This window comes from Balaenoptera acutorostrata, chromosome 20, assembly GCF_949987535.1.
Source record: "Balaenoptera acutorostrata chromosome 20, mBalAcu1.1, whole genome shotgun sequence".
NCBI lineage: Eukaryota > Metazoa > Chordata > Mammalia > Artiodactyla > Balaenopteridae > Balaenoptera > Balaenoptera acutorostrata.
The window spans coordinates 20,903,095-21,159,416 of NC_080083.1; the positions used below are offsets into that span (position 1 = coordinate 20,903,095).

A 256,322-nucleotide genomic window follows, 5' to 3' on the forward strand; every position below is an offset into this window, starting at 1 on the left:
CAATACCTTAAACTGGGCTCCACGGCCATTTCTCCAGTCCCCCAAACTAGGCTCAGCTCAGCCCTGCTCCTAAACCAGGCATCTTCCTGGGGCTGGTGCTGTCAAGGAATTCCTCCCAGCCTCCTGAAGCAGTTTTCAAGCCATAATTAATTGCACAGTAATGAGGATCTAATTGCCTTCCCCCTGCTAGCACCCCAGAGATGATGGGCTGTACCTGGAAGAAGGTGTGTTCAGAAGAAACACGTTAACACCCTGAACAAAGAGGCTGCTAATTGCATTGTTTCCATGACATGGGAAGACGCTTTTTAGGAATGGGAGTCTATTGCCTTGGGCTCACTGTTGGAAAAACTCAGGTCTCTAGGCGAAGAGGCCCTATTCCCTCTCCTCCCCTCAAAAGAACTGCAGGAACAGGCATCCAGACTGCAGAAGCAAGGGCGCATTTTCCTGGGGAGAGCCAAGAACCCAGGTGCCTTCCTGTCCCCGTGTTAAAGATGGATGAAATGAAACCACAAAGGACACAAGGATTTAACAGCTTGGTAGCTTGGGTGCCTTGCACAGTGCTCCTGCCTGCCATAATCTAACAAGCAGGGTGGAAAGGACAGGGCGAGACTGGGGTAAATTCTTCCCCTAAATTCTCTGCGCTCATGAAGGAGGAAGTGTGTGCAAAGAGGCTGGGAAGGCTTAGACTCCAGGGGAGAGTGAGGAAAACCTCTGCTGTTCTCTCCTGGGGCTGCCAACCACCAGGGGGTCTTCCCATCTCACTAGGGAGACTGGCAGGTGGGGAGTGGGTTCTGCATTGAGCCCTCCTGGGGACATTAGCCTTAAGACCAAGCCTCACAGCCCATCCCTGAAGGAGGGGCAGGTACAATGCCTCTGGTGGCCCCCTTGGTATCCATCCGTGGACTTAGCATAGTTCCTGGTGTGTGGCAGGAAACCTCCCCCTGTCTGGGCAACAGAACAGCACAGGAGGGGACTGCCCATGCTGCTGACAACTCACCAAGAGACGGGTAAAGTCCTCTGCAGGCCCCAGACCCAGAAGTCCCCCTGCTCCTCCCCTCTCACCTCCCCCAACTCCTTCCATGCTTTACTGTCCAGAGTGAGGCCACCTCCCTTGTCAAACCTGCTGGCCTGAAAGCTTCTTGGCCTGGGAACCTGGCTTCTTCTCCTAGTGGGTGGGCTACCCACAGGAGGCTCTGCCATCAGTTTCTCTCCCCAGGCAGACAATCCCATGGCAGGGGCAGGGAGGGAGAGAGGTGCTGGCGGACAAGCATTCTGGGAAAATCCACAGACCTTGATGAATAGAGGGGAAAGCCCAAGCAGCTGGACCAAGCAGAGACTGGCTGTGGGCTCGTGGCCAAGGCAGGAGGGAGGGGCAAGTCACAGTGGCAGGGGCTTGGCTCTGAGGCTGGGCTCTGGGCTCTCCGGGAGGCTGGAGAGAGTTCCAGCGGATCCCGATTCTGAAAGCTAGACATTTCAGGAAAGGCTCTAGGACCTCTGAGGAGGTATGGATGGCACAAAGATCAAAGGCTGGAATTGAAGTTGGAGACGGGAGAGAATCCAGCACAGGCTGCCTTCATACTGGCTGGCCTGTCAGTCTCTGGCTCTACCAAGTGCCCCTGGAGCCCAGAGGATCTGCGAGGGGTCAGTGAGTACAGAGAGGAGGGAGGTTGGCAGGAGGGCGAGCATGGTCAGCCCTGCTCGGGGCCCACGGTAAACAGATCCAGAAAAGGCCAGGGTTGGGCTATCCCCCGAGGAAGATAAGGCCCTTCCCAGGCACTTTGCAGGACCCTGCCCAATTTATCCTCACTAGAGAAGAGGAAGCAGCAATAACTTGCCTTGTGGACATCCAGCTTGAGAAGCATCACACCAGACTAGGGAGGGCACAGGGTCCTTGGAAAATATTACTCATATTGAGTGCTCCAGCAGGCCAGTCACTGTCATACTGTGTTACATGCATCATCTCATTTAATTCTCTGGAACAACCTTATACAGTGGGTATTTTTAATTCCCATTTTACAGACAAAGAAACTGAGGTTCCAAGGTATCATGTCATCTGCTCAAATTCCACAAAGCCAACAAGTATCAAGTTTGGATGACTCTCAAACATTTCCTCTGTGCCCAGGGATGAAATTCAAAACAGGTAATGAGCAGCATGGGATGGATGTCAACCCTGGATGCCGAGTGTAAACAGCTAGTACAGCTAAACAGCTGGTTGCACCAGGCAACCACTGCATGGGATCCTACCCCCACACATACTCACAACACAATCCATTTAAAATACAAACAGGAAGTTATCCCCTCATTGTCTTCACTGCTGAGGAAAGGATCTCAATCCCAATGAGTCTGAGACCCCGGTGTCCGCCAATCAAACCAGCCCACGGTCAAGGGGCCTGGTGTGTCCACCAACACAGATCATCCTGCCCAACTCCTTCATTTTACAGACAAGAACACCTAGGTCCAGAGAGAGGAACTGACTTGCCCAAGGTCACACAGCAAGTTGGGGGCTGACCCTAGTCCCAAGAAACAGAAGTCCTTGTCCCCACTGCATGGTCCCATCCCTGTGCACGCTGGTGGCAGTGCTATAACTCCAGTCTGTTCTTGGGAAAGGCAATCTGCAGTGTGTTCGTGTCCTCTGACCTGGTAATTCTCCTTGTGGGAATCAACCCTTGGGAAATAATCTAAAGGGGAAGAAAAAAAGGGAGTTTAACAAAGATGTTCATGGCAACACTGTTTGCAAGATTGGAAATTTGGCAACCACCCAAAGGCCCAACAATAGCAGTAAGCAAACAGTGGTCATAGTAATGTGCTATGGTTATTAAAAATGACAGCTCTGTAGACTAAGTGGATACAAAAGAAACATTCATATTAAATACCATTAAGTGGAAAAAGCAGAAAATGTCTTCGCACGTTGGTTACAACCAGGCAAAACAAGTGTGTGCATTAATTAACAGAGGCTCGAGGAGATGAGGAGAGATGAAAGTGGCTTATTGTTCAATTGGGGTGGGTTTTTTTTCCCCGAGTGTTGTTTGATGTCATAATTTTTCGTAAAGATTTTTAAGTTACCCGACTGCAATGGAGGAGAATTAACTATGGGAGAACAATACTGCATTCAAATCCACCAAGCAGAGTCCTAAATCCCACTTAGCTCTGCTTCCATGCCACCCCTGAACACACCCAGCAACCCTGGAGACCTGATCAGCACCTGCCTCCCTTTCAGAAGGATGGTTAACAAACTGCTTAGGAGACATGAGATGTCAGGAAGTTCTTCACTGTCTACCCATCTCCTGGAGACTTCAGCAGAAGTGACAATTGGCTCCATGGAGGCATCTTGGCCATGAGTCCTAATAGAAACAGACCCAAAGGTGAGAGAAGCGGAGAAAAACACCTGAGAAATGAAGACAGTGAGACAGAGACACTGGGAAGGAGACAGTGAATATTAAGCCCCATAGGAGTGCATTTGGGGGAAGTAAGAAATGTAGTTGGTTCCGGGTCCAGGAGGAATTACGAAAATCCTTCCGTATAGGGGGAGCTGGTGTAAGCAGAGATATGCAGCCTGCAAAGCCGAGCAGAGGCACCACATTTGCAGCGGAATTGGGGGAGTGGGTGACGGTCACTTGGTTGTGTTGAGTGAGGAACACAAAAGAACAGGAGGAGAATATAAGGAGGGTAGTGAGGGGGAGATAAATGCACCCTCTTCCTAGCTCCTCAACTCCTTCCCCCTCCTTAATCATTTCAAAATTCATGGCTGTGAGCCTGGGAGGATCCTAGCATCCAAGGGCTTTTGGTTACACTACCACCTCTACCACCATTGCCTCCGTGTCAAACTGATGAGGACCCATGGCCTTAAGCAGAGGAGGGAACAGTAGTTAGAGGACAACTCTGTGAGCCAGTCCCTGGAGAAACTGAGACTTGAGAAGGCTATCTGACTTGCGCAAGGTCACAATGGTAAAGGATGGAGCTGCTTCTTGATCCCAAAGGCTGTATTTTCCACCATACCACATTCCAGGGAAGGAAAGAGCCCCACCAGGGATAAGCAGGGTCCTTGGAAAACTGTGACATGTCCCACTTCTTCAGGCCTTCATCCCAGTTGAATCATAGCTAAATATGGTCAGAAGAACAATCCACAGTTTCAGCATCAGGAACAGCAGGAATTGCGATACGTTGTAGGGGAATAAAAGCTTTCGAAGCGGGGCTCTTTACATGGCTGTCTGGACTTGCCTCTTCATGGTCACAACCTGGCTCGGCATCATTCTTGGAAAGCGAGGAAGGCACTTAGCACCAAGTGTGTGGTTGTAGGGTCCTGCTAGGCTACTTTGGGGCTGACTGTTTAGGAAGGAGGGTATGGGTCTAAAACAAAGGCCCCATATCTTGGACAAGGCAATGAAGCCCACCGTGCTAAGTCAGGCATATGCCACGTGACCAGGTCACAGCACATTGGAAAACCAAATGTGGGCTCCTCAGCCTGGGAACACCTTCCCCTAAAAGGGCTGAACTGGGCTACTCAGGTACTCTCTGCAGAATGTGAGTTGGGAAATACACAAAGTTTGTCAGGCCATGAGGCTGCCGGAGAGCAGGAGTAACTTAAAGTTACAAGTAAGTAGAAACTGTGAGGCATTCAGATGTTGAGAAAAGGAGAAGGAAGCTACTGATAGCAGAAGCAGACAGACCCAGAGAGAAGCCTCCACATGGGGCACAGCTGAGCCACGTTCATATGCTTAGTGGAGGAGCCAAGCAACACTTGATGCTGCTAGGGAAACAAGAAAACCAGATCCTTGGACCCTGAATTTCTTCCCGGATCCAATTACTGTGACGCGTGAATCCCGTATATCGCACAGGATTCCTGTCAATACTGCTATTGTAGCCTTACAATAAGTTCCATCTGTTGAAGAAACTCGAGTGAATGTCTCTGTTCCTTGCAATCCAAGTGTCTGAACGCAGAGCACAGACCTGGGTTAGATGCCCTTTTTTTTTTTTTTTAATTGGGGTATAGTTGTTTTACACTGTTGTGTTAGTTTCTACTGTACAGCGAAGTGGAGTAGAGTTCCCTGTGCTATTCAGCAGGTTCTCATTAGTTATCTACTTTATACATATTAGTGTATATATATTAATCCCAATCTCCCAATTCATCCCACCCCCACTTCCCCCCTTGGTGTCCATACGTTTGTTCTCTACATCTGTGTCTCTGTTTCTGCCTTGCAAACCAGTACATCTGTACCATTTTTCTAGATTCCACAACTATGCGTTAATATACAATATCTGTTTTTCTCTTTCTGAGTTACTTCACTCTGTATGACAGTCTCTAGGTCCACCCACGTCTCTACAAATGGCCCAATTTCGTTCCTTTTTATGGCTGAGTAATATTCCATTGTATATACGTACCACATCTTTATCCATTTGTCTGTTGATGGACATTTAGGTTGCTTCCATGACCTGGCTATTGTAAATAGTGCTGCAATGAACATTGGGGTGCATGTGTCTTTTTGAATTATGGTTTCTCTGGGTATATGCCCAGTAGTGGGATTGCTGGGTCATATGGTAATTCTATTTTTACTTTTTTAAGGAACCTCCATACTGTTCTCCATAGTGGCTGTATCAGTTTACATTCCCACCACAGTGCAAGAGGGTTCCCTTTTCTCCACCCTCTCCAGCATTTATTGTTTGTAGATTTTCTGATGATGCCCATTCTAACTGGTGTGAGGTGATACCTCATTGTAGTTTTGATTTGCATTTCTCTAATAATTAGTGATGTTGAGCATCTTTTCATGTGCCTCTTGGCCATCTGTATGTCTTCTTTGGAGAAATGTCTATTTAGGTCTTCTGCCCATTTTTTGATTGGGTTGTTTTGATGATATTAAGCCACATGAGCTGTTTGTAAATTTTAGATACTAATCCCTTATTGGTCACATCATTTGCAAATATTTTCTCCCATTCTGTGGGTTGTATTTTCATTTTGTTTATGGTTTCCTTTGCTGTGCAAAAGCTTTTGAGTTTAATTAGGTTCCATTTGTTACAAAATTCAACACCCATTTATGATAAAAACTCTCCAGAAAGTGGGCAAAGAGGGAACATACCTCAACATAATAAAGGCCATATACGACAAACCTACAGCTAACATCATACTCAATGGTGAAAAGCTAAAAAGCATTTCCTCTAAGATCAGGATCAAGACAAGGATGTCCACTCTCGCCACTTTTATTCAACATAGTTTTGGAAGTCCTAGCTATGGCAATCAAAGAAGAAAAAGAAATAAAAGGAATCCAAATTGGAAAAGAAGTTAAATTACCACCATTTGCAGATGACATGATACTATACATAGAAAATCCTAAAGATGTTACCAGAAAACAACTAGAGCTCATCAATAGATGCTCTTTTAAATTTTCCCACCCAGCACTTCCCCATCATAGCCCTTTTGTCTAGCTCTCCCTCTAGACTCTAAGCTCCATGAGATGGTGACTTGTGCACCATTTTATCCCCAGAATTTGACAGTACTGGGAAAAGAAAGAAAGAAAGAGAGAGAGAGAGGGAGGGAGGGAGGGGAGGGGAGGGGAAGGGAGGGGAGGTTGGTAGGAAGGAGAAGTGACATGGGCAAGTTTGTGTTGCTAGACAGCCAGCCCAGCACATCGCACATGCACAAAGGGCTGAAGTTGACCTCCATCCTCTCCAAGCCAACTGCACCCAGGGCCAGAGCTAGCCATCCAAGCTGCATTTCCCATAGAGGCACCACTGGCATAGTGGGGGAAAGTGGTTCTTCATGGATTGGGATATCCTGCATATTAAAAGATATTTATCACCCCAGCCCCTTCCTAGTAAACACCAGGAGTAGCTCCCAATCATTGGGAAAATCCAAAATACCCCATTTCTGGTTGCCCTTCTGGGACTGTCCCCAGTTCCTCTGACCATGTCTTTCCCCCTCAGAAAATCTTTCAAGGGTGCCACAGAACACTTGTAATACTAATGGCTAACATCCGTAGACTACCTTCTCTATGACAGGCACTATTCTAAGCACTTTATATGTATTAATTCATTTGCTACTCAGAGCAATTTTTATTGTAAGGTGGGTACTGATTTTACAGATGAGGAAGATGAGGCTCAGAGAAGTTAAGCAATATGACCAGAGCACAGTCCGTAAGTGGCAGAGCCGGGACTCGAACCTATATGAGCCTGACTTGAGCCTACACTCTTAACCACCACTCCAGGCTCCAAGCTTGCAACAAGCTCATGCTCCAGAGCGCATGCAAACACATACGCCCACCCCAGCTATGGTGAACCACTCAGGGCTGTCACAACATGCTCGTGTTTGCTCTGCTGAAGCTCCTCCTGAAATGTGCTTCCCTCACTCACCACCAGTTAGGTCTTTCCCAGCCTCAGAGTTCCTACTCAGATAGTGCTTTCTCCATGAGGCTTGCAAGCTTCTCCCAGGCAGAATAAACTATTCCATTCCTTCATCCTCCAGCGGCCCTAGAGTCATGTCCCAGTTAATGCAGGCTGCCTTGGAGCCCAGCTGCTTCGTGGGTGTTTAGTGGATGGCTGGGCCAGCTCTGAGCACCTGGAGCCTGTTCACAGCACGTGCTGGTGGCCCAGACTTCTTCTCCCAGCCCTCACCAGTTGTCTCGCTGGATCACTCCACCGCTCCAGCTGGCCAGGCCCTATGCAATCTTCCAATTTGCCATTTCTAGAGATAGCTTTGACCACCGCCTCCCTCAGTCCCCAACCCTGGCACGCAGGATCCCAGGGCCACCACCGGGGGTGTGTCATTTAGCCTCAAGCCTTCCTACTACCCAAGCTGGTGATGGGCAGCTAGAACCCAGGGGTCATCATGCCCTCACTCTGCCCTCCCCATAGGCGGCCGGTCCTGTCCCCAGCATACATTCCCTCAACACAAGACTAATGCCTCTTCTCCCTCAAACTCCTATCTAGGTCCACTCCCAGCCATTAATAATAGCAGCACCATCGAGCGGTTCGTTACTTAGCAATTTGCAATCATTAATTAGTGGAAATTGCAGATTGGGGCCATGAAGGAGGATAGTATGATTAAGCTCATTTGGAAATCGAGTTAATCGAGTGATGGAGAGGGATGGCTGTCTGGTCCAGAGCAAGAGGCCCTGCTGTACCTGCAAAGCCAGCCTCAGCAGGTGGACCCTGGACCAGGGCGCAGCTTCCTCACGGGCGAAACAGGAAGGAGGTGCCTGGAGGTACCCTGGGCTGTGAAATAGGAGAGTCTAGAAAGTCACTGGGATAGACAAGAAAGACTAACATGGACACCATGGCCACTCTCTCAATTGATACTTGTTCCCAAGTTGCCAACTGCCCCCTTCAACCTCTATGGTTCCCCCTCCTGTCCTCTTAGCCCCAGCCAACCTCTTTGAAGGATTTCAAATTCCTTAGGCATTATTCACCTCTGGGAATTGATTTTGCAGAAAGCATTTAAGGGAAAAGGGTTAACACTCTTCCCTACCCCACCCCACTCTGGGGAAGGATGCTGAGTAGACATCTCTTCTCCCAAAGCTGAAAGAAAGATGCTGCTGCCTGCGCCCGTATTTCTTCCTGAGGAGACACAATTATCTCCCCTACTTCCTTTTCCAGTGAGCAACAAGACGACACAGCCCCTGATATACGGGCGGCCAGCGAGCGCCCTGTGCTGGATAAGGATGCATCTGAGGGCTGCCGCCCCTAAGTCATCCCTCCACCCCCTTGTCTCTGAGGAGGAGTCTCAATGAGGAAGGCAAAATCTGAGCCGGCTGGCAGATCCTGGGCAGACTCCTAGTCTCTCCCACCCCTCCCATTCCAGGACCCAGAGCCTGGAGTTCCCTTCCCAGCATGTAGGATAAGGACCCAGAGGGCGGCAGCCTCTGCTGCACCCCACCTCCTAGGTCCCTTCCCATTCCAGCACAGGGATCATGTCTTGTCTCTCTTCCACGCCTATGCCCAGGCTGTGTTCACTGCCTGGAATGCCACTTAGTAACTTCATCATCTGGTCGTTCAACATGCATTAAGTGTCTACTGTTGGCACTACTAATAAAACACTGACTAGGATGAGATTAACAAGCCCCTGCCTGGTGTAACAGAGGAAGACTGTCTCACCAAAAAGTAATTAAAATATAGTGTGGTGGGTGTGATGGTAGAGAGAGACCTACAAAGGGCACCTGCAGCATAAGGTTGGGTCCCGGAAGGTAAAGAGAAGTTTAGCAGGTGTGTAAGTAGGCTGGGGGAAGGTTGTTTTAAGCAAAGGAAATAGTATGTGCAGTGGCTCAGCCATAACGAACACGCACATGTGGGGAACTGGGAGCAGTCTGTGATTGCTGGATTGTGAGGAGCGGAGTGGTGGTGAGACACGGAACCTCAGTGTCTCACCATGCCGAGGGCTGTGCAGCAGGGCCACTGCTGACTGGGAGCAAACACTCGCCCTGGCAGCTGAGCAAAGGATGGCTAGAGGGGGTGAGACAAGAGACGGAGAGATGGCAAGTGTTACGGGGCCACTGGCCTCATCCACGAGAGATGGGCTGAGGCCGGAACCAAGGCGGGGCAGTGAGCATGGGGAGGACTGGCAGACTGAAGAAACATCTTGCGTCAATAGAGGACAGTCCATATATCCACTGAAATCTTACCCAGGCTTCAAAGCCCAGTTCAAATACCCCCTCTCCATGCAGCTTCCCTGATTTCTTTCACACCCACAATAATGGTCTCCTTGTTGTGTCCCCAGACCATTGAGCTCTCTATCAAACTGGTAATCACATTCTGCCCTGTGTGAGAGGGGTCTAATTTGCCCCATCTCCCCTGAATCCTGCCTGAAAGGAGGGGCAATATCTTGTCTTCTCAGAGCCTCGCCCTGTGCCCTGATAGTGGCTGCTGAGTCAAACTGAACTGAAATACAGGGAGGCTGTAATTCGGCCTGTGAGGGACAGAACTCAGCACTGACAGTGCTCAGGCAGAGGCTGGCCTGCCCTCGTTGGGGGCCTGGCAGACGGGGCTCTTAAACGGAGTGTGAGGTTGGAAGGCACACCCTCTGAGCCCACATATTTTAGAGGGGCCAGTCCCCCTTTCCCCAGAGAAGGAGAATCACTTACCCTGGGCTGCACAGCAATTCCGCACAGGGTGGAGATGGGTACATGGCCTAAGATTCCCCCGGAAGTGGATTGAGGCTGTGCTCAGGGGCTTGGGGTCCCTTTTCTGGAGGCAGCAGGATGCCTGTCTGCTACCCTTCCTCTGCCAGATCCCCAAGTGATGTTGCCTGAGCAGGCACCATCCAGTTTGACATGGAAGCTTTGCTGGCTTCTAGATTTTAACCCTTCCTCTCTGTGGCTAGCATGAGGGGAAAAGTCTGGAGAGAAAGAGAGACGTGGCAGAGGCCAAAGTCCAGTGAACAGGGTAGATGCAAAAGAGCTCAGATGCAATGACCCCTTCTTGGATTCAACAAGCATTTATTGAGTGCCTACTGAGTACTAGCCCCTGGGATTTGTCCCCATCTCCACTCCCTCACGCGGGCTACAGCACTTTTACACTGACACTAAAAACCAAAATGAGGGTGGGGAAGAAACAAAATGTATTGAGGCCCTCTGATTATCTTAGGTGCTTTGTAAATCAGCACCTCTCAAACTTTAGTGTGCATAACCAGTCACCCGGGATTTTGTTAAAATCACATCCTGGTTTCTTAGGTCTGAGTTGGGGCCTGAGATTCTGCATTTCTAACAAGCTCCCAGGTGATGCCAATGCTGCTGGTGTGCAGACCATGCTTTGAAGAGCAAGGTTGAATCCCCTCCCCCCAAAAAGAAGACCTACAGAAGAGTGTTGAGAGTCCATTTTATAGATGAGGAAGCTGAGGCTTAAAGAGGTTAAGAACCGAAGAATGGAGTCCTCATGCCCAGGGACTCTGGTGGGAAGACAGAACATATACTCAGAGAAATCACAGTCCGATGGAGGAGGAGGAGCCCCAAGTCTGATGAGGGAGATAGAGCTTTATCCTGGGGGTGCCCCCAGTAGAGTGACGGGTATAAAGCCTTACCCAGTGGGAGTCTCCCAGTCTTGTGGGGAGACGAGCCCTTGCCTTGGGAGCCCTAGTCTGTTTGTACGGGCACAGCCCCTGTCCTTTGGGAGCTTCCAGTTGGCTCAGAGACACAGGGAGAGGAGGAAGAAAGGACCAGCTCCTGACCCATGCTTCCAACACAAAGGTCTGCTTCCCAGATTGGAGAGGAGATGCAGGCAATAGAGAGTTCATGGGGAGTCCCTTCTAAAGCCACCCTCAAAACCCAGCCTAGATGCACTGAGCTCCTAGCCTGGAGGGTGGCCCCCAAGCCTGGGTGGGCCTGGCTATTTAACACTGTAAACACCACACTTTACTGCAGCCATTAGGTCCATAACTGCAGCCCATCTATCCCTACCCTAGCCCTGCAACACCAAACGCTGATGGTTAGCGGCAGAGAGTGGGCTGTAAATTGTGGGTGCAGCCATGCCTCTGCCAGGCACAACTGAGAAGCCCCTGTCTGTACTCCTGCATCCCAGGCTCCAGTAATGAGTGGTGGTCGTCCTCAGTCTCAGGACCCCCTGCCCGCACAGAGACTCCCCTCAGAGGCTGGGGCCCTGAACATCAGAAAGCCTTTTGCCTGTTAGGGCCACAGGAAACTGTAAAGCTCTTTGAATAGCTCCACCCCATTGGTATTTTTGTGCCAGAAAGCTCTGGGGTGCCTCTTCTGTGCTTTTTTTCGTGCCAACCACTAACAGCTATCACACTGTGTCCTGGAGGGGATAGGCCTCTTCCTCCCGAGACCATGAGCTCGCCCAGGGCTGGGGCCATGCCTCCTGAACACATCTGTGTATCACTGGGCCTAGCACATTGTGGACACTCCAAGTTAGAGGATGTACATTCTAGTCCCTGGTAACATGCATCTCCTGACATCTTGGGCAACTTGCATCCTTTCTCTAGACCTAGTTACCCATCTATCAGATGAGGGGAGAGGTTGCAAACTGGAGGCCCACTGGCCCCACAGATGTGTTTTTTATGGCTCACAAGACTGTGGGGGGGGTAAATTCAATTATTTGGCTATACTTATACAACAGAGAATTTCATCTAAAAATCTACATTTCCAGTGTCTCTTGAAAAATTAGGAGATGAGACAACACTGGCCCCACTTCCCTCCATGGCAACAACCATGTGGTGCTGCATTACCACTGTTCCTTTGGACAGGATGTGCACTCTCCAGTTTGCCCCAGACCTCACCTCTCCCTAGTCTATCCCTCAGTTTTCTTCTACCTGACTCACTTCACTCATTTCTGCTACCTTCCTGTGGCCTTTAGAGTTCTCTCTCATAATCTAATCAGAGCCCCCCTATATCCTGTGAGCCTGGATTCTGCACATGAATAAGTAAATAGATGGAAGGAGATGATTGGTTAATGGGTTCCAAGCCCTTCTCTTTCTTTATGAGAAAAATCACCAAGTTCTTCATTTTTCTGCCTTCATATAGCAGGGAATATCCTTCTTGCCCCTAGTCCCCTCAGATGATGGTGAAGGGAGGTTAAGTTTATAAAATCAGGATAATGATGTGTTGGGACACTGAAGGGTCACATTGCAGAAAGGTTAGGGGAAGAATAATTTTGGAGGTTGTAGGGAGAGAGGCCCACTGCCCACCTACTCTGAAGCCACCACCATCCAAAAGCTTCCCTCTCACCATACCCCAGGTCTCGCTGGTTCCCTTGCACCCTTCCCCAATCAGCACCATGGACAGTTCCACCATCGCTCACGATCCTCGCTGCTGCCAACCAGGCCCAGCGGCTCCCAGCGCCACCTACCTCCCCAGCCTCCTCCTCCTCAGTAGTGACCCCTCATTCCTTGTGCTCCAGACACATGGGCCTTGTGTCTATTCCTCAAACTAGACAAGCTTTTTCCCATCTCAGGGTGCTTCTTGTGCCATCCCCCAGAAGTTTTATCCTCCTACTTTTTGAAGGGTTAACTCATCCTCACTCTTCAGATCTCAGCTTCAACATCACTTTCTCAGGAAGGACTACCCCGAACTTATAGTCCAAATGAAATCTCCATAGAATGCCATCTCATAACACCTCACCCCTTTCCTTCATAGCACCAATTGTGGTTGTAATGACTCAGACATTTGTGTGATTACTAACTAATGTCTCCTTCCCCACTAGAATAGGGGCCCTAGGAGGCAGGGTTCAGATGAGTTTTGCTCACCACTGCATATCCACCCCTAGCATAAGGCCTGGTTACGCAGTTGTTGAATGAATAAATCACTGAGCCCATTTTGTCTGCAGGAACTGTGCTAGAATATAGTCCCTTTCCTACAGCAGCTCATGACTTTGTTGGCTAGTGAAACTCCAGTTTAGCTGGAGTTAAAAGTAATCCAATCCTCCCCACCCCCAATAAAAAAAAAGTTGAATGAAGATTCTAAGGCGTAAAATCACCCCGTGACTGGGGCAGACCCGGGCCTAGAACCCAGCCCCTCTGCTTCCCAGTCCAGCCTCCTCTTCCCTCTGTGGTCTGTCATTTCATCTGCCGGTTAATGGCCATGCACATACCCACCTCCATTATCCCATCAGCCCTGCTTGGGCATCTCTGTTGCTCCATTTAACCCCCTAGGGTTTCTGTTTGCTCTGACTCTACCCCGTTGCGGCTTTCCCAAAGACTGCTGTCTGGGCCTCCTTGCAACTCTGAGTGTGGATGAGCAGGAAGATTTAATGTTGCTGCTTTGGTATTTGTCTCTGCAAAGCAAACACTTCCCCTGCTGGGAAACTCATCATCGCCAAGCATCAAGCTCAAGCTGAGCTCCACTTAGCTGTTTGCAAATGGTGGTGAGGAGTAGGGGCATGTGGGTGTGTGAGTGAGAGGCTTGAAGCCCAGGGAGGGGGCCTGGGGGGCTTGTGAGAAGACACAAAAGTATGGGGACTGTGGGGAGGCAGCTGAGGTGTGTATAGGCATGTGAGGAAGATTGGCTGACTGTGAGCAATGCATGCCCTGCCTACAATCACATCCCTAAATTTACCATCCTCTAATCACAAGCATAGACACTGGTCAGCACAGGCTTTGGCACGATTCCTGTCTTATATCCATGCAGGCAGCCCTCAGTCTTCTGTGAGTAGATTGATTATCTAACCAGCTGTGAGTCTCACGGAATTCACCTAATCTCTAATCTCTATGGGCCTCGCTTTACTCATCTTGAAAATGGGAACCTTGTAAAGTTGCTGTTGGGAAGCAATGTGATCACTCATAGACACACCTAGTGAGGGGTTCACACATCATCAGACCCATGACCAGCATGCTCTCCTCCCTGTAACAAGTATCCAGCCTTGCTTGCTCCCCACTTTGACTCATGCAACAGTGTGGCTCACCCATCATGACTGGCCCATGACTACCAGGGAGGCCATCAAGGAGGTCAGAATGGGACGAGGTAGGTCGTGGCCAAGTTAGCACTTCATGTCCTCATCCACCCCTGCACCTCCTCCAGGCTCACGTCTCCCGTCGTTGTTCCTTCCAGATGCCAATATTCTCTGAATCGCAGGCAGAATAATTTATTCTGTGGTCTGAGTGTCTTCTGCTCACCCCCCTGCTGCTGTCTCTGTCTTAGTCCTCTTCCCCTTCACCCCATACACATAAAGACAAAACACCCACAGATGAAATGAAAAGGGTGGAGAAAAGAGAGAGAACAGAAGAAGGAGGACAAAAGAACGCCACCATCTCAGCCTCCCTAATTGAATGACTCTCCTACCTGACTCTCCTTGTCAGCTCCCATGTCCCTTCATTCCCCCTGACAGGCCTTAAAATTGCCCCCCCATCTCATCAAATCCCTCCCCTTTCCTCCCCGCTTATTCTCTAAGCCGCAGATTACTTTTTCATAAAATTCAATTTCTAGCCATCCTCATTACTTACTCACTTAATGTGGCTGGCTGGGGGGAGGGGGAACAAAGGAGGAGGATGAGGGGGAGATGGCGTTCTGTGCAGCACTTATCCAGCCTAGTTACTGAGGCCCCTCGCTGAGGTGTATTAGAGTCTGATATGAGTAGATAATGGACTTCTGTCTCACAGAGGGAGCCGGCACTGGCATATTTGGAGATTGCAGCATCGCGTCGGAGGGTGGCAAGACTCACGATTGTCTTCTGTGACTCCTCTCCCGCTGGGAAGAGTCCACTGGGGGAGCCATTTGTTCAACAAATATTTACTAAGAACCTTTTTATAGACTAGGCACTCTATTCAGTGTTGGACATGTAGCTGTTGTAAGAGGGGTCCCTTACCCAGACCTTGTGGTTGGGGAAGAATTTGGGAGGAAGTGATACAGGTGAAAATCTGAATAAGAATTATACAAGCTCAAAAGAGAAAATCAATGTCTTAATTTGGGTTCCTCTCAAAACAGAGCCTGAAACAAGGTCCTGAGGGCAGGTATTTCACTTGGGAGATAATCTCAGGAAACCAGAGCAAGGAAGTAGGGGGAGTGAGACAGAGAAGGAGAGAAAACCAATAAAGAGCAGATTATTGACCTAGTTACTTCTACAGAAAACTCAGGGCTCTCTGAATAACCATGCAGAATGAACCTCAGAATTATCCTCTTGAAGGAAGGAGGGTGGCATTCACCTGACTCCTGTCCCTGTTGTTTGAGGGTGGCCCCCGGAGGTATTCGTTTTCCTGCACTTCCCATGCTGCACGTGTGTGGGCTGAGCAGCCTTCTCTGGATTCAGAGAAAGCCCTGAGTCACAAAAGCAGAGAGATACTACGTTTAATGCTTGAGATAAGACGGTGGCAACAGGCTCAGCTTTTTCCACCAGAGTTGCACTGAAATCAGGTCACCTGAGGGAATGGGGCATAGGGCACAGAAAGTGTCTGTTACAGTCCGCCCCTTATACTGCTCAGATCTGCTCCTGACCCAAAATATGTGCACTTTGTCACTGAATTTTCAAGATGTAGCTGGCCTTAATCTCTAAAATAAAAAATAAAAATAAATAAAATCCTTCAGGCAAGAAAGTTAGTGGGTCAAGGTACAATACCAGCTGCTACAACAGGTCCTGAGGCTACAACTGATAGTCATAAATTATATCCTTTACCACTTATACTACATTTCCTTCACCTTCAGTCACTACTTCAGCTGGCCTGGGTTGCTTTCTCCTTGAGGGGGGTAAGCCCTTGGTTGCCTTGCCTTCATCAGGCTATGGTTGCTGCAATTGTCCATTCACTTATCATCAGGCATGGAAATACCATGTCTGTCCCACTGAATCCCTGAGCTCCAGACTGAGTCCTCCCTGCCCTCATTAGAGAGCAGTAACCCCAGCTCTTTCTGAAAATCATGGTCAGATACCCCCACCCTTTCTCTGCTTGCTATTCCACTGACATGAAGATCCCAAAGTGACCAGGCACACTCACAGTGTCACTCACAGTGGAACCCTGCAGTGCCTCCTGGTAAGACATGTTCCCCACAGGAACCAGAATTTTTACTGCCTAGAGTTGTAACAACAGAAAGCACACATTCTCCATGAACACTACTAGAAATGGTGATGAGTGGACCCAATCCTATTTCCACCCCTTGTTTCCCAGAGACGTGTATCCTAGCTTTGGGGAACACAGCACCATACATTAGCCATTGATTCAGTACATATACCATATCCTGGAGGGCACTACCACAACCCCACAAAGTGTCTTTCACAAACTGGCACCTTCCCTAAACCTCCATTAGGCTATTTCAGTATTCAGTCAGACTAGCTGCTTCCAGACAGTGTGTTACAGAGTAGGCCAGTGAATTTAATTACATGTCTCATGACCATGTTGACCCTTCACCATGAAATGAGTCTCTTGGTCTGAGATGATGTCTTTGTGGGATCCCAAGCGATAGATCAAGCACACTTTAATCCCTCAAATAGCAATACTAACAGAGGTACTGCAAACAGGAACAACAAATCCAATCCAATGAGGAGGCCAAATGGGTGAACTGAACAGGGATATGACAGAGACCACCACCTGGCATCTTTTAGCTCTTTGAGGGTGGCACTAATCTCTGCAATTCCATCTGGATAGTTTTTGACTTTCTATCTTGGTTACAAAGGGGAAAGTTAAGGAGGTTCCATCTGGCTCTCTTACCATAAAAACTCTTATCCATAGTGAGGGCGCCAATGTGAGTGTTCTGCTAATGTCTAAGTATATCCATCCCAGTAATGCACACAAGGGTTAGAGAAATGACTGCAAGAAGAGTCTATGAACCTATTTGAGATACTGTAAAGTGAACAGAGGCAGGACTCCATTTATCACCTGGCTTTCACATACCCCCAGTCTAACTGGGGAACTTTGAAGGCATTACAGGTCTCCTAGCATCAATGATAGTTCAGACCCTGTATCCAGTAGCCCTCAAAAGGGATCTCTTTCTTTGGTGAATGGTTATGGGTCCCTTTGGGAAAGCATTAAGGAAATACTTACTGTACTGTATGTACTCGGGGTAGCAATACAGGTTCTTCCTCAAGAGGACCCAGTCTTTCCATTAGTTATGGGCTCTGGGTCTGAGAACTAGCTCAGATCTGGAAAGTGGGTGAGGAATCATGATTTTCTACTGTAGTGACTGATATCAGTCATCAGTTTTTTTATTTCTCTTGATCATACAATTCATGGAATCCTCTAGTTGGCCACCCATCTATCTAGTCCCTAGGAACAACGCAGTGTGTTGTCCGTCACCACAGTTCCCTGGGTGCCAAGGCACCCTAGTGGCCACTCTGGTCTTGCTTCTTACTAGGATAATTATGTCCACCTGCAGACCTCAGCTAGTCCAGAACCTTCTCACCCCCCATCAATGCAAGGGAACTCAGTTCCATGGCTGCACCCCCTACTGTCAGCTCTGGCCCACAGAGGACGGCCACCTGCTCAGTGATGCTAGAGAGCCCCCCTCACGCATGCATTCCTGATTGACTTAATGCGGAGTGTCCTATTGGCCCTCCCAGGGCACACAGATTTAGGTGGTGGGTTTCCTGGTTTCATGTAGTAAATCCATTGAAATACACCCACTTCTCTGAGCCTTCTGACCCCCTCCTCAGTGCTCTGCCGAGGCCATTCTGACATCCTCAAGGGGCCATTCCAGCAGCATATTAGAACTGGCTCCAGAAGTCCCTGCCAGAACATTAAATCCTGAGTCATGGGAGGGTGTCCCTGTGTCAATAAATCAGTTTCCAGCCTATATTCCACCCCACTCCAAGTCTGAGCCCCCAGATTCCACTTCCATACAGATTTCCCAGTTTCTACTATCATATATCAGCCAGGTCCTCCTGCAACTCTTTCAGTGAATAAGTATTTCCTCCTGTAACGGGAAATATGTGTCTTCCCTTGAGTAGGCTAAGATCTGACTCCAGTTAACGATTTGGGTGGGGGTGGGGGGTAGATCTTGAGGTGGGACAAGCATCATCTTACAAAGCTATCATCTCGGGAGAGGTTTCTGCATCATCTTCAGGCAAGAAGACACTGATCTACTCTAACAAGGGGGAGGGAACTGCTGCTGTCAGCCAAGAGAGTTCAGGGGAACCTGGGAGTTCAGTGTCCTCAGGTGCCTCACCGAATAGCCCCATCTCATTCTCAGGCTCCCATTCCTTCTCTATCAGACCTGACTCGAGCCTAGGAGACCTGTGGAGATTGCACATTCAGTCTCCCTTGCACTTCTGCTCCCTTACCATTAACTCCCAGGCCTGGGTTCTGGCATCATCTGCCCTCTAACTGTACCTCACCCAATCCACTGAGTGAGAGTCTCAGTAACTGAGATACTTCAGTACATCAGAGGTTATTACACCCCCCACTAGCCACCTGCAATGGTAAGGGATGTTCCAGAATCCCACGCAAAGGATGTATTCTCTAGGGCCAATTGTAATATCAACTGTCATGTTTAGGGTTCCCCTAAAGGCAGAACCTGAGACAAGGTCTTAGGTACAGGTAGTTTATTTGAGAGATGATCCCAAGAAACCAGAGTAAGGAGGCAGGGACAATGAGACAAGAAGAAAAGTGAAAAAACAACAAAGGTACTTGGTTGAGCTAGTTTCAATGTAGGCAACTGGGGCTCAGTCCTGCTGGGACCCCCAAATAACCATGTGCAATATACTTTAGAGTTGTTTCTCTAGGCACGAAGGATGGGGACATCAGTTCACTGACTCCTAGCCCACACTGGTGTCCCCAAGGATAAAAACTACCCTACCCCACCCTTCCAGACTGTGTTTGTGCACAAGCTCGGTGATTTCCATGGCTTTAGAGAGAGGCCAGTGTCAGAAAACAGGAAGGCAATGCAGCCCGTGTTTGAGGCGGGGCAATAAAGGAATGCATGGGGGACTTCCCTGGTAGCGCAGTGGCTAAGAATCCTCCTGCCAATGCAGGGGACACGGGTTTGATCCCTGGTCCGGGAAAATCCCACATGCAGTGGAGCAACTAAGCCTGTGCACCACTGAGCCTGTGCTCTAGAGCCCGCGTGCCTCAACTACTGAGACCACGCGTCACAACTTCTGAAGCCTGCACGCCCAGAGCCCGTGCTCCGCAACACGAGAAGCCACTGCAGTGAGAAGCCCGCGCACCACATCGAGCCCACGCACCGCAACGAAGAGTAGCCCCCGCTTGCCGCAACTAGAGAAAGCCCGCGTGCAGCAACAAAGACCCAACGCAGCCAAAAAATATAAATAAATACATTTTTTTTTAAAAAAGGAATGCATGGAAGAGTCCATGACAGCTACACTGAAATCAGCTGGGCTGAAGGGGTATGACATGAGACTAAAAAAAAAATTTTAAGCATCTGCAACAAAGAGTGTTTCTGACAGCAGGAATAGCATGTGCAAAAGCCCAAAGGTGAGAGAGAAGATGGTTAGAGTACCAAGGATTTGAGGGAAAAGGACTTGAGACAAAAGAGGTAATCTCTGGTTCAGGAAGTCTCTCATAGGTTGTGTTAAGATTTTGAATTTTACCCTGAGAGAATCTGAACACCATTGTAGGGTTTTAAGCAGGGGAGTGAAATGATGATGAACTTGTTGTAGAGCTTTGTAGTAAAAGCCACGAATTGTTCCCCAATACCACCACTCACCTTCTTCCTCAGTGCCTCTGATTTGTCAACAGGCACATGACTCCAGCCCAAGTCTCTCTTGCATCTAGGTATGGCCATATGACTCAGTTTTGGACAATGCGATATGAGTGGAAATGGTGGGTGCACTGTCTAGGAAGTGTCCTTAAATGGAATGTCCTCCTTCCTGCTGGCTGGACTGCAGATGTAATAGCTGGAGCTGGAGCAGCCATCTTGGTCCACCAGGTGACAAGGTAAAAATGGCAGAGCACTGAAATAAAAAGGAGCTTCAGTGCCTGACAATGCCATGGAGCAGAGCCACCATGCAAGCCACCTGAACTGCTCACCTACAGACTTTTCCATGTAATTTTGAATCTCTGTTACTCACACTCTGACTTAATTCTAACTGATACAGGGCTATGGAGTGAACGCAAACGCATCAGTTAGAAAGTTATTGCAAGAATCCATGCAAAGGGTAATGATACTTGGACTGGGGTGGTGGCAGTAGAAATGGAAAGAAGTGGATGAATTGGAGATATTTTGGAGGTTAAATCTATGGCTTGGTGTTTATGGGGGCATGTATGGGGTAAGAGGGAAGGAGCAATCTAGGTGAAGCCCAGGTTACAGGCTTGAGCAAAGGGGTGGTGGTGGGACCTAGATTGGGAATGACGATGAGGTGAGCAGATACTCTGTTCCTTTGTTCCTAAGTGGGGACTGAGGTACCTGGTACCAAGCCCTCAAGGGCACCTGCTCCCATGAAGGAGACCTTGAACCAGCTTCCAAAACCAGCTCAAGACTCACCCTTTTGGTAAATCTTCTCAGATTATTCCTGCATCCCCACTCACAACACCATTCAACTTGTTCCTTGTTCTTGACATATCCAACATCCATTCTCAGTATTTCATATGCAGCTCAGAGAATCTCATTGAGTCTATGGTCTATGTACGATGGAGAGATGGCTTGGTTGGAACCAGAGTTAACTCAGGCACTGTGTTAGACACTGGGGATAGAAATAAAACTGAAGTCTCCACTCTCAAGTGGCTCACAGTAAAGACGGTAGATTAGTAAAGCAAATGCTCTCAATTCCAGAGAATCCATCCAATGTCAGTATGTTCTGGATGCATGATTTCCCCCAAAGAAAGTGGTTGTCCCTGCGTGAAGGGTTAGAGAAATTGTCACAGATGAGGGGGCATCTGGACCAGACTGTGACAACAAGATGAGGACAGACATTCCTAGCAAAGATACTTGCTATACAAAGACATCTGAGAATGAATCGGTGTCATAATTTCAGAGAATTGTTAGCAGTTGAGTATTCCTGGAGTGTAAAGTTTTCATGGTTTTTGGAAGAAGGAGGGATTGGGAACTCAAAATGCAGTCAGGACCCATGTCAGAGGGAACTCTGTGAGCCATGCTATGTGGTCTGGACTGTAGTTATGGGCAACAGAAGGGGTGGAAATAAAGAAATTTAGGCAGGAGAGTGCTGAGATATACAGCAAAGCAGTCATCATAATTACAAAAATTGCTAACATGTAATGAGTGCCTCCTATGTGTCAAGACTGGTGCTAAGCATCTTACCTAGATAACCTCATGTACTCGCCACCCAGTACAATGAGTATCATTAGCATCCCCATTTATACAGATGAGGAAACTGAGGTCTGCAGACTATGCAACTAACCCAAGGTTACACAGCTAATAAGTGGTAGAGCCAGGATTCCAACCAGAGAGGTCTGCCTCCAGAGCCCATGGCCTTAACCAAAATGCTAATGGTAACATCCCCTCTCATTGCTCATGTAATGAGATGTATAATGAGGTACATTTCATTGCAACTGTGCATTAAGTCATTCCATGTATAGTGGTGGGGAGGAGGGAGAGGCAAGTGTTTGTACAAAAGGACTCTTCAATAAATATCTCTGACCAAGGGAGAAATTGAGACATACACATGGAATTCTAGATGGCTAAAACTTAATGCACTTCAGAGAAAATCCAGTCTAATTCTCTCACATTCCCAGGGATGAAACTGAGGCTCAGAGAAGGGGGTCACACAGACAGTTGGTGGCAGGATCTGACGCTGATATTTTTCTTACACTATCAGGGGAAATTAGCAGTGCCCCTGTAGTCTATTCCTTACCACTCTGCATAACACTGTCTTTCTGGAGGTACTAGCAAATTGTACTCACTCCCTGGAAGTAAAAGAACAGCTTTGTTCTTTTTCTTTTTAAACAGCAGAGGTCCCAGAAACAAAGCCAGAATCAGCCCTGAGAAACTCGATGTGCACACTGCAAAGTCTGGGCCAGCAGGGAGTCAGTTGAAGGAAAAGCAAAACTTTCCCCAAAGGCATCATTATAGGGAGGACTTTGACTATGAAACAAGGAAAGATTAAAAAGTCAAATAAAGAGCTCCAAATATGACCCAGCAAGCGCACTACTGGGCATATACCCTGAGAAAACAATAATTCAAAAAGACACATGCACCCCAATGTTCACTGCAGCACTATTTACAATAGCCAGGACATGGAAGCAACCTAAGTGTCCATCGCCAGATGAATAGATAAAGAAGATGTGGCACATATGTACAATGGAATATTACTCGCCATAAAAAGAAACGAAATTGAGTTATTTGTAGTGAGGTGGATGGACCTAGAGTCTGTCATACAGAGTGAAGTACGTCAGAAAGAGAAAAACAAATACCGTATGCTAACGCATATACATGGAATCTAAAAAAAAAAAAAGGTACTGATGAACCTAGTGGCAGGACAGGAATAAAGACGTAGACATAGAGAATGGACTTGAGGACACGGGGTCGAGGGAGGGGGAAGCTGGGGCGAAGTGAGAGTTGCATGGACATCTATACACTACCAAATGTAAAATAGTAGGCTAGTGGGAAGCAGCAGCATAGCACAGGGAGATCAGCTCGGTGCTTTGCAACGACTTGGCGGGGGGGATAGGTAGGGTGGGAGGGGGGCTCAAGAGGGAGGGGATATGGGGATATACGTATGCATATGGCTGATTCACTTTGTTGTACAACAGAAACTAACACAGTATTGTGAAGCAATTATACTCCAATAAAGATCTATTAAAACAGAAAACATGAAATGTAATTTAAAAAAAAAAAAAGAAAGAGCTCCAGCCAAGTCCGCAAATCCCAGAGTGGGAGCAAGTGAGCCTGCCCTGGGCTCACTACCTTCCTCCATGGTCAAGGTCAAAGCCAAGCAGACAGGTGCCCAGGGTTATGGCAAACTGAGTCAGAACTCTGAGCCCAACCCAGTCATCGGTCCACCACACACACACACACACACACACACACACACACACACACACACACCCCATCCTCATCATCCCCCAGGGTGCCTAGGATCTTTCTAGTGTCTCCAAAAGGAAACTAAGATGCAAGACATTTCAAATGATGCAAATGCCAGAAAGGGCACCAAAGTTTGGGGGTTCTTTCTCCTTCCTTGACACACTGTGACTAGGTTCGTTAAATTTGTACTCTATGCTCTGTCCCAAAGGGGAGCTGGTGGTATGGTGCAGAGGAAAGAGCACTGGACTGGGAGCCAGAAGGTTCTGGTCCTCTTAGCATCTGCTGTGTGAACTTGGGTTTCCTATTTACCCTTTCTGAGCCTCAGTTTGCTGACCTGAAAAAAACTGAAGGCTCTTTCAAGTTCTAGGATCTTATTAAATACAATGGGTCAGTCTCTTTTCTTCCCCCTCCTAACAAACCCCTATTGCCCCCCGCCTTTGCTCTGGCTATTCCTCTTACCAAGAATGCCCTCCGAGATCCCCTCCATCAATTCAAATCAGAGCCCAACTTTCTCCAAGAATCTTCTTCTAATTAATCCCACAACTCTATGCTCCTTACTATGGAGCCCCTTAGCAAGTCTGTGCTATTTCTCAAATAAGTTGCCTTACAATCCTTCATGCATGAGTGGATTAGCTCTCCAGCTGGAGAGCGAGCTCCTCCAGGGCAAGGACCCCAAACTCCAATTCTTCCCCCAAGGGTACTTGATAAATGTCAGGATCATGCTACTCTACCCCTCAACCACCTTCAGTTGGCTGAAGTTCAGGCTCCACATTGACTGCAGGCCAATGTCATTCATTTACTCAGCATGTTATTTATTGAACACCTACTCTGTGCTGGGCACTGTGCTAGGTAGTGGAGATGCAACAGTGGATGAGACACAGCCCCTGACATCCCAGGTCCTTCACAATTGGTCCAGTCTCATCCACCACCCTCCTCCAGCAAGGACGGTCCATTCCCTTGCCTTCTCCCTCTCTTTGACTTTACTTATGCTAAATCCTTTGCTGGTATTTGCTCCCTCTCCACTCCTCACCATCTTTATAACTCCTAGAGAATGGAGAAGAGAAAAAAAAAGAAGGAAGAGAGAGAAGAGGAAGCATAAGAGGAGAAAGGATTACCAGAAAATATAAATCCAGCCCAACCGTCTAGGGCTAAGAAAAACTCTGCCAAATTCCATCCTGTTGGTTGGGATCTAGAAACCTGCTGCCCAGTGAGCAGGCCAGGGTAGAGTCACCTAGTGAAGGACAAAGTCAGGCCACCTCTCATTCATCCCAGAGATGCCCCCCTGACAGGCACCACTCACCCTCCTTCCTGATTCATCCATTAGCCCCACAGGCTGCTGGCTCACCCCCTCATGCCTATTGCTTCACTCAAGTGATACAGCTGAACCAGAATGCGTAGTTAAATGGCTGGAGGAGCCAGTGAGTACCAGACACACTAACCTGCCATCTCTGGTATTTTCCCTAATTGGATCAAGAACAAAACTCAATTTCCTTGCTTTTCCTCTTAATGCATGGTACAGATCAGTGCTCCTAGCGATTACACTCCAGCACCTGCTATGCAGGAGCACAGGGATGCCATTGGCCCCATCTGGAGGCCTAGAACCCCTCTTGCTTGGCATCCCTACCTTCTATGCCCACAACCGTCCCTGGCCCTGCATCCAGGACATGCACTCATGAGCCGGAAGAATGAAGGCTCAGTCTCCAGGGGACAGAAGGGAAACATCGGGCATCTCTTTTGTGGAACATTTACTTCCTCTGACTTGCCCCCATGTCCTTGGGCTCTTGGAGAAGAAGATATTGTGCTGGGACATACAGACTCAAATAGCTCTCGGCTGCTGGGGAGGAGCATACCGTCAGCATCCCCTACAAATTAACAACTTTCTCTCCCCAGACTCCCAGCCAAACTTCCCCATAGCACCAGTACACAGTGATGAGGGCATTGGATCTAAGTCCTTCCCCATCAGATTAGGAACTCCATATGGGGAAGAAGTTAACCACATGACCGTGAGCTCCCAAAGGACAGAGGCCAAGACTCCTCTTGTCTTCAGATTGGGGCTTCTGTGACTGGAGACCTTTTATCCCTTTCCAGATTGGGGCACCTCCACGAGACAGGGCTTTCCCTCCCCCATCAGACTGGGGACTGTGTCAAGGAAAGGTCTATTCTCCCTCACAGACTGGAGGCTCCCCCAGGACAGGGCCTACTAGATCCAGTTTATGTAACCTCCACTGTGTGCCAGGTGCTTTCCTGAACAAAGACTGACACCTGGTTCCTGTGTGAGGAGTGGCCAATCCAAAGGAGGAGGCATGGCTAAGGCCAGCAGCTAAGACTGGGGCCATCTCTCCTGATCAAAACAACCACCTGAAGGAAGTAGGAAGAAATGAATGTACCCAGAACAGGGTGGTCAGTGTCTGCCCCTCTCTGCACAGGCTTTGAAGCAGAGCTGAGTCAGAATCCCAGCTTTGTTGTGTACAAGCTATGGCACTTGGGGCCAGTCCCATGACCTCAGTTTCGTAAACTGTAAAATAGAAATAACAAAGTCTACCTATAGGGATTTGGCGAGGCTCCTGCAGTATGACAGGTAAAGCCAGAATGTTGGGTGCTGACACCAGGCTGGGGGAAGGGGGAGCCTTCACTAACATCTTACAGAAAAACCCGAACGAACTTTTTGGCCAACTGAATAACATGGGCCCATTTCCTTGATTTCAACAATCCCATCATGGACCACTTCCAACTACCAATGTGGCATCACTGAGAACAAAGCTGGGAAGAGATGTGCTGAACTGGCTTTCAGGAGCCAGTCTGAGCTGGTTCTAGCGCATCACCATTTAGAACATACTAGATGCTCATGAAATGGTGACCTCTCATTTGCTACCTGGTCAGGCTACACCTACTGCATTTTTTTTTCTCTCCTTTTCTTTTTTAATGTCTGAGTGTCACACTTAAGAGGGGCATGGGCAAGCTGGAGTACGTTTGTAGAGGGTGAGCTAAGGAGGGTATGGTATGGACCAGCTAGTTCACCAAACCATTTCCCATCTCCTCTTGGACACACAACCAGACTATATTTCCCAGCCTCCCTTGTGGTTAGGGGCAGTCACGTGACTGAGCTCTGGCCAATAGAGTGTGGGCAAGAGTGATGTGCATCACCTCCAGACATGACCCACTCACTGGCTAAATGGAGAGAACTTGAAGGTCCTACAGGAGGGCAGAGCCCAAGAAGCAAGGAAACAGGGATGTGGAATTACTGCACTGAAGGCCGCCTGCCGAATGCCTGCACTGGACAGGCATTAGTTACATGAGACATAAGTCAACTCCTGTCATGTGAGGGAAGCCACTGACATTTGGACATGGTGGATCACAGCAGTTAGCCCATTCTGACTACCACAGGTGGACTCGCAACCCCACCATGGGAGGAACGGCTGAGGAGCTGCTGCCCTGGAGAAGCAGAGGTCCAGCGGAGGACATTATACCTTATCCTCAAATACTTTATGACTGTCAGAGGGCAGGGTTGTTCTGTACGACCCCATAGAGCAGCTGTAGGACCAATGGGAGGAAAGTTACAGGGATCCAGATCCCGGCTCAACATGCAGGAAGATGTGGTCAGAGAGAGACCGTAGGAGGTAGTGAGCTCCAATCCCTGGGGGGTGTGCAAACAGGCAAGAATCCTACGGAAGCTACTTGAACTTCAGCTAGCGGCTTGACATCAGCTTCATATTCTGAAGCGGTCTTAAGACCTTGGAGTCTGTGACTGTTGATCTATCATTCCCCACTAAGATGCTGCCTCCTCCATCAGTCCAGGATCTCCCAAAGGCCCGGGCTTGATTCCTGAGCGAGACAGAAAGCCCTCGGGGCACAAGTTCTAATTCTCCTTCAGACTCCCCCCTGCTCATCCAAGCCCCAGCAACCAACAAGGGCCCCATGACCAAATGTGGGGACAAGATTCCGTGTCTGGGGAAGATCTGGTTACTAGGGAAAGCTACATTCCTGAGCGGGAGAGGGTGGAGAATGAACAGACAAGACTGAGCGGGGAGTGTAGGCAGAAGCAGGAGACTGATGTGGAAAGCAATTTGTGCCGGAGGAAAGGAGGGTTGGCTGTTCCCAAGCATCCAGCAAAGGCAGTAATCTTCATCTCTGTCTGCTTCGTCCAAGGAGGAAGGCTCGGCGGGGACCTCAGTAGCGTAACCTCGAGAGAGAAGCTCTGGCTTGGCCCTCCAGAGGCTTCTTTTTTTTTTTTTTAATTTATTTATTTATTTTTGGCTGTGTTGGGTCTTCGTTTCTGTGCGAGGGCTTTCTCTAGTTGCGGCGAGCGGGGGCCACTCTTCATCGCGGTGCGCGGGCCTCTCACTATCACGGCCTCTCTTGTTGCGGAGCACAGGCTCCAGACGCGCAGGCTCAGTAGTTGTGGCTCACGGGCCTAGTTGCTCCACAGCATGTGGGATCTTCCCAGACCAGGGCTCGAACCCGTGTCCCCTGCATTGGCAGGCAGATTCTCAACCACTGCACCACCAGGGAAGCCCTCCAGAGGCTTCTTGACATGAGAGTCTGGACTGTGTTCTCCTTCAGCATCCACACGTGTGTGCGCACGTGCACACGCACATGCACACACACACACACACACACACACACACACACCCCTTTCCACCTCTGCTCTGGCCTGCTATCTCCTCAAATATTTCCCAAAGCCAAGCTCCCAAAAGCACCCTGAGATTTCTGGGAAATCCGGAGGCTGGGCCTGGGGGAGTGGCCGGGAAACAGGCAGAGAGAAAAGGCTTCGGGGTATTTTCCTGAAGAGTCATTAAGATGTATTAAATCCTGAGGTCTCCTCCTCCTGCCCACACCTGGCCCACCTCTGCCAGGGCCTCCCATCACCACGTGCTCCGCATTAGGGCCAAATTGAATTAGAATAATTAACTTTTGGTCACACTTTTAATTTGGTGCCAGAAATAAGAGAGCTAATGGAGATTAAACAAGGCTCTGACTCTGGAGACCAGCGTGGAAGCTGCACAGGGAGGCCCGGGGCTCTGGTGGGGAGGGGAACCAACAGCCAGAGGGAAGAGGCTGAGCCAGATGTATGCGGTGTGCGAACCACAGCCTGTCCGTAGTGTTTATGCACGTGTCCGTGTTGTGTGCCAGTGTGCACTCACTGCCCGTGGGAAGAGGCCTGTGTGTCACACAGGCAAACGTGTACTCATGTGCACGCGTACACAGGTATCTGGAGGTTTGCACACACGAATGGCTCTTTGGACGTGTGTGAGTGCACATGGGCACACATTGCTTTAAATCTTAGGCAGGCAAAGCTGCCTGACTTTTATGGAATCCTAGCAGCTCTGACTTGAAAGGGGCCTTCATAAATGTCTTCAAATCCACCAGCAGCTTGAGGCTCTTCTAGCACATTTTCCCCAGGAAAGTACACATCATCGGCCCACACTCCCTGACTGATGGGGCGCGCACCACCACCGAAGGCGCCTGCAGAACTCTTCCTGTAAGAAAATACTTCCTTCCTCCAACACTCACCTGTAGTCCTGGGTCTGCCTCCAGCGTCACACAGAACAAGGCCTATCCCTTTCCCTCAGCATCACCCGAAGGTGTGACTGTTGCCTTCTAAGGAATCTCTAGGTGAGGCATCTGGTTCTCCCCTAGGGTCTCCCTCCCCAAAATGTGGCGCTTATTTTTCTGATTAAAAAGGAGCCGTGCCATTATTTTTTTTTAAAAGAGAGAGAGGGACTTCCCTGGCGGTCCAGTAGTTAGGACTCTGCACTTCCACTGCAGGGGGCACAGGTTCGTTCCATCGCTGGCCAGGGAACTAAGATCCCGCATGCCTCATGGCGCAGACAAAAAGAGAGAGAGAGACAGAGAGAAACCTCCCTAGATCCTCCTACAGGACTTCACACGACATAACATTTGCACATGGCACCGAGCACTCAGTCACATGCCAGGGCACGAGGGAGACGAGCTGGGATACACTCCAGCCAGAGGGCCCTGGGCTCATCTGCTCCAGCCACGGTCAGACGTCACATGCATCAGAATCACCTGGTGGAATGCATTAAAATACCGATTCCCAGGCCCTTGCCCAGAAGTTCTGATGCTGAAAGCCTACAGAGGGCACTGGTCCTCCTCACTTTTAACAAGCAGCTGGGTGACTCTGATGCAGCTGCCCATGAACCGTTATTTGAGAATATCGACGTCATCCAACCCCCTCATTTTACAGATAGACTGAGGCCCAGAGCGAGAGAGATGCTCAGGGTGAGGAGGAAACTAAGCCAATACTGGCCCCTATTTTCCAACCCCTGGTGCTCATTCCTACCACCAAGCCAAGATGAATAAACACAGACTGCATCCCTCTCAGCCTGTTTCCCCCAAGGGAGCCCATCCCCCCCTCCACCACTAAGGGATATCCAGGTCTAGGAGAGAAGCATCCGTCTTCAAATCTGACATTTCCATCTGTTCCCACACTTATCCGCGGCCGGGGCGTCAGTAAGAGAGAGGCATGGATCAGCAGCCTCATGTCTGGTAAATGAAGTGTTTCCAGCCCTGGAGGAGCTGAGGTCCGTGGAGGCCACCGCTGCATTGGAGGGAAATTCCCATCAGGGAGTGAGAAACAGATGGGGGCCAAGGCCTCACTGAGGATGCCCGGGGTGGGCAGGGGGAGATGAGCCAGGCGAGGGGAGGCCAGCCTGGAATTCACCAGCGTGAGAAGACAGCAGACACACAGGGCCTGGTAGCAGCCAGAGGCCTCACCTCCCACAGAATCCAGAGTTACCTTCCAGAGGGTCTGGCTACATCCTTCTGCCACACTGACCTGCCACGTCCACCCAGGGGCCTGAGGTCCTCTGGTCAAACCTAGCCCTACAAACATAAGGACCAGAGAGGACGAGTGAGGACATAAGTTCACATAGCTTTTCACGGCAAAGTCCAGTCTCCCAGCTCCTAGCCTGTGTCCTTTCTGCTGTGCCACTCTCATGCTTGCTGCAAGAAGCCAGCACCGACTGGAACTATCTCAAGCGGCTAGATAATGAAGAAACATAAATAATAAGGAGAACGTTAGACCAGATCTTCTCCCAACAAAGTGAAAGCAAAACCAAAGTGCCTGAGACCAAGCCAGGAAAAATTGTCTTTCACCGACATTGACCTTCCTCATTACCTACAACCATTGTCTCCCTGTCCTGGTCTCCGAGACACCCTCACTTTCTAGGATTAAGTGAGAGGAAGCAGATGGCTTCAAAACTCAGAGTGCCCTGGACACTTGAAAGCAGGAGACTACAAAAGAAGAAAAGGGGATTTGACTTCTTTCAAGCCTGCTCCCTGATTTCATTCGGCCTGAGGTCTTATTTGTCTTAAGCCATGGCACCAGGGTCACATTCCATTTCCGAGACGGTTTTGAAGGTGAGATTCCCCAGAGGAGGGGGGGGGTGTTCATCCCCGACTGCTTCGACGTCACTCACGGCCACCATCACCTGCTGTCTCCACCAGCCACGGCCCCACCAGGCCCCAGCAACACTCAGCCTCATCTCTCTGGATGTGACAGGTCTGCCACGCCCCCAGGAGAGCTGGGAGCTGTGCGCCCCGGAGGGAAGAGTGAGAGCAGAGGGAAGCGAGGGAAGGGAACGGCCCAGTCCCCTTGCCACGGCAGCGGAGAGGCAACAGGGGACAGACCCCAGGCTGGGCAAGTCCCTCCTTTTCTCCAGCTGCTGGGAAGGGTGTGAGCAAGGAGGGAAAAGAGGGGTCCTTGGTGCCAGGCCCCTGTGTGCGAGAAAGGGCTCGATGGGAGAGGGTCCAGCTGGGAGATGGGTGCTGGTGTTTCTGCCCAAGTCCAGGCCCCACTGTGTGCTTGAGAACAAAAATCTCACTTTCTCAGGCCCCCATCTCCCTGGCTTTCTCCCCTGCCCTGCTTGTGAATGCAGAGGAGAAAGATGAGAAGGGAACAAAAGGTATCATCAAGGACATCTTACTGTCTTAAGTCAGGGGGACAGAGTCTAGGCCCTGCCCACAGCTCACTGCACGCGTGCCCCTGGCAGGTCCATCTGTCCTTGGCCCCAGTCTTCCCCATCCTGCAGAAGCAGCCCATCCCTGACCCTTCCCAACCCCGGATGCCTCCCATCTCACTTCTCCCTCCGTGGGCATCTCTCCCTCCTTCTCCCTTTCCCGTCTCTGCCCCAGGATGAGCACTGAAGGAAAAATCATGAATGCTGTATAAATAAGGCATGTGATCAGGGATCAGGGGAGGCCCCCCGAGAAAGTAACTTGGTATCTGAGACCTGAAAGCTGAGTGGGGTTTGCCTACGAAAGAGGATTAGAGAGGAGTGTTCTGGGTAGAGGGACAGCCTGTACAAGGCTCCAAAGTAGAAAAAAGCTCGACTCACTCATTCAGGGACTAAAGAGAGCCTCCTCTAAAGAGAGGAATGGAAGGAGCCAAGATACTTCAGAGGAATCAAGGGCCCTGGGGCTCCTCAGACGTGGGAAGGAGGGGGAGGCCCTCGTCAGGGCTTTCAGGCAGGCCCACTCTGTCTGGGTACCGAGGCTCCCACCTTTCTGTGTAAGCTCAGTCAAGCTCCTTAAGTACTGTGAGCCGCAGGGCCCTTGTCTAGAAAAAGGGGAGAATACCTCATAAGCTGGTGTGATGATTTAAATTAAGTGGCATTGGTATGAACAGCATCAGCATCTCACATATGCTTAACAAAATTGCTTTTCTTGCCCTCCCTCCTATGTCCAACTCAGAAGCTGTGGTTGCAAGTTCAGCTTTTCTTTCCCCTGGGGCGCACAGCGTGGAGGTGAAGGTCACCTGTCCCTGTGATCCCCACACCTTCTGCTAAGTACACCGCGCTCTGAGAGGAGGAACTGTGCCTTTTCATCTGGCACCTCGAAGAACCTCACTAATGCCGAAAACTGTCTCCCTGCTTTGGCTCCTGCCCTCTGCATACAAGGCTCAACCCAGCCATCAGAGCATCCTGTGAAAACTGAAGTCAGGTCCGGGCACTGCTCTGCTCTAAACCCTCCAATGGCTCCATCTCAGTTGGGACAAAAGCCGAAGTCACAACAATGGTCTGCAAGGCCCTACATGCTCTGCTCCTCCCTGTCTCTCTGCCCTCATCGCCTACCACTCTCCCCTGCATCCTTTCTGCTCCAGCCACACTGGCCTGCTTGCTCTTCCTCACCCCTGCCAGGCCTGCTCCTGCCTCAGGGCCTTTGCACATGCACAGATATTCACACTCCCCTCCCTCTTTCAGATCTTTACTCAGATGTCCCCTGCCGGGTAAGGCCCTCCAGCCAACATCCATGAATTATACCACCAGCACCCCCAATCTCCCCTCATGCTTTACGTCTTCCTCCATAGCATGTACCATCATTAATAATGCTATCTTTTAAATTTATTTTGTTTGTTTTTGTCAACCCCTCTAAAATATAAATTCCATGAGGACAGGGGTTGTTTTACTATTATTACTATTATTGGTTTTGTTCATTGCCATATTCCTTAATACCTACAATAGTTGCCTGGTGCATACTGAATATTTGAAAAATGAATAAGAAAGAGGTGGGGATGGAGTGGGGGAGGGAAGTTTCCTCTCCTCAAAGTCCCTGAGGCACTGGACATCTCATCTCAGACAAAATCGGGTGTCGAATCGTGGCTGGGATTGTAGGCAGACGTGAAGCACACGGTTCATTCTGAGCACTCCACACTCAAAAATACCCACAGTGAGAGTTCAGACTCACAAAAGGGAAGAGGCAAGTTTCCAGCCATGGACACCCCTGCTGTGAAAGGCTGGCATGAGCTGTGAATTCACCATGATTCCAGTGCCCTCCACCTCCACCCTGGGCCAGGATCCAGAACAGCTTCTGAACGCCATTCTGGCTCCTAGGGTGAGCCTTCCCCAAACACTGCTGAGATCACCAGCGCAACGAGCAAGCTCTTCAGTGAGGCCCATCTCGGTGACTGGAGGCCTGGAGAATCACTGACCCTCCACTTTTCTACCTTGAAAAATATGTGAGTGACAATGGTCCCTGCGTGTCCTGCCTCACAGGGGTTTTGCACAGCTCAAGTGTGTGTGAAAATGTAAACTTCCACACAATTTTTTCTGGTCCTTAAACCCTCCTCCACCCAAGCCGATTATTTCATGATTCACAGAATCTTCCCTTTCACTCCCAAACCAGTTTAAAACTCTACATTTTCGGAATTCCCTGGTGGTCCAGTGGTTAGGACTCAGTGCTTTCACTGCTGAGGACCTGGGTTCAATCCCTGGTTGGGGAACTAAGATCCCACAAGCTGTGCAGTGCGGCCAAAAAGAAAACTTCTACATTTTGCAGAAAGAAAACTCATCTGTCTGGACCCCCTTGTTTGCCTTACATCTATCTTTGTGTCTCTTTTTCTTTTTTTTACTCAACTCAATTTCTTTTTCTAACCCAGCCTTCCTTTGTGTCTTTGTGTGTGTGGTGTGTGCGTGTGTGTGTGGTGTGTGTGTGTCTCTGTCCATTCATGCTCTCCCTCTTCTCCATCTCTCACTTTGAGTATCTCTGTTTCCCTTCTCTGCCTCACCCTGTTCATCTCTCCATGTCCCTCTGTCTCACACTCGCTTTCCATGTTTCCTTCTCTGTCTTCTCTTCAGACTCTGTTGTTTCTCCGTCTGTCTTGCTGTCTGTCTCTGTATATGAATGTGTTTCTCCCTGTGTCCTACCATCTCTCCCTCTCTTTCTCTCACTTTCTCTTTCCATCTCCCTCTGAATCTCTGCTCGTTCCCTCTCTCTCTCTCCTCCCTAATTGCTTCTTGTCTCTGTGAGGATTTATGTGACACACTGACAGCAGTGGCAACGGCCAATCTGAAAGGCTGCTTGCAGGTATAAGAACTTAATGGGGGCCCAGACTCAGGAAAACGAGCTGCCATCCTCCTGAGGCCTCCTTTGCTCAGGGAAGCCTGGGCCATCTCCCTTCTCCTGAAAAGAGAGAGGCAACTCTTTAGACAGCGCCCCTGTGCCCTCACTGTATTCAGGGACCTTTGCATCTCCTGCCTCCAAAGGAGTAAGTGTCACAATCAGCCTCTGCTTTTAACTAACACAGTGGAGACGGCACTGGACCAGAATCAGGACACCTGGGTCTCACCCTACTTTGGTGGAGGCCTTGAGCAGATCATGGCCCCTCTCTGAGTCTGTTTTCCCATCTGGAAAATGGCCACAATACTCTAAGATTCCTGGAGCATTCTGCTGTAGGGGAATCAAGTGACCCCACACCATACCACATTCTGATGACAGCAGGGCTGTGGTCAGGGCTTTAACAGAGGAGGTGTTGGGACTGACAGAAACCCATAGCAGAGGTGCCAAGAGAGTGACTCAATGACCTGGAGGTGGAGAGTGGGCTCCGGAGCAGAGGCAACAGGGAAAGCCTTCTCCCATGTTCACCTGCCCTGCAGCTGGTGCCTGGCATCCCTCCCCGGGATATAGTTAATTTCCCCCACACTCTTGGCCAGTGCCCACCCGGCACCCAGCAGATCAGGTTTGGCTGCAGCAGCCAAGGGCCGGAGAGAAAGTAGGAGAGAGGCGGGTGAGAGGAGGAGCACCTGACTCCCAGAGTTGGTGGGAGAGAAGGAAAGTAAAAAGGCAGGGGGAAGAAATAAACACTTACTGCGCGTCTGCTCTGTAACTTGCTTGGTGCAAAATGCAGGATCTGAGCCTTGCTCAGAGCGATTAAGTCACCTGGCTGGCGCTGCCCAGCTCATAAATGACCACACATGAGTAGGAAAGCACATCCCAAAGCCTGTGCTTTTCCTATACCAATGGGGACTTTTAGAGGAGGAGAGAAGAAACTCAGATAAGGAGAGGAACCTTGAAGACACGTTTTTTCCTACCGTACATTTCCCCAGCGGTCATCCTTATTGGTGGAAAAAAAGGTTAGGGTAGGTGGGTTTGCTTGGTCTGCAAAAGAGAATCTGGGAAGTATTTTCAGAGAGGCACTCAATTTCTATTTTCAGGTACTTGAAGGGCTTACATCAGGAAGGCAAAAAGATGTGATCTATTTCCACAAAATAGAGACCATGGACCCAACCTGCAACAAGAGGGACTTGGAACAGACTGAAGGAAGGACTTCCTACCCATCAGAGCACTGGTACAGGCTTGAGTTCATCACTGTAAGTTACATCAATAAAGGAGGGGCTCCCTCCCTGAAATGTGTCGGAAGGATGCTAACGTGCGCAGACACAGAAAAAACCTCTGTGCCAGATGACCTGTTAGCGGCTCCTACAACTCTTGGGGTCAGAGGCATAGGTAAAGACACCCCCAGGCACATTCAGACACACACACACACAGTTCTTGGAGGCTTGAACACAGGCTTTTCCCAGATGAGGCTCTGCAGCCCACCTACAGCCCTCACCCTCAACTTCCTCTGCGTGGTGGCACCGCAAGGACAGGGTTCCTCCAGCGGGCTGATGGGCACCGGTGCCCCTGCAGACAGGCAGGAAGCCAGAGCCGACATTGCTATCTCCTCATCGCTCCAGGCAGCCACCTCTGAGCGCTCTCCCTTTCAGGAAGCCAAGCCAGGAAATTAACAGGGAGCCGAGACGCCTCCAGATACCTGCCCGGAAATTCAAACCTGGAGCAGGCGGGGGCTGGCTTAGGAGAGCAGAGTGTAATGGGAGGGGCCCTTTGCAGAGGACAATGGGTACATGCAGCGGGTGTGCACCAGCCCTTTTTAAAGGGCGGCTGCTGTCACAGATCACCAACCTGGGCTCCCTGGGGATGAGACCAGGAGGGACACAGCCAGCCTGTTCCGGGGAGCATGCTTCACCCAACAGCAGGAGGCCTCAGAGCAGGAGAGCCCTGGCAGCAACTTGGTGATTTATTCTGCAGCTGCCTCCACCTAAAATCCCCTCGGGGATGCAGAGAGAGGGGACAGAAATGATGACGAGGCTTCTCCTTAGAGCCAGGAGCTGAAAAGAGGCCTCACTGGTTCTGAAGCAAACACAGGTACCACAGCCAGGCAAACCTGGGCTCAAACCCACACTTTGTCACTTACAGGTTCTGTGACCTTGTGTCTCAGTTGCCTCATCAATGAACTGGGCATAACAATAGCAAGGCAAGCCAACTGTTCTAAAAAATAATCCCCCAAATCTCAGGTGGTTTAAAGATGTATTTACTTCCAGTCTAATACCTTGGGGACGAGGAGAGCTGTGCTCCACACAGACATTCAGGAACCCAGGCTCTTCTTTTCAGATTATCCCAGGGCCTCAGGACTCTCTAGACCAGGGCTTCTCAATCTTAGCACCATTGACCTTTGGGATGGCTAATTCTTTGTTGCAGGGGTTGTGCTGTGCTTCTTTAGCAGCATCCCTGGCCTCTATCCACTAGCATTCCTCCAAGTTGTGACAACCAAAAATGTCTCTGAATATTGCCAAATGTCCCCAGGGAGAGGGGGAACAAAATTACTCCGCTTGAGAACCACTGTTTTACACGCCCCCCCCAGCTAACCAGCAGAAGAGGAAAAAGAGAATACACGGAGCTTCACAAAGGGGGTTTGAGAGGCCAGCCTGGAAGAGGCAGCATGCGCTACATCGCTCACACTCCACTGGGCAGATTGAGGTTACCTGGCCCCACTGCAGGGCAGGCTGTGTGTCCAGGAGGGAAAGGAAACAGGGTCTTGGGAGCCTGTAGTCTTGCCTCTGCCACACCAGCTCTTGGGGTTGTTGGGATGATTTGATGAGCTGAGAATTTTATGTAAATAAAATGCATGGCATATGGTAGGCTCTCAACAAATACTAATGACTAATATTCTTGGAGGGTTTGCATGAGCTCCATGCCATGCTCTGCACTTAGAATGCATTAGCTCGTTGGATCCCCATTTGCTGATGAGGAAACAGGTGCAGGGAGGGCAAGTAACTCCTGCAAGGTCACAGAGCTGGTGGCTCTGAGATGCTGGCTCCAGCACCCACCTCTTGACCCATATGCTGTACTCTACTAAGTATCAGTCTCCTGCCCCAGGTCCCCTCATCCTGCTGTTACATGCAGTACGGTCACTCAACAAATCATAGATTCACAAAACACTTTCTCTGCACAAGGAAGGAAACAAGGGCCCCAGGAAGTGAATGCCCAGGGTCACTCAGCTAGAAAGTGGCAGAGCCAGAACTAGAACCCAGGGCCCCTGGCTGCAGAGGCAGCACCCTCTCTGGGGAGGAGGCCACTTCTATCCTCGTGCTATGGTTTAGAGATACTGGCAGAAACCTCTGCCCAGGACAGACCCTGCTCTGGGTCTGCCACTAATTTGCTGGGTGGCCCTTAGCAATCTCTTCTGTGATGGTTAATTTTCTGTGTCAGCTTGACTAAGCCACATGGTGCCTAGATATTTAGTTAAACATCATTCTGGGCGTGTCTGTGAGGGTGTTTCTGGAAGAGATTAAGAATTAAATTGATAGACTGCCCTCCCCAATGTTGTAGGGCCTCATGCAATCTGTTGGAGGCCTGAATAGAACAAAAAGGTAAGGGAGAATTTGCTCTCGCTCTCTCTCTCTCTGCCTGACTGTTGAGCTGGAACACTGGTCTGGAACTCACACCATCAACTCTTCTGGGTCTCCAGTTTGCCACCGGCAGATCTTGGACTTCTCAGCCTCTGTAATTGTGGGAGCCAATTCCTTATAATAGGAGATAGATAGATAGATAGATAGATAGATAGATAGATAGATAGATAGATTTCTCAGCACTATTCATTCCTCACTTGTTCCCATCTGTGGTCCCAGTGCTGTGAGGGGTCAGCAATCCTCTGGGAAAGGTGAGGGTACAGCCTCTACCTTGCACAGGGCCCCATCCGCACATCCAGGAAGAAGCAGAGCCAGGGCTCAAACCCAGTCATGTCTAGGGCCAGACTCAGGGCTTCTCAGGGCTCTCCCATTCCAGTATTCTAGAATTCTGCCATTCTGTGGCCCTCAGCCACTCCCAGCCAAGATCACCAACACTTGGCCCTCAGCCCAGGGAAAGGTTCTGGGGAGAGAGACAAACTTTGGGCACATGAGGGAAAAGATATGGCCCTTGCTCTCAAGTGGGGGTACCCTCAAATCCTCTCTCTCCCTCATCCCCACAGCCAATCAGAGCCCAAGCAGTACGGCCCAAGCCAGTTTGGAAGGATTCAGAGGTGAGTTGAAGTCATCCTCCAGTGAGGCACCAGGACCAGGCCTGGCCCTAGTACTGAGTGCTGGCCACGCACCCCTGGCCATTCTCAGGATCAAGATCGATGTTTACAACTATCACCCCCATTCGGCCTGACATTCCTGCCTCAGGTCTGAGCCCCTCCTGGACCACTCCCTCTCCTTCCACATCTAGTTATCCCTAACTGAGTTGATGTAACAGCTTAAATGGCTCTGCATCCAACTCCCCCACTTCATCCTCACTGCGACACCCCTTAGGTCAGGCCCCCTTCATCTCTTTCTGTAGTGGCCTTCTCATTGGTCCCCAGCCTCCACTTTCATCCCTCCAACCCGTCCTCCACAATGCTGCCAGGATGATCTTTCTGACAAGACTGGCCATGTCACTCCCCTGCTTGAAACCCTCCATGGCTCCCTGATACCCTCAGGACAAAATCTGGACTTCTCAGTTGGGCCCACAAGACTCTGCTTTGGATCCTGTCACCCTGCCACTCTTCCAACGTAACCTCAGTCATGCTCTTCCTTGCCCTCAATGCTACAAAAACACCAAATTACACATGGTTTCCCTGAACACATCATGGTTTCAAGCCTTCTTTGACTTTGCCTAAGCTGTTTCCTCTACCTGAATTGTGTTCCCTAGGTGGTACATAGCAAACTCCTATTCATCCTTCAAAATCCTGCTCAGATATCACCCTTCACCCTGAAGCCTTTCCTTACCACCTCCTCCCCCCAGCAGCACTAATTATAATAATACTTAACATTGATTTGGTGCTTACAGGCATTGTCCTAGACCCACTACATGTCTCATTTAATTATCCAACGCTATGAGTAGAGTGACGGTTTTAAAACTGTCCCCTCCCCTTAAACCTAGGTAGGTTGTGACTGCCTCAACTAATAGAATGCAGCAGCAGTGATGTGATGTGCCTTCCCAGGCTAGGTTATAAAAGACCATGCAGCTTCCACCTTGGTCTCTTGCTTTCCAGACATTTCCTCTCTCAAGATGCTCCCTCTCCAAACCCACCAGGCCCTGAGAAGTCCAAGCCTCATGCACAGGCCACTAGTGGCTCTGCTCTTATCATCCAAGCTGAGCCTTGGAGTCACATGTGAGTGACAGATGATTCCAGCCCCAGCCACTTTCGTCACTCCTAGACATTCAAGTCTTCCAGCCGAGGCACCAGATTGTGGAGCAGAGACAGGCCGTCCCCACTGTGCCCTGTCCAAATTCCTGACCACGGAACCTGTCGACACATAATACAATGGTGGTTGTTTCATGCCACTTGAGTTTGGGGAGTTTGTTACACAGCAATAATAGTCACAACTCTGTTATGGTCCACCCCATTTCACAGATGGGAAAACTGAGGCAATGAGAGGGTAAGTAAATTACACAAGGTCCTAAAGCTAGGAGGGAGTTGAGTCAAGATGGAAACTCAGGCCATCAATTTCCAGAATTGGAACTTATCCACTTTTCTCTTGGCCAATTTCACATGATGGTGTAATTGACCACTTAGATGTCTGCCTCTACCTTCAGACTGAGCTTCTTGAGGGCAGGGATGCATCTTACTCCTGTCTCTATTCCCAGCACTAGCTCAGTTCCTGGCATAGAGCCGATGCTGAGGACAGTTTGCTGCACTGGCCTGCGTGCCACAGGGAAGCCCCTGCAGTGGGGTGGGGTGGGGTTTGGGTCACTGGAGCTGAGCCTGTCTGTGCCGTGGTCTCCCCTCTGGCTTCCTCCAATGCTGCCCTGCTGACCCCCAGGCCTTCACCCCACCTAAGGCTTTGGCTCATTATCTATTTAAATTGATGATTTTCTGCCCAGTCTGCTCCCTGTGCCCCCATGGCCCAGCTGACAGCTTCATTAAAAATGGTTGTGGTTGGCGTCTCTCAGTCCAGCAGAGCCCATGGGCATGCGTCATCATGGACCTCACCACCCCGGCCACCTCCCCGCTTCTGCCACCAACGACACGTGGGACAGCCCAGCTTAGAGTCAAGGGTTTGAATCTCCACTAGTTATGCCCAGGGACCCCTCCCCTCTGGGTCGGGGGACAAGGGGCAACCTCCTAAGTCTGAGGCCCCCAAAGAGATGGGTCCATGGTCGACAGCTTCCCCACAAAGAAGACGAAGACCGGGACCAGAGTCAGTGGAGATAGATGAGTGCAGACCCTGGCTCCGTGCTGGGGCAACACTGGCTGTGGGGAAGCCACCCTCCTTCTGCCCTGTCTTCCAGCTGCAAGAGGAAAACCTCAGAGTGACTCCTCAGGAGTAGTAGAACTTTCAGGGACTGCACAAGCCTCCTGGGGGCTGCTTTTTATAGAAGGGGTCTTTGCCCTCAGTGCCACTGACCCCTGCTCTCCCACTGGGTGACCTCGGGCAGGCCACTCAACTTCACCTTCCTCAAAGGCTCAAACAAGAGGCTGGATACCCTTCATCTGAGTGAGAAAACAGGCACAGGCCAGGGCTAGCTCAGGTGATGAAAAGATGAAATAATAATAATAGCAGCTAAATTTTATTAAGATTTTTGTATATCTCAGACACTCTTCTATGTGCTTTCCCTGCATGAATTTATTCATTCATCCCAACAACTCTAGTGGGTAGGCCCTGTTGTGATCCCGTTATGCAAATGAGGAGACTGAGGCACAGAGGGGTCAGATAACTTGGCCAAGGTCTCACACGCAGCTAGCAGGTAGAGGAGAGAGGAGCCAAATTCAAGCAGACCAGATCCAGAGTCCTGACCACTTATCCCTCTCACTGTGCTAAGCCAATGTGAAGTGCTTAGCATAGCGTGGCACACACAGTAGGTGACGAAGGACCCTTAGGCCAAGGAGAGGGGCACACATGGGCCCCAGAGGCCACAGGGAGGGACTGTCACCCCCATCCAGAGCAGTGGGGGCAGACTGTCCCCACCTGCTTGTAGTTTAGCCATGAAGATGCGGAAGGCGAGGAGGCCATCTCCAGCTTGCCTTGTCCTTTTGTCCTTCCGCTGGCATGAGAAAGGGATCCAAGAGTTATTTACTGCAGAGTTTGCATTGCGATGTTCTCACCCTTAATGTACATCCTTTAAAGGTGAAATAAAAATATCTAAAGGGGAAAAAAGAGCCTTTTTATCCAGCATCGTAAAAGTCACTGGCAGAGCTTCCTCTGGAAGGGGAAAAAACAGCATAAAATTCTGCAGTGACATTATTCTGGGAGAACCCTCGCAGCCAGCCTGAGTCTGGAGGGTGTGCCTAGGGGTTAGGCTGCTAACGGGGACCCCGCACATGGCTTTGGGCTCCACCAGGTGGGCCTGCTGCTGCATCCCCAGAGCCTACAACTGGATTAGCGGAGTGGGAGCTTAACAAATGCTTGTTAAATTCAAGAGTGAATACATGAATGAGTACTGGAGTGAACACTTCCCCAGAGCTTGCCCAACCGTCCCCAGTGGGAGGGCCAGCAGTGGACCGGAGCATCATGGCGCCCAGCACCTTGAGACTGACTTCCCAGCAAATCACCAGATAGGTCACACTCTCTCACATCCACCTCACACTCTGTCCTTCTGCTGTAAGGGGGTTTAATGCAGGCTTCCTGCCTCAATTTGTCTGCTCAATATCAATTGCTCACGCCCTCCACTTCCCGCCTTGAACTCTAAGGGGCCTCCTCCTCCTCTTGCTGGGGCCTGTGCCTTGCTCAGTGCCCTTCTAGGCTCTCTGCACAGGGTAGCTAGGTGCCTGTGTCTTTGTTTCCCTCAAGAGGAAGTGTATTCCTCAGAACAGGGGACCTGTTAGGAAATGCTCAGTAAGTGTGTCTCAGGTGAATGAGAGAATGAATGAATGAGTGAATAAATGAATGACTGACATTTGCATGATCCTTGACACTTTACAAAGTATTTCCCCATATAGCGCTCCAAGAACTCTCACAACCCCTTCCTCAAATGCGGTATCCAGCTTTGACATCATGAACTTCATTTTACAGATAAGAAAACAGAGACTCAGAGAAAGCAAGAGAGTTGCCTAAGATGCAATGAGTATGGGTATCCTTGAATCCAGTTCTACATCCTTTGCTTTTCCACTGTACCAAGTTGCAATTCACAAACTGTCACTCTTGCCCAACACACCCACAAATGCATGCACACACACAGACACAGATGGATACACACTACACATATGCACACAGAGGTGTGCTCACACGCGGGGATGCATGCATGCACATACACAGATGCATCCAAATACATACATGTAGGCGCATGCACACACACATACACACACACATAGACATTCATGGCAATGAGCAGAAACAGTAGGCCTGAAAAGAAAAACAGGAGTTGAGGAGAGAGGGGAGAAGTCCCAAAGGCCTCTTTCAGTGCCTCCCACCACCATCAGGCTTTGCCTTTGATTTTCAACTTTTAATTTTCACATCATCAGTTACTACATCAAAGCAATTTTACTGCAGGTGCGCTGGACCCAAGCTGTTTCTAGCAGTCCTGATTCCAAATTCCTCTTCCCGCTGGGCCCATGTTGCCAATGGCATTTCACTTCATTAAATTCCACATGGGGAGCATGAGGAAGCAGGGGCGATGGCCGTGAAAGCGCCTCTCACCTCTGTTTCCAACACTTGTTCACTTCTGTTTAAACGCTGCTTAAGGAATTATGTTTGGGGTTCTGGTTAAACGTGACGGAAAAAACCTCCTTCGCTGCCTAGTCCCCTGGGCTCTTGTGGAGATAAAATGAGAGGACGGATGTGGATGGGCTGTGTAAACTCTGAAATGCTGTGCATACACGATGAAGTCACCCTTCACCTCCCTTCCTCCCAACACAGCACTGAAATGACTAAGGGCTTTTGTTAAGACTTAAACAAGACAAGAGAAAAGGAGAGAAGGCAACAAAATTTGCAATGCTGAGGAGCGGATGGGTGAGTACTCACTGACTCCCCAGGCCAGAGAAGGCTGAAACCTGAGGGGGCAGGACCTGGCTGTTCCCTAGTGCAGAGGCCCAGAAAGCCTCCAGTACTGGGGATACCAGCTGTTTCTGAAAGTGGGGCTCAAAGTCAGGCTAAAAACGGAAGCATTGACTGAATGTCTGCATATGAAATAGTCAGAACCTCCAGATAGAACCCCCACTCCCCAGCACAAGAGAGAAGAGCTACAAATTCCAGAACACAAGGCCTCACCACGGGCAAGATGCTGATGGAAAACAGAGGTACTAAGTAAAGGTCTACACACCTCCTACTCCCACTCAATTTCCTGAACTTTGGCAGCCCAGCTTCTACCACCCAGGCTGAAGCTCGGAGGAGTCCTCTCTGATGGAAGAGTACAGCCCAAGAACAGACTGAGAGCTAGGTGTCCCCCAGACAGCCTCCGCGGTTCTGCCACATACCAGGCCCATGCACATGAAACCTCCAGGCAGCCAGGGCATCCAATACAAAAGATGAGGACCCCAAAACAAACAAAAAAAATCTGGGGGAAAGTGGCTCAGGTGAAACAGAAGCAATTTAGGAAGGAGCAGGATATCTCAAAACCCTACAATTATCCTTGGAGAAATAAGAGAAAATACTGCATCTGTGAAAAAGAAACAGGCACTTATTAAATTTTCTTTAAAAAGAGCATTCAGGAAATAAATAAAAAGAATTCTTGGAATTAAAAAGAGAGAAAATTCCACTGGGGGGATGGTGAATAACATTGAGGAAATCTCCTAGAAAGTAGAACACAAAGAATAAGAATAAAAAACAGGTGAGGAACTTCCCTGGTGGTCCTGCGGTTAAGACTCCGTGCTCCCAATGCAGGGGGCCTGGGTTCGATCCCTGGTCAGGGAACTAGATCCCGCATGCCGCAGCTAAAGATCCCACACAAGGCAACAAAGATCCCACGTGCCACAACCAAGACCAGGCACAGCCAAATAAATAAAATTTTTTAAAAACAGGTGAAAATGATAAAAAATGTCAGACAATCAGTCCAGGAAATCCAACATCTAATTAATAGGTGATCCAGAAAGAGAAAGAAATTGGAAGTAAGACAATCATCACAGAATTAATATAAGCAAAAGTTTTAGCACTGAAGGATATGAGTTTCCAGATTAATGGGTCCCCGATACCAAGGTGCTTCATGGGGAAATTTCAGAACACTGAGGATGAAGAAAAGATATTAAAGCCACCAGAGAGGAAAGAAAAAATCTGGTCACATACAAAAGATCGGGAAGCTGCATGGCATTAAATTTCTCCTAAGCAGTCTCAGAAATTTTATCTCCCATGCACCACCAAAATAAAACCATAAACCAAGAAAAAATGAAGATGCAGGATCCAGGAAACATGATATGCAGACAGGAGAGAAGCAAAGGAGGTTTTGAAGTGGTGATAAAGAAACCCCAGGATTGCAGCTATGCCAGTGCGTGTGAAAGGAGAAGGATGGAGGACTCCACAAGGGATGTCTCCAGAGAAAAAGTGAAGCCAAGGGACCACATGATGGATACCCTGAGAGCAGCATGTGGGGACTCCAGGCTTGGAAGAAGGATGCTCCTTCTAAAGTGCTTTCTTTAGACCCTAAGATGCTAATTTCCTTCACCTACCACCCCTTAACCCAAAGCGGTTGTGGCTCACCCTAAAGCACAGCTGGTTGCTATGGAGATGGTTGTATGCATAAGCAGAACAAATACTCATTTCTCTCCAAAACTGGGCAGGGGAAGCTATTAAGGCATTGCTTACTTGGATAGATGTGGGAGACATTATATTAGGGTTCAGAGAAGATTTTACTTATTTATTCAGAATCATCAACATCAGTGTGAGGTTACCTGGTGGAGAGGGAGAAGACTGCACAAGAAGCTTAGGTGGGAACTTCACCTCCAGTGAAAAAGATGGCCCAGAATTGATATTATAATGTTGGCTGCCTTTTATTTATTTATTCATTCATTCATTCATTTTGGAAGGGAGAAAGAATTTCAACCATGAAAATTCAAAAAGTCCTAGACTTTGAAAACAGATAGAAAACAAGAGATTATGGAGTGTGAGCCTCTCACTGTACAGAGAAGTGCCTCAGGTTGTACACAGCAAGTTAGCTAGAGACCAGGACCAGAACCCAGGTCCCCTAACACGCCTAGCCACATGCTTCCAGAACCTTCTTCAAGGTCACCTATCTCTCATTTAAGCAATCTACAAAAATAGAATCAAGCATTTTATTCTGGGCCAGGCACTGAGTGTATTTAAACAAAGACACAATCTAGTGACAAAGAAAGCATGTAAACAGTAAACAGGCACAGGTAAAATAATGGGATGTGTGGTATAATGCAGGTTTGTACCAGGTGACATGGAAAGGGAGTGCAAGTCAGCCTCTGGGGGTCAGGGAAGGCTTCCCTCCCAGGGCCTTAAAGGGGTGGGTTTTCTCCAGAGAGGTGTAGCAGGGTAGGGGTAGCATTCCAAATGGAGGACCAGCCTGTGCAAAAGCAGGACTGCTCCGACTTGCTGGAAAATAAGGTCAAGGCTGTGAGTTGAGGATGGAAAGATAGGCTGGACTTCAGACTCAGCGGTGCTTTTGGAGGATGGACTACTAAGGATCAGCAAGTCAGCCTGTAGACTAGGTCTACCAGGACAGTCCAAAGTGGGAAATGGGAAGTGAGGGGGAGGAAGTTCGTCTCAGAGGTCTGGGGATAATCAGGAGTGGGACAGGTAAGTGCACGTTCACCCTTTCTCCCACCCTCAGGTCTTGGCTCCCTCCCTCTTAATTCCTCAACCTCCCACTCCACCCCCAACCAGCCGGGCCCAGCCTGCAAGGTAATTATAAAGAAGTTAAACCGAATTACACACGCAGGGTTTATTTTGTGTTTTTCTGCTGCTGCCGACTGCCAATTATGGTGCAATTAGACTGCCTTCATTAGCAAATAAGATTAGAATTAACATTGTTAATTACTCATTCTGTTAAATGGAGAAGAGGGTGTGGTGGGATGGGGGTGGGGGAGTGGAGGGAGAGAGAGTGCACAGGAGGGGGTAGGTTTGCAGTCTCCCTGGGGCTCCAGGGCCCATGGGAGGTGAAGGAGGAAACCAAGATCTACCCAATGTCAAGACACAGGTGGGGTGAGACAGGCCAGAAAAAGGAGGCTTTGCTCCTTCATGACACTCACTTCCACTCACTGTGTACTCAGTCTGTACAGCACCTCACACACAGTACCCGCTTCATCCTTGCTACCCTGTGTGAAGCAGGTCTTAGCAACCCCACTTTGAGAGGAGAAAAGTGATGCTCAGAGAGGTTAGGTAACTTTCCCTAAGTCACACAACTCTAGTAGGTGGTAGAGTCAAGCACTTCTCCACTGCTGAGGGCCAGGACCTTTGGTTCTCCTAGGAAAGGGGGCCCACATGTAAATTATACTTTATGTAGTGACAGTTTTAAGTCAACTCATTTGATGCTTAGATTTGCCCCATGTTGAAAGAAGAGTTATTAGCCTCATCTTCTCATGAGGAAGCTGAGACTCTGAGAGTCTAGTCCAGGGTTGATTTACTATGGCCTGTGGGCCAAATCCGGCCTGCCACTTGTTTTGGTAAATAAAGTTTTTACTGGAACACAGCCATGCTCATTTACTTGTATGTTATCCATGGCTTGCTTTCGAACTAAAACAACAGAGCTGAATAGTTGCGACAGTGACCATGTGGCCCACCAAGCCTGAAATAATTACTCTCTGGCCCTTTGCAAAAAAAATTTGCCAATCCCTGGTTTAAATAATTAACATAAAGTCATAAAGGGCCTGCATAAAAGTGTGGGATTTGAATCCAGGTCTTCTGGCCTCCAAACCCAGACTCTTCAACAACTTTTACCCAGAGGGAAAAGGGGCAGTTCTAGATAAAATAGGCTTCCAGTGAGCTCAGAGAACCTTTAATTGCCCCCAAGGAAAGACTCATAGCAAACAATTAGAATTATTTCATCCTGACTTCAGAAATTTGATAAGGTTGGCTGCTTTCAGCAACAATCTATAGAAAAGTCAATTATGAGTGGTTTTGAAAAAAAAAATAAGGAATTCATTATTTCTTATAACAGAAAAGCCAGAGGTAAGGCAATTCCAAGTTTGGTTAATTCAGCTGGGTCCTTAGGATACCATCCAGGACCCAGGTTCTTTCTCACTTTCTGTTCTCCTTTCCTCAGCATCTTAACTCCTTCCCTTGTGATCTCAATATGGCTGCCAAAGCTCCAGGCATCACATCCTCACCCAACAAAAACCAAAGACGGTGGGTAGCTGCTTCTTCTGGCAAGTCAGTTTTTCAGATCCAGAAGGCCTTTCCCAGAAGGCACCCCTGCTCCACCAACAACCTCTCTTTAGTTGCCACTGTCCAGAATTGCACAACATGCCTGTGCGTGAACAATAACCAGCAAAGGAAATGGAACTATCATTTGGCCTAGATTAATCGCTTAGCATTCACTCCTAGGGCAGGGAGGGTCCCAGCCTCCCCTGAAAAACATGGGTGCTAGTATCTTAGGTCTGATAGCAAAAAAGAAGTGGGGGAGAGGGGTGGCTGTTGGGAAGGCAATGGACAGAAACTTTAGAATTCTTATTCTGCTGGTCACGCGAAAAGTCCTTAACCCCTGAGGTCTGGGCAGTAGACACAGTCCCTCTTCCTCATCTCTTTTTCCAAAGCCCTGTTGCCTCTTCTGGTGCAGGCGGGCAGGAAGAGCCAGGGGAAGGGTTCATCTCCCCAGCTTCCTGGCCTCTAATTAATTCATAGTGTAGGCACAGCCCTCCGGAGACTCTTTGGCCTTTGGTCCTCTCTTCCACATCCCAGCCCAGAAAGGCCAAGGTTTCCTGGCAACCCCCTGCGGTGCTGCCTCCTTCATTCTTATTGTCTAGTCTTCCTATTCGATGACCTCACAAGCCATGAGTTATGCACCAAGGAGTGGAGGCCTGAGTGGTCCCAGGCAGTGGGCTGAACCAACAGGTCACACTTTCTGAGAGGTGCTCAGAACTCTGCCCACCTGGGCTAAATGCCAGCACTGCAGTGCAGTACAGATGGCCAGGGCCAGGCTGGGTAGGGCATGTCCTGCTTCTCCAAGTCTCTCCCTCCCCTCCATCCCTGCCCAGGCTGGCACTTCATTTTCCTGCTTCCAGATTCCCAGCACACATTCTCTGTCTCTCTCTCTGTCTCAATCTCTCTCTCTCTCTCTCTCCTGTCCCCTCCAACCCAGACACAATCTCTTCTTTTAGACCCTGGGCAACTGGGTTCATGCACCTTTGCCAGAACTTCCTTCCTGTCATCTGGGCAGGACTAGTGAGGCAGAGAGGTTACCCAGCCATTTAAAGAAAGTTTGGGGAGAAGGATGTCAGGCAAGGTGGGTCCCATCTGGGTGCCACCTGTCACACACAAAGGCTCAGAGGCAAATTCCACAAGGCCACATGGCCTTCGTTAAGAAAGAAGAGTTACAGGGAGCAGGGGTGGGGGGACTGTACATGAAGCCAGCGAGGGAAGGCCTGGGTCTATTTCCTCCCATCATCGATGACAGTGCACTGGAGCAGGGCCACCTCCTGACGGTCAGTGCAGGTTTGCATTTCAGGCAATGTTGCTGGCAGGCCCAGCCTTGGGGAAATCTTCATTGTGTAAAAGAGGGGAGGCATGTTCCCTCCTGTCTTAGGTCAGTCGGGCAATGTAGATGCCAAGGAATTCACCCCAAACCTGGGGGCCTGGTAGGTGGTGACCCCAAAGGGAAAATCTAACTCAGCCCCAAGGGGGAATGGCCAACCCCATGGGTTAGAAATATATGTGGCAGAGCCCAAAGAACAGAAAAAGAAGAGGTTTCAATGACTTCTATCCTGTCCTAGTCCAGATCTGGAAAGGCCAGTGCCCCTGGAGAAGAGGTGTACATCCTTGATTGTCTGGAGCAGACATGAACGATGATGCAAGAATAGGACAGCTGGAAAGTGACCCTGCGCCCCTGGGAACACGGGTGGCTGCACTCAGGTCAGCTTCCCGTGGGGCTGTGGCTTCCCCCAGCCCACCTCTGACCTGCAACTTTCCACGGGCCCCAAGGCCCCATATGCTAAGCAGCCGTTTCACAGCCAACTCCTTTCAACAGCAGGCGACTGCCTGGAGCCAAGTAGTCTAGGTTTTCTCCCCTGTAAACAGGTAGATGAGCCTGGGGTCAGGAGTCAATGTCTCCCTAAGGCATGCAAAGCCCCTCCAGTGTCCAGCACGTGGCCAGGCCCAGACAGCCTAGGATGATCGAAAAAGCAGGGCACCGGGTCCTCCCTTCTCTTGTTCATCCTGGCTTTGTACATTTCCCCTTTCTCAAACAGAGATGCTTCCCAAATGCCATGTGGCATTTGGAATTCCTAAGTCCCAAGCCCTGGTACAGGACAAGTAGCCACCCTGAAGATGTCCTACCTGGCCTAGGTTGATAAAAAGGGAGAAAAGTGGGAGACAGGAATTTTCTGAGCATCCAAAGCATGCCAGGTGCTTTACATAAGGGAGTCTGAGTGGTCAGGGGTCTGATAGCCTGAGGATCAGTTTCCTCATCTATAAGATGGAAAGAATAACACAAGTGTTGGAAGGATGAGATGATGGGGTCTGGGGGTTCCCCAGGTCAAGGGGAATTGGGAAGGCCCAGTTCAGGGAGGAGCCAGCCCTCAGTATACACAGCGAGGAATGTGGTACCTGGAGAGGTGAATTAGGGCCAAATCCCAAAAGGCTTTGAATGCCAAGTCAGGGTTTCTGGACTTATCTGATAGGACATAGGGAGTTATCAACAGTTTATGAGCAAAGGAGTGACTCATCAGAGCCATGTTCCTAGCAGAAACATTAGGATAAAAATTTGGAAATGTAAAAAAAATAAAAAATAAAAACCAACAGAAAATGGAGTTTGTTGTCTGTCATCTTGGTGAAGAGAATATTCCAGTCCCAGGCAAATGAACTTAAATGACTAAAGACATTGCAAGGCGTGAGTGGGAGCTGGGTTGCTACGGCCAGATGGTGTGATACATCCAGACCACTGACAAATCCATCTCCCATAGGTGGCCCCAAAACAATGTCAGCTCCAGGCCAGATCCCATCCACCTGACATTCCTGCTAATAACAAAGCCTAATTAGCATGGCTTTTAAGCATCCATTACCTTAATTTAACGCAAAAATCTAATGGAGCTTTATTGGAATTTTTTTTCAGCAAAATTAACCCTGCGAGTTTCTTACACATGTTTTCATTAGGGGCTGCGAGCAGTGAAGATAGAGAATTAGAATTAGCCCTTGTGGTTTTTGCTCTAATCCAGTCCCTCTGTCCCCAAGCCCCCAAGTATGTAGGTCTTTGTTTAGCAAAGCTCCTGCCCCTACACCAAATGGTCCCCATAAAGACCATTAGGATGGTAGGAGATTCAAGCCCCAAGGTTTGATCAGGTGCCTCTCTGATTCAAACATATCCCACCCCGCCCCAAAAGCTGCAATTCTGGGACCCTGAAGAATCTCAGGATACCAGGATAGGATCCCTAGATAGGCAGACTTTCACCATCCGACGTTTTAACCCAAGCCCATTCCCCACTCCCTTCTCCTGGCCATCTTCCAGCTAGGGGTGGCCATGTAACCTGGTTCTGGCCTAAAACAAATAGGCAGAGGCTCAGGGGAGGGCATCCTTCCCTGAATAAAAAGACAAAACTAACTAGAAGAATGCCCTCTGCCCATTCATCCTTGCCTCTTCTCCCCACTGGGAACATGGATGTAAGGTGTGGAGCAGTACAACCATCTTCTGCCCTGAAAATAAAAGCCCCAGACTGGGGGCGGTGCTGTAAAGGGCTGTCCGAGGGGGGGGAAAGTGGAAAACAGGGAGAGCCCGGGCCATGGTACAGTCCTCAGCAGTCTATGCTTGAGCTTCTTGTTGCAAGAAACAAACTCTTTCCTTGCATAAGCCTCTGTTAGTCAACCTTGCTGCTACTTGCAGCCGAAAACAATCCTAACTGATAGAGCTGGATTCTGGTCCCAGATTCTGTGTGATTTGGGGCAGGTCCCTGTATCTCTCTGAGTATCAGTTTCCTCACTTGAAAAACAAAAGAATGGAATAAAGCATGCTTTAAAAAAATTTTTTTAGTCAGTAGACCCTAAAAATCCCACCCTACTCCACTGAAATTGTGTTCCATGAAAAGCTTATACACCTAATCCAAGGGGAGGTGTTTAAACAAGCAAGGAAGCTGGAGTCCTGCCTGCACCAGAGAAGCCACAAACAAAGACACCACTGGGAACCCCAGTGCTCCAAAGTGCACGGTTCACAAAACGCCCAGCCTTAAGGACGTCTGAGGGCTCTTCTGGCTCTGGTATCACGTGGTTCCACTTCCAGAAAGCACTCAGTAGCTCTGGAACCTGGAAGCCAATGTGGCAGGCAGAGTTCTCTAGCAGTGCTTCTCTGCCTCTACTGTGCTCACCGTCTCCTGGGGATCCTGATCAAATGCAGATCCTGATTCTGTAGGGCTACAGTGTGGCCTCATTTCTAACAAGCTCCCAGTGATGTTCAAGCTCCTGGCCCATGGACCACACTTTGAGTAGCAGTCTTAATATCATCTTCATCACCATTATCATCATCTCTAGCCAGGCCATTGCTCTTGCCCTGTCACACATCCCCAATCAGGCAAACAGCCTAGGGCAGTAAGGAGAGCACGGTCCCAGAGTCAGGCAGGTTGGGGTTGAATGCCGACTCTGCCACTTCACTCTGGAATTTGCGGCATCTTGCTCAGCCTCCAAGCTTAACATGGATGCTACCAGGCTGAGTAATACTGAGTAATACTGTAAAGCAGGCAGGGGCTGCAGCTGAGGCCCAGCACGGTGCTCTCAGCCAACTCAGTCATCCTTCTGGAGCAAGGCAACCCGGCAAGACAGGGCCAGGGCTGACATGGGGTGCAGGGGGGCGGGGAGAGAAAGCAGGTGGTGAGAGGAAGTGGGAGAGGGAGGGAGAAGTCAGGGTTGGTATGTCAGAGAATTTTGACATTAAAGGAAAGTGCAAATTATATGCAAATGGCATCTCTGTCTAAGAATACTATGATTGGATAAAGATGCCTCTGCTTGGAGATATCCCCCATCTCTGCAGCCTGAGTCCAGAAGTGACCCTGACCTTAACTTGCCAAATACCAATTGTCAAGATGGAAAGAAATCATCACAAAAACTTAGCAACCATCTGATCCAACTTTCATCCCCATTTTGCAGGTGCAGAAATTGAGACCCAGAGAGGTTAAGCAACTTGCTCAAGATCATCTAGTCGGTGGCTGGTCTCTTGTCTGTGGCTCTGCATGAAATGGTAACAGGGAATAGGGGGACCCCTATTTCATACAGGCCCTGAAAAGGAGGCAGGCTGAAGGAAGCCGGAAGGGCGTGACAAGATGCTGTCATTGAGCCAACCAAAACAAAGCCCTTTTGTCGGGCCAAGCAGCCAAGACAGGAAATAAAGATGTCAGGGCTCCTGCTCCCCAGTTAGCGTCAGTGTTTCTCTTTAACCCAGTCACCTGCAGGTGGCAAATCTGGCTGCCTTGGGGGCCCTACTTCTCACCAGCTCCTTGAGGATCTTGGCAAGACCAACAACTGCAGAGCTTGGGGGTAGGGAGCAGGACCCCGCCTTCTGTGTGGTATAGGAAACGCACCTAGACTCTGGCATCACCCAAGGCCAGCTTCCAAACCCATCTCTCACACTGGTTGTGTGACCTTAGGCAAGTGCTTCCCCTCTCTGGTCTTCAGGCTCCTTGGCTATGAAATGGAGACAGAAATTCCACCACACCAGGAACATTCAACTACACACAAAGGTGCAATGCCTGGCACAAACAGGCCCTTGACACATGTGACTTCCTGCCCTCATCCTGCCATCTGGTGACACAGACGCAGCCCTGCCCTTGGGGAGTTTCTAGTCTGTGGAGAGAGAAATTTAGTCTTTGAATAATTCAGAAGCGATTTACTCTTGGGCACCTGGAATATTTTCCTAGCACTAGCAGATTTGTTTTTTCATTGGGATTAAGGTTTACTCAAGCCAAGATCAAAATGAGTTTGCATTTTTGAGCTCACAGTGGAAGACAAATTTAGGAGAGAATAATGACCAAAAATGAAGACTTAGAAATTACTGAGTCAACTGACCAGAAGTGGATTTGTACTGGGCAGTGTGGGAAATAAAAGGACAAGAGGAAGACTCAGTGAGGCCACCCTGCAGGACCTCAGGAAGCATTGGCTGGAGGCCACAGGACAGGTTGGTGGCCCGGGTCAGAGAGAACTGGGGCCTCCCACTTTGCTGTGAGCACAGGGGACGACAGCAGCAGGGTGGGAGAAGCGGCTAGCGGACCCCTGAGAAGCTCCATGCCTCCTGGTCCCTTGCTGGCTTGGCGCATTTCTGAGTTCTGCAGGGTGGGAGCTCACCTCTCCCCTTCATAGGAGACCCTCAGATTTCAGCCAACCTTTGAGGTCCTCTCAGGCCCTCAGGTACATGGAATCTAGGGTTGTTCTCCACTAGCTTTCTGATCACTTCCTGCTCTGTTCCTCCATGGAACATGAGTCTTTGAAGGTTTGGTCCACTGCATATTCTTCTTTTGTAAATACCACTTCCACAGTGCCAATGAAGCATGGGTCCGGCTGGTCCACTCTGATAGCACTCTCACTCCATGCCACCCTGGCACCTGCCCTGCCTCTCCCAGAGATGGGGGTGCCAAAGCCGTAGTGCCCAGGGCCCATCTGGAATAACCAGTCAGAGTATCTCCTGGGCATGTCCAGCAGTGAGACCAGAAAGAGCCCTGCATGAGAGTTGAGAGACCTGGTTCTTGGCGCAGTGTTGCTGCCCACTTGCTGTGTGATCTTGGCCTCTCACTGGCCCTCTCTGAGTTTTATCTGTAAAACGTCCCCAACGTCCCTTCTGGCCCTGACATCCTCACCTGCTCCCCACCAAGCCCTCACCCATCGCCAAAGGGAGGCTGAGAAGGAGAGGAGAGGAGAGCTGGCCTGTCCTGAGCCCTGAGTGTTGGCCACCCAGAGCTCAGGGTAATGTGAGAGAGGTGAGCAGAGCTGACACAGGGCCCTGCCTCTGCTCCAAACAATCCAGGGAGCCATGTGGTCGTGTGGGAAGGAAAGGGAAGCCCCACACTTCTTTAACTGCATGGAAGCCAGTCGGAGATTTAGAGCCGAGAGTTAGCTTAAAGAAAAAATGGTGCTTATTTGGGTAGGTATACAAACTGATTGCTGCAAAGACTACTGGGAAAACTGATTATCTGACTGTGTGAAGAAACGGGATTAGGATGAGAAGAGGGAAGACGCCACAATCTGCAATTCTCATCCATCCTTCAGAAATTGGATCCTCTATGCTTTCCCAGCCCTGCAAAGTAGAGCAAGCTCTTCCCACATCACAGAGATGGCAATCAGAGGCCCAGGGAAACTGGGAGACTGCTCAGGGTCACAGAGCAAGTTGGAGGCATAGCCGGTTGAGACCTGCCCTGTCCTAACAACCTAGGAAGGCCCTCCCCTCCTTCTCTAGGGAAGTCCTGCTTTCTTAGCCCTGCTACAGGACTGCTGCTGGCTCTTCCCTGGAGGATGGTATGGTGTGTGGCCTCCAAGATGGACCCCAGAGATCCTCGCCTCCTGAGATCCTCACCTCATGTAGTCCCCTCCCACGCTGTGTGACGAAGCAGATATGACAAAATGACCTGGTGTGACTTCGAGGCTAGGTCACCGAAGACATTGCCTCTTCCAGCTAGCCACCAAGTTGTGAGGATGCTCAAGCAGCCCTGCTTCTCTAAGAAGTCCACGTGGTGAGCAATGGAGGCCTCCCAACCACGCCAGCATGAACTGGCCAGGCATGTGAATGAGCCGTCTTGGAATAGGGCATCTGGGGGCAGACTCTCCAGCTCCAGTCAAGCCCTCAGATGGCTGCAGCCCTGGGCCAGCATCTCAACTCTAACAAACTTGGGGCCAGAAGCTCTCAGCTAAGCTGTTCCCAAACATCTAACCCAGAGAAACTGTGAGACATAATAAAAAAAAATTTTTTTTTTTTTTTTTTGGCCGCGCCGTGCGGTATCTTAGTTCCCCGACCAGGGATGGAACCCATGCCCCTGCAGTGGAAGCATGGAATCTTAACCACTGGACTGCCAGGGAAGTCCCAACGTTTGTTTGCTTTTTAAGCCACTGAGTTTTGGGATAATTGTTATGCATTGATATGTAACTGATACAATAAGGAACAGGCCAGACCAGCAGGGACCCTCCACCCCACGGCTTGGCTTTCTATTCATGAGGTCCCAGGACTTGAAGAAGCTCAGGGGCCTGGGCTGGGAGGCTGGGTTATTAGGGCTGGTTTCCAGCAAAAAGACAGCAGTAGTTGTGACCATCGAATGATCTGTGTCCTACCAGTACCTCCTCAGCCATGGCCTGAAGATCCCTAGGGTCCCTAGAGTCCCATGGCCTGAAGATCAAGTCCACATGTCCCAATGAGGCGTGCAGGCCCTCCACAATCTGGGGCCTGGCCCGTGGTCTCATCCCCCTCCCACCAAGCCCTCCAGCCACAACTCCCACCCCTGCCCCACCCCACGATCCCTACCGTCCTCTCACATTGGGCCTCTCTCTATTCCTTGGACAAGAAGAGCCCTCCTGGGACTCCACACCTTTGCATATGCTGTTCCCTCAGGCAGGCGTATGCTCCTCCCTTTAGTCACCTGACAAACTCCTGCCTGAAACCTCACTGCAATGGCTGCCCCACTGGGAAGCACCCAACGGTCTCAGGCAACTGCCCCTTGTACCCACAGCACCTCGTGATATATGGTTCACCTCTCCATCGCTCTCTCTCTCTCTCTCTCTCTGAGAGCAGGGCTGTGCCTTCCTTACCCACAGGCCTATATCACATGGCACTGGGCTTGGCATGTTGTCTTTCTCCAATAAACTGTTTTGTTGAATTAATGAATGAATAAATAAACAAACGTGTCCTTGAGCACTTCACTCCCACTCTCTGGGGCTCAGTTATTCACCTCTAAAATAGGAATAATCATCATCTTCCCTTCCCTGCTTACTTCACAGCCTGTCGTGGTGATCCAGTGGGACAAAGGACGTAAACTGTGAAGTGCAATGCACCCATGAGGAGGGCTTCCCTTAACCCTGGCTAAGACATCACCACCACTCTGCCTGGCTGCCCTCTCCCCTAGCTTCCTAGTTCAAGGACCTTCACAGGACCTTCTGAGAGAAAGGCAGAAAATTGTCCTCCTCCGTTCCCTGCCTCCCTCCCTCTCCCTGGAGCAATTCTGCTCTCCGTGCCACCCCATCTTCCCCCAGCAGCATGTAGAGGCCCCTCCAGCCATGATCTTCTCCCCCTCCTTTCTTTTCCCCCCTCTCTCTTTTCAACAAGCAAACTTGAGAAATGGTAACCAGTTTCCCATTATTCAAATGGCATGGAAATTACCTACTTGGCATTCCTCTTTGACATGGAGCCTTTAATTAGCCACTGGCTCCCCAGTCCCCGGTATTTCTCCTGCTCTGCAGCTCCCTCACTTCCTCAGCCCCCTCCTCCATTAGCATCCTAATCAGAGATGTCCAGGCTTCAAGGGAAGACAGAGAGAAGGAGCAGTGTTTCCGGAAAGAGCCCATCCATGGCTGGAGCGGGGAGCCTGGGTTGCAGTCTCTGCTCCTGTCACCAACACTCCAGCGACCCTGGACTTCGGTGAGGTCACACACAAGTTGGGGGCAGAGCTGTACTCTGATCAGTGCTCTAGCCCCAGTGCATATCTCCATCCTCAATTCCACAAAGTATCATCGCCCCTGTTCCACATATGCCTTTCCCAGACTTGCCTGGCCTTGGCTCCTGCCCTAGTCAGCCTTCCCTCTTTCAAGAGCTTAGACCTCCTGCTCCCTTGCGTATTGCTTTGGGGTGCTCACACCCCGGGGACTCTAGGGATGTGGGAGAGCTGATCTGTGAGGTCAGTTCTCGGCATGGTAGGATACAGCCAAGGTGCCCAGTTCAAATCAACGCTCAGTTCAAATCAACATGTCTTTATTAGCAGGTGCCTGGTCCCTGCAGGTCATCCATGTGGAGTGGATGAGAGGCAACTGGTGCTGGGTGTCACAAGCCTGCAGGAGTGTGAGCTGCCGTCCTGGCTCTCAAGGAATTGGCAAACTAATTGAAAAGACTAGACTGTCACACAGGATGCCACCAAGAATCAGGGAGGAGGTGGAGATGCTGGGAAAGTCACTCTACCTCTTGGGTGTGTTCATTAAGATAACACTAACTGGGGACTTCCCTGGAGGCCCAGTGGTTAAGACTCCACGCTTCTACTACAGGGGGCACAGATTCGATCCTTGGTCGGGAAACTAGGATCCCACGTGATGAGTGGCACAGCCAAAAAAGAAAAGATAACACTAGCTACCACAACAGGTAGACCCTGAAATCTCAGAGAAGTGTTCCTCTTGCTCATATAAAGTCCAAAGCAGCCCTGGGAGTGGGGAGAGGGAGAGTGCACCGACCGAGCTCCCCACGGTCATTGACTGGCCCGGGCTGAGAGAGGCTGTGCCATCCTCAACAGGCAGCTTCCAAGGTCACCCTGGGCCTGGGTGGGTGGCCGGCAGGTGGGAGAGAAAGGATGGACGCCTTAACCGCCGGGGCCCAGAAGTGGCGCACATCCCTTCGGGTCACATTCTATCTGTGAGAAACATACTGGGAAGTGCAATCCCGTGGGGACAGCTGCTTCCCCACACCGTGGAGGGGGAATACAGCAAGCTGTCTCTGCCACTTAAGCCTTGGTTTTATGATCTGTAAAATGAGGGCAAGGAGGACTGGATTGAATATCAGGACCGGAAAGAACGTCCCCCCATTTTACATCTGAGTCCACTGAAGTCTGGAAAGTTAACATGACTTGCCCACGATCACAAAGGCACACACAAAAATCTAGGTCCCTGGACTCTCAAACCAATGATAAAAATTCCAGCTACCGCTCATCTCCTCACACAGGCCCTTTACAAACATTGCCTCTGATCCTCGAACAAGCTGTGAAGGAGGTACCATTGTCCTCATTTTACAGACAAGAACATTGAGGTTCAGAGGAAACAGCTTGCCCAAGGTCACCTGACTGGCAAGTAGCAAAGCCAAGAGTTGACCCTTCCCAAGCTGCCTCTCCTATTACTACACCGTCTTCTTCCCAAACAGCTAATGCTGAACTCTCCTTGGTACAAGGACCGAGGCCCCAGGCCTTCCTGCGCTCTGTCTCCTTGGAGCTGAAATCTCCTTTGCCTGCTCACCCTTGACCCCCTGCATGGGAGGTCACACCATGGGCAGCTATCTCTATCAACAACCAGCAGAGGCCCAGAGAGGCTGAGCCACTGCCCCAGTCACACAGCAAAGGAGGGCCTACAAAAACAGGATTGGGTTTAGCGAAAACTTTCCAGGTGGGAGTCCAGGGTTGCTGTGGTGCTTTCAGTGTCAGGAACTCAAGTTCCACCTACCCTGTTGCTCCACAGCCTCTCTCCTAAGTCCACCTCAGGGCCTAGCATGGCTGCCCCAGTGCTACATCTGCACTGCAGCCCGCAAGAAAGGAAGAACAGGGGAAGAGAGGTCACTCTTCCCTTTAAGGACACGTCCTGGAAATTGCACATACCATTTCTGCTTCCATTCCCTCGTCCAGAACTTGCTAACATGGCGACACCTCATTGCAAGGGAATCTGGGAAATGCAGTCTTTGTTCTGGGTGGCCATGTGTTGGGTTCTTATTGAGAAAGAGGAGAGAATGCCTGTAGGAGGCCCGCAGTCTCTTTCCCAGAAACCAGTCAGGCTCAGGTCCCAGTCCAAGCACTGGGCCTGTGACAACACTGCCAGGGTGATGGAGACAAGGGCTGCAGGCTTGGTGCAGTCCCAGGGTAAGAAACGATGGGTCCCCAGCTGACTCCTTCCTCTCCAGGAGCCTTGGCTCATATTTCTGGCTGTAAGGACTCAGCCCCAGGCAGGAGCCTAATGGGAACTAATGTCCATTGGGGTTTATTTGGCTTCCACCTGTGGGGTTGGTCTATCTGTCTCCTGGGAATGGGTAAGTGTCCTCCTCTGAAAGGGCAGAGAGGAGGGTTGAGCCCCCTTCTCTCTCACTGACTCACTCCCCCAGAATAAGTTCTCTGCAGAGAGGGAGTGAAAGGGGGTCCAAGACCTCCTCCCCTAACTTTCCCTGGAGCCACACCGTGGTGGTTAACTTTGTGGGTCAACTTGACTGGGCCATGGCGCTCCCAGACCTTTGATCCAACATTACCCTGGGTGTGTCCGTGAGGGTGTTTCTGGATGAGATTAACATTTGAATTGGTAGACTGAGTAAAGCAGATCGCCCTCCCTAATGTGGGTGGGTCTCATCCAATCCGTTGAAGGCTTGAATAGAACAAAAAGACTAAGTAAGAGGGAACTCCTCCTGCCTGACTACTCGAGCTGGGACATTGGTTTTTCCCAGCCTTCAGACTCAAAAACATCGGCTCTTTTTAGGTCTCGAGCCTGGCAGCTCCCAGACTGGAACTTACATCATCAGTTCTCCTGGCTCTCAGGCTTTTGGACTCCGACTTCAGCTGCACCAGTGGCTCTCCTGTCCCCATCTTGCCATCTGCAGACCTCAGCCTCCATAATTATATAAGCCAATTCCTCAAAAAAAAAATAAACAAACATATTATTTATTTATTTATTCACTTACTATACATAATAAATATATCTCCACCCAACTGGTTCTCTTTCTCTGGAGAACCCTAATACACATACCTGCTTGAGGACCAGGTAAATTGGGGTCACTGGGCCAGCCCTGAGCCCCACATTTTCTCAGTTGGGGGCTTGCACAGGTCACCTAACTTGCCCAAGCCTTGGCTTCCTCACCTATAATATGGGGTCACCATAGCTGACTCAGAGGATTGGCACAAATACTAGATTAAATGAGATTACGTAAGTGAGAGGTCTGACACGTGGTAGATAGTTCCCTTCCCTTCCCCCATCCCCACCCAGGATAAAGCCCAATGAATTGGCAAGAGCAGGCAGCGGCTGTATCCTTCTGGAGGTAAAAGTTATCTTGGATTCATATATCCACAGCAGGTAGCCCTACAAAGGGACATAAAAATGTCTCCGAGAGCCACTCCCACACCAAGGCAGGGTTTATACATTTCTGAGATGCCTCCTCTTCGTATATTTTTCCTTCGGGGCTTTCCTCCCATCTTGATTCTTGCTCACCGGGAAACGTGGCAGGGGTGGCCTTGGCTAGGGGCCACTGTGGCTGCATCCCCAGTCCCACCCCCTGACCCCCACTCAGGTGTGACAGTGCCATCCTCCACCCCCCAAGTGTTGACCAGGAGTCTGTCCCGGCACTTCCAGGGCTATCCCAGATACTACATTCTCTAGATGAAGAGAGAACTGGGGTGAGATGGAGGGAGGACCCATCAAGGCACACTGGTAGGAGGGCCTTTGACCCATCATGATAAAGACTGATGGTGCTTTGAAGGCCCTTTATAGTGTTAAAACATTTCTGCCCCCTCTCTGGGGAGAGCACCCAGGAGAGGAGGGTCTGGTCCTGATTCTGTCACTACCTGGAAGTGAGGCCAAGACCTCAATTCCCTCATCTATGACACAGGAGGGATTAGATGACCTTCATGGTCCCCTCCAGACTGATTATTTGGTGATGCAAGTGGTGGACACATGTCTCCTTTTTACACCAGCACCCATATCCCCTTCCCTTTAGCCCAACCTCCCTGTTAGGAAGCCCCCAACTGTGTGTATTGGGGGCAAGGGTGGAGGGTCCCCTCTGGTGGAGCATCCTGACCCGGCTGGCCTGCAGTGGGCAGCTCTCTGTCCTCTTCCCACTCCATGGGAGCTCCTGGGTTCCTGCTGTCCCCAAGATTAGCCTGTCCACCTCCCTAGGATCCAGGGAGGCCCCATGAAACTTAAATAACATCCCCTTTTTGTTAGCTGCTCAGAACTGGTTTCCATTGCTGCAGATTCCCTGGCTGATACATAAGCCACGCCCACGCCCTGAACATACAAGCCCCTTCTTTAGGATGGCACACCTGCCCTATTGCACATCCTTGAGTGTTTCCCCATCCCTGCCCCTTTTCATCATCAGTTACTGACGTCTCTTCCCCTTATTTATTTATCTATTTGTTTGTTTTTTAAATTTTTGGCCTCGCCGCACGGCTTGTGGGATCTTAGTTCCCCAATGAGGGATCGAACCCACACCCTCAGCAATGAAAGTGAGGAGTCCTACCCACTGGACCACCAGGGAATTCCCTATTCCCCTTTTATAAGGGAGAAAAAGAAGAAGGTGGTAAATCCAGGATGAACAGAACTATTAAGAAGTATAGGGGCTTCCCTGGTGGCGCAGTGGTTGAGAATCTGCCTGCTAATGCAAGGGACGCAGGTTCGAGCCCTGGTCTGGGAGGATCCCACATGCCGCGGAGCAACTAGGCCCGTGAGCCACAACTACTGAGCCTGCGCATCTGGAGCCTGTGCTCCGCAACAAGAGAGGCCGCGATAGTGAGGGGCCCGCGCACAGCGATGAAGAGTGGCCCCCGCTCACCACAACTAGAGAAAGCCCGCGCACAGAAACGAAGACCCAACACAGCCAAAAATAAATAAATAAATTTTTTTAAAAAAAGAAGTATAACCTTAAAGGTAGCTCCTCTCCAAAAACAGAAATCATAACGAACAGAACTGCACTGCTTTAACTTAGACTGTGTTCATCCAGCAGCCCTCTGCTGAGTGCCTGCTGGGTGCCAGGCACTGTGCTAGGCATGGGGACATGCACGAACATGGACACGCCTTCCCTGGAGCAGCTCACAGTTCAGCCTCCCTCGACAGATTAGAACCGAAGTCCCTTGGCAGCATGGTGTCCCCGTGTTTTATGAGATTTTGCATTATGTGAATTTGACACCGTGATATAAAGAGATTAAGAAAGTCTCACTTTATATGCAAAATCTGAAATAATGTGTATCTCAAACATTTTTCTTAAGCATGAAGAATGTTGAAGCTGGCAGTGAATTGTAAACTACGCTTGCATGCTCACCACACGGCAACGCCACTTTAGCGGATAAACAGCAACACCTACCAACCTCTGTCAGGATTTGCCTTAAATTATGCAGCTTTCTGAATTCCACAAGGCCTTCTGGACCGTGTGTCTCACATATGAGGCAACAGGTCTGGTGTTCAGAGCTCTGGCGGTGGAATCAGAGCGCCAGGATTTTACTCCCGTCTCCACCACTGTGTGATCTTGGACGAGGCACTGAGCCTCTCTGTGCCTCAGTTTCCTCATATGCACAATCAAGATAACAGTGCTGCCTCTAGGGGGCTTAGGAGGATTAAATGCGTTCTTCCACGCAACGTGCTCAGGGGAGAGCCTGCAGCCACTGGAGCAGGGGGTGTTTGCAGCGTCTCCCCAGGCTGTGGGTTGGCAGGAAGAGGTCAACACCCACATTATGAGGAACATGAACTGCTGCCCAGAGTAGAAGCAGTTGCCTCAGCACCCTGTATGACCTTGGCCCTTGAGGTCCCTGGGGTTGCACAGCTACTAGAGACCTTCTTTACAGAGGTAGGGCCCTCGGATTCCAGCAACATCACTGCCCATTCATGCCCAGGGGGCTAGGGCACCATCTAGACCCTTGGCCGTGACCATCTTTGGACTCTTATTTCAGGGCATTCACAAACACTCTATAGATTCTTTTTAAAGCTAACCCAGCACTAATAAAGTCACATCTTCATCCAGAGGAGAAAGCTGAGCAGGTGCCCATAGCTCCCAGAGCCAAGCCTCTAGCCAGCACCCTGTGTGCCAAAAGCCTGCCTCTCTAAAGTGCTCCATCATAGTTAATTTTTTTAAGCCAATCTAATGTGATAAATACTACCCTTACTTACTCTGGGGAAGTAAGGGAGGGCACCTAAGCTGGCCTGGAGGACTAGGGAGGCCTCCCCGGATGGGGGTGGAGGTACTGCTCTCCAGTATCTTGAATAAACCCAAGGAGCCAGGTGATGGGGTGGGGCAGGGTTGCCACAGATCAGGCAGGGGCAACAAAGGTATGGAAGAGAAAGCATTGGCACATTCAAGGAATTGCCAGTAGCTCCATATACAGTGGGAAGAGCGTCCACCAGGGTCTCACTCACTCACTTCAGTGAAATGGTTTCTGGAGCAAGTGAGTGAGGCTCAGAGAGACCCTCTCAGAGGGGTCCGTGGCCTTCTTTGCACTGTGGTTGCCTGCCTCTAGCAGTCTGGTGAAGCCCATGGGATCCCACCTTTAAAAGCATAAAACAAAGTATATAGACTTGCAAAGGAAATCAATTATAGCAAAATAGTTGTTATTTTCAAAAGATTTTAAAAAATAAATGTGTGCTCCTGGTAATATATGAGGCTCTTTATCAATGCATTAAGTAATAAGACCTAGTGGCAGGAAGTAGTGCTGAGCAAAAATTGTTTTTCAAGATATTAGAACAACTGAGATATGATACGAAAATATCCTATGATTTCTATTGATGACAAATCCCCAGTACTGCTAATTCTACTGTGGTTCGTTGCCTACACTCTTAATAAAGGGAAATACTCAATTGCAGTTAAAGTTTAGGGAAAATAAAGATGTTACTTTTTCGCATCCAAGTTCACAGAGCTCCAGAATTCTCTCCACATTCCCCTGGGATCTCCAGGATGCCAGGAGCAAAACCCCCGCCTTACAGGAAGACCCGGCTTGGTTCTCAGAACACAGGGGTTAAGAGAATTGACCACTTGTTCCATTACTGCTGCAGGACCTTGGGCAAGAAACCCTGCCATTCGGTGCCTCAGTTTCTCGAGAATCAAATGAGTTGACACACATACAGCAGTCAGAATCATGCCTGACACACAGTCGTTGGTCAATAAATGAGGGTTCGCTCTTTTCATTCTTATTCTCAGCCACCAAAGACGATGGGGAGAGAAACTCGCCGAGAGGGGCTCATTATTTACTAACTGAAGTCATGTTAATAAGCACACGAAGCACAATTAGCAGAGTTATTTCAATTCTGAGGTCTGCTTGACTATAAAAGCCTCACATTTGTCCTTCCCCGATTTCTCTGCTAATTACAACTGCTGCCTTCGTCCATCGCAGCTGCCACATGACGCCCGTGTTGGCCGCATCTAAAGTAGTTGTTAAGGCCGCATAATGGTGCACGCTAACTAATTGGCCATCATGCTGAGGATGAATGGAGTCAGACCACGGAGGCTGGCCAGGACTGGGCCCTAGGACCCCGAGCTGCACAGCCCCAGTGAGCTCTCAGGCCTCCACCTGCCCTCCCAAGCTGCCCCTTGGGACCAGGCTATGAGAGGGTGTAGGGATAAGAGTGCTGAACGAGGTGGCCCTGGGGACCCTGACTGGGGCCAGCCCTGCAGCTATTGATAACTTGCTGTGCAACCATGACTTGGCCCCTGAATGTCTCTGGGCTGTACTTTAATCATCTATAAAATGAGGAAGAGGAGCAGGTAGATCTAGATGCTCTCTAGAGCCCACCCTACTGTACTTTGATTGTTCCATAGTAGTTTCTCTTTAGAGTGGCTGGCAGTTCTGCCCAGTCCCCTGGGGGCACCACAGGCTGCCTGAGGATGAGGAAGTATGAAAGGAGATTGGCAGAGACAGTGGTGCTCACAGAACATTCCATCTGGAGCCCCATACTTCCCAACTTTCATGCAGTTACAAGGCCAAGTTCTGGCCAAAGGACTGTAGGCAGAAGTAACCCAGAAGGGGCAAAGCAAAGAAGAGCTGGTACGTGGTTGCCCCACAGTCTCTTCTCACTTGTGGCCAAAAGGCTTTGTGGGGAGACGGAGGAATTGAGCTGAGATGGGAGCAGCACAGATTTCCAAACTGCCCCTTGGAGGACACGCCCAGTGGACTTTGCAGAGGTTAGAAGTAAATCTTAGTTGTGTTACGCCATTAAGATTTGCAGGCTATTGTTACTATAGCATAACCTGGTCTCTCACCTCATATAGTTACTTTCCAAAAAGTATTCAAATGATGGGCTTTTTAAATAAAGGATTTAGGAGGTAACTGCTTCATAGTACTATTAAGAAAAGAGGTGTACTATAGCAAGAGGGAGTGGACTTTCTAACAATGAGGCTGGCTCAGCGATGAGATGAGTGATCCTCCCAAGGCCCCCTCACCGTGCTCCCCATAACCCCTCAAGTGGGGAACTTGAAACCAAGTTTAATGCACCAGAAATCTATAAGCAGTCCCAACCGTGGGGACCAGGATACAGAGTGAGAGACTAGACATTCTCAATTTTCACTTGGTGAGTTACAAAGAAAATAATGGGTCCCGTGACGGAAGAATCATGCGATGAATTTCAAAATTGAGAAGAAAGTATTTGGGTGTGGGTTTTACTCTGGGGTTCCCTCTCTCAAGAGGATATCGAAGAAGAATTAAGCACAATTCGGTTTTCCCCCTTCCCAGCCACAGATTTGCACCCCAAGAGGTTTCCCTTTCCCTTCTCCTGGAGGGGACTCCAGAATGTGGGAAAGAAATGGATCCTTTCTTATCTCTACAGGGTAAAGGAATCCTACAGAACTTGTGATTCATTTTTTTTTTAATCTCAAAGTTCTTGAGTTAGGAAATAATTCTGGATTGTCCCAATTCTAAATCAAAGACCCTAGCATTGATCATGATTCTACAGCAGCACAGAATTCCACAGTCAGAAGAATCTTAAAGCAACAGAACAGTCCTGGAAAAAAACAGGACAGCAGGTGTCACCCACCTGCTCCGCCATCAAGGCCTAACCCACCAGGGGGGCCACTGGCTTCTTCTTCTTGGGGATGCCCAGGTGAGCCAGCCCCCAGCCTCCCTCTCTCCCCGTGCCCATGCTTCATGTCTCCACAGAGGAGCAAGCTGCAAGCAAGCTATCACCGTGCAGCAAATAAAGAAATAAAGAAATAAAGAGTGTGACTTTGTGTTTGAAGGACGAATGCCAAGTTTCCTCTCCGGGGCCCTCTCCCAAACCTCCGTATATCACCTCCACATGACCAAGCTGTCAGGCCTGCCACCCCAAGCTCTGCTTGGCTGTGATAAACACAAAACAACACATTTTCCACACCTTCAGGCCCTGCAATCAGGAAGAGGGGGGTGGAAAAAATCCATCCAAGCCATTCCAGGATTTATGTTTGAAACTCTTTTCCTTTGTCAGGGGAGAAAACGAGCAGATGTTCCTAAAGGTGAACCCTGTAAATCAGTGCAGATGTGTTGGTGCATCTTGCCCTTTTTGGCAACTCGGCTGGGTTCAGTTTTGCACCAACACCTGGCCATGCATATTGACACACACCCATCCCACCACCTCCCTTTGACTTGCCTACCTCTTATCTCTCTTTGAATCAGCCTTGACCCCTTCTCCAGGAAGTCTGCCCAGATTATGCTCATCTCTTGCCCAGCCCTACAACTTGGGCCCTTTCTCAGCCCCCAATGTGTTTAGGTCATTTCATAATCATTTACTTCTCTTCATCCCATGAACAGCCCAGGAACTCGTAGAGAGTGCTAACTGTCTCCCCCATCAGACAAGGAGCTCCCCCAGGATAGGACATGTCTCCCCCATCAATCCAGGCACTCCTAAGGACAGAAAGCATGCTTCCCCAACTCCATCCCTTTGGCAGGTCAATCACCCTGTTTTAGAAAGCAGGGGAAGCAACGTGACTACACCTTCTAACTCAAGGGTTCTAAACAAGGGGACATTGTGAAGTCTGAAAGTACCTGCCAAATGTTTGTACATACTTGTAATTTTCTGGAAAGAGGATCCATAGCTGTCAAGTGATCCTCAAATGCATCTGTTCAGAGGCAGAGTGAGAGCTTTGGAAGCACCAAGCACTGAATGGATTGTGATACCGGTGCCCTACCCTCACCCACCATATGTGATTCAAAATTAAAACAGCACTGAATTCTGAAACACAAAGCTTCCGCGATGCACAAGTTCATCAGAGCTAAACGTTCTATTTCTTGCTAAGTCTCCTGAGAGGGTGATCCCTGCACCAGGCCTGCTACATAGGAAGGGTTAAGGCCGGTGGCTCCCAGGATGGAGGTGGTGAGATAGAACATGCCTCTCCCAGCCCCTGACGCAGTCAGGCGGGTGCCGAATCTGGCTAAGTCTCTCCCCTGGGAACCTCTGCTTCCCCAGCCTGCGCAGGGGCAAAGGAGGTGGGGGCCATCTCCATGTTTTCTGAACTGGAATGAGACACGTTAGATGAAACTCTGCAGCATCAGCCGGGCTTCACAGGACTTAGCACCCCGAGCACCCTCCTCCCTAAACACCCGCCCCTCCCTGCGCCCCTGACAGGCTCCGGGAGATGAAGGATTTAAGAACTCCCAAGAAATCCCCCACCACCTTTGAAAAGCCATCAGCCCTGAATCTGGCGGGCCTCGTGCAACCCAAGTCCACTTCAATACACAGCCTCACCAGCCATACCCTAAGCACAAGCCTGGAAGTCAAATCCCCCAAAGCAAGGGATCAAGGTTAAGGCTGAGACCCCACTTCCCAATCCTCCCAGGGTTTTGAGACCAACAGGACACACATAGAGGATGCTGGATGAAGAAGCAGCAGGGGCTCCAGACTGGGAGTCGGGAAAACTAGTTCCAGGTCACAGCTCAGACACCACCGCGCTATGCAACCCTGGGCAAGTCACTGCGCCCTCCAGCCTCCACTTCCTCCATCTATAAAGGGAGGGGTTTGGCCACATCTGTGTGTCTTGGTTGGGGGTCTACACCACAGAGAGGTGCTGGCTAGGAAGACTCATCTCGGAGCCTTTTCTCCACCTCAGGATGCTAGTCTGGTCTTTCCATGGCCCCCCGAACGCCAGCCAACACTCCCCAAACTGGGCATTTGCCTTAGGGAGGAATCTTTAATTTCGTGGGAGAATGAACAGGAAGACAGCAGCCCGGCCCCTGGGGGAAGTGCCAGCAGAGAGTAGAAGCAAAGGGGCTTGAACTCTCGGACCCTGGTCTGGCTCAGGGGAGAGGGTGGCAAGGCAGGGTGCAGACAGGGCCCTGAGAACCTGGCAGTTATGATTTCCTTTGGGCCCTAAGAGCTCTTACTCTGTTGAGAAGGAAGGGAAGTACCAAAAATCAAAAAGGATATGAGAGAAAAGCAAGGTTTGCTGAGGTTTTGCTAGGCACACAAATAACTGCATTTAATCCCCACAGACCTATGAAGCCATACTATTGTTATCCTCATTGTACAGATGAGAAAACTGGGGTACAGAGAGGTCAAATAACCTACCCAAGGTCACGTAACAAGGAAATGACAGGACCAAGACACAAACTCCAAAGCACATGTTCTTTCCATGGGATTAGTCCACTGGCGGGGACCTCCGGCATCAGGCTCAGAGACCCCAGGATACAGGCTGGCTAGGGCTCTCCTTCAAGGAACTAGATGGGCAGTCACTGCCCAAGGTGCTGCGACAGGTCACTGCCCCTCTCCCACTACACACCACCTGCCCTGCTCCCAGGAGGCTCTCAGAGCCCAGCCACCCCTTGGTCCCCTCAGCTCTGAGCCGGACACCTGGAAGGCCAGCAATGGGACACCTCAAGCCTCCTCCAGGAAGTTCAGTCACCCCTGGGCTAGGCAGCACAGTTTCTCCCTGCCACCCCAGCTCTGCCATGCCATGATGTGCCCACAGCCCGGCTGGGCTCCCAGCCCCCAGCTGCCTGGCTCATGACCACTGTGTGTAGTGAAGTGTGCAGTCTAATTGTGTCCCCTAATGATAGCCCTCAGCCGCCAGGAGACAGGTGCAGAGGCGGAGGGGAGGGCCTGGAGCTGGAGCCCGGGGAAGGGGCAAGGGCTCCATCCCATTCCCATACCTACAGAGGACTCAGGGGAGGGGATCATGGAAATGGGGGGATGCTGGGGTGGGAGGGGTGCCTAGCCTCCTGGGACCACAGAGTCAGGCTCTTAGAAGGAGCTCTCCAGCCACCAGAACCTTCAGAAAGAATATTCTTAAATAGCTCCTTACACAGCTAACCGCTGTTAAAAGAAGATAGGATCTGTCAGTGCGGAGACCAGCCAGGCAGAGAAGATTCAGTGGGAAGGGCAGTGGCCCAAAAGAAAGGACCCCTGGCTTCCCCACCAACTTGCTGTGTGACCCTGGTAAGCCATGGCCCCTCTACGAGCCTCAGTTTCCTTGTCTGAAAATCAGGATTTGGGTTTGAACTCATGTACGCAACAAATGATTCATGCTAAGTAGGTTCCAGGCCCTGAATTAGGTCCTGGGGATGGAAAGCACAGGTGAGACCAAAGGATGACTGAGAAAGACACAGGCTCTGCTCTCAGGGAGCCTGCAGTCTAGGAGAGAAGCTAAGATTTATAATAATACTAACAGCTAACAGTGATGGAGCACCTACTGCTTACCAGGCAAAACCCTATGAGATAGATGCTAGTATTAACCCCGTTTCACAGATGAAGAAACTGAGAGTCAGAGAGGTTCAGTAATTTGCCCAAGGTCACACAGCTAGTAAGTAGCAGAGCCAGGATAAGAGTAAAGACAAAATACTGTGGGTATTCAGGAGAGGGAAGGTTTCCTGGAGGGGGTGGCTTCTGACCTGAGCCTTTGAAAGACAGGGGCAATTTGGACAGGCAAACATTTAGGGAAGGGGGAGTAAGAAATTCTATTAACTGAAAATTCCAATAGCACTTGGCCCCCAGTCTCTGCCAAAACACCAACCACGGCCCCAGGAGAGCAGCAGAACCCAGGCCAGCCGCTGCACAGCAGCACTGATACAGGATGGATGCAAGAAGGATGAGTGGCAAAGGGGGAGGGAGGAGGTGGGGAGAATAAGAACACTTCCCAAACCAAGTCCTGGCTGAGCTCCTCGGAATGGGGCAAGAGGGAAAGCCAGAGGGCAGCAGGGCGGTTTTCAACAGACCAGGGAGGAGGGTGCACTCCACACATGGAGGAGGGGAGGGCAGTCTCCCCAGCACCCTAAGGATTAAAACCCCAGTGGTGAGCCATGCACACTCGGAACACTGTGCAGACATAAACCACAGTGCTGGGGAGGATATTTATTGACGCGGGAAAATGTTCATGTATATTTCAAGTGAAAAGGCAGGTTGCAAAATAACGTGTATGGTATGATGCCATTCTTGGAAGGAGAAAAATATCTTTATATAAGTCTGGAAGGATATACACCCAAAATTTCAACAGTGGTTATCTCTGGGCAGTAGACTGTGGATGACTTTTATCTTCTTTACACTTACCTATATTTTCTAATTCTTCTACAATAACAGGCATTATCTGTGTAATTTTTAAAGCTTCTTTTTTTTTTTTAAATGCAGTAAACACATCAAGAATTTTGGCAGTGTGGTGTGGGCAGGAGAAGAGATGGGCCAGCCACCTGGGTGCAGTGGTGGCAGAGGATGGAGGGTGGCAGCGCTCCACCAGGATGGGGGTGGGGTGGGATGGGGAGGAAGGCCATGCTTCCTTGACAGGACAAAGGACTTATTAAAAAGACTAGCTCATGGGGCCCAGCCTCCTCCATCTTCTGCCCCCCAGTCTCCTCAGAGCCCAGAGGTCTTTCCAGCCCCCAGAAGTGAAGGGTCCAGTCTGGAAGCCCATGGCTTTCTGATAGAGCACAGAGTGGAGGGGGTGGAGCCGCTGGGGGTCCCAGAAGAGATGCGAATTTGGAGCGCTAAGCTAGGGAGCTTTGAGAGGAAGCTGGGCCTCAGAGAGAGAATTGGGCCTGGCATGGAGCAGGGGCCAGGGTGATGGGAGAAGCAGCCTGGAGGGTTAATCCAGGTTACCACCAAGTGCAGAGCTCTCTGGGGAGGGGAGCCCCGTGGAGCTCTTGATCTGATGGGAAGTTTACTGAGCTCCAGGTTGAGGAGGGAGTGGAAGGTGAACTGGCCTTCCTGGCCCTTCTCCGAGAAAAAGATAGGAAAGACTGAGCAGAAGCCACAGTAGTACCGGCCTGTGTCACGTGTTTGTTACTCTCTTTGTTACTCTCTTTGCTCCCTTCTGTTTCCCCTGTCATTAGCAGTAAAACCCTAAAAACAGCCAGGACTCTCCTTGATTGCATAATAATCAGAGCTTCTAAAACATCCATAGGCTATCTTTGAAGGTAGTGAGCTTCCTGTGCCTAGAGGTATTCAAATAGAAACCGGGCCACCTTCCTGGCCTGCTCTCAAGGGTTTTGCATCAGAAAAACAGTCAGACCTCTGAGGTCCCTCTCATTCCTGAGATCCTCTGAGTCAGTGAAAGTGGGGTTTTAGGCAGCAGTGGCCCGGAAGAAGGTGCCAGGAAAAAGAAACTGTGAAGGCACACACCCTGCCCCTCCCTTGTCCTCACAAATCTCAAGGACCTCACAGGGTCTGAGGGACGATCTGTCTGCACGCATGGTCCCCCTTCCCTGCTTCAGTCGAGATGGATGTCTGGTCTACCTTGTGCAAGTGCTGTTCAGGTTCAGGGCCGGAAGGAGAAAACATGCCCGGTATAAAGGGAAGCAGGAGTTCACACAAGGTCACAGGGAACTTTGCAAATTGAAACATCAGCCTCATTCTAATTATTAGTCTTTCAGCAAGTGCACTGAGGTGACAGCACAGACCTCCAAGAGCCTTTGGCAGTGCATGGAATTAGTGGAAGCATCCGCATCATTGTTGGTTACAGATACAGGAGAATCAGCAAAGATAAAATGCTGTAAAAATGTGGTAGGTCATGCAAAGCAAACTGATACTAGTGTAGTCACACTGTTTACCATTTACCTCTCACACACAGCCAAGTAACTATTGGCATTCATTGTTAAATGGGGAGGGTTGATAGGGGGGCCGACTTGAGTTTGCTGGAAGGAAGAACTCCCCAGTAATTAGGGCTGCCCAACAGCGGCCAACAGCGGGACCTCAGGGAGTCCGTGAGCTCCCTGTCCTGAAAGAAATATTCAAGCAGAGGCCGGCCGCGATGGACGGCTGGCTGGGTCCCTTCCGCTCCCCACGCAGATCCACTCTCCATCCTCACCCTGCCCTCGGCCCAGCATGGACCCCATCACAGCCTGACTCCCTCTGCCTCCTGGTTGGGTCTGGCCGATGGGAGCCCTGGCAGGACACAGGAGAGGGGTCAAGTACTTGTTTCCCACACTCCCTCCCTGCAAGGCCACCTTGGGCCTCAGGACCTCAAGACAGAAGGTCACAGCTCCCCGTGGAGCAGCCTGCACCACGCACCCGGTGACCTCTGGCTTCTGATTTCTGCTCCGTTCTCCCCGCTCTTGCAGCCCAAGGGAGGGGTAGAGCCAGGGAATAGCTGTTCCTAGCCCTGAGGCACTGCTCTACCCCTTGTGGCTTCCCTACACCCTGCCCACACTTTTGTAAATTGTGCTTTTATTAAAACCTTCCTGGAATTATCCTAATGTGAGGGTGTCATCTGTTTCCTGCTGCGATCCTGGTTGATAGATGGGGGCTCCCAATCGGAGAAAAAACTAAACTGTATGGGCTCTCGACACCATACAATTAATTTAGCAGCTCCATGAAATGTGAGTCAGATTCACTTTGTCGTAGGCTTTATTTCATTACAGTACTAAACTTTATGTTATCAGCCATTATCAGATATAGCTTGTGGCTTACAGCTTCCAAAACCATTGCTGCCCATGGCTGCTGTTTATAGATAGAGAAACTGAGGCCTCCCAGAACCTTACCCAAGGTCACAGCCAAACACAGGAAGCCAGGAACCCCATGATCCCACCCCAGGGTGCCTTCTCTGAGCAGAGCAATCCGACTGGTCCGCCCAGGCATGCTTCCCTATCCCCCTCCCACCACTGAAGCAGCTGCCCCTTCTCTCCTCAGTCCCCTTTCCTCCCCATTCCCTCGTGGGAGAGGCCGGTGGGGAAAATGATGAGGATTTTATAGCATTCCGTGGTAAGCACTTAATAACTCTCCAGGCTATAGATCTGTGCTTCGCATGGGCTGGGGATAATTCACAGTAAAATATGACTTTTCATTTATCACACTGACGTGTAATAAATACTTCCCAGTGAAGGTTGGGCACAAAAGCGGGTGGGGTGAACGACAATCCGATGAGGCTCCGTGGCTGGGTGTTGGGGTTCAGGCCCGTGGCAGGTGGACTCAGGGAACCAGGACCCGGAAACTAGGGATGCTCACGACGTAAAGGGAAATTCCTCAGGGACTATCAGCCAGTGCGGCACCACAGGTCCCCCACCAGCCTCATCACCACTTCTGAAAAATCAGGAACATCCCTCCTGGAGCCAAACTCCCCCCAAAGACCTGTGGGGCCTGAAACCAATGTGCAACCAACAGCCCAGGCAGCTCTCCTCCTCCTCCACTCTCACGTCTGGACCTGACTTGTCTCAAGAGCTTCCCATCCGCCCTCCCCTTCCACCACCCCCTTTCCAGCCCAACTGACACTGCGCTAATAACTGGACATCTAGATTGTTTTCCAATTTTTCACAATTAGATAATAATCATAATAGCTCCCATTTATTCTGCATCTTCCGTGGGTCAGGAGCACTCGATCATTGAATTCTCAAAACCCCTCACGGCGTTACCACCACCCCCAGCTCTCAGGGGAGGACACCAATGCTCAGAGGACTGAGCCTCTTGCCCAGGGTCACGCTGTGACCTGACTACAAGTCCCACTGTCCCCATGGCCGTGTGTCTCAGGTCAGGCTCTGCTGAAGCAGACCTTGGGACAAGGATTTGAGGGCAAGATGTTTATCTAGGAGCATCAGTAGGAGGGTGGGGCTGGGAAACAGGGGAGGAAGGAAGCCAATACAGAATGTGTTATGAGCAGGTTACCACAGAGGACAACTGGTGGGGAGGGGTGGTGTCTGGAGACAATGTAGAGCACGCCTCAGGGTAATCCTGCCCAGTGAGTGAGGAGTTCACTCTGAGTGATTAGTAGAGAGTGTTAACTGGCCCTGCTGAGATGGCTGAGCAGTTCCAGGAGCCAGAGAAAGCCCTGGGGCAGAGTCCCAGGTTGCAAGCTGGAGGTGACAGCCATTGGATCCCCGCACATTGAAATGCTGAGTGTGAGGGGCACGGGCAGAGCACCGGCAGCACCTGCCTCTCTGGACCCCTGTCACTGCTTGCCTGGACAAACTCAGTAGTCACCTAAGTGCTCTCCCTGTCTTGGTCTTGCCCCATCTGACATATCCCCCAGCCCCAGACAGTAAGCACGTTCCACCTTAGTCCACATAGCAAAGGATGGGTTGGAAAGTATCCCCTCCACCAGGAAGGATACCTTGCTGATGTCTCAGAGGGAGGGGGCCTGACCACCCAAACGTAGAGACCACAGGGTCTGAATTATCTTTGAATCCTCACTCAGTGCCTAAGGCAGGGCGTGGTCTACAGTAGGTACTCAGTAAATTTTGCTGCATTTTAAATAAATCCCCCCCAGGCAGGCTTTGCCGTGAGGGGAGGGCTGGCTTCTCTGATAACCCCTCTGCACCACTCCTACTGAAGAACTAATCATGCCTTCCTGGCTCTGTCCAGTTCAGGCTGCTACCCCAGCCCCTAGAGCAAGGCTGCCTCCCTGGGAGACTGAGTCTCTGGCACGTCTTAGTGTATGCATGTGTGTACACACACACACACACACACACACACACACACACACACAGCCCAGAGCTGAGCCTAGAGCCTGACTTAGTCAGGCTTACTACATGCTGGTCAAACGTATGCCTAAGTGACTGAATTAATAATCGGTTAATGAGTGGTGTCATGACCCCAGCTTGAGAAATTCTTTGGACCAGCAGCCTCATGTGGCCAGGAGTCCACTGGCCTGGTGGAAGGAGAGGCAGGGGTACAGTAGAGGTATCCATGATGGTGAGAGGCTGCATGGTGCCCACACACTACCACCACCAGGGGCGCTCTTCCCTCCTCTTAGAGTTCTGACTCCAAGACCAATGACCTGGCCCATGTCCAACCAGAGAGACAAGGAACCAAGACAAGGATGACTGGCCAAGGACCAACAGCTGACTCTGACTGAGCTGCATCAGTGCAAAGAGCCAGGGCTCTGGGATGCCATTCAAGTTATTTTCCACCTGGAAAGCTGACTTTCCTGACAATGCTCCACAATTTGACAGGAAAGTGAGCTAGGGGACACATGTATCTCAGATCAAATACTTGCTCTGCTATTTGCCACTATGTGACCTAATGCAAGTGACAATTTTGCTAAGCCTCAGTCTTTTCATCTGTAAAATGGGCAAAATAATCCGTGCCACACAAAGTGGCTGAAAGAGAATAGATAACTCAGGCAAAGTCCACAGCCCAGTGACCAACACATAGTAAGCACTTGGTTTTCTCCTCACTTTCTGTCTGGCCTGGAGAGTCAAAAGCAACTGCCTACCAGCTTGACCCAAAGACCCCATACAAAGATGATGTAGAATCTCCCCAAGAGCCCATGCAAGAAGAAATCTCAGGAATCATAGGAGGGGTGGCTGAGCATCCTGCTTCTCTGAAAACTTCTGAAACAAGAGCATCTCTGTCCATTCTCCTGCAGCTTTCCTCCCTCCCACCCTGCCAAGCCCCAGGTCAGAAGAGGAACCAGATGAATCCCATCACTAACATTCTTTAACTCCACGAATTCAGGAATTCTCTCAGGTCCTGAGTGATCTTCACAACCTCACTGTCCTTACAGGGCAGAGTGTACGTGAACCCATTTTTCAGATGAGAAAGCTGAAGCTCAAAGGGGATAATAGATCTCCAAAAGCTCCTCAGCAGATCTATGGGGAGAATGGGGCCCTGGGCCATGGGACTGCCTCCCCTGTCCTTGACCCATGGGTCACCCTGCCCCTAACACAGCTGGATAAGATAGGAGTGTTTATACCCAAAAGTGAACATGAACTTCCCTCGGGCAGCCGGAGACGACTCCCAACCCCTGCTTCCCACTCCAGAATTGAAGCAAAGAGCAAGAAACAATTTGTGGCATTTCTTGCCTGTCGAAGTAGATTTCTTGCTTACAGAGGATATACGGGTTTCTGAATAATTAAGTACGACACTCAGCTTCCAGGCCCCAAGACTCCAAAGGCACAGTGAAGCTGAGGCAGAAGTCTTCCATCAGCAACTGAGCCAGAGACTTTGAGAAGTTTGCTCCTCCCATCTGAGGACCAGAAAGACCTGGGCTCCACTTGGGGACAAGAAGCCCAGGCTTGAAGGGGCTTCAGGGATGGTCTAGGCCCAGCACCTCATTTCCAGGCAAGATAACTGAGGGCCAGAGAGGGGAACTCACCCAGGGTCACCAGCAGCCCTGGGAAAATGGTAAAGGCCCTAAATAGGGGCCTACACATCAGGATTAGAATTCAGCTCTACTTCTTTCTAGCTGTGTCACTCTGAGCAACCAACTTTACCTCTCTAAGTCATAGTTTTTCTCTTCTGTAAAGTGAAAATAAAACTTCACACATGTTGATAACCTCCATTCTATAGATGGGGGAAAAAAGGAGGTGATGAAAGTGAAAACTATTGGTGAATTATAAAGGGATATGCAAAGGTGGGCTGCAGAAGCCAGGCCTCCTGCCTCTGGGTTCCAGCATCATACTCTCTTCTCTCTCCCCCTCCTCCTCAGCCTCCCACCTCTGCTGCCTCCAAGACAAGACTGAAGGACCCATTCATGAAGCAGCAGGAAAACAAGGTTAAATTAGAACCAAAGTGCCACATTCAAAAGAGCAACAGAACTTGACAGACAGGCAGCTGACAGCTCCTGGAAGAATCAGAGTTCAAGGTCAGCAGACTTAAGGCTAGTGACATCTCAGGACTGTGAATAGACATCATCACTAGCATTTATTGCCTGCCTACTATGTGCCAGCACTATGCTGAGCCCTTTACATACTCTGTCACATTCAGTACTAACAACGACTCTGTGAGATAAGGTACTATTGCTCTCATTTTACAGAACTGAGGTTCAGAGAGGTTAAGGAATTTGCCTGAGGTCACACAGCTAGTAAGTGGTGGAGCCAGGATTCAAATACAGTGGTCTGCCTCCAAGCCTACACTCTTAAGCCCTCTGCTTTTCTGCCTCCTTGGAGTATTAAAGGAGGTCTCTCTGAACCCCAGGGACTCTATGCAGTTCAAAGAAAGCAGAGAAGGCTGTGTGAGTATCCACAGCTATAATTTTTGTTTTTAATAGATCTTTATTGGAGTATAATTGCTTCATAATACTGTGTTAGTTTCTGTTGCACAACAAAGCGAATCAGCCATATGCATACACATGTCCCCATATCCCCTCCCTCTTGAGCCTCCCTCCCATTCTCCCTATCCCACCCCTCTAGGTCATCGCAAAGCACCGAGCTGATCTCCCTGTGCTATGCTGCTGCTTCCCACCAGCCAACTATTTTACATTCAGTAGTGTATATATGTCGATGCTACTCTTACTTCATCCCAGCTTCGCCCTCCCACCCCATGTCCTCAAGTCCATTTTCTGTCTACCTCTTTATTCCTGCCCTGCAACTAGATTCATCAGTACCAATTTTTTTTTTAGATTCCATATATATGCGTTAGCATACGGCATTTGCTTTTCTCTTTCTGACTTACTTCACTCGGTATGACAGACTCTAGGTCCATCCACCTCACTACAAATAACTCAATTTCATTTCTTTTTATGGCTGAGTAATATTCCATTGTATATATGTGCCACGTCTTCTTTATCCATTCATCTGTCGATGGACACTTAGGTTGCTTCCATGTCCTGGCTATTGTAAATAGTGCTGCAGTGAACATTGTGGTGCATGACTCTTTTTGAATTATGGTTTTCTCAGGGTATATGCCCAGTAGTGGGATTGCTGGGTCATATGGTAGTCCTATTTTTAGTTTTTTAAGGAACCTCCATACTGTTTTCCATAGTGGTTGTATCAATCTACATTCCCACCAACAGGGCAGGAGGGTTCCCTTTTCACCACATGCTTTCAAGCATTTATTGTTTGTAGGTTTTTTGATAATGGCCATTCCGACCGGCGTGAGATGATACCTCATTGTAGTTTTGATTTACATTTCTCTAATGATTAGTGATGTTGAGCATCTTTTCATGTCCACAACTATAATTTATAGGAGAGGGTAAAACCCTCCTCTCACCCCTGCCGCTGCCTAGAAACGGAAAAGGGCAAGGGAAGAAGAGGAAGAAAGAAGTTGGATAACTTTTCTGTTTTAGCCTCGCAGGACACTAAATGCAGCTGCATAAATCACCCCAGGGCCAGGGAAATGAACTAAGGCAGAGGGAGGATGGGCCCCCATTTATCACATCCCCCTGCACATAATAAATGCCCCCTATTGAAGCCCAGTGAGCTAGCACCCTTCTCAACACACACTCACAGTTCCACTGCCCCTGCCCTTTGCTCTGGGAACAAAGCCTCCACGCCGGTGGGCTTCCCCCAACCCAAAGGTCACTGAAAGACCTCCAGGAGATGGTGGTTAGATAGGAATTTCTGGGACCAAGGCAGGACCCCACCAGGGGCTCAAGCACAACTGCCCTCCCCAAAAACAAGCAGGGCAGCTTCCCACACCCTCTGTCCAAATCTCAAGCCCCTCCAGGTGATGTCACACTCATCCTGGAGCTGGGGCTGCCTAGAAGGGCCTCCTGTAGCCTGAGGATCCAACTTTAACTCAGAAGAGCCAGTGGGAATGAACCTTAATGATGTTCTCATCCAATAACCTTGCTGACACAGAGAAATGGAGACCTGAAGAGTCATAAGCCTCGTTAGGATAAAGCTCAGGTGAGAAGTGGATAGCCTGGCTCCTGGTCCAATGCTCTCTCACTAGCCTCCAGGCTGAGCTATGTAGCTGTCCCCTGCATCTCCCACTGCATATGTGAGCCCTGGAGCTGGATGCTAAGGGGCTACAGGGCCCGCAAATTGCCGATAGCTCCTCCACACTGGGGCTAAAGGGCAGAGGTAGAGAAAGGCAGCCTGGTGCAGCAGAATCAACCCAGAATGTTAACAACAAACAGACCTGGCTTCAAATCCTAGCTTGACCATTACGTTAGTTATCTATTGCTGTGCAACAATTACCCTAAAACTTAGCAGCTTAAAACAGCACTTATTCATTGTCTCACGTCTTCTGCAAGTCAGGAGTCTGAGTACAGATTAGCTGGGTCCTCTGCAAACCATGGTTTCCCACAAGGCTACAATCAAGGTGTCAGTCCAGGGCCTGCAGTCTCATCTGATGGTTTGATTGGGGAAGAATTCACTTCCAAGCTCACTCACATGGTGGGACTGAGTTTCTTGCAGGCTATTGCAATGAGGGCCTAAGTTCCTTGCTTCATGGGCCTCTCCCACCTGGCATCTTGCTTCATCAAAGCATACAAGCCAGAGGGCAATAAATGGAGTCTGCTAGCAAGAAGGAAGTCACAAACTTTGGTAACCTAATCATAAAAGTGACATCCTATTACCTTTGCCACATTCTCTTTATTAGACTCAAGTCACTTGGTCCAGCCCACACTAAAGGGGAGAGGATTACACAAGGGTGTGAATACCAGGAAGTAAAGATCACTGAAGGCCATCTTATAAGTCTGCCTACCATAGCCATTGCTAGCTGTGTGTCCTTGGCCACATTCCTTAACCTCTCTGAGTGTCAGTTTCCTCCTCTATAACCATGGGGATGGGGATACTACGCTTGGCATCAAGCACATAGAAGGTGCTCGAGAAATGGTAGTTATTACTCTTCTAATTGCTATTGATAGACTGGGGGGCCAGGAGAGGCATGTCAGGCTGATGAGCAGCCAGACACACACAGGGAAATAGGTGGACCTGGGCACCGGGCAGGGACAGCAGACAAGGTACATGGGCCTTCCCAGTCTGGGAGGGGTAGGGAAGATTTGCTTGCGAAGTAGAGGAAATCATTTGCTAAATTGGCTTCCAGCAGCAGTGTAACAGGGAGAGTTTGGGGCAACCTGCAGATGTTGAACTAGGAACCTTGAGAGTGAGCCACACAGAGCTCCCCTTCACATCATGGCTCCCGGAGGCAGGCTAGAACCTCAGGGATTTGGAGTCCCAAGGAGCTGGTCTCCTCTAAGAGGATCTGAAGGGAACCAGTACTGAGTACAGCACTGGCCAGCTGGCTGATCATATAGGACCTTCCCAAGTCAGATGTTTGCAAGTCAGGGGAGCTTGCATGTACCACCAGCCAGTGCTTAGCGAAAGGTGGTACTTATGGAGAGCAAGGACTTTCTTGAAGAGCTCTGCTTCACGCTGTTAAAACAACTGTCTGATGAAAACCATAGCCAGTTGCTGTAGGCTGTAAGCCATAGAGAAGAAAAGGAATAGAATCCTGGAGTACCCACGCTGAAATGACTTTAGAGGATCACAGATGGGTCTCAGGGAGCCATGAGCCCTCTGAAATTATTTACAAAATTGTATGTGTGGCTGTGCATTTTGTGGAGGGAGAAAAATCTGTCTACATCCCAAACAGATTAGGAACACAGACCCAGTCCAACTCTCCCATTTTACAGATAAAGAGACTGCGGCCCAGGTGGTAACAGGAACTCCCCCAGGCCATACAGTTATCCAGCAGGGGAGCCAAGGTGAGGACCCAGGCCAGCGCATTTTCTCTTGGCCAGACTCGAAGCCCACCCTTCACCTGCAGAAGCTTAGGCTCTGCGTCCTAATAATGCAGTGACGTCTCTGAACGATGTTTAATTATCTTGCAAAAGAATTGCTTTAATGGGTTGCATGAAACGTAAAGGATTTTTAATAAAATCTCACAAGCTCAGGGGGCTCCAGGCCCCTCCCCATTGTTATTTCTCCTGATCCCATGAAGATATAACATTTGTCACTGTTTCATTAGGAACTGCGGTGCCCCGTATTATTTATGAGCTTGCTATTTATTGAAAATTGTATTTTTGAGGGAGAAGAAGGGGGGGGATGAAGTTTATCACAGAGAAGCCTTGACAAGAAAATTAGTGACATTTCAAAGTCCTCAAATCCTTGCTCCTATAAAAACTGAATGAGTTCAGTCCCCAGATGTCAAAGCATGACTTCAAAGTCCTTTTCCAGGTGGGGTCTGTCACAGGGTTCCTTGGTACCATGATGATCCTTAGAAAAAGAGAAAGGCTCTTATAATCTCCTCCTTGATCTGATCCGTGTCTATCTTCCTCAACACAAAACAAACAAACAAAAATGCCAAAAAACTGTTTTATTCAAAATAATATATGCACAAGGTTAAATACAGTATCCTGCCAAACTACTTCCTACTCCCAGATCTGTTCCCCTAGGCAGCCACGTCTAACTTTTTAAAACGTCTCTTCTTACATTTACCTTCACTTTTCTAAATAATATGCTTCTGCTGATATTTCTTCATGCATCAGTTTTAGACACAATCTATTGACTTACTACTATAATAGACAAGGATTTACCTCTCTTGCACCACCTCCACCCCCTCCCGCCATATCTCTATTTTTAGTTCTTCCATTGGTTACCTCTGTGATCTTCTACCCTCTAGGGTTGCACTTTGCAAAAACAGAATCTGCACTTTGAAAAAGGAGGATATTAATACTCCTATCCTTCCCGTCACCTCACTTCTCCCACTTCTTCCTCCTAACTTCTGTCATCCATACTTATACTTTTATGTTGGTAAAGTTGATAATATTTACATTTATTCTATAACCATAATAAGCCTTTTGGATTAATTCTAAGAACTGAAAAGTGCTAAAAATCACTAGGCACATTATTGTGCACCGGTAAAGACTACTCACTGCAGAGCCAAGTAGTGTACTATAATTACAGTTCTCTTTCATATAGCTGTGTGTGTGTGTGTGTGTGTGTGTGTGTGCATGTGCGCGCGCTTATAAGTTTTAAGTTGTCTTTCTTTATTCTTTTGTCCTAAAAGTCTTAACAAAGCGTATTCTATCCAGTGCCCCTTTTCATTAGGGACTACCACCATTACCGCCACCCCTGCCTGCTGGGACCTTTGGTCCTCTTGCTTCAATCTGGAATTGTTGCTCTCCAGGCCTGTGCACAGCTCTTACCCTGGAACTCATCCCTGCTCTTCTGAATTCTATCTACTACAGCTTCTTGTCTTCCCAATTTTCCCCTTTTCCTGGATTACTCCCTCATTTATTGTAATACATCATCAAGTCGCTTCCTTAAAAAGGATTTACAGGAGATAAATTTTATGAGTCCTTGCAACTTGCGTGATGGGTTGGCTGGATACAGAAATCCTAGATTGAAAATCATTTCTTTCAGAATTATGAAGTATCCGATGTTGCTGATGACAGTTTGAAGCCAGTCTGATTCTTGTTGCTTTGTAAGTGACCTGATTTTCCTCTTGGCAATCTTTAGAATATTCCTTTCTCCTGTTGTTCTTCTGACTCACAATGATGTGCAAAATTTGTGTGGACTTTTTTCATTTATTGTGTTGGGCACTCAGTGGGCCGTTTCTTATTTGTTTAAGTTGGAATTTACATGTAGTTTTGTAACTTACATATTGTAAACTACAGAAATATATATCAAGATACAAACATTTCCAGTATCTAATGAATTCATTCATGCCTCCTCCTGTTTGATAGCTTTCTAAAAGTAGCCCCTATTCTCTCCTCTATCACCATGGACTAGTTTCACCAGTTTCATATGAATGAACTTTTACAGTATGTATCCTTCTGTGCCTAGCTTATTTTGCTTAACATTATGTCTTTGACATTCACCCATGTTGTTCCATGTAGAGTTTATTGGTGCTTTTTCACTGCTGCATAATATTCCATTTGCGTATACCACAATTTATTTATACAAACGGCAATGGATCTTTGGAACCGTCCCCAGTTTTGAGCTACTATGAACAATGTTTCTGTAACATTCTTGTGTATGTTTTTTTAGTGGAAATAAGTATTCACATCCCTTCAGTCTGCATTCAGAAGTAGAATTGTTGGATCACAGGGTAGGCATATAATTTAGCTTTTGTAGATGCTGCCAAACAGTTTTTCAAGGTGGTTGTACAAATTTAAACTACCAGCAGCAATGTCTGAGAGTTCCAGTTGGTCCACATTCTCATCAGTACTTTCAGACCTTTTATTTTTGCCATTCAAGTAGGGGTATAGTGGTATTTTATTGTGGTTTTAATTAGCATTTCCTGATGACAATAATATTGAGCACCTTTGAGTGTGTTCATTGACCATTTTGTACTTCTTTATTGACATTTTATTTTATTGACTTATTTTGTAAATCTTTTGCTCATTTTTACAGTTTCTTTATGAGTTTGTGGGATTTCTATATACACTCTAGATATACCTTCTGTGTTGGGTATATGTATTACAAATACTTCTCCAAGTCTTTGGCTTGTCTTTTCACTCTCTTAATGTCATCTCTACTGAAGAGCAGTTCTTAATTTTAATAGGGCCTAAATTTAGTGATTTTTCTTTTATAATTAGTGGGTTTTGTATTCTATTTAAGAAATCTTTGCCCATCCCAAAGACATGAAGCTATTCTTATGGGTTTGTTTTTTTTTCTAGAAACTATACTCTTTTACCTTTCACATGTAGGTCTATGATCCATCCTGAATTAATTTTTGTATATGGTATGTGACCAGGATTAATGTTCATTTCTTTTTCATATGGCTATCCAACTGGTCTAGTATTCACAGGTCCTTTCAAGATGTAGATTCAGGTCTTCCAGCTTTAGGATATTATCTTGCATTATTTCTTGATAATTTTCACCCCTCTGTCTGCTTTGGAGCACCTATCACTTAGATGTTAGACCTCCTGGATTGCTCCTCTTGGTCTCTTCTTTTTTTCTCTTATTTTTCTTGTCCGTTTCTTTTTTTACTTTCTGAGAATTTTCTTCAACTTTACCTTTCAATTCTTATATTGAGTTTTATCTCAACAGTAATATTTTTTCATTTCCAACTATCCCATCTTGTTTTCCCATTGTTCTTGTTCCACAGCTCTGCCCTGCTTCTAGTCGTTAACGTAGAACTGCCCTTTTATGTCACTTTAATGGGTCATTCTCACCCCCTGCAGAGCCTTCTGCACTGAAATGAGGGCTGAAACATCTAGCCTCAGTTGGAGTTCCAGAGAGGGACCCATATCTTCAGAGGGTCCATCCCCTTTCCTCCATTATTCCTGCTTTTCACATCTTCTTTCTTCTCATTCTCTTTCTCATTGTCTAAGATTGGGTTCTCTGGGGAAATAAAACAGAAATTTACACGCAGGAAATTTATGGGAGTTCCTCCAGGATCAACCCTGAGGAGAGGGTGAAGAAATGGGCAGAGGAGATGAATTGCAATGCAGTTGCAACAAAGGCTTCACCTGATTCCCAAAGACAGCTCTGGAGTTGGAATGGCCCTCCAGTCATCCCACTTTGAGGAGAGGGGGCCGGAATTTTATCCTCCCCAGCACATTGTCAGTTGTTGAATGAAGCCTACGTTGGGAAGGAGGTGTAATCTTGGTCTAAGTAGCTCTCTTCAGCTGAGGTAAACTGTTGGAGGACTCAGCTGAGAGCTATCAGCTGCCAACACTCCCAGCAGCTGGGAGAATGAGTGCCTCCTATACCTCTTGCACTGTAAGGGATCCTGTACATATTCACTCACTTCTGCTGGAACACACTGTCTGGGTCCTGCAACAACTAGGTTATAAAGTCCCTTCCCTTTTATAGCAGACCCAGCACTTCCTCCAGCCCAGTTATGTGTTGACTTTACCCCAGTAATTTGTCTGACGACCAGAGGAGAGGTGGGGCTGGAGCCTAAGGGCAGTGTATGTTGTCCAAGGCCTCTGCGTCATCCTCCAGCAAGGGCAGAGCAGAGGAGGTGAGTGGCCTTTAATAGGGAAGATCAGGCCATCTGCTAGGCCCAAAGGACCAGGGGGATCTGAAGATTGATGATATTCAGGTGCACTGACCCAGATGTTCCCATTGCAAGTCCGGGGATCCCACTCCTTCCCAGTCATGGTTGTGATCTTGGAGAAGCAAACTGGCCTTGATATTCAGTTTTTTCTGCCCTTCAGTTCCAAGATCATTTTAGGTGCTGCCTCTTGGGCCACTCTTGGCACTAACTTTCTCAGGTGGATTTAGGTAGACTTTGAGACGGAGGTTCATGTTCAGAAAGTTTCCTAGGAGTTTCCTGGGGGTCGACACCCATGGAAGAGCATCAATGCCTCCAGCCAAAGACCCCAAGGAACACCTCCACAGGTGAGCAAGTTGGCATTACTGCTTGCTGCAGCGAGGAACATCATGACGACTTGTAGGACATCTCAGTAAGGGGATGTTAAAAAGGACTTACAGGATTTGGACTCATTTTAGGTGATTTAGGAGATGGTTCAGTTTTGCTCTGAATTGGCTGCTATTAGGAAACAAGGGTTCTTCTATGCTTCATACGCATCTGTGATTATATTCTATGTTCAGATGGCTTAATAAATCTAATCTAGAAGGAGAGAGACCAAAGTGAGGCTAAAGCCGTAGTTGGTAAAGAAGCAGCATCACTCACATTAGTCAGTAAAGGAGGATGTTTGGTATTTTTGTGGTTTGCACAGCGATCATGCTTTTGTCTCTGCTTAGACGAGATTACAGAGTGGTCTTGTTTTGTGCCTCCTTTGATCATGGTCACTGAGTGGCCTTGACCAGTGTTCTGTAAGAGGGTTTATGTCTAACGGGCCTAGGTTAAGTGCAAGGCCAGCTCCTGGATGTCAGAGGCTGCTTGTGTCTATCTCAGGAGTGAGGGAAGCAGGATTGGGTGGAGGGAGGAATTGAACTGTGATATAGTCATAGCAAGGGCCTCAGCAGATCCCACAGGGAGTGATGGAGCTGAGATGGCCCTTCAGATTTGTCCTTCTCTGAGGAAGGGGCTGAGCCCTTATACCTCCCTCCCAACAGTGAGCAGTCGTTGGATGCAGACCACCCCTGGGAGGGGTAAGGCTGTGGGTGAGGCAGCTCATTTGTGGCTGAAGCTACCCCAGAGAACAACCAACATCCACTAGACTCAATCTCTCTCCCTCTCCTTCACACATGTCCCATGTGAAACCGGGACCCTGAAACTCCCTGTGTGTACTAGACCTTACAGTGGGGAAATAAAGGAATCCACATGGTGCATTTCCCCCTCAGCCCCATAACTCCCTCTCACCACAGCCACGTGGGGTGTGTGGGACAGAGGGGAGAGAGGCTGGAGGAGAAGGAGGGCGAATGACGGCTCTGTCCTGGACCAGAGATGGGGGATAGAATTAAAACCACTAAAACTAGCACTTTTGTACCAAAGCCTCCCACACAACCACCAGATCAGCCCTGCCTTCCCCATCCCTCCTGGGAGCAAAATAATGTAAAATATCCTTCCAAGTAGCTAATCCGCATTACAAAGAGAAATTGGGGCAGGGAGACTTAGGCTACAGGGAAGGATTCAAATTGAAAATGCTCAGGGAGTCCCATTAATAAAAACAATAATTCAGCTCCTTACTGAGTAATCCCAGAAAAAGAAAAGAAATTGCTGAGTCCCTACCTGAGTGAGGAAGGGGGACAAGAGGAGGTGAAACAGGGACAGGTTGACAGACTCGTCCCTAGCCCACAAATGCCCCTTTGAGTTTCTCCAGAGAAACGTAAAGGTCTGTGGTTTTAATAACCCTGTAATGGGGCCCAAACCAATCTTTCCCCTGGCTGCTTAACACGGGAGGTCTCCAAACTGGAGGTGTAAAGATCTAAAGGCGTGTGCTGACCAGAGACCTGGATTCAGTGGGAGTCTCTCTGCACCTCTCAGGTTTGCCTGTACAAAGAACAGGATGGGCACTAACACTGCAGCCACCAACTCTTTGTCAAGAACTGTGCTAGCAACTTTGTCCCTGATCTCCTATATAATTTTTCTTTTCTTGGCTGAGCCGTGTGGTTTGTGGGATCTTAGTTCCCGGACCAGGGATTGAACCCGTGCCCCCTGCAGTGAAAGTGCAGAGCCCTAACCACTGGACCGCCAGGGAATTCCCTCCTATATAATGTTAATAATTAAATAATTAGCATATTCTGGGAGCTCAGTACACACCAGATGCTGTACATTATCTCACTGATCCTCACAACAAAACTGAGAGGTAGACCTATTAATAACTCCATTTTTCTTTGGTTAACAGCTTTGTTGAGATACAATTCACATACTTTACGACTGACCCGTTAAAGTACACAATTCAATGGTTTTTAGTATATTCTCAGAGTTGTGCAACCGTCACCACTACCAATTTTAGAATGTTTTCATTACCTCTCCCCCAAAACCCCACACCTTTTAGTTTTCACTCCACCCACCCTTCCATTCCCCCGGAGACAACCACTTATCTACTTCCTATCTCTATACATTTGCCTATTCTGGATATTTCATATAAATGGACGCATACAATATGTGATCTTTTGTGACTAGCTTCTTTAACCTAGCATGATGTTTTCAAGGTTCACCAGGCTATAGCATGTATCAGTACTTCATTCATTTTATTGCTGAATAATACTTCATTGCATGAACATACCACATTTTGTTTATCCAGTCATCAGTCGATGGCCATTTGGTTTGTTTCCACCTTTTGGCTATTAAGAATAATGCTGCTATGAACATCTGTGCATAAGCTTTTGTGTGAACACGTTTTCATTTCTCTTGTGTATACATAAGAGTGGAATTGCAGAATCATATGGTAACTCATGTTTAACTTTTTAAGGAACTGCCAAACTGTTTTTCCAAAGTGGCTGCACAATTTTACATTCTCAATATCTGTGTATGAGGGTTCCAATTTCTCCACATCCTCACCAACACTTGTCTTTTTCGATTATGGTCATCCTACCGTTATAACGTGGTATATCATTGTGGTTTTGCTTGGCACTGCCCTAACAGCTAATGATGTTAAGCATCTTTTCATGTACTTATTGGCCATTTGTACATCTTCTTTGGAGAAATGTCTATTCAGATCCTTTGCGCATTTTTAATTGGGTTATTTGCCTTTTTGAGTTGTAAGAGTTCTTTATGTATTCTAAATACAAGTCCTTTATCAGATACATGATTTGAAAATATTTTCTCCCATTCTGTAGGCTGCCTTTTCACTTTCTTGATAGTATCCACAAATGTTTTTAATTTTCATGAAGTCCAATTTATCTATTTTTTATTTTGTTGCTTATAATAATCCCACTTTACATATGAAAAAAACTGAGGCAGGTTTTTAGCAACTTGCCCGAGAACACATACTAGCAACTGATAGAGCCAAGATTCAATCCCAGGTCTACAGACTTCAAAGCTTCCTTTGAGGGCCTGAGGAAGTCACCCTGAGCAGGGACTGTGTCTCCTGTGGTCCTGCCTGAACTGGGGCAGGTCCCCAAGCCCTGGGAGAATGCTTACTCCTACCCCTGCCCATGGGAGTCAGGAATGGCCCCAGTATCAGGCCCTGGCAATGAAATGTGCCCCAGATGCGGATACCTGAACCACCCCTCTGCAAGTCTCACAAGGCACAGAAGAGAAACTCTCCCACTTGGAAAGTTTCCATACAGTGTGGCCTGTGGCAGGTGGATGGACAAAAGGAACCTCTCAATCTAGGACCCACCAACTCACCAGAGACCAGGAGTTCACCCATCAATATTCAGAGATTCTTACAAAATCCTTCATGCTCTACTTTAATGTTTCCCATACGTCACCTCATTTTTCTCTATAAATATTCATTCCTTCAACAAATGTATATCAGGCACCTATTCAATGCAAAGCACTGAGCCAAGAAACTGGGAGATAAAGTGTTTTTTTCTTTGGATCACCCTGGGAAAATGGAGGAACTACTGACCCTGGTCTAGAGGTGAAGAAATGGAAGTATCAGAACTTTTCATAACTTGACCAAGGTGACAAAACCAGACAGTGGTGACCTAATAAAGCCCAGATCCCGGGGCCCTACATCCAGGCTCTGTCTACACCACAGAGAACATCATCAGTCAGTGGGGTCAAATTCAAGGTTATCTCTGCCTTCCTTTCCCATCTAAGAATGGGACTCACCCATTAGAAAAATATCACTCAAATCCAAGAACACAAAGCTTTTGGGTCTCACAGCAACCATTCCTTCTGCCCCTTCTGCAGAAACAACATGGTAGCTCCACTACTTCAGAAAGGATCTACTATGGTGCTGACTTGCCAATCTGGCTGCCCGGCTTCCATCTTTTGATTATTATTATTTTACGACTAATTTTCCAGTCAAATCCTCTATTTGTGCAAAAGCCCATCCAGCCTTGAGCACTTTCTTCTTGTCTTTGAATTTTATCTCTCTTTTTAATTAAAAAAAAAACCCACACACATAAGGCAGCACAAACTAGGTCACCATCAAAGACTTGCCTTCACAAAGAGTAGTTGTACAGAGATTAACCCTAGCACTGCCACAGACACAGGGGGAGACTTTGTCCAGGTTATTTCACCTCCCTAGCCTCAGTATTTTTCTCTCAAATAAATGGTTTAGGCTCTGTTCACCTGAAAGCCCCTTCCAGCTCTTAAAATTCTTGGGTCCTCATTTAGGCCTGAGTCACAAAAACGTAACTGTATATTCCTAGGATGGGATGGTAGCCAAGTTGCACAATGACCTCAAATGCAAACCAAGGGTGCACTCCACCTGTTCTTGAGGATAACAGGCACATTTATTGAGCCCCTGTTGTGTGTCAGAAACCTCATGTTTAATCTTCCATCACCACTGTGAAGGAGCAGTCAGAGGAATTCATTTTAAATATAAGCCAGATCATATCATTGCTCTGTGCAAAACCCTCCAAGGGCTTCCTTCTCACGTAGAGTCAAAGCCAAAATCCTGACAATGACCTACAAGGTCCTTCATGACCCGCCATCTCTCCATCCCCTCTGCCTCCTCTCTCCCCAGGTCACTCCATTCCAGCCACACTGGTCTCCTCGCTGTTCCATGGACGTACCAAGCACGCTCTCACCTCTCGGCCTTTGCTCTTGTTGTTCCCTCTGCCTGGGATTCTCTTCCTCTAGACCAGTAGTCCTCAACCAGGGGACAATTTCACTTCCCAGGGGACAATATCTGGAGACATTTTTGGCTGTTACAATAGGAGAGAGGGAACTACTGGCATCTAGTGGGTAGAGGCCAGGGATGCTACTAAACATCAAACAGTGAACAGGACAGAACCCCACAACAAAGAATTATCCCATCCGAAATGTCAGTAGTGCCGACGTTGAGAAACCTTGACCTAGATGGTGTCATGGCACCCTCCCTCATTTCCTTCAGGTTTCTGCTCTGCCTTCCATATATAAAATAGAGAACTACGCAACTCAGCAGTCTGTCTCCTTTCTGTCTTAAGTTTCTCCCCGGAACTTAGCACCCTCTAACTCTAGTCATCTCTCTTTCCAGCTAGAACATAAGCTCCCTGAGGGTGGCGACTTTGTCTGTCTTGTTTGCTGCCATGTTTCCCAGCACTTGAAAGAGGTACTGAACAAATAAATCAATTGTCTCCATTTCACAACTGTGGAAACTGAGGCTCAGTTAAGCTAAGCAGCTTACTCAAATTCCCTGTGATGGATGCTATCCCTCCAGGGCTGAGGCCCTCACTACCCCAGCTGCCAGCACTGTTAACTACTGAGGTTCACAGCTGAGTCCTGCTTCAGGCATTTGCCCTCAGCTGAAAGCTGCCTTGTCAAAGCTGCCACCCCTTCCCTGGGAGCCCATATCCAATGACTGGACAATGGGGGCACAAAGGTCTGGCTCCTTTGTCTCAATCTGGGACAACTCTCAAGGACCACTCTAGCCCCAGGACTCCCCATGGCATCAGCTGAGGTCTCTGTTGCAACTGCACCACGACGCGACTTCTCCCTCTGCCCCATGCTGCTTCTCTCACTCCCGCATAGGTATTCTTCCCAAGCACACAGCCCTATACACCTCTCACACACAAATTTAGGTCACAGAATATGTTACTAGGGGAATCTGACCTTTGATGGTCACACAGCTCAAAGGTGGCAGAACTTGAATGCTAACTCAGACTTGATCAACCTCAACATCCCTATTCTTTCTGCTCTTCCATACTGCCTCAGCCTTGACTTTGATCAGCCACAGGTAGGCTAGGGGCTGGGGACACCCAGGTGAACATGACAGAGTCCTTGTCTTTGAGACACTGCAATCCTCAGGGAGAAACAGCTCCTCCATCCAATTCACTGGTGGGAACAGAGTGCCAAGGGCAGAATGGACCAAGCACTGGAGGATCCCATGGGCAGCCTCACTAGGACATGCTGCCTTAGGATCTAGACCACAAAAAGACCTCCTGCCAAATGTCAACAGAACAGGTCCCCTCCCCCAGACTCGGGACACAGACCCTGCAACTTCCAGAGAGGATCCCAGCCAGCAGGACCTACAGCAGCCCCTGCCTGGTTCCTTGAGTTCCTTGGGGTAATCCTGGACAAAAGAACTCCGAGGTGTGGTTTTGACAGAAAAGCACACAGAATTCCCCACCCTGGCTGGGGTCTCTTCAGGCTTAGCCTGGTTCTCGATACGTGAAGACCCGACATCTCCCTAAATTCCCCTCCTCTGGCCTCTCCTGGGGCTTGTCTCTGGTCTGATGGCCACCTCTATCTTTACTGCAGTTTCTTTGCCTTCTTTCCTATGCCTCCCCCAGTTTCTGAGAGTCTCAAGAAGTTCTCCCAACATACTCACCCTTTCCTACGTAATTCCATTGCCCAGTCCCACCTCCCAGTCCTTCTTTCTGCCACTATTCCTGGCCATTCAGATGCTCAACAAATGTCATGAAAGGAAAAAGGAAGAAAGGAGGGAAGGGAAGAGCAAGGAGAGTGGGGAGAAAAAGATCAAATGACCAACTCATGATAGGGATGCCCTATATTTATCTGATTTCACTTCTAGGGCCTCCAAAACATCATTTAGGAATTTCTCCATCGCTCCTATCCTCCACAGCAGGTCCCTTGCCTCCATCTTACAGCTGGAAACACTGAGGCTCAAGAATAGAGGAGAAAGCTTTCCTGACTACATTTAGAGGCAGCTGCAAGAGATTCCAATCTTGGGCATCGTAACTGCCTGGCTGTGCTGAGACCCTGGGTGTGAAATACTAATGGGCAGGTTCCGCCCACACAGTGATCAGAGAGCAGGTGAACAGATGCTCCCAGACAGCTCAGCGGTGCATCCGCAGGAGCAGGAACCACTCCAGCGCTCTTCATCATCCCACCCCTACTGGCTGCAGGTAAGGGCCACCAGGTCCCGGGAGCCGTGCAGTTTCTAAGGGGCTACAGCCCTGGTGCCCTCAGGCTGCGCCATTCTACACTCATTCTCCTCGACCCAGCTGAAGAACAGAGGCCAAGCACCAGCTCTGCCTCCTACCTAAGGAGCCTTGGCCAAGGCCCTTTCTTTCTCTGGCCTCAGTCTCCCTGCTTGTAAAATGTGAAAGCTGGACCTGATGAGGTTTGGAGATGATGGAAGAAACCTAGACTCTAGAGGCACCAGCCTTGAGACTGACTCCTGACTCTGCCACTTGCCAATGGAGTAAACTTCAGCGAGTTATAACCTCAGTTTTCTTACCTGGAATGAAAGGCCATCAACACCTACCTCATGGAGTTGTTACAAGAACTGAACGTGACAATGGATATGAAATACCTGGCACAGAACATGTGTTGGATAAATATAATACAACATGCCTTCCCTTTCCCGCCAGCCCTGCTTCTCTTAGGCTTAAGGCCTGATTCTTTTTAAGATTTTAAGCCCTGAAAGCTGGACATGGATACATTCCCCTTAGCAAAATGTCTCTAGCATAAAGACATACTCGAGAAAGTGGTTTGCTGCCCCTGCCCCTGTCCCTGCCCCACGGAGAAGGCACAGCACAGACAGTGGCCACGACAGCCATGACAACCACGACAGCCATGACAACCACGACAGCCAAGAAGGCCACAGCGGGCTGTGCCCTCCTTCCCTCCAGCCTGGGTGCCTGCCATCTTCATGCATTCCGTTCAAGATGAAAGTTGGCACTCAGGCGCCACAAGCCAGATGTTTGAGTTTTGTTGAGAGCGGCTTAAATAAAGCCTTTAAAACAATAATTCTCAGCCATCAGAGGGACATTCTCTTTCTGGCTTCATCTCTCTAACACACAAGATTTTTTTTAAGATGAAAAGGGAGAGAAAAACAACCCCTCTACAAAGAAGGAACATTTTTAAAAACACATGGATTTTGCCATGATGCTCTGGCCTTTCTGATATCGCCAACAAAAGAGAAAAGGAACTTAGGGGAAGAGCCAATTTTCTCCAGCCCTTGGCACACACCTGCAGCTCCAGAAGGTGTCTGGAGGAGCCTGGACAGGTGGTGGCCATCTGACAAACTCCCTAAGGCAGAGTTTAAAGAGATACATACTTGGATGACATTGGTGAGTTGGAGAATCTGTCTCCTTCTCCCTCGTGACCCCTCTTCTCCTCCCAATGGAGACTGCCAAAAGGGTGCTTCTGAGAAGAACAAAGCCTGCCCCTCCACCTCCCTGCGTGATGGCACCTGGAAGGGAGACCTGAGGTTGGATGCCCTTTGCAGTCTAGAAGTGATCCTTCCCAAGAAAGGTGATATTGAAGCGAACACGCACGTGATGCAAAGCCACCCAGAAGTCTGTCATGAACACAGCTGCACATTCCCAAAAGCCAGTGACAACACATAAATACCTACTACTGTGAGTTAAATACCAGATTCCTAGAGACTGCTAGGCCTGGTGTAGCTTTAAGAACAGACCCTGTCTAGTAAGAGCCATAAGAGGAACCACGTGCTCAAAAGGAGAACAAAACTTCCAGTGATGGTCAAGTGGCTCCTATCAGACCTGTCCTCCCACACATAACAACTATAAACTCTGAGGACTTCCCTGGTGCTGCAACTGGGAGTTTGCATGACACAACTAAGGAGCCCTGGAGCCACAACTAAGGAGCCCACCTGCTGCAACTAAGACCCAGTACATCCAAATAAATAAATATTTTTTTAAAAAACCTATAAACTCTGGATAAAATATTTTAAAACTACCTAAAGACACTGGTAAAACAAAAAACAGGCAGAAATCAGAGAGTAATTGACACTTGGAAGAATGACAACGGGTGTATTTCATGTTTTTAAAGGATTCCTCCTGAGGGAAGACCACGGTCAGTGCCCTACAGGATAGTTAAATTTTTAGGAAACCTGCAGCCTTAGTGGCTTGACGAATCATAGAAAGTGTGGATGAACACAGCAGCTGAAAGTGATGGCAGAAATTCCAGAAAGGAGAGAGCCACAGAGATTAAGCTCTAACGTCTATGTATAAACTCTACCCAAATCTCTGGCTGATCCTTCAACATACATGCACAGGGAAGACTCCAAAAAGCCCAGCTAAGATTACCAGAACTGAACTGAGATTTCAGCTGCTGCCCACCAGAGAGGAGATAAAAGTTTGAAGTGTGAGTTCAGCCAAATTAAAAACAAAAAATCAGCACTCTTTAGAGGAATATAGTAGAATTCAAAGTCTCTCCAATATATCATTCACAATGTCTAGGATATAATCCAAAAGTACTAGACACATGAAGAAACAGGAAAATACCACCATAATCAAAGAGAAATCAGTACAGACCAATGGTGAGATGACATTGTGGCTTTAATGGACATAAAAGTGACCCTGGAATAAGAAGTCACTTTTCAGGGGAAGCTCTGACTCTGAGATCAGATAGACCTGGACTTGTGTCCCAGCTCCACCACTCCCAGCTCTGTGACCTTGGACAGCTCCTCTATTTCTCTGAGCTTTAGCTTCCTCATCTACCAAAAGACAATAACACTGCCTTCCTCCCATGATTATTATGGAACCAAATAGAAAAATGAACATGAAAGCAACTGGAACAGAATTTGGTACATAGTATGAGCTCAATAACTATTTGTTGACTCTAAATAATGATTCCCAAGTCAACAATGTGTCTTCACCCTTACCTCAGGAGCCTTTAAGCCCCTTGACATTCCATGTCCTTCGGTTCTTAAAATGGGAATGTTCCACATTGTACAACCTGAGTTCTGGGGAAATTTTTCTGATACATTCTAAGGGACAGTCCCACCCATCTAAGTCAGAAGAATGCACACATCTAGCCGTATCTTCAGTAGGGCCCTGGAAGAGATTAAGAGAAAGCAGTAAGGCCCCCTACCTAGAAATCATTTTATTAAGTGGTTGTTTGGACAAAACCCTGCCTCCTCCAAGCTCTGGACCCTAAATCCCCACCCTCAACTAGGAATGTGTTGATCAGGAACTGATATACCGAGATAGTTATAGGATTAGATGTTGTTCAAGTTGGAAGAGACTGAGAGTTGACTTGGTCTAATCTCTTCATTTCAGACATGGGGAATCTAAAGCCCAAGAAGGAGAGGTGATTGAGGTTGATTCCCATGGAAAATTAATAAAAGAATCTACCACCTCGACACAACACCTTAGAGGATTACAAACACATATTCATTCATAATTTTATTTCAGTAATATCACAGTTTATGAGCTGTATGAGTAAGTATATGAGAGGGGTTGATGGAAGGGAAAGTCATTCCCATTTTTCAGATGAGGCAATTGAGACCTAACGGGTGATGTGAACTTTTTCCATGACACCCAGACAAGCAGTGTCTACTTGGGGCTCATCCCTGCTCTCTCCATCCCTGATCCTCAGACATAAGCCATTTTTATTACACCTTGTACCTGTGAATGCAATGCTTGGAGTCCATCCCAAGTGGAGGAAACTGGACAGAAGGTGGAACTATCCAGGAGGAACCATGCTGGGGAGGTGACAGGGACAAGACACTACTTGTCAGGCATGGGAGCAAAGCCAGTCAGATTCCCACCCCACGCCACCTCTACTGGGACCCATAAAATTTCAGGGGCTTTGACCTTGGGGTGGCCTTTGGGATGTCCCTCTGGGCTACTAGGATTGGATTTATGTGAAGTATCTCACCACCTTCAGACTGTGGGCCCCACCTGGAAGACTGGAAAAACCTCAAAAAGAAGCCTCTTGGACAAGTGAGGGTCTCTCTCTCTCTCTCTCTCTCTCCCCGGAAGGCCAGCTAAGCCTCTCCATTCTGGCCGTGTACCCCCCAAGGCTGGAGAATGTGCCCCCTCTCTGCCTTCACCTCCCTTCTCTTGGGTATCCAGCCAAGGCCAGGCCACAGGGAGACCAAATTAGGATTTGTGGGCTGGACCCTCCCTCTGATGCCTGAGGAGTCCCTGCCCCCTCACTGGACAACACTTGTCCATTTGTCCAGGGCACAGACAACTTCCCACAAAGCTAGTGGTCCGGATGCTAAGGCCCAGGCTCCCTATGCTCTCTCCAGCCCCACTAGCACCTCTGCCTCCCCCAAATGTGCCCCCAACCCTTCAGAGCAGTCCTCCAGCCTTCCCCTCCCCCCACCATGCTGCTATTCTGAGCTGCTCATAAATTGCCAAGTTTGACTCATTTTTCTTCATAAATCCAGAGCTTCCAGCCTCCTGTTTGACTTGTGTTCCTGAGTTATCCATGAAATTCTCAATGGCTCATTGAATAGTCAAGAAGAGGTCCCCCTCAGCCTCTACGAAAAGCCACCAGAGGCTGAGACGAGTGATGGTGGGGTAACCAAAGACAGGGGGTGTCCAGGCTCTGGAGAGGGGGCAAACTTCAGAGACCTGGCAGGAAACTTAAAGAGTGAGGGGAAGCAACTGGCCAGGTCTGGAGAAGCCATTCTGCCACCACCAAAGGAAGTGGAATCGGAGAGGGAAACGGACTTAGCTGAGGTACCGCAGCCTGTTCTTGGAATAATGATAAGCCCTTTGGCATTTCTTTGAATCCAGGATCATTAATCCAGAGAACATTAAGACCAGAAGGAAACTACAGATTCACCTCATTTTTCTTTTAGCATTTGTGTGTGTGTGTGTGTTAAAATATACATAACGGGGGGCTTCCCTGGTGGCGCAGTGGTTGAGAATCTGCCTGCCAATGCAGGGGACACGGGTTCGAGCCCTGGTCTGGGAAGATCCCACATGCCGTGGAGCAACTGGGCCCGTGAGCCACAACTACTGAGCCTGCACGTCTGTAGCCTGTGCTCCGCAACAAGAGAGGCCGCGATAGTGAGAGGCCCGTGCACCGCGATGAAGAGCGGCCCCCGCTTGCCGCAACTGGAGAAAGCCCTCGTACAGAAACGAAGACCCAACACAGCTAAAAATAAATAAATTAATTAATTTTTAAAAATAAATAAAATATACATAACGTACATTTGCATTACTGTACAACTATCACCACCATCTATCTCCAAAGCTTCACCCAATTTTACAGACTGAAAACCCAAGAGCAGAAAGACCAGAGGACCAGCTCAGGGCTACATAGCACGTCTGTAGCAGAGGCCGGGTTAGCATTTGTCCAACAAAGTGTCGCCCAGAGGCAGACACACGTGTGGGGACAGAGGCTGGGTACGTGCTGCAGAAGAGAAAGGGCTCCTCCACAGCGCTTCCCCACCCCGCAGGGCCCTCACCTGACAGGCAGCCCCTCCTCCCGTGCACCTGCTCATCCCCTTCCTCCACGAACTTGAGAAATGGCCCCAGCTGCATCTGAGCCAGCAAACACAGCCGGGGTCTCAGCCCCCGGTGGGATTATGGAAGTCAGCCATCCCCGGCTGAGAGCTTAAACACATCTACATAATCAGCTCCCCTCGACCCTGCTGCTCCCACCATTTCTCATGAAACCTCACTGAGGCTCTGATTCTTTTTTTTTTTCTTTAATCAAAAACATGAACCGACACCACCCCTCCTCCCCCAAGTCAGGGGAAGGGTGGTGCTATTTAGACCCAGGACTTTGGTATGACACAGGCCAGATTAGACCCTGGGAGGGGGGACAGTGATAAAATACATCTCCCCAGCACACACACACACACACACACACACACACGTGTGAGCATTTAATTACCATGAGAAATTGCTTCCTGACAATAAATGCCACCCCACTCTCTCTCTTCTCCAGCCAGACGGCTTTTGCTGGAATATCTGTCCCCATAATGAGCCCTCAGCTTCTCCCTGAATAATTCATACACAGGTAGGGCTGGGTCTTGTAGGGAGGTTTGGGATGAAGTGGAGGAGTCAGGGAAAGCCCCCAGGGCTGGCCGAGGTGGGGACTCAGGCCAGTCTACCAGGGGTGGGAAGGGAGAACATCTCTCTGAAAAGATTACATTTAAGCTGACAGCTGAAAGTTTTAAAAACCCAGTCATGAGAAGAGGGGGGAGGGGAGGGCATTCCCAGCAGAGGGAAAAGCATGTGCTAAGGTCCCAAACCTGGGCCACAGGTCTCAGGCCACCTGCACCCCCTTGTCCAAATCTGTCTCTTCTTGGAAGGATTTCCCTCTGCCCTGCTCACCACTGCCTCCTATCCACAAACAGGTAAACAGTGCTTCATAGCTAGCAAGGAGTTACCCCACAATCACCTGTGAGATGGATCAGGAAACGTTCCTTTAGAGATGAGGAAGGTGCAGGTTAGAGGGGCAGAGGACTCTCCTGCCAGAGGACCCTGCATTCCCATTGCCCACCTGGCTCTGTGGGAAGTCAGGGTCCCTGAGAGACACTCTCCTGCAGAACAGCCCAGCAAGAAAGGTATAGGCTCTGGAATCATATTCCTTGACTTCACATCCTAGCTCCTTCCCTTACTAGCTGTACCTCAGGGGCAGTTCACTCCACCTGTCCCAGCCTCCCTTTCCTCACTGGTAAAATGAGGTTAGTATTTTTCCCCACTGGATAAAGTTGCTCTGTAGAATAAACACATGGCACGGTGCCCAGCACATAGTAAGCACTCAAAAATAACATAAATAAGATTAGTACTATTCAGGTTCAGGCACAAGACAAGATTGGGTTTTTAATTTGTCTTAAAAATGAAATGCACACCCTCCAATCGGCACATTCACAGTTTTAATATAAACCAAACACTGTCTCCAATTCCCCTTCCTCCCCACACTCTGTGAATGGCCGAAACTATTGGCCACTGTCCCATGGGAAGAAAGCCCCAGGTTGCTGTGATGACCCATTAAGATGACATACAGAGTGGCTCTGCACACTGGATGGGGCCACACAAATGGTCTTTGTTGATGAAAATACTCTTAAAGCACCAACCTCATTATCTGATGCTCCTGGGCCCTAATGGTCCCTCTACCTCTATTTTTCAGTTGTGAGCAAGCAGCCATATAGCTGCAACCAAAGTCAGGGACAGACCTTCATGTTGTAATCAAATGAAACTTGCAGCAAAGCTAATCAGCCACGCGCGGGAGCTGTGGGTTATGATTATTCTGCTACTTGGAGATAAAAGCTCATTGGTAAGCACCAGCTCAGAGAGGAAGTGCTTCGGTTTCTCTCCTTTGTCAGTTCTTCTGAATCTCTGAATGAGGGTGGCATTAGATTGAATCCGTATCACGGGCACATATGCTGACATTCATGCTCAAGAAATTCCAGACCCTGGATCCATCATCATCCAGGGCTCCCTGAGGCCCCCACCCCACCCAGCACACAGGTTGAGTCTCCTTGGGTCTGCAAGTGGGTCTCTTTCATCCCTCCCTTCATAAGGGTGTCTAGAATGTCAGCTCACCCATCAGTCTCAGGGAAGGTGGTACAGAGGACATCGATTCTGAATTAGAATGCCTTGGATTCAAATCTTGGCTCAGGCTCTTTCCTCTGCCGTCGCGCACGCTGAGCCCTCCTTGTTGGTCGCCGTGTCCTTGGCTGGTGTGAAAATGGCCACAAACTTTCTAGTGCACGAGAAGATCTGGTTTGACACGTTCAAATATGATGATGCAGAAAGGAAATTCTACGAGCAGATGAACGGGTCCGTGGCTGGCTCCTCACGCCAGGAGAACGGCGCCAGCGTGATCCTCCGTGACATCACAAGAGCCAGAGAAAACATCCAGAAGTCCCTGGCCGGAAGCTCAGGCCCTGGGGCCTCCAGTGGGCCCGGTGGAGACCTCAGTGAGCTTGTCATCCGGATTGCCAGCCTGGAAGTGGAGAACCAGAGCCTGCGAGGGGTGGCGCAGGATCTGCAGCAGGCTGTCTCCAAGCTGGAGGCCTGGCTGAGTGCGCTAGAGAAAAGCTCGCCCGCCCACCCGGCCACAGTTCCGCAGACCCAGCACATGTCTCCCGTGCGCCAAGTGGAGACCCCCCAAGGAAGGCGGCCACCGTCACAGAGGACGACGAGGACGATGACATTGACCTGTTCGGCAGCGATGAGGAGGAGGACAAGGAGGCTGCCCGGCTGCGGGAGGAGAGGCTGCGGCAGTACGCTGAGAAGAAGGTCAAGAAGGCTGCCCTGGTGGCCAAGTCCTCCATTCTCCTGGACGTCAAGCCTTGGGATGACGAGATGGACATGGCCCAGCTGGAGGCCTGCGTGTGCTCCATCCAGCTGGATGGGCTGACTTGGGTGGGGTGCTCCAAGCTGGTGCCCGTGGGCTACGGCACCCACAAGCTGCAGATCCAGTGTGTGGTGGAGGACGACAAGGTGGGCACGGACCTGCTGGAAGAGGAGATCACCAAGTTTGAGGAGCATGTGCAGAGCGCTGACACTGCTGCTTTCAGCAAGATCTGAGCCCTGGCATTGGCCTGAGCGTGTGAAGCCTTGCAGCCAATAAAGACTGAGATTCCAAAAAAACAAAAAAACAAACAAATCTTGGCTCAGCCACTCACTAGCTACATGACCTAGAATGAGTCACTTGTCTTCTCAAGACCTTAGTTTCCCCATCTGTACGTGAGATCAGTGTAAGGATAAATGAACTAGCATATGCTTTAACAGAGTGGTACATCGCTGGACTTTGGTATCAGATGCTTGGATTCATATCTCAGCTTGGCTACTTGTAGGTTGTGTGGCCTTGGGCAAGTCATTTGACCTCTGTGAGCTTCAGTCTCCTCGTCTGTTACATCAGGCTAGAAACAGTATCTATCGCCTAGGGTTGTTATGGGCGAGATAGGGATGTTACATTAAAAAGTGCTAAAAGGAGTGCCTGACACGCGTGGCACATGCATCAAATGTTTGCTGTAGTGGTTGTTAGCACGACTACTGGTCTGGTGCTTGCCTCATCTTAGGCACACCTCTCAAACATGCAGGCTCCCTGCTCCCACCCGAAGGGACAGCCTGGGAGTCCCGGGTAACAGGAGCCCTGGAGGCCACAGACACACCCACACGGGCAGGAGGTAGTAACACTGATACTGGGTTTCCTCTGGAGTAAGGTGGGGCAGGGAACTCTGGACAGGGAAAAGTCAGGGAAGAAATCAGACAGGTGGGAAGGCCAGGGATCAGGCAGGGCTGGCTCCAGATGTCAAGGCTGGGACTTGACAGAGCTGCTGGACCCAAACATGTGGGCCTTCACCCTTGGCAACTCTGAGACCAAGATGCCCAGCAGCCCTGACTTTGAAAAGTGCTCCATTCAACTGTGAATGAATAATTTACAGTCTTTGATCTTATATTGCTGAGGAGAAGGCGAGAGAGAAGACCATGAGGGCATTGGGAACCAGAAGATGGGAAAGGAGGAGAGGAAATAACCCCTTGTGGCCTATCTGGACTGTCAAGTCTCCTTGTCAGGACTGTCAGGCCCGCTGATCCTTCCTCACTGGGCGACCAGACAGCAAGAGCCACATGAACAGGTTTGGGCCAGTGCATCAGTAAGCTCAGCAGGAAAGAGAAAGGAAAAGTGAATAACCCCGTGAGCAGTGAAGGTGTGATGCTTTAGGAGCACGGCCAAATGACTTCCATTTCCCCTGCTTAGATTCCATCTATCTCTCCAGCTGGCAAACCACTCTTCCTTCATCAGAAAACACTGAGAGAGCCCTTTCTTCACCAGCCTGTGGGTGTGAATGGCACTAACACCACCCAAATATCGCTAGCTCCAAGCTCCTAGCAATATCAGATTGGAATATCTGCCAACTCGGGGATTCAATCCTTTGCAAACTCTCTCCCGGCATCTGGGAGCCCCAGGAAGTAGCTCACCCATGAATAGATCTGCGTTTTCACTCTCTTGATTGCTCCGCAAATTTGCTATGACAAAACCCTCCACTAAACGAGGTGGGGTTTTTTTCTTTTTTAATCTTATACTTTAACCAAGTATTTTGGAGCACCTACTTTGAAGCAGGCACTGTGCTAAGTACTCAGCATTCTCCTGCAGGGTGGGAAGAACTTTCCCTCAATCAGCGTTAGGTTCAGATGCAGGCAGGAGGGGTTCCACAGCAGTGTTGCTTGGTTCCCAAAGGGTTAGGGACTAAATGAAATGACCCTTTCGGTCAACAAACACACAGTTTTTTCCCTCTGGGGACACTCAGGCTACCAATGTCACTGGGTTCCAAGAGTTTTTTCTTTTTTTAAACATGTACTTTTTTTTCCTTTGGCCACACTCCGTGGCTTGCGGGATCTTAATTCCCCGACCAGGGATGGAACCCGGGCCTTTGGCAGTGAAAGCAAGGAGTCCTAACCACTGGACCACCAGGGAATTCCCCCAAGGGGTTTGGTGACCAGCCACACACCTGTTCTCAGAACCCCTACCCCTCCAGCCCTCAGGCATGCTACAGCAGCCAGACCTCAAGACCAGACCTCTTCAGCCCTTTGTGATGAATTCTCTCTCAGGGACCCTTCTGTCCCCCAGCATCCTGGCTTCTACTGGCCCTTCCACTGGTCCAACAGACACAACTCTGAATATATAACCCCAATTGTGGACAGAGTTAAAGGTCTGGGTCCCCCCCACCCAACAGAGTCTTATTCTTCCATGCATCAATGGATGCAAACAGATGCTTGAGGTAAGAAGGGTCATTATCACACATGCCGGCTAGATGAGAGCCTTGGCCAGCCTGGAGGCTACTGTCTCCTCCCCAGTCCTGGAAGCCCCCAAGGCCTCTCCCAGCACAGCCCCTCGTGAGAAGGGGAGGATCTTCGAGCCACTGAAGCCGTAGGTGAACGAAAGGTCCACTTCTCTGACATCACCTCTCCCCGCAGGGCTGGGCCTGCTACTTTCTGAGCCTGACCGTGTGGGAGCCCGGTGGGGAGGTGCCTGGGATGCAGGTGTCCCCGGTACGGCCACCTTAATCTGGCCCTTCTGGCTGGAACCCAAGGCGAGCAGGAAATGTGTTGGGAGAGTTCTGAAGGGGTAGGAGCGGGTTACAGTGAGCCACAGAGCAGTCCCCTACACACACACCCCAGACTTGACAACCTACCCAGGCCTTGGCATGACCTAGAGGTTCCAACTTTCACCTAGACCCTGGTTTCTGTGGCCTTCTGCCTCCTTCTTGAGGCCAAGTCCCATTCTAGACCCCTGTTTTGATATCTGCAACCAAATCCTTGGGCTTGAGACTTTGCCTCAATAGCTAACTAACTGAATAACAAAAGCAGTAATAATGACTAATATTTATTAAGCACTATTTATTAACAGAGTCAAACACAGTTACTTATAATTCATTTAATCTTCACACAACCTTGTGAGGTAAGTACTATTATTAACCCCATTTTATGGATTTATAAGCAAAGGCATGATGAGATCATCCTCAAAGGCTGATGGATGGCCTCATCTAGTAACCCACCCACCTGCTAACAGACCTCACCAAGGCCGACCCCTCACCTCACACTTCTCTGAGACATCATCCAGGCCAGTGTGTGTCAAAGCTGAAGACTGGATCTGCCAGGCCTGTGCTAGATTTCTCCTCTAGATCTTATTTCATCGTCAGAATGACTACAGATGGTGAGCATTACTGCCCCATTTTGTAGATACCAATACTGAGGCTTGGAGGCTTAAACGACATGCTTTACCACCCAGCTGGTAAGTGGCAAAACTAGGAAGTGTATGGCAGCCCTTCCTCATGCTTCTTGCCACCCAGCATCCCCACTACACAGACATCCAGCATCCGCAGTTGGCAGGCAGGCACCCCACCCCTTCCACAGCTCTGGTCCTGGGAAGACAAGAGGCAAGCAGGGCCCAGGCAAACGCTGCAGGCATGAGGATCTGGGGAAATTCTCTGGACGGCGGCACCCCTCCCTTCTTCCCTCCCCAGGGAATCTTGGTGAGGAGAGACATGTGGAGATGGAGGCCTCTTGTAAAATTGATTAAGAAGCCCTCCAAGCTCGACGAGCAGGTCCTTTACTCCCCTCAACACTGGGCTCCTGGGCCCCTCTGCCACGTGGGCTGAGTGTATCTCTTCAGCGTCGTGCACCCTCATCCCAGGGCTGCTGCCCCCACCAGAAGTGAGGGACCGGGTACACCCCCTTAACCCTCACCCTCTGACCCAGCACAGGAGAGCGAGAGCACAGACTGGTCTTGCTTTCCTCCTCTACCCTCACCCTCTTATTTTTGTTTTGTTTAAATAAGCCTCCTTCTGCCAGGCAGACGGGCCACCTCCCGAGCTCCCTGATCCTGTGGCCAGTCTTGTCAAACCTGGCCTCCCACTGCCTCTTTCGAGAGAAGGGGCCTTCTCTGAACAGCTCGTCCAGCTCTGCGTCCCCCAGCCTGAAATGTGTCCCTCCGCTGGAGTTGGAGCTGTTCTGAGTGTTCGTGGAAAAGTGGAGGAGCTGCCTAAACTCTCTACCTCCAGGCCTTTGTGAATGCTATTTTGTCTTCGGGAGAACTACCACCCACCCTGCCCCCAAATCTTTCTTGTGCTTTAATGCACAGTACAAATGTGGATGGTTTCACGCATCTGTGAAGCCACCCACAATCACCCCGAGGTTCATTTTCCCCCACTCAGTGCCCTCTGCAACGCACCCCCTTTTACCATCCCCATCACCCTGTGACGTAATCATGGACCCAGGAACCTGAGCTCCTGGGCAGCAGGGCAGGGTCTTACTGGCACGCACAGTGCCAGCACCTAGTAGGAGCTCAGTAAAGGTTGGGTGGCAGAGCGGTTTGCCCTTTCCCTGGGGTGGGAGCCCTCAGGAAGTGTGGTCCTCAAGCCTTTGTAGATCGAGCACAGCAACGGGGACAACAGCAGAATCCTCCTGGAGCCAGGCACTGCGTGGGCACTCAGAGCATCACATTCATAGACTATGAGTAAAGACAGCATTTAACTGGGCACTTACAAGGGTGCTGGGTGCTGCGCTAAGCACTTTACACCCATTATCCTATTTACTCCTCACAACAACTATGTCACATGGATACCGTTAGGCCCATTTTCAGATGGGGAAATGGAAGATCAGAGGGGTTAATTAACCTGGCCAGGGAGACACAGCTGCTCAGTGGCAGAGCCGATACTCAAATCAGGTCTGACTCTGGAGTCGCCTGCTCCCCACCCCCACTGCGCAGTGTTCCCCTTCTTGTTTGGGTTTGAGGCTCCGTGTGAGTCCATGACTAAAAGGACCAGAGGCTTGGCTGGGAGCGACAGTGCCACCCCTGCCCCCTGAGCCGGGACTCAGACTGCCAGGGGACACCATCAAAGGTAAAACATCCTGGTCAATTGTAGAGTCAATTCTCCAGCTCTGGGAGATAAGCCTCACCTGTCAGATGAAAATCTTACCCCGGGCACCCAGCCACCTGCAAATGATAATTCAAGGGAAGCCCAGGCCTCAGAGGCAGCTGAAATCCTTAACCGGGCCCCACAGGCGCACCTCATCCTGCCTTCCCTCGGCTCCAGCCACCCAAACCCCCGTCCCAATCCTGAACCAGGAGCCTTGAACCTGCCTGCCTGTTGCACCAAACCCGCAGGCATTGATGGCCCTGGGCAACCCAGAGGAAGAGGAGCCATCCTCACTGGCCCAGGACTTGAGGCCTGCGTGGCCGGGGGTCCCAGGCTGGAGGTGAGCTGGAGGGTACTCAGGGCCACACACACACTAAAAAGAGCTTAAGAGTCACTTCTAAAGGGAGGGGATGGTGTGGGATCATGAGAAAGTCACTTCATCTTCTGAGCCTCTGTGTGCTCACCTATAAAACGGGTGGGACTCCCGGCAGGCCTGTCTCAGAGGCTGCTGTGGGGAATTCAAGCAGCACATATTGGGGAAAGCTTTGCAAGAACCTGAGGGTCATGCAGATGTATGGGACTGTAACAGCTAATAGTGAAAACGGCACACACCCTTAGAGAGGGCTGACGTGGGGCAGGCGCTATTCTAAGTGCCTTAGGCATATTAACTCATTTTATCCCCAGAGCAACCCTCTGAAGCAGGAACGATTATCCCATTTTACAGATGAGAAAAGTGAGACCCAGGGAAGTTAAATAAGTTACCCAAGGACCCCTAGCTAGTGTGTGGCTGTGCGGGCTTGTGAAGCAGGACAGTCTGGCACTAGACTCTGCTCTAACCATGAGACCACACTGCCTCTCTAGAGCTGTGGTTTGAGGGGTAGAAAGGAAGTCAGGGAGTCGGCCTCTCTGAACAAGTTGGCCAGAAGGAGCTGGCCCTGGGTGAGCACTTGCTATGTGTCAAGCACTTTCCTCACCTCTCACTTAATTCAGCAGCCCGGGCAGCAAGGGATGGGGTGGGGGCCGGCATCCTCGGCCCCATCAGCACACCAGGAGACTGAGGGCCAGAAAGCCCAAGGTCTCTTGGTTGGTAGGGACTTGAACAGTGTCTTGAACAGTGTCTTCTCATTTCCCTTCCCTGTTACTTCCAGCCCATACCAGCCTTGTCTTCCTGAGCCCAAAGTCTCTGCCACCCCCTGCATTTCTGGGTGCCGGGGACTGAACACCCTGGGGGATGGGCAGTGAGGTGACCGGAGGCTGGACACAGGCCACGCCCTGCCTTACATACCCTGCCACAGAGCCTCCATCTCTCCCTGCCCACAGCCAGCTTGCCCGACTCTCACCTCCTCTCCCCATCGCCATATCCAAACTGCCTATCCAGGGCACCCATCAGGGTCCTGCAGAGCGGGGTCTAGCATGGCCACAGCCTGGCCCTGGAGAGCTTTGGAATGTAGGTGAGGAACTGCCCCCTGAACCAGCCTGGCCCCCAGTATCCCCAGATGCCCCACCCACATATCCAGCTGTACCCTGGCTACTCTCGGGCCATGATTTTCCCTCCTCTCCCCTCCACAGGAACAGGAAGAAGGAGCCCAGCCCTTCTGCCTCTTCCTCCAGGAGCCCTCACTTCACCCTTAGAGCAGCTAGGCTCCACAGGGCTCTGCAGAGGGTGCGTGGGGTAAGGCTGCCCCCCACAGGCAGTCAGGGGAGGAGGTTGCCTTGCTCAGAAAACCTGAAATCTCTTTGTAAGCAAGGGGGTAGGGCGGGGAGGTGTCAGAATCTCTCCGTGGGATTGTCTCTGGGATCTTGAAACTCACCCCCAAACCCTGAAGCTGGGAGAAATCCATTTAAAGGATATTAGGAGCAGGTTCAGAGCAGGGATGTGGGCAGAGGGGTTCCAAGTCCAGCATATAACCCCTGAGTCACAGCCCGACCCCCAGCACAGGGTCAGAGGTCATGGGCCACCCCTTACCCCCATCCCTTTCACTGTCCCTACTGCTGACTCTAGGTCTTAAAAGCTCCCATCCTACATGTACCATCCCACAACGCCTAATTGTCTGGAAGTGCTTCCTGGGATCTAACCAGAATCCCTCCTGCTGCAACTGAAGCCCAGGTCCAAACGCTCTGGTCCTGGTTGGTCAGGGTAGGGGAGATGAGTGAGTGGGCACAGCGTCACACCCTCACGGCTGCCTGGAGTGGAGAAGGGGGCATAGCAAGTTTTGGAAGACAGCCAGTGGTGTGGGGGGGAAATGGAAGATCAGGGGACCCAGGGGAAATCTTCAGACCAAGGGCAGCAAAGCAGAAAGCAGAGCATCTCCTTAAGACAAACGTTTCCACTGCCTTCAGCTCAAAGCTCCATTTGCATAAAGAAATTATCCTCACTGCTCTTTTGCCTAATTGGCAGGGAGCACCTGCCCACACCAACAGGAACCACCGCTAAGCAGCCCATAATAGCTGGTGTGGGGCTTCCCTGGTGGCGCAGTGGTTGAGAGTCTGCCTGCTAATGCAGGGGACACGGGTTCGAGCCCTGGTCTGGGAAGATCCCACATGCCACGGAGCAGCTGGGCCCGTGAGCCACAACTACTGAGCCTGCGCGTCTGGAGCCTGTGCCCAGCAACGGGAGGGGCCGCGATAGTGAAAGGCCCGCGCACCGCGATGAAGAGCGGTCCCCGCACCGCGATGAAGAGTGGCCCCCACTTGCCGTAGCCAGAGAAAGCCCTCGCACGAACCGAAGACCCAACAGAGCCAAAAAATAAATAAATAAATAAATAGCTGGTGTGAGCAGTGGCTAGCCTGTGCCCACCCCGCTGGCCAGGACAGGGCCTTAACGCAGCTGTTTCTTCCTGGCATGGTCTGGTCCCAATCCCAGATCTGCCACTTCCTCTGAGTCACAGTTTCTTCATCTGTTAAGGAGGAGGAATAATTCTTGCCTTATTTGGTGTTTGAAAGGATTTCAATGTGGTATCGCTTCGGAAGGTTTCAATGCAAAGCCAGGGACATGCTCGGTGCTCCACACACATTCAAGAGCAAGTTCTTCTAGGGGTGGCCCAACTGGGTTCCAAACCATCTCAGCCAACTAATCCAATGATTCTTGGGTAGATTACTTACCCTCTCTGTGCCTCACACTCCTCATCTGTAAGAGCAGGGATTAACAATACCCACCACAAGGCTGCAATTACACTTAAATAAGGCAGCATGTGTAAGAGCCCCTGGCACATAGTAGGTCTGTGCTGAGTCAGGATTATTGGTTACCAGATGCCATCAACCAATCTTTCACCAGAGCAGGGAACCCTGCCTGACACTTCAGAGGGAATTCTGAAGCCAGCTGAGGGGTTTCCTGATGGTCCCTCCAATTTTGAGTTTCCCTCATCCAAACAGTCACATTCATCATGTTTCAGGGCCCTGGATTCCAGGGTCAGAGCCCCTGACCCCTCATCAGGGAAGAAGCAAGATATGCCTGTGGACTGGTGATGGTTACCACTGGATCCCCCAGTGTCATGTGGACAAGTCAGCTCCCTGGCTGCATCTCAGACCCCTTGCACAGTGCTGGGCTCATCCCAAGCTCCAGCTCTGAGACCCCTTGCATCAACTGTACTCTACATCTGTCTGTTTCAGCCCAGGAACCACCAGGAGGACAGGAGGGGCGAGCTTCTGTCTGGCTCTGTTCAGGGGTCTATCCTAGGAATCCCACAGAGCTGGCCTGCTCTTGGGCTAAGGGGATCCTTCTGAGCCCCCAGACCTACAGGAGTCAGGTCATGGCTGGGGACCTGACCACTTCCAAGGAGAGAGCCATGGGCACCAACTCAACAGGGCCACTCACAGGTTAGGACAATGAGTCATCAGTGACAAACTTGAGAGAAGACCTCAGGCCTGCTGAGTCCTGGGCCAGGGCACTGCCCCTGCACCGGCCTTTCTCCCGAGACTAGGAATGGCTTCACTGAGCTGGGGAGCCCTGTCTCTATGGAATGTCACTCAGTGCTGGAGTGCACAGGGAGATCTGAGTTCAAATCCTGGCTCTTCTATTTTCTGGTGGGAACAAACCCACTTAAGATCTCTGAGCCTCTGTTTTTTATCTATAAAATGAGGTCATAATTGCTTACTTCCCAGGATGGCTATGAGGATGCAGGGAGATGAGTTCGGTACAGGGATGTAGCAGGTGCCTGGTACACGAGGAGAATACAATATGGGGAAGCAGTTGCCACGGCCACCCCTCTGTAAACTGCCTTCTTATTGTCACACACACACATGTGCATATACACCCCACATGCACAAATATGCCCACTCAAACATATATACACACAGCATATACTGCAAATATTAATACTGGATAAAAGGGAAGAAAAGAAAAACCTCAAGCCAACTAACAGGGACTTTGTCCCATCCCTGTACACGTTTGCTTTTAATGGCACTAGAGAAGGAGAGACAGGGGAGAAGGAGAAGAGGAGGCAGGAGGACAGGACCTGAGAGGGGGCAGGGATTCACCCAGAAGCTAACAGTAAAAGGGACAGGGGAGAGGCAGTCCTCCTTGCCTCTCCCCCAGCCCCTGCTGGTCACCTAGCAACAAGCATCTCTTCAGAATCCTTCCTAAATTGCTGAGAGTCTTCTGCTCAGCAATGCCCTCCACAACTTCCCCTCACCCTTCCTCCAGGTATGAGCTGCCCTCACCTGTAAATCCACACCTCACCTCACATGTCCTCCAGGCCCACCTCCCAAGGCCAGGAGAACTGTAGGAAGGGACATCAATGGCAAGGTGATAAGGGTGGGGCACAAATATCTGGGTGTTCCATGTGGAGGGGAGGGGCAACCAGTCTGAGATGGTCAGGATCAGGGCCCAGGAGGGGGCCCACAGCCCTACCCTGAGAAAGGAGAAAGGACAGGATCCAGAGCCACCTGATATCTCATTTCAGAAGGCACAGCTGTGAAAACCCAGAGCTATTCAATATCTGGGACCAATGTTTGAGGAAAGCCAGAGTGGAACAGGGAAAATAAGTGAGAGGAAGCATTTGAGCTTGTACTGAGCTTGTACTGTGTGCCAAGCATTTTACACACACACACACACACACACACACACACACACGTGCACGCAAAGTCTCAATCCAAAAACCGTGCAAGATTAGGACCTCGAACCTCACTTTACCAATAAAGCAGCCGAGGCCTCAAGGAGAGAGGTCCCTTGCCCTTGGTCAGAGAGCAGCAGATGTGCGACAGCCCTGGGGTCAGAACTCACATCTGTCTGACCTCAAGGCACTGGAATTTCAGGGCTAGTGCCAGGAGTCTGTGAGATAGAACCTGACCAAAGACAGACCTTCACAGAGTGCCCAGCATGCACAGGGCCACTGCCACATGAAAACACCTGCCTGAACCAGGACATAAGTCAGTCAGTGAGCCCTTTCCCTCCCCACTCTCCAGGGGCCATGGCCTCCACTTTCCAGTAGCCCTGGGCTCTGGGCTGCCATGGTGGGTCATCGGCCCCCTCCAAGGGTTTCCCCAAGTCCCAGGGTCTCTAACAGGCAATAGCCATCCACCCACTGAGACCTCCAAGCCCTCCCAGCAGTCCTGAGCTGCCTCTAAGAGCCCAGGGCTCTTTATTACTGATCCAGCACCATTCTGAGAGGTAGGCTCTGCACACAGCTGGCAGGATGGCTGGTGGCTTCATGGAGAGGCGGTGATAAAAACAGAAGTATTAGCTGAATGTCTGCCCCTCACCAAGGCAGCCAGCACCCTCAGGATGGGTACTGGGCATGGGGTGGGCTGGCAGCAGGGAGACTCCTGCACAGGACCTGGGGTGTGGGGTGTGTGCCCACTCTCCCCCATCTGCAGCCCTTACAGCTCTCCCTGCATTCATCCTTCTGTCCACTGCTTTGCAGCCCCCTGAACACATCACCCTCTCTCCCACCTTCATGCCATCCCTATCTCACCCTGTTATCCCCTTCCCCATCAGCTCCTCCTTTCTTCCTGTAATTCAGCGGCTCTCACTGTTGGCTGCACATTAGAATCACCAGGGGAGATTCTGATTCAATAGGTCTGGATAGGGTCTGGGCATCAGCATTTTTTAAAAGCTTGCCAGGGGATTCTACTGTGCCAACCCGAGGAACTGCTACTTTTTATCAGACCTCGGCTCAGAAGTCAACTCTTCTGGGAAGCTTTCCCTAACCATCCCTCCACCCCCAGCCTGGGCGGGATGCCCCTCCTCTGAGCTCCCAGGGCCCCTGATACCTCCAACTATCAACAGCCTTATCACGTAACACTATAATTGACTTTATTACAAGCCTGTCTTGCAAAGACTGCAATCAACTCCAGGGCCAGGACTAGGTCTTGTTCATTGTTACATCCCCAGCACAGGGCCTGCTATGAAGAAGAGGCTTCAGAAATGTTTGATGGATGGATGGATAGATGGATGGATAGATGGATGGATGGATGAACAAACACAGGTGCTAATGCTCTGCTCACCAGTGTCTCTTCCCCTTCTTGCTCAGACAAGCCTCCCGGATTGCTAAGCTGCCTGAAGTCCCCTTTGCTTAATCATTGCATTCCAGCTGCCCATCCGTTGCCTACACAGGGTCACATGCCTGGGGTGCCCACCACACCAACCTGGGTAAACCTCTCAGATTATTCTGACTGCTCCACAAATCTCTCCTGCTCCAGGAAGCCCCCATGGTTAACCAGGTGGACCCCCAACGTTAACCAGGTGGACCCCCAACAATCCTCCTTGATTTAGAATACCCTGGTTACTTTCCCACCACTTTCCCCCACACCTGGTCTTGGAGGGTCCGTGCTGGACTGACCTCACAGGTGACAGTCAACAACAAGTCCAGGACTAGAGTCAAGAGACCTGAGTTCGTGCCACCAACTTCCTGAGTGACCCTTGGCCATTTAACCTCTCTGGGTCTCAGGTTTCCCATCTACACAATGAGGGAAATAATAGTACTCTCCTCATAGAGTTGCTGTGAGGATTAATGAGTTAACATATCTAAGGCCGTAGAGTAGGACCAGGCACAAAGTGCTATTATCAAAGTGTTTGTTAACCATTCTTATCTACCAATTGAGAGAACATTAACCACTAGACTTGAGGCCTTTCCAGCCTGATGCATTATTTTACTATATCATCTGCCCAAGCCCCCACCTGTGGACAAGACCACCAACGAGGGACGGCGACAGGCCTGGATTTATGCCAGTTGGCCCCTGGCTGAGGTCTGGTGATGCTTCTGTAAACGCAGTGGAGGTGTGCCCAGGCTGCCACCCAGCCACTACCAGACTAGAGGATGGCCCACACAATAGATCTCAGCCCCAGAGTCCAGACCCACTTCGCCAGGATCGGGGAAGAGCCTTTTTCAAAACATCATGGCCACCACAGCCCCTCGGTTGTTTTTCCTGCTCACTTCTCAGCCTCCATTTCCCACTCACCGAGGCCCAGTTAGATTCCCTCCGCACCTTCTGCCCTCCCCTTAAATAGACGGAGCATCAAAGCGCGAAAAACACTGAAATTACCAAACGCAATTTCTCTCCAGAGATGACAAATCTGCTGCAGTTTGTATTTCCAAACAGGAGCTGCAGCTCCAAGGCAGGTTCCCTGCCCCCACTGACCAATTCCTCATAGGCACGGCGCCCCCTCTCCCTCCACCCCTGCAGAGGAGGGGCACCCTGCATCTTCACTCTAGGGACAAGGATGCTGCAGGGGGGAAGGGTCAGAGCAAGGGCAGAAGGCAGAGGAGGGAAGCAGGCGACAGGTCCCTCGAGGTTCACTCAGCCACACCTGTCCCGCCAAGGCCAGACAGAACACCCAACAATGATCCCTGAGATGGGCCTGCTTGTTAAAGCTCTGCCTCCAATAAACAATGACAGCAATAACAGAGTCCACCATGCACTGAGAGCTGGACCACCCACTTCCCTTACAAAATCTCATTTACCTCCCCCCTGCCCCCGAGAGTTGAGTGGTCTCCTTCCTTCCCATTTTACAGGCAAGGACTTTGTAGGCTGGCCCAAAGCCATGCAGTTAGTAGGATATGATGTTGGACCTCTCACCTCCCTGACTCCAAAGCTGGCATTCTTCCCAACCACCATCCCGTGACCTTGGACACCTCTTTCAACTTAGTTTTTCTCTTCTGCAAATTAGTTTGAACCAATGTTTCTTAAAATACTTTTTAAAATTATGTCCTTGTTTAAGCAACATCAAAATCTCATACCCTTTCTGTGATCTCTATTATGAAAAACACAGAGGGTTTTTTGGTTTGTTTTCCAAAACAAAATTCTGTTTTCCAAAGAAAAGATTCATTTTCAAAGATCATAACCCTGCATTTGCTTTTTCATGTGTTAACTCCTCCCTGCTCCCAGGAGATTCCGATGTGCACCTGCGGGAAGGCCGGGGCCTCCATGGCTCACCCACTGCACTGGGTTGGGGAGCTCTGGGCTCAGTCTCTTGGGTGCTACCATTGCTCACACCCGAAGAGAGGCAGTGGAGCCTTCGGGGTGCCCCTCTGCAGGGGGACTCCAGGCAAGTCACTTCTCTCCAAACCTGTCTGTAACATGGGAAGAACAATACTAGTTCCTAGTGGTGGTGTAAGGATTAAATGAGTAAATTCCTGTAACACACCCAGAAGAGGGCCTGGCCCTCAGCACTCAGTTAAGTGTTAACTATGTTACATTCTAGGGATGTTTAATCAGAGTCATCACTTGCCTGCCCCCAGGAAAATTCCTGTAGCAAGTGCCTGTGCCTTCACTAGGTCCTGGAGGTCATTTTGGGGACATGTTACATTACTGCAGCCTCTCAATTGTCAGAATGACCCAGGATTATTGTGGATCCTATGAGCTGTGAGAATCCAAACAAATCACAACCTCTGATTGGGTTGGGTCCAACTCAAACAAATTCAAACAAATCACAGCCTCTGATTTGTTTGGGTTTGATTTCAAATATGAAGGACCTCTGTTTTTTTGTATTTGAGGAACTAGCCATCTGGGAAATTTTTTAAGTTAGATCTTTACCTCACTCCACACACCAAAATAAATTCCAGATGGATCTCAGATCTCAGATTTAAACATAAACAATGAAACCATAAATGTACTAAAAAAAAAAAAAAAAGAATCTTAAAGTGGGCAAAACACTTTTGTAAGTGGGACACAAAACCCAGAAACCATAAAAGAAAAGATGAATAAATTCAAGTACATAAAATTGCTTATTTTACATGAAAAAAATTATAAACAAAATTAAAAGACAAATGATAAGGTCAAGGAAAATACACTTTAAAACATATTTCAGAAAAAGGATTAATTTCTTAAAGAACTGGAAATGAATGAGAAAATACCAAAGATCTAGTTTAAAAAATGGGTAAAGAACATGATGAGACAATTCACAGAAAAGGACAAAAATAGCTCTCAGACATATGATAAGATCCTCAACTTCATTAACAAGAAAACACACAAAACCTGGAGCAGGATATCTATGGCTTTTCATCTGTCATTTTTTTAAAACTGTCAATTATACTTCAATAAAGCTGGAATTTTTTTTAATTTTAAAGTTTGATAACAGTTTTTGGAGAAACAGGAAGTCTCACTTTGCTGGTGTGAATTGACAAAATGTATATGGAAGGCAATTTGGCAAAATTTGACCCAGCACTTCCATCTCGAGGAATTCACCCTAAAGATTTCTTTCCACGTATGCAAAATGACTTATGTATAAAGGTATCATTGTATAATAAATCCACACCAGTGGGGATAAATAACCAAACGTGGGACCTTGGGCAAAGTTACTTAACCTCTCTGGGCGTTAGTTTCCTCATCGTAAAATGGGGATAATAACGGAAGTGGCCTCAGAGATTGTTGTCAAATACGTACATAAAGCCCCTCGAAGAATCGCCTGGGGTGTAGTAAGTGCTCAGCAAATATTACTGTTCATATCATTATTATAATTAATGTTGTCACCAGTGGAACCCAACATAGAGACTGGCTCTGATGGCAGGAGTGAGGAGTTTGGGAGCCACCCATCATCTTCCTTTAAGGAGGAATCTCAGGGAGGCAAAGTGAGATTGCAACTGTGGCTGAGTAAGTAGAAACCCAGTCTTTGTATTATGGCCTTTGTATTACAGCAGCCTGGTCAGCAACATAAACAGGAAAAATGGCTTTCCTAGAAGGAAACCTTGACAATGCCCATCCCTGCTCTCATCCTGGAAGAAAGCATCTTGGCTAAGCAGACTGAACCATTCCTCCTTTCCTGGAAAACCTACCCCAGTGATGGGTGAAAGACTTGCTTACTTAAGGCCAACTAATAATAACAGTAACAGCTAACATTTTGTGGTGTGTTTTCTAAATGCCACACAGAGCTAAGCATTTAACATACAATAATTCATTATTCCTCATACCACTCTATCTGGTAGGTTTTTATTATTCTTCGCATTTTATAGAAAAGGAAACTGAGGCTGCAACTTGGAGAGATTCACACAGCAGGTAAGTGGCAGAGTCCACATTTGGGCCTGGATCTCTGTTGCATCAGCCTTGCCCAGGTGGGCATTTCATTGTATTTCTCTGTATAAACCACAGGGTAGCATCTTGGCTTGTGTGCATCTGCTTCTTCTATGTATCTGTCAGTATGAATCAGCCCCAAAGGCAGGACCTCTCTGAGCCCAAGAACAAAATTGGGGTTTAGAGCGTAGGAGGCATGGGCCAGGTCATGGGACCCATCCAGCCCATGTGAGACATGCATTCCTGTCCTGATCCCTATTTTCAGACAGAGAAATGGTCTCAAGGCGGCACACCCAGCAATGCCAGAACCAGGTCACCCTCGCTCCTACTTACTGCATCTCTCCATGGCACCTCAATGCCTGAGAAGCCTAGGCAAAGGCTGTGCTGGCAGGCTGGGTGAAATGAAGTCCCCCACATGCTCCTACAATGACAAGTGGTCCCTGAGCAGAACCAGAATTCCATTCAAGGCCATGGAGCCCCATTCCCTCACACATACATGGCCGCCAGCTGTCCCGGCTAATTATAATACCTTCCCGATAAAGGAGGGGTCAACATTGGGGGAAGGTGTGCAGTAAGAACGCAGCTTCCTGAATCCTCATAGTCCCTTTAGCACAAGATAAACTGTTGCCTCTGATTCAATTTCTTCCTCCCTCACCCCCTAAAACAATAAGAAAACATATTTCTCATCACTGCATTTAATCCTTCAGGCAGGGAAAAGGAGCTATGCATCTACACAGGTAATGAGAAGGGAGGGAGAAGGCTGGGGAGGGGCAGTGTCAGGGCAGGCAGAGTCCAGGAAAAGATTCAGAGGGGAAGACGGCTCAAAATGAAATTCTTAGGGGGATAGGATGCAGCTTGCTCTACTATGCCCTTAGTGAATTAATCATTCTTTCACTCAACTAGTATCCATTGACACAGGCCCTGTTGTATGTTGGACAGACAGAGAAGAGAAAGACACAGTCCAGGATTCACTGTGTAATGGGAGACACTGACCTATAAGCCACTAACTAGATTACAGTATTCCATGAACTCTGATAGGCTTTGAGGGAGCAAGGACAAGGGAAGGCTTCACTCTGGCTACAGGAGGTTTTGCAGTGGATGGGGTATTTGTGCTGCCTCTCAGAAATTCACCAGGCAGGTGACCTGGGGAGGGAAAATGTCATTTTAATAATGGCATTCTAATTACAGGAAACGTCTAAAAATCTTATATGTTCTGGTATAATGGTATAAGTAATAATCCTAGTTATTACTTTAAAATGTATATCTCAGAAATAACTAATTTTCTTGTCAACTGCATTATTATGAACTTTCATCAAATCTTTAACCATGGTCATTTTTAAGTCTTTTGTCATTTACAGACAGTTCTGGGTGTACTCTGATGATTTTGCAAATATGTTCCTATAAAAGAGTTTCATCTTCAAGAAATTCATGGAAAAGACTCTGACAAGTACAGGTTTCTGGTAACTGACTGTACTGCTGAACTGAATGAATAAGCATTTTCAGAACTCTAATGAAAAACTGATGAACTCACAAAAGTGCTAACAAAAGATCAAGATGAAAAAAAAGAAATTAATTACATGGGACTGAGTGAACTGATGAGGATGAGTATAATTTTTGTGACTTTCTGTCTGAATTAAAAAAAAAAAAAAAATCCCACAAGGACTTAGAGGAAAAGAATATACAAATCAATTTTCACTGCAAAGTAAAGGAGCTGTTACAGTGGAGGATTACTGGACTGAATGTCAATGTTATGACATAGTATAAGTGTGTTTCATGTTTGGTAATTGCAATCATTGTTGCTTTTGTTGTGGTCATCCATGTACAATGCTTGGTGTCAGTCTATCTATCTCTTGTAAAAATAAAATACAGTGTGTGTGTGTGGAAAAAAAATAAAAATAAAAATAATGGCATTCTAGTACTGCAGTGGTCCTTACAGTGAACATGTGTACAGGGCTTTATAGTTTGCAAAGTGCTATTGCACCCATCATCTCATTTAATCTCATGCCATGCCTATGAAGCGGGGATTATCCTATCACACTCATTCTGCAGAGGAGAAAACAGGAGAAATGGCTTGCCTGGGTCTCTACTGTCAGTCAGTAACAGAGCTGGAATTCAAGCTCAGGTTATCTGACTCTAAAACCCATGCTCTTTCGGGACTTCCCTGGTGGTCCAGTGGTTAAGAATCCACCTTCCAATGCAGGGGACGCAATTTCGATCCCTGGTCGGGGAACTAAGATCCCACATGCCACGGGGCAACTAAGCCTACAAGCTCTTGAGCCCGTGCGCCACAACTACTGAGCCCGCGCCTCACAACTAGAGAGACAAGCCCGTGTGCCACAATGAAGAGCCCGCACACCACAACAAAGAGCCCCACACGCTGCAATGAAAGTTCCCGCGTGTTGCAACAAAGATCCCACGTGCCACAACTAGCCCCACACACTGCGATGAAAGTTCCCACGTGTTGCAACAAAGATCCCACGTGCCGCAACTAGCCCCACACACTGCAATGAAAGTTCCCGCGTGTTGCAACAAAGATCCCACGTGCCGCAACTAGCCCCACACACTGCGATGAAAGTTCCCGCGTGTTGCAACAAAGATCCCACGTGCCGCAACTAGCCCCACACGCTGCGATGAAAGTTCCCGCGTGTTGCAACAAAGATCCCACGTGCCGCAACTAGCCCCACACGCTGCGATGAAAGTTCCCGCGTGTTGCAACAAAGTTCCCACGTGCCACAACTAGCCCCACACGCTGCGATGAAAGTTCCCGCGTGTTGCAACAAAGATCCCACGTGCCGCAACTAAGATCCGACACAGCCAAATAAATATTTTTAATATTTTTTTTAAAAAAAAATAATAAAACCTGTGCTCTTTCTACAACCCTACTGATGCCAGTTTGCTCCCCAGGAGAAGGATGCTGCAGGGGAGGCAGCAAAAGTAGAGTGGGGTCAAGGTAGGGTTAAGGAGGGCTGTGGACAAATAGCCATGGGCTCCCTGCAACCGGTCAGCTACATCCCCAGGCCAATCCACACACACTGCTAGGTCTGAGCTGAGAGAGCCCCTGTCCTCGGGGTGACATTCTCATTCAGCCAGGCAGCCACTGTGACAGTGGGTATGGTTAGTGTTTTGTAGAAAAGGATGTCTGGTCTGTTGGCTTAGATTTGCTCTTGCCTTGTAATTATGGCTCTCTATATATAAATACATGGAATCAGCTGCTATTTTGAAAATGGACTGAAGGGCAAGGAACAAGGACATAACTCTTTGTAGTACTTACAATGTACCAGGTGCTATGTATGCTAAATCGTCCATCTCATTGGCTCCCCTGAAAACCCCATGAAGGGAAATACTACAATCCCCATTATATAGATGAGGAAACTGAGTCTCAGAGAAGTGAAGCTACTTGCCCAAGGCCTCTGACCCAACCCCTGAGCCACTCATTCCTTTGCACCATAAATGTCCAGAAAAGGAGCAACCAGGGGTCATCAGGACCCAAGTAGCCTGAGCATCACTCTGCAGCATCCTCCTGAATGTTTCAGGGGTCTGCAGAAAGTCCCTTGTCTTCATTTTAAGACAATCAGTGTCAATAATAATAATTTTGTGCTAACATTGATTCATCAGAGCATGACCCTGGCAGTTGTGACCACAAAGTTAAACCAAACCATGAGAGAGAACCAGAAGTCCAAAGGATGCCATTTTAACATCAAGGAAAGTGTGACCCTAAAAAATAGAAATAATAAAAACAGAACTACAGAATCTCCTCAAGGTCAAAGGTTTCTGGAGCCTGGAGACAGGAGATTTCGATATCTCAAGAGGCCAACAAATGCAAAGTCCGATCACATGTGGAGGTAGCTCAGGAGGGGGTTGCCCGCTTCTGCAGTGGACTGAAGAACTGAGTAATGAAGGCTTCGAGTAACTCAAAGCCTGCCTGGGGCGTGGAGTGCATGACCACCTTCTTTAATTCATGGAGTCTCTGACACAGCATCTAGACTGGAGCTTAGTGGGTTCCATCAATGCCACTGATAAGAATCCAGTCAGCATTGTGGCCAGTAACTATTATACAGCCTCAGTCGTCTGAGAAGGTGACCCCCAAAACTACTTGGGAATGCATAATTATCTCCTTAGTGCGTAAAGATCTTTCAGTCTCAAAGACAGAAATGTTTGAGAAACTCAAACCCACAGGATGAATATTTTTAGATGTTAAAGGGTCTGTACATATTGGTACCATTAAGTATTTGTAATGTTGGAGAATTTGGCCTATTTGAGTAGCAAGTCAGTCTTTAATTCCAATCTAAAATGTAATTTAATAATTGAGTTAGATATGTGATTTTTAAGTTGAAAAAAATCATTAAATTCATATACAGTGTTGGAACATTTAAGATAATTTAATATTCTCTTAGATTTATAAGAATTACTTAAAATTACTTGGGAAGGTTTATCAGTCAGGTAATAAAACATAGTACTTTAAATTTATCAAATAACATTTTACATATTTGAAGGTGTTTGATTAAGTTGGTAAATGAAACAAACATCATCCAAAAGCCCCTTAAAAAAACTGCTAAATTTTGATAGACTTATAAACAGAAAAAGAAAAATTATAAGCTAAATCTTAAAACTTAAGAACTAGATTTTTATGAAATTTATAACTTTAATAGATTAAATATTCTTTTCAAAACCCAAAGTATCTTCTGGATATTTTTCCTGTGCATACATCCAAACTGTCTTTGAGGATTGAAAGAAATCTCACATTGATATCAAGTGCTTCTTACATGCTCAGAGGTAACGCTTTAAATGAATGATCTCATTTAGTCCTTACAACAGCTCTATAAAGTAGCTACTATTGTTATCTCCATCTCTGGGCACTGAAAGTGGGAGCCAGGATTCTGAACTGGGGCAGTTGGAATTTCAGAGCCATCTGTCTTAATCCCTGTGTCACAAGTTCCTGTGTAAAGAAAGAACCCCCTCTCGGGGCTGGCTTGGAAACACCATTGAACAGCCTGGTGGCTGGCCTCTTCTTTCTGCGTCCATTAGTGTTTGAGCCACAGCTCCCGTCCTCATCTCTGGACTGAAGCCCGTGCGCCTAGAGCCCGTGCTCCGCAACAAGAGAAGCCGTTGCAATGGGAAGCCCACGCACCGCAACGAAGAGTAGCTCCGGCTCGCCGCAACTAGAGAAAGCCCGCGCGCAGCTTTCCTTCTCACTGTGTGTTCTAAGAACTAGCAGCCTGGGCATCACCTGGGAGCTTGTTAGAAATTCAGTGTCTCAGGCCCCACCCCAACCCTTCTGAATAACCTGCATTCACAGGATGTCCCGGTGATGTGGTTGCCCATCAAAGTTTGAGAAGCCTAGATCTACAGTATTACTTTGGATCAGTCTCGCTCTGCCTGGCAAAACAAGTTGCTGCTCCACTCTCCCTTTCCCCAGAAAACCCCCGTCTCCTGAGGGCAAGCACAGTGTTAATAGGAGGGATGCAAAGCCACCTGGCCCAGCCCTTAGCGACTGTGAGGGTCTTCCACCACTCGAAGTTCTGCCCCCGTCTGCAGAGAAAGGTAAATTTTGTTGAACTGCCCAAGGCCACGCTAATCTTTAATTATGCCGTTAATGTGTGTCTCCCCCCAGGTAGCTGTTACGCCAGCAGTTACTGCCGTGCCCTGGCTTTAAACAGCTTGCAGATTTCCTAACAGTATTAATGGAAGTTTTGCAAATTGATTTGGGGAGATTAGGTGGAGAGAGGCTGGCGTGACTTGACGTGAAGCCCATTCTAAGCAGCTCAGATCCTCCTGTCCTTGATCCCTGCCCAGGACAAGGGGAAAGAGTAGGCATCAGGAGACCTGGGTTCCAGGCCTGGCTCTCCCACAGTGGGATTGTGGCCTAGGCCCTGTCACTTCCTGTCTGAGCCTCTTCTTTAAAATGAGCAGGTTGGTCTAGTCTAGGTTCACCGATTATTCTCCTGGCTTGAATGGCTCTGATTTCTGAGTCGCAGAAGCTTAGAGGGGACGAGCTTCCTTCCCTCCTTCTTTCCCTCGACCGTCATTCACACACTCACCTCTTCACTCAGTACAAATGACTGAGGACCATATGAGGCTCTGCCGTAGACACTGGGGACACAGGTATGAATTAGCTGCTTCGGGCTCGCATAGTCACCCTCAGGAAAGCCAAAAGGCAAGTGGTGCTCATCATGGACTGGGTCAGCTTGGCCTCACGTTCAGAGTACATTGGCCCTGTCTCCATCATCCCCTCTGCTCCAAGATTCAGAGGAGGGAGGTGACCAGAAGAGGCAGTGAGATGGGGCGGGAAGAGAATTGGCCTTGGTGCAAGGGACCTGGGTTCTGGAACCAGCTCTGGCTCTAAATGTTGTGTGACCGTGGGCAAGTCACTTCCTATTTCTAAAGTTCCCTTCTCAGGACTTCCCTGGTGGCACAGTGGTTAAGAATCCGCCTGCCAGTGCAGGGGACATGGGTTTGATCCCTGGTCCGGGAAGATCCCACATGTCGCGGAGCAACTGAACCTGTGCGCCACAACTACTGAGCCTGCGCTCTAGACCCCGTGAGCCACAACTACTGAGCCCACGTGCCACAACTACTGAAGCCCGCGCACCTAGAGCCCATGCTCCTCAACGAGAGGCCATTGCAATGGGAAGCCCGCGCACCGCAACGAAGAGTAGTCCCCACTCGCTGCAACTAGAGAAAGCCTGTGCACAGCAATGAAGACCCAACGCAGCCAATAAATAAATAAATAAATAGTAAAATTTTTAAAAATAAAGTTTCCTTCTCTGGAACATGTGGAAACACAGATGATAATTCCTGTTCTGTCTTGCTAGGGGGTGGTTGAAAAGAATGTCATTAGTGAACCCAAGTGCCTTTTGTGTGTGGATGGGGGAGAAGGATTATTCAGTTGCCAGGGAGCTGCCCCGCCCATTTCCAAGAAATCAAGCCGTGGGGCAGAGCGTCCAGGGGGCCAGGCCTTGGCTGAAATCTCTACCACCCCCTGTCCCCATCTCATGAGTGACTGTGACTGCAAAGCTTTTAAAATATTCCCAGGGAGACACGCAGGGCAGGGACAATGGGAAAATGGAGCCGGGGTAGAGGGAAGCAGAGTCAGAACAAGGATGAAGACCAGGGATCTGCCCTAGTCCCTGTGGGTGGTCCTTAGTGGTGGAACTGGATCCTCAAGTGTATCCCCATCTCTAAACCACCCCACTGCAGAAAGCAAGGAACCATCCCAACTCCAGTATCCCAGCGAGGGGAAGTAACCGACTTGGGGAAGTGGCCCTGGCCCACACTCAGTCGGGGCAGTTAGGAGACAACTTGGGCCTCCTGGCTCTCCCCATGCCCAAGGGGTATTCCTCTAAGCTGGGCCTCCCCTGTATCTCTGCCCTTGTCCCTCTAGCTTCCAGCTTCCTTCTTTGCCCCTCACTCCCCCTACGTACCACAGCCTCAGTGTCTTTACCCTCTCTGACAAGCTGGCTAACGCCAAGTGTCCTAAATTCTGCCCAACACCAGCACCCCTGACTCCAGAGCCTCTGGCACCTAAGGGCTCTCCACGCCCCCAGCCCCTCCATCATCACTGCCATCAGCAGCAAGAAGGGTTTATATGCCTGGGTTTATTCTAAAAATAAGTTTTCAATTAAAGTTGAGAGGTATGAGAGAATGCTGCCTTGGGCAAGCAGCCCCTCTCTGAGGCTTCCTCTCAAACAGATGGTTTGTAGCATTTTTAATTAATGAGAGATGTGCAGATGGGGACACTTAATAGCCTGCAGCAAAATGTAGAGGCTGGGGAGGGGTGGAGCAGAGCTGGCCCTGAGCAGCCTCTGAGCCAGGGGATGCTGTCCAGGTTGGAGAAGAGAGCCCTGCCCTTAGTCCTGTCTCTCCATGGCCAGCCCGGCACGCAGCACCCAGGCCAGCCCTGACCAGCCCTGAGGATGAGAAAGCCTTGCACTGTGGGTTCTGTGCTCCGCACCAGCAGGTGGGAAAGGAAGGCATGTGGAAGGGCAAGCTGCCCTGTACAAATCAGATGGGCCTGAAGGGCCTCTGCACACCTTGCTTTAGGATATTTTATGCCTCTCTCATCTGAATGCCCCCTCTCCCAGATCTACACCTTGAGCAAGGCTTTTAATGGCTCTGAGCCTTAATATTCTCATGGGGAAGATAGGATTGGAGAATCACAAACATGCAGGCTTGAAAGGATCATAAAGTCCATACTATTCCACCACCAGGGCCTGAATACTTACCAAAACTCTCCCACCAAGAGGTGGCCTGGTCTCCAAGGCTGAGGCCTCACTTCCTCCAAGAGCCACACAGAAGCCACTTTTCCCTGCAGTCAACTCTGATAGAAAAGTCTACCTTAGAGTACGGTGGACCTGCCTCCCTGAGCTAAGTATGAGCATTGTGGAAAATTAAGAAGGAGACAAGGCATAAGAAGTTGCTGGGTAAACTGATTGTAACTGACTTTAATTATGGGAACAGATGATCTAGGGCCAGAAGAGGAGAAAGTAGGGGTCAGCCAAGACAAGGTCCCAGAACAGCATCCCAAGTCTTGCTACTGAAGCCCACCAGGTGATAACTAGCCCCCCACCCTATCCCACCCCAGAGACCCCTGCCTCTTGGGCTCAACAAGGGAAAAACGGTCAGAGAAAGTGTGCTTAGGTCAGCATTAACTAGCCATCACTAGATCAACAAAAGCTCCTGGAGCCCCTACTATGTGCCAAGGACTGTCCTAGGCACTGAGGATTCAGCTGAGGACAGAAAGCATCTTCCATTCTGGTGCAGGGGAAGTAAAAAATTAACCAATAAGCATTTTATTTAAATCTAAGGTGGTGAGTAGTAGTCTGAAGAAAAATAAAGCAGACAATACAGAACATAGCAGGAGGCAGGGTACTTCTTAAAAAAGGAAGTGTAATAATTAAGTGAGGGAGTAAGCCAGGCAAGGGTCTGGGGGAGGAATGTTCTAGGCTGAGAAAAAGCAAAGTCCCCAAGACAGAAACAAGCTTGACAGGAGGAGCAGCAAGGAGGCCAGTGTGGCTGGAAAGAAGTGAAGGGAGCGGGGAGGGTGAGAGATGAGGCAGGAGAGGGAGGTGGGGTGGTGTGATGTAAGGCCCCTTAGGCCACTGTGATGACGGGTGGGGGCTGGGGACTCAGGTGACCCTCCCGGACAGGAGCCTTCCTCCCATTCCCAACACAGCAATCCCCCCCCCACCCCACCCCACCCGCCACAAGCTCACACTCTGCTGCTGCTTAGGGTTCTGCGAGGACAAGGAGGTGGCGAACTATTTGTCATCCACTGGGGCATCGCCAGAGAGAAGCAGGATGGTGAGGGAGGGCTGACTGGACAGCTACAAGGACTGAGGAAGAGGTGCTTCATCATTCATGAGAGACAGAGGACGTGAATTTCAGTGGGGAAGGAAAAAGAACATAAAATGTAGACAAAGTAGGCAGAGAGAAAGAGAATGCCAGATAATAACAGTAGCTAACGCCATGTGCCAGGAGTATGATGTAAGGTGCCAAGTGACACTGTGTTCTTAAAACTTCATAAAGTCTTTTCACCTTCCAAACAACCCTATTAGGTACTATTCTATGATTCCCATTTTAGAGATGAGGAAACTGAGGTACAGAGCAGTTAAGTAACTTACTGAGAGTCAACCAGTCAAGTGATAGAGCTGAGACTTAACCCAGGCATGCTGGCTTCAGAGTCCACGCTCATAGCTATGTAGGATGCTCCAGACAGGAACTGGACAAAGATGGCTTGAAGAGAAGCAGGCTGAGCAAGGGGGAGGGAACCTCAAGGACAAATTTTGCCTCCCATACTACTTTTTCCCCATAAAATTCAATGCTATCCATTCAGTACTTGGGAAGTTTACAAAGTGCTTTCCTATTTGATCCAAAATGACTGTGAAGTAGGTTCTATCATCATCCCCAATTTATAGATAAGGACACTAAGACTCAAGAGGTTAAGTAACCTTACTAGGAAGTGGTAAAGACAAAATTCAAATACAGGGTTTGCCTGACTCCAAATCCCACACTCTTTCATTCATCCAAAAAGCACTTACGAGCATTATAAAGTGGTAGGCACTGAACCAAGTATTCAGACATGGGAAAGACACTGCCCTTGGAAGGATCCCTTGGTTAGTGACCCTGTCTCCTATACTCTATACTCAGCCCCACAAAGAACAATTCATCTTACTCCTGGCTAAAGCACTCGATAGCCAGGGGGAGGGAGGGAAAGAACACTCATGAGCTCCTGCTCTGTGCTTGCTATTTTCAGGGATTACATCACTGAGCACCTCCATCAGCTCAGCAGGGTAAGATGTGGTTGGGACCGCTTTGCCTATCCAGTGTCATGCTTCCCTACCTCTGCAGCATGAGAACCCTGGTCTTATCTACAGTGACGATGTGCCTAACTCAATACTACATTTTAAAGCCTCTATTGCAACTAGGTGTAGCCAAAAGACTAAGCCGTGGCTAACAAAATATAGAGGAAATCACTGTGTGGGACTTCTGAAAAGGCTCCTTAAAACAAAGACAGACTCCTGAGGTGGGCCCTTTGGACCCTTTCTCCTTTTCTCCTGTTTCCTGCCTGGAACTCGGTTATGATGGGTGAAGTTCCAACAGACATCATGGATCATAAAGGCAACTTTAAGAATGGAAATCATGCGCACACAATAGTGGAACAAAAAAGATTAGGGTCCTGGATCCCAGATGATACTGAGGAACCACTATACAAGCCCTGATCTCCCTGCTTCTGAGAAATACACTTCTATATTGCTTAAGTTACTTATCTCAGTTGCTGGAAGTCAAAAGCATGTCTTTGTAACAGATACAGTAGTTACTACCATCATCCCATCTGGAAACCGAGGTTGGCAGTTTGCCCCAAATCCCACAGCTAGGCAAGGGAAAGAAGCAAGTTTCAAACTTGAATTTGCCTGGTTTCAAAAGCCATACTCCCGTCCCTTTGGTGAGAGCCTCGTTCACTCTGAGTAAGTCATGAGAAGGCACGGGCATGGCAGTAGAGTATTAAACAGCCAACAACCTCTACGTCCCCTGCTCTGGCCTTAAGGATGCACATCAGAGCACACTGTCTTCCTCCCTACCTACGCACTCTAGTAGATCAATTAACTATATACCAGACAGCAGGCAGATCTTTTATTTCCCATCTAACGTCTCCTCTGCCTCCAAGACCCAAGTTGCCAGGCCTTTTCAGGACTCCCGGAAGAAAGTCCCCTAAACTCATCCTCGTGCAAACTTGACAATGTGCTCTACTCTAAGTACAACTTGTGTATATTAATTCCTTAGAATTTCCTAGATACCAGATAATGTTGTCTGTGAATAAACATAGTTCTACCGCTTCCTTTCCAATCTGGATGCCTTTTATTTCCTTTTCTTGTCTACATGCACTAGCTAAACCTCTAGTACTATGTTGAATCAAAGAGGTGAAACTGGACATTCTTGCTTTGCTTTGTTCCTGATCTCAGGTGGAAAGCATTCAGGCTTTCAGCATTAAGTATGTTGTTTCCTGTGGGTTTTTTAATAGATGCCCTTTATCAAGTTAAGGAGGTTTCCTTCTACTCTAAGTTTACTGAATTGCATTGTGAATTTTGCAAATGATTTTTTGTGTGCATACTGAGGTGACTGTGTGGGTTTTGTCCTTACATTAACTGATTTGGGGATATTAAAACAACCTTTCATTCCTGGGATAAATCCCACTTGGTCATGGTGTATAATCCTTTTTATATGATGTTGGATTTGGCTTGCTAATATTTTATTGAGGATTTTTGCTCAGATATGGCTCTGTAGTTTTCTTGGATATCAGGAATATTGTTGTGTTGGAGGTCACCAAGAGCATCCCCAGGTTCAATGATTCACTAGGAAAACTCAAAGGACTCAGCATAGTCATACTCATGGCTATAATTTATTACAGAAAGAGGATACAAAGCAAAATCAGCAAAGTAAAAGGTGCATAGGATTAAGTCCAGAAGAAGCCAAGGGCAAGTTTTCAAGGACCCTCTCAGTGGAGTCAGACCGGAAGCTCTTAATTCCCCCAGCAAGAAATTGTGACAACATGTGTGAAATGTTGCCAACCAGGGAAGCTCATTAGGGACTCAGTACCCAGGGTTTTTCTTAGAGACTGGTCACATGGGCACCCTGTGCCTGACATGTACCCAAATTCCAGACACCCAAAGGAAAGCAAATGCTCAGCATAAGCCATATTGTTGACAGTTTAGGCACAGTGAGCCACTCTTTGATGTTAGGGTAGTGGGAATACTCCTGAAATCCGAGTTACCAGATGCCAACCAAGGACCAACTGCAGAAGCAGGCCTTTCAAAGGACAGGAGTCAGACCTGCCATGTTAACACTTTTTTGCACACTTGCATTTAAAACAAAAACCCAGAAAGCAGATATTGCTTAATACAAAGGAATTCAATGCTAATGCTGGCATTTTAGCCACAGGAGGTAGGGAGGGTTGAGTATCAGGACGTTCTTGGTGCCTTGAAACCACACTCTTTCAGCTTACCCACATGGATGTGGAAGGTCAAGCCTGTGTCTCTAGAAAGCTCCACCTGGACTGACAGAAAAGGCCTCTCAGTGCACGCTGTGCAGTGCTCGGGCCCAGCACTGTAGGGAAAATGGCTTTACAGGCCTTCCGGCCTTTCAGCAACGTGAGCCCCCCACCCCGGCCAAAAATGCCCAAGTTTCTTCAGTCACAGTCTAGGGTAGAGACTGAGGTGAGCCAAAGAGGAAACAGGAGAGCAAACACTCATTTGGCATCCCTCTGGCACACTCTCAAGATCCAACCTGCCTTCAGGCAGCAAAATCCTGGTCCTACAGACAAAGCAATGTTGACACTGAGTTCCACTGGCTACAGTCAGACACTTACAGGGTTATTCTGCACTAGCTGATTTTACTCTGTGTGTGTCACAAACTGCACCCTTAATCCTTCTCTGATGCATACCACTGATGGTAATCAAAAAAAATAGCTAAGCAGTTGTTAAGCACAAAGTATGAATCAAGCACTGTGTGAAGGAATTTGCACAAACTTATCCCCACAACAATCCTGTAAGATAGGTAAAATATTATCCCCCTTTTAAAGATGAGAAAACTGAGGTTAGGTAACTGGGCCCAGGCACACAGCTGATAGATGGCAGAGATGGAATACAATCCCATGCACTCTGGCTCCCAAGCCAGCATTCTTAGCTGCCAGCACAACCCTGCTTCACCAAGACAACACCATGACCCAGGGGGTTTCCAACAGTGTCCTCCCCCCAGGATAGCCCATCAGATTCTCTGACCTGGATTGGGGGTGAGGTAGAAAGAGTACTAACTGAGGCTGAAGTTTAGTGAAGACAAAGAATACAATGATACACAAGTGGGTGGATCATGAACAGTTAAAGTTTCCTTCAGTGGTACCACCTTCCAGAGGACATCGGGAAATGCAGGGGCATTCTTGGCTGTCACAAGGAATGGGGGTGTACCGGCCATTAGTGGCCAGGTGCTAGGAATGTGAAACATTCTACAGTGGATAGAACAGTCAACACAATAATCGGTGCCTTCCAGATGTCAACAGCACTCCCACTAACAAACATGGTGCAACCAACTGGCCCTCGTATACAGCTCCAGGGCAACAGAAGAAACAGGCAATGGGAAAGATCCTTTGAAGCTCATTGCTTTTGAAGCCTTACCTTATGCATCTTGAGCTTTTGTGAAGCACCTGCCAGGCAAGCATATGGCCCAAACCTGTTCCTCAAGCTCCACATCAAGATTTATCTCCAAGGTATGGACAGGAGCCAGATTCAGGCCCACAGGCTATTTGTCCAACAAGACATTTGGCTCCATCCTGGCCCAGGCGATGAGCAGACACAGGGCTATGCCAGCTGATTCTTGGACTAAGCAAATGAGAATCTTGAGAAAGTCTCAGAAGGAAGGAGACTTCAGTCATTGCTCATTGTGACTGTCATCAGCTCTGTTCTGTACTGTCAAGGACTCTGCTGAGCATGGAGAAGGTGGCAAGTCAGGTCATGGGAAAACAATTCTTACCATCTGTGGGCTCTGGGGAAATACCAGCACCCTGGTACTTCCCTTCTCTCTCTGTCCTCAAACATAATGCCCCTCAGTAAAGGCTCCAACTCAGGTCCCAAAGTCTCCTTTATAAAGAAAGGCTAATATTCATGAAATAACTAAAGAGCAGCATAGTCAAGAATCCACAATCAAGTCCGTGTTGCAAGGCAACCTGTAAAGACAGCTTAGCAGCATATGTTTGTTTTTCACTAAAAGCACTAAATCAGTGATCTTCTAAATACTAAAACACTGATCTTCTAGTTTCCCATCTCTGTCCCTCTCCTATATAGCCCAAACATCTGGCCAGGCAAAGTATGATTGAAGATTAAATCTAATTCATGAGACACTTGATTTCCTAGTTGATAAGCTTAAAGACCTCAATTTAGCATAGGATAAGGAAAGCAAGGCTATTTACAGAGTCGCTGGGGATATCCTTAATGATTATACCCTTGTTCCCCTAGATCTCGTTGACAATTATATGGGCAGCTGTAAAGGAAGAGTGAATGGATTGTTACAAGGCCTTAATACTTAGTGATATTAAACTGAATTATGTTCAAGAGCAAGAACCCTAGAATGACAGTGATGAGGCTGGGAAGGCAGTAATGTATGACTATCAGGATCAAAACATAAAGCAATACTGATGGCACCAGTAAAGTGATCTCAAAGAAACAGTTATTGTCATGGAAAGGACTGTAAAAAAATATATGGGTAGGAAACAAACTGTTAGGAGGAGAAAGGCAGATGGGGGATAACAGTTCTTGGCTCATGATTCTTTAAGTGAAACTGAGAGATTTATGAAACAAACTTACGATAAAGTCTTTTTTATTTTTAATGGAAGTGTCATGAATTTTTTATGTACTCAAAAGTTGGCTACTCTCCAAAAGAGAAAATTAGTTAAACAACTTGCATTAAAAATATGTAGGTCTGGCAGTTGTAGCAAATAGCAGATTTAGCCAATGTGGACGACACTCCACCTCACCCTCAATTCACAAACACAGAAAATTGCCAGATAAAATGAAGCATGTTTAAAACTACATACACAATATGAGAGACCACTTCATACTCATTAGGATGGCTATTATTTAAAACAAACAAACAGAAAATGATAAGTGTTGGTGAAGATGTAGAAAAATTGAAACCATTGTACACTGCTGGTAGGTATGTAAAATTTATGGTAGTTCCTCAAAAAGTTAAACACAGATTACAATATTATCCAAAAATTTCACTTCTAGGTATACATCAAAAAAAAAAATGAAAGGAGGGACACAAAGAGATACTTACATACACATGCTTATAGAAGCATTATTCACAATAATCAAAAGGTAGAAGCGGGCTTCCCTGGTGGCGCAGTGGTTGAGAATCTGCCTGCCAATGCAGGGGACACGGGTTCGAGCCCTAGTCTGGGAAGATCCCACATGCCGCGGAGCAACTAGGCCCATGAGCCACAATTGCTGAGCCTGCGCGTCTGGAGCCTGTGTTCCGCAACAAGAGAGGCCGCGATAGTGAGAGGCCCGCGCACCACGATGAAGAGTGGCCCCAACTTACCACAACTAGAGAAAGCTCTCGCACAGAAATGAAGACCCAACACAGCCATAAATAAATAAATAAATAAATATTTTTTAAAAAAATGTAAAAGCCATTCATATTAAAAAAAAAAAAAAGGTAGAAGCAACACAAGTGCCCATCAACAGATGACTAGATAAATGAAATGTGGTATACACATACAATGGAATATTATTTGGCCTTAAAAAATAAGGAAATTGTAACACTTGCCACAAAATAAAGAAACTATAACATGATGAACCTTGAAGTCATTGTGCTAAGAGAAATAAGCCAGACACAAAAGGATAAATACTATATGGTTCTACTCATATGAGGTACTTAGAGTAGTCAAACTCATAGAAATAGAAAGTAGGATGGTAGCTGCCAGAGGCTGGGGGGAGAGAAGAATGGGAAGTTATTGTTTAATGGGTTAAAAGTTTCAGTTTTGAAAGAATAAAGTTCTGGAGATGAGTGGTGGTGATGGTTGCACAACAATGTGAATGTACTTAATGCCACAGAACTGTACACTTCAAATGGTTAAAATGATACATCTTATGTCATGAATATTTTACACAATTAAAATAAATAGAAAAAAAAAAGAAGAAAAAAAAAACTGTATGGTTGAACTTAAAAGAGAGAAAGGGAGATTTTCCTCAAGAGGAAACCAAAACAGAGTGATAAACTCTGAAGGTGAACTGTAGAAGCCTGGGAAAAACACAAGATCTGGTCTAGGTGTCAAGCTTTTAATGCCCACACAGAAACAGGGCCACACTTGAAGGAGGAGTTGACACTAGGCCCCTAAATGAAACAGGAGCCTTGATGCTAGACAAACTCTACCCACCTGCCAAGTGAAGCAGTAAAGAAACTTGCTCTGCTCAGGGCTCCTATGAGATATTAAAGCCCGAAGTCTGTACCATGCTCAGGAGCAAATGAAGAATTTATATTACCTAAGTGAAAAAAAAAAGGTAAAAACGGGTCCCGTGCTCTATAAATTGCTGACAGTAGTGCAAATTAGTATAACCCCTAGGAGGGGAATTTGCCAATACTGTTGAAATTATAAAGCATATATAATGCACATACAAAGCAGAAAACAATAGGATAATATTTTCAAAATGCTGAGAGAAAATAGTGGTTAACTTAGATAAACGAAATATGGTATACACACACAATGGAATATTATTCAGTATTAAAAAAGAGGGAAATTCTAACACTTCCCACAATAGGATGAATCCTGAAGTCATTATGCTAAGTGAAATAAGCCAGACACCAAAGGCTTATACTATATGTAAATTACACCTCAATAGCAGAGGGCAATGAAGACCTTTAGAGGGAAGCAAAACTGAGAGTATTACTACCAGACTTGCACTAGGACTAGGATATACAACAGAAAGAAAGAAAGTGAACCCAGTTGGAAGAGTACAGCTGCAAGAAAGAATGGTAAACAAAGCAATGAGTTAAAAACGAATGGAGTGGGACTTTGCTGGTGGCACAGTGGTTAAGACTCCGCGCTCCCAATGCAGGGGGCTCGGGTTCGATCCCTGGTCAGGGAACTAGATCCCACATGCATGTTGCAACTAAGAGTTCACGTGGCACAACTAAGGAGCTGGCGAGCTGCAACTAAGGAGCCTGCAGCTAAGACCCAGTGCAACCAAAGACCCGGTACAACCAAATAAATAAATAAATAAAAATTATGTTTTTTTAAAAAAATGAATGGAGGGACTTCCTTGTGTTCCATTGGTTAAGACTCTGCACTCCCAATGCAGGGGGCCCAGGTTCAATCCCTGGTCAGGGAACTAGATCCGGCACGCCACAACTAAGAACCCGCATGCCACAACGAAGATCCCGCATGCTGCAACTAAGACCTGGCACAGCCAAATAACTAACTAAATAAATATTTTTTAAAACAAAGAATGAAAACAGGAACTGTTTTATTGTTGTATAAAACAATAATAATAATAATTATTATTATGACTAATTTAGGGGATTTAAAAGACAAAATGGAACTAAAATATTGAATAAGAACAAATATAAAACAAGAGGCAGACTTCCCTGGTGGTGCAGTGGTTAAGAATCCGCCTGCCAATGCAGGAGACATGGGTTTGAGCCCCAGTCCGGGAAGATCCCACATGCTGTGGAACAACTAAGCCCGTGCGCCACAACTACTGAGCCTGCACTCTAGAGCCCGCGAGCCACAACTACTGAGACCCTGTGCCACAACTACTGAAGCCCGCATGCCTACAGCCTGTGCTCCCAACAAGAGAAGCCACCACAATGAGAAGCCTGCACACCGAAACGAAGAGTAGCCCCCGCTCGCTGCAACCAGAGAAAACCCCACGTGCAGCAACGAAGACCCAACGCAGCCAAAAATTAAAAATAAGTAAAATAAAATAAATTGGGGCTTCCCTGGTGGCGCAGTGGTTGAGAGTCTGCCTGCTAATGCAGGGGACACGGGTTCGAGCCCTGGCCTGGGAAGATCCCACATGCCGCGGAGCGGCTGGGCCCGTGAGCCACAACTGCTGAGCCTGCGCGTCTGGAGCCTGTGCTCCGCGGCGAGAGAGGCCGTGGCGGTGAGAGGCCCGCGCATCGCGATGAAGAGTGGCCCCCGCTTGCCACAACTGGAGAAAGCCCTCGCACAGAAACGAAGACCCAACACAGCCAAAATCAATCAATCAATCAATCAATCAAAAAACATACGCATCTGATTCAAGATCCTCATTAAAAAAAAAAAAAAAAAAAAAATCCATAGCAAAACAAATCACTGTTTAAAAAAATAAAATAAAAATAAAATAAATTAAAACAAAAAACAAGAGGGGGTGACTATATTTAAAATGTTTTAAGGACTTTGTATTGTTGGTGGGGAGCAGAGAGTTATTAACTATATTAAGTAAGCAAGTTAAAATTTTTAAAGTAATAAATACGATGTATCATTTCCAAACTAGCAGAGGGAAAACAGGGGTAATAAACTAAATTTAAAAATTGGGTCAATCCAATAGAAGGTAGTAAAGGAGAAAAAGCATAAAAAAGGATAAACAGAAAGTATCAAAATTATATGGTAGAAGTAAATCTAATATATCAGTAATCATAAAAATATTAACTTGTCAGTTAAAAGAAATGTCAGACTGAATTTTTAAAAATAATAAAAATCTAGCTATAGGCTGTTTTTAGAGACATACTTCTAAAAACAAAGAAAGTACTTCAATTAAAATAAATAAATAATTTTTTTAAAAAAATCAACTATATGTCAATTAATAAATATATTCTTAATAAATATATTTTTAAATAAACGCAAAGAAAGTAAATGGATACTAGAAAAATATTATCCTCTCTCAACCCCCACCCACCCAGCCCCACCATACCAAAAAGAGACAGCATCTCTAGAATAATACACAACAAAATAAGGCTCTAAGGGTAAAAGCACCATTTTATAGAAGGTTTCCATAAAAATATAAATAATGAAAACAGACTCAAAAGGAAATAGTAAACTCAAGACCTAAATCAATGAAGAAAATTTTATCAGTAGTTGAAAATCCATCCCTCCCATTTAAAAAACTACTAGGCCAAGACCAAGCTGTCAAGAAAGAGATAACCCTCCATCTTACTGACTCAAACTGTTCCAAAGAAAAGAAAAAGAAGAATAATTCCCCAACTCATTTTAATAGCCTAGTATGTCATTGATACCAAAATTGGATAAAGATAGTGAACAAGTAAAATTATGGACCAATCCTGCTTATGAATACTTACAAAAACCTAAATAAATATTAGCCTCAAGTCCAGCAAAAAGAGTTAATACAATATTTCATCAAATCAAAAATGTCACTGATTGTAAGACACACCATTACTTTTATACTAAGAAACAAAAATCCTGTCATTTCAACCATAGCATAATGCTTTCTTATCACTCACACATTTTATTTTATACTCACTGAAGGAGTTTTCAGACTTAGTTACACTTATTTTTATCATTTATCATTCTTATACATTCAAAATGAGGAAAATATAAGCAAAATAAATAACATTAAGATCTTCATATTGGAGTCCAACTCTTCTAAATCACCTTTCAATTCAGAGTCTTTGATATTTATTCTTGCCATCAAGAGGTGGTAGTATGTAACATTTCAAAAAATAGTTTCTACCATTCTCTCTGGCATTTTCTTCTAAGCCACTGACACAAATTCGGAAAGTTTTGCTGCTGAAATTTTCTTACTTTACCAGAAGTTAACAACAGAAAGTTTTCAGCAACAATCAAGACTCCTATTCCTTCCTCAAATGGTTCTTAAATGGCTGTTAACTAAAATGCTAAGGAATCACAGGTAACCAAGTTCAAGCAAGAGCAATTAGAAGAAGCCATTGACTGTAAAACATATTCTACTTACAGAAATGTGAAAATGTAAAAAATCTGCATCTCAGAATCAACAAACATGGTATTTCACAATCAAAGATTTATTTCAGCAATACAAGAATAGTTTAACATTAGAACACTTATTAAAGTAGGTCACCACATTAACACATTAAAGAAAAAAACTCAAAGCATGCAGAAAAGCATTTGATAAAATTCAACAATCATAACTTTTTTTAAAAAACCTCTTAGCAAAACAGAAATACAAAGGAACAGACTTAACCTTATACAGCTGACTACCTGCCAAGATTCCACAGCAAAAACAAACAAAGAAATGGTAAAATGCTAGAAACATCCTCTTTAAAGGCAAGAACAGGAATAAGCGTGACTGCCATCATTGCTTCTATCCAATATTCTACAAAAGGTCTTAGGCAGGGGCTTCCCTGGTGGCGCAGCGGTCTGGGAAGATCCCACATGCCGCAGAGCAACTGGGCCCGTGCGCCACAACTACTGAGCCTGCGCTCTAGAGCCTGTGAGCAACAGCTACTGAAGCCCGCGCGCCTAGAGCCCGTGCTCCACCAGCAAGAGAAGCCACCGCAATGAGAGGCTCGCGCACCGCAACGAAGAGTAGCCCCCGCTCGCCACAACTAGAGAAAGCCCACGCACAGCAACGGAGATCCAACACAGCCATAAATTAATTAATTAATTAATTAATTTAAAAGGTCTTAGGCAGCTCCATAAAACAGTAAAATAGTAGAGATAGTACAAGGAGTGGAAAAGAAGAAAGAACTAACCAGTTATTATCAACCCAGATAATCCAAAATAAGCTACAATCTATTGCACTAATAAGAGATTTCAGCAAGGTTATGAAATACAAAAGTCAATATATTAAAGCCCATAGAGGGCCTATAGTATGGCAATGAACAATTAAAAATATAATTTTTATAAAAGATGGTATTTATAATAGCTTCTAAAAAATACATAGGAATAAATTTAATCAAACATGTAATGCATTTTTATAGGAAACACTTAAAACTTCACTGAAAACATTTACTAAGAAAAAAAACTGAAGCACTAAGATATCAATAAAGTGATATAAAATATTTATGAGTGGAAGGAATATATATATCTATTTCTACCAGAAATAATCTATAAAGTCATTGAAATTCTAAAATTCTAATCAAAACATATAACTCAACAAGCTGATCCTAAAAGAGGGAAGAGAGATCTTGGAATAGCCAAAACAATTTTGAAGAACATAAAGAAGGGGTTGGGGAACTCAACCTACTATGCATCAAGACTTTTTATAAAGTTTTAAGAATTAAAACAATGTGGTATTGATATAGTAACAATTATCAGAGCAACGGAACAAAATATTTAAACCAGAAACAAACCCAAGTAAAGAAAATTCAGGGACTTCCCTGGTGGCACAGTGATTAAGAATCCACCTGCCAGTGCAGGGGACACGGGTTCAATCCTTGGTCCGGGAAGATCCCACGTGCCGCGGAGCAACTAAGCCCGTGCACCACAACTACTGAGCCTGCGCTCTAGAGCCCGTGAGCCACAACTACTGAGCCCACGTGCCACAACTACCGAAGCCCGCACGCCTAGAGCCCATGCTCTGCAATAAGAGAAGCCATTGCAATGGGAAGCCCACGCACCGCAACGAAGAGTAGCCCCCGCTCTCCGCAACAAGAGAAAGCCCACGCGCAGCAACGAAGACCCAACGCAGCCAAAAATAAATACATAAATACGTAAATAAATAAATTTATTAAAAAAAAAGATCAAAGAATATCTCTAGGTAGTCCTTTTTCTAAGGAGAAAGGGTGGGAAAAGCATCTGATGAGGAGGTAGGGGACAGTGGCAATTTAACAACATCCATACTTTCTTATTTCTTTACAGAAAATCTGAAGCAAACATGACAAAACTTTACTATTTTTTAAAGCTAGGTGGAGGGTACAAAGGTGTTTATTATATTTTTTCTGTCCTTTCAGTATATTTTAAGTATTTCATAATTTAAACATTTTACATAGAAAAGGTCTGGGAATATGCATGATATACCCATTTTTAAAGCCCTATCCTATAAAATAAGGGTAGAGTCTAAAAAAGATGTTTGTTTATAATGGGGAAAAATTGAAAACAGAATTAAGCTAAACAAATTGCAGAACAGCCACACAATGAAATGTCACATAACCACGAAAAAATTATAGTTCAGAAGTGTAGTTATTAACTTGGAAAGACGGTGACAACACATTAAGTGGAAAAAAAACAGACTATAAAACTATAGGCTTTCAACTAAGGCATTAAATGGTTAAATGAACTTTGCCCCACATGCATCAGCAGGCCAAGGTTCTATTAATGCACCTGCCATATTTTAATCTCATCAACTTGCGTCCATGGATAGAAGTTAACCACAAGGAGCTTAATAATAATAAAAAGTAAAATAGATTAATTCTAGTGTTTTGAATAAGAAAGATATTGCTGTAATATGATATAGAATAGCTACATTCAAAGCCAAAAAAAATTATTTCCCAGTGTTGGTGCCAACAATCCCAGCCTTTCCAGATGAGACCTGTTCTATCTAATCATCCAGTCAGACAGCTACCAAAGTTAGCACACTAGTGTAAATTGCTGATCATATATAAGAAAGAGCCAGGTAAAATATAATAAACTATATTCAAAATAAACTGTCAGGTATCAGTGAAACAAAGCTATACTAACAAAGTGATGCCATATTTATTAGAGAGAAGAGTGGCAGCAAGAAGTTACTAAAGGAATTTTGAGAGAATACAACATTTTGCCCTGTTACATTTATACCCACTGATAAATCGGAAATTGACTTGGGTACTCTAAAACCTGTGCTCCATATTTTGTTCATTAAAAGTTGCCCAAGGGACTTCCCTGGTGGCACAGTCGTTAAGACTCTGAGCTCCCAATGCAGGGGGCCTGGGTTCAATCCCTAGTCGGGGAACTAGATCCCACATGCGTGCTACAACTAAGAGTTTGCATGCCACAACTAAGGAACCGGCAAGCTGCAACTAAGGAGCCCATGTGCCACAACTAAGGAGCCCGCGAGCCACAGCTAAGACCCGGGGCAACCAAATAAATAAGTAAACATATTTTTTAAATATTTTAAAAATATTGCCCAAAACGTCTAAGAATCACAACAGATTCTATTTTATGAAAACTGCAATAGCATACTAAAGGAAAATTGTTTCCTCTACTCACAACCTTTTGATATCAAATGTGTGGGGATTTTCCCACACCAACCAATTCTCCAACTCTCCAGACACAACTGGGTGTCCTACAATTCAATTCTGACATTAACTACTGGGAATTAGCATAGACCCCACAGAACTGAGCCCCACAGGCTCAGTTCCACAAGATTGTCCCCCACTTCAGACACCAATGAACAAGTGGTGGGTCCCCACGTTACCCACACTTCTGTCCAACTTCTGTTCCCATGACCCCCCTCCTCATGTTTGATAATTTGCTATACCAGCTCACAGAACTCAGGCAAACACTTACTTACATTTACCAGTTTATTATAAAGGATATTATAAAGAATATAAATAAACAGCCAGATGCAGAGGTATATAGGGCAAGGTCCATAAGAGCCCTGAGTACAGAAGCTTCTGTCTCCATGGAGTTGGAGTCCACCACCCTCCTGGCACATGGGTATGTTCACCAACCTGGAGGCTCTCCAAACCCCATAGTTTAGGGATTTTTTTATGGAGGTTTCATCATGTAGGTATAACTGATTAGTAACTCAGTCTCCATCCCCTTTTCCTTCCCTCTCAGGGTGGGGAGGCTTAAAGTTCTAACCCTCTAATCACACGGTTGGTTCCTCCAACCTGAAGCTATCTAGTGGCCCATCAAGAGTTACCTCATGAGCATACAAAAAGACACTCTTATTAATTCCAGAGATTTCAAGGGTCTTAAAAGATCTTATGTCAGGAACCAGGAACCAAGACTAAATATTATAATAAAAAATGTTCCTATCACCCCTATTGCTCAGGAAATTACAAAGGTTTTAGCAGATCTTGTGCCAGGAACTGGGGATAAAGACCAAATATAGGACTTCCCTAGCGGCGCAGAGGTTAAGAGTCCACCTGCCAGTTCAGGGGACACAGATTCGATCCCTGGTCCAGGAATATCCCCCATACCGTGGAGCAACTGAGCCTATGTGCCACAACTACTGAGCCCACGCCCCATAACTACTGAAGCCCGCGCGCCCTAGAGCCCATGCTCCGCAACAAGAGAAGCCACCGCAATGAGAAGCCTGTGCACCGCAACGAAGAGTAGTCCCCACTTGCCGCAACTAGAGAAAGTGCGCGAGCAGCAACAAAGACCCAACGCAGCCAAAAATAATAAAATAAAATAAAATAGGCCAAATATATATTTCTTATTATATCATAATATCACACATACAATAAAGGGTAGGGAGTTAGAACTTCGAGGGAAAAATATTTTCATTAATATTATTTACTGTGAAAGTATTTCTTGTGTTCTTTATACCTTGATGAAATACTTTCAAGACTTATAAGACCACCAAATATAAACTGCATTTATTGTGTAAAAATTAAGAATGGCTCAGGCTCTATAATGGTAGTTGGATGTAAGATATGCTAAGTCTCAGCTTCTAGAAGAGTTGATTTTGAACTCAATCACCCTTTGAGAGAAGACATACCAGCTCGCATAATTTCATCAACCAGGAGAATGTTGGTGGCAATCGCTGTGCTGAGGGAAAAGATGACAGGGTGAGTAAAGCTTACCAATCCACTCTTATCTTTCCCTCCCAGAAATCTTCAGCTACTAATGACACTTTGTTCTGCAATGATGTTGGTGTGAGATAAGACAAAGCTATTATAAATACAAACATCACCCCTTGCATTATAATTCCAACTCATTTGCTGATAAAGTAGAAGCCTAATTTTATATTCCAGCAAAACTGAGCTCATTTTTAGCATATCATTTGATCTTTTTCCCACTATGCATGTGGTACTATTTCAGTAAATGTCCTTCTTTCCCTTCTCTCTCAAATAAACAGTAAGATTAACATTTCCCATAACTTACACTGATAGAACTAAAATCTAAAAGGGACTGTAAAATGACAGCAGCTAGTCTTAATAACTGGATACCATGCCTTTTCATACACTTAGCCATTTTCCACTGTAGCAGGCAAAAATAATAGAAAAATCTTAATGTTATCAATTATGTCCTTAAAAGTCTTTCTCTTTTTATTAATACAAACTTACCAAGAGTGAAGAAGTTGTTTTTTCACACAATAATTATCCCAAACTCCTGCATCTGCTGCTACCATTGGCTCACCTGCAAAGGAAAAACAAACTATTTCAAATCTACAATCTTGATATATTCTGTTAATATTGGCTGTATATTCTAACAATATTTAATATACCACCAAAATTACTATTATCAAGGTCACCAACGACCTCCATGGTGTCAAATCCAAAGGTCAATTCTCAGACCTCATCTATCAGCAGCACTTAACTAACACAGCTGATCATACCCTCCCAACCACTCTTTCTTCACTTGTCTTCCAGGACATCACACTTGCCTGGTTTTTTTCTTTTGTACTAGTGGCTCCTTTTCTGTCTACTTTGCTAGTTCTTCCTCTTCTTCCTGAGCTCTTAATGTCAGAGTACCCAAAGGCTCAGTCCTATATTCTTCTCTCTCTATGCTCACTCCCTAGATGATCTCATCCAATCTTCTAGATTTAAAGCATATACACTCTGACGACTCTCAAGTTTTTATCTCCAAGCCGGACCACTTTCCTGAGCTTCAGACTTGTACATCCAACTGTCTATTTTAAAGTCTCCAGATACTTCAAACTTAACTTTGCCAAAACTCAATGCTGACCTCCAGCCACCAAAACATGCTCTACCCACAGTCTTCTCCAATGCAGTTAATGGCAATTCCAATGACAATTCCTTCCAGTTGTTCAGTTGACTCCTCTCCACAGAGTAGCAAGAGTGATCCTTTTAAACATATTTAGACCATGTCACACCTCTGTTCAAAATTGCTCCCTATTCCACCACAGAAAAAGTCAAACTCTATACACTGGCCCACACGCCCTCACGTGATCTGACCTTCTATTACCTCTCTCATCTCCCTCCTCCTCGAAAACACCAGACAGTGGCTTTTCCACTAGCTGTTCCCTCTGCCTAGGACATTCTTTCCCTAGTTCCCACGTGGAACTTCCTAACTTTCTTTGATTTTGTTCAACAGACATTCTCAGTGAGGCCTATCCTGACCACCCTCTTCCCATTGAAACCCCCTCCCCACACTGCTGTGCTAGCATTCACAATCATCCTTAAACTGTTCCTTTAATTTTTTCACAGAATTTATTACCTTTAAAAATGTTAAAGGAACTTATTTATTAAGGTTATTATTTACTGCCTATCTTTCCCTGCTACAACCTAAGCTCACAAGGGAAGGGTCTTTGTTTTGTTCTGTGTGAATCCCGAGTCAAATAACAAGCACTCAATAACTATTTCTTAAGTGAATGAATATTTGCTTTTAAGAAGTTCAAAAGTAAAACAAAGGCACCCAAAATTTAAATATAAAAGTCATCCAGGGCTTCCCTGGTGGCGCAGTGGTTGAGAATCTGCCTGCCGATGCAGGGGACACGGGTTCGAGCCCTGGTCTGGGAAGATCCCACATGCCGCGGAGCGACTAAGCCCGTGAGCCACAATTGCTGAGCCTGCGTGTCTGGAGCCTGTGCTCCGCAACGGGAGAGGCCACGATAGTGAGAGGCCCGCGCACCGCGATGAAGAGTGGCCCCCACTTGCCACAACCAGAGAAAGCCCTCACACAGAAACGAAGACCCAACACAGCCATAAATAAATAAATAAGTAAAATTTAAAAAAAAAAAAAAAAGACTCGTTTAAAAAAAAAAAAAAAAAAAAAAAAAGTCATCCAAACCTCCACCCCCTTACTTAAGTTTTGGGTCACTGTAGTATAACCTCTTTTTTTATTAAGCAGCTGATTTTTCTTTACTTTCTTACCTGTATTCAAATCTATGCCAACAGGTTGTTTTGATTCTGAATGCTCAACCTGAACTTTTACTAGTGTTTCCTGCAGGTCATAACCAGAATTCTGAGCAAGAACCTTTAGGAATAAAAAATAATAATAAATGTATGTATGGAATTCCTTCATATATATTTGAATATCAGATATAAAAAATAAGGCACTCGGGCTTCCCTGGCGGCGCAGTGGTTGAGAATACGCCTGCCAATGCAGGGAACATGGGTTTGATCCCTGGCCCAGGAAGATCCCACATGCCGTGGAGCAACTAAGCCTGTGTGCCACAACTACTGAGCCTGTGCTCTAGAGCCCACGAGCCACAACTACTGAGCCTGCATGCCACAACTACTGAAGCCTGCACACCTAGAGCCTGTGCTCCACAACAAGAGAAGCCACCACAATGAGAAGCCCGCCCACTGCAACGAAGAGTACTCGCCGCAACTAGAGAAATCCTGTGCACAGCAACGAAGACCCAACGCAGCCAAAAATTAATTAATTAATTAATTATTTTTAAAAAGCACCTTGGCATTGAAAAGGAAAAATGGAAGAAAACTAAGACTAGGGTTATGCTTGGGTGGTAGGAATAGAGATAATTGGGGGGGGGAGGCTTTTTTCCTATTTTCCAAGTGATCTTTCAAGAGAAAATATTTTTATAACTTTTAAAAATTCATTTATACCCAATTAGGAAATGCATTTCTACTTATGAATCTTTTATAACCAATATTTGTTACACATTCATGTAAAGAAATAATTTTTAATATAGTTAAGCATAATTATAGGGAATTTTTCAAAATTTTCATCTAACTAGATTACTCTAACTCCTAACTGAATGTGAAGATACTTTATTTAGGAAGAACAAAACAAACTATATGTTCAATATTCTTCACTCTTCAAGTCTCCTTCACTCTTCCCCTTCTTCTCACTCTCAGCAAATGATTTTGCTTCTTTGAGAAAATAAAAACACTGTCCCATCACTACCTCTACCAATCCACCTGCACTTGAACCTGAACCTCCTATGACTAGGAATGAATTGCCCATGCTCCTCTCTAAGGTTAACCCCTCTGCTTGTGTACTGTATCCCATTTCCCCTCTCTGCTCCTGCAACTGTCCCCTCTTCCCTCACATCAACTGTTCCTGCCTACAGGAGCATCCTCATCAGGGAACAAACTTGTCATAGTAATTCCCATCTTTAAAACAAAAAATTCTCCTTCAACCCCATTCCCATATTCCCTTCTAGCTACTGCCCCACTTACCTGCTCCCCTTTAGAGCTAAACTCCTCTGAGTTGTCTACATTTGCATCCTCACTTCTTCCCTAACCATTCTCTCTTGACCCCACCTTCAATCTGACTTTCACACTCACCCCTTTATTGAATCAACTTTCATTAAAGCCACCAAAAAACTAAACATTCTCCAAATCTAATGGTCAATTCTCAGTTCACAACTTGCTCATCAAACTGCCAACCGCATATGACATAGCAGATTATTCTCTCCTTCTTGAAACACTTTCTTCTCTTACCTTCTGGGACACTATTCTCCTTTGGCTTTCCTCCTATCTCACTGACCACCCCTTTTCAGTCTTCTCTGCTCAGTCCTCCCTACCTTCTCAATTTCTAAACATTGGAGTTTTCAGGGCTCAGTCTTTAAACTTCCTCTTCTCTCTATCTATATCACTTCCCAGATGATCTTATTAACTCTCATAGGGACTTCCCTGGAAATCCAGTGGTTAAGACTCTGTGCTCCCAGCGCAGGGTGCATGGGTTCAATCCCTGGTCAGGGAACTAAGATCCCACATGCTGCACGGCGCAGCCAAAAAAATTAAAAACTAAATTTAAAACTCTCATAGCTTTAAGTCATCCACACACTGATGACTCCCAAATAAATATTTCCAGTCCAGACCTCGATCCTGAACTCCTGACACCTCTCTCCAAATTCTTACGTAACATCTCCACATGGACATCTAATAGGCATCAAAAACATAACATTCGGGCTTCCCTGGTGGCGCAGTGGTTGAGAGTCTGCCTGCCAGTGCAGGGGACACGGGTTCGAGCCCTGGTCTGGGAGGATCCCACGTGCCGCGGAGCAACTGGTCCCGTGAGCCACAATTGCTGAGCCTGCGCGTCTGGAGCCTATGCTCCGCAACAAGAGAGGCCGCGATAGTGAGAGGCCCGCGCACTGCGATGAAGAGTGGCCCCCGCTTGCTGCAACTGGAGAAGGCCCTCTCACAGAAACGAAGACCCAACACAGCCATAAATCAATAAATAAATAAATTTAAAACAAAAAAAAAACATAACATTCCCCAAGCTAAACTCTTGATTTATTTCCCCAAACCTGCTCTTCCCAGTCTTCTCCATCCCAAGAAATGGCATCTCTGCTTTTCCAGCTGCTCATGCAAAAACCCAAGAACCCAAGAGACATCCTTGAATCCTCTGTTTCTGTCACATTCTGCGTGGAACATCAACAAATCCTACTGCTCCTTCTTTCTAAGTATACCCTGATCCAAACCTTTTTTTCTTTTCTCACCTATATTACAACGGATTCGTAACCGGTCTCCTGCTTCTGCCCTTGCACCTCCCACCCTGCTCCACAGTGTACTCCCCACACAACAACCACGGCGATCCTTCTGAAATATAAACCAAGTACTTGTTGCCCTCAGCAATGGTAAGGTAATTTGGACCAACCCTACTACCAAAAGCAACTAAAAATGCTGGATTAAAAACAAAACAAAAAAACCTTTAAAACTCTGCAGAGTCATAAAACAGTAAAGAGCTACAAAAGTTTTCTTTTCAAAACTGAAAACAAAACAGGAACTCCAAGAGGTAAGTAGATAACTGCAACCACTCATCCTAAAGTCATCTGACAATTCAGGCAAATCTGAATTTTGACCTCATAATGAGAGGCGGACAGAATTAAAAAAGCTCAAGGCTCATCCAAAGTACAGAGTGTAACAGTAAGACCCTCTTCACGTTAAACTAGAACCTCAAAGGCTACATACTCAGGGTACAAACCAGCAGCCCTCACATGGACTTGCAGTTAGAATTCACAACTGGTTATTCAAAAAAAACCTCAAGCTGTGGATTTAGTTTAAAGTCGTCCCTGGGCGGGGCTTCCCTGGTGGCGCAGTGGTTAAGAATCCGCCTGGCAATGCAGGAGACACGGGTTCAAGCCCTGGTCCGGGAAGATCCCACATGCCGCAGAGCAACTAAGCCCGTGTGCCACAACTACTGAGCCTGTGCTCTAGGGCCCGTGAGCCACAACTACTGAACCCGTGTGCCACAACAACTGAAGCCCGCGTGCCTAGAGCCCGTGCTCCACAACAAGAGAAGCCACCACAATGAGAAGCCCATGCACCGCAATGAAGAGTAGCCCCCGCTCGCCACAACTAGAGAAAGCCCACACGCAGCAACAAAGATCCCACACAGCCAAAAATAAATTAATTAATTAATTTTAAAAATAAATAAATAAAATAAACACCAGAAGTAGACAAGACAAAACTTTAAATATTGTAATTATCAAACTGAACTATATGTTTAAAGAAATGAAAGGTAAGTTTGAAAAGATCTGCAGGGAACAGGAAACCATAAAAAGTGACAAGGCAGATTTAAGAACGAACCAAATAGAACTTCTATAAATAAGTAAAGACACCTACACATACACACACATATATTAAAAATAAATAAAGTATTTACAGATGAAATATAACATCTGAATTGGCTTCAAAATAATCCAGGTTTGGGCAGGGGGAAGGAAAGAGGAGTATATATGGGGGATATAAGACTGGCCATATACTGATTATTGATAAAGATGAGTGACAGATACGTGGGAGCTCATTCACTATTCTATTCTACTCTTATATATGTTTAGAGTTTCCCATAATAGAATGTTTAAAATGAGTTAAGTCCAAAGTCAACAAGGTGCTACACACTCTGAGTACATACATACTCAGACAATGTTATAATTGTCTTCCCTCTCTGACCTCACCTTCTACTACTTTTTCCTCTTCCTCTGCTCCAGGCACACTGGAACACCCCAGCACACTTCTGCTTCGGGGCTTCTTCCACTGTTATTCCCTCTGCTTAGAACACTCTTCTTCCAGATATGCACATGGCTAGCACTAGAGACCCCTTTAGCTCTCTAGTTTACTTTCTCATCACAATGATCTTCCTTGACTACCCTAAAATCATGCACATGCTCACATATACAGCTGCTCTAGCCTCTTCACAGCACTTATTAGCATTATTTGTCCACCATCTCTTTCAACTAGAAATGTAAGATTCTTAAAAAAAGAAATTCTGTTTTGTTTACTCTTCGTTCCTAGCACCTAAAACAGTGAATGGCTCCTGGTAAGTATCCAATTAATATATGCTGAATGAATACACTGATAATGAATAGAAGTAACTAATGAAATCAGTGAAAGAATATCTGAAGATAACAAAGTATTCTAGAATCTATGCACTGTTAAAGTTTATATCATTTACTTTGTATCTGTTTCTGATTTATGCTTCATCTCCATGATTTCCACCATGAAGAGATCAATAGGATAACCCGGTCTTCTAATAGCCAAAACAGAATCCACCACAGCCTGGAAGAGAAATGAATGAGAACAGTAAATTATTTGGTCTACTAAAAGAAACCACTGGCTCTAGTAATCTATCACCAGACTAAGGAGATAAAGTGTTTCAGGCTCCAAAACACAGGGCAAGGTCAGAAAGTGTCACTTTGTCATGGACACGAATGATAACCAATGCCAATGGATACTTTAGAGCCTACAGGGACTTCAGAGATTATCAGGTCCAAACCCCTTATTTTACAGAGAAGGAAACTAAGGTAAGACTTTAAGAAGTTATGGTCTTAAAACAAGGTCTAACAGGTAGTAGCAGAGTCAGGACTAGAAATCAAGTCTCTTTAACTGCCAAGCCTACTATACAAACACTACTCAAACTTTTCCACCAAAGGACACCTTAATGGAAAAGAAGGAAATGAAATCTAAGGAAAGAGTTCAAATTTGCTGGCTCTAACAACATGAAATTTTTAAGTCTTATGTTTTACCATGAAACTTTTCCACATCATGCCATAATATATACATTTGTTTTTTGTTGTTTTTTAATTTTCATTGGGGTACAGTTGATTTACAGTGTTCTGTTATACGTTTGTTTTAATGTGAAAATAATGCTTTTCCTCCATCGTAAAGTAAAATTGACACTCCAGAAGGACATGTCTCATTTATTCTGCCAAATATCCCCAGGGATATGCAATTTGAGAAGCACAGCACCACACAGCTTATTGCTTAGCTCAGAAAGTATTATGAAAATAACTGACTACAGAAATTAAATGCTATAGTATAACCATCCTCAAATAAAATAAAAGCAAAAAAACTATACCTTAGAAAAGTTTACTGAGGTAACATGATTTTTGGTTTTGATGACTAATGGGGAATAATGACAAACGATTGGAAAATGAGAGTATTAGTGTTTCTATAACTCCAAAAGAGAATGGAGGCCCTAATCAGATAGCTTGAAGATTCTGGGCCACGTGATATATGTACTTTAACAGCAGAAAACACAGAAGAGTCTTTATTTAGACTGCTCAGCAAGAAAATGTCTTAATTTCTTAATCTTAATCTGATTTCCCAAGTAGGTTTTCCTATTGGTAAGAATTGACCAGAAACAACTCAGGTGTTTCAGTATTTATATTTCTCAAGGTAAATTAGTAAGATAGAATTCTGATTTCTATGTCAATGTCTTGTGAATTTGGTTGTTATGAACTCATCATTCCTGATAAACTAATGTACTCAAGTTTCAAAAAATGCAAAGCTGAGGAACAATGATGATATCATCAAACTACAGCTACCTGATAAAAGCCTTCCCAAAATACCCAACTTTGTCCTGATATTATATATATATTCTACCTTTAGAAGTAAACAAGTATACACTTCCCAGATGTGAATATTATCTATCAGATCAATCATGCTCATTAAAGTGGTAACCTTAACTACAAGGCACACTGCCAAAACAACGTCCCCAACCTCACATAATAAATATGGACCTCTAGGTTTAGGAGACCAGTGTGCATCACCCCAACAGCTTCCAAAGGGGGTGATCCATAGGCAGCCAAGTCCCTCCCAACTTTCAAGTTAACTTAAAAGAAGGCTTAATATGACCCTTTTGAAAAATTACACATACTGTTCTGACCAATCAAATCTACTCTGTAAATAAGCCTATAAATGTCTGTCTTCTATATTTTGTTGTATGTTAAAAAGAACCACATGCCATAGCTGATTATCTTATAGGAAAAAGAAAAATACCAGCATGTGTTAGGCTGTACTCATTCTGCAAGAGTTTAACCACATACCTCTGTTAACATATCAGCCAGCTGAGGATGAACTTTAGTTTGTAGAGATGTTCTAGCCACATCTAAGAGGATTTCTCTTTTCATCTCTTTTTTAATTTTAACTTGTTCCAAAACTTCAAGTGCCTTTACTTTTGCAACTTCAAATCCTTCAGCTATTATTCTAGGGTGCAGGCCCTAATACATCAACATAAAACTATAAATTATAAAGTAAGTTATCCAAAGTAAAAGTAACCATCCTTTCCTACTAATAGGTATGTCCAAAAAAATTAATTACCTATATCAATGCCACTAAATATAAGTGTATGTATGTAATTTGTAATCTTTCAGCGCTTCATATTTCAAACAATCTCAAACTTACAAAAAAATTGTTTACAATTTACAACAGTACAAAAAAACTACAAAAGTTCTTTTTACGTCTGAAAACTATAACACACTGTCGTGTAGTGCTCTTCTGAATGAGCACAGCAGAGAAGACTCCCTGTAATGTAGAGGAAAAGAACCAGCATTGTTTGGAGAAAAATGACAGATAGGCAGCACCTTCACCAAATGTTCAAAGTTAACATCATAGAACGGGACAAACACACACCATGTGCCTCCAGATATGCTGCATTAAGACCAATACAGCATTTCCATGGCACTCCTGCCAAAGGTTCATAACCTGAGTCTGATCATGAGGAAACAGACAAATCCAAACTGAGGGACTTTCTTAAAAAAAAAAAAAAAAAAAACAGCCTATCCTCTAAAAGTAGCAATGTCAGCAATGTCATGAAACACAAAAGATGGCTCGGGAACTATTCCAGCTTAAAGAAGACTAAAGGGGTATGACAACTGAATGGAACAAGTGATGAAATTTGAATAAAACCTGCAAATTAGATAAAAGTATTTATCAATGTGTTAATATTAATTTCCTGTTTTGATCACTATACTGTGGTTATATATATGAGAATTCCCTGGTTTAAGAAACATACACTGAAATATTTAGATCATCATGTCTGCAACTTATTCTTATACCATTAGAAAAAAATATGTATATTACTATATATATACACATTCCATATATATATATATATATATATATATATATTCATGAAAGAGAGAGAAATGTTATTCTTTGGAATATTCTTGCAACTTTTCTGTAGGTCTGACATTATAACAAAAATATTTTTTGAAAAAACACTATTGTTTATTCTGAAAAATAATACATAAACTTATTGAAAGCTGGAACTAGTTCTAATTTATTCCCTTCCTCCATTCCTTTATGTCAGTCCTATAATAACTTTAAAAGTTGACATTTATTGAGCATTTGTGCCAGGCACTATTCTAAGGGATTTACATGTATTATTTTAGTCCTCTCAACACCATGAAGTGGGTGTTTTTATCATTCCTGTTTCACAGATGAGGAAATTTAGGCTTAAAGGCTTAGATCACCAGGCTAGTAAGAGCCAGAGCCAGGATTTAAACCCACAAGGCCTGACACCAGAGCCTGTGTTATTAACCATCTTCAAAACATTTCCTCAGCCTAGGACCTCACAACTTCTCACCTAGACTACTAGGAAAACCTTCAGTCTTGACTCCCTTAAAACTGTCCCCCAAATATTTAAAATGCCAATCTGACCATATCACTCATTCATATGTCAGTATGAACATTCTTCTTGGTTAGTATATTACATGCCTATTCACTACTGTCCGCATCACTTTAAACTCCACCTACACCAGACTGCTTGTAGCTCTGCACACACACCAGTTTGCTTCTTTTCTCTGTGCCTTTGCTCATGTTGTTCCTTCTGCCTGGAATGCCATTCTCTGCACCCCTCACTCTTTCATCAGGTTCACTCCTCACCCCTCACTCTTTCATCAGGCTCACTCCTCACCCCTCACTCTTTCATCAGGCTCACTCCTTCTAATCCTAAAGATTCAGCGCAGGCCTATTTCCTCCAGGAAGTGCTTCCTGACTACCTCAGGCTAGTTTAGGATACCCCTCCCTCCTCAGTGTTTCTATCCCATCCTGTGCCTAGCTCTGTCACTGCACTGTCACACAGTTTCATAACTATGTCAATGTCTGTCAGCATCTCCCCTTCCCTAATTTCTTCCTTCCTAGCCCAACCCTAATTTTGTTTAGGTATCTCTCTTCCTCAGTGCTTCAGAGGAAGCTGACCCTATCCCTAGCTCAAGGGGCGGATCCTAATTAGATTAAGTCAATTTCCTGAAAAACTGTCACTGGTTTGGGATGGACATAAGACCAGTGTTGGCCCAATCATATAAAGGAAGGACTTTTATTCTATGGCTGGGTGAATGGTTTTCTCTTGCCCTCTCATGCTGAGTGTTAGTAAGGAGAACAGGTAGCCCTGATTTCTTCTGACAGTGTTTCATCCAGGATGGGAATAAGCCCATGAAGAAACAGCATTGCAAGTGGAAGAGCTAAGAGACAGAAAGGATCTGGGTACTTGATGACTGAATGAATTTTTTAATCAACTAACCCTAGAAGCCTGCTTTATTGCTATATTTCCTGTTACGGGAGATAATTTTTTTATTGTTTAAGTGACTTTTAGTCAAGTTTCTACTGCTTACAGCTAAAAGCATCTTGAGATAAGTTGCAGGTACTGAATTAATAGACAGATCCCAATACTAAATGAAACACAAAGTGATCTTTTTAGCACTTTGAAAGGACAGGTTATGCTTTGCTAAAATGGTCCTTGAAAGAGCAAAAATTCAACTGCTTAATTAGAAAAGACAGATAAGTAACGCAAAGAAAACAATACAAATTGAACAAAGGCATGGAGGTAGAAATGTATGTTATGATTTCAGAGGCCAGTGAATGAAGGAGTCTGGCTAGAGGAGACGGTTTATAAAGGGAAATAAAGGGCTTCCCTGGTGGCGCAGTGGTTGAGAATCTGCCTGCCAATGCAGGGGACACAGGTTCGAGCCCTGGTCCGGGAAGATCCCACATGCCGCGGAGCAACTAAGCCCGTGCGCCACAACTACTGAGCCTGCGCGTCTGGAGCCTGTGCTCTGCAACAGAAGAGGCCGCGACAGTGAGAGGCCCGCGCACCGCGATGAAGAGTGGCCCCCGCTTGCCACAACTGGAGAAAGCCCTCACACAGAAACGAAGACCCAACACAGTCAAAAATAAATAAATAAAAAAAAAAAAATTTACAAAAAAAAAAAAAAAAGGGAAATAAAACTAGAAAAGTAGGTAAATTCACAATGTGGAAAACCTTCAATAATTCTTCTCTAGTTATTTTTTAAAAGGTGCATAATTTGTTTTCAACTTTCTCAGTGATGTTTTCTTTCTTAGGCCATTAGTCATGGGTACATGGCTAATTTTTCAACTTTTATATATATCTCAAATATTTCATTTTTTAAAAAGGTATATAATTTCAATAAAAGGCATTATTTTGACTAAAAATTTCATTATTTCCATTCATAATTGTCCAAAAGTATCTTGATAAAAATTAACATTTGCCCTCTAAAATTAAACCATTTTACTAGCAAAAAAAAAATAACTTTTTACTCAAAATAAAGTACCACATGAATGTGCATTCTATGAAATTCTAATACCTCAGACATGTAAAGATCAGCTTGTTTTAGTAACTCTCCGATAGTTAGAACATTTGAAGTAGTACCATCTCCTGTAATGTCATCCTGGGCTGTTGCTACTTTTGCTATCAAGGAAGCTGTTGGGTGTTGAATTTGCTGAAAAAAGCAAGCAACAGATTAAAAAAGAGAGAGAATGAGATAAAGAAATAGTCCACCAAAAACAAGGTAACCTAAGGGTCAACAGTAAAATTAAGAAATGAAATAAGCTTCATTCTATAAGTTCACAAGTTTTATATTATCATACATAATAAATGTCAAAACGAAAAGTTAAAAACTGAGAACTAATGAGGTTTGAACATTTTATAAAAGAGTCTCTGCTTCAAATGCAATGACATTTCCAAAATAAGATTAAATTCTTCAATCTTGAAGATGAATATATGTACTAAACTTGCAAAGGATTTTTTTTTCCCATGATTACAAAGGACATAATGCATTGCCTTTAAAAGATGTAACTAATTTGGAAGTATCCCTAAGCTATTATTTGCACTACACAAAGATTTGAAAACAGCCAATAGACTTTTTTTTTCCTAAGGTTTAATCCAACAAGCATATCTCAGGACTGCAGTATTTAGCTGACGGCCTTGGTTTAAGGATATACAAAGTGTACTATGTTCTCAGTTAAGGCTTATTAAAGGTTTATTAAGTCAGCAACATCAGCTCACCATCTCATGGAGCAGTACGTTGCCATCTTTGGTGAGTTTGATGTCTCCTGCACCAGAAACAAGCCTGTTCAGAAAAAAGTGGTTATAAACTTCATATAGCAAGAGCCAAACAAGACACTCCCACTGTTAGCCACTCCACTATCCTTAATATAAGTAACTGGGTGTGGAAAACTTCCATTATACCATGGAGGATACCACAGTAACTACCACAGAATCACTTCTCCCCAGATGGACTGCTATGGTGATTTCATTCCAAACAGCACATTTACAAGTTTAAGGACAAGAGCAGTCTGTGAGTTATGAACAGTGGTTTGGTACCTGGAAGAGTACTTGGAAGTCTACAAACCACAAATTTGTGAACTTTCTGCAGGTTTCTTTTTTTGTGAAATGTTCCCATTCATTCACTCAACTAATTTTTTCCCTCACCCCTCACGTTTATTAGATCAAGTTCTGTCAACTCTACAACCTAAATGTCTCTTGAATCTACCCCCTCCTCTCCATCTCCACTGTCATCATCATCTCTAGTCTGGACTACTTAGCATCTTGGTATCTCTGAATTTGAATTTACCCTCCACACTGCATTTATCTTTTTAAAAGGCAATGTGATTCAGTCAGTTCCCTCACCAAAAATCCTTCCATGATTTTCATGTTCTCCATCACCTTCAAGATAAAATCCAAACTATATAGCAATGACATAGTTTACCTTTCCCAAGCTGGGTAATGTCTATTTTTTCTACCTCTTCTACCAAATGAGATCTTGTGGGCAAACCTTGTGGTTCCCTTACTACATCATGTTTGGTTTTGTTTCTGTTGGATTTACACCACTGAGCTTCTCTTGTTCCTGAAGTTACCCTATCTAGAAGGCCTTTACTCCCTTCTCCAAATGGAGAACTCTAATTCGTTTTTCAAGACTGATGAAGAATCCTCTGTTATTGAGCTTTCCCTTCTCCCTTCTGCCATCAGTTATTAGTCCCTTTCCTCAGTATAATGGTATATATATAATTACCACATTCATCTCTACCAGAACTCCTTTAGAAACTGTATCTTGGTCATCTCTGAGTTCCCAGCATCCCAGTTAGTACATACTCAGTGCCCTCTTTTACTGTTAATATTAATTACTTTGCTCATTCCTGAGACTGTACCTCTCTCCTCTTACACCTCTTTGCCCTCACTAGTCTCTTTCCCTCTCTTCTAAAGAAAATAATGGTCCTAAGTAAATATATGCTGAAAGAGCGTTCAACTTGCCTAGGGACTCATAGCTAAAGCGGACCTTGGATTTGAACCCAAGCCTGCCAGGTTCCAAAGCCCGTGCCGTCTCCAGTACAACACACTGCCAAGCAAAACCCAAACTCTTAAAACAGCAGGACAGCTAGATGGCTTATGTTTCATATACGACACTAAATGAACTGACTTTCTACTTGCATATGAACCTTAACAAGAAGTCGGGGGCCAGGGAGGGGGTCACAGTCGGCCCTTTCTTCGGGTAGCATTTCTCCTCCTCTCCCACCAGGCTAGAAATGAGCTCAGGGCAGGAATGAGAACGAGGGAAACCAGGCCCACAAGTGCGTCCACGTCGCTCCCAACTCTTTGTGGAACGTCTGCCTCACAGCGCGCCCCGACACCCAACGAACCCCGACGCCCTAACCGCCGCTCCAACCGCCGTCTCACATTTTCATGGTTCCCTTGGGACCCAAGTTGGTCCGCAGAACATCCTGCAGCCCTCGGGCGGCGCATATATTGACTGACAAGGCCGCCTGGGCCCGGGCCACCTCAGCCTTGGAGTTTATGGCTTTAATCGCAGCCATGGCCAGACTGTAGAAAGAGAGCCCCGCCACCTCCGCCTAAAGCAGCCTCAGCTGCTATTCTGAGGGAAACCCTGCCGCCACGGCTCACGCTCCTGAGCCTCAACCAATCCGCTCCCGGACAGGAAGTGACGTCATCAGGCGTCGGCGGGACGGAAGCCAGAATCGCTTCGGGTCCGGTCGCAAAGATGGCGTCCTCCGCCTCCGCTCGGCCTGAGGCGGGGAAGCGAGTGGTTAATCAGGACGAACTGCGGCGGTTGATGAAGGAGAAGCAGCGTCTGAGCACCAACCGCAAACGGATAGAATCTCCATTCGCGAAGTACAACCGCTTGGGGCAGCTGAGTTGTGCCCTGTGTAACACCGCGGTTAAGAGCGAGCTCCTGTGGCAGACTCACGTCCTGGGAAAGCAGCACCGAGAGAAAGTGGCCGAGCTGAAAGGCGTGAAGGAAGCCGCCCAGGGACCGTCCGCCAGCGCAGTGCCTCAGTCCGCCAGCGCAGTGCCTCAGTCCACCAAGAGGAAGGCGCCGGACGCAGAGAGCCAAGATGCCAAAAGAGCGAGGGCCTCCGTGGTGTCTCAAGTACAGCCCTCCACTTCCGCTTTGCCCACCAACGTTGACAAAGCCGGAAAGGAGCCCACTAGGGCGACCCTCAGTAAGGCTTCGGGACTCGGTTTACTCCCTGATTATGAAGATGAGGAAGAGGAGGAGGAGAAAGAGGAGGGAGGAGGAGGAGAAGGGAAAAGAGGGGATGTCTGTAAGCATCCGGCCAACGCGCAGGGCAAGGAACACTCACTTTCCTCCGCGCGGGAGGCAGCCGGTAGTAGGCTGCCAAGCGATTTCTCGGACACAAATCCTCCCAAGGCCCCTTTAATTCCTCATTCAGGGTCAATTGAGAAAGCAGAAATACATGAAAAAGTGGTGGAAAGGAGAGAAAACACCGCGGAAGCATTACCGGAAGGGTTTTTTGACGACCCTGAGATAGATGCGAGGGTACGAAAGGTTGATGCCCCAAAGGATCAGATGGACAAAGAATGGGACGAATTTCAAAAAGCCATGAGACAGGTCAACACTATTTCCGAAGCCATAGTTGCCGAAGAGGATGAGGAGGGACGGTTGGACCGGCAGATTGGGGAGATCGATGAGCAGATAGAGTGTTACCGTCGGGTGGAAAAGCTGCGGAATCGCCAGGATGAGATAAAAAATAAGCTTAAAGAGGTTCTGACCATAAAAGAACTGCAGAAAAAGGAAGAGGAGAATGTTGACAGCGATGATGAGGTAGAACTACAGGATTTGTTGTCTCAGGATTGGAGGGTGAAAGGGACTTTGTTATAGAGTTTCAAAGACCCAAGAGTTCTACATCCTCTACGACTGTATAAAAAGTGCCGCCTCTCAATACGATATCGTTTACTCCATGCCTGGAGATTTGGTAACTTGACTGGGTTGTCGAGATACAATGAGCCTGTGAAGATACCGCTTTGGAAAATTGGTGTAAAATATTTTTGAGGTAAAGGTGTTTTTGAAGTTTTCGAAGTATTACACTCAAATGCCCACTTTTTCGCACACTTATAGATCTAAAGTTTGAGTTGTAAAAGCTGTAAGCTGTAAATATTGTACATATTAAATATATATTTACTTAAGAATTATATTTTGAAATTTATAAGTTAATATAAGTCAGACCAACAGACAAGCTTTTAGATGAAAACCAAGTGTGGCATTTAGAATGTATATGGCTTTTTCTTTTCTGACTCCCTAAATCAAACTCAAGAGGGTTGTGGCCGGGCAGGGGGTTGTTTTGTTGTTTTTAAGAACACTACTCATAAACATATAAGTCATTCAGGGCTAATCAGGTCTCTGTTTCAAAACGGTGTTCCAGGAGAATATGGTGAAAAATATATGCCAAGTATGACCAACCTCCTTAATCCAAAGTTTCTCTTGATTAAACCGGTGGTTCTCGGATGTAGGTACACAGGAAGATCTCATACAAAGATTTTTTTAAAGTGTATGTGGATCATCTAGGAAGCTTTTTAAAAAATTCATGTGCCCGTGCCCTACCATTGGAGAGATTCAGTAAATCTGGAGTGGGGCTCAGACACCTGTAGTAGTTTTGATGGCTTCCCAGGTTATTCTGTGGGAATGCCCTGGTGGTCCAGTGGTTGGGACTCCGCGCTTCCATTGCAGGTGGCACGGGTTCTACCCCTGGTCGAACTAAGATTCCCGCAAGCCACGAGGCGCGGCCAAAAAAAGAAAGCTTCCCAGGTTATTCTAGTAAGGCCAAAATTGGAGCACCACTGCCCTAAATCCAGAACCTATTTATATTTTTCCAGGCTTTGTTTTTTCTTTAAATGACACATTCCGTAAGTTTACTGTCTATTGCATAAAAGAAATGCTACCTTTTATTTATATCCCATCTAATCTTAAATTTTATTGTTACATATTATAAATTAGGGGTCAGAGTTAACAGGTTCTATCAATTGTAGGAAGGAGGTATAAGTTGTTTCTCCAGCAGTAACAATTAGGCTGTGCTGATCATCAATAGTTTAAATCAATCCTTCTCCCTTTGGAGATAGAGGTATTCAAATAGGAAAAAGGAATTAGCAGTGTTCCGGGGATAGAAATGCATACAGCACATTCAAATAAAAGTGAGTAGTAATAATAATAGCTAAGACTTTCTTATAAGCCAGGCAGAGTTCTAAGTGCTTTACATAAGCTCAGTCTAGTTTCCCTAAAGCCCAGGTTTTAAGCCCAGGGATAAGGTATAAAAAAGCCTTGAGTATTGAACAAAAGAATTCTTCCTGTAGGCAATGTGGGCAAAATGGAAGTTTTTGAGCAGAGAGTCATATCTGCAAGAAATATTATGGAAGATTATTTCAGTTGCAGTATATAGAACGGAATGAACATGGGTAGGGGCTAGGAAGCTGGGAGACTACTTGGAAACTAGATTTTAAAAGCAAGGCAGCTAAGACTGTAATTAGGTATGTATTGAGAGAAAAGTAATAGTATTGAAAGAATTTAACAGAAAGGGCTAACACTGACTAGAAGTGAAGAAAAACAGATATATAGGTGGAATTCAGGGGTTTTGGGTTTTTCTAGTGTGGGTGCCTAAAGGAAGTTATCTAACACTTATGGAGCATATTAATTGTCCTGAGGCCTTTGGCAGAAAGGCTTTGCTTTCCTGAGCTGTCCAGTGGATCTGTGATAGCAACTTCAGTTTGATAATGTAAAAGGCATGTCTGCATCAAATGTATGAACCCACACTTAGAGTTTTCTGTCGTTTATCATCTTATTATTTCAGGATGTGAGAAAGTACAAGGGGGGTCTTGAATGGTGGGCCAACTTCTATATGGGCCTAAGAGGCTAAGCTAATGATCTAGAGGAGCACTGTATATTAAAAATATAATTCAAGCCACATACATATATTAAATTTTCTAGTAGCCACATGAAGAAGTAAAAAGAATGTGAAATTAGTTTTATTTAATCCAATATATCCAAAATATTCTGTTAAATTTCAATATGTAATCAATATTTAAGTATTATTAATGAAATATTTTACATTTTGGGGGTTCCTGTAGAAATGTATTTTGAAATCTGGGTGTATCTAATAGCACATCTCAATTTGGACTGGCCGTATTTCAAGTACTCACTAGCCATATGTGACTAACAGCTACCATAAAGGACAGCGCTGGTTTAAAGAGAAAGGTATCAGGACTTCCCTGGTGGTCCAGTGGTTAAGACTCCACGCTCCCAATGCAGGGGACATGGGTTCGATCCCTGGTCGAGGAACTAAAATCCCGCATGCTGCACGACACAGCCAAAAAAATAAAGAGAAAGGTATCCAGGTGGAAAAATACAACATGCTCAGGAGGTAGTGAGCAGCCCAGTTTAACTGGAGCAGAGTGTTTATTCCTGACAACAGTGGGAGTTATCACTGAAAAGGTAGGTTACAAACCGTTGTGGAGGGCCTTGAATGCCATGCTGTAAGGGGTCGGAACTTTCACTAAGTTAAGAGTTGAGTACCTTGAGGTTGTTGAGTCCTTTACTGTAACACAGTTAAAGGATGAGCTTAAAGAACGCCAGGCATATAAACCCCCAGTGCGTTTTTAGGAGGACCCAAAAGCTCTCAAAATCTCCCAATGCTCTGTATCCCAGAGCATGAGTGATGGGTCCCTGATCAAAATCAAGTGAATCCTTGTTGTATCTGAGATTGATGTAGATAACTACACTGGTTGTTGAATCCTCCTTGTTCCTCCATGCCTTAGAGAGCTCCTTTGTACCTCTTAGAGCTGTGGGAAATAGGTTTTGGCATTAGACTGCGAGTACCACCAATGTTTCCAAATTGTAAGAAGTGGTCCCAGGGATTTCTTCCTGTCACTTGTTCTCTTTTTAGAGACCACCCCCCCCCCCAATTCAGCCAACATTTACAGGCATACTTCAAAGATATTGCAGGTTCCATTCCAGACCACCACAATAAAGTGAATATCACAATAAAGCAAGCCACACAAATTTTTTGGTTTCCCAGTGCATAAAAAACTTATGTTTACACTATACTGTTGTCTATTAAGTGTGTAATAGCATTATGTCTTGAAAAAAGTACATACCTTAATTTAAAAATTCTTGTATAGAAAATGCTAACCATCATCTGAGCCTTCAGTGATCATAGTAGTAACGTCAAAGATCACTGATCATAGATGACCATAACAAATAATAGGGGAAAAGTTTGAAATATTGTGAAAATTATAAAAATGTGACAGAGACATGAAGTGAACAAATGCTGTTGGAAAAATGGCACCAATAGACTAGCTCAATGCAGAGTTGCCACAAACCTTCAGTTTGTAAAAACAAATGTAGCACTATGAAGTACAATAAAATGAGGTATGCCTGTGTGTTCGAATTATTGTAAATACTACAAAGGCATGAGGTATGCCTACGTGTTAGAATTATTGTAAATACTACAAAAAGTAATTATTGTCAATACTACGTCTCACCCAATTGAATACAGTTCCCCTAACTTGGAGGAAAAAAAAAAATGCTGATCTCATAACTAGCCTTCATATGTTCATTTGTCCAGTGCCTTACAATTTACAAAATGCTTTCACATAGATCTCATTTAATGATGGAAGTAATGACTACTTTTTACACACCAGGGAACAAAATAAGACGCTATGGAATTAAAATTGCAGGGAAAAGAGTATAACTTAGACCTAACACTTTTAATGTAACACTCACTAGATTAGTATGGAGTAATGGAAAGAACAAGGGAATTGGCATGAGAAAAGACAGGTTCAAGTTCCCACTCTATTTTTTTTTAATTTTAATGAAGTATAATTGATTTACAATATTGTGTTAATTTCTGCTGTACAGCAAAGTAATTCAGTTATATATATTCTTTTTCATATTATTTTCCATTATGGTTTATCACAGGATATTTAATATAGTTCCCCCTACTCTACTTTTTAATGTATAGTGATCTTGGGCAAGTCGCCTCTCTGAAACTTAAGTTTGCTCTACTATAAAATGTTGATGATACCCCACAGGCTGTAGTGAGAGTCTAGTAATACATGCATGTGAAAGGAGTTTATAAACTGAAGTTTATAAATAAAGCAATAAAAGTGTTTCTACTAGTAGAATCTGGTCTAACTCTGCCCCATGCTACTACTAACTTGCTAGCTTGATCTTAGGCTAATAATTTAATGTCCCTTAATTCCCTCTTTAAAATGAGGGAATTAGAGCAGATGATTTTTCTTTTTTTTTTTTGAGATTTCTTTTAACTCCAAATACTTAATTTTGCCATGAGACAAGTGGCGTCTCACCTTTTAAAGATTTTAAAAGTCATTCAGTTGACTATCTGGAGACAGAGATGGCCAAAGTATTGTTACTTTTACTTGCAAGATTTGCCCAGGAGAGTCCCAGCTGTCTTGGTGTAATTAGGAATGGTGTCCCCTTTCACTTTCAACACTGTTCCTTTTTGGAGATACAGATATAGGTATATACTCACCTACCTAAAAGTTTGATATGAGGAAAAACCACTTTCTAATGAATGGAAGGTCTTAATGGAAATAGTATGTTTCCTGTTAATGATGCACCCATTGGCTAGCTACTTGGCTGGATGATGTGTTGGGGGATTTGAGTAAATACATATGTAGGTAGGAACTGTGGCTAGATAGATGACCTTAGGTTGGTTTTTGTTTGTTTTTTTTTGCTGTGTTGGGTCTTCGTTGCTGCACGCGGGCTTCTCACTGCTGTGGCTTCTCTTGTTGCGGAGCATGGGCTCTCAGCGAGCGGGCTCTAGAGCACAGGCTCAGTAGTTGTGGAGCACGGGCTTAGTTGCTCCACAGCATGTGGGATCTACCTGGACCAGGGCTCGAACCCGTGTTCCCTGCATTGGCAGGCAGATTCTTTTTTTTTTTTTTTTTCACTGTATTTTATTTTTACCAGAGATAAATAGACTGACACCAAGCATTGTACATGAATGACCACAACAAAAGCAACAATGATTGCAATTACCAAACATGAAACACACTCATACTATGTCATAATATTGACATTCAGTCCAGTAATCCTCCACTGTAACAGCTCCTTTACTTTGGCAGGCAGATTCTTAACCTCTGCACCACCACGGAAGTCCCCCCTTAGGTTGCTTTTTAATACTGAGAGTCTAGTAGCCTGTATGATACCAGAAATTTAGATGCTTTAAATTTGAACAGGAAAAAAAAATTCCTGTAACCCTGTGTTCTATTTTCTATCTACATTTCCTCTCTCAGCGACCTCACCCATTCCCATGGGTTTAAATATCACCCATACTGCAGCAAATGAATGGACCTAGAGATTATCATACTAAGTGAAGTAAGTCAGAGAAAGACAAATATCATATTATCATACTAAGTGAAGTAAGTCAGATAGACAAATATCATATGATATCGCTTATATGTGGAATCTTAAAAAATAATACAAATGAACTTATTTACAAAACAAATACAGTCACAGATGTAGAAAACAAACTTATGGTTACGGGGGGGTTGGAAGCGGGGTGGGGGAGGGATAAATTGGGAGATTGGGATTGACATAGACACACTACTATATATAAAGTAGATAACTAATAAGTTATCTAACTGTATAGCACAGGGAACTCTACTCAATACTCTGCAATGACCTATATGGGAAAAGAATCTAAAAAAGAGTGGATAGATGTATATGTATAAATGATTCACTTTGCTGTACAGCAGAAACTAACACAACATTGTGAATCAACTATACTCCAATAAGGGACTTCCCTGGTGATCTAGTGGGTAAGACTTCACGCTCCCAATGCAGGGGGCCTGGGTTCGATCCCTGGTCAGCGAACTAGATCCTGCATGCATGCCGCAAGTAGGAGTCCGCATGCCTCAATGAAGACCCCATGTGCCGCAACTAAGACACAGTGCAGCATAAATAATAAATATTTTAAAAACTATACTCCAATAAAAATTTTTTTAAATAAAATAAATATCACCCAGAACGAAGTATACAGAGTGAAGTAAGTCAGAAAGAGAAAAATAAATATATATTAATGCATATATATGGCATCTAGAAAAATGGTACAGATGAACCTATTTGCAAGGCAGGAAAAGAGACGTAGACATAGAGAACGGACTTGTGGACACGGGGGGAAGGGGAGGGTGGGACAAATTGAGAGAGTAGCATTGACATATATACACTACCATGTGTAAAATAGATAGCTAGTGGGAAGATGTGTGTGTGTAAAGCACAGGGAGATCAGCTCAGTGCTCTGTGATGACCTAGAGGGGTGGGATGGGGAGAGGGGAGGGAGGCTCAACAGGGAGGGGATATATGTATACATATAGCTGATTCTCTGTTCTACAGTAGAAACTAAGACAACATTTTAAAGCAATTATACTCCAATTAAAAAACAAAACTTATGGTTACCAATGGGGGCGGGGGGAGGGATAAATTAGGAAATTGGGATTGACATATACACACTACTATATATATAAAATAGATAACTAATAAGGGCCTACTGTATAGCACAGGGAACTCTATTCTGTAATGGCCTATACGGGAAAAGAATCTAAAAAAGAGTGGATAGGGCTTCCCTGGTGGCGCAGTGGTTGAGAATCTGCCTGCCAATGCAGGGGACACGGGTTCAAGCCCGGGTCTGGGAAGATCCCACATGCCGTGGAGCAACTGGGCCCGTGAGCCACAATTACTGAGCCTGCGTGTCTGGAGCCTGTGCTCCACGACAAGAGAGGCTGCGATAGTGAGAGGCCCGCGCACTGCAATGAAGAGTGGCCCCCGCTTGCCACAACTAGAGAAAGCCCTCGCACAGAAACGAAGACCCAATACAGCCATAAAAATAAATAAAAATAAATTTTTTTTAAAGTGGATATACGTATAATATATGTATGACTCGTTCACTTTGCTATACAGCAGAAACTAACACAACATTTTAAATCAACTATATTCCAATAAAAATTAAAAAAAAAAAATCAGGTAGGACCTTGATCAGAAGTCTAGAGTCGGATTTCTCCCACTCACTAGCTATGTGGTATCTACCTAGTCAGTTTACTCCTCCAGCCTTCTCTGGGTATTGTGTTGTCTGGGTATTCCCTAAGAACCCTCTCACCTCTATCACTGTGATATTGTGATTTATAATAAATATATATTTTGGCCTTTGTCCCCGTTTCTGGCACAGAGCTCCTAAAACCCTTGGAATTTACTAAGTGATTAGAGAGAAGAGTGATAATGGCATCATTTGTTATTCAAAACAAGCCCCTTTCAACCACACCTGAGTTTATGTTAATGAGGTGACTTTCGGAAAGCCCCTAAGAATGGGTGCTGTTTACGTGGGGAACCACCCACTGATTAGAGGGTTAGAACTTTCAGTCTCACCCCCAGACCTCCAGGGAGGGGAGGGAACTGGAGACTGAGTTCAATCACCAATGGACCATGATTTAATGGATCATGCCTATGTGATGAAGCCTCTATCAAAACCAAAAAGGATGGCATTAGAGAGCTTCCAGGCTGGGGAACACAGGGAGGTGCTTGGAGCATGGTGTGCCCAGAGGGCATGGAAGCTCGGCACCCCTTCCCACATACCTTGCCCTATGCATCTCTTCTGTCTGTTCCTGAGTTATATCCTTTCATGATAAACCAGGAATCCAGTAAGTAAATTGTTTTCCTGAGTTCTGTCAGCTGCTCTAGCAAATTAATCGAAACCTGAGGACAGGGTGGTAGGAAATTCTGATCTAAAGTCAGAAGCGCAGGTAACAACCTGGATTTGTGGCTGGCATCCGAAGTGGTGGGAGGGGGCAGTCTCATTGGACTGAGCACTTAACCGATGGGGTCTGACACTAGCTCCAGGTAGATAGCGTCAGAATTGAATTAAATGGCAGGACACCCAGCTGGTGTCACAGAATTGCTTGATGTTTGGAAAACCCATATATCTGGTGTCAGAGTTTAGTAATATTCAGAGAGTATTGTGTATAATGTAAACGGAAACAATACAGTTTTTTCCTTTACAATCACCAAGACCGAGACAGGAGCTGAAGGCAGGAGAGGGAAACCATAGTGGGCTGCTGGTCGGAAGGCTTCAGTAGGAAGTGGAACCTCCCAGAAAAGGAGAGAAGAGGGCTTGGGGCTCTCCTGGTATAAAGGAAATGGCACGAGGAACAAGAGAGGAAGTGTTCAACCCAGTCTTCAACCTCTGCTGCACACCAGAGCTGGAAAACCAGCGGTCATCAGTGCTACCTATTGACCGGCCCTCAGTCCCGTGGAGGACACAAAACTTAAGTTTAAGGACACAAAACTTAAGTTTGCTTCCCAAATAGGCTCTCTTGGTAAAATTAATTTTCCCTTTGAAAATTATTAATTTACCTCCTAAAAAACATGACCACCAGGACTTCACACTAGAAAACCCAACCAAAAGTTCAAGGAGGATGGTAGTAACTTTGAGTCTCCCTCACTCTGTGAGGGTCACTCTGTATCTGTGACCTCAACCCTGCCCCAGAAGCCCCGTCTCTGTGCCATGGATTAACTACTCCCAAAGGCACACCTGACTCCTCTCAGCTGTCCTACTTCAACCTGGCAGCTGCAGCACAAAGATGTTCAAAGGAGAGGCAAAAAAAAAAAAAAAAAAACAACCCTCTGGTTAAACCAACCTCCAGGGACTTCCATAGTGGTTCACTGGTTAGGACTCCACCCTTCCACTGCAGGGGGCATGGGTTTGATCCCTGGTCGGGGAACTAAGATCCCCCATGCCGCACAGCACAGCCAAAAAAAAAAAAAAAAGCCAACCTCCATAGGCTTTATTGAGAATGAAGAGCCATGGGCTGATGTGAATTATTACATCTTCCTACAGCTGTTCCCTTTTAAATATTTATCCTGGCAAACACCACCACTGTTTCTTACAACTTATTTTAATTGTGTGACTATTAAGCAAACCAAACCGTAAAATCAGCTCTCAGTGCTGAAATTTATGTGATTCATAGACCAAAGCTTATTAAAAAGAAATCCACCGAGTGCAAACTAGCCTCATGAGTGCCCCACACCATCTCTAGGCAGGTGTGAAGCCTTTTCACTATTACTGCCTGTGGCTTCCAAGCTTCCACAGTGTGTAGCGTAAAAAAAGAACAGAATCTACCCATTTCCCTGTGATTTTTTTTTTCTTCTTAACAATCCTGATGAGTGAAAACCGGATGTCAGGGATGCTACAGTCCTAAAGGGGGTGGCAGAAGCTCTGAGAGACTCTCAAACAGGATCGGTGCCCTGGAAGATTTAGGATCAAGGTCTGAGGGAAGGACTTAATCATGGGACTTCGAAGAGCCAGGAGGTATCCTGCATATTTGCTACCAAGGTCCTTCTTGATTTGGACCATGGAACTGCTTTGAGACTCCAGTAGAAGCCCTCCCTCCAAAAATGCACTTACACACAAATATTTATATAAAATTTCAGGGGGTTCAAGGACACCCCTGAGCCTATCCACAGATCTCCTAGGGGTCCATGAGCCTTCAGTTATTACTACTTTCACTGTTACCACTCAAGCTGCCCTCATTTCTCCCCTTTTTACAGTAGCCAACTAACTCATCTCCCACTCTCTCTACACAGCAGGCAGAGTGACAGCAATCCTGTTAAAACCTAATCAGATCATGTTACTTCTCTGCTCAGTATAACCCACTAGCTTCCCATTTCACCTGCAATAAAACCCAACATCTTTACAGTGGTTTACAAGACATGATCTATCTCCAGATCCCCTGCTGAGCTCATCTCCAGTTCTTCTCAGCCTTAACTCCTGCTGCTCTGGACACACCCATCTCCGTGTGATCCCTCAACAGGACACACACCTGCTGCTCTGTCCTGTGCGGCCTTTTCTTGCTGCTCCCTCTCCACCTGGCTCTCTCCTTCATTCCTTCAAGTGTATTCAACTGTCACTTTGTCAGCGAGGCCTTCCTGACCACTGTATTGAAAACTGCAACCCCCATTCTGCCCTCCCTGACACCTCCCGTCCGCCTCTTCTTTTTCTCCATAACACCCATCATCATTTCACATAGTATGCATTTTCCTTACTGCTTATTATTTCTCCCATGCTAACCTGTTAGCTGCAGGAGGGCAGGGATTTCCGTCTGTTTTGCCTCATTGCTGTACTCCAGTTCCTGGAATAGTGTCTAACCCAGAGTAGGCACTCAATAAACACTTGACTGATTGATGACTAGCTTAAACTCTGCAGTGCCATGAATGTATCCAGGCTGCGAGCAGGCGGGAATGTACATTTACTGAAATACCTCCAAGTGACAAGCGGTTTGCAAGTTAATATATGTCATCTCATTTAATTGTCACACACAATCCTAAGGGGTATTTTTATCCCCATTTCACCATGAAAACTGAGCCCCAGCAACATTAAGAAAATAAAGAGAGGTTACACAGCCAGTGGTGGAACATAATTCAAACCTAAGTCTGTGTGACTCCAAAGCCCTGCTATTCCCACCACACATCACCTCCTTCCTCTTGGTGGCAGTTCCCACTTCCCTAAGGAAATGCAACTGCCAGCTTTCACACCTCCTTCCACTTTACAGCTGGGGTCTGAGTCAAAGATCATTAGGGGTTCCTTGGAGCTCTAATCAAGCAAAACACTTAGAGCCTGAGTCTTTTTGCACATTTACATCCAACATTGTCAAAGATACAATGTAATGAACATCCTTCTGAGGGAAGTTTATTACTTTTAGAGAGTCATTCATTCATTCATTCCATTCACTCATAGGTTTCATTCATGTATTCATAAATACTTGCCTAGTGCCTACTATGCACCCGCTACTGTTCTAGGCACTGAGGATAAAAAGATGCACGAGGCACAGATGTCACCCTTCACAAACAGGTTTGACGCCTCAGGTGGTGCTGTCCAACAGAAGTATAACACGGGCCATTTGCAGTTGTATATTCTCCTGTCACCACATTTTGAAAAAAGTAAACAGTTAAAATTTATTTGAATAATATATTTTTATTGAACCCAACATAGCCAAAATATCACTTCAACATGCAATCAACATAAAAATATTATTAAAGAGATATCTTACAGTCTTTTTTTGTTTGATAACATCTTCAAAATCAGTTTGTACTTTACACTTACAGCACATCTTAATTTGGATTTTTTTTTTAAATTGAAGTGTAGTTGATTTACAACGTTGTGTTAGTTTTAGGTGTACAGCAAAGTGATTCAGTTATACATGAGCATATATTCTTTTTTTCATGTTCTTTTCCATTATAGGTTATTACGAGATATTGAATATAGTTCCCTGTGCTATACAGTAGGTCCTTCTTGCTTATCTATTTTATATATAGTAGTGTGTATATGTTAACCCCAAACTCCTAATTTATCCCTCCCCCCAGCACATCTCAATTTGGACTAGCCACATTTCAAGAGCTCAATAGCCACATGTGGCTAAATGACAGCAACTGACAGCACAGGGCTGGGGAAAAAGACAGATGCAGTCAAGGGGACTTTCAAAACACCATAGTAAATGCAGTGACAGAGATTATGTTCAGGATCACTCAACCGAGGGAGTTCGGATTTGAGCCTCCAGTGACCTTCCAACCCCAGACCTGTTCATGCTGCTGCACATAAAAGACTTTGCCCACTTCAAACAGTGGCCTGATTGCTGGCCTCGACCAACCAAACTTAATATATCCAAAATAAAATTCATCCTCTTACCTCAAATACCTCCTCCCGCTTCCTCATTTTCTATTTCAGCTGATGGCACCATTATCTACCTGTTCACTCAAGTCATCTTCATTACATCTTCAGACAAAAGATTACTTTCTCTAGAAGATAATTTAAAATCTAAATCCTGGGACTTCTCTGGTGGCGCAGTGGTTAAGAATCCGCCTGCCATTGCAGGGGACACGGGTTCGAGCCCTGGTCCGGGAAGATCCCACATGCCACAGAGCAACTAAGCCCATGCGCCACAATACTGAGCCTGGGCACCTAAAGCCCGTGCTCTGCAACGAGAAGCCACCGCAATGAGAAGCCTGCGCACCGCAACGAAGAGTAGCCCCCGCTCGCCGCAACTAGAGAAAGCCCAGCAACAAAGACCCAAAGCAGCCAAAAATAAATAAATAAATAAATTTAGGGGCTTCCCTGGTGGCGCAGTGGTTGAGAATCTGCCTGCCAATGCAGGGGACACAGGTTCGATCTGGGAGGATCCCGCATGCCGCGGAGCAACTGGGCCCGTGAGCCACAATTACTGAGCCTGCGTGTCTGGAGCCTGTGCTCCGCAACAAGAGAGGCCGCGATAGTGAGAGGCCCGCGCACCGCGATGAAGAGTGGCCCCCACTTGCCGCAACTAGAGGAAGCCCTCGCGCAGAAACGAGGACCCAACACAGCCAAAAATAAATAAATAAATAAATAAATTTATAAAATAAACTTATAAAAAATCTAAATGCTTATCCAAAAATGCACCTTCCTCTCCACCCCAACTAACCGAGCTTGTTCAGGCCACTTTCATCTCTCACATGGGTCATCACAAGAACCTTTTTCTTCCCCAGTTTTATTGAGATATAATTGACATACAGCACTGTGTACGTTTAAGGTGTACGGCATAATGGTTTGATATAGATACAATAATAAGCAAAAAAGAAAAAATTTCCTTAAAACTATGAACCTCTTCACGAATTTGCATGTCATCCTTGTGCAGGAGAGCCATGCTAATCTCTGTATGGGTCCATTTTAGTTAAAGTTCTGCCCAAGCCAGCACTGAAAACCTTTTAATTGGTTCCCTTACTATTTCATAAGGCCCTTCAAGGCTCTCAGTCCCTTACATAACAAAGCCCATGATCTTTTTCACATACCACAGAATTCCCTCCAGGGTGTGAGCTTCGCTTCTCTAACAATGCCCAGCTGTTTACCTTTCCTAGACCCTGAACAGGTTCTCTCACCTCCTCTGAGCCTGCTATTCTTTTGTACTTTGGTTGGTTGGTTGGTTTTTTTGGCCAGGCCCCAAGGCTTGGGGGATCTTAATCAGGGACTGAACCGGCCCCACCACTGAAAGCGCCCAGTCCTAACCACTGGATCGCCAGGTGTAAAATCAGCCATCCTAATCTCTCAGAAAGTTGACCTGAGGTTTAAAAGAAATATACTTTAAACAATACACAATCAAGGGTTTTCTGTACCCATTACTCCTTTATATATCCATCTAGTGCCCCTTTCCAATTAAATAACATTTATTGAATACTTACTATGTGCTAGGCACTTTGAGGGACACAAGACAATGGAAATACAGAAAAATAGATTGAATAGCGCGCGACCTTTGCCTTCCCCAAGCTCATCACAATATAGTTTCTCAACCAGTACCTTTAATGACTAGATAATCTCTACAGTTAAGAGCAAATCACGGGGGCACTTCCCTGGTGGCGCAGTGGTTAAGAATCCGCCTGCCAATGCAGGGGATACGGGTTCAAGCCCTGGTCCGGGAAGATCCCACATGCCGGGGAGCAACTAAGCCTGTGCACCACAACTACTGAGCCTGCGCTCTAGAGCCTGTGAGCCACAACTGAGCCCACGTGCCACAACTACTGAAGCCCACGCCCCTAGAACCCATGCTCCGCAACAAGAGAAGCCACCGCAATGAGAAGCCCGAGCACGGCAACTAAGAGTAGCCCCCACTCACCGCAACTAGAGAACGCCCACGTGCAGCAACAACCCAACACGGCCAAAAATAATAATTTTTTTAAAAAGAGCAAATCAGGGGGTCCCCGGCGTTCCTTCAGGCGCCGCCTCATCCCAGCATCTGGGCTTTCTCCTGATGGGTAAACACCCCCGCCACGCCCCAATACAGAGTCCTGGGCCTCTCCCGGGGAACCTGGCCACCGCCCACGTGGCAGGCGCAGGGCGGGGACTTGAGGCGCCGCTGGGGCCTGGACCTCTGCGCCTGCGCACTGCGGCCAGCGCAAGGACCCGGATTTAAAGAGACAGGCGTTACAACCTTGGTGGCTGCGCGCGGCCTGTGGGTGCCTGGCCCTAGGCCTGAGGTGGAGCCGGAGCCGGGAAGGCAGGTGAGGGATGGCGCGGCCGGGCCGGGCAGGGGGGAGAGAGGCAGCCCGGGTTCCGAGGCTGGGGCGGCTGGGAGCCAGGCTCCTGACCTCCTCCTCCGCCCGCCCGCGGAGCCCCAGGGCACACCCTCTGTGACGTGAAGGCCCCGGGGGAGCCCCACCGGCCTGCGCCGAGGCAGGGTGCCCCCGGCTTCCGCGGGGCTGCTCTGGCCGATCTGCCCACCCGCTGCGCTGAAGTCGATGGGCTCCGGAGGGACCTCGGGAGCCTTTCTCTACCCGCCGCGTCCCCTTCAGCCCAGCCCCGGGCTGTGTCCTGGAGGCCCCTCCTGCCCGAATCGAGGGACTCGCTTCCCCGCGCGCCCTCCCGGTGTCCCCGCTGTCCGCCCCGGGCAGTAGTAGCCCGTGCCCACTCCCGAAAGCGTCGCGGGAAAGCCCTCCGGGAAAAACGGTCGCGGAGCTTTCACTTCCCGGCCCGGCTGCGTTCAGGCCTCAGTGGTTTCCTTTTCGGCTCCCTTTGATGAAATGCTGAGCGGCGGCTCTGGGGGCTGTGAGCCAGGCGGGGTTTCTAACAGCGGCTTTGTGCCTCCTCGTGGCCCAGCGCCTCCTGGGCCCTGCGGAGGGTCGGGCGCTGCGAGGTCCTCTCTTGTCGGCTCCTGTGGTCCCGGCGTGGGGGGAGGGGGGACGGGAGGGGGAGGGCTTCGTTACTCGCCCCCCAAGGAAGGTGGTGAACCTTGTTCTGAGCGCCTCTTACGGGCCTGCCGTGCTTTCCCGTACCTCACCTCTGTGGTTCCTCAACTTCTGGGGGTTATAGAGACCTTTGTGAGTTGCCTGAAAATCATGACCGTCTCTCCCCCGCAAAATGTACAATGCTGAATGTGCACCTTTTTGTATACATTTTCAGAGCCTCCCCCCCCGCCCCCCATGGACTTATTTTAATGTTCCCAGCCATCCCGTGAGGTAGGTATTATTTTCTCTGTCTTAGAAATAAGAAAACAGACTCAGGGGAGTTAAAGGAAATTCTCAAAGATAACATAGTCCTTAAACTGTATGGTCACACTTGTGCTCCCGTCTCTGATTCCCAGTTACGTGCTGTCCTCTGCATCATGTTGCGCTACAGTAAGTAAAGCCTGCTTTCCATTATCACCCAATAGCAATTTCACTACGAAGGTGGGTGCAGGCTGAAAATAACGTCCAGTCTATTTAAAGTTGGAACTGCGAGGATACTTAAGAAAATATGGATATAAGAAGGTGGGGGATGCCATGTGGATATGATACCTGTTTCCATTTGGGGTGATTGATCAGTTCCTTTGATTCCTGCTGTTCCAGCTACTTCAGCATTTCCCAATTCAAGCTGCTGAATTATAACCAGGCTAGTTTCACATAGGGAGCTTCTGCTTAAAGGATAACCGCTTCATTGATTTTGAGGGCTTTATTCTTAGAGTGACAACCCTTTGAGTTAGGTACTATTATTATCCACATTTTACAGTTGAGGAAATTGAGGAACTGAGAGGTGAAGTAACCTACCAAGGTCATACAGCCAATGAGCTAGGATTTGAAACCAGGCAGTCTGGTTTTAGGCTCCATTTAATTGCCTCTCAAAATAGGGCTTCTGATTAAATCACACATCTATATAGTGGCTTAATTATTTTCTGAGGACGGCATATATTTTATATTTCACATTAAAAACTTCATGAACATAATGTAGTGGGGGTTTTTTGTTTTGTTTGCCGCACCACACAACTTGTGGGATCTCAGTTCCTCATCCAGGGTTTGAACCCCGGCCACTGCAGTGAAAGCGCAGGTCCTAACCACTAGACCACCAGGGAACTCCCAATGTAATTTTACTTGATGATTAAAAAGAAACTTTAGGATCTTATTATACTTAAGGCTCACCATCCATTTTAAGGATTAGGGGCTGCTGGTGGCCTGAGAGAAGGTTTTATGTTATTTGGAGTCTCTTGATTGTGATTTACTAGATACACATGTATACATTAGATAATTGAACATCCTTTTGCAAACTGAATTTTCCTGTATTGGAACTCTTCATCCTGTAGGCAATAAATCTTTCATACTTGGTCTTCGCTGGTGGTCCAGTGGTTAAGACTTTGAGCTTCCACTTCAGGGGGCGCAGGTCCGATCCTGGATGGGGGAACTAAGATCCCACGTGCTGTGCTGCACAGCCGGAAAAAAAAAAAAAAATCTTTCATACTTTGGGAAATGTTTGATTGGTCAGCATGGATTGTGTTAGGATGTCTACCTTTGAGGAAATTAGAAGCCTACCTCCTTGTTTATAACTCACTTTTCTGCCTCTCACCCTTTCATGCAGCTGTATGACTTTGGCTTTTAAGATCCTCTTACCACCAACTCTCCGTGCGCTCAGCCAAAAAGAACTGTGCCTATTCCGAGAACAACATCACTGGCCTGACGTAAGACAGTTCAGCCGGTGGTCAGAAACAGTTCTTCGTGGACACCGCCTCCTCCAGAGAAGAAAGCCTGTTGTGTCATTCCAGGAAAGCAATCTAAGACCACGTGCCACCTGCCTTGTTTTCTTGCCAGGGTCGCATGTGGGACTCTGCAGTGGCCCCTGTGAGATGGCAGAGCAACGGTTCTGTGTGGACTATGCCAAGCGTGGCACAGCCGGCTGCAAAAAATGCAAGGAAAAGATTGTAAAGGGCGTGTGCCGAATCGGCAAGGTGGTGCCCAATCCCTTTTCAGAGTCAGGGGGCGATATGAAAGAGTGGTACCACATTAAATGCATGTTTGAGAAACTGGAGCGGGCCCGGGCCACCACAAAAAAAATTGAGGACCTCACAGAGCTGGAAGGCTGGGAAGAGCTGGAAGATAATGAGAAAGAACAGATAAGCCAGCACATTGCAGGTGGGATGGAGAATACTGCTTTCTCATCTTATTGGTGCTGAGAAGAAAAGGGATGAGAGTAGAGCCCAATTTCTTTCTTCCTGTTTGTCTTTCTGTCTTTAAGTTTTGGTTCAGAAATAACTTAAAACTCACAGAAGAGTTGCAAGAATAAAAATAATACAAAGAATGCTCATATTCACCTTTTTTTTGGCCACACCACATGGCTTGTGAGATCTTAGTTCTCCAACCACAGATTGAACCCAGGTTCTCAGCAGTGAGAGCGCAAAAAGAATCCTAACCACTGGACCGCTGAGGAATTCCCTCAGATTTACCTATTGTTAACATCTTGCTCTCTTTGCGTTATCATTTGTGTTCACGTGTATGTGCTCGCGTGCTCTCTCTCTCTCTCACTCTCTCCTTCCACACACACACAGTTTTTTTTTCCTGAACCATTTGAGCATACATTATGGCTCTTTGCCTTTAAATACTTCAATGTGTATATCTTAAGAATAAGGACATCTTGACTATAATACACCTATCAACCAGTAAATTTATCATGATATAATACTTTAATCCACCATCTGTATTCTAGTTTTGTCAGTTGATCAGATAATTTACAGCTTTTCTCTCCCTTCAGTATGGAATCCTAATCTAAGGTCGGGTATTTCATTTAGTTGTCATTTCTGGCCTCCTTTAACCTGGAACATTGCCATGGTCTTTCTTTTTCTTTTATGACATTGACATTTTTGAAGAATAGAGTACCTACCACTACACCCTTTTATCTATCAATTTATTATCTGTATGAACTCAGAGATTACTACTCTTTCCTGGTGGTTTATAATTGTACTGTATTAATTTGGTACTAAATTGTCCCGTATTTGGCCAGTTGGGAGCCCCTTTGAGCTAGTTTCTGTCCTCAATGCCCAAATCACTTTTTTTAAAATGTTCTAAAGTACTTCCTTACTCTCTGGCATAACAGTATGCTTGCCCTTAGGCTTACCTTGTACGTATCCTATCTCATCCCTGGAATCAGCCATTTCTCTGGAGTCCTTATTCCTGTTAGTGGGGAAATGGCATAAGAGACCAAAATCTAGATGTTCCATGTCCTGGGTGCCATGAGGTGTCCTTGCTTTTAAGCCCTTTCAGCAGACAGAACTAGAAAATATATGTTCGTATGTATACAAAAACATATATACATACACAGATACATGTATATGTGCACATACGTGCATATTCACATGTACGCATATTTTAGAAATCTTATACTGATACTTACAAATCCAATTAGTACTTTCTGACCTTCATTGTCTTCATCTATAAAGTAATATTCATATCTTCAATTAAGTTTAGTTCTGGTCGCTGTAGGAGTACTCTAAAATGGGCATCTATCTTTGTTCTTTGAGAGGAAAAGAGATTTCTGGGAGAGAAAACTACTCATACATTTTTTTCTCAAGCTCCCCTCCTGCCCTGCCTGGCCTTAGCCATTGGCCTCAGCCTTTGTTACTTCTTGACCCATCTCATTCAGAGGAAGGAAAACATGAGGTAGAAGTAAACTGTCAGATAGCTCAACTCAGCAGCTGGAAGTTTTTTCCTACTTATACCAAATCAACATGCTCTGTTTATCCATCTTCATTTTACTTTCTTGGTTATCTGTAAATTGGGGCTAATTCCATAAGCTGAGGTCGCCACATTTCATCTGTTGAGACGTGATTTCTGATTTCCTCCAAATAATCTGGAGATTATTATATGTGGGATAAGGGGTGGAGAGTGTTGATGAAAATTTAAGTTACTAATGAAAAAGAGTAACAGTCTTTTGTCCCCAGGACACCCTCTCCCTAATAACCTATTACTCACTACCTCCACTCAAGAAGACCAGCCAGCCAGTAGTCAGCATTGGGTTAATACCATGGTAGTAACTTACCTAGCCAGGCTGTAAGAGCAGTTGATAGATTCTTTGGAAGCTTTCTCAGGGATCTTTCACTGAAGGATATTTTCCCTTCTTTTGGGATCCTACAGATCTGTCTTCCAAGGCAGCAAACACACCAAAGAAGAAAGCTGTTGTCCAGGCTAAGTTGACAGCCACTGGCCAGGTGACATCTCCAGTGAAAGGTGCCTCATTTGTCACCAATACCAATCCCCGGAAATTTTCTGGCTTTTCAGGTAAGATAGGTCAGGGTTACCTGAACTGTTACAGTCCTCCTTTTAATTTGGTATCCTATTTGGGACTCTGGTTAAGAGTGAACATTCTGAAAGAAAAAAAAAGTGAACATTCTGTGCTATCTAGCCTCCTTAATACAGGTGACCCTTGAACAACATGGGCATTAGGGGCTCCAAACCCTCTGCACAGTTGAAAATTTATAGTCTACCTTCCTTATCCCGTGTTCCTCCATATCCATGGTTCTACCATACCCTCAGTTTGCATCCACGGATTCAGTCAACTGCAGATTGTATAGTACTTACTTGCTATTGAAAAAAATGTGTGTAAGTGGACTCATGCATTTCAAACCTGTGTTGTTGAAGGGTCAACTGTAATTTGCTTCCATCTGAGCAGAGGTAATGGCTAATTCTCAGTGCCCCACTTGTATAGCATTTCTTTGTATATTTTAATCTCTGTTGCAGCAAAAAGATGTTTGTTTTGTCAAGACTTTTTCCCCTCGAAGTAGTTTACCTGGATCAGACATTATTATAACCTGCCCTTTACTTCCTTGTTTTTTGATAATGGAAGAATCTTGAGAAATTGCATGCCTAAACTTGCCCAAACTGGAGATGAAAGTAGAGAAGAAGGGAGATGTCCTGCATGGCCTTGTGTAGCAGATAGCGTTGGGCTGGGGGCTTTTACATACTTGGTTTCATTTGTTCTTCGTTAAACGTTGGGAAGTACTTGTATTAGACCCATTTTATGAAAGAAAGCCAATGCTCCGCATCATTATAGAGTTAGTATTTACACTGAAGTCTGTTTAACTCCAGCACCTGTGGTCTTTTACCCTACAACCTGTTACTTCTTTTATATGGAGACATTCTTGTGACTGCCTCAGCTAAAGAAAATAAAGTCAGAACACATGGGCTCAGAAGTTGTTTGAGGAGGTTGCTTCTATAATGAGTGAAAGAAGCCCGGACTTGAGGTCAGAAGACCTGGGTCCTGGTCTGAGCCTCTGTGGCATCACCTGTGAAGTGGGAATGGCAACACCTGCCTTGTTGATCCCACAGTGTCTCACAAGGAATAAAGGAGATAAAGTTGCAAAATCAGTGCCTGACTCACTGGGATTTTTTATTATTTTAAAACTCCGAGGTTTGCTTGGTTTTTGTCTAATGGTAGGCCAAAGATAGAAATACGGAAGAGTCCAGGTGACAGTAAGGGCAGTGTGTTTCTGGAAGGGCCCTGGTTCTAGGGAGCGAATTTGGGAGAAACTGGGTGTTCTAGTTCTTACAAGCTGCTGAACAGTGACACTTTGGAGATTTTGTCCCCTAAAATCCTCTTTAGACTCCGGGTTAGAGATGAGGATAGATTTATAATTTACAAAGCCCAGGCAAGAAGACACTTAAATCAGCAGACAGCTTGCTAATGGCTTTGCTGCAAGCTTGCAGAATGAAATTTACTTTGTAAATGGTCACAAGGAGGTAAAAGAGGATCAACTCAAAAGAGTTGTACAGTTACTTGGGGTGTCTGGAGGAAAGCCCTACTTGTTGCCTACTTTTTCTTGTTATAATAAGAAAGAAAAGAAAGTGGTGATGGGGGTGGGTGGGAGTGGCAAGGAGCTGGGAATGTCTTCTCTCCTCTGGCCTTGGTCTCCTCAGCAATAAGAAGAGATTGAACTAGATAATTTTTAAGGCTTCTTCCAGTTCCGACAATCTGCAGTAGCAATGGTTTCAGATGGACCAACGAGTCCCCTGATTTCTTCCCCCTTCCTGATCCCAACTTTTCTGGGTTCAGCTTTGCAAGTGCTCTGAGATCATCCTGACCACTCTTGGCATGAAAACGGCCTTTATTCTTATGTGAAGCAATCATATAAAGAGATGCACATCAGCTGGTCTTCTGCTTCTGTGTGAGGCCGTCGTTTCTTTACTATTAACAGCTGTGAGATTTGGGGAGATCACTTGACTTCCATTTTTTTACCCATAAAATGGGTATAATATCTACCCACAAAGGGCTCGTTTTGGGGGATTAAGTGAAGCTACATATGTATAGAGCACGAGCAGAGTGTCTATTAGTTTCCCTTTATTCCTTTTCAGCAAGGCGGAATGAATCATCTATGCTGTCTCTCTTTTTCTCTTCCCAACAGCGAAGCCCAACAACTCTGGGGAAGCCCACTCAAGCCCTACCCCTAAGATAAGTCTGTCCTCAAGCAAATGTGACCCTAAGCACAAGGATTGTCTGCTACGCGAGTTTCGGAAGTTGTGTGCCATGGTGGCTGAAAATACTAGCTACAACACGAAGACCCAGATCATCCAGGACTTCCTTCAGAAAGGCTCAGCAGGAGGTGGGGCCTCGAGCATCCTGGATGGGCTTCTCCTCTAAAGAGCTCAGAGTCGTGGCCGCTTCATGGACATGTGAACTGTACAGTTGCACGGGGCCTCGTGCTTGGTTTAATGCTCTGCTATTGCCATCTTAAAATTCTTAACACTTTTGAACAAAGAGCCCACATTTTCATTTTGTACTGGGCCCCACGAAGTGTGTAGCCAGTGTTGCTCAAAACATGTTGGCATCTTTCTTCCTCCCTTACTCTGCCCCCCAGGAAGCCAGAAGAACCTATCCCATTTGACCAAGAGGAAAATTCACTATCCTGCATGTTTGATTAGTTTTTTGTGAACCACTTGCACAGCTTGGGAATAGAATCTTCCAACTGTGTTTCTTTCATTCATCTAACAAATGATCATTGAGCATCTGTAATGTGCTCATCACTGGGGACGCTACAGTGAAAGTCATGGTTCTGCCATGCAGGAGTTCATCCCGGGGCTAGGAGGGAGGCACACCACCAGCCACCCAATGCCACGGCCTTTGCTGCCGTAGTGAAATGCACACCCTACCCTGTGGTCCCATCACGGCAAGGGCAGCAATGTAGACATCTCTTTTGGTTCCTTGAGGTTATGTATTTATTTGTTTAAGCTCCATTTCTCAAGAAGGGTTTCTTCTGTCTCCTCCAGATGGTTTCCACGGTGACGTGTACCTAACGGTGAAGCTGCTGCTGCCGGGTGTTGTTAAGAGTGTTTACAACTTGAATGATAAGCAGATTGTGAAGCTTTTCAGCCGCATTTTTAACTGCAACTCAGATGATATGGCACGAGACCTAGAGCAGGTCAGAGGAAGGGGAGGGTAGGTGGATTCCAGGTGGGGTTCTGCCTAGCCAAGCACCTGTACCCTCTTTTCTGGTGGAGCTCATACTGTTTTAGGAAACTGAAACCCACTTGAGCAAGCTTTCATTATGAGAGGAGCTGAATGGGAGGCTACAGCTGTTAGTTTCACAAGGTTCTGAGGACTGAACTTATACTACTGCTGCACCCGAGAGGTCTAGACCTCGAGGGGCTGGATCTGAGACTTCCCACTATCTCTCCAGGGGCTCTTATTCTAGACCCTGGCTTTTTCTGGCTTTTTTTCCCCTATAACTTGGGCTTACCATTCAGTTTTGGTTTGTTCATGACTCCAGCCTTGGCACAGTGGAAAGTTTCTAACCAAACATCCCCATTATCTGATGACCATATTCTGTCTCTTAGTTCAGATTCTAACAGGCCTCAAATTGGCTAGGCCCTGGATTAGTTCTTGCATCACTTCTCAGCTAAGGCAGGTGGCCAGATCCTGTGGTGGATGGAGGTACCCTTTCCATGAGCTGTGGGTGGGACAGATTCTTAAGAAGTGAGGTCAATATGTGTGAGTTGGGGATAGGAGCGGTGATTGAAATCTCTGATTCACCTTTAGTCCTGGGGACTCAGGGGTTACACTTGGCCACTCGGGGGTTGCTGCAGTGGCATTTTGGTTTTTGGAGACAGGGTGACGTGTCAGAGACAATCAGAGTCTTCTTTGAGCAGAGCAAGTCTTTCCCCCCAGCTGCCAAGAGCCTTCTTACCATCCAGGAGGTGGATGAATTCCTCCTGCGGCTCTCCAAGCTCACCAAGGAGGACGAGCAGCAGCAGGCCCTGCAGGACATCGCTTCCAGGTGGGGATGGGCCCGGGGGGATGGAATCACTAGGGAAGGAAGGTTTGGGAGTGCAGAGCTTTTCAAAGACCAAGCTGAATGTGCCTCTTCCCTCTAGGTGTACAGCCAATGACCTTAAGTGCATCATCAGGTTGATCAAACATGATCTGAAGATGAACTCAGGTGCAAAACATGTGTAAGTACCGGGTGCTCTGATAGTTGAAGCTGCCCACTTTCTTTGTTGTCAGCTGGTGTCAGGACTTTGGAGCCCTGATTTGGTTTTGAATCCTGATTCTCCCTTCTTCCTTCCTGTGGGACCCATCACTTGACCTAGCTCAGCCTCCATTTTCTCATACGTTAAATGGAGATAACAGTACCTTTTCACAGTTATTACAGTCAAACGTATGGAATATGTTCAGTAATTATGGTATGAGTTGCTTGCCCGTTCCAGCCCCCTCTTTGCTGGGGCAGCATCCATGTAGCACAGTATCTCAAAAGAGCTGAGTTTTCCAAGAGCTTTTTCTCCTGTGAAAGTCTTTAGACAATAGAACATAACCCCTTCCCCATATATTGGGAGCCCTCCTCTCTCTGAGGACAGACTGTTATCCAAAGCATTAAGGTCAAAGGCAGTGGCTTTTGTTTCCTTGCTCCTGTCGGCCTTGGCAGGTTAGATGCCCTAGACCCCAATGCCTATGAAGCCTTCAAAGCCTCGCGCAACCTGCACGATGTGGTGGAGCGGGTCCTCCGCAACGAGCAGGAGGTGAAGAAGGAGCCAGGCCGGAAACGAGCTCTGAGTGTCCAGGCCTCACTGATGACCCCGGTGCAGCCCATGCTGGTAAGGACGCTGCTCTGGCCCTGCTTTCTACTCCTATCCAAGGTTACTATCCTTCCCCGTGAGATCTGATAGGGTACGATGTTGACAGCCTGTGCAAGTTGGCTGGAGGAGTTTGGGGAAGGAAGAGTAGAGATGCAGAGGTTGTTTCTCATGGAGGAGTAAAGGCAGAGGAGGAGACGGAGTGACCTGGTGGAAAGGCCTGAGATCTAGGCCCGGCTCGGCCATCAACAGGCTGTAGAATCTTAGGTGAGTTCCTTAGCCTCTCTTGGTCCTTAGTTTTCTTATGGGAATGAAGTCTGAAGCGTCTACCTAGAGCGGTTCGCCTGTCATCTTTCCTGAAGTCAGGTAGATGTATGAAGTAACTCCTGTTTCTGTGACCTGCCCCAAGGTAGCTCTGAGAGTTGGTGACAGAGCCAGGCTTCCTATGACAGGGTGACTTGGGTCTCCTTTTTTTTCTGGAAAGAGAGGAAGCTTAAGGAATGAAGACCAGCTCTTCCTGGGCCTCTGCTCATTTCATGAGAAATGAGATTTCCTTTCTGGCGTGGGTTTTCCTGTGCAACAGTACTGTCCACATCTGCTGCCATGCCTGCTGCGAGAGCCTCTGCATTGTTTCAGTGGGGTGCGCTGCTTTGTATGAAACGGTCTTGTGTGTTTTACTGAAGTCTTGGTCTAGGTTTCTGTGTTTGGGACAGGGAAGTATTCTGTGGGACAGCCAGCACCAAAATAGTGAGATATCCACTTGAGGGACCGGTCCCCTCCATTAGTGGCCTTTCTGACTTTTATAAGAATTCTTTCTGGAGTCTGTCCTACAGCCTGTCATTTGAAGAGTGGCATGGGTTATACAGCTTACTGGTTAACCACCCAGGCTTTGGAGTTGGGCCTAGACTAACATCTCATTTCTGCCCTTTACTAGCTATGTAACCGAAAGTGGGCATTTAACCTCTGTGAACTTCAGCTTTCTCATTCATAAAGCGAAAACAACAATATTTACGGCATAAGATACTACATTGAGGATGAAATGAAATTTTCTGTATGATCTGACACATAGAAATACCTCCAAGATGATAGTCATTGTTGTTTGGGTCAGGACAGCACAGGTATGTGAATAAGCGCTCCTGTGTCATGTCCTGTCCTAGGGATCCCTGATCACTGCCATCCTGCCAGCCTCACTGTCACCTGCACGCTTTAATCTTACCTCTGCGTACCCCCTGTGCTGAGATAACTGATGTGTTCAGTAATAAGCCAGAGGCCCTGCAAGACCCTAAATTATTATTGAGAAAAAAATCAAATGCTGTTTCAGTGGAATTGTATTTGCTCTACAGTGAACTGCATTCATATATTCCTCAAAATGCAAGCTCCTGTGTCAATTTCGGTGGTGCTTTTATAGTTGGAGTACGACACTGCCCAGCCTTTTCCATTCCCATCACCTCTTCGGCAGCCTGCCCTGGGGGTATGCTCTGGCTGTTGGTCCCTGGGACCTGGGCTCTGGGCTGTCCTTGCTGAGCAGCCCCTCTTGGAAGAGCACCTGTTAAGTCTCCAGGCTTTTCTTTCCCTACCCCAAGGCCGAGGCCTGCAAGTCCATCGAGTACGCGATGAAGAAGTGTCCGAATGGCATGTTCTCTGAGATCAAGTATGATGGGGAGCGAGTCCAGGTACATAAGAACGGGGACCACTTCAGCTACTTCAGCCGCAGTCTCAAGCCAGTCCTGCCGCACAAGGTACAGGTCCCTTCCTTTCCGCTGGGACTCTTTCACTTCCTGCCTCTAAGAATCTCAAAGCCAATGTTCCATAGCCATTCCAGCTCTGGTGTAAAATAGGGTCTATTTTGTATTTGTTGAATGAAAGAATGAATTCATTTATTCAGTTTTGGAGTCTTCCAATAATGAGGGGCTGCTCAGTAGGGACAGCCAAAGAGCGCAGACAGGGGTCAGTCAGCACAGAGCCCGGGGGCAGTGATGCCGGCCGTGATGCTGGGACAGCGAGAGCTCAGCTGGTGAGCCACGTGCAGTGCTTGTCTTCTGCGTTTCCAGGTCCTGTGTGCTCCCCCCGAGCTAAGTCATGGCTCAGGTACAAAGGGCCAATGGGCTGTCATTCATTAATTTGTTCAACAAATATTTATCAAGTGTTCAGTAAATTCTGGGCACTGTTTAGGTAGCAGGCATCCAGCATTAAAAAAATAAATAAAAATGGGTGGAAGTTCTGCCCCTCCAGAAGCTTACATTCAGATGTAAACACAATCCCACAAGGATTTCTGGGAGCCCAGAATCCTGCCCTCAATCAGAGGGCATTGAGAACCTCTCCCCTGAGCCCTTCTTAGCTCCCGAGGCCTCTGGGAGCTTTTGGGGGTGTGTCCAGGGAAAAGCAGCGGGAACATCTGGCTCCAGTAGCTGGAGGGTAGGTAGACTTCTTGTCCTTGTTCCCCCTTCTGTCTTAGCTCAGACTCCGCTTCTCAGAGCCCCGGGAGAGGGGATGTGGTATGGGGCTCTCATCCTTACCTCAGCCTCCCCTGCCTGCTAGAGCACTGGGCAATCAGACCGTTTGGTTCGGGTGTTCTGGAGAGCTGAGCACAACCTCCCCGTGAGCATTAGTGTGGGCTCACTTGCTCCGTAGGGAGGGCTCACAGTCAAACTGCTGAGGAACAGCTAGTTCCTGGTGAGCTTGTTCTGGGGCCACCTCCTGCTCCTTAGGAAGGCGTTTGGGCACAGCTTTCCAGACTGAGAGCCATTTCCCTGCTCTCCCTTACCAAAGTTTCATTCCTCCCTCTCTCCCCTTTGCTTTGGTTCATGAAGGGCTGGGTCCGGGATGGAAGCGGAGTGGGATGGATGTGCAAGCCTTTCCTGTACCCCCTCCAAGCTTCTGAGGCAGTGATGGCCTAAGTGCCCTGCCAGGGGAGGATTGGACCACAGTAGTGCTCTCTGGACTGCCTTCATGGCCTTACTCGGCAGGGGCCACCATGGGTTACAGTGGGACATCTTCTTGTAGGACTGTAAACACTAAGGCTCTGTCTTCCACAGGAAAAAAATCCAATTCCAAACATCCTTTTCTTCCTCATTCTGAAGATGGCTATGGGTTCAGAGCTCCCACTCAGAGAAGAAGCTCCTCATGTTTCCTTGCTCCTCCTAAGGGGATTCATTTCTTCCCTTCCATCTTTTTTCCAACTGGTCTGTTCTCCTGCACAAATCTCTGCCTGCCCACCTTCCCTCCCTCCATTCCGTGTTTGTCTGCCCCCCCCCCCTCATTTTCACTCTCCGTTTCTTCCTTTTTCCTGCAAGTTCTCCTCTGCAGCCAATAGAAAATGACCTCACCATGGGCTGACCTCTTCCTGGGTCTGGGCAGAGGTCCCGAAACGTAGCTGATTCTTCTTGTCTAGGTGGCTGCCAAGGCCTAGGTCTGTTCTGCACATTAGCTGGGCTTGCACATGCTGGTGTTCTGTGTTCCTTCTGGGGCCTGACTCCCTCCCCTGAGTGACCCTTCTGCCTCCAGGTGGCCCACTTTAAGGACTACATCCCCCAGGCTTTCCCTGGGGGCCACAGCATGATCTTGGACTCTGAGGTGCTCCTGATCGACAACAAGAAAGGCAAACCACTGCCCTTTGGGACTCTGGGAGTGCACAAGGTACTGGCTCAGGGCCAGATGTGCAAGAGTGAGTGTGTGCATGTGTGTGTGCTGTCAGTCTGAATGGAGAGGAATGTATCACTTACTTAGGGTCAAGCTTATCTTCATCTCTGAACTGGTTCTGAATTTAGCCCTGAGTTTAAATGTGTTTTTGTGTTTTGCATAAAAAAAGAGCTAGTAGTGGCAACTAACTTATAATTGGGTCAGTCTCTATTCAGAACCATCTGTCAAGTGCCCTTATGGCCCAGGGACTTCACAGCACAAATAGGCCTTTTGTATCAGATGCTTCAGAGGGTCTCTGGAAGTGGACTGGTACTCCCCATTTTTCATGCCCTCTTATTTTTGTCCCTTATGTACCTACTACCTCATTTTCCCTTACAGAAAGCTGCCTTCCAGGATGCTAATGTCTGCCTGTTTGTTTTTGATTGTATCTACTTCAATGATGTCAGCTTGATGGATAGGTGAGGAACCTATTTTTGATTCCTGGGTGGGGAGGTGAGGGCTTCAGACTGGAAAGGAGGGAGGAGAAGTGGCTGGAGCTGGTGCCTCTTTGTGCCCAGGAGCTGCAGCGGGAGGGAGCTGAGAGCCAGCACAGTTGCTACACAGCTCCCCATTCAATGTTAGGAAGAGCCGATGTGTTGACTAGGTCTCGGCTCTGAATGCTTAAGTCACAGAGGAAACTCAACCACCACAGCAAAATGGATTGTTGACGAGATACAGACTATGAGCACAGTAGGGCTTCAGTTTATCTTCAACAGCACCTACGGGTGCATAAGGCAGATAGTTTTCAGCTCAGAGGTTTTGTTTTTGGAAGAGGCCGACAACAGGAAGCTTGTGATTGTCGGTGTTCTGTGGCTGGGGCCTTCTTAGGGATAACTAGCAGTCGTGACATAACTGCATCCAGTTCTTGAGCCTGAGAAACCGTTTTGGCCCCTTCCTCCCTTAGAGAGGCATCCCAGCCCCCACCCTGCACACCAGCCTTGAGTGTGGAAGGGGAAGGAGACAGAGGGAGAAAGAACTGCGGGGGTAGGAGTTGGGGTTTGGGCTTCAGGTCCTGACGCCTGTCAGCCTGCTCACCCAAGCACCAGCCCGCCTGGGGCCTGGGCTGAAGCAGGGTCCAGAAAATGAGAGTCGGAGCTATTTTTCAAATGAGACCGGGATTTATACCGTCTGTTTGGGCTGATGAGGTAGAGACAGGAATTACAGCAATGAAGTGGCTCTGTGCTGTGGCTTGTAACTGTCTGTCTTTGGTCCCAGTGGAGCCCTTGTCACCCTGGGCAGGCAGAACTGTTAGACATGCGGGCCCTAAGCCATGGCAAGCCCTGAAGCCGAAGTTCATTGCTGTGCTCCTTCCCTCTTCGGAACTCCTCAAGGGGGTGGGAGGATCCTGGCCTGACCTCAGTTCTCCTGTCCCCCTCAGGCCTCTGTTTGAGCGGCGGAAGTTTCTTCACGATAACATGGTTGAAATTCCCAACCGGATCCTGTTCTCAGAAATGAAGCAAGTCGCAGTGAGTGAATCCAACCCTAGGCAGTGTCCTAGTGGTTTGAAAGCAGGGCAGAGAGCCCCTTGGGTCAGATGTGACTGGGAGAATGAGTCTTAATTATTTTCTTATGAGGGAAGCTGGTGTGTATACAGGCAGACCTTGGAGATACTGTGGGTTTGGTTCTAGACCATGACAATAAAGCAATATCACAATAAAATAAGTCATATGAATTTTTTGGTTTCCCAGTGCATAGAAAAGTTATGTTAATACTATACTGTAGTCTATTTAGTGTGTAATAGCATTATGTCTAAAAAAACAATGTGCATACCTTAATTAAAAATACTAAAAAATGCTCACCATCATCTGACAACACAGGGTTGCCACAACCTTCAGTTTGTAAAAAACACAGTATCCGCAGAGTGCAACAAAGCAAAGCACAGGAAGACAAGGTCTGCCTGTGTTCGTCTACCAGTCTCCACCTGGGAGGGCAGGGCATGAAGCATCCTTCCCAGGTGGGCGCCCAGTGTCTCAGAGCTGAAGCAGCTCTCTGGTTGGTCGCTGCTCTGCTAGCGCTTTTGTTCCTTCTATTCAAGTCAGGGTGTTTCCAGCAGGCGCTTTGCTAGTGTGTGAAAAGAAACTCCCCTCTACCTCGCTCCCAGAGCCCTTCTCTGTTCTCATACCAACCTCAGCGTCTCTCCTGTTATCCCTCAGAAAGCTTCCGACTTGGCTGACATGATCAACCGGGTGATCCAAGAGGGGTTGGAAGGGCTGGTGCTGAAGGACGTGAAGGTAAGATGGTCGCATCCTTTGATTTCTCCTGCAAAGCCCTCCCCTGAGCCTTTCCAGCCATGGCCAGGAGGTGGCGGTGGTGGTTTGAGGTGTTTGGGGGTGAGTGCTGGGGGGTGTCTTTCCAGAGTTCTGGATCCCAGAGGATGGGTTTGTGTATGTCTCCCGTAGTGCCTGGAGCAGAGCGGGTTGGGCACTGTGACAGATCTGTATGTTGTGTGAAGAGGTAAAAGGCCCACCCTCATAGAGTGTCCATTCTAGTTTGTGGTCTCTCTCTTGCTTCCCCTCAGGGTACATATGAGCCTGGAAAGCGTCATTGGCTGAAAGTGAAGAAGGACTATTTGAACGAGGGGGCCATGGCTGACACAGCTGACCTGGTGGTGCTTGGGGCCTTCTATGGGCAAGGGAGCAAAGGTCAGGGTGGCCTCTGGCCCCTGGGAGGGTACTTCTTTGAAAGGTACCACTCAAGGAATAGGCAGGCCTTTTTTCTGGCTTGGTCTGCTAGCGTGGCCAGTCATGACTTCCAAAACTCTGGGATTAGGGGCCCCAACCTCACCCATGCTACGTCAGGCAGGGACATTGAGAGCTGCGGACCTGGAAAGGGAGAGATCAGGCAGGAGTACCCTGTGCTAGCCTGGCACAAAGAAGCTCACCACCAACTGTTTCTGCAGGGACTGGCAGCTTTCTCCTCAGGGGAAATCTCCATTTCCTGACTGGAGAGGAAGCTGGGGTCTGAGGAACTAGTACTGGTAGGCATCTTTCTGTGTGCCAGGCTCTATTCAATTCCTTTTACTCCACCAGAGCCCAGCGTCAGGTGTGATTATCCCTAATTCACTGAAGAGGAAATTGAGACTCAAAAAGGTTAAACTTACACAGCTAGTAAGGGGTAGATCCAGGAGGTGATCTCTGGCACTCTGATGCCAAGGCCTGGGCCCTTTCCTCCAGCAGGCTGCCCCTCACAGGGCACGAGGGGGTGGCAGAGATGCCCCCCCCCCCAGTTTATTTAGCCCCTCCTCCCCCCAGGTGGCATGATGTCCATCTTCCTCATGGGCTGCTATGACCCGAGCAGCCAGAAGTGGTGCACAGTCACCAAGTGTGCAGGAGGCCACGACGACGCGACGCTCGCCCGCCTACAGAAGGAACTGGACATGGTGAAGATCAGCAAGGTGAGGAGGGGACCTGGGGGCCCTGCCCTCTGGACTGGCAATCATTCCTGAGACAGGCAGTGTTATGGGGGCTGCAGGTATCATTTATCTGTTTCCACAGAAAAGAGAGCTGCTGCTTGGCCATAGGAGCAGTATTAGGCCCTCAAGTTCTCTGAGTACCTACCTTGTGGAAACTGGCCTGCATGCCCTCCAGGCCACACCCTCTCTGGGCAGGGAGGATCCCAAGGGGTGAGGGTTAGCCTTTTGTGATAAGTCACCTGTTCTCACAAGCCCGTGACCAAGAAGGGGTTTAAGTCTCATTTGGCAACAGCCCAGGACTGCATCTTTTCTCCTCTAGGATCCCAGCAAGATACCCAGCTGGCTGAAAATCAATAAGATCTACTATCCTGACTTCATCGTTCCAGACCCAAAGGTATTAGCCCAGGGCCTGGGGTCCTCCAGCCCAAAAACTGAGTTTGTACATTACATTCTCTAGTGCCACAAAGACGTCGTCACCTCGGCCTCACTGACAGTCCACCCAGGGTGGGGCTCTGGGCTGTTTAGCCAAGTGACAGGCACGGGGATGACCAGTCAACAGTGAGGAGTCATCCTCAATAGAGAGAGAAAGGGACTGCCCATCCTCTAGTCTCAGAGGGTCTGCTCTAGAAGTGACCTGGGCCAATCCCTTCCTGCACTGACAGAGAAACTGAGGCCCAGAGAAGAAACGAGACTTCCCTAAGGTCACACAGCATCAGCAGCAACAGTGGGACTTGAATTCGTCTCCTTCCTGTTAGCCACTGCTTTTTTTATTTTAATTTGTTCTGTATTGCTTTTAGCTGGTTGGGAGGTGTTTTCTACTTAACCAGGGAGTGACCTGACTTACTCCTGACAGAAAGCTGCCGTGTGGGAGATCACAGGGGCTGAATTCTCGAAATCTGAGGCTCACACAGCCGATGGGATCTCCATCCGTTTCCCTCGCTGCACCCGAATCCGTGATGATAAGGACTGGAAGTCTGCCACTAACCTCCCCCAACTCAAGGTGCCGTCTCCTGGGCTGCGTGTGTGTCCTGTACCCCACTGTCCCAGCCCTGGAACCGAGGGCACCTGGCCTCCTGCATCCTCTGCCTTCTCCTTTCCCCGCTGCACTGAGATGGGCAAGGAGGGCAGTTGTCAGAAAGGGGGACCAAGCCGTGGCAGGGCTGGGCCCAGCAGCACTGGGCCTCCGCCCACAGCTCCCGGTAGAGAGCCCTACCTTCGCCGGGCCCTGTGGGCAGCCCTGGGTCCTGGTGCAGGAGCGCTCCTGTCTCACGGCTTCCTGTGGAGGACCTGGCCCCAGGCTGCAGTCTCTATGCTGCGGAAAAGAACTGGGGGACAGAACAGTGATCTGTGCTGATTACTCCAGAAACAGGGCCAGAGCTAGAAAAGTACCAAGGAAGCCAGCCGCTTTTCCCTATGTGTCTCTTTCCCCTCACTGTTCCTCAGTCACCTAAAATGTACCACACAGACTGCCTGAAGCCAGTGGCTGGGAAGGGAGTGATACACCAACATTCTCCCCCCTCCTTAGGAACTGTACCAGCTCTCCAAGGAGCGGGCGGCTTTCGCCATAGTGGCTGGAGATGAGGGGAGCTCCACTACAGGGGGCAGCAGCGGAGAGAACGAGGGCACCTCGGGGCCAGCTGTGTCTCACGAGGCCCCGAGGAACTCCCCCAAGCAGCCCTCCGCCAGTGCCAAGAAGGCAGGAGGGAAGCTGAGTAGCTCCAACGGCAAAGGCGGTAAGGAAAAGGGTAGGGGCTGGGGTGATGAAGAATGGACACGAGGGCAGAGACCAAGGACAAGGACCCAGTCTCACACTCCAGCCCTGAGGTCATGTGATTCTCTGTCCACTGCAGCTGACGTTGGCTGCATTCCTGCCAGAAGCTGTTCTGGCATCCTCCTGCTCTGTAAATCTGAATGACAGGACCCCGGGAGAGCCCCTCGGAGGCGGGGATAAGCCACCTCTGAGCTAAAGGCCCAGCGTACAGCCCTTACCTCGTGTCTCACCCACGCTCACAGCAGAGGAAGGGCCCAGCCCTTCTCTGTACTCTCCTGACTTCAGGGACCATTATCCGCTCCCCTGCCCTCTTCTTAGTTCTCATCCTGAGCTCTCTCCTGCAGGCAACAACCTGGCTGCAAAGCCTTCCCCTGTGAAAGTGGGAGAGAAGCGTAAGGCTCCTGATGAGACCCCATGCCAAGCAAAGGTGAGGGTAAGAAGAGCAGTGCCCTGCGGGGGGTGGGGGGGCCTCGTGTGCCCAACCCTCTGCACTTGGACTCTGAGAGACAAGCGAAGGTGTTACCAGGACTAACAGCAACCCCCTGCCCTCCTGCAGCTGCCCCTGGCCGCGGGCTGGGCTGGCAGTGCTGCGGCTTCACCCCGTGCCCTCTTGTTGCCTTGCAGAGGCGGCCGGCCCGCGAGCAGAGAGGAAGGGGCGCTGTGCCAGCAGGCAGGCAGTAGAGCAGCCGGCCCAGCCGAGAGGCTGCAGGGACCCACCCGGCTGCCGGTCCCAAGTCACAGTTGACATTAAAGGGGAGAAAGCCCAGTCTGGGTGTGGGAGTGCAGCAGTGTGAGTTTGTGAACAGGGCCAGCCAGCGAGGAGCGGGAGAGGGCGCTGGCTTGGTGACCGTCTTTTTCCCTCTCGTACTCTCTTGCTAGTCTCTGGTTTGACGGCAGCTATCGAGCGCCTCCTGAGGCCAGTGACTCGGTTCAGCCCTGGGGGAGCTGATGCCCCAAAGGGCAGATAAAGAACTCGACATCTGGTCGCTACACGGTGATTGTGCCACCCCAGCCCAGGAGTCAGCACGGAGGTCTGGGAGCTCAGGCCCTGAACCCAGTGCCCAGAGCACCTATACGACCTTTCCGCCTTTTCCCTACCCAAAGCCTGGAATCCGCGCGCAGTCACGAGCCGGGCTCCCGGCCCCTTGGGCAGCTGGTGCACACAGTGGACTGCTTGATTGAGCAGCCTCGCTGCGTCTGAGCGCCACTGGCCCTGCCCTCCAGCCCCTGGGTGGTTCTCGGAGACACGTACTTTCCAAGTCCCCAGTGTAGGGAGCCGTCTCCTCCCTTCTCTTCCTCTAGGCAAGGATGGAAGGGCGTGTCAGTCCTATGTAATCTGGAGTGGCTGGAGGGTCGGGGTTTTGATGCCTTTAACTTTTCTCCAGTAAACTCCTTCCCCTCGTGTCCTGACCACTAGGCTCCCTCTCTCTGGCTTTTGTTCTAACCTCCCTCCTCACTGGTCTCCGCTCCCTGGGCGGAGAGCCATCTGCCCCAGCACGGTCCAGCCCTGCTCCGGGCCTGCCCTGACCACTGTGCATTTGCAGGTGCTGCCGGACATCTTCACCGGGGTGCGGCTCTACCTGCCGCCCTCCACGCCAGACTTCAGCCGTCTCCGACGCTACTTTGTGGCATTCGATGGGGACCTGGCGCAGGAATTTGACGTGGCCTCAGCCACACATGTGCTGGGTAGCAGGGACAAGAACCCTGAGGCCCAGCAGGTCTCCCCGGAGTGGATCTGGGCCTGTATCCGGAAACGGAGACTGGTAGCTCCCTGCTAGGACTGCTGCCTGCCCTCGCCCTCTGGCTGTGCTCTCCCCGCTGCACTACTCCTGGACAGGGCAGGCAGGCACGGGACAGAACCTGGGGGAACGGGCTTTCTTCTCCAAGCTGTGCATCTTCCAGAACCCACCAACCACGCATGGTCTCTTCCAGACTGGAGTTAGTTGCTGTGGGTACCACCAGTGAAGTTAGTTTCTCCTGCCAGTTTACATAGGTCTTTCAGATCTGGGTGCTGGTTTTGACCTCTTTTTTTCTTTAAAAAGAAGCTTTTAAAAAAACAAAAAAACCAGGAACTATCTTGGAGTTATGTCCTTCCCCCCACACCCTCTATAATTCTCCTAGTGATTAAGGAGTGAAGAAGGGAAGGCCGGCTGTTGAAGCTCTGTCCACAGAGCCCGTCCTGGCGGCAGTCTTTTCTCCCTTACCTGCCCCTTCTACTTCCAGGCTCATTTTAAAGTTGTATTTAAAAGAAAGACTGTCCCCAGAAATGCTTATATTTGGCAAAACTTGTATGCAGCCTGGCCACCAGGAATGAAGTCTTACTTGAAAGAAAACAAAATGGGTTTTCTGTCTTTGTGCTCTCCTATTACAGCGTGTGGGTCCAGTGTGAAGGCAGGGAACCATGATCAGGTAGGAAGGAAAGGGAGGTTGTTTGGGCTGCTCCTCGGGGGGATACAGGGCTCCAGGAGGATCTGCCTCCCCCAAATCTGGAAACAAGACTGCTCTTTAAAAACCCACCTGAGGACAAATCTACACAGCCTGCTTACAAAGAATGGCTCCTGCACCGCCTGAGGCTGAGTTATTTGAATAAAAGGAAAACAATTTAGCATGGACGAGTGCAGTTCAATAGAACTTTTTATGGCATTGGAAGCACCCTGTAAATCTCCACTGGCCAACATGAACCAGCCATATTCTGAGCATGTGAAATGTGCTAACAAAACTGAGGAAGTGAACTTTTCATCTTCGTTCAAGTAGTCACGTGAGGCTAGTGCTAGTGACTACCACCTTGGGCAGTGCAGGTGTAGACAGACGTAGTTTGAATCAAGCCCTGAAATTTAACAGCCCTAACCCTCCAGGAACGGGGACAGGAACTGCACCTACATCACAGGGTTGCTGTGAAGAGCAAGTGACCTCAGGAGGCCTTCGGTAAAGCACTTAGCACAGAGCCTGGCACACAGCGGTCTAGAGTCGGGAGGATCAGCACTGGTGTGCATGTCCAGAGCCTGCCCAGGAGACTGGGGCCTGGCCTGTGACTTCAGAGCCCTGTCAGCCCACCTCCACGGCCTCGCACCTGTGCGACACAGCTCACTCTGGTCTGTGTGCAGTTCATCATGTCACCATCTGGTTTTGAACTGACTTCCAGCTAGTTCTGCTGACTTCTGAGGGTCCGTTCTGCGTTTTCTTATCAACAGATTGGCAGGCTTGTTTGTCCAGCCCCTGTGAGTGAGGTTAATGTGACTCAATCTCGGGAGCATACCCGAGTCTGCGTCTGAGTCTGGGCCACCGCCTCGCCCCGGCCCTCCTCCAGTGTGCTCGGCCAAGGTCACACTCCGCTGGGAGGCCAACTTCAACCTGATGGACCGGGGTTTCCACCTGCTGCTTAAAATGTGTTGGCAGGAAGGGCAGGAGGGGGAGGCGCCCTGACTCTAGGCCAGGACGTTTGGTGTTTCTGAATAGGCACCATTCAGTCTGGCTTCACTGCTGAGAAGAAGACACTCTTTTTATTCTGTCCTCTGCAGAGACAAAAGCTGCTCCTCCTCTGAGCACTGACCTACATAAATTTTCATCCCCCTCGCCAGCCTCCTCAGGCCAAGCAACTGGACAGAGCAGCAGAACAAGGCTCTCCCCTCAGGATTTTGCCAACGGACACAGACGCTGCCCTTTCGCCTGGCTGGTCTCTCACTCAGGGTGCGCTCGCACAGCAGAGGGGGGCATCTCAGTCATGAGCTCAGCCCCTCAGCCCCTCCCTGCCCCGCTGGGTGTGTTGTCTTCGGTTCACTGTACAAGGTGTTTATTTCCTTCCAGTCTTTCTGACACAATTTTTCTTTGCTGCTGAGATTAAATGTGATTTTGTATCCATGTATTTCCACAGACCATAAACAACATCATCTTCAACCTCCCCAGCAGAGTGCTGGAGGCCTGCCCTCCTTTGAGCCTTTGTTTACTTGCTGCTGGTTGGCAGCAGACAAGAGGTCATCCAGGGTGCTGAACAGGTCAGCTGCCCAGAACAATGAGGACAAAGTGCTGTGGCTCAGCCTCGAGCCTTTATGCCCTTTTGGCAAGATTTCTTCTTTCCTCAGTCACAGGGCAGATCGGCACTAATCCAGCTCTCCCAAAGGCTGCCTACTCAGGAGTTCCCTCCCCTGGGCACCTGGTCAGGCAGGGGTACAGACCTGCACAGACAGGGCACTCTGCCCTCGAGGCTGGGCCAACCTCTGAGGCATACTCCAGCCACCACAGCTGTATCCACAAGCTACTGTCCATCTCCCAGGGTCACCTGAAGACTTAACTAGGCACCCTGGCTGTCCTCAGATTCCTTTCTACCCACATCTTTAAGGTCTGCCTCTACCAAATCAGTGTCCCATGTCTGAACTCACTTGATGCTTTTTCCTATTTGGACTTAGGATTGGTCCTTTTTCCTACCCAGGTCCCATCCTCTTCTAGGCTCTTCCATGACCAAGGCCACATGGCCCAAGCATCTCCAAAAATAATGCAGTCTCTCAAGAGCATGCCTGTGTGCCTGGGATTAGCCTGTGGTGTGTCAACTCATGTCAGTCTTAACTGTCAGACCTCTGGTATCCTCACACCAGATCAGACAGACATCTATATTGAAACTTTATTACAAAGTTATAAAGCAGAGCTCTGTAACAAAAAATACACATTTGGGTTTGCTCTGAACACCCAAGTAAGTCTGAGAAAATCTTAATATAAGCCACTTGAAATAACACATTCACATCCAAAAGATTTCAACAAATTTATACATTTTATATTGAGCGCTAATCCCTGTACAGCTTATTCTTACTAGTTTGGATCCAGCTATTCCAATGTATTATGAACCAGTCAGCTGTCTGTGTCTTTTAAAACAAGTCTCAACTGAAACCTCAGAACAGTCACAGCAAAAGCCATGGAATAATGGAAGAATTAGACATTTCCATGATAATTAAGACCAAGGACCTATGAGGAGGAGGAGAGAATATTCACGGATAAAATTCAAGTTTTCTACCTAGGTTAGATAGTAACTGAAATGGGATCTTAGAATTCCCAACTTTTACTTGGTGTAGGAATAAAGAAGATACAAAAAAGCGGGGCGGTGGGGGGGGGGGTGTTTGCCACCTTTTTTTCCTAAATGGAAACCTTCACCAAAAGAGGTTAGAAGACTTCAAGGCAAGTTCTTTCTCCAAAATGAGTAAATGACATCAGTTCTAATTCTTACTGAGGTTACAAACCAACCATCAGGATATTATTAACTCATGTCTTAAGAGGGAAGTTGGGAGGTAGGGAGAGGTAAGGCCGCAGCAGAGAAAGCAAGTTTTAAGTAGGGAGACAGCCAGCTTCTGCCCTGAAGTTATTGCTAGGTTGTAACTGAGCTGCATACATGTAGACCTGTTTCACAGTGGAATTGAGGAGTAGCTGAATCCTTTGTTAAACTGGTAGGCACTGTAAACTATAGTATTTACTGTCCAGCAGAAAGGTGAAAGACGATGTCTTTATAGGGAAATTTCTTGATTCCCCCAGTTCCTACAAAGGCTGTAGCCCAGAATCAAATCACCCAGGACTTGGTATAATGTCAAGGTAAGCGGTCCAGTGTTCAGCTGACAACCACTTTAAAATTATTTCACTCCCCCAAAAGAGATTGATTAGTGGTTGACAGCATTAAACATGTCTGTACCAATAAACAGGTCCCCTTAGAGGTTTCCCACTGCTTTCAAAGTCATGACTGGTTCTTCCAGTCTGAGAGATCTTGGCTGCATGGGGTGGGGGTGGGGGGACTGCCAGGGCCTTCGGGTGTTCAAGGGTTTGCATAGCTCGCCCAGTGGTGACGGCATCACACACCGCTCTTCTGATAGTACACAGTACGTACGTTTGTGCTTGGCTAAGCTTCTCCGGCAAACTTAAGCTCTTCCAGTGGTGAAAAGACCCTAAGAGGGCTCGAGAACATCACCTGTTCGTTGCACGGCCCTTCCTAAAGGGCCTAGAGAATGCTTCTTCCTGACCTGCCCCTAAATCAGCAGGCTGAGAAAGGAAATGGGAGTAGGGAGTCCCCACCAACCTGGGGAACTAAGACTTCCAGCTGTCTGCTCAAGGGCTGAATCCAGCCTCGTTCAGTACCTTGATACCTCTTAGGTGCTCTGTCTTACGTGCTCAGTCTCTGGGAGCTTCATGAGAAGTCTGGCTAGAGAAGCGTGAGGCTCTCTGCCTAAGTCTCTGTGCCTTCAGTGAGACCATGTTTAAAACCTCCATGGGAAAGAGGGACCTCATGCTCAGGGGAAAGTGGTTTAAGGCTGTCTGTTGGAGAAGGCAAAGCCAAGCAGAAAGCCACTGCTTCCACCCAACGCTTTCCCTTTTCTCATAAACTAAAATTAAGGATGGCACAAAGTCAGGCCCCAAGAGAAGCAGCAGAGATGATCCATGCACCATCTCGCGCACAGAGACTGGAATTTCCCAGCAGTTTGAAAGCCAGATGCTTTGTTGACTGCCAAGGTCAGGTCAGGAGACTGATAGCTTCCAATCCCAGCACTTAAGGAAGCAACTCTTAACGACTTCAAATTTTTTCAATAGCATTTGTGTTTCATTTCTCGCCAGAAATGAGTTTACTGGGCCAAATTCTGTCCTAAGGAGGATCACTATTGGTCTGGGAAGCTAACATCTTTTTGGTCTGAAGAAACACATGGGATTTTAGGTAATGTAGCAAGAGATTTCAGCAAAGGTCGGTTAAAGCACAGAAAGCCAGAGAGACCAGAAATGAATCCAGATGTGCTGGGGAAGAAGAGAGCCATTTCTACCAGGACTTCCGATGGGTGGAAGAGAGGCACGCAGCTCAGGGGGATGGGTGGGCTACAGGAGGAAGGGTGAAACTGTTTAGGTTCTCAGAGGAAGGGAAGAAGATACGGTCCAAATTCCAGAAAGTCCTCTCTTCATCAGTTACCATCATCACCCCAAGATCGCTGAAACAGGGACTTGCCTGTGCGATCTGTGCATGTCCAGAGGTGACACAGCATCTTGCTTGCCCTGGTCTTGGGAACAGTGCAGATTTTCTTGTTAGGCTGCCCCTCTGCAAGCTGGCCAACTGTGGGCCCAGACACCTCGAGCTATGTCCCTGTAAGGCACTGAAGAAGCCGGTACAAGGCCTCAGGATCGGAAGACATGCACGGCTCGGATCACGTACTGCCGGCAGATGGGACACTCGTTCATGCGCTTGCCACACTTGGTACAGGTGACCATGTGGCCGCACTCCAGCAGAACACAGTCGATGGGCGAGTCCATGCAGATCCGACACAGGTTCTCCTCCAGGCTGGATGGCACTGGTCCCCCTGGACACACACAGCAGAAAGGGGGTAGAGGGGAAAGTAAGAAGACTGTCTAAGTGTACGGGGTTGGGGGACAGGGGGAGAACAGGCACACTGGGAACAGCCCCCCCAAATCCACATACTTCACTCAAACAGAATTCCAAAAAAACTTTTCCCCAGTAGTTAATTCCACTTGCTTGTTTAATCTGCACCTCTACAGGTCAGGCTATAGATTTGAAGAGTCAAGTACTTGTAGATCAAAGACGTCCCCAGAACATGAGAACTAAATAAGGCAAAGTCCTCAAAGCTTAAAAGAAATAATTTTCAGACAATTGAGGCTGTAATACAGCCAGTGAGTGGCACTTAGGGACTCAATATTCTCTGAGGCAGAACATGATGAAAAGATAAAACTGGTTCAGAAAAGTTTAGATATAAATGGAGCTGTAATGAATGGCTCACTAAGGATCATGAGGCTTATATGTAAACATATCCCCAATTTAATAAAGCCAAGGATCACGGGAGCCCCTGGGCCATGCCACAGACTACCGCCAGGCTTCCTCTGAGGAGACGTCATGCTGCAAGAACCCGGCAGAGATTATGGCCCCCTCTTCTCTGCTCCCCACACACGGCTTTCTTCACACCCTCATGACTGCTCATCACACTGCATGAGAATTTTTGAGTTTGCCTATTTGTCTCCCCACTACACTATGGGCCCCTAAACTCAACAAATGCAATCAATTTCTATAGTAATGTACTAAGCAACTGCTATGTGCTCTGAGGTCTGATATTCATCTTTGAATCCCTGCAACCAGTCACATGGTAGGTGCTCTCTACATGTCTGACAAATGAACATCTCCCAAGGGAATGATAACAGCTCACATTATTGCAAGCTTACAGGTGCTAGCAGGGTCCTAAACGCTTTGCATGTTTTAACTCATTGGATCCTCACAAAAACTATGAAGGAGGTACTCTTGTTACTCATTTTATAGATGAGCCAACTGAGACCAAAGTGTTAAGTGGCTCGCCCAAGGATTCAAATCCAGGCAGGCGGGCTTCTGGGCAAGGGGCCTGAAGGCAGGGACTGCCAAGATAGTATTAACTGCTCAGTGCACAGTTCTCGACAAGGCTAACTGGCTTGTGCAAGTGGTAAGATACAGGGGGCATGACCAGCATCCTAGGCTAGCTGCAGGAACAGAAAAACCTTCACTTCCCCAAAGCCAACCATCCCCAGCATGTTTTAAATGGTAGCCTGAACCAGGTAGCCATAAACAGGCAACTGGCCTCGTACCAGCCACCTCTACGGTTCCACAGGGAATTCTCTCACACTCCATTGCTTCTGCACTTTCTTTTCCTGTTCCCTAGACTATTCAAAAAGTCAAGAAACACTTGAGGAGGGCTGGCTGTAAGAGGCAGTGAAACCTATTTACCTCTTTGCGGAGCTGTTGGCCTTAACAGGGAAGGTTTGGAAACAACTGAACTATATAAATACCTAAGATGAGCTGGAGTAATTTATAGAATCTCATTACTGATTGCTTCTATCAGGATTAACAAATTCATCAACTCAGTTGCCAGCATTCTTCCGGGGAATCAGAAAAAGAAAGACACCAAGTGGATTGGCCCGATCTTGGTATCAGATGAGGGAGTGGGTCTAGAACTCCAAATGATTTGGGGGAGTTCAACTCTTGAGAATTTATCAGCCAGAAGACTGTGCCCCATTCTGAGCTATATGATTGTGAGCTCTTCCCCAAGAAAGGATGTTCTCAGAAGTGTAGGGGCCTGCAAAGCACTTTAAAACTTTTTCAGAAGGCTCTCCAAATTTGTTATTTAGTAAAACAGCCATGTAGCCTTTAGGCTTTCAAGAAGGTCTAGCATGTTTTAGAATGATTTGGATCTGCAGTCAAGATTCCTGCAGTGTGTTCTGGAGGTGCCCAAAGGCCCAGTGGTGGTCTTTAACACACGGGTGAGTTTGTGGCAGCTGAGCGCCACAATGAGCACCATATGTAACACCTTTCCCGATCTATCCCCAGAGCAGTTCTAACCACTACCCAGCCCTGTACAAACAAGGCTCTCAGGTCACCACCCTTTTCTCTTTTTTTTTTTTTTTTTTTTTTGGGCCACACCGTGAGGCATGTGGGATCTTCGTTCCCCGACCCAGGATCGAACCTGCGCCCCCTGCAGTGGAAGGGCAGAGTCCTAACCACTGGACCACCAGGGAAGTCCCCACCACCCTTTCTTTTTAGTTGGTACCAGAAGCTGATCAACATGCCAAGTGATTTCCCTGAAGGTGTACCCAGAAACCCTCCCCACTCAGACCAAGAGGGAGTGGACACTATAGGGGCGGGAGTGCCTTAGCCCCAGGAGTGTGGGAAGTGCACCGGACGTGCCACATGCCACCGCTTGCTTTGCTGCATATTTTACAGATGCTGGCTTCTGAGCTGACAACCCAGAGGCGTGCAGATCAGGCTGCCCCTAGGTGTCCTGCCACTCTTGCCCCTTCACGGGGGCGGGGATGAGAATTTCTAGAGATGCTGAGAAGCCTTGGTTCCCAGTGAATTCCCCCACACCCTCTATGGACGCTGACATGCTCAGAATTCTTAGACTGTTGACAGGAATCAGGGCTGAAGGAGGGGAAGGACAGAAGAGCTAAGAGCCTAAGCCTGTTCCCAAACAGGAACAACTACATACCGTTCTGGTCTTCAGCACCACACACTGGAAAGAAAAGAGAAAGAAGGCGTCTGAATATGTGACGGCACGAGGAAAGTCTCCAGCCACCCTGCCTTCACTTCCGAACTCTGACTGCTCGCCTGCTGGGAACCAGGCCGGCCAAGAGCCCAGACAGAACACCCGCCCTCCTCACTCCCCCTACGTGCGGAGGACTCACACACAGCTCCTGCCGGGGTGTCTGGTCTAGTCTTAGAAAGAAAGATTCCACTGCTTTGCCATGAACAAAACTGCCAAGCAGGAAGGCTACTGCATAAGCACAAGGTCCTTTTCTGTTGCTTCTGAAGCCAGCACTAAAGTCAAGAAAGGAGGGACAGTCTGCTCCAGTCGGCCAGGGAGTCGGGATGCAGCCCCCCGGCAGAGCCATCTCCTAGTCCCAGGTCCTCGCCACTCTAGGGAGGTTCTGGGGATGATCCCAAAGGGGAGAGTCTGTGATCAGGTGACCAGTCAGATGTCCCCTAACTCTGATGAATCTGAACTTCTGGGAGAGGAGAGCCCCAAATCCGACCTCAACTGTGAGCAGGCAAGGAGTCAGAACGACCTGCAGGACCAAATCAGCTGGGGAGGGGGTGTTGGGGGGCGGGGGTAGGTTCTGGGTGAAGTCACTTCAGGAAATGCAGAGTTCCACACGGCTCAACTCCTCTCTCTTCTGCCGGACTTCTCTGCCTTTACTGTTCCATTATTCATCCACCATGAATCAGCAGCAGGGACATAAAGTTTCTTTTTTTTTTTTCCCAAACTCATCTGAGCACAGACCTTGATATTTTACTGGGCATCGCTGAAAATGATACCATGCTTTGGGAAATGAACAGCCCAAGTGCAGGCAGGACACAGTGTTCTTGCACCGTGCGTGCAAAGGAGTACTGGTAGAGGCAGTAGTCAGTATGGCAGGGGCAACGTGTGGGGGGAAAGGCCATGGACTTGGACCAGGAAATCCTCAGTTCAAATCTGGGCTCTACAATAAAAGGAAGACACTAATAACGCCTATTTCACAGGCTGCCCTGAAGATTAAATACATGTACATGATGCCTAACCCAATCCCAGCCCTCAACTCCAAAGGACAGCTATTATTAGAGGCTGCAGATGTGTGAGGTGACTCCTTCCTGGGCTAAAAGTGGGGAAATTTAGTCAGGTCGATGTCGACTCTCAAGCGAGACAGCAAGCACTCTGGAACTCCGTGCAGCTGTCACCCAGGCGGCCCCTCACCCAGGTGCTGGAGTCCCTTCTGATCCTTGTACAGCCGCGTCACCCTCTCCATCAGCTCCCACTTCTCACAGCAGCCCTTGTAGTTGACGAAGTTGCGAGCCAGGATCTCTTTGAGCTGCCGCACGGTTAGACCTTCAATGTCCTCCAGGTCGGTCAGGTCAGACAGAGAGGCCCTCCGGCCCGGGACGAAGCTGTCCTCTGAGTCAACAGACTGCAAAGGCAAAGATGAGATCGGTGGGCTCAGCTCCCCCAACCCAGGCCCTCCCTCCCAGGACCCCAGAGCACTCATCACCCCATGCTTTGGGTGACTGGCCTCAAGAGGAGTAGGCACAGGAGCAGTAGCCGGCATGGTGCCCTGCATCGCGAGAGAGACCATGGTCTCCTCCTGACCCGAGCCCTGAGCTCAGGCGCAGCGGCCTGACCCGCCCAGCAGCACGACCCGGTAGAAGGAGCAGCAGTCTGAGGCAGGTGGCCCTGGCTTTGAATCCTGATTCCTCCGCTGATTAGTACTGAATAGTATCAGGCAAGTGGCTCACCGCTCGGAGCCCAACTGCCCCTCCATGAAGAAGAGGCAGCAGTCCTGCCCCACAGGGTTGCTGTGACGACTAAACGCGGCAGCACCAGAAACCACCGAGAACGGTGTCGGTCCTTCTCCCCTGGAGACAGTTCTGCTTTCCCACGAAGGAGCCCACCTCCCGGGCGAGCATCCTCTCTACGCACCCGCGACAATAGCTCCACGGCCCCGATGGCTGTGCCCTGGGCACTGGGCCCGCCACGGCTGAGGCCTGAACTCCCTCCCATCTTTCCTCCTGATTATCTGACTTCCTTCCCCTAACAATGGCTACTGTGTGCTAGAAGCAGAAGAAAAGAACAAGATTTGCACAGCGGCACCGGGAGCCTGCCCTCTGGCAGCTCTTAGAAAGTCAAGAGCCTGGAAACTAATGGGCCGTGGGGCTCCCCCGTCTCCACACTAACACACCGACAGCCGCAAAGGTTAACCTGGAATGCTAACACTAAACTCCACCCCTGAAAACAGAATTTCAGAAGGACGATCATCACACACTGATTCTCCTCTCTCCACTTGGAGTCTGCCAAGAGGTTCCTAATAACAGCCTAAGAACGCCAGTGAAAGAGCAAAGGCAAAGGCACAGACCCAAGCAGAGGCCCCACCTGGGTCTCATCCTCAGCAGGTGCTCTGGCTGTGCTCTCCAGGTAGACGGGTTCCTCCTGGTCCTGAGACACGTGGCCATTGGCCTGTGGGAAGAGAAAGGTGCCATCACAGACGTCCCAGGGACAGCGAGGGCCTCTTGCCAGCCCACACCACATCCAGAACGCATTCCCATCTCCCCCGGAAATCTGGAGTCTCGCATAGCAGCATTACAAAGCCTGCTCTTCAACACTGACTTTGTCAGGCAGGGAAGCAATAGAAATAGATTTCAACTCTAGAACAAGATGCATTAATTCTGCCCACCACCAGGACGGCATTAACCGCCACTCACCGTCAATTTAGTCTCAGCTTGAACACTCCGAGTCAAAGGAAGATCACACGTCCACTCCTGTGCTGGACCGCTGTCAAGTTTTTTCCTGATACTGACCCCAAACTACCCTCCCGACAACTTCTGCCCACCGTCCCTGGTTCTGCCCCCAGACCAATGCCAACTATTTTCTTCCCAGCTGTTCATATCATATCTTCCCTTCCTCCACACAAAATCTCCCCCACTTCCTCATCTGGCCCGGATGAGACAAAGTTTCCAGACCCTCACCACCCTACCCCTCTCTTCTGGCTAGTTGCTGCTCTCACATTCTAGAAATATGCTCCAACCAGCAGGGCACACTATTACTGAGAGCTGTCTTGAAACCTGGTCAGAAATTATTATTAGCCTGAGACTATATAAGACAAACGCCTGCCCTTAAGAAGTTTCATTCTGCTTAGAATTCTAACTTCTCAAAAGGTTCCCCCTAGATACTCCTTCAGGTTTTGCCACAGAGTAGTCAGAACTGTGAGCCTCCTAATCCCATCACCATTGAAGCCACAAATCCCTTAACCAGATCCTCTTCACCCACTGCTCCCAAGAGGCAAAGGGCCTGGTGTGAGCCCAGAGCAAAGAGGTGTCTGAGCTCACAGGCCTTTTCCACTGGTCTCAGTAAAGGGACAACCTGGGAAACAAGTCACTCACTGCCTCTAGCCGCTCATCTCAGATTAGGATGCATAATACGGAGCTAATTAAGAAAAGGCAAGCAACTACAGTGGCAATGAAGAGTAGAAATAACCACCACCACCAAAAATGCCAAGTGACGATACGCTCCCACATATAGCACACACGTACGGAGATGCAGCCAAAACAATGTCTAGCTTTCTCTTAGATTTACGTCAGTGTGGTACACACTGGCCTCCTGGTGTCACCTTGGAGTTACAAAAAGTCTTTCAGAGCCTAACCTCGTCCTAAGTAGACAGCTTCTTGTATGTCCTTTCTTTTCCAGGAAAGAGAAACTAGATCTCATGCTGCAAAGTATGCTCCTGTCTTTTCAGTTTGCCCACTGGCTAAACCAAAATCTACAATGAATATGTGTCCACAGTTGTGCTTATTCCACACACTTCCTTCACCAGCAACTACTGCCAGGACATTAAAGGTACAGGAAAGGGCCCTGGTAGGGCGAGTGGTACAAGCAGATTTGCATCCTGGGTGCAGCTCGCTGTAGAATCATCGGGCAGCCGCGCACAAGTTACTTCGCTTCCCCCGTTTTTCTGGATGACAAAATGCAGACCTCACCAGAACAGGGGATGTGACCTGACCTGAAGGCCCTCTGAAAACATCAGAGAAGCACCCAATGAGATCCGGTACACAGTGTCACCTGTGGGTGCAGTCTGGAAACTTCTGATTAATGAAAGGAAGCTTAAAACCGACTCCTTTCATTGGAAAAGCCACCTGAAGGTTCTTGAGGGGAAAAAAAAAAAATCCCTCAAGGCACTCTGCCGGCTCCCCATAAACAGAGAGAAAGCACTTAACCAAGCAAAGGGAGGAAGTCAAAGCAGGAGCCCAAACCTGTCCAGCAGACAGAGCCAGAGCTGAGGGAAGAGTTAAACTCCAGAGCGCGCTGGGGAGAAAGCAGGCTCAAGCCAACAAGGGAGCTGCTGAGTTTCCTGAAGGTAAAGCGTGCTATCACAGTGGCCTTTATGCCTCAGTGCTCGTCAGAGCTGAATCAGGGGGCCCCATCCTGGCAAAGGAGGTGATCGTAAACAAGAGGCAGCAGCCATCCACATCCTGTGTGGGAACTGACAGCACTGGCACGTGCCTGCTCGAGGGGGCCCAAAGCCCTTTAGACGTGAGATCACGCTAGGCAGTCCTCCCAACACCCTGGCAAGAGCAAAAGTGGTCCGGATTGCTAACCCCATTTCATTGTTATAGGCTCAAACCTCACCCAAACTGACCCAAGAGTCAGTGACAAACCGGATGTAGAAACTGGATTTCTTAGGTCCTAATCCTCCCACTATTGCCCAAGCCATGTAAGTAAAAGGCTCACTAAGGCACTTAACGTATATCTACGGGACGCCACCATGCCTTACACAACGGTGAGGTCCGCCTGCGTCACTCTAATCCAATAGTTGGCTTCTGCGTCTACCTTCCCCCTTGGAGGGGCTTTCTCAGCGCAGAAGCAATGTGTTACTCATTTCTGTACTTTCCATGCCTGGTTCATATTTCAGTCGATGTGCTGCTCTGAGCTTACCATTCCCAGGCCCCACTAGGATGCTGGTAAGGCTGCTTACTGTTCAATAGCCCGCCAACCACTGCCCCGCCCAGACAGAGGCTGGCAAGAGAAGCAGCGCCCTTGCCTTAGTCACAGTGTTTCCCCACTCTCCCTTCCCTCTACATGTTCCTTTTCTTCCTTTGTGCCTTGTGACGGTCACTGAGGAACGGAGTTCCCCATCCGGCCACAACAAAGGAAGACCACAACAAAGGTGATTAAGTAGGAGGGCAATTTGAACAGAACTACATGCAAAGACTACCAGTGAGTTTTCTCAAAATATTTCTGGAAAAATGCATTTTTTAAAACTCTCTGGGGCTTCCCTGGTGGCGCAGTGGTTGAGAATCTGCCTGCTAATGCAGGGGACACGGGTTCGAGCCCTGGTCTGGGAAGATCCCACATGCCGCGGAGCAGCTGGGCCCGTGAGCCACAACTACTGAGCCTGCGCGTCTGGAGCCTGTGCCCCGCAACGGGAGGGGCCGCGATAGTGAAAGGCCCGCGCACCGCGATGAAGAGCGGTCCCCGCACCGCGATGAAGAGTGGCCCCCACTTGCCGTAACCAGAGAAAGCCCTCGCACGAACCGAAGACCCAACACAGCCAAAAATAAATAAATAAATAAATAAAGTAGCTATAAAAAGTCTTAAAAAAAAAAAAAAAAAACTCTCTAACTGGGATATGTACGTATTAAAAACAAACAAAAAACACAAACACCCAGTAGCGTGCATCAATATCCCTGAAAAAAGCCAACACGTGAGTCTGATGTCCAGAAAACATCATCCCTCATCAGTAAGCAGAAAGGCGTCACATGATCCAGACACTTAACCTTGCCCCGCTCCCACGGTGCAGGCGGGAGAGGAAAGCGAGCCCTCCACCCGGCAGAGGCGGTGTGGCTGCCAACGGGCCGTACCTGCTGCCGGTCCCGAGCCTGGGCCGGGGCCGAGGAAGGGAGGCCGGGTGAGGTGGGAGGTACTGTGCTGGTGTGAGGCTGGGTCAGGAAGGCCTGCTGCTCGGGGGAGTCCGGGGACAGGCTGGGGGCGCGAGTCCTGCCCTCCTGGGAGATTACAGGCTGCTGGCCAAGCACCAAGAACACCAGCTCCTCCTTCTCCCGGCACGTTTCGGTAGAGATGTCATGCAGGCTGAGATAGTCCCTCAGGTCCTTCACCTTCATCTTCATGAGCTCCTCCCGCTGAAAGGCTGTAGCTCGGAAGCGCTGGCAGAGAAGGCAGAGGCGGGGCCCGCTCCCCACTTGGCTCGAACAGGCCACGCAGAAATTCTTCTTACAGTCCAAGCAGGTCTGCTGCTTAGAGCAAGAGGCAGAGGAAACCACGTCAGACAGCGAGAACAAGACAGTGCGATGGGAGCTGGGCGAGACCTCCCCCATCACTCTTACTTTTACTGAGCTCCTCCTCTCCCTGCGGGTGCAGGCTACCTTGCAGACTTCAGGTAAAAGCCACTCGGAGGTGGCGCAGCCCCTGTGGGCATCATGTATCCAGATACAGGACACTATGTGGAGTGTTCCGTCGGAGGCTGACTTTATTCACTTTACTGATAGAGAAATGGAGGCTATTAATTAAGACTACCAGCTTCAGGATAAAAAAGCCCCGCATTTTTATTGTCTCCCTCCTCCATTTCTTGTGGCATCACCTTGGGGGTGTAACTTAGCCTCTCTGGCCCTCAGTTTCCTCAACTGTAAAGCAAGGCGGTAACAGCAACTGCCTCATAGGATTGTTGTAAAGTTAAGAGATAATGCATTTAGTATATCTGACACATGAGTCTTCAATAAGTGTTCAGTGTTTTAATTATTCTTGCTAGGAAATACAAGCCAATGATAAGAGTCAAGATTCAAATCCTGAACTATGATTCTTTCTACTTTATTGCTGAGATAAGAAAGCAAATGCGTAAAGGTTATGGTGGTGACTGTTGTTACTACTAATGTTATTAATTAAATTATTGAGGGGCCACTATGTGCTAGAGCTAGACTTGGCTTGTCATTTAATTCTCAAAGCAACCCCGCAAAGTAGGTATTCGCATACCTCCCTGTTTTACAGACCAAGCATCTGAGGCCTAGAGAGATTTAAGTCCCATCCTAAAGGGCAGGCAGTAAAGAGTGGAGCTGGGATTCACACTCGAGGTCTGTCTGAGTTTCGTGCCCACAGTCATGCTCACGTTGCCTAACTCAGCCCCAGGCGAGCCTACAGCTGGGCTGAGTCAAGGGCCTGGCTCTCCATCCCCCAACTGCCAACCCAGCGCCCCATCTGCAGAGGCTGGGGCCCAGGCCCCCCCCACCCCAGGAAGGCCCACTCAGAGTGCTGGGAACGCAGTGGTGCCTGAGAGCCTACCCAGGACAAATATTTAGTCAGCTACAGGAGGCCCTCTGGACGTGATTAGGGAGCTCTGGTCTGTGAAAGTACAGGGTGTCTCAGACGGGCGACAAGAGCACCCGGCAGGCAAGCTGGTACCACCAGGCAGCAGCTCCTCCCAGGATCGCAGAGAACACGACTCATGAAGGCTTGCTCAGCTCACAGGAAGCAAATCCTCGGCCTCTCGCCCCGCAGGCTGACCGAGCACGGCGACATCTGACCGAGGCCTGTTCCAGCCACCAGCAGGCCACACGCCACCAGAGGGGTAATCCCTGGGCCCACGGGGCTGGTCCCGGAGGGCGCCCTCACCCATCCTTTAGAGAAATTAAAAACTTTTCATCCTGTGGTGACTTAAGTATTAACCTAAAGATTTCTGCTCCCTCTTTTCTAAGTATAGAAAGCTATTCAAGCTAACAAGAATGCCCAGGAGAGGGACTTCCCTGGTGGCGCAGTGGTTAAGAGTCCGCCTGCCAACGCAGGGGACACAGGTTCGAGCCCTGCTCCGGGAAGACCCCACATGCCGCGGAGCAACTAAGCCCGTGCACCACAACTACTGAGCCTGTGCTCTAGAGCCTGCGAGCCATAACTACTGAGGTTGCGTGCCACAGCTACTGAAGCCCGCACGCCTAGAGCCCGTGCTCCGCAACAAGAGAAGCCACTGCAATGAGAAGCCCGTGCACCACAACGAAGAGTAGCCCCCGCTCACTGCAACTAGAGAAAGCACAGCAACAAAGACCCAACACAGCCAAAAATAAATTAATTAATTAATTAATTAATTTAAAAAAAAAAAAAAAAAAGAATGCCCAGGAGACTGAGATTCCCAGAGTCGAAATCATAGATACTCTTGTGTGGCACTGAAGTAAAAGTCTGCATAGCTGACGTCATTATAGTTAGTTTTCTCTAAGTGTCATTCGTGCAGTAAAGGAAAACAAGCATAATGCTTACCATCGTTTTGACTAGTGATACTTAGAAGCTGGGGAAGGACACGCATAAAGCTCCCTTATTCTCTACACAGTTATAACCAGACAATAAAACGTTCAACGACTGACTGGAAAGGACGCATGGCTGCACTCGCTTCATAAGGGTCTGGGACCAGCAGCCACTCAGGTGGAAACTGGATGTTTCCGGGTATGGGGGGTTCAGTCATATCTAAAGCTTTTCTGTTGGGCAATGAGATGTGCTTAAGATGACAGTGAAATGAGGAGGCTTCCGTGTAATAAAGTGTAGGTCCTGACGTGGAACATTACTTAAGTCAATGCAGTTTGATAAGACCTAGCTTGACACAATTAAAAAGCCCCGAGTTGCTCAATCAGCCAGATCTAAACAACTCTCTTCTTCAAAGATGTGCAGCGTATTGGATGCAAGATCAGAATGCAAAGGCAGCAACCAACCCAGCTTCTCCGTACCCCCGGCTCGCCAGGGACTCTCAAGTCCCAGCATCGGCATCTGAAACACACCCTACAGGAAAGAGTAAGACAGCGCTCTCTTGAGACTAAAACCCCAGTTCGCAGAGGCAGGAGAGAACAAAGGAGAAGGAAAAAGTAGCTGTCAACAACTGTGGGCAGAACGAGCAAGGGAAACACATATGTATACATTCTAGCAAATGGTGCAAACTGACTCACGAGGTCGCATGAAAGATGACCTAGGGGAGCCGACGAGCCTGCACAAATGCCAGGAACACAGGCAAACACCAGCATCGGGAGGCTGGCAGCGGCACCCGCCTTTGCCAATCCACCCTTCCTTGTTCTACCCTCTCCCCAGCCGCATTCCCTGGCACAGGGCGGGCCCACTTTCTCAGCCCACCAGCCCCTCCTCCTAGCCATCCTGCCCGTAAGCATCCCCTCCTGCAGCCCACCGGGAGGAAAGGGGCAGCCCGAGGCGTGACACACTAGGATTAAGGCCTAGCTGGTCACGTCCCAGCTAAGGGAACTTGTGCAAAACAGATAACTTCCCAGAGCATCAGATTCTCACCTGTAAAGTCGGACGCTCAGCCTACCTCGAAGGACTACTCAAGTACTACGTGAGCTAAGGCACAGCAAACCTCAGCATGCGGTGGGCGCGCAACGCACTTGAAGGTGACACCGTCACCCCCTTTTCCCTTTCCCCCGTGCCTCATCTCCGAGCGCGGGCCGGTCCCTAGGAGCCACCCCCTTTCTACTCTGAGACTTGAGTATCTCTTCCACGTTTCCAAGTACAACCGCCCTGCCAGGCCACCTCCCCCGCCTCCTCTTCAACCTGGTCAGCTCAAGAGGCTGGGCGCCAAACTCCCTCCAAAACCGTCAGGGCTGCTGCTAGACCATATGCAGGTGTTACCAGTACAGATGGGATACGAGGCTTGTGGCAAATCCCAGCCTGCCATTTCTCTCTGAGACTGGAAACTCTGGGAAGGCAGGGGTCCATCTTTCTTACTACGTCCTCTCTACAAAGTCCTTAGTGCTCTCTGGACTTTGTACCCAATGAGCAGTTGGAAAATACTGACCACGATGAAGAAAGGAAAAAGAGACAGTAGGATCCATGTAATCACGCCAGTTCAAACACTTCTAGAAAAGACATTTTAAAAGCTTGCAGCTGTTAAATGCCAAACCCTTAAGATAAGATGCTGATCCACTTAAGCATGAAATTACAAGTGCAAAATTCTCATAGGAGAAAACATCCTTAATATCCACAAAATTCACTGTGAATTACACAAAATTAATCCATCCCTTTGTGGCAAGAAAATATTGTACCGATAACCATCTTTTACCTTCCAGACTGGAACTTTCTTTCCCCCCACAAAAGCTCTTCTTGCTACAGAAGCTTTCTTTTTGTCTCCTTGTGTGGCTGCGTATTTGCCCCCATCTTCCTGTCAGACTACAAGCTCCCTACTAAGGAGGGATGACTTTCTTCACCTCTGCCTGCCTAGCCCACGCAATGTCTGACACACATTACATACTGAATAATGTATTTTCCACTGAACCACTGAATAGGAAAAAAATTCCTTATTTTAATCACTGTCAGGCTCCTAGGCACCCAGACCGATTCTCTGCCTTCTTTAGTTTGACCTCCTCCTCCTCCTCCGTTTCATCTGTCTTCATCAGCTGCGTGCCCTTGTATCTTAGTAGCTAAAGTACCTGTTGTATGAGTCTCAAATTTTTCATCTGTAAAATGGGTTAACAACCACTTCTTCACAAGGTCTGGCACAAAGAGTTGCTCACTAAATGGAAGCTACCTCGATCAATCTCGGCCTCCACCCTACACCAGGCTCTGGGAACTTCCCGCCAGGTGTGCAGGAGCTTCCTAAGTGCTACTCCTATGGCTCCATCAAATTACCCTCCTCACGAAGCCACGTCTGCTCCCTGAAATGGGATCGATCAGGTTGTTGCCTTGTTCAAAATCTTTCTGATGCTTCCTTGTTGTCTGGTGGCGATAGGCTCCTTACCATGGCAGTCATGGCCCTTTACCACCTGATCCCAACCTTGCTGCCCTAACTTCCCTGGTACCCTGCACTCTGGCCAAACAGGCCACTCACAGTTCCCAAGTCCACCTTGAACTTGCTCCACATCTGGTGCTTTTACCTCAGCCACTGCTTTGCAAATCAACAAACTTTCCTTCATCCGGCTAGAATTATCAATTTACCAACAATGCCTGATGCCCTAGAACTTAACTTATGCAGTTGACTATTATTAGTTCTTTGTAAAGGTGGGCCTCCTCGACCAGACAGTAAGCTCCCTAAGGGAAAGACCTATGTCTTAGTATTCTCTCCACAAAACTGTAACCTCCAGCTACTAGCATGCTGCTGGGACAGAACCGGGCCCTCAGTGAAAATCTTCAGCATGGAAATGTCAGCCATAAAGTGATGAAAATAGAAACTCTCTGGTCTACTTCCTCTTTTTCAAACTGCTCTCAACTCAGCAGTCCATTCGTTCATTCATTCATTTATTTTTAAAATTTTATTGCCTACCTACCACGTGTCAGTCACTGTTCTAAGACACTGGGGAAAAGTTGTGAACAAAATTGACAAAATCCCTTATCCTATGTATCACCTGAGAAGACAGGCAATCCACAAACACATGTATGTTGGGTGGTGATAACCACTATAAAGACAATAAAGCATCTTCCCACCCTGACCCAACCATCGTTCTCCTTTCTCTGGGGGCGGTTTCCGTGTTCATTCACGTTCTGTCTTCAGGCTGAGCAATGTCAAGAACTCGCTCGATCCCCTGGCTCTCTCAAGTTTCCAATGTGCTCGACATGCTTATCCTGAGCCTGGATCACCACCATCGTCCTCTCTGTGCTTTCTCTCCATTTCCACTCCAGAGGATAACTGACTTTTTTTAAAAAAAGGGGGGGTGGGGGGGTGGTTTCAAACAAACCTATTGCAAATTCATGCTACTTCCTTTATTTGTTTGTTTATTTTTTAATTAATTTTGGGGGGGGGGCCACTCCGCACGGCTTGCAGGATCTTAGTTCCCTGACCAGGGATTGAACCCACGCCCTCAGCAGTGAAAGCGACGAGTCCTAACCACTGGACCGCCAGGGAATTCCCCATGCTGCCTCATTTAAATGAGGGTTTTCCCTATTCCTTTCTTGCCAATTACTCTGCCACTTCAGCTGGTTGTTCCTAGCATTCCTCACAATGTAACAATGAAAACAGGACGAGCTTTGACGTCCAACAGACTCTTGATGTACTTGAGGAGTCCTTGAAACTACTACCTTAGATAAAGGGAACAATTTCTTCATCTGTAAAATGGGAACAAATGATAGTAGTACACACATCATAGGCTGTTGTAAGGTTTCAGTGAGACAACACATATGAAATGCCAGGCTCAGTGCCAGGCACATGACCAGGACCCGACAGCCCTCCTTCCATCTCATCTCAGACCCTAACTCCACCCCACCGTCTCCACCACCGACAGCCACTGAGGCCACGTGGCCCCGAGTTCCTGCTACTCGCCACTTCAGTCTCCATCATGGACTGAACCTTTCAGCCTACGTATAAAAGGAGAGGTACCCCTGCCCACCAAGCCACAGCCCCCTGGCCTGCAGGAGCCTCTCTGGTTGAGCTCTCAGTGACTGGGGCAGCCAAGCAAACCACAACAAAGCTTGGCTACGTGCCCACCTTCCCCACACTGCAGTGAGGTGTAGGCAAAATACAACCTACGAGGCAAAATGCCAATCCTCCATCGTCTTACAGTTACAAAGGGGTGGCTGGTCAACATTTTGAGCTGCAGAAATTCTGACATGCTGACTATCTTCTGGGAGAAAGCTTGAGAGTCAAAGACCTATGTTTGAATGCTGGCTCTGCCATTTAATAACCAGGTGATCTTGGGGCGCTACTTAAGTAGAGGGGAAAGAATGAGTATTTTAATGTCTCCAATACTGTCAGGAACTTGACAGTTTCCTTTTTACCTGTTAAACTTTAAGCCTTAGTTTCTCATATGTAAAGTGGGAGTGTAGGGACCCTAAAACCTACATCATAGAGTTACTGTGAGGATTAAATGAAACAAAAACTCTATAAATTGCTTAAAATAGTCCCTGGCATACAGCAGGTGGTTTAGAAAGTATTTTTTTCCTCTCAAATTTCTCATTATCATCATTTTAACGTCACATTCTAGGCTGCAAACCTCTCATTCTGCAGAAGAAGACAGATGCAGCAGTTCTCTTCTCCGGGTCAGGGCTCACCTTCGGCCCCAGGCGTGCTTACCACAGACAGAGGGATGGCCCACACCTGTACACCATGGCCCAGCCAGTGATTTTACCTCCTGCTCACTAATCTGGAAAACACGGCTACCATGCATTTCAAATGAAATGGCAACAGTAAATAAGCTCCATTCTTCATCTTGTTAGGGTCCTGATGTACCTGAGATGTCCTTGACACTGTTTTCAATAAAAAGAACAAGTTCACCTGCAGCCAGGCTTTTTACAACGGCAGCTAATGAAGGAAACAACAGCAAGTGCCTGCTGCACCCCAAGCATCGCACCGGGCACCCTTCGCAGCTTAGCGCATTTTATTCCCACAACACTGCGAGATGTTGACTTGGGTACAATTATTATATCCCTACTTTACAGACGGAGAAAATGAATCTCAAGACAGGTTAAGTCATACAGCTAGGAAGTGGCTGAGCTGCTATCAGAATTCAGATCTAGCTGGCTCCAAATCTATGCCAAGACGTGTTGCTTCTGCTTGGTTAGTTTTAATACTTTTGTGAAAGGACAGCTCTGGGTTGCCAGCTTTGCACAGGCACCATGGAAGGGTCAGCAGACCTGCCTGAGGGCCTGAGGCTACAGCGGCCGAGCAGGCCGAGAGGTCGACACTCACCTTCCTGGCCATGCTTGCGAAGTGGGCCCCGCAGGCCTTGCAGTTTGGTTCCGAGCCCGTGGGGGAAGGGAAGGAGCTGTACCCAGGGTTGGAATAGGCCTGCGTCCTGGCTCCCTGGGGCGGTGGGGCCTCCTCAGGCTGTCCATCCAGGCAGAACCAGTTGCAGCAGGTTGCCCACATGATAAAATCTGGCACGAGGGAGAAAGGGGGAAAGGTCAGAGTTAAGACACACCTTGACAGCGTCCCCTGAGGGCACAGGTGAGCAGCGACATCGGTCCACACCTCCCATCACCGGTCCACACCTCCCATCACCGTCAAGGTGAGGATGGGCTTTCGGGGGCCACCGACTTCCTACCGCCTCCTGCACCACGCCCGCTGCCGTTACAGGAAAGGTGCGCACAGACGCCTGACCTGCAGGCCAGGCCGGCACGGGCAGCAGAGCCGGCACGCTACCTTTGAAAGGTTGCCAATGCCTGTTTGGTTTAATCTGAGAGCTTTACTTCAAATAAAATCTTTTGTCTTAGCAATGACAAGTGGCCTAACAGCCATTTTATTCAGGAACATGACCTTGCCCCTAGAGCTCAGACAGATAGAGCTCTATCATACACACATGTACAGTTCCACACTCATATTGACCATGGGGCGGAAGGATCATTACTTCCTTTATTTAGATGAGGCAACCCAGGCTCAAAGGAATCAAGGTCACACAACTAATATATAGAGAACGGAGATTCTGAAAACCCAGCTCTTCTGACTCTAAACCTATACTACGTTGCCCCCTGGTTTCCCCTCCCACCAGCCAGCAGAACTTACGTATAGCTCTCACATTTGTACGTCCGGCCCTACATCAACGTCTACCACGGCACCTGTAATAGTTATGCTTTTTTTCTACCACTAAACCATACGCTCCTTGAGGGCAGGGACCACTTCTTATTCATGTCTGTTCTGTACTCAGCAGTGTCGTGCACACAGCAGATGCTCCACAATGTTTGCTTCCTTGCTGAATCAGTGCCTCTGCGGGCTTATGAAGAAGCTTTGGGTTATTACTTCCATTTTACATATCAAATACAGGAATTAGGGGCTGGGGGGTTAATGATTTTTTGAGATCACAGAACAAAGAGGATCCAATCTCTCAAATGTCAGAATAAACTAAACATTGCAAGGGGGTCCACTAAAATGCCAGTCGCTGCTGTAATAAAGTAAAATGTGCTTTTCTCAGTAGACTAAGGTAGTCAGGATGGACACTGTGAGCCTGAACTCTGCTTACAGAGATAACGAATGAAACATGTTGTGTATTAACAATCAGTTCACACAAAAGAATGGTACTTTCTGCTCTGCCTCCTGACTCGCTGAAAGTGCCTTTGTTAGATCAGAGTTCAAAGACGTAGTAAGCTGGAAGGAACTAAGACGTCAACGGGTTCCACCTTGGTTATTTTTTAGAGGAAAAGAAAGAGGCCCAGCAGGAGGAAAGAACTTCCTGGTTCACCCAGCTACAACCTTTGGCCTCGTGATTACTCCAGGGCCTTTCCAGCTTCCCAACACTGCTTCCAATAATACATGCATTCACTTTTGCAGGCATGTCTGATTAATACCTGTCTCACCCGGTGGCCTATGACCCCCATGAGAGCAGGGACCATGACAGTCATACAGTGCCCAGCAGAAGGGTGGCTCAACAAGTACTACTGAATGAATGAATCACATACAATATTTAAAGATTAACTAACCACACATTCGTTCCATTTCCTTCACATCAAAAACATGTCTCTCTGACTCACTATGACTTGTCTGAAGACTCTCAATTCCCAGAAAACAGGGACTTAATCTGCCTTACGAATTCACACGGAATAATGAAGCCCAGAGCAGTTAAAGAACTGAGTTATTTGCTGGCAAGAGACTGCAGGCAACAGCAGAGTAGTAACCCTCCGAAAGAGGAAGTTTGTAACTCTTTAAATCACCTGTTGATGGAAGCATCTGAAACAGTGTGTAATAATACAAAGATCAGAGGATCTGGAATCTGAAGACCTGGGCTGTTACCTACCTCTAACAAGTCACAGCCTTTCCGTACTTCATTTTTCTCATCTGACATTCTCCAGGCTGTAAAGCACTAAATAAACCTTAGTTGTTGCTACTAGCATTATAACAATGCTTTCACTGCAATTTCTCTGAGACAGCACAGGTAAAAAGTAAACCTAGAGATTTCACAATTACCATTTGCCTTTCTGGGCTTGTCCCGAATGTGGACAAATCTTTGACAGAATCAGCAGGATGTGTCAATTAACTAAGTGAGGTCAGGGGAAGGGGAATAGCAGAGCAGCCTTGAGACAAAGCTGTGGGTGGTTCACTAACTTGTCAAATCCTCCACTCATTTATGCGTGCAGCCCTTAGAGGAGCCAATGCCTTGCTGTCTCCAGTGCTAGGTGAGTATGGTCGATTACCTAAGTTCATGGTCTAGTAGGAGAACTAGAAATGTAAAACCAAAAATTGAAATTTCAGGGTGATCAGTGCTTTAACAGAGGTTTGTGCAGTGTAAGGGGGGTTACAAAGATGGGAACAATGATCAGCTCCTCGGGGTGGAGGAGTGACCAGGGAAGACATATCCTATTGAGACAGGCTGGGACCCCGGGGACCCTTTGCTGCCATGCTTCACCTGGACAAACATCTCCTGGAGCAACAAAATACAAATAAACTATAAGGTACTAAAAATAACTACGTGCATGCACTGGGGCAAATTATGGACAACAAGATACAAAAAGACCAAAAACCCAACTGCCACTTCTAAAGAGCCCGGAGCAAAGGCAGGGAGCACAAGCAGGGCACTGCGCATGCCCCCTGCACACACCACCACCAGAGGGCTGGGCAGACCACCTCAGCCACCCCTCCAGTCCGACCCCTGGACCTGCTCCTACCCTCACCGCATATAAGGAGACAGCTCGCACCCCTGCTCAGCAAGCGAGCAAGCAAGCAAGGGCACCTGCGGCTTGTTCTCGCTCCCCCCTGCTGCAGCAGGGGCCCCAGTAAAGCCTTGCCTGAATTTCTCATCTGGCCTCTTATCGATTTCTATTGATAAAGGAGGCCGAGAACCCTGGTCGGTAACACTATTATGGACCAGAAAGTCAAGAGCAAAAAGACTTTTCAAGAACAAACACCAAGAGCATGCACCAGGGCATTAAAGAAACTACAAAATGCTTGGTTGGGTCAAAGGTAAGGATAGGGGTGGCGGAGAGCACAGCAAGTAAACAAGCAGCCATTTAAAAAAAAAAAAAAAAACTTGTATTCCATGGTAAGGAGTCTGGACTTTATCCTGTAGGTAGTGGGACACAATGAAGGGTTCAGGCAAGCAGGTTTTGTTATCTTATTTGCATTTTAGAGTGGCCACTTACAGCAGTAAGCGGTGTGGAGGACAAATCCGAGAGGGGCAGGTTGGAAGAAAGATATGAGGATATAGGCAAAAGAGAAAGGGACAGCTAGATCTGCGACAAACTTAGCAGGATGTGGCAATGAACTGAAGAGGCGGGGGGGGAGGGGAGAGAAGACGTTGACTCTCTGAGTTACACAACACGAGAGAGAGTGGAATGGCTGACTGGGATAAAGCCCTCGGGAAGAGCATGTGTCTGTGTGTGAAATGGGGAGCGGGGGCAGGTTAAGATTCTGAGTTTTGTACCTGTGGGACCTGCTGACCTTCAGCACCGTGTCGGCTGAAGATAAAAGTTTGCGGATCCTCGCCTACTGGAAAGTATGTACAGCCAGAGAAGGCCAGAAGGCTGGTTAGACACTCGGGCAGAAGAGAAGCCAGCCTGGGAGAGCCCTCGGGAACGTGTGATCTGAAGAGCAAGCAGAGGGGAACCAACCAGCACAGGGGAAGGAACGAAGCATGCTCAGAGGTGGGAGAACAGGAACAGCGTCTTGAATTTCAAAAAGAAATTTTCAACATTGTCTAATGACCCAGAGAGGAGAACACGCGGAAGAATGAGATGGACCTAGTTTTAGGAAACTGTGTGCTCCATGCCCGAGCAGTTTAGCAAGAGACAAGCTGACCGGTAACCACAGGTTGGGAAGTGAATGAGAAGTGAGGACCTGCCAGACTTTAAGGATAAATTATTCCTTCTAGAAACTTTTGACAGCGAAGGGAAGAGAGAAGGCAGCAGAGGTCACGAGATAAGAGAAATGTAGACATATTCATAGACCGCAGAGGAAACCCCCCAAGACTAAGAGCTGAAAGAAGGGAAGCTGGCAATGAATGATGGGAGCGACGACCAGGAGTGGGAAGAAAAGTGACCAGGTGACGAGATGTGGGGATGGACTAAGACCTCCTTCACCGGAGGGTGGAACAGAGGTGAAGACAGATGGAACCAAAGACAGGCTGACGGCATTAGCAGAGAGAGATGGAAGAATGGAATATTTAACCACAAGAAGAAAACAGACTTTTCTTCCCACAAGGGGAATCCACGTGTTGCAATTCTTTTCCCTAAGAGGTAAGGACTTTGTCACGGAATGGGCAGACCCACTCGGTAAGGCACCATCAGTCGGGAACTCTGGAAAGCCGGCCACCTGCACCTTGTTTCATTTCATGTGCTTTTACAAGCACTTGGGAAGCACCAGATGTGCTGGGCACCGGGGAGACCAAAAGTGAATTCCACAAGGTCCTTGCCCCCGGGGACTCTGGGCCCAGTCAGGCACGATATATACAGCTCATCTCGGCCCTCCTGGTACAGAAGCTAAGAAAGCTTTTCCTTAGCTGGGAATCAAGAGGACCTGTCTTCCTCAGCACTATTTTCAACTTCTAACTTTGGCTCTAAACTTAACTGCCTGCCTCCTCTGAACAGCTCTGAAAGAAACACCGTCAGCCTGTTGGGAGTATTTGGCTACTCTTACAAGGACCTGGCTGTGTGGAAAGACTTGAAATGTGCCCCTTGGTTATTCCACCGGCCCCATGTATGGGTGGAGAATGCAGCCTCCTCCTGGGGATGTGGGTGTGTGGCCAGGGGTCACTGGGGAAGAGTCTCCAGTGCTAAAAATACCTTAGACCTGCCCACCCTAACAGAACAGGCCCACCGAAGTCAGCAGACTAGGCTTCTACTCTTTGTGACATATATTTAACTACCAAAAGACACATTTCTTAATGTGGTCTTGCCAAACTGGAAAGCCCTAAGCCTAAATGAGAACTATATTCAGGGTTATTTCAGGGAGTGAAAGCAAAGAGTTCGTCATTTTAACGCTGCCGTACAAATAACACTCTTCTTTGGGGAGGATACTGCATCCGTCAGCCCTAAACAGAGACACACGTGCAGCATCTATTACTTAAGGACTGAAAGTGCAACCAACTGTGGGATGTATGAAGAATTCTCCCTAGGTTGACAACTTTGAAAAACTTCCCTCTCTGATCTCCAAACCTCTTTCTGATCTGCAAAGAAAATTATCACCAAATCTTTGCCGAGGGCTTGAAAATTCCTTCGCCAATTTCCCTCACCCTCTTCAGAGAAGATGGGACTTGGTGATCTAATTTTCAAATACAATCTGACTGCTCTCCTACTGCGTTTGTTTGAAACCTGCCAGGCTCTCCTCTTCCAATTTGCCTAAAGGGTAAAGAAGACGGGAGATGTAGGGCTGGGGGGAACAAGAAAATGTACTATTCCCTGTGGAAGGACCCAGTGGTATGAGGCAAGAACAGCTAGCTTGCACGTGGGGTTTTGTCAGCTTGATAAGTAAGCTGGTATTTCTTGGGAGACTGAACCCTGTTGAACAGGAAAATTATAGTGCTAAGAACAGGACAAGATAAGTGACCTATTCCAGGTAGGCTGAGTACAGCCATAGTTAGAGGCAAGAGGGCAGATGCTGTGATTTCTCCCTATTAAGTCCTAGAATACTAAGTAATTTTTTTTTTTTTTTTACTAAGTAATTTTAAAACAATCACTTCTCTACTTGTCTGCCTGCTCAAGACAAATGATTTTAAGTGCATCAGTGGTTGTCACAGACTTTCCCATGGAAGAGAGAAGAAGGGTCAGAATGGACCCACAGAGTAAAAACGTCAGAATGTCAGCATCTTAGTAAAATCTCTGAGTTTGCAATGCAACTCCAAAACCACCTTGCTAACCACCAAAATCTAAGGCACTAAAGTTGAGGCCCCCAAGATTCTCATCCAAACTGTTCTGATTTTAGTTAACTGCCCTGTGTGCCAAGCTACAGGCTTTACCCGGATGCAGAGACAGCAACATCTTGGAATTAACATACTATGGGGAACCCACCGTATAAGACATTACAAAACTCCTCTGGAAAATACCTCATTAAAATGCCCCCAATCCTCAAAGAAGTACCTTTATGACATGACAAATCAGAAAATGGCTAGTTGCAAGCCTTACAGAATCATCTCCAGTTTATTGAGGGTGGTTTGCCTACTGTCACTACTGTATTGCTGGAATTATCAAAAGCATCTATGCTGGTAAGTGCAGAAAGGAAAGTGTTCCACGTTCTGGATCATTAATACAGAATGGGCTTTGCTTCATCTTGTACATCATCCTTAAAAAGCAATTAAAGGATGACTTTGAAAGGAACTGCAATGCAATGGCTTTGAAAGGAAATGCTATGAAAAACCTATCAATATGGCTTAGCCATGTCTCTTTGAAATAATTGTACAAGTAATGACATATTCTGAGAAGTAAAGAAGAAAGTAGCCATACTCTGCTGGAAGAATGCTTTTTATCTGCCAGGCACTGAGCTAGGTACTACCTAATGTTATCTCATGTGATTCTCACAACGATCTGGCAAGGCAGATTAGTTCTTCCCATTTTCAGGTAAGAAAACCAAAGTTCAGAGAAGTTAAGTAACTCGCTAAAGGTCATAGCTAGAGGGCAGTGAAGCCAGAATTTGAACCTAAGTCGCTTAGACCCTGAAGCCTACACTCCGTAGGCCACAAGAGAAGTGTTCCCGATTCCACCAAAAAAAAAAAAAAAAATCAGTCTGTCTGCCCTGCAGCCTCTTACCCTCTGAGCGTCTGCTTTCCACCTCTATTGGAGCTTTCCCATCAGCACACAGACGCTTTCCAGGACCTCCCAGACTTAGAAAACTCTTCCTTGTCATAATGCAAGTACAAATTACAATCACAATGTATTGCCACCAAACACCCACTGGAATGGCTAAAATGGAAAAGACAGATACTAGCAAGTATTGACAAGGATTTTTTGCTGGCCAAAACTATGAACTGGCACAACCACTTTGTAAACACATACACACACACACCCCAGGGCTTTGCAATTCCACTTCCAGGTACATACCCAACAGAAACATGTCTACCAAAAGAAGTACACAAGAATGTTTGCAGCAGGTCTATTGTAATAGCCCCAAGGTGGAAAAGATCCAAATGTCGATCCACAGTAGAATGGAGAAATAAAGGTATATTCATACAGCAATGAGAATAAACAAACTACTGCTCCATGCAACGGTAAAGATGAATCTTATAATGCTGAGTGAAAGAAGATAGGCACTAAAGAATACATACTAAATGATTCCATTTATATAAAATTCCAACACAGGCAGATTACTATATGGTGCTAGAAATCGCACAGGGGTTATCCTCCGACAGTAGATGGAAGGGGGCACAAGGGGGCTTCTGGTAATGTTCTGTTGCTTAATCTGAGTGCTGGTTATACAGATGTTTACTTTGTGAAAATTCATCAGACTGTACACTTAGAATTTGTACACTTCTCTAGTTTTATATATATAGATAGATAGATAGATATAGATATAGATATGGATTTTTTTTTTTTTTTTTTTTTTTTGGCTGCATTGGTCATTGTTGCCGCACGCGGCCTTTCTCTAGTTGTGGAGAGCGGGGACTACACTTCGTTGCGGTGCGCGGGCTTCTCATTGCGGTGGCTTCTCTTGTTGCGGAGCACGGGCTCTAGGCGCGTGGGCTTCAGTAGTTGTGGCTCACGGGCTTAGTTGCTCTGCGGCATGTGGGATCTTCCCAGACCAGGGCTTGAACCCGTGTCCCCTGCATTCGCAGGCGGATTCTTAACCACTGCACCACCAGGGAAGTCCCTCTCTAGTTATATTTTAAAGTTTATAAAAAGAGTTTTTAAAGCATCTAATATTTGTAATTTATAAAAAAAAAATAAAAATAAAAAATAACAAAAAAACCCACAACATGTTGACTCCACACCCGCCACTCCTCAGGTAAAGGTCCTTTTCTCTGCTCTCTACATCAAAATTTCTCCAAATATTCGACTGCATTTCCTCAACCTCTAATTCACTCTTCAACCTCCTCCAGTCTAGCCTGACTCAATCACTCCGCCTAATCTCTTCTTTGTAAGGTCACCGGGACTTCCAAGTGGCCAGGTCCGAGTGACACTCTCTAGCTTCATCTTCCTCAACCTCCCAGCAGGGCTGGACATAGGCAACCCATCCTTCCTCCTGGAAAAGCTCTCCCCTCTAGGCATCTCTTAGCTTCCAGAACTCTGCACCCTTGGTTTTCCTCCTGCCTCAAAGCCTCCGTGCTGCCCCCCTCCCTCTATTCTTAAGTTTTGCCAGTGCCTAGGTTGTCTTCCACGTCCTCTCCATCCACACTCTCTCTCCCGAGGAGACCCCAGTCAGATGGCTTTAAACACCATTCTCAAGCTGAAGATTCGTCAGTGCCCATCTCCATCTCCCTTGCCCCCCACAGTGGTCTAGATCGCATCTCTCATCTATTACTCACATTTCCCTCCTTAGGCCCTTTGAATTTGCTGTTTGTTCCTTCCGCCTGGACTCTTCTCCCCAGAATATCACGTGCTTGGCTCCTTCTCGTCATTCACCTTCAGTTTAAATGTCACTTTCTAATCTCATGCCTAACACTTAGTACTAGGCTGGTGTTACTTGCTTACTTGTTAACTGCCTTCCCTAACTAGAATTTTAAAATCCATAAGGGCAGGGACTTTGTGTACTATTGCATTTCCAGGGTCTATCATAGCTTCTTGGACAAGAGAACGGCTTCCTAACTAGTTTCCCAGCTTCAGTTCTTGCCTCTCTCCAGTTCTTTCTCCACAATTCTTTCTTCCTTCCTGGACAAAAACACTTAAAGCTCTTTCATGGACTCCCATTACATTTGAGAATTAAAACTTCCCACTCCTTGGGGAGGGGGAAGGGTAAGCTGGGACGAAGTGAGAGAGTGGCATGGACTTATATATACCACCAAATGTAAAATAGATAGCTAGTGGGAAGCAGCCGCATAGCACAGGGAGATCAGCTGGGTGCTTTGTGACCACCTAGAGGGGTGGGATAAGGGAGGGTGGGAGGGAGACGCAAGAGGGAGGCGATACGGGGATATATGTATATGTATAGCTGATTCACTTTGTTATAAAGCAGAAACTAACACACCATTGTAAAGCAATTATATTCCAATAAAGATGTTAAAAAAAAAAATTCCCACTCCTTACACGGTTAAAAGACCCCACGTATGCCGCCAGCCCCGGCCCACTTCCCCAATTCACGTCCTGCTACTTTCCTGACCGCTTACTAAGCTTCACGCCTTGTGACCTTTCAGTTCTTCGAGGACGCCAGCCTCCCTCCCGCCGCGGGGTCCCTGCACTTGCTCCCCTGCCGCTACTGCTCCTCTCATCCTCAGGTCTCTGCTCAGGCGTCACCTGTTTAGAGGAGTCCTCCCCAGTCACACACTCGCTCACTGCCCTTTCAGTTTCCTTTGGGAAAACAATCATAATCTGTAATTATATCTGTCTGTTTACAGCATAAACTCCAAGGGCAGGAACCTCATCTGTCTTCACTTTTCTATCCGCATCATCTAGCACAGGGCCGCTTCATAGCAGGCACCCAAATAACTTGTGGAATGAACAAGCCGAGCTCAGAGAAACAGTCCATATTTTATCAATACAGCCCATGAGGCAAGTACTAGTTATCTCTGCTTAGGGCCCAAAGCACTTTGCCAATATTTACAGTGACATAAAGTGACTACGGGGCTTCCCTGGTGGCGCAGTGGTTGAGAATCTGCCTGCTAATGCAGGGGACACGGGTTCGAGCCCTGGTCTGGGAAGATCCCACATGCCACGGAGCAGCTGGGCCCGTGAGCCACAACTACTGAGCCTGCGCGTCTGGAGCCTGTGCCCCGCGACGGGAGGGGCCGCGATAGAGAAAGGCACGCGCACCGCGATGAAGAGCGGTCCCCGCACCGCGATGAAGAGTGGCCCCCGCTTGCCGCAACTGGAGAAAGCCCTCGCACGAACCGAAGACCCAACACAGCCAAAAATAAATAAATAAATAAATAAATAAATAAGAAAATCCTTTAAAAAAAAAAAAAAAAGTGACTACGAAAAAGTTCTTTATTTTTTATTTTTTTAAATTTTATTTATTTATTTATTTATTTATGGCTGTGTTGGGTCTTCGTTTCTGGCAAGGGTTCTCTCTAGTTGGGGCAAGCGGGGGCCACTCTTCATCGCGGTGCGCGGGCCTCTCACTGTCGCGGCCTCTCTTGTTGCGGAGCACAGGCTCCAGACGCGCAGGCTCAGTAATTGTGGCTCACGGGCTTAGTTGCTCCGCGGCATGTGGGATCTTCCCAGACCAGGGCTCGAACCCGTGTCCCCTGCATTGGCAGGCAGATTCTCAACCACTGCGCCACCAGGGAAGCCCAAAAGTTCTTTATTTAAAACAAAGGTAGCGGGACTTCCCTGGTGGTCCACTGGTTAAGAATCCGCCTGCCAACGCAGGGGACACAGGTTCAAGCCCTGGTCTGGGAAGATCCCACATGCCGCGGAGCAACTAAGCCCGTGAGCCACAACTACTGAGCCCGCGTGCCACAACTACTGAAGCCAGCGCACCTAGAGCCCGTGCTCCGCAACAAGAGAAGCCACCGCAATGAGAAGCCCACGCACCACAACGAAGAGTAGCCCCCGCTCGCTGCCACTAGAGAAAGCCCGCGCGCAGCAACGAAGACCCAACGCAGCCACAAATAAATAAATAAATTTATTTATTTTTTAAAAAAAGGTAGCTAACCTTGGGCAGGCTACTTAAGCTTTCTGAGTCCGTTTCCTCACCTGTATAAGAGGGTAACACCTCCCCTGTTGGAAGGTAACTAACTGTAGGGATGAGAAATAACAAAGTGCCTAACCTACAGTAAGTGCTCCATAAACAGCAAATCAAAATCAATGATCGTTAAACTATACGTTACAAGTCTAAACTGGCAACAGCTCAGCTGTTCAATAGCAACTACTGACTGGCAAGCCCAACGTCCCTCTCTCCCTCTGGTCGCGCAAAGCCCGAGTTTCCCACCGCCCGAGGGACCGGGCTGGATGGGGCCTATGACACAGCCGGTCACATCACCCACGCAATAAAGACACAATCATTATCTGAAGAACTCACCTGAAGTTTAAAATCATCTTTCAACTTGGAAGGTTGCTTATTTTTTAAAAGAAGTTAGTCTGGAAAGAAACTCGAACTCCCTCAAAACTCTTTAATGTAAAACAGAATCTCAGAGTCGCAACTGGAATCTTCCAAGAAACCTGCCTGAGGGGTCTACCTCAGAGGGGGAAGATTTAAAATGCCGATGACAACACAATGAGCATAAAATAGGGTGACTGTGGCATTTCTAAGTAAGGCAACTGGCAGAGTCAACCATACTACAGACAGGTCTCCCTAGCCAGGTGTGGGACAAGGAAGCATGTTCTCTGTGGTACTGAGATTATTTCTGAGATATTTATTTTAGAATGAAGAACTCAGAACACCTAAGTCACAGAGGAGACAAGTATATTGTGGAACTTTAGAAAACTTTAGAACCCCAAGGCCTGAATTAGAACAACAGCCCTGCTGGGGTAGTGTATAGGCTGGACATAAACAGGGGAGCTTTCTCAAGGCTGGAGCATTCCCAAAGGCTTTAAAGCCTAATGGATGTTTTCCATCCTCCAAGGCAGTCCTTTAGATGTGGGTAATGGATAATGTATCGTTCCTAGATAAGAATTTTCTTTTAGGGCTAAATTTTTAGAAAACAGAACAGTAAAAATATATATATTAAAAAAATAAAGTTCCCAAATATGTTTTACTTTGGTTTTCGATTCAGTCAGACTTGACCTTAAAGCCTGGCCCTAACAGTGAGTCACTGAAGGAGCTTGAGAAAGTTGCCTCTCTGAGCTTCACTGTAACAGGAAGACACTTACCTGCATCCCCCAGGCTGGACACAGAGTAGCTACTCAGTATGGAGGGAGCAGGCCTTACTGGGCTTTCCAGTTTTACGTAAGGGGTGGAAGGCAGTACTAGACGTTCAGTAAACAGTAGGCACTAGACTAAGGCACGGGACCAATGAGGATCGAGTGTTTGCCTCTCTCCAGAGCCCCATTCACACTGAGACGTGTGGGAAGACTTCAGAGACACCGGGGCCTGGCTCCTCTCTCCTCCCATCCCCGCGTTACACTTCTGTACAAATGATCAAAGCTTCCAGTGAGAGAGAGGATCTCCTGTGCTGGTATTTCAGGCACAGGCAAGGGGAAAAGGGGGGGAGTTATTCAGACTCTGGGGTCCTGAAGCCCTTTCTCAGATGATCCTAGAAATTTTTATTTTTTAAGGAAAAAGCAAAAACACTACAAAACACCTAACATGTGCCAAGTGAGTTGTTACATGTCCATCTATTGTCTCGTTTAATACAGTGATGCTGCCCCAAAACTCAGAATTTAAATGGTTATTTTGTAAATGAAGAGGCTGGACCTCAAGAGGGTTGGGTAACTGGAGCAGGGTCACACAACTAGAGGGCGATGGGATGTAAGTCCAGGTTCTTGGAGTCATTTGTGGTCCTCCAGAAAGAGGCGGCTGCTTTCAGCATCCACATGCCCCACCGTCAGCACCAGTGCTTCAAGGGCCTGTGCGCTGGGAGAGCAAGGTTAACAGACCGACTGGGAGAAGACCAGGGAAAGCACCTGAAGTGGCCAGCGGCGGGGGGAGTGCTTCGCACCGGTTCCTGCTCCATTCTAGGGACACCCAAAGGGGTACCTACCCGCCAAGCCAACCTTCAACACTTGAGGACCTTGTGAAAGGCACCATAGACAGAAAAGCCATTCCTGGGAATCCAGAAGTTTAGTTTACACATCCAGAAAGGCATTTGCATTTCCTACTTCCTACAACCTCAGGGCACCAGTGCTCCAGACAGATGCCCACTTCCTAAAGGTAAAGCCCTTCCTCGATATTTGGGATCCGTTTCAGTTTCTATTCTTGCCCACCTGTGTTGGTCCAGTGGAGGAGAGAGGGGTTTCTGACTTAACTGTCTCAAGTACAACTAATGCTCTATTAGCCCCCTTTTAAGAAGTGTTTTCACTGGTAACCATTAAGTAATAATGGAAGTCCTAAATGTCCATCGACAGATGAATGGATAAAGAAGATGTGGCACATATATACAATGGAATGTTACTCAGCCATAAAAAGAAATGAAATTGAGTTATTTGTAATGAGGTGGATGGCCCTAGAGTCTGTCATACAGAGTGAAGTAAGTCAGAAAAACAAATACTGTATGCTAACACACATATATGGAATCTAAAAAAATGGTACTGATGAACCTAGTGGCAGGACAGGAATGAAGACGCAAATGTAGAGAAGGGACTTGAGGACACACGGGGGGAAGGGTAAGCTGGGACGAAGTGAGAGAGTGGCATGGACATATATACACCACCAAATGTAAAATGGATGGCTAGTGGGAAGCAGCTGCATAGCACAGGGAGATCAGCTGGGTGCTTTGTGACCACCTAGAGGGGTGGGATAGGGAGGGTGGGAGGGAGGCTCAAGAGGGAGGGGATATGGGGATATATGTATACATATAGCTGATTCACTTTGTTGTACACAGAAACTAACACACCACCGTAAAGCAATTATACTCCAATAAAGATATAAAAATAATAATAATAATAATAATGAAAGTCAATCATCAGAGCTCAGGGCCCCACCCTCCTTGCTCTCGGCTCCAGCTACCCTGCTGTGCTTTCAGTCCCCAAATGCCAAGCTTACTGTGGCCTCAGGAACCTCCCTCCAGTTCCTCTCTCAGCCTCGACCCCTGCTCCCACCCCACCTCCCTCATGTGGCACTTACTTCCTCAGCGAAACCTTCTGGGCCCCGTCTGTGCTCTCATAGCATCTTGAACACCTCCGGACAACCGTCATTCATTCATCTGCTCAGCCCTCTTCCAGCCACTGGCGATTGCAAAAGGAACAAAACCAGGCAAGGTCCCCGCGCGGCGTGGCACGGCGAGTGCATTCTAAGGGGATGAGCGCTCTGGCAGCACCGCATTTAAGCAACCATTTAACAACCTGTATGATTCTTTCTAAAGTATTCTTCTCCCGTGATTAGGGAGCAGAAGGTGAAACAGAAAACAAAAGCAAGTCACTTTACCGCTTTATTTCCAACCTCAGTGCCAGGCAAATGTGATCACCAGGTATTTGTTGAAATCTTACTAATGATAACGGCATTAGAGCTTTAAAAACTGGGGGGAGGGACAGACATTCATTCTTGAAAACTCCACAACCGTGATTCCAGGGTGATGAGCAAATTATGGGTTTTAAACCCACAGAACCACAGCAATCCTTTTAAGGAAAGATGTCATAGTAACGCTGCCTACCTCACACATGCTGAAGATAATTTAAGCGTCTGCTAAGATTGCTTGAAAAATAAGGAAAGAACAGGAACAGACCGACCTTCTAAAAGTAATAGAAAAATGTTACGATTGTCGGTTCTTACAGCATTAGAAAGCCAGAAAGGGAGAGCCTCAAAGATGTACAAGATCGTCAGTCACTTCCATCCCTCCCCTGCATCAAAAGGCACAGAAGGCATCAGGGCCCTCCTGGAGACTGTGGTTTGAAATGGTGCTGCGATGAAACTGCAAAGAATACAAATAAAGATGAAAACAGCAAATGGAGAAGCAAGAGAACAGAGAAAAGAAATGCTGGAAATCAAAGAGACAGACCTCGACCAGACAGCCAGGTCCAAGCAGAGCTTTGCCTGTGGCTACTGAGGGCACAGCCCCAAGCCAGGTGGGAGAGAAACAGGACAAAGGCTGTGAGAACCAGAACAGCAGAGGGTCTCAGGGCATAGAGTGTTACAAAGACAACATGAAGAAGGGGAAAAGGAGAGAGATTTCTACTTTGCACCAGTAACAAATGAGCTCTTTTTTCCTGCAGTGGTAACTGTTGTAAACAACTGAAAAACATACTTAATAATCACAAATTATAAATGTTCCTGGAAATTCCCTGGTTCCAACTAGTCCATGACAAATATCTGCAGAGGGACCTCAGCATCTGCTCTGAAGTTCAGGGGAAAGTAATTCTAACCAATGGGGGTGTGCCAAAGTATCACCCTCGGGGTCTGACCAATTAAATGGCTGCTTCTTTGTGTGGCGTTTAGGGGAGCTGACAGATTGAACAGTGCAGCAGAGAAACCTACACATTTAATTGCAGCCCAGACATTCTGCCCCAAAGGGCGAGTCAATCAGGGAAGAAAGCAGTGCAGAGTGAAGTCTTCTAACAACGCTGAAAACAGAATAAACGGACCTGCAGTTTAATTACCCCGGGATCCTTCTTCTATCAAAACTGATGACAAAGCCCATCAAGAATAAAAAGACTCTGATCCTCCTTGTACTCTTCTGCAGGGAACAGGATTTACCAGATAAGCTTGTCTGGACCTTCTGATTGAAGAAGCTGCTTTCACTAGATACTATGACAGTGACTGACTAATGGGTAACCATGATTAAAAAAAAAAAACGTTCAAGGAGACAGGAACTAGGTAAGAGGGTTTGTGGTACTCCTTGCCCTAGGAAAAGGCAGTGCTTCAGGACGGGGATTCTGCTCAGGATCTAAATGATGTTCTTTACGTAGGCAAATGTACTGGGTGTGGAAGGAACAAAGACTCTAGACTTTGGTGCTATTTAATCCCTTTAAACCGTAATTTCCTCAAAAACAATAGAAACTGCCTGCTTCACTGAAACTGGTAATTGAAAGAATTAAAATAACAAGCATTTCTAGAGCTTAGCACATAATAGGTGCTCAATAAAAGTTGGCTAGAAATAATTTTAAGAAAATCTTTAAGGTTCTCTAACGTGACAATTTATCTGCTCTATCTTCTACTTTAAAAAACAAAACAGAAAACAAACAAACAAACAAAAAACCTTTAACCTGATACCTTTAACCAGGCTCCATCTAGTTTTCCAAAGATCCTCCAAGAACTAAAAGACTCCAGGCCCCTCCCACCAGCTCTTAATTTTATAATGCCTGAAGAACTTTTCTCTGAGGTGGTCAGAAGTGGTTTCTCCACAATGCAGCCCTAGGCTGTTTCTTTCCAATTCTACTCCATTGCTAATAAATCTGTCACTTTTCCTGCAGCCCAGACAGCTTAGACTGTCCCTTAGCTCCTCAACCCCTCTTGTTCACCAAATTCAGAGAATGGAACATTCTAGGCCCTACCTGGTGCTCCGTAACTATTTGCACTGCACTGAAGTCAGATGGGATTTGGGGATAAATCCAGGATGAATCCAGACTAACCCCTTCCTCCCCAAGACCTTTGGGCTTGGTTTGATGTTTGACCTCAATCTGAAAATTATGCTGACTTTCTGAAATGTTTTCTGCTCCTGCCAGGATATGATATGCCCAGTATCTATCCCAAGAAGCAGAAATGGAAATTTCTAGTTCACCCAGTACCACAAAGAAAACCTTTGTATTCGCACCATATTATCTCCTCGTGAAGAACACCTATGCTTACCAGGTCTTCAGGTTTTATTCTTTGCCTATATATCCCACAACACAGTGCAAACTGCCTCGTATTCACCACTCCTTGACAGATCCAAGAAAAAAGCCACCTGTGCTGATACCCAGAAGAACTGCTGTTTTCAGGGATGTTGTGATGTGCTGCTACTTCACCCATTTGCTCCTGGAATTATAAAGTGGCAGGATAGTCTTCTTTGCAATGGGGCAGGGATACGAGATGCACAAAAAAACATTACCCAAACCTTTACCGGCCCCGTACTCATTAGTTTATGGTTTGAGACCATCATTGTTCTGAAATAACTCAAGCAGTTATAATAATCCACAAAGACCCCAAGATTACTCCCTAATAGACATAATAAAGCAGATTTCACAGTGGCAAGCAAGAAGGAATGGCGGGGGGTAGGGGTGGGGTTCAGAAAACAGGGGTTCTGAAGATCATTTACCTGCTGGGTGACCCCCCCCACCCCAAGCAAACTACTTAATCTCTTCTCCAGAAACTCGCCTAGGTACAAAACAGTTCAGTAGTTGCCATTAGATCCAGCCTCCACACCGGAGGAAACTTTCAAAGGCTAAAAAGACCCCAGGGTCACTTGTGAACTACCTTGCTCAGGAAACACTCAAAAGGTGGGCTAGAAATCCTGGAATTCAATAAAAGGAAACTGTAATTTAAAAGGCTAGTGAATTAGAGGCTAAAATTTCCTATCATTATTAAAAAATAAATAAACAAGCACAGCTTGAACCCCGCATCTACCAAAGATAACAGATTAGCAGTCAATTTAGGGGTTTCATTTTATAAAATATACGGATGCAATATGGTGTAAACTAGGAAAACCACCATGCACCAGAAAGAAAGAATGACCTGATCCCCAGAAGAAAGATCTGCACCTGTATAAAGGCAAGGGCAGTACAGGTCTTGTTGCCTTATCTCTTTTTCAAACCAGAAGCAGACACGTCTTCAGCCAAGCTCAAGTATTAGAAGTCTTGACTTATTAATAAGCACACCAAGTTTCAAAACACAGGCATACAAGTTACAGTAAAGACAAGCACATCCTGTTTGCACTTGACTTCCTGTTCTGAGCTGTCTGATCTCTTTAGCGGGCTGCTCCCTAGCCACAAATAGGTAATCTTTCACATCTGCCAACCACTGGTTCACTGGACAGTATTTCAGTGACTACAAAATACACAGTTCCACGAGTCAGGTAAAAGATGCACCTAAAAAGGACCAAAAACCAATCATGAGCCTCTAAGACACTTTCTGGATTTCCCATGCTTCATACTGACATCTGACCTAGAGTAAACAATGAAAACTTAACACAAATAGTGCTGAGATAAGAAAATTAAGCCTGGAACAAAATTTGGAATATGAGGGCTGGGAAAAAGAGCAAGAAAAATTGGAAATGTTTTTATTATTAAATGTTGGCCTCCTTTCAAATGTAGAAGGAACAGATCTCTGTCAGCCAGTCCCCAGTGAGCAGATCCCCAGAAGGGAACCACGCAGAGCAGTCACAGCAGCTAACAGGGCCCTTCTGGTGAGCACTGCCCCCAATGCAACCTGCTACCAACCTCAGTCTACTTTTCAGCACTGCAAAAGCCTTCAGTTTAGAGACCTGAAGCCTCCACTTCAAGCCAAACTTCCATTGTTTTCAAAGAGCTAGTGGTTCTTCCAAGCCACATTCAGTGTTAGGAATAAACGCTGGGCAACGAATATCCCAGTTTTAATGGACAAGTTATTTAGCCTCTTTGGGTCTGCTTTCTCATCTGGAAAATAGAAGGGCTGCACTACCCTAATCACTAATGTTTCTTCCAGCTGTAGAAGAAATGCAGGGATCCAACAAAAACAGTTAGCAGAAGATGCTATGGCTTCCTGCTTTCCTTCGCTCAAATAAGATGCCTCTAACATCCCACATCCCGCAGTGTGAATCTACCTTGATCTACTTCCCAAGCACCCAAGGATTTTTTTTCCCTTTCCCTTGAAATGTGGATCAGAAAGTTTCCCACTTGAAAGCAATATACTAACAAACCTTGAAGACTCTTCTTTACACATGGTCTTTTTATTAAGATCGTAATGTAATCCACCACTTGGTTCCCATGCTGGTCATATGATTCCTGGAGAGAACAGAGCCACAAAGGATGGAGAAAATTGACCAGCAACATGTGGCACTCCCTCCCACACAGTGACTGCTAATGGGGAAAGAATGAGGCAAATCTGGGTAAGAAAAGGGAGTGGCGAAGACAAGTTCGATGAGTCAGTGCAAAAAAAAAGAAATAAGAAAAGAAAAGGAAATGGAAAAGGAAGAAGAGAAGCAAACAAGAGGGAAAAATATCTAAACCAGTGAGTAGAAACTTAAATCCTGAAATTCTCTTATCCATTCATCCAACAGCTATCCAATGTCTACGATGTGCAGGGAACGGAACTAGACTCTAGAGGAGATACAAAGGTCAACCAGATAGCTCTGCTCAGTGAGTTTATGGTCTAGTAGGAGAGATAAAGGCATGCACGCAAACAGCTGAAATATACGGCAGAAAGTGTGCTGTGCCTTAAAGGAGACATAAAAGAATCCTCCACTGTGAGACTCAGAGGAGGAAATGATTACTCCCAGTAAGGGATCAGAGAAGGCTTCATAGGAAGAATGACATTTCAAGCCAAAAACACAACAGAAACAAGGGCACACAAGTAGGAAATCAAGGACACACTGTTTCAGTAAGTAACTAGATTTAATTTGAGACATAAGTGGGCATGAAGGGAGAGATGGTAATAATAATAGCTAACGATCCAGAGAGCCATGGCTAAATTGCATAGCTGGATTGGAGCCAGACTGAGTATTCCAAAATCAGACTCAGAATTTGAACTTAAATCCAGTGGGGAAGGAACGGGAGCGGGGCGGTGGGGAGGGAGGTTGACAAGTTAGGAGCTGGAGGAATCTCATAACTTAACCCATAAAATTAAGGTAATAAAATCAACACAAAATCAATGTGTGAAGATACACAAAGTCCCTCCAAAGAGATACAATGTCTCCCAAACCAAAAGCAAGAAGAGAAGAGGAAAAAAAGGCTTGGATGATGGCATTAATATGTTTAAACAAAGAATATGACATCAAAGTGTTGTCAACAAAGAAACTTAGAAAAATGTAGAAAAAATAGAGGGGGCCACATCGACTCCAGAATCACCCAAGGCAGAGGCAACTGCAGCGAGGCAACACGCCATCTTCTCTGTGATGGGACAAGGTTCCTTCATGAAGTTTAAATGGGAACAGCATATAGTAGCAGTTAGGGGTATATGGGTTCTTGGAGTCAGAGGGACTTGGTTCCAATCTCAGTTCAGCCTCCTACCAGCTTGGACAGAGCCTTGGTTTCCTCATATGAAAATTGAGGATAACTGTGCCTACTTTGCAGGAGGACCACTGGGAGAATTAAATGTCCTACTGTATGCAAAGCACTTAGTGCAATACCTGGCATACAGCGAGCAATCAATAATCTTAGCCTTTTTGTAACTGTGTTCTCTCCTACCAACTATCCTGTCACATTATTCCATGCTCACGAAAGCAAGCTTGATATTATTAAATTTCATTTTTCAGATCTCTTGATATTTAACAGCAATGTCCTAGCAAAATCCAGGATCCAGTCAACAGGAAAGGAATCCACTCTAAAATAAAAATTGGCGTTCCATTCTGAGCACAGTCACTCAAGTCTGAACACAATCCTGTCTCCAAAAGACTGATCATTTCCAGGTACAAAACAAAATCCATTTAGAAGAACCAGACCTGAAACATAGTGACCAAAATCCTCAGAGGTCTTCCAGAGAAGCTAGATGGCACCCAGCAGACCAGTCCTACCTGATGCCACCCTCGATCTACAATGAGCCAACCTGGATGATACTTTTCCATACTTCTCCTTACCTTCCACCTCTCTCATACCCTCCAATCATGCACTGTGGTGAAACACTTTATCTCCCTCTCTAACCTTCTAGAGTTCAAAGAGCCCATCTTGTCCATCTTTGCATTCTTTTTTTGCCACATCCCAAAATGCCTTTCATCAAACAGAACCACAATAAATATTTATCATAAGAATGAATTTCAAACACGACTTTTCTTAACACAATCCATTGCGATCTGCCATTGCTGCACCCTGAGGCCCTCTTCTGATTTACTGAATTCTTATTCTACACTTTTCTTCCCCTCCTTTCCTCAACCTCTCCATACCTGAACTACCAAGTATTACAGAAAAGTCAGAAGTCTTTATTTACTGGGTTCCCAACAAATTCATACAACTGGGACCAAGCCATCAATGGGCTCAGAAATCTTTTATTCGGGCTTCCCTGGTGGCGCAGTGGTTGAGAATCTGCCTGCTAATGCAGGGGACACGGGTTCGAGCCCTGGTCTGGGAAGATCCCACATGCCACGGAGCAACTAGGCCCGTGAGCCACAACTACTGAGCCTGCGCGTCTGGAGCCTGTGCTCTGCAACAAGAGAGGCCGCGATAGTGAGAGGCCCGCGCACCGCGATGAAGAGTGGCCCCCGCTTGCCACAACTAGAGAAAGCCCTCGCACAGAAACGAAGACCCAACACAGCCAAAAATAAAATAAATAAATAAATTAAATAAAAAAAAAAAGATTTCCACTTAAAAAAAAAAAAACAACCCGAATTCAAATATCACTTCATTCATTCATGCTTTCAGTCAACCATTTATTCATTCAACAGTTACTGAGTACCTTTTATGAGGCAGGCACTATGTTAAGATACTGGAAAGCAAAGCAGACATATTTCTGTCTATTATATATCAGTCAAATTATCACACAAATATTTAATTATAAACTAAAAATTGCTATGAAGGAATAAGTGCTAGAAACTTTGAGAAAACATAAGCGAGGAATCAAGAAACACTCCTTTGGTGATGTGCTGACTGGATGAGATGTAACTTACACTAGGCAGCCTGGAAGGTGCAACATGCCAGGCAGAGGCTTCGCCAAGTCCTGGAAGCAGGAGGAGACCAACAGGCCTATCTTTTTTTTTTTTTTGGGGGGGCCATGCCATGTGGCATGTGGGATCTTAATTCCCCCACCAGGGATCGAACCCATGCCCTCTGCATTGGGAGTGCAGTGTTAACCACTGGACCACCAGGGAAGTCCCCCCAGCAGGCCTATCTTAAGGCACCTACCATTCTGCCTCATATATACCAGCTGGATCTGTCTTGTTCTGCCTCTCACCCCAGCCTCATTTTACTGATAGTTACCTGAAAGGACACAGAATGTGTCAACATCCCCAGGAGATACTGACACAGAATGTGTCAACATCCCCAGGAGATACTGATTCACAGGTCTAGCACCTAAGGAGTCTATGCCTGTAAAAAGCTCCCAGATGACTCTGATATGCAGCCAAGTTTGTAAACTATATGCCCAAACTACCTACTCAATAAATATATATTATTATCTCATTTAAAATCTCTAAGGTCAGTGTGGTAAATTGTTTCCAAAATTGGCCACAATAATCCCAACCATGCTGCATGTCCTTTTGCAGTGTGACTTTGACACTCTACCCTGTAAGAGGTGGAGTCCATATCCCCTCCTCTTGGATATGGGCTACACACATGACTTACTTTAATCAAAAGAATGGCGCAGAAGTGTATGTATGACTCCCAGGCCTAGGCTTTAAGAGGCCCTGCAGCTGCTTTGTGGCCCCCTTGGAAGCCAACCACCATGTAAAGAAGCCCAGTCTAGATTAATGAGTGATGAGAGGCCATCTCTCCATGAGAGAGCTGGACCTCATGGAGGAGAACCAAAATGTCCCAGCCAACAGTTAGCGCCAAGCCCCCAGATACGTGAGTTAAGCCATGTTAGATCCTCCAATCCAATCCACATCACGTGGAACAAAGCAATATGGCCCTTACCCCTGAATTACTAATCCACTGAATCACAGCAATAAAATGACTATCATTTGAAGACACTAAAAGTTTTAGGGTGATCTGTTACACAGTAACAGATAATTGACACAGTCAGAAATTCAACACTCTTTTAGCAGTCATTCAAATGCTTCCCAACTTTGATCATCAAGAAACTCTTCCTTGGGACCTCCCTGGTGGCGCAGTGGTTAAGAATCCACCTGCCAATGCAGGGGACATGGGTTCGAGCCCTGGTCCAGGAAGATCCCACATGCCATGGAGCAACTAAGCCCATGAGCCACAACTACTGAGCCTGCACTCTAGAGCCCATGAGCCACATATACTAAACCCACGTGCTGCAACTACTGAAGCCCACACGCCTAGAGCCTGTGCTCCACAACAAGAGAAGCCACCACAATGAGAAGCCCGCGCACCGCAATGAAGAGTAGCCCCCGCTCACCACAACTAGAGAAAGCCTGCGTGCAGCAACGAAGACCCAACGCAGCCAAAAAAATTTTTTAAATTAAAAAAAAGAAACTCTTCCTCATATTCATTAAAATCACTCCTCCCTCAATTTAAGCCCATTTCCTCTTAAATCTTTGAAGTATAGGAAGACCAATTAATCAAAATCCCCAAGCAAAAACTATTCTTGTACTCAAAGATGGTAATCAAGCCATCCCTTAGCTTTTCCTTCTCTAGGCTAAAATCTTTCTATTTTTTTTTTTAAACGTATAATGATAAGGAATTTTTTTTAACTGTTTAATCATTTTTATTCCTCTCTTAAGTATGGGGGGACCAATATTGGATTCCACATGCCAGTATCTAACAGAGGTTATGTCCCAGCCCTTATGGTTCATCTTTCTTATTTTACTTTTATTTAGTTATTTATTTTTGGCCACACAGCACGGCATGCGGGATCTTAGTTCCCCAACCAGGAATCGAAACCGTGCCCCCAGCAGTGGAAGCACGGAGTCCTAACCACTGGACTGCCAAGGGAATTCCCTGGTTCATCTTTCTATAATCAAATTCCACAGTCCCAAATATGGCATGTTAGCCCCCCAAAAGTTGTGAATTACCCTACAAACTTAATCACTTACTAGAATTAATGTGAAACCCCTTCTGCTCTTAACACTCACCTTATTCCATTTTGTGATGACTCCCTTCACTCATCAACCTGGTTTGACGCTCCACTACTGAGGTAGATTTTAACAAACTCTAGGTATCTGAAGCACAACAGAAAAGCTTGAGAGGCTGGAGTGGGCATACCATTCATGTCAATCAAGGTCTCCAACCACGGTCAAGGCTTCTCCAAGGCCAAGCAGGCTCTGAGTACCTCCTCCTTCCACCTCGAAGATAAAGTGGCCTTGCGAAAGACAAGACCTTTAGCACTCATCTACTGAGCAAAGGCACCTTTTCTGTAGAACCCAACAAGGTATATTTATCTACAAAGAGACAAACCAGGTGCTTAAAGCAGTGTAAAAACATGTTTTCCCTCTGAGTCTTACCGGAATGCATGCTTCAATGTCAGAAGTAGCTTTACAATCACTGATAAAATAGGGATAATAAAGCCTACCCAACACAGGGTACTGTAGGTATCAAATAAAATGATACAGGGCTTCCCTGGTGGCGCAGTGGTTGAGAATCTGCCTGCCAATGCAGGGGACACGGGTTCGAGCCCTGGTCTGGGAAGATCCCACATGCCGCGGAGCAACTAGGCCCGTGAGCCACAACTACTGAGCCTGCGCGTCTGGAGCCTGTGCTCCGCAACAAGAGAGGCCGCGACAGTGAGAGGCCCACGCACCGCAATGAAGAGTGGCCCCCGCTCGCCGCAACTAGAGAAAGCCCTCGCACAGAAACGAAGACCCAACACAGCCATAAATTTAAAAAATTAATTAATTAATTAATTTTAAAAAATGATACAAGGGGATAATTTTGTAAGGTACTATACTACGTTAGGTGATGGTCTAGAACTAGGTTTCAGGAAGTCCTATAAATCTTCAAATTAACTTTGGATGTTACCTGATGGTTTCAGGTGACATATATGGAATAGGCAGCATGGGCTCAAGTTCATCAAACAAGAACAAAAAACATGCCATCTAACTAGAAAGCTTATGGATTTTCTAATACTGCCAAGACTAATAAAGATGTTTAGACTAGTGGTTTGATCCCAGGGACCCACTTCAGCCACTGTCTAATGGTGCTGAGCTCTAGGTCAAGGACCAGGTTCAGTGAAGGAATTCAACAGTCTAGTGGAAGAGACAGACACTGCTGTGGAAGTCCAAATAAGGAAGAATAACTACCGGAGGAAGTCAGGGAAGGATTCACATATGAACTAAGTCTCCTGGGGATGAGCACTTTGCCTGTCAGAGAGGAGGCGGAACCACTAGGAAACGGCACAGTGTCCTAAAAGGATGTGGTATAACCAGGGACTGGAAAAATGAAGAGTTCAGTGAGGTTGGAGAGGAGAGAAATGGCTGGGAAAAGGAGAGGGAGATAAAATGAGTAACAGGTAGGATAGGGTCAAATTGTGAAGGACTTTCCCAATCCAGCTAAGTAGGAAACAGAGAACAAATGGCACTCTGAAACGCGTGAATGAAAAGATTAGATTTGGCCTTTAGGAACATAACTTTGGCAACAAGAATGAAAGGTTGGAGCAGAGAAGGATCTATGGTGCAGTGACAAAAGCACAGTCAAGATTTGATAAGGCTTTGAATAAGAAGTTACAAACTCAAATTCCTGGAGGCAAAGTAGGTCAAATGTGACATCTTCGTTGTGTAACATCTGGGAGAATGGTGATTATCTGTGATCTTGGAAGAATGCAGGCCCTGCCTAAAAGTCTTCACACATAAAATTTTAAGCCATTGGGCTGGTTAAACAAAATATCTAGTTTTTAACCTATGATAAATTAAAGCAATACAGTGGGAATGAAGAAAAGACACACATCAAACAGTACGCCAATATAATCAAGAGGGTTTAGCAACCATAGATTTATCATATTTAGAGATGTGAGGCATAAAAAGAATGAAGAGGAAGATTTGGTAGATATAATTAACAGAGTTCAAACATACAGCAATACAAGCAGATAACAGATACTGGGTAGGGGAGATAATGACTTGTTATGTATGTGTTGAACTTAAGACAAACCTGGTAGGTTTGTCAAGTTGGACAAAGCTTGTCAAGATTTGTCAAGTTGGAAATAAGGATCTGAAGTTTGGGAGAGACAGCTGGGCTGGTAAGACATACTGAGGATGGCTGAATTCATGGACATATTTGAGATCCTTAGAGGAAGGGGGTGGGAAAAGAGTGAAAAGAAACCCAAGACAAAGCCCTGGAGCATCTCGACACTTATGGGATAATCAAAAGAAGATAAGAATAAATAATGGAAGGATACTCTGGAAACTCAGAAGAGACAAGGTGGCCACAAAGCCACAGGAAGAAGGCTGCTGGGGAAAAAAGAGAATGGTTCAATAGTGCCAAATGCTAGGCAGAGATTAAGTAAGATGGAGGCTGAAATCAGGACCAGAACACTGGGTCTGGCAATTAGGAGTTTACTTGTAATCTTCAGGAAAACAGGAATAGGGTAATGGGGGTAGAAGCCAAAATAACAAAATAACAAAGAGCTGCTAAGAGGATCAGAATTGAGGAAGTACAATTGAGGCTCGAGCTCATTCTACCCTTACTAAGGACCTACTATGTGCCAAGTACCATGGATATAATTCTAACAAAACAGGTGCTGCTTCTCAATATAGTATACAATCGAGGAGACACAGGATGCTCTTGAGTACTCATCCAGTCTTGGTGAGTAAGAAGAGATTTCATGGAAGAAGTGATTTTCAGGCTCCAGCCAGTTAAGCCAGTTGGCCAGCTTAAGCTGGGGCAGGGTGTCTCAGAGAAGGCTTGCCTGTGCAAAGGCCTGAAGTAGAGAGTGAACATGGACCATCTGGGGGTAACTGTAAGGAACAGGAGCAAACTTTAAGGAGGGTTACTGCCTGGTGCTGAGGCTGAAGATTTCAGAAGTTTAGAGGTGAAGAGCAGGAAGGAGATAGGGCAGCAGTCTGAACAGAATGAGGGATGAGGGGAGGGTCTTCCTAACACCTCAGAAACTCACTGGTAAAACAGTGCTTTCTACAATTCAGGAGTCACAATTATTAAGCAGAAAAGCAAATATGTTTGCCCCTCTCTCTTCCTTTAACAATGGTTTAGTTTGACTAAACTATTTCTCACAAGACACAGAAAGAATAGAGACTACAACAGCAAAAGATGGATAAAGCCGTAAACCTGTTTGATTTCTCTAAGGTTTATATAATAAACGGTCTTATTAGGTCCAAAACCACATCCAGATCCCAAAGGAAATGAAACTTTTCCCATAACATCCCCTCCAAAGAGTTGAAGGACTTTCAGATATCCAAATTGATAACGTGTTGACTCACTTCTAAAGACTAAGGCTCTTCCCAGTTTCTGCATCAGCTCAGTCTAGCTCGACACTAAGAGAAAACAGTCTGGGGTTACCTGATTTTGCCTGTTTCAAAACATGGCCAGGGCAGAAAGCAAGCTGCCTCTCGTTGCTGCCGCTGCTGAGGTCCTTGGAGCCGGGTTCAGATGAGATCATCTCAGGAACCAACAGCAGCGGCTTTCAGGCAGTGAATGGTGCTGCCTGGGGACGTATCTTTGGTAAGCAAGATTGCAACAGAGCAGGCGGTTTACCCAGGGCAGTGCTGACTCATGCCAGGCAAAACTCATTTCCCAAACAACTCAGCCTGAGCCAACCGCAATCAACTGCAACCTAGAAAAGAAGAGGCGCCCCACTGATTTTTCTTTTAAATCGAAAGCTGATTACTAGGGGGAGGTGAACCTCATTCCCCGGCTGCTGGTCACCCAGAAAAGCTCCAGTGGTCAGTCACCTTCTGAAATATCACCTGAAAACAGCCTGGGGCTCAGGACAGCACAATTACTGAAGGTAGCAGGTCCACGAGCTCTGGAGATTTCCCCAAGAGGCTGATAAAGAAGTCACTTCGCATTTACAAACTAGAACATCTGGGTGAGAGGATGCCCAGTCATGGGGGGACCTGACCAGTCATGGCTAGCTGGTCAAATCATTAGGGTGAATTCTGTCAGCTCTGACCAGGCTCACTGTTCTTTTTCCCCACCAGGCTTTCTCCGACCTTTCTGTTTCCTTAGACAACTCATGTTCTCTAATTAACACAGATACATAGGAGGGTTTTCTTTGTTTGTTTGTTTAATCAGCTGCCACATTCTCTATGCTAAAGCTAAGTTATCCACCGTCACACCTACTAGATGTTTAAGGAACATAGGAGTCTGTGAAAAACACATTAACACTTACTTTTAAAAGAAAAATCCTTAAACTTATGTCAATTCTCATTTATTGGCCAGCTTATTAAAAAATCGATTCTAGAATGACTGGCTCATCAACAGCTATTAATTATCATTGAATTTGCCCTGACAGGCTAGAACTGACAATGGTGCTAGACAAAGAAAACAAAAGATTAAGTCCTTGCTTCCTCCGTGTTTTCATTCGACAAGAACGAAACTAAAGTTCATATCAGATCCTTCTGTTCCCTGCTCAAAATTTCCCACGGTCATCAGGTATTCCTTAGCACGGGCATTCAAGGCCACCACACCTAGCCTTGTTCATCCTGTCAGGTAGGTCTCTCAAGGCATCAACTCTGGATGTAGCTGCCAATCCTCCAGCCTGTCATTCAATAAATGTTAGGATTCGTTAAAATGTACATGCAGATTGTCAGAATTCGGGTTTAAAAACTATGCTATTTAATTCTATTCCTTTTCACCGGGCTAGTTTAAAAAAAAAAAGAAGCTATTTAACCAACTCAATGCCCCTTAATTACATTATTCCAACAGGATAACCACACTGGCCTTTTAGAAGGTTTTAAAAATGTTCCCTCTTTTACTTCCTCCCATTCAGTGTTTTCCTTTCCAGAAAATAGCTGTGTTTAAAGAAGTTTTCCTACAGTATGTGTTAATTAGTCTTTTTCAAATGATAAAAGCATCTTTAGAGCAGTTGACAACCATTATCTCACAGACCACACTTTAAAAAATATTTCTGTAGTTGATGATAAGTCACAAACATCCTAATATGGAGCAACTCTCAAGGTACATACAGTAGAGACAAATACGGAAACAAAAATAGAATACTGTTAAAAGCTTCTGACTCATTCTATATTAGTAGACTTTAAATGAGGAAGAGAAAATCCAGATGGTTCTGTGCCCAGGAAGTAAATGTAAATGATGCGAAGAGCAACAGAAGCATCAGAACTTCCTAATTCTGCTGAGATAAGCACCACTCAGCAGGTGAGGGCGGCTGTCTCAGATTATCGCTTCCTTCTGTGGGCTTCTGTACAGTTTCCATCAGTTTCCCCTGAATATAACCATACTCCATCTGAGTTCCTTCTTTTAGCCGGGAAAGGCTGAGGATTACACATGTAGAGCTCTAAAAAAATGGTAAACTTGAACTAATGGCTTCAGGCACTTGAGCTTTTATAAGGTTATATGAAAACTCCAAGAATATGACACTGTATGAGAAATAAACAAAATAATTGTGGCTTTGTGCTTAATTTCCTTCAATATATATATATTTTTTAATATATTATTTTAAAACTCAGACAAAGTTAATTCACACCCAAAGCTATATAGACTTACTTTTTATGTGTGGTCACAAGAGATATTTAACATGGGTATGTGTGCATGTAGGCTTTTGTGTACGAGTATGTATGTATGTATATATACACACACACCTTGCAAACACCATACCCACTGTTTTACTTCAACAGAAATATGTAATGCCGTTTATAGCCCACATTTGGTTCGTTTTCTGATATTTCTTAACATTTTAAACAACAAGCAGGTGTCAAAAGAAATTAAAATAGTCATTTCTTAGGATTCTGTAGTCTTCCAAATCCATAGAAAATTACCAAATACATAGAAAGAGATATGGGAGGGAAGTGCAATGGGAGCAGATCAAGGAGGTATTTTAGCTTTACCAGTATTTGAATACATTTTACAACAAGCATATATTCAAATATTACTTAGTAATTTAAAATTCAGTTAAAAGTTTTAAATGTTCTACTGTTTATACCTACTTTAATCTTTTCCCCTTCTCACTCTTTCCTCTCAACAGCCTCCTTTTACCTGCTTCCCCATTCCTAGCATCTTAAATAATACTGTACATTTCCTCTTTTTAACAAAATTAATCTTACTTATGTCCATATCCTTTTTCTTTCCCCCCACGTCCTTTTTCTGATTGAGAAGACAGTGAATTGATAAACCCAAATTTCCAAGAACCAGTGGCTTTCTCACTTTGTTGATAATTAGAGACACTGCTAAATTCTAATCTTGGATGTTCAGGGATCTTATAACCTTTTTTTTTTTTTTTAAACTAGAGTACCTACTCTTCAAAAAAGACAATGAATGTCAACCAACTAGCTATCATCTAATAAATCACAGAAATTAGGCATGAAAAATGAAGTAAACTTTAGGATACTCGAGAATCAACTCTAGAGGTACTTAAGAATCAGCAGTGGTGCTTATTGAAAAGGATCACTTCCCAACCCAGTCTCTAAGACACTCTGAATTAGCAGAAGTGGAAGGAGCCCCTAGAATCGGAATTTTTAATAAGCATCTCCCTCTCCCAAGTGATTCTGACACAGAGAGGCCTTGGATCGTGTTTTGGGAGACAGGTCATAGCTCTGTTCCCTAAGCACTGTAAAATGAAAAGGTTTTTTTTTGTTTGTTTTTTGGCTGCGTTGGGTCTTCGTTGCTGCACGCGGACTTTCTCTAGTTGCATCGAGCGGGGGCTACTCTTCGTTGTGGTGCGCGGGCTTCTCACTGCGGTGGCTCCTCTTGTTGCAGAGCACGGGCTCTAGGCACGTGGGCTTCAGTAGTTGTAGCGCATGGGCTCAGTAGTTGTGGCTCGCGGGCCCTAGAGGGCAGGCTCAGTAGTTGTGGCGCGGGCTTAGTTGCTCCGTGGCATGTGGGATCTTCCCAGACCAGGGATCAAACCCGTGTCCCCTGCATTGGTAGGTGGATTCTTAACCACTGCACCACCAGGGAAGTCCAAAATGAAAAGTTGGGGGGTTTTTTTCCCCAAAGACCACCAAACTGAACAGTAGTCTCACAGAGCAGGTCTTAGACATTAGTCCCCTCACCCACAAGAACCATCAAGAACATAACAATTGAACTGTATTTATTTTGTTGACTGGACCATTATTTTCTTCAAGCCTCCAGAGGCAATTATCCTAACTGCTTATCTTAAGGATTTTCGCTGTCACCCACAGTCCTGTTAGACTGAGACATTTTCACACCTGGGATGCAGTACAAGGGGCTTAATGGAATTTTTATGACTGTGAAAATTAAAGTTCATTTGACTCAACAGAACAGTCGAATAGAACAAAGGAGAAAAACCTCCCCAAAGGCACGGCTTGAAAGTGGAGGCTTCTGACTTCCTGATGAGGCAGCTTTGCCCAGACATTCAAACCATGGGATGCTATACAGCTCATGTGTCGAGAGCACTTAAATGGCAACTTATCACCCCAGCATCGTCCACCGCAGGCTTACTGTAACATTTGGAAGCACAGCCCTGCTGGACAAGATGGCCTCTCCTGGGAGACAGCGGCTGTCGCCATGGCGGGGATCATTCCGTCTTGGGGCCAGAAGAACCGGGCAGTCCCTTTAATCTTTAACGAGCCACTTTAGTGTTCAGATATAGGAACCGGCACTGAATGAGGCTCAACCTGCTTCACAGCACTTTGTGGCAAAACCACCCCCGAGCTGCAGGAGGGCACGCCAGCCACGCCGGTCCCCGGGGCTGCAGTTACCAGAATCTGTTCTATAATGTAATTTGGGCACTTTATTATCCACTGTGGCATAATACTTCATAGTGCAGAAAGGTATCCAATATCGGACTTCCCTGGTGGCGCAGATGGTTAAGAATCCGCCTGCCAATGCAGGAGACAGGGGTTTGAACCCTGGTCCAGGAAGACCCCACATGCCGCGGAGCAACTAAGCCCGTGCGCCACAACTACTGAGCCTGCACTCTAGAGCCCGCGAGCCACAACTACTGAGCCCGCGAGCCACAACTGCTGAAGCCTGCGTGCCTAGAGCGCGTGCTCCGCAACAAGAGAAGCCATCGCAGTGAGAAGCCCGTGTACTGCAACGAAGAGTAGCCCCCACTCACCGCAACTAGAGAAAGCCCACGTGCAGCAACAAAGACCCAAAGCAGCCAAAAAATAAAAAGTAAAATTAATTAAAAACAAAAACAAAAACAAAAAAAAAGAAGAAAGGTAGCCAACATCAAGGGTACAGCAACTGCCTACCTCAGGCACAATGAAATACTAGGTTAGTAAATGTCAGGAACTGAAAAAGTAGCAAGCCCACTTTGAAGGAAAAGGAAGACTCCAAAGCTGACAGGACACAGCCTGATGACCTGATGACAAGATTGGTAAAAAGGAAGTCAGCGACGTGACTAAACTGCTATCTTGGGCAGTTCACTTTAGAAACCTGGTAACGGAAATCTTGGAACCATTCGACGGGTGTAATTTTCTATACAAAGCTATTTCTTCATTTTTTCCCCTGTGCTGCTAATACAGAAGAAGGGCAGGGAAAAGGCCCTTGTCATCAAACTCCATCACCTAAACAACTCCAAGAGCTTCATAATGAAGTAATTGGTAAGCTCATGTTCTATTCCCCAGTAGCCACCCTCTCAGAACAAAGATTCTGTAATTCAACTTTGAAGATTACCTTAACTCATAATTCTTATTTACTCTATAGCTCTGGATTTTTCTCTTCCCCAAATATACACACACATTCTCTCTCTCTCCCTCTCTCTCTCTCTCCCCCCCCCTCCCCACCCCCTTCTCTTTCTCTGTCTCTCCACCCTCATACTCATGCTCTGCCTCCAATAAGTCAAACTTCCTAAATTTTCACCCTGGTTTCCAAATGCCACAAGATTAAGTTACCTTCCTTCAGGTCCCCAAGTCCAGGGGGTCTTTGTTGACATGCGTTTCATCTTGATGGGTGATTTCTAGCCATGCAGATAAATTACCTGTTCACCTACAGTTAATCTTCAAACTGGCTTTTGTAGGCTATGGAAATAAAAGGGTAAGACTGCACAGCTTGAATGTCCCATCAAGGTATCAAAGTAATGGAAGAGGCAGAGAAGACAGAAGGAGAGATTTCAAAATAAAAACTGCGCTGTGCATTTCAGGAGCACTTAAGAAAACACTCCATCTGACTAAGCAGCCAATGAGTAGACAAATAACCACAGGACTATACATTCTCTAAGGACTACCGTGCTCACAGTTCTTGCTTCCCTCACGGTTCTGCAAGAGATCACATCATAAAGTTAGACTTGCATTATTCATAATAGAGTGGACAGAGAGATGCCAACACCCAGAATTCTAAGGATTTACCTACAAATAAAGCCATAACCTTATTTCAACCCAAACCCATGTAACAAGGAATAAAATACATATTGTTTGGGTCTTTCAATGGTATTTCTCTCATCCCTTTTACAATAGAACCCAAAGTTTTGTCGCAGGCATTAAACACTTAAAATAAGAATCACAAGGAAAAATGCCCACAATATATTATCCATTAAAAAAAAAAAGCAGTACAGAACAGCAGGTGGAGAATACAGAATAGCAGGTGGAGAACACACACACACACACACACACATAGCACACACAGTATACATACATATGTATATATACAGAGAGAGAGATACAAAACATATAGTCAGAAAGTCTAGAACCACTTAACAGTGTTACTTTTGGTACGGGTGGAGGTTTACTTTCTGCTTTATACATATACTTTTGTGCTATTTTAGTATTTAAATGAGGAGTATAAGCTAATTAACATTACCAGAAATAAAGTACCTAAGATCACTTGACGAAGAAAATGAAACAGAACAATTTGAACAAGTTCTTAGGGCCATTCTGAGCCAAATTTTCAGTATATTTAAGGCTATACTCACTGAGGTAAACATAAGAATCAACCAGAATTCACAGTGTTGGGACAGCATTGTTGGTTCATTTGTCGTCATTCTGAGCCAGAAGCGGTACTGTGCTATGTCCTGCCAGGTTAGGGGGAGACTGAGTCTCGTGCTCATGTCCTCACTTCCCCCAGGTTAGTCCCGGTTAGTCTTCTCCTCTCAGGGACACCAGGGCAGGGGATTAAAAAGCAGGTCAACAGACCACTGAACACTGTATAGAGAAAGAGCCACATGAAGGGCTAACCACGACTCAAAAATCTTTGCTCTTTGTCAAGTGAGTTTTACAAGTAGTCTGACGAACTTAAAAAACAGATATGCTACTTATTAGAAAAGTTAAAAAAGGGGGACAATATGAAATGCTGATGAGGATGCAGAGAAACTGGATCTCATACACTGCTGGTGGATCAGACTGTAAAATGGTACAGGGCTTAGGAAAATAGTTTGGTAGCTTCTTTAAGAGACCAAAGATACACTTACTGTAAGACTGAGCAATTGCATTCCTGGGCATTTAACCCAGAGAAATTAAAACTTGTATCTACACAAATACCTGTACATAAATGTTCATAACGGCTTTATCTGTAACAGCCCCAAACTGGAAACAACCAAAATGCCCTACAATAGGTAAATGGTTAAAAAACTGTGATACAGGGACTTTCCTGGTGGCACAATGGTTAAGACTCTGCACTACCAATGCAGGGGGCCTGGGTTCGATCCCTGGTCAGGAAACTAGATCCCACATGCATGCCACAAATAAGAGTTCGCATGCCACAACTAAGGAGCCCGTGAGCTGCAACTAAGGAGCCTGCCTACCGCAACGAAGACCCAGCACAACCTAATTAATTAATTAAATTTTAAAAAACGTGTGATACATCCAAGGCATAGAAAACAAACTTATAGTTACCAAAGGGGAAAGGCGATGGGGGAGAGATAAATTAGGAGTTTGGGACCAGCAGATACAAACTACAATATATAAAACAGATAAGCAACAGGTCCTACTGTATAGTACAAGAAACTATATTCAAGACTTCCCTGGTGGTGCAGTGGTTAAGAATCCGCCTGCCAATGCAAGGGACACGGGTTCAAGCCCTGGTCCGGGAAGATCCCACAGGCCGTGGAGCAACTAAGCGTGTGCACCACAACTACTGAGCCTGTGCTCTAGAGCCCTCGAGCCACAACTACTGAGCCTGCGTGTCACAACTACTGAAGCCTGCGCACCTAGAGCCCGTGCTCTGCAACAAGAGAAGCCACTGCAACGAGAAGCCTGAGCACCGCAACGAAGAGTAGCCCCCGCTCGCTGCAACTAGAGAAAGCCTGCCCGCAGCAATGAAGACCCAATGCAGCCAAAAATTAATTAATTAATTAATTTTTTAAAAAAGAAACTATATTCAATATCTTGTCATGAACAATAATGGAAAAGACTATGAAAAAGTATATATACGAATCACTTTGCTGTACACTAGGAACTAACACAACATTGTAAATCAACTATACTTCAATTAAAAAAAACAACTGTGATACATCCATCCATACTATTTATGCTATTTAGCAATAAAAAGCATTATTAAATACATTACTAAATACAACTTGGATGGAGGGCATCATGCTAAGTGAAAAATGCCAACCTCAGAAGGCCACATGTTGTTATGATTCTATTTCCGTAACATTTCAAAAAGGACAAAATTATAGAGATAGAGAACAGATTACAGGTTGCCAAGGATTGGTTGGGGGAAAAGGGATGTATGTGACAATAAATGTGCAATTACAATTACTCATTCAACTGTCCAACCACTATGGAGAATTAAGGAAGGTGAATTGTTTGTAAGGCAAAGCACATTTCATATTATTCTGCCGTCCCTACTATGCCAGAAAAAAAAAAAAAAAAAAAAAGGTTGTTTAAGCATGACTCCGTTGCTGGCTCAACCACCTAAAATACATTTCAGGCATTACCTGTGCCCCATCTCTACCGGTGTTTTTATCTGAGCTTCCCCAGGGCCATGAGCGATGAGCCAGGAGGCAGCGGAAGTAACCCATGCAGAGTGAACTCTCACTGCAATTTAAGCTCAGCATTCAGCCCAAAGTGTCCCGCTTGAAATCAAAAGCATCTGAAAACTGCAGCGATCAGACACATAAATTGTGAAAGACGTGGTTACGGGGTGGGGCACCTCACATGTGACAGGCTTCCTACTACAAACAGGTTTTCCTACAAAAGTCTCAGTAGCAGTCTCCAAATGTGAGGGAAAGGTTAGTGGAAAAAATTTAAATGATGCTTCCTCTGTGATTCTCCCAGCCAGGGCTCACATGTACTGAAAGCAGGTCACATGTCTCAGGCACAAAGTTTTAGTCTCTATACTCATCCGGGCTTCTTACTGAAAGTGGTCTACCACCGTTTATTCCACTATCACTTAAAACACGAGGACCCTCGGGCCACCAACATCTACAGTATCCTATACAGGGGTCAATTTATTGGGAAGGCCTATTGAAAAACAGAAGGATACTACAAAAAAAAATTTTTTTTTTAAAGAAAACCCACCAATAAATTCTCCTCTAACCCAATGCTTCAGGTGTTTAGCCAAATGTGCTTTTGAGGGTGACTGGCTGATATATCAAATACAATTACAATTTTAGAACAAGCAATAAACTATAAAACAATCCTTCAGGACTTCGCTGGTGGCACAGTGGTTAAGAATCTGCCTGCCAAGGCAGGGGACACAGGTTCCATCCCTGGTCCGGGAAGATCCCATATGCTGCGAAGCAACTAAGCCCGTGTGCTGCAACTACTGAGCCCACACACCTAGAGCCCATGCTCTGCAACAAGAGAAGCCACCGCAATGAGAAGCCCGCAAACCACAACGAAGAGTAGCCCCCGCTGGCCACAACTAGAGAAAGCCCACACGCAGCAACAAAGACCCAACGCAGCCAAAAATTTAAAAAAAAAAATCCTTCAGTGCTAATGGAATTGAAACTAGTAAAGGAATAACAAATACTGCTAATAACATTCTAAAATCACTTTCCACACAAGGAGGCCCATGTATAAAAGGATAATTTTAAGCCCACATTCTATGAAATAGAACCTATTTCTAAAGACTTATTCTGATAAGTAATCATAATTAGATGAGCTGATGGAGTGAGAGGCAGCTGGGGCCTGGTGGTTGGGAGCGGACCTTTCCAGCCAGACTACTTGGGTTCAGACACTGTGTGGCCTTAGGCACATTTTCAACTTCTCTGTGCTGCATTTCCTGATCTGCGGAACACAGATATTGGTGCCTACACTTCGGCGAATTGTTGGGAGGGGTTAAATGAGTTCATATAGCAAAGTCCTTGGCACACAAAAAGCACACAATAGCTACCGATAATTTTTATACAGGTAAAATAGGGTATAAAGAGAAGTACCATAAGGTTATAATGACCAAAGTCCTCTGTAGGCTGGCACACATGCTATTCTACTGAACAGGAACTAGGAAAGCAAAGCCCAGCCTCATCACACAGCCTCCCCACCCCTCCCCACCCCAGTTAGAAAGATGGAGTTTGTTCTAGAGATGCTTAGAGAAAAAAGGCTTGACTTAAGCTAGACACCTCTCTCCCATTTCTAGGTTTCCCAACTATTCAGCAACAACCAGACATTTTGGAATCAGAAACACAAATTGTGTCCAAAAGTGTTAAACAATGCTTGTCCAAAGGCCCCACTACAGCTAATAGTTTAGACAGCTGTGCTAGGAGCCACAGAAGCTGCATTTTCTAACTAGTATTGCTTCTGAACAATTGAAACTTTCTCCAGAGCAAAGTCCAGACACAGGGAGCAGTGTTCCCCACAAACATCCAAACAGTTTCATTATTGTTTAACCACCAAAATAAAAATAACAGCTCCAATAATCTATCAAGTTTGACATTTCATCCAACCAAGCAATTAAACCAGGACACAATGCATGCATGGAGAGATTTTTTTCCCCTGCTCCAAATCAACACTCATTTTGACATTATAGCCACACAAACTAGTAATGCTTGTTCCTAGACTACTTACAAAAGGTTTCTAAACACCAAACACGCTGAAGTGCCTCAAAGAAACGGCACACCGTCAAATTTTATTTTCTGTCTCCCACCTTTAAGCATCTTTATTAACTGTAAGTAAAGTTACAGGCCAATAAGTTGGAAACTCCCTTCTAATATTTAGTCAAAGGAGGTAAATACCCTCCTGATACAGGCACAAAATGCAAGGTCTACCAATATATTCTTAAATATACTGAAGGTAAGTATCCTCACCACATCCTCAAGTATTAAAATCGTGGTTCTAAAAAAAAAAAATCGTGGTTCTGATCTAGCAAATCACCAAGTGATAGAACTTCTCTCTCCAGGTAGGGAGTTCTCAGTTGGTTGCCTCAATTACAGGTAGCCTAAGGAAGAAAATCAAGGACCTCTGCTACCAAGTTCCTAAGACGTCCTCAGAACCACCTATAATAGAACAAAGCTATTCAAAGTGTGCAGACGCACACCCTCCATGGACATCCGTGTCAAGGTAAACACAAAAAAATTCATAGTAGGTATGAACTGCTGTGCATCCAAGTGCATGACTTCCTGGTAATTCATTTTTCTTGTACTTTACAAAAATATTAGTTGGCAACAGACTGAAAAAGCACTTTACAAAGCTGGTCCTTCACCAGTTTCAGAAGCACTAACTTTTCACACAGTTGAATGCCAATTGTGTCACTTACTGTTCTGAAGTAATCAAAGCACCCTTGCCCTATCCTACAGCTTCTGATTTGAGGGCAATTAAAGAAACCAATACGGAGGTACACCACGGTGTAACCTCATGGAAAGAGTACCCAATTAGACTCAAAAGACCTCACTGCTGGTCTTCAAGAGCCAACTAACTTGGAGACGCTGGGTGAATTGGAGACTTTACTTCCCTGTGCCTTGAATTCCTCCTCTGCAGAATAAAAGCATCCCCCTAACATCAGCATTTCTCAACATTATCATTTTTTTTTAATGTGTGGTTCCTTCTGACAGTATTACTTTCTCCAAGTGTGGTCTGCAGATAAGCTACATTAGAATCCCCAGCTTCATTCCCAAACACCCAGATTCTATAGGTCTGGGCTAGCAACCAGGAAACTGCAGTTCTTACAAGCACCCGGGAGACTCTGATACACATGAAAATTTGAGATCTACTGCAATAATCTTAGTAATGCCTCTAGGGGTTAAAAAAAAAGGTTACAATTTGTGTGTAAACCCCAATAAAGAAATTATTTTAGGTAAAAAGTATTTTTAAATCAGTATATTAAAACTTATAGAAAACATTTTAATACACTTTTATAATATCAGTAATCTGTAACAAAAAATTTCAATTTTTCCCCATTTAAAAAAATGATGATAAAAAAAAAAAATGATGTTTGGTTGGGAAGACCAAATGTGTATTAAAATGCATGTAAACATTTACATGCTATGGCATCAAGAACTGCTTTTTTTTTTTTAATTATTTATTTATTTAATTTTGGCTGCATTGGGTTTTTGTTGCTGCGCATGGGCTTTCTCTAGTTGCAGCCAGCGGGGGCTACTCTTCGTTGCAGTGCGCAGGCTTCTCATTGCGGTGGCTTCTCTTGTTGCGGAGCACCGGCTCTAGGCACGTGGGCTTCAGTAGTTGTGGCACACAGGCTCAGTAGTTGTGGCTCGTGGGCTCTAGATCGCAGGCTCAGTAGTTATGGTGCACGGGCTTTGTTGCTCCGCGGCATGTGGGATCTTCCCGGACCAGGGCTTGAACCCGTGTCCCCTGCATTGGCAGGCGGATTCTTAACTACTGCGCCACCAGGGAAGTCCAAGAACTGCTTTCTTGACATGATATTCAGAACTCTTGAATTTTGTACCAGTCCCTCCCAAACAAAACTAGTGGCTTATTTTTATGTTTGTGCTGTTTCTGAAAAGATGAGCTGAGCAGAAAGATTTCAGGCGGCTATTTGTGAGTGTTTCCACAAATAACAGTGCAGGTGTGGATAGCCGGTATCTCAAAAACCAAATTAGATGTAACTGTCAACATATTTTCACTTTTAATATTAGTTTTGGTAGTACAAGAGACATGGTGATAAGCTGTATAAAAAAGTTTAATCAAATAAATAAAATTTAGGAATCTGATGAAGATTATCTTGAGGTGAAGCTGCAAAACTATCATATTTATGTTCCCCATTAATTGGCTGGTTCACTGTCACTATTCCTCAAGCAGCCGGTCTGCAACTATGTCAACAGTCCAAACAGTTGGGAAACACTGAACTAGATCAATGGGCGTGGGGGTGATGACTCAGAATCACCCGGAGTGCTGGGTCCAACCATATGGTGCGGGTGGTAGGGAAGGTGGAGTGCCCTCTGTCAAGCTCTCTGGGGACATTTGACCCCTTTCCCCACCAGCTCTGCAGCAAACACTGGCTAAGGTAAACTTCAGCTCTGACACAGAATGACTATGCAGGTACTTCCATCAGCATATGACAAATGACCAAGAATGGCACCTGAATCTAGTCATGCCCAAAAGGTAAAAAGAGAGGTAGATAGAAGTGAGAGGACCGGAAGGCCTAAGAATTTTCCACTGCGGACTGGGCAAGTCCTAGGCCCTGCAGCTATTCCTTCCCACCCCACACCCTGGCACAAAACTTTAACACCGAACTGTTCCTCTTCACCTCCATAAAATCCAATTTGCCCAAACCATGGCTACTGGTCTGCAAAATCAATTCCAAGACAATTCCGCCCTCTTCCTAAGAACCATCCTTGACTAAGGATTCCTCAAACTGGCTGAACTTCGGCTGACCCACTCCCTCTAAAGTCCTGGAAAACACTCCACCCTCTTTCCCCAAAGCAGAACGCTCCTTTTGTCCAGGATTTTGGAATAAAGGCTCATGCTCTAGTGGATCTTCTTCCACACCATTAAGATAATAATTGAGCATGGTCAAGAGGGGGTATAATTCATTGGCTATGGACCCACTGACTCAAGACCCTGGAAAAGGTTGTAAGTCAACAGAAGATGAGGCATGGTTATTTCTCAAGCAGATATCTTAATCATTATGAAAGTTGAAAGGGGGTGGGGGGAATTCACAGAAATTGCTGGAGGGAAAACAAGCTTTCCTATAGCATAAAATATATTGATTCCATCACATTCCATGCATGTGATCAGAAGGAAGAGTGGAAAGATTTTTCAAAGTAAATGAAAAGGGTAAAACAAGAAGGGGCGGGGGTGGGAGAGGAGGCCGCTCCATTTACTTAAGAAAAGCTTTTTTTCCAAGTCTTTTAACATAACCCAGCAGTTGCAAATAAACAATGGTGCTGATTACTAACGAATTACATTTAACCATTCAGAGGCCAGCAGAGCCTCCAGTTGGCCTAACTTCCTGTAAATTTCAGGATGACTAGGCAGCATTTCTTCAAAGTGGATCAAGACAGTTAAAATGTTTCAGCAAATCAGACTGGCTCCAAGTAGTCTGATTGGATCCGCTGTCCCTAGGAGACCTGACCACTCCACAACCCAGAGATAATGAAACATTAAAATTGCATATAATAATTATAATTGCATATAATAATTATATGCAATTCTAGAAAAGGCATGTGAATGTTAAGCTAGGAGATGCCGGCTAAACCTATAGCATTGGAGGGGGCAGCTTTCAAAAGTCAAGTGCCACTAGCTTAACAAAAATTGTGTAAAGTTCAAATTCAGCACATGGGTGGTAGCTGCTGAAAAAGGCTGCTGAGAGAGCCAGAAGGTTTTGCTTATCTTTTTACAGGAGAGGACAATGGAGAAATTACCAGACCAAGGTCACCTTCCCTTAAAAAAAAAAAAAAAGGTTAGCAGGCTTAACCAAGATAAAAAAAACCTTCATAGGTCGTAACTCCATGAAATCAGCAGCCTGGTGAGAATCTCTCCAAGAATCCTGTAGGAAATTAAGTGCGGATTAGAGTAATTAAATGTAAAGTCTCCTTGAGAGTGATTTCTGTTCCTGAAGACTAGAGCCATTTCTGTGAAACGCATCACAGAAAAATTGTGAAGAGGATTTGCCAGGCATCACAGCCTTTCCACTTTCACATCAAGGTCTGCAAGCACTATGATCTAAAAAAGAACACAGCAGTGATTTGCGGAGGGAATTAAATAATACAGCTTATCTCAGAAAACCACTCCATTCTCTAGCCTTTGCAAAAGTTCTCATGTTCACGTAATGGTAATATACTTAGGAGTTTCCAAAAATTACACACATTTCCTCAAAAGACATATAGGAAAAAATATAATCACGGGGTAAAGGCCAAACATTGTCTCTTCTGAATGCTTAAATAGCCAATTATACATTAATTCTATAGAGAGAAAGAGACTATTACAGGAAAGTAAGACGTTAAAAAATGTACCCTCGGGCCTAAGTCTGTTCAACTGACAGTAAAATCACCCCCTCAAAAAAGCAGTTTTGTGCAAAATCTAGTATTTTAATTTCCCAGCTTCCAAGAGAAATATATAAGGAGCAGAAATTAAACTAATTATGTCAGCAGCACAGTGAACAAAACTTTAATTGTATTACACACTAGTTAGACATTTGCAGAATACAAAGGCCCTTAAGGGTAGAAACTTCTTTAGAATATAAATGATTCCAAATCAATATGACAAAAATTAGTCCATTTAGGCAATAAACAGATTCATGGTTGACATGGAAAAATTCAGCCAACATCCTAATTCAATGTAAAAAATTAACGTAGAGTATAAGAAACAAATCTCTAAAATGGCTTTAAATCACTCCATGATTTACATATGTTGGATCATTAATAGGTCCTTTAAGCCAGTATTGTACTAATCAGCTTTTTTAGCATCCTGCCCACAAAAGAGCCTATTCATTTAGCTGGGAGACAGGTGTTAGCAACCAGCAACCTCTTTTAGCCTCGAGTTCCAGGGGCCTGGTCTGTGATTACTATGGCCATGATTGGCAAGTCGAGAGGAAGGGCAGTTTAAAAGAGGGAAAGGGAGGAGAGAGGGAAAGAGAAACAAAAGAGCCCGAGAGGGGGGAAAGGAAGATGAGGAAAGAAAGGGCCGTCAGGTGCTACTTAGTGGGGTCACCCTCCAAGCCCAGTAGCCTGAGCTGAGCTCCCAGACTACCGCCCAGATACTTGAGGCAGAATTTGGATAATGTCATCATTCCCGCAGACAGTAATTCTGGATATATGCCTACACTCCACTCGTTCTAAAAAAATTTTTTTCAAGTGTCTATGACTCATTCCTCTTTCCCATATTCTCTAGTTCTTAACTTCAGTCCTCACTCTTTCATACATTTTCTAAAAGAGCTGACCAAGTAGATATTCCTGGAAAGAGAGAGAGAGAAGGCCAGATTTCGAAAGACATCTTAAGCCTACGGAATAAAAATCCTATGAGGAAGTGGGAGAAGAGAACATTCACTGAGTTCCGTACAATGTACAAAGAAGAGATTTTCTCTCTTTTCGTCCACAGAACAATGCTACCAGGTATGATTTTCATCTTGCAGATGAAGAAAATGAAGCCCACAGAGGTTAAGTAACCTGTCTAAAGTAGCACAGCCAGGAGGTGGAGGAGCTGGGACTCAAAACAGGTTTGTCTATTTCCTAAATTGTTACACTTTTCCCAAGTTTAAATCCTT

The 256,322-nt window shown here is 47.0% G+C and overlaps 4 protein-coding genes, 1 long non-coding RNA gene, 1 other non-coding gene and 1 pseudogene across 12 annotated transcripts; 3 read left to right on the forward strand and 4 right to left on the reverse strand.

Annotated features, from left to right (window-relative positions):
* The first annotated feature begins 99,757 nt into the window (after positions 1 to 99,757).
* On the forward strand, positions 99,758 to 100,647 carry LOC103015709 (elongation factor 1-delta-like; annotated as a pseudogene).
* Positions 100,648 to 140,248: 39,601 nt separating this feature from the next.
* Positions 140,249 to 155,464, reverse strand: CCT6B (chaperonin containing TCP1 subunit 6B). The gene is given in 9 exon segments (XM_057536535.1): positions 140,249 to 140,586; positions 141,105 to 141,177; positions 142,875 to 142,977; positions 147,370 to 147,372; positions 147,375 to 147,473; positions 149,243 to 149,416; positions 152,801 to 152,935; positions 153,502 to 153,565; positions 155,170 to 155,464. Coding segments are annotated over 9 exon segments (861 nt in total). The 5' UTR covers positions 155,307 to 155,464; the 3' UTR covers positions 140,249 to 140,513.
* On the forward strand, positions 155,457 to 156,835 carry ZNF830 (zinc finger protein 830). Its single transcript, XM_007190170.2, has one exon. It carries the CDS (start codon positions 155,492 to 155,494, stop codon positions 156,632 to 156,634), a length of 1,143 nt encoding a protein of 380 aa, XP_007190232.1. The 5' UTR covers positions 155,457 to 155,491; the 3' UTR covers positions 156,635 to 156,835.
* A 10,592-nt stretch (positions 156,836 to 167,427) lies between these two features.
* Positions 167,428 to 170,690, reverse strand: LOC103016289 (uncharacterized). Its single transcript, XR_451743.2, has 3 exons — positions 170,452 to 170,690; positions 168,498 to 168,607; positions 167,428 to 167,730 (listed from the first exon to the last, which is right to left on the reverse strand). It is a non-coding gene; the product is annotated as an uncharacterized LOC103016289 (long non-coding RNA).
* LOC114238860 (U6 spliceosomal RNA) lies at positions 169,435 to 169,538 on the reverse strand. The gene has a single exon (XR_003624121.1). It is a non-coding gene; the product is annotated as a U6 spliceosomal RNA (small nuclear RNA).
* Positions 170,691 to 170,702: 12 nt separating the features above from the next.
* Positions 170,703 to 193,392, forward strand: LIG3 (DNA ligase 3). 4 transcript variants are annotated; one of them, XM_057536533.1, is made up of 20 exons: positions 170,703 to 170,836; positions 173,160 to 173,710; positions 175,706 to 175,849; positions 177,970 to 178,167; positions 178,832 to 178,983; positions 179,672 to 179,838; positions 179,936 to 180,013; positions 180,484 to 180,652; positions 182,215 to 182,370; positions 184,136 to 184,267; positions 184,649 to 184,728; positions 185,688 to 185,775; positions 186,463 to 186,540; positions 186,828 to 186,951; positions 187,561 to 187,703; positions 188,041 to 188,115; positions 188,575 to 188,721; positions 189,247 to 189,454; positions 189,837 to 189,925; positions 191,037 to 193,392. In XM_057536533.1, exons 2-20 carry the CDS (start codon positions 173,164 to 173,166, stop codon positions 191,268 to 191,270), a joined length of 3,009 nt encoding a protein of 1,002 aa, XP_057392516.1. In that variant the 5' UTR covers positions 170,703 to 170,836; positions 173,160 to 173,163; the 3' UTR covers positions 191,271 to 193,392. The 4 variants fall into 4 exon arrangements, with proteins under 4 accessions (XP_057392516.1, XP_057392517.1, XP_057392514.1 ...); XM_057536534.1 differs by having other exon boundaries at positions 170,726 to 170,832; XM_057536531.1 differs by lacking the exon at positions 170,703 to 170,836 and adding an exon at positions 171,532 to 171,790.
* A 701-nt stretch (positions 193,393 to 194,093) lies between these two features.
* On the reverse strand, positions 194,094 to 240,342 carry RFFL (ring finger and FYVE like domain containing E3 ubiquitin protein ligase). 4 transcript variants are annotated; one of them, XM_007190176.2, is made up of 7 exons: positions 240,198 to 240,342; positions 213,109 to 213,296; positions 205,358 to 205,750; positions 201,876 to 201,959; positions 200,706 to 200,916; positions 199,464 to 199,487; positions 194,094 to 196,802 (listed from the first exon to the last, which is right to left on the reverse strand). In XM_007190176.2, exons 1-7 carry the CDS (start codon positions 240,295 to 240,297, stop codon positions 196,621 to 196,623), a joined length of 1,182 nt encoding a protein of 393 aa, XP_007190238.2. In that variant the 5' UTR covers positions 240,298 to 240,342; the 3' UTR covers positions 194,094 to 196,620. The 4 variants fall into 4 exon arrangements, with proteins under 4 accessions (XP_007190238.2, XP_007190240.2, XP_007190242.2 ...); XM_007190178.2 differs by lacking the exon at positions 240,198 to 240,342 and adding an exon at positions 227,152 to 227,874; XM_007190180.2 differs by lacking the exon at positions 240,198 to 240,342 and adding an exon at positions 221,798 to 221,819.
* Between the last annotated feature and the right edge of the window lie 15,980 nt (positions 240,343 to 256,322).

Excerpts from the sequence above, each read along its gene's own strand:
- ZNF830 (XM_007190170.2), top strand. The coding sequence starts at position 155,492 with ATGGCGTCCTCCGCCTCCGCTCGGCCTGAGGCGGGGAAGCGAGTGGTT.
- LIG3 (XM_057536531.1), top strand. The coding sequence starts at position 171,693 with ATGTACAATGCTGAATGTGCACCTTTTTGTATACATTTTCAGAGCCTC. Across the intron at positions 178,984-179,671 it reads TGGCACGAGACCTAGAGCAG|GGTGACGTGTCAGAGACAAT; the intron begins GTCAGAGGAAGG and ends TTTTGGAGACAG. Across the intron at positions 188,116-188,574 it reads TCATCGTTCCAGACCCAAAG|AAAGCTGCCGTGTGGGAGAT; the intron begins GTATTAGCCCAG and ends TACTCCTGACAG.
- RFFL (XM_007190176.2), bottom strand. The coding sequence starts at position 240,297 with ATGATCTCATCTGAACCCGGCTCCAAGGACCTCAGCAGCGGCAGCAAC. Across the intron at positions 213,297-240,197 it reads TTTGAAACAGGCAAAATCAG|ATTTTATCATGTGGGCAACC; the intron begins GTAACCCCAGAC and ends CCCTCGTGCCAG. Across the intron at positions 199,488-200,705 it reads GAAGGGACTCCAGCACCTGG|TGTGTGGTGCTGAAGACCAG; the intron begins GTGAGGGGCCGC and ends TTTTCTTTCCAG.